Source organism: Phocoena phocoena, chromosome 1, assembly GCF_963924675.1.
Source record: "Phocoena phocoena chromosome 1, mPhoPho1.1, whole genome shotgun sequence".
Lineage (NCBI taxonomy): Eukaryota > Metazoa > Chordata > Mammalia > Artiodactyla > Phocoenidae > Phocoena > Phocoena phocoena.
In genome coordinates this window covers 65991179-66279536 of record NC_089219.1, presented here as the reverse complement: position 1 = coordinate 66279536, position 288358 = coordinate 65991179, and the positions used below count along the sequence as shown (strand labels likewise).

Here is a 288358-nt window from a genome sequence, read left to right as displayed (position 1 = left end):
AGAGTCATAGGAGACCCACAAGTTTTAAAGAGAATTGCATGGCAGAAATACAACTAAGTTGGACTGAAAGGAACAATATAGTACAAAATGAAGAGAGATCTTTGGGTTTCCAAACTTCTACAGGGAGTAAGCAGGCTTACGAGACTACTCAACTATAAGCCTTGTCTACCTTTCATGAAAAAGGAAGGATGACTCAGAAGGTGAAACCAAGAGACCAGGGTGCAGAGTCAAGAGGGATGGAGACTTATACCCAAGCATTGATTCCCAATCAAGGCACTGCAAACTAGTGCTCTGCTATATTACAGAGTTTCTGTGGACCTGTGGCTCTTGTAAGCCTCCTGTTTTTTGTTTTTTTTTGCATACGCTGGCCTCTCACTGTTGTGGCCTCTCCCGTTGCGGAGCACAGGCTCCAGATGCGCAGGCTCAGCAGCCATGGCTCACGGGCCTAGCTGCTCCGCAGCATGTGGGATCTTCCTGGACCGGGGCACGAACCCGTGTCCCCTGCATCGGCAGGCGGACTCTCAACCACTGCGCCACCAGGGAAGCCCAAGCCTCCTGTTTTTACCCTTTGTGGATGGGAGTATCTTTGGCATTTATGTTATACCTGTTCTACCATTGTATACTGAGTATTTGTGGGGCAAATAACTTGCCTCTTTGGTTCATAGGTCTTCAGGTCAAGAGCAACTACATTTGAGGAACTGTACTTAAGGAGCTACACCAGAGGAGCCTCATCTACACCTGAATCTAACATAAATAATGTGATCCTAGAATTTAAGTCAATGCTGTAAAGGATGAGACTTTGTGGGGAGGTTCTTGGGAGTGACTAAGAATATTTTGCATGTGAAAAAATATGTAAATAATTTTCCCTGGAGGGCAGACTAGAGTGGTTTTAAAACACATCTGAAAATTCTTTCATACTCCTGTCTTCAAGGCATAGAGCCTAATTCCCCTTCCTTTGTATGTGGGTTGGACTTAGCGACTCCCTTCTAATCAATAGAACGTGGCAGAAGAGATAAAGCATGACTTCTACTACATATTGAGGTAATTTCTTACACAGCAACAGATGACAAATCCCTCTCCCAAGTAGTGCCACAATACTATTCCTAAAAGCTCTCTAAATAAAAATCAGATTCTGGTGTAACTGAAAGTACCACACTTTACATAAACAGTATCCCTTCATTTGAGACAACTTCATAAATATTCCCTTCTCTGTAAATTCTTCATTTCTCCTCTCCATACCCACAATTTTATTGTTGAGATTGTTTCTCTGTGAGTCTCCCAAAATAATATGAAGACATCTTGAGAACAGGAGTCATTAATATATGACCATGATACCTTGAATATAGTAGGTAATCAAAAGTGTTTATTATCCAAAAGAATGAAAACCAGGACAGATATACATATAAAATTTTAAGTTAATAACAGAAGAATGTTTTTTACATAGCAGGTATGCCATAAATATTGGTTTCATGAATTACTGATAGGCTGAACTTGATTAACAGCAAAAATGTTAAGAAGAAAAAAAGAATATAAGGATAGAGGTTTGTTCAACTGGGTAAAGCTATCCCTGAAGCCAGGATCAGTGTAAAAAAATCAGCAAGATATTATTGAACATTTCCAAAAGACATAATACCATATTGTAGAAGGAATGAAGATAACAGAGAAAACAATTGAAATATATGGCTAGAAAGGAATCCAAAGAAAAACAAATTCTTTTTCTCTTCATTTCAAATCTTATTGCATTTAAAAAACCCAATCACATCTTTCTTTTCCAGTCTAAATTAAAAAAAAAAATTACACAAGTTTGAGGTAGAAGATAGAAATTTTTTCCTAAAAGAAGCTATTTATCTTCTTAATAAGTTGAAAAATATAGATAATAATCCATTACAATTGGATGCTGCTTTATAAGCCATAAGGAATTTTTCACATTACCTAATTTATCTTTTGCAACAATCCTATGAAGTAGGATTTTTGTTTGTTTGCAGATAAGGTAATTAAAGTTCAAAGTGTTCAAAGGATTTGTTCAAAGTCACACATAAGGTAATTAGGAGAGCCAATACTTAAACTCAGGTCTTTTGACTCCAAATCCAGCTACACCTCACTACATCACAATGAAAAACTGAGTTAAGTACATGGGAAAGTCAATTCAGTTTATCAGAGAATGAATGATCAGCAAGCACAGCAGTATTTCCTAGCCATAAAAACTCCATCTGGAACAAACTGCCCAATTCCAGAAATATAGGCCACATAAAAATCATACCTTACCTGAATTTAGAAGGGAAAACTCAACAACACTGCCAAATGATAGCCTAGTTTCACAGGGTAGCTTCCTTGACTTTATAACAAGCAGTATTTTCATTCATCATTATTACGGTGACTCATTTTCTCCTCTAATAGATGATGGCTGTAGGCATAAAAAGAAAAATGTTATTCTTTAAACAAGTTTATCACATGATTTAAACTTTTTTTCAACTTTTTCAGTGACTATAACTTTGAATCAACATAATACCTGTACTGAATAACTATTACTTCCAGTGGAAAAAAATTGTATTGAAAATGTCAAAAGTATATGCATAGAAAGGCGGAGTCAAGATGGCAGCGTGGGAAGACATGGAGTTTGTGTCTCCCCACAACTAGGGCAACTGCCAGACACTGGTGGGGGACCTTGATGCCAAAGGAGACATGAGGAACCCCCAAGTGAACTGGTAGGATGTGGGAGGACTGAGGGGGGAAGAGAAGTGGAGGCCGGACAGGACTGGCGACTCTGAGGGGTGGCTGAGAGGGGGAAGGGGTTCCCATGTCTGGAGGGACCCATGGGGTCTCGGACCAGGGGGGAGCACACCCAGCATTTCCCCGGGGAAATCTGCCTGGCTGTCGGGCCAGGTCCTACACCCTCAGAGGCCCCCTCCAGGCCTCATTGGTCCTGGGGGCGTAGGAGGGAGGCCAGGGGAGAACAGGAGAGGCGGGGGGGGGGGGAGGGGGGAGGGGCCCTCCAGGACTGGAGGAGCAGGAGAAGGAACAGAGGGCATTGGCCCTGCCCACTCGAGCCTGGGAAACCTGCTAAGTGCCCAGGCCTGGTCCCCTGCCCTCCAAAACCCCCTCCAGGCTGTGTGGGTCCTGGGGGCATAGGAGGGGGGCTGGGGGAGAGCAGGAGAGGCACGTGGGACTGGAGGGACCCTGTAGGACTGGAGGATCAGGACAGGAGTGGAGGGCACTGGCCCCACCCACTCAGGTCCTGGAAGCCTGCTGGGCTCCCAAGTGGGGTCCCCTGCCTTCTGAGAGCCGAGGCGGGAGGCATACCTGGGTCCCTTCTGTTCTGTTGAACCTAAGCCCCACCCACCACACCTCCCAGGGCCTTTTCCAGACCTGTGGGTCCTAATAATAGGCCCCACCCACCACCCAAACCCCACCCCAGCTGGGGCCCTGCCCTCCACAGCCAAGGCCTTTTCTACCTTTTTTCTTTTTTTTTCCTCCTCTTTTTTACTATTGTGGTTCTGTTTTACCTTCCAGTTGTTGTTTCATATATATTTTTATTTTTATATTTTTTTCTAAAATAGCTGTTAGTTTCCTACTCTAATTTTACTTTTTACTTTGTTATTGTCCTCCATTTTTTTTTTTTTTGCCACCCGCATGGCTTGCAAGATCTTAGTTCACAAGCCAGGGGTTGGGCCAAAGGTCCTGCAGTGGAAGCTCTGAATCTAAACCACTAGACTAACAGACAACCTCAAACCCCAGGGAATATTCATCGGAGTGAGAGCTACCAGAGGTCCTCATCTTGGCAAGAAGAACCAGCTCTACCCAATAGCCTACAAGCTCCCATGTTGGAAGCCTCAGGCCAAATAACCAGTAAGACAGGAACACAATACCACTCATTAAAAAAAAAAAAAAAAGCAAAAAAAACATGTCACAGATGAAGGAGCAAGGTAAAATCCTACAAGACCAAATAAATGAAGAGGAAATAGGCAATCTACCTGAAAAAGAATTCAAAATAATGTTGGTAAAGATGATCCAGAATCTCAGAAATAGAATGGAGGCATGGATTGAAAATACAAGAAATGTTTAACAAATATCTAGAAGAACTAAAGAACAAACAAACAGAGATGAACATCACAATAACTGAAATGAAAAATACACTAGAATGAATCAATAAAAGAATAACTGAGGCAGAAGAATGAATAAGTGAGCTAGAAGACGAAATTTGGTGGACATAACTGCCAAGGAGCAGAATAAGGAGAAAAGAATGAAAAGAACTGAAGAAAATCTCAGAGACTGCTGGGAAAACACTAAACACACGATCATTCGAATTATAGGGGTCCCAGAAGAAGAAGAGAAAAAGAAAGGGTCTGAGAAAATATTTGAAGAGATTATAGTGGAAAACTTCCCTAACATGGGAAAGGAAATAGTCACCCAACCCCAGGAAACACAGAGAGTCCCATACAGGAAAAACCCTAGGAGAAACACACCACGACATATATTAATCAAACTAACAAAAATTAAATTCAAGGAAAAAATATTAAAATCAGCAAGGGAAAAACAAAAAATAACATACAAAGGAATCCCCATAAGGTTATTAGCTGATTTTTCATCAGAAACCCTGCAGGCCAGAAGGGAATGGCAGGATATACCTAAAGTGATGAAAGAGAAAAACCTACAACCAAGATTACTCTACCTAGCAAGGATCTCATTCAGATTTGACAGAGAAATCAAAACTTTTCAGACAAGCAAAAGCTAAGAGAATTCAGCACTACCAAACCAGCTTTACAACAAATGTTAAAGGAACTTCTCTAGATGGGAAACACAAGAGAAGAATAAGACCCACAAAAACAAACCCAAAACAATTAAGACAATGGTAATAGGAACATACATATGGATAATAACCTTAAATTTAAATGGATTAAATGCCCCAAGCAAAAGACACAGTCTCACTGAATGGATACAAAAACCAGACCCATATATATGCTGTATACAAGAGACCCACTTCAGAACTAGGGACACATACAGACTGAAAGTGAAGAGATGGAAAAAGATATTCCATACAAATGGAAATCAAAAGAAAGCTGGAGTAGCAATACTCATATCAGATAAAATAGACTTTAAAATAAAGACTGTTAGTTTTAGTCAGAAACTGGCTGAGGTAGAATCCAGGGCGTAACCATTTTAAAGCCTAGCTATTCAGAAGCCGGGTAGGATCTAAATCCACTTCAGTTTTAGTCAGAAAGTGGCAGAGGTACAATGCAGGGCCCAAGCATCTAAAGCCTAGTTATTCAGAAGCCGGTTAGGGCCTAAATCCATTCAGTTTTAGGCAGAAACTTGCTGAGGTAGAATCCAGGGCCTAAGCATTTTAAAGCCTAGTTATTCAGAAGCCAGGTAGGGGCTAAAACCACTTCAGTTTTAGTCAGAAACCGGGTGAGGTAGAATCCAGGGCCTAAGCATTTTAAAGCCTAGTTATTCAGAAGAGGGGGGCTTCCGGGAAGATGGTGGCAGAGTAAGACGCGGAGATCACCTTCCTCCCCACAGATACACCAGAAATACATCTACACGTGGAACAACTCCTACAGAACACCTACTGAACGCTGGCAGAAGACCTCAGACCTCCCAAAAGGCAAGAAACCCCCCACGTACCTGGGTAGGGCAAAAGAATAAACAGAGACAAAAGGATAGGGACGGGACCTGCACCAGTGGGAGGGAGCTGTGAAGGAGGAAAGGTTTCCACACACTAGGAAGCCCCTTTGCAGGAGGAGACTGCAGGTGGCGCAGGGGAAAAGCTTCGGAGCCGCGGAGGAGAGCACAGCAACAGGGGTGCGGAGGGCAAAGCGGAGAGATTCCTGCACAGAGGATCAGGGCCGGCCAGCAGTCACCGGCCCGAGAGGCGGGTCTGCTCACCCTCCGGGGCGGGTGGGGCTGGGAGTTGAGGCTTGGCTTCGGTCGGAGCTCTGGGAGAGGACTGGGGTTGGCTGCGTGAACACAGCCTGTAGGGGGTTAGTGCACCACGGCTAGCCGAGAGGGAGTCCAGGGAAAAGTCTGCACCTGCCGAAGAGGCAGGAGACTTTTTCTTCCCTTTGTTTCCTGGTGCGCGAGGAGAGGGGATTAAGAGCTCTGCTCAAAGGAGCTCCAGAGACGGGTACGAGCCACGGCTAAAAGCGCGGACCCCAGAGACGGGCATGAGACGCTAAGGCTGCTGCTGCCGCCACCAAGAAGCCTGTGAGCGAGCACAGGTCACTGTCCACATCCCCCTTCCGGGGGGCATGTGCAGCCCGCCACTGCCAGGGTCCCGGGATCCAGGGACAACACCCCCGGGAGAACACACGGCGCACCTGAGGCTGGTGCAACGTCACGCAGGCCTCAGCCGCTGCAGGCTCGCCCCACACTCCGTGCCCCTCCCTCCCCCCCCTCACCCTCACCCCCCGGCCTGAGTGAGCCAGAGTCCCAGAAGCAGCTGCTCCTTTAACTCCATCCTGTCTGAGCAAAGAACAGACGTCCTCCAGCGACCGACACGCAGAGTCGGGGCCAAATCTAAAGCTGAGCCTCGGGAGCTGTGAGAACAAAGAAGAGAAAGGGAAATCTCTCCCAGCAGCCTCAGAAGCAGCAGATTAAATCTCCACAAATGTACCCTGCATCTGTGGAATACATGAATAGACAACAAATCATCCCAAATTGAGGAGGTGGACTTCGAGAGCAAGATTTATGATTTTTTCCTCTTTTCCTCTTTTTGTGAGTATGTATGTGTATGCTTCTGTGGGAGATTTTGTCTGTATAGCTTTGCTTCCACCATTTGTCCTAGTGTTCTATTCGTCCATTTTTTTTTCTCCCTCCCTCCTTTCTTTCTCTTTCTTTCTTTCTTTCTTTCTTTCATCTTCTACTAATTCTTTCTTTCTACTTTTTCTCCCTTTTATTCTGAGCCGTGTGGATGAAAGGCTCTTGGTGCTGCAGCCAGGAGTCAGTGCTGTGCCTCTGAGGTGGAAGAGCCAACTTCAGGACACTGGTCCACAAGAGACCTCCCAGCTCCACATAATATCAAAGGGCGAAAATCTCCCAGAGATCTCCATCTCAACACCAGCACCCAGCTTCACTCAACGACCAGCAAGCTACAGTAATGGACATCCTGTGCCAAACAACTAGCAAGACAGAAACACAATCCCACCCATTAGCAGAGAGGCTGCCTAAAATCATAATAAGTCCACAGACACCCCAAAACACACCACCAGACGAGGACCCGCCCACCAGAAAGACAAGATCCAGCCTCATCCACCAGAACACAGGCACTAGTCCCCTCCACCAGGAAGCCTACACAACCCACTGAACCAACCTTAGCCACTGGGGACAGGCACCAAAAACGGGAACTATGAACCTGCAGCCTGCAAAAAGGAGACCCCAAACACAGTAAGATAAGCAAAATGAGAAGACAAAAAAACACACAGTAGATGAAGGAGTACAACAAAAACCAACCAGACCTAACAAATGAAGAGGAAATAGGCAGTCTACCTGAAAAAGAATTCAGAATAATGATAGTAAAGATGATCCAAAATCTTGGAAATAGAATAGACAAAATGCAAGAAACATTTAACAAGGACCTAGAAGAACTAAAGATGAAACAAACAATGATAAACAACACAATAAATGAAATTAAAAATACTCTAGATGGGATCAATAGCAGAATAACTGAGGCAGAAGAACGGGTAAGTGACCTGGAAGATAAAATAGTGGAAATAACTACTACAGAGCAGAATAAAGAAAAAAGAATGAAAAGAAGTGAGGACAGTCTCAGAGATCTCTGGGACAACATTAAACGCAGCAACATTAGAATTATAGGGGTTCCAGAAGAAGAAGAGAAAATGAAAGGGACTGAGAAAATATTTGAAGAGATTATAGTTGAAAACTTCCCTAATATGGGAAAGGAAATAGTTAATCAAGTCCAGGAAGCACAGACAGTCCCATACAGGATAAATCCAAGGAGAAATATGCCAAGACACATATTAATCAAACTGTCAAAAATTAAATACAAAGAAAACATATTAAAAGCAGCAAGGGTAAAACAACAAATAATACACAAAGGAATCCCCATAAGGTTAACAGCTGATCTTTCAGCAGAAACTCTGCAAGCCAGAAGGGACTGAAAGGACATATTTAAAGTGTTGAAGGAGAAAAACCTTCAACCAAGATTACTCTAACCAGCAAGGATCTCATTCAGATTTGATGGAGAAATTAAAACCTTTACAACAAGCAAAAGCAGAGAGAGTTCAGCACCACCAAACCAGCTTTACAACAACTGCTAAAGGAACTTCTCTAGGCAAGAAACACAAGAGAAGGAACAACCTACAATAACAAACCCAAAACAATTAAGAAAATGGGAATAGGAACATACATATCGATAATTACCCTAAATGTAAATGGACTAAATGCTCCCACCAAAAGACACAGATTGGCTGAATGGATAAAAAAACAAGACCCATATATTTGCTGTCTACAAGAGACCCACTTCACACCTAGAGACACATACAGACTGAAAGTAAGGGGATGGAAAAAGATATTTCATGAAAATGGAAACCAAAAGAAAGCTGGAGTAGCAATTCTCATATCAGACAAAATAGACTTTAAAATAAAGACTCTTAGAAGAGACAAAGGACACTACATGATGATCAAGAGATCGAACCAAGAAGAAGATATAACAATTGTAAATATTTATGCACCCAACATAGGAGCACCTCAATACACAAGGCAAATACTAACAGCCATAAAAGGGGAAATCGACAGTAACACAATAATAGTAGGGGACTTTAACACCCTACTTTCAACAATGGACAGGTCATCCAGAATGAAAATAAATAAGGAAACACAAGCTTTAAAAGATACATTAAACAAGATGGACTTAATTGATATTTATAGGACATTCCATCAAAAAACAACAGAATACACATTTATCTCAAGCGCTCATGAAACATTCTCCAGAATAGATCATATCTTGGGTCACAAGTCAAGCCTTGGTAAATTTAAGAAAATTGAAATTTTATCAAGTATCTTTTCCAACCACAACACTATGAGACTTGATATCAATTACAGGAAAAGATCTGTAAAATATACAAACACATGGAGGCTAAACAATACACTACTTAATAACGAAGTGATCACTGAAGAAATCAAAGAGGAAATCAAAAAATACCTACAAACAAATGACAATGGAGACATGACGACCCAAAATCTATGGGATGCAGCAAAAGCAGTTCTAAGAGGGAAGTTTATAGCAATACAATCCTACCTTAATAAACAGGAAACATCTCGAATAAACACACTAACCTTGCACCTAAAGCAATTAGAGAAAGAAGAACAAAAAACCCCCAAAGTTAGCAAAAGGAAAGAAATCATAAAAATCAGATCAGAAATAAATGAAAAAGAAATGACAGAAACGATAGCAAAGATCAATAAAACTTAAAGCTGGTTCTTTGAGAAGATAAACAAAATTGATAAACCATAAGCCAGACTCATCAAGAGAAAAAGGGAGAAGACTCAAATCAATAGAATTAGAAATGAAAAAGCAGAAGTAACAACAGACACTGCAGAAATACAAAAGATCATGAGAGATTACTACAAGCAACGCTATGCCAATAAAATGTACAACCTGGAAGAAATGGACAAATTCTTAGAAATGAACAACCTACCAAGACTGAATCAGAAAAAAACAGAAAATATGAACAGACCAATCACAAGCAGTGAAATTGAAACTGAGATTTAAACTCTTCTAACAAACAAAAGCCCAGGACCAGATGGCTTCACAGGCGAATTCTATCAAACATTTAGAGAAGAGCTAACACCTATCCTCTCAAACTCTTCCAAAATATAGCAGTGGGAGGAACACTCCCAACCTCATTATACGAGGCCACCATCACTTTGCTAGCAAAACCAGACAAAGATGTCACAAAGAAAGAAAGCTACAGGCCAATATCACTGATGAACATAGATGCAAAAATCTTCAAGAAAATGCTAGCAAACAGAATCCAACAGCACATTAAAAGGATCATACACCATGATCAAGTGGGGTTTCCAGGAATGCAAGGATTCTTCAAGATACACACAAAAAAAATCAATGTGATAAACCATATTAACAAATTGAAGGAGAAAAACCATATGATCATCTCAATAGAAAGTTTTTGACAAAATTCAACACCCATTTATGATAAAAACCCTCCAGAAAGTAGGCATAGAGGGAACTTACCCCAACATAATAAAGGCCATATATGACAAACCCACAACCAACATCATTCTCAATGGTGAAAAACTGAAAGCATTTCCACTAAGATCAGGAACAAGACAAAATTGCCCACTCTCACCACTATTATTCAACATAGTTTTGGAAGTTTTAGGCACAGCAATCAAAGTAGAAAAGGAAATAAAAGGAATCCAAATTGGAAAAGAAGAAGTAAAGCTGTCACTGTTTGTAGATGACATGATACTATACATAGAGAATCCTAAAGATGCTACCAGAAAACTACAAGAGCTAATCAATGAATTTGGTAAAGTAGCAGGATACAAAATTAATGCAGAGAAATCTCTTGCATTCCTATACACTAATGATGAAAAATCTGAAAGTGAAAACAAGAAAACACTCCCATTTACCACTGCAACAAAAAGAATAAAATATCTAGGAATAAACCTACCTAAGGAGAAAAAAGACCTGTATGCAGAAAATTATAAGACACTGATGAAAGAAATTAAAGATGATACAAATAGATGGAGAGATATACCATGTTCCTGGATTGGAAGAATCAACATTGTGAAAATGACTCTACTACCCAAAGCAATCTACAGATTCAATGCATCCCTCTCAAACTACCAATGGCATTTTTCATAGAAGAAAAGAAAATTTCAGAATTTATATGGAAACAAAAAAGACCCGGAATAACCAAAGCAATCTTGAGAACGAAAAACGGAGCTGGAGGAATCAGGCTCCCTGACTTCCAACTATACTACAAAGCCACAGTAATCAAGACAGTGTGGTACTGGCACAAAAACAGGAAGATAGATCAATGGAGCAGGATAGAAAGCCCAGAGATAAACGCAGGCACATATGGTCACCTTATCTTTGATAAAGGAGGCAGGAATATACAGTGGAGAAAGGACAGCCCCTTCAATAACTGGTGCTGGGAAAACTGGACAGGTACATGTAAAAGTATGAGATTAGAACACTCCCTAACACCATACACAAAAATAAGCTCAAAATAGATTAAAGACCTAAATGTAAGGCCAGAAACTATCAAACTCTTAGAGGAAAACATAGGCAGAACACTCTATGTCATAAATCACAGCAAGATCCTTTTTGACCCCCCCTCCCAGAGAAATGAAATAAAAGCAAAAATAAACAAATGGGACCTAATGAAACTTAAAAGCTTTTGCACAGAAAAGGAAACCATAAACAAGACCAAAAGACAACCCTCAGAATGGGAGAAAATATTTGCAAATGAAGCAACTGACAATGGATTTATCTCCAATATTTATAAGCAGCTCATACAGCTCAATAACAAAAAGACAAACAACCCAATCCAAAAGTGGGCAGAAGCCCCAAGTAGACATTTCTCCAAAGAAGATATACAGACTACCAACAAACACATGAAAGAATGCTCAACTTCATTAATCATTAGAGAAATGCAAATCAAAACTACAATGACATATCATCTCACACCATTCAGAATGGCCATCCTCAAAAAATCTACGAACAATAAATGCTGGAGAGGGTGTGGAGAAAAGGGAACTCTCTTGCACTGTTGGTGGGAATGTAAATTGATACAGCCACTGTGGAGAACAGTATGGAGGTTCCTTAAAAAACTACAAATAGAAGTACCATGTGACCCAGCAATCCCACTACTGGGCATATACCCTGAGAAAAAACCATAATTCAAAAAGAGTCATGCACCAAAATGTTCATTGCAGCTCTATTTACAATAGCCAGGAGATGGAAACAACCTAAGTGTCCATCATCGGATGAATGGATAAAGAAAATGTGGCACATATATACAATGGAATATTACTCAGCCATAAAAAGAAATGAAATTGAGCTATTTGTAATGAGGTGGATAGACCTAGAGTCTGTCATGCAGAGTGAAGTAAGTCAGAAAGAGAAAGACAAATACCATATGCTAACGCATATATATGGAATTCAAGAAAAAAAAATGTCATGAAGAACCTAGGGGTAAGACAGGAATAAAGACACAGACCTACTAGAGAATGGCCTTGGGATATGGGGAGGGGGAAGGGTAAGCTCTGACAAAGCAAGAGAGGCATGAACATATATACACTACCAAACGTAAGGTAGATAGCTAGTGGAAGCAGCCGCATAGCACAGGGAGATCAGCTCGGTGCTTTGTGACCACCTGGAGCGGTGGGATAGCGGGGGTGGGAGGGAGGGAGATGAAGAGGGAAGAGATATGGGAACATATGTATATGTATAACTGATTCACTTTGTTATAAAGCAGAAACTAACACACCATTGTAAAGCAATTATACTCCAATAAAGATGTAAAAAAAATAAAATAAAAGAGTCCAAGAAAGTATAATTGGAAAATAAATGCATAATAAATGTCAATTAAACGTAATTAATTATAGAAATAAAAAACAAGGAAAAAAAAAGCCTAGTTATTCAGAAGCCAGGTAGGGGCTAAATCCACTTCAGTTTTAGTCAGAAACTGGCTGAGGTAGAATTCAGGGCCTAAGCATTTTAAGGCCTAGTTATTCAGAAGCCAGGTAGGGGCTAAATCCACTGCAGTTTTAGTCAGAATGTGGCAGAGGTACAATGCAGGGCCCCCCCCCAAAATAAATAAATAAAATGAAATAAAGACTGTTACAAGATATAAGGAAGGACACTACATAATGATCAAGGGATCAATCCAAGAAGATCTAACAATTGTAAATATTTACCCACCCAACATAGGAGCACCTCAATACATAAGGCAAATGTTAACAACCATGAAAGGGGAAATCGACAGTAACACAATAATAGTAAGGGACTTGAACACCCCACTTACACCAATGGACAGATCATCCAAAATGAAAATCAATAAGGAAACACAAGCTTTAAATGACACAATAGGCCAGATAGATCTAATTGATATTTATAGAACATTCCACCAGAAAGTGGCAGAATACACTTTCTTCTCAAGTGCACACGGAACATTCTCCAGGATAGATCACATCTTGGGTCACAAATCAAGCTTCAGAAAATTTAAGAAAATTGAAATCATATCAAGCACCTTTTCTGACCACAATGCTATGAGACTGGAAATCAATTAGAGGAAAAAAAAAAAACTATAAAAAACACAAATACATGGATGCTAAACAGCGCACTACTAAATAATCAAGAGATCACCGAGAAAAATCTGCAGACACTTCAAAAAGCAAAAACTGAATGAGTCATATTCTCAGAGAAGTGTACAATAATAATACACTTAATAATAATACACAGAAATAATTTTTAACTCAAAAATTCAAAATGCTTAGAAATATTAAAATACCATCAGAAAGCAAAGATAGTTCAATCGTTAGAAATTTACTCAAATATTTTCCATACTAATAAGTCAAAGAAGAAAAACCATATAGTTGAGGATGGCTCCGACACTATTCCTGTAGCCAACATGCAACTCTCTGGCCCAGAAGAGGTCAGCCGTGAGGTCTTGTGAAGTTACTTCACACAGTGGGAGTCAACTTCCATATCCCAAATCTGCTTCTTGATTTTCTATCCTTGAAATAATTAGTAAAGCTTAACATTGGGCAAGATCTCTGATTCATCTGAGTCTGATTTGATGATCTGATCCTTTGTGGTATATCAGATTGTAGATTAGGGTTTGATGCAAGGATGGATATCTATTTGTGATAAGTGGTGAAAGCTTTGAAGCAAATTACAGATGACAAATCTTACCAATGAAATTGGAGGAATTCAGAATTTGTGGGAAATAGACTTAGGCCTAGGGGAAATGGCAAGTAGATTGTCAGGAAGTGGCAGGCAGAAAGTAACAATTAGCCACCAGAAACAGTTTAAACCTTTTCAATGGATCAGTGGCAATATGCCTCAGTGAAAATGTTTTTGCAAATCAACCAATCAGTAGGAGCTGCTCCCCTCTGAAAGTCACCTTGTCAGGAACAAGCTCCAATAAATCTCCTTTGGATGCCAAGCAATTGTTACTGAACTAGGCTCGTTTGCCCAACACACAGCAAACCAAATGCTGAGACATGGAAGTTTGGAGCTGAGAAAGAGTTCATTCACAAGGCAGCCAAGCAAGAAGATGGGAAAACAAGTCTCAGATCCGCCTCCCCAAAGGCGAGGTGTTTGAGATATTTATGGGATAAAGAAGCAGAGTAGTCTTGGGAATGGGGAAAGGAGTTTGGAGGTAGGAAAATGGTGAGGTAATCAGTGTTCTGTGGAGACATATCTGGGTTACATGCTTCTTCACTGATAAATGTTCAAAAATGGAGGCACTTAGCATGATCTGAGGGTGGAGTTTTGGGCCCTTTGACATCAAAAGGTCTCTCACAGGACACCAGTACATGCTCAGTTTTGGGGTGGTCCCAACCAGTCTAGGCTGGATTGAACTGGGCGGGAGCCAACTCCAGCTTCCTGGAAAACAACTTAACTCCCCCCGCCTTTACTATAGTGACCCATAAGTTACAGGTTTTATCTACAGAAGTGGTTAAGAAGTCTGGTGATCTATTATTACCTAGGCTATGTGAAGCTTAGAGGGTATGCAGTTAAAAAAAGAAAAACACAACTAAAGTAGGCTTAATTAGTAAAGGCTGGTTACAAGCAGAGGGGTTTTTAACAAGCCATTCCTTTACCTGCTGTTCTGTAAGACACACTCAAGGACTTCTGTTAAGGCACCAGCTTCTGTTAACCCTATGGGGTACAGCTTCACAACAAACAATCTCACTCAAGTAACCATGATTTTACAGATTATGTCAGATCATTTACACTTCTGAAAGTCCATCAATCCCTGAACTCCAAGCTTCCTAAAAATCCCTATATTAAATCAGCAGTCTGCTCTACTCAGAGTGACTGTGTCTAGCCAGCATAGCTCTCACATAATAAGCAAGAAATTCAGCTTTCTCTTTTATTCAGATTTTATTCATGGCCTACTTATCATTTAACATTACTTGAGGTTCTCTCAAGATCATTTTGAAGACTCCTGCTTGTGACAGCACACCAGGGGACCCTTGGACCAACAGGAATACTCACAGGGGCCCTTGTGCCCAAACTGTTTTGCCATCTGCTGCCACATAAGTCAACAATGATCTGAGCTCTTATTACTGAATTTTCTCATTTAAGGATTTGTACTCAGATTTGAATAAGCGAATCAGAACTACATCTTTGTATAAGGTAATGAAACCTTTCACGATAAAGATATATCATTTGATAAATATTTTAGTCATTCACCCATTCACCTGCCACCTGCTTATTTTTCCACTGATTTTTTGTTTGTTTGCATTTGTTTGTCTATATATACAGGGGTCTTATTTCATGTTTTTTGTTTTGTCCCAGTTGTCTTGCTTCTGTTATACTCTGCTTGTATAACCGAGTGTGTGATAGGGAACTGAATGGAGATATAGGCTTGATAGGCCCCCAGTACAGTCCAAGCTGACCATGACTACTAGTGAATGGAGGTCCAGAACCAACTAAATAATTTGTGAGCCCACAGAAAAAATTTTAATTATTAAAAATTTCAAGATAGCAACAGAAGAAAACAGAAGAAAAAGCAAGTGTGGTGTCCTTCTAAGCAGGGGGCCTTGTGGGACTGCCCAGGTCACACACCTATGAAGCTTGTCCTATATTTTTTTAACATCTTTATTGAAGTATAATTGCTTTACAAAAGTGTGTTAATTTCTGTTTTATAATACAGTGAATCAGCTGTACGTATACATATATCCCCTCCCTCTTGCGTCTCTCTCCTACCCTCCCTATCCCACTCCTCTAGGTGGTCACAAAGACCGAGCTGATCTCCCTGTGCTATGCAGCTGTGAAGTTGTCTTATGAAGGCCCTTTGGATTGGCAATAAATTTGTGAAGATATGATTGGTCAATATTTTCAAAGCTTTTCTTCTTCATTTGTGAAAGAAGATCACTTTGTTTAGTCCATATTCTGGGGTCAATGATAATCAGGTTGTTGATAGTTTGCCCCTTTCTAGCCTTTGCTTGGTTGAGGAACTTGAGACAATGTTCAAAAATATACACTTTGGGGACTTCCCTGGTGGTCCAGTGGTTAAGACTCCACGGTTCCACTGCAGGGGGCATGGGTTTGATCCCTGGTCAGGGAACAAAGATCCTGCATGCCACGGGGCATGGCCAAAAGTAAATAAATAAATGGCCAGCACTTAAAAAAAAGTATACAATTTGGCCAATTACAGTACCTTTCTTGTTTGTAATGGGTTTGTCTGTGTCAGTAGCTCTCAACTGGGGTGACCTTGCCCCCCAGGGGACATCTGGCAATGTCTGGAGACTTTTTAAAAAATTTTATTGAAGTATATTTGATTTACAATGTTGTGTTAATTTCTACTGTACAGCAAAGTAATTCAGTTATACATATATATATATATATATATATATATATATACACATTCTTTTTCATATTCTTTTCCATTATGGTTTATCACAGGATAATGAATAAAGTTCCCTGTGCTATACAGTAGGACCTTGCTGTTTATCCATTCAATATTGGAGACATTTTGATTGTCACAATTGCAGAGAGTGTAGGTCGAGGCCAGAGATGCTTCTAAACATTCTACAATGCACAGAACAGTCCCACACAACAAAGAATTACCTGGAGAATCAACAACAGTGTGTAAAGCTCCAGACAATCCTCATTGGTCTCTCCTGCAGCTTTGATTGAATGAGGACCGAAAAGGGGGACCGGGGATAAAAAAGTTCCCATGCTCTTAAAAAAGACTGATTGTTCTGTAGCCATGGTGGCATACAGCCAATCAGGGAAAGCCCCTTGCTTCTGGAATTCAGCCAATCAGGAATAGATTTGCTCCAATAAACTCACCTGTGAGTACCAATCAGTCAACAACAATCTTATTGAAGTATCCAAGCTCTATTCAGAGAGACTGTGTCTGACTAGCAAAGCTCTCTCTTATTATAGTAAGCCATCAATTCAGCTTTGTCTTTTTATTCCACATATTGAATAATGCTCCCATCATCCTTTGACAACATCTGTGTCCTCACGGTATGTTCCTTATGAGTATTTGGCTGAGGAGGAAAAAAACTCAAGTCTGATTTATGGACGATTCTACATGATATGCTGGCACCAACAAAAGGTGGACTTTTGCAGCAGTACAAGCCCAACTGGGAGTGTTCTGGAACAGTGATGAAGGGAAATTCTCCCAGTGAGCTAAATCTTTGAGTAGTATGTTTATTATCCACTTGATCCAGATTAAGAAATTGCATAGGTACAGATCTACACTTATTCATAGACAATGGTTAATAGTTTGGTTTTGTTGTCAGGGACTTGAAAGAAATAGAATTGGAAGATTAATCATAAGGAAGTCTGGGAAAGAAGTAAATGAATAGACCTTTAGTAATAGGAACAATGCAAAGGTGTATCCTGCGTGAATGCATACCAAAGGACATACACTATAGAGGAGGTTCCCAATAATCAGGTTGACAAAATGACATATTCTGTGTATGCCACTTTTTCCCCCAGCCAGTTTTGTGCTTGCTCAAGTGACAATGGTGAAAGAGATGGAGCTTAAAAAATATATATTTCCCCTCACTGAGGCTGACTTGGTGTGGCAGATTTTATTCTCCTAAAGATGGTCACAACGCTATATCATATCCCACATGCTCTTCTTACAATGTGACCTTTACCCTTTTCCCATCAAATAATGGGTCAATGTCCCCTCTCCTAGAACTTAGGAAGATCTTTATTATGGCTTTGATCAGCTAAACACAAGAAAAGGTGATACAATTTGATTTCAAAGCTAAATCATAAAACTGACATGTATTTCCAACTTGTCCTTTTAGGACACTCACTTTTGGAGCTCTAGGCCACCATCTAAGAGGGCTGAGGCCATCATGCTGTGAGAAAGCCCAGGCTTTAGGGAGAGACCATGCATAGGTTTACCAGCCAACAGCTAGCATCAAGTGCCAGACATATGAGTGAAGACATTGCCAGATGATTCTATTCCTCAGCCATCAAGACACTCTCAGGCTTTAAGTCTTCCCAGATGAGGCCTCAGAAAATGAAGATCAGAGAAAGGCCATATCTGCTATCTAAACAGCAGTGATCTACCTAAATTAGTGATATATCTATCTAAAAAAGATTATTATCTATCTAAATTCCTGATCCATAGGATCCATGAGTATAATAAAATGGTTGTTTTATACCATTAAGGTTTTTTTTTTTTTTGAGGTGGGGGACATTATGCAGTAATAGATAACTAGAACAAAATTTAAAGCCTGGAAGTGGAGATGTCCATACCAAAAATATAAAATATGTGGCGTTCACTTTGGGACCAGGCAAAAGCTGGATGGCTCTGAGGAGAGCGTTTGTGGAAGTCTAAAGGGCTTCAAAGAGGCTTTTAATGAGTGCTCAAAGGATAGTAAGGAAAATGTTACTGGAATCTTGAGGAAAGGCAAACCTTATTATGTAGTTTTGGAAAGTTTGGTAGCATAGAAAATAGGAAATGATGTAAAGAATTTAACTATGGAGATTTCTAGGCAGAATATTAAAAGTACCAGCTGGCTTCTTCTCACTGTCTATGATAAAACATGAAAGGAAAGAAATTAGTTAAATAATAAGCTGTTAAATATAAAGGATATAGGACTCACTGGGTTTGAAAATAAAACTGTCTCTAACCCTAATAGCTTCCAGGCTAAGGTCAAATCCAGAGTAGGGTTGTAAGACCTTTGTTAAGACCTCAGAAAAATCCAAGGCCATATCTCATAGATTCTTTCAGATGGAGAAAAGGCTTTTAAGAATCTAAAGGGCTTCCAGAGATAAACCCATGCACAGTCACCTTATCTTTGACAAAAGAGGAAAGAATATACAATGCAGAAAAGAAAGTCTCTTCAATAAGTGGTGCTGGGAAAACTGGACAGCTATATGTAAAAGAATGAAATTAGAACACTCCCTAACACCATACACAAAAATAAACTCAAAATGGATTAAAGACCTAAATGTAAGGCCAGACACTATCAAACTCTTAGAAGAAAACATAGGCAGAACACTCTATGACATAAATCACAGCAAGATCTTTCTGACCCACCTCCTAGAGAAATGGAAATAAAAACAAAAATAAACAAATGGAACCTAATGAAACTTAAAAGCTTTTGCACAGAAAAGGAAACCATAAACAAGACGAAAGGACAACCGTCAGAATGGGAGAAAATATTTGCAAATGAAGCAACTGACAAAAGATTAATCTCCAAAATATACAAGCAGCTCATGCAGCTCAATATCAAAAAAACAAACAACCCAATCCAAAAATGGGCAGAAGACATAAATAGACATTTCTCCAAAGAAGATATACAGATTGCCAACAAACACATGAAAGGATGCTCAACATCACTAATCATTAGAGAAATGCAAATCAAAACTACAAAGAGATATCACCTCCTACCACTCAGAATGGCCATCATCTCAGCATATACCCTGAGAAAACAATAACTCAAAAAGAGTCACGTACCACAATGTTCACTGCAGCTGTATTTACAATAGCCAGGACATGGAAGCAACCTAAATGTCCATTGACAGATGAATGGATAAAGAAGATGTGGCACATATATACAATGGAATATTACTCAGCCATAAAAAGAAACGAAATTGAGTTATTTATAGTGAGGTGGATGGACCTAGAGTCTGTCATACAGAGTGAAGTAAGTCAGAAAGAGAAAAACAAATACCGTATGCTAACACATACATATGGAATCTAAAAAAAACATGGTTCTGATGAACCTAGGGGCAGGACAGGAATAAAGACACAGACGTAGAGAATGGACTTGAGGACACAGGGAGTGGGAAGGATAAGCTGGGACGAAGTGAGAAAGTGGCATGGACATATATACATTACCAAATGTAAAATAGATAGCTAGTGGGAAGAAGCCACAGAGCACAGGGAGATCAGCTCAGTGCTTTGTGATCACCTAGAGGGGTGGGATAGGGAGGGTGGGATGGAGATGCAGGAGAGAGGAGATATGGAGATATATGTATATGTATATCTGATTCACTTTGTTATAAAGCAGAAACTAACACACCATTGTAAAGTAGTTATACTCCAATAAAGATGTTAAAATAAATAAAAAGTCCACTACTAAAAAAAAAAAGAATCTCAATGGCTTCCAAAAATCTTAAGGGCTTTCCCCATAACAATCTCACAAGAGGCCAAAGTACAGAAAGCATTATCTCAAAATAATTTGTGTTTGTGGCTTTTATCTAAAAAAGTGTATTATAAATCGACACATAAAAAGCCCACAATGTTTTAAAAAGAATTTACCAGCTTTGATTGAAAGGGAAAGAGATGGTGAGAAATAAAAAGAGGTGTTTGGACTACTATAACCTATTTCTACAGATGATGTCACGGTTGTCCGGTTACACCTGTGGAAGTCCACCAATCCCTGAACTCCTTGCTTCAAAAAAGCCTATATAAGATCAGCAGGTGCAGTCTAAGTTTACTCAGCTATAAACACAGACAACTTCTTATAGAGAAGGAAGGATGATTCAAAAGGCAGAGGGAATGAAGCCATGACTCTAGGGGCAGAGCCAAGAGTCATGGAAAACAACTTCTAGGAAGTAGGACTGAGACCTATTCAAGGAATTCGTAACATGAGCCTGCTGGGTTTCAGGATTGCTAGGGAGCAGTGACTGTTGTGTGCTTTCTATTATATTTTCCTCCTTTACCTATAAGGGGTTCCCCTATGTCTATCCCACCACGGCATGTTGAGCATGTGGGGGATATATATAATCTCATTTACAGGTCTTCAGAGGGAACTACACCCAAGGAGCCTTATCTACACCTGGACCTGATTAGGTAGCAAGATCCTTTAGTGGCAAGATCCTTTCAAGCTGATGTTGTAGTGAAATAAAACCTGAGGAGATCCTAAGAGAGGGGATGAATAAGTGTTGCACATGGGAGGGATGTGAACTGTGACCAGAAGATGACCAGGGTGTGGACCTAGTGTTTCTCATGGATAAAATCACACACAAGTAAATTTGAAATTCATAATTCACATTAAGTTCAATTTGTTCCTTAGTATATCAATTGTATAAGCGTAAGTTCACATTTTCAAACCAGGTATTGTATCAGAATTGACTACCTGAAAGGAGAATTTGTAGTTTGAAAATTAATTGCTTAGCATGGTATTAGGGCAAAGAAAGGATTTATGCGAGGAACATAGTCTGATGAAATCTGATGAAGAGTTCCTGCCCTGTAGCAGAGGAAGACTCTAGAGACCTTGATGCTCATGTAATTCAGATTTTAAAACACTCTAGAAAATGCTGGATGCTCATTGCTATGTGTTTCTGTAAAGTCTGCTTTTTAATATGCTGGCTATATCCTTTTGGTAAGAGTTTTAAAATACACATTAATATCACTGATTAAGCAACAATCAAGTAAAGTAATTTTTCTCCATGGACCTAAGAGACATTTTGTAGTGCTCATAATGTGTTAGTTTGATTAGTTTAAATTTCAAAATACTAAGCCTTATTTTCCTTAAGGCTTTGTACCAAGTATAATCTATACTGACACTTTATATTTTACAAGTTTATATGTAAATAAAACAAATAAGTAAAATGAGGTATATATATCTGACATATCACTCATCTAAAACTTAAGCCACTCCACTACAAAGCTTTTTAGCACTCCTCATTGCTATCATCTGTAGACTTGCCACGCACCCCCTTATTAATGAAGATTATGAAATTTTAGTCACATTTTTTACCTGCCCTAACTTTTAGAATATTCCTACAACATCAACAGGAACAATTCATATAATGACCTTGTCATAAAATTGCTGGACCCTTAAATTGCAATAAGCTTAACTCTATTCCCAGGCTCTAAAGTGGATCTTGTCTTCAGTAGAACTTCCCCCCCTCAGATACATTAAACTTTGACACTGCACTCTCTGACCACAACTTCCATCCTGCCACATCTCCTTCACTCCTGCTTCACTTAGTCTTTGGCCATGGAGAAATGTTGTTCCATTTTCTACCAGCCCAATCCTTTCCTGACCTCTCTTCCTTCCTAACCTCACCTAGACACTGCTGTTGATCATTTTGACCTCAGCTCTATTTGTTTATATACTACAATATGACCAAAAAGTTACAACACTGATTTCAAAAATAAAATTAATTTGGTTTTGCTTGCATGATTACAAAAGAAACACATGTGCATTGGGCAAATATTTAGGAAACAAAGAAAATGATAAAATTAAAATCACCATTAACCACATTAAAAAGAAATATCCAGTATTAACATTTTGATGTATATATCTTACCAGTTATTTCTATTCATATATATATAAATACAGATTTTTAAAAAAATATAGACTGGACTGTATATATTGGTTTCTTAAAGTCATGTGGGTTTTTCTTTAATTCCAATACTACTCCATAAATAATCAAGATTAAAAATTTTTACAAGATAATAGCATTTTTGAAAATATATTACAAAAGCCTTTAATATAGAGATTTAAGTTATAACTATGACATAATTTATGTAGCAGAGATCTTTTACGAATGTTATTACCAAAACTATTAAAATCTCACATTAGTTCCTGTGACATAATTTATGTAGCAGAGATCTTTTACGAATGTTATGACCAAATCTATTACAATCTCACATTAGTTCCTGTCACCCTTTAAAATTCTAATTGTGATTACATTTCTCTCTCTATTAAATATTTCTATATGTAGAGGTCATCTCTTATTTTAAACACTATTTGGCAGTAAGAATTTGACATAATTTTAAAACATAAATGTCTGTTTTCTTTTCAGTATTGCCATTTCTTCAAATAGAGTATATCACCATAAGTCCCTGTATACTAATTTCAAGGGTACATATTTTCTTTTCATTATCACTACATTCCTATTTTTAAATACATATTATTATTATTAATTTTTTAAAAAACAGACATTGAAAGTATTTTATTTATTCTTAATAGAAAAACGGGAGTACAGGTTGTTCATATCCAAAATGGACTCCCTGGCCAAACACTATTTATGATTCTAGCCACCACTATTGAATTATATTTCTTTTTTTTTTTTTAACATCTTTACTGGAATATAATTGCTTTACAATGGTGTGTTAGTTTCTGCTTTATAACAAATTGAATCAGTTATACATATACATATGTTTCCATATCTCTTCCCTCTTGCATCTCCCTCCCTCCCACCTTCCCCATCCCACCCCTCTAGTTGGTCACAAAGCACCGAGCTTATCTCCCTGTGCTATGCGGCTGCTTCCCACTAGCTACCTATTTTACGTTTGGTAGTGTATATATGTCCATGCCACTCTCTCACTTTGTCACAGATTACCCTTCCCCCTCCCCATATCCTCAAGTCCATTCTCTAGTAGGTCTGTGTCTTTATTCCCGTCTTATCCCTAGGTTCTTCATGACATTTTTTTCCATTAGATTCCATATATATGTGTTAGCATACGGTATTTGTCTTTCTCTTTCTGACTTACTTCATTCACTCTGTATGACAGACTCTAGGTCCATCCACCTCACTATAAATAACTCAATATCATTTCTTTTTATGGCTGAGTAATATTCCATTGTATATATGTGCCACATCTTCCTTATCCATTCATCCGATGATGGACACTTAGGTGGCTTCCATGTCCTGGCTATTGTAAATAGAGCTGCAATGAACATTTTGGTACATGACTCTTTTTGAATTATGGTTTTCTCAGGGTATATGCCCAGTAGTGGGATTGTTGGGTCATATGGTACTTCTATTTGTAGTTTTATAAGGAACCTCCATAGTGTTCTCCATAGTGGCTATATCAACCTACATTCCCACCAGCAGTGCAAGAGTGTTCCCTTTTCTCCACACCCTATCCAGCATTTATTGTTTCTAGATTTTTTGATGATGGCCATTCTGACCGGTGTGAGATGATATCTCACTGTAGTTTTGATTTGCATTTCTCTAATGATTTATGACATTGAGAATTTTTTCATGTGTTTCTTGGCAATCTGTATATATTCTTTGGAGAAATGTCTATTTAGGTCTTCTTCCCATTTTTGGATTGGGTTGTTTGTTTTTTTGTTATTGAGCTGCATGGGCTACTTGTATACTTTGGTGATGAATCCTTTGTCAGTTGCTTCATTTGCAAATATTTTCTCCCATTCTTAGGGTTGTCTTTTGGTCTTGTTTATGGTTTCCTATGCTGTGCAAAAGCTTTTAAGTTTCATTAGGTCCCATTTGTTTATTTTTGTTTTTATTTCCATCTCTCTAGGAGGTGGGTCAAAAAGGATCTTGCTGTGATTTATGTCATAGAGTGTTCTGCCTATGTTTTCCTCTAAAAGTTTGATAGTTTCTGGCCTGGCATTTAGAGCTTATTTAATCCATTTAGCTGATAATCCATTTTGAGCTTATTTTTGTGTATGGTGTTAGGGAGTGTTCTAATCTCATACTTTTACATGTAGCTGTCCAGTTTTCCCAGCACCACTTATTGAAGAGGCTTTCTTTTCTCCACTGTATATTCTTGCCTCCTTTATCAAAGATAAGGTGACCATATGTGCATGGGTTTATCTCTGGCCTTTCTATCCTGTTCCATTGATCTATCTTTCTGTTTTTGTGTCAGTACCATACTGTCTTGATTACTGTAGCTTTGTAGTATAGTCTGAAGTCAGGGAGCCTGATTCCTCCAGCTCCATTTTTTGTTCTCCAGATTGCTTTGGTTTTTTTGGGGGTCTTTTGTGTTTCCATACAAATTGTGAAATTTTTTGTTCTAGCTCTGTGAACAATGCCAGTGGTAGTTTGATAGGGATTACATTGAATCTGTAGATTGCTTTGGGTAGTAGAGTCATTTTCACAATGTTAATTCTTCCAATCCAAGAACATAGTATATCTCTCCATCTATTTGTATCATCTTAAATTTCCTTCATCAGTGTCTTATAATTTTCTGCATACAGGTCTTTCATCTCCTTAGGTAGGTTTATTCCTAGATATTTTATTCTTTTTGTTGCAGTGGTAAATGGGAGTGTTTTCTTGATTTCACTTTCAGATTTTTCATCAATAGTGTATAGGAATGCAAGAGATTTCTCTGCATTAATTTTGTATCCTGCTACTTTACCAAATTTATTGATTAGCTCTAGTAGTTTTCTGGTAGCATCTTTAGGATTCTCTATGTATAGTATCATGTCATCTGCAAACAGTGACAGCTTTACTTCTTCTTTTCTGATTTGGATTCCTTTTATTTCCTTTTCTTCTCTGATTGCTGTGGCTAATACTTCCAAAACTATGTTGAATAAGAGTGGTGAGAGTGGGCAACCTTGTCTTGTTCCTGATCTTAGTGGAAACGCTTTCAGTTTTTCACCATTGAGGATGATGTTGGCTGTGGGTTTGTCATATATGGCCTTTATTATGTTGAGGAAAGTTCCCTCTATGCCTACTTTCTGCAGGGGTTTTATCATAAATGGGTGTTGAATTTTGTCAAAAGCTTTCCCTGCATCTATTGAGATGATCATATGGTTTTTCTCCTTCAATTTGTTAATACGGTGTATCACGTTGATTGATTTGCATATATTGAAGAATCCTTGCATTCCTGGAATAAACCCCACTTGATCATGGTGTATGATCCTTTTAATGTGCTGTTGGATTCTGTTTGGTAGTATTTTGTTGAGGATTTTTGCGTCTATGTTCATCAGTGATATTGGCCTGTAGTTTTCTTTCTTTGTGACATCTTTGTCTGGTTTTGCATATTATTATTTTAAAAAGAAAAGTCTCCAGCCTAATAAAGCCATTTCAAAGCCCTCTCCCTGCATTTCATTTAAGTGGGTACAAAAAACAATAAAACTAATTCAGAAAAAGGAGAGGAAGGAAGAATCAAAAAAACCAACCTACTTTACAAGAGTTGAAAATATAAATGGTAGAATATTTTTAGATCCTGTTCTTTTTGCTTTAAAGTACAGTACAAGAGAACACTAGGCCAGTAGTTTTCAAATATTTTTAGCAGCATTTATTTTGCAAAAGGAAATGTTTATGCAAGAACAATACATAAAACACATGAAGTGGGCTGCTTCAGTTCAAGCCCGGGGGAGCAGGTCTGGACACACACCGGTTGGATGTGCCTCACCCTATGGGGGTCCTTGAAACACACCTACAACCCTCAGGGCTCTGGGGAAAAGCTGTAAACAAAAATTTATAATTAAACACCTATCAGCAACATGGTAACAGCAACAGAGAAGTCTCAGGAATTATTAACCTATGTGAATATATATCAAGTATAAATGTTCTGATTTACTTTGTAATGTTCAAACATCACTATATGGTAGTTCTAGTTTTAATTTTTTGAGGAACCTCTATACTATTTTCTGTAGTGGCAGCACCATTCTACATTACCACCAACAGTGTACAAGGGTTCTAATATCTCCACATCCTAGCCAACACTTAAAAAAATTTTTACAATAGCCATCCTAAAATGTATGAATGAGGTTATAAATTACTGTGGTCTTAATCTAGCAATCCCATTTTGGGTATATATCCAAAAGACTTGAAATCAGTATCTTGAAGAGGTATCTGCAACCCCATGTTCATATCCAAGTGGAAAATGAATCCAAGAAAACAACCAAAATATCCAAAAACAATGAATGAATAAAGAAAATGTAGTCTATATGTAAAATATTATTCAGCCTTAAAATGAAGGAAACCCTACCACTTATGACAACATGGATGAGTCTACAGGATATTATATTACATGAAGTAAGCCAGTCACAGAAGGACAAATACCACATGATTCCACTTACATGGCATATCTAAAATAGCTGATGGTGGTTTGCCAGGGGCTTGTGGGAGAGGAAATGGGAAATTGTTTTCAATGATATAAAGTTTCTGTTATGCAAAATGAGTAAGTTCTAGAAATCTGCTGTACAACATAGTACCTGTAGTTAACAGTATGGTATTATGCACTGTAAAATACATTAAGAGGATAGATCTCATGTAAGTGTTCTTACCGAAAAAAAGAACCAAGGAAATTTTTGGAGGTGATGAATATGTACAGTGCCTTGGTTTTGGTGATGGTATCATGGTTGTATGCATATGTCTAAACTCATCGGAATGTATAAATTAAATGTGTGACTTTTTTATATCAATCATACCTCACTAAAGCTAAAAATTCAATATAAAGACCTTTTACAATATAATTTTGTTTTCATGTAGAGAAATATGTGTTATTCTATATTTTTAGAAAGAATTTAACTTTTTAAAAAAGTTACTGGATAGAACTCTGTTCATCAACAAATACATAGCTCAAAATTTATATAAATTTTAGCACTTCCTTTCACTCTCAAATGTTTCCTGATCTGGATAAGAAAATAATATTTTATGGTTAAGAAATTTGAAGTGTTGACACCTTCAGTTGACTTTTTCTATAAGCCAAAATATTATCAATTGAAAAATTACTCTAAGGGTGCTGAAGTACCTGATAAGCTCAGAGCAAAAGCAAGTTACATATAAGTGAAGGATATTTTCAATTCTATGTTTTAAAATAAAATGTCGTGTGTTAGTCCCAGTTTTCTGAGAAGCAGATGCCAATATAGGATTAAATGTGGAAGGATTTTCTTAAGGGAATACTGTGAGAGGAAATGGGAAGGGATCTAGAGAAGGCTGGGAGAGTTGTCAGACTGCAATGGAAGTCTAACACTGAGTGAAGGAGGGAGGAAGGAACGTTGGGTGGAAGAGACATAAGCTGAGGTTGGAGTGCTGTCAGGCACATCTCACAGCCACCACAAATGTGTAAGTGTTTCAGCCCAAACATTTCCACAGAGCACTAGTTTTTGGCCACCATTCAGAGTACCTTTCTACAATTGTCAAAAAAGTTACCTATGGGACTTCCCTGGTGGTGCAGTGGTTAAGAATCCACCTGCCAATACAGGGGACACAGGTTTGAGCCCTAGTCCAGGAAGATCCCACATGCTGCGGAGCAACTAAGCCTGTGCACCACAACTACTGAGCCTGCATTCTAGAGCCCGCGAGCCACAACTACTGAGCCCTTGTGTCACAACTACTGAAGCCCACACACCTAGAACCCATGCTCCACAACGAGAGGCCACCTCAATGAGAAGCCCGTGCACCACAACTAAGAGTGGTCCCCACTCACCGCAACTAGAGAAAGCCCATGTGCAGCAACGAAGACCCAACGCAGCCAAAATTAAATAAATAAATAAATTTGTATTTTTTAAAAAGTCACCTGTTTCCTTTCAATGTTTCACCAAATTTAGATGCTGCAAATCTGTCTTCTAAATTTTATTCATTCCAGACATAATGTAAACGTATCCAGTTAAAAGTTCCTACAAATTGAATTTTACAAGGTGGAATTAGAGAATTTGGAAATCAAAGTTCATACACTTTATTCAATACTTCCTTGCTTGTGAGGATAAAGTTCAACATCTTCCGTTGTGTGAATTTTTATTTAATAATTGCAATTTTCTAAAAGCTTTAAAAACTGGAGGTGTTGGGTGTTCCATTCATTAAATATTTTCATTTAAGGTCTCAAACTGATTTTGAATAAATTCAACACAAATTTGGAGTACCTGTTTCTAAAAATAGCCCAATACCATTATGGTAGCTTAGGCTGATCTACAAAATACTTCTTCAAAGGCTCAAGTATTTCTACAGTCTGACTGGTTATGGATGAAGAGAGAAAGTGCATACTTTCTGAAATGTTTTATAATTCAACATAGGCTTCTTTGTTGAATTAACTGCAGTTAACTTTGTAAGTTAATTGTCCTATGTACATATGTATGTTTACATTTTGACAACCAAAGCTTCTATTTAGATTGGCTTCTATTTAAAATATCAGCTGTTTGGATTCAATTGCACATCATATGTGTTCCACAAACAATTCCTAGTACATTTCTATTCCATAGGTTTCTTAATTTACTAAGAACACTGTTTTTACCACAAGGCTGTGCTTCTTAATAAAATCTGTTTCATATTATCATTGTTAAACCCAATAATTTTCTTTTTAGTGAGAAACTTTATCACTGAACTTGTAATTACATTCAAAATATTAGCTGTTTCACTTTGACATAATAAATTCCCAAAAGTTTTACTTTGATTCCATAAATTGGATGAAAAATTGAACCATCATTGGAATAAACTGACTTTATATTTGAATAATTTGATGACATTAATATAAAATTGGCAACATTTGACTATTTGTGAAGTTCTGCTGATGAAGCCAACATGTTCATATTCTTTAATAGTTTCTTACTTATCTGTCTCTAATGCTATTTATTCACTGGTAAAGTGAACTATCACTTCCCTTTCCTATCTATACATAAAAAGTTTGAATAAAAAATGAGCAAGAAATTACTTTTTAATTATTTTTTGATCTAGATGAAAAAAATCATGCTTTCCACTGTAATGTATAAATGTTTATTCTGAAAGTGCACTTGTAAAATTATCAACTTTGGACACAGCCTTTTTCAGAAAACTGCTAATTTTGAAATAAATGATACTGCTTCTTCAGCAGATTTGTGTCTCTTGTTTTCCAAGTGACCAGATATGGCCCCCACGTGGGTTGCAGTATTGACAAATGTTTTGTGCAAAATACATTCTGCTCATCATCAGTTTCTTTGAGAAATGTAAATTCTGTATGAAATTTTTTACTAAATAAAGCATGCACTTTATTTAGATCATTACTGCTGAAAAAGTGTATTGGAAAACACAATACTGTTAATCAAATTATAAAGTAATTTCATTGTACAGTAAATAAAAAACAATTATAAGAAGAGTTTTTAATATATACGATGTGCTATAGAACAGGTGTGTTCAGCCTCTATTTTCTGCACATATTTCATGCACACTCAATCAATAATTTTCCTTGTTTCCCACTGACTCTGCCTACTAATGGCCTGGTAGCCTTGGGTGTCTTGAATGTTGTAGCACAAGCCACATCACAATGGCTGGAACAACAGGTGTTGTCAGGGACATCACCGTTGAATAAATCTACCACCACCTGCAGTCAGAGTTACCTGTTTCTAGGCTACAGGTAAATAAATTTAACCTCTGTGTTGAAATGCTTCATTTTACCAGTGAGCACCATTATGCTGTCTTTGAAAGGAAGGTATTGGTTTATTGCATCTGGGAGGGGTCAAGACACAGATTCAGGTTATCTTAAGGTCATCTTTCAGATCTCACCATGTGTCAAAGTGAGAAATCTGTTAACTGCACATACATTTCATATACTGCTAGATGAGACCATGGCAGTAGCTAGAAGTGAAAAGTGGAGATCTAATGTTACACAACAGGTTCCCCATAAAGCAGACTCAGAGATGGAGACTACACAAGAAGTTTGTAGGAGTGTGTTCTTGGATCAAAATATGTGGTAGGAGCAAAAGAAGTAGAACTGGGCAGAGGGAGAACTGAGTAGCAATGCAGTCACAACAAAGGCCCTTGCTGATCCCATGAGGAGCTCTGGAGCTGGGATGGTTCTTATAATTGCCCAAAATAGAAAGAGGATGGGACTTTAACTCCCTGCATTTATCAGTCATTAGATGAGACAATGTGGTTCTGAGGACAAGCTTTGGAATTAAATTAATAGACCATACATTTTAAGCATTTAGAGAAGAATTCAGTTGAGAGCTGTCTGCTGCCAGGCACTACCAGTAGCTGGAGAAATGAGTTCTTTGGTCTTTGGAAGAATCAGGGCAGCATACCTTGGCATCTACTATTTCTCCAAACACATCCCAGCTTATCTCAATGCAACTATTCGTAACAACTTCTCATTAAAAGTGAAAAATCTGGAACAATGCTAAACTGGACAGGAGTCAGTATAGCAGGTGTAATTCAGTGCTGTCCTAGACAAACTAGCATGTATGACCAAGTACTTCCACTCTCTCTTGGTTCTACTCTTTGGAGAACCTTTGACCACCATTTGATTTCTCTTACCCAGTTTCATCCCCTGCCTACTTCTTAAATATTTATCTTTCCCTAAGAATCCAATCTTTGTCACCTTCTCTTATTACTCTATATTTAGATTAATCTTGTACATATTGATGACTTTATTCATTTAAAAACTTTTGAGTGGATTTTATATGATAAACACTGTGCTAGTGTCTGGGGGTTAAAAAAAAGATCTCATCTATGTTGTTGCACAGAGGTAAACACATAACCTAGGGGAGTATATAAAAGATTCATCAAGGGGCACCGAATCCAATCATCTGATTGCATTTTGGAAAATCAAACAGGCAGCAATGTGGAAATGGTTTGGACTGGACAAAATGTTATAATTAAAGAAGCTAGGAAGAAAATATGGGGCCTAATCTAAGTCAGTTCAAGTGATGCTGGAGAAAAGAGGACTAATTTGAAGACATTTCAAAGAGACATAATATATAGGAAATTGTATATGGAGGTAAAGAAAATGGAAGAGTTATGATGACGACTCTGAGGCTTCTCACTAGGGTAACTGGCTGGACAGTAGTGCCACTCACTAAGAAAGAAAATAATATAGGATAAGGAGTAATTTTAACTTGTTGCATCTGAAGTGCCTGTGAGACACCCAAGAGATAATGTGTAACAGGCAGCTGCATATACACTAGAGTTCAGAAAAGAAATATGGACTGAAGACATACATTCTGGGAGATCAGTATCATATAGTTGATGTGGAAGACATGCAAGGAGATAAGACTAACCACAAAAAGATTATACAGTAAGAAAAGAAAGATAAATTAATCCTAGGAGGACATCACAATTTATAAAGTAAGTAGAGGAAGAAAAGCCTTCCAAGAAGGCTAAGCACTCAGAGGAAACATCTGGAAAGTGAAATACCATGGAAATCAAGGGATTTGATTTGAAGGGTCTGGTTTGAAGAAGACGAGAGTGGCCAAAAAATTCCAGTGAGGCACTGAGTTTTAGAGTAGAAGAAATAAGATGTGTCCATCGATTTAACAACAAAGGGGGCACTGAAAATCTTGACAAGAGCAAGCAGTCTCAGTGGTGGGGCAGAAGCCAGACTTCAGTTGATTGAAGAGTGATTTGAAGAGAAGACATAGTAAATATGAATATAAGACACATGTTCAGGGATATAGGAAGGAGAAGGGATAGGAGGTAAAAAGAAATATAGGGTTGAGATAGGTAGGATTCATTGTTGCTTTTAAGATGAACATGACTTGAATATGTTTATATGATGATGAAACAGCCAGAAAAGAGATAAAGTTTGAAGATACACGAGAGGAAAATGATACCTAAAACAAGGTCACTAAGAAGAAAGAGGAGGACAAATCTGAGAGGAATATACTTAAACAGGAAGGCTATTGGGAGGTTGAAAAAATTAAAGGCAAGGATGGGTGCTATTGTGGGCTGAGTTGTATCCCTAAAAAAATATAGGGATACAAGTTCAAGTCCTAATCCTGGTACCTGTGAAAATGACCTTATTTGGAAATAGGGTCTTTACGGATGTAATCAAGTTAAAATGAGTCATATTGGATTAAGGGGGGCCCTAATCCAATGGCTGATATCCTTATAAGATAAAAATTTGGACATTAACACACAGATACAGAGGGGAGAAGACTGTGTGAATATGGAGATTATTTTAACAAAATATAATATTTTGGTTTGGAACTCAGTTTAGCTAAAGAAATTTTACATTTGTTTGAGGTGGGGGTAATATGCAATATTTGGTTTCAAGTCTCAGGTACTGATAGTGATTGGAAAGTTTGTTCTAGTGAATAGTTTAATCTTTCCTGTAAAATCTTATTGATTTCCATTGTAAATTATTTCATCCACTGTCTTTCATTCCCTATGCCTAGATGATCAGATATTCAAAAATAAGCGAGTTCAAATTAATAATGTTTTACTCTAGTCTTTCTTCAATATTTTTTGGTCAATTGCTTCATTCCCTTCAAACGATTTGTAATGCAAATGAAAGAATCTAATAAGTCACGAGTTAGATTCTGATTTCTTGAATTAACTTCATTTAATAGCTCCAACTACAGGAAAGAGCAGACCTTCTTGCTTTTCTGGTGAAAAGAGTCACAATTTGAAATGTCAGTTGCCTCAGGCAGGCACATCACATTGAGTTGTATTTAAACATAGCTTCACACTGAATTATAATAGAGAAGTCACTGAAGTCATCTCTTTTAATCTATAGCAGAAAAAGGATTTTAGTATTCCTTAACTTACGAAAAATGGTTCATATATATATATATAATAGTCCACTACAGTTACCTTATATAATGATAATTTTTCTCTGAAAAAATCTAAAAATGTGTACAGTTATCCAATAATTGATACAATTTGGTATAATATCAGCATATATATGAATTAATGTGATAAAAATATAGAGATAAAATATTAGTTCCATAATTATTTTAGTTGGCAACAGTGAAGATTTCCAGTTAATGATTATCTAAGGGAGATAGGACAAAAGCATTTTGAAGTCTAGAAGTATAACTTTGTGAAGAAAATAAAGCCATCCCAGACAGAACAGATTTTAAAAGAGGCTCTCTCCTATTTTAGGTAAATCCAGCTAAAGATCCACAAAACATTCCCAGGTTAGGCCAGCAATATCTTCTCACAATAAATTCTTTATAATACATATATTAACTTAAATTACTTGCTAAATATTTCTTAATCCAAAAAAGGAAATCAAGACTACAAATAGAAACAATTGAGAAAATAACAAAAATGCATCAAATTAAAAATTATTACAGCCTAAGTGATACTCAATAAAAAATGTATAACTTTAAATATTTTTAGTAAAATGAACTAAGAGATAATAGAGGAAAGAAAAATTAGCAGCTCTTTAAAAATGAAGAAAAAGGAATAATATTAATAAAAGCAGAAATTATTATTAGTGAAGGAAAACAATAGGACTTTGTTTATGCTTCAGCCATACTAGTGATTTTTAGTCTCCTTTTTCTGCCTCAGGGCATTTTCATAAGCTGTTTCCTCAAACTGCGATGATATCTGCCTCTTCTTCACCTAAATCACACGTACTAAATCAATAGAGATCTCAGTTTAAACATTATTTCTGCAGAGGTTTCCTTGACACCCATATGGGTTAACTCCTTCTTGTATATGCATCCACACACCCTAGCTCTTATCACAATTACATTACTTATTCACTGCTAGATTAAAAGTATCACAAAGGCAAGGACCATATCTGATCATTTCACCACTGAATCTCTAGTGCCCAATACAGTGCTCTCCATATAAAGTGGGCTTGAAACATTTGTGTGAAATGAATGCATAAGTAAATAAATGAAAGAAAGATGTCTTGGGAGAAAATACAAACACACAATTTTCCAGAAATTTGAATCCACAAATAAAAAAGAACCACAAATACACAAAATTAAGCATGGGAAAAGGAAAGAACAGATATTAAGGAGACTTTAAACAGCCATATGGGTGTCAAGGAAACCTCTCTGAAGCAATGTTTAAACTGAAATCTCTATAAAGATTTAGTAAGTGTTATTAAGGTGAAAAGAAGAGGCAGTTTGAGGAAACAGCTTATGAAAATGCCCTGTGGCAGAAAAAGGAAGGTGGAGTGGGGAGAATCTGTGAGGCTGAAGCAGAAAAAAGTCCTCCTTGGTGCACCAGAAACATTTCCTTTAAAGACAATAACAAGGGACTTCCCTGTTGGCACAGTGGTTAAGACTCTGCGCTCCCAATACGGGAGGCGGGGGAGAGATCTAGATCCCACATGCATGCTGCAACTAAGTAAGCCTGCCTGTTGCAACTAAGACCTGGTGCAACCAAATAAATTTTTAAAAAAAGACATTATTTAAATAAATAAGTAAAGTCGGTAACAAGTCAGCAACAGTTATTAAACACTGACTAGAAATTTCAGTACAATAAATAGGTTAAGAAACAAAAATATGATGTACAGCTATTGTACCCGAAGGGTCAAAATTATTTTTATTTTCAGATGATACTGTTATCCAACTAATAATGTAAGAGAAGAAATGGAAAAAGCAAAGACTAAAACTAATAGGAGAGTTTAGTAAGATATCTAGTCACAAAACTACATACATTGTTTCATGTTAGTCTCAATCTACTGACAGCAATGCTATTGGCTAGGAATGCTTGGGGCACTGTACTACTTGTGGCAGCTCCCCAACACATTTCCTCCAACACAGCCAATGTTGTGGCTGGATCTGCCCTTGTGGTTCTTATTATGATTGCAACACATACCTCAGCAACAACTATCAAGGAACATTGAAAAGACAAGGTTATTACTCACAGCTCTTAGAGAATACATGGCACACACCTGAGGGCCACGCAGGGAAGCTGCAGGTTGAGAGAGAGGGAGAAAGCATGTATCTGGGGTTCTGCCTTTACTGGGGTCAAGGATGGGGTCCCTAGGGTTTCGTGGGCTTACTCTTTATTTAAAACATAAGAGCAGGAATTAGGGTGCAGGAAGGGAAAAGTCGGGTTACTGTTTTGCTAGCACCTGTGTCATATAGCTGATAATAAGTTGATTCGAGATGGATGTCTTTGAAACAGATGCCTCAGCAATCAAAAGTTAAATGTCAGGCATTTATATTACAATCAAAAAAGCTTACTGTCAGGCACTTATACTACATATATTTATATAGTATAATACTAATTTTTAAGAAGATATATATCCGATTACATTCAAACATTCATGAGTATCTATCTCTGGGTGGAAGAATTACAGATGATTTTCCTTTCCTTTACACCTTTCCTTTACACTTTGATAGAAACTAATTTTATAATCGAGTTATAAAGGTATAAAATAATTATAAACATACCTACTTGCCAAAAAGAGCCTACAAATATAATTATATTCATAAGTATCAGTTATTATACAGTATAAAATAGCCTCAAGTTCTAATATAATTGTGTTTTCCTCCAAAATAAACAACCCCAGCCTCTGTAATAACTGGAGACATTTACTTCATCTCTACCTGTATAAGGAGAACCTTCCAGTGGCACTTGCGTGGCTCCACCTTCTACTCCTTAATTTAATTTCCAATTTTGGGAAACACGTCAATCATGAGAGTTACCTGAGAAGAGCAAATAACCAATTTTAAGTCAATAGCCTTAACATTATGTATAAGAATTTATCTGGCCTTCCTCTATTTTAACGTACATCAGCTTTGTAAATGGCTCTTTTTTCCTTCTTTGATACTCAAAGACCTTTTTTTCATTTCATATTTGTGTTTTGGATTGGTCAGACTAGCAGCAGTTAAATAAGAATGAAAGGAAAGAGAGAGGAAAGAAGGAAGGGAGGGAGGGAGGGAGTGAGGGAGGAGAAAGAAATTCATGAACTTAAAATCAAAAGAATGATAATGGATTAAAGAATGAAAATTTAAACTACACACTTCCTCTGACTTACTGGAGTCTAAATCCCTCTCTATATGATGCATGTTCAAACTGAATATTCATATATTAAGACAGAACAGAGAGGTAAAATGATAATTCAAAAAGAGGGATAACGCTTTTAAAGGCATTTTAATACTTAAAATCAATTTTGTTACTGACACAGGAGTACAGAGGCTATAAAAAATGTTCTGAGTACTAAAGTAATTCTTAGCAACTGCCAATATTTCCAAGTTATTCAGTTTTATTGCCAAAACATATACTTGGATAATGTTGTCTAAGCTTGTTACAGACATGCCTTTATTACATTATTAATAAATATCATATCCTTTTCTTTTAGGGGATGAAGGGAATAGAATAATAGAAGAAATATCCAATAAAAGGTTTGGGGATTTTTATAAAACTCTAGCCAAAAACATGTTCATTATACTTTAAAAGAGTAAATATTATGGCATATGAATTATATCTCAATTTTTTAAAAAACATTGCTCATTTTGCTATTTAGTGTCCATTATCAAAAGGAGCAACATGACAGTGGCTTAACAAAAGATCTGTAAACTTTAATTCCTAATAATCTAATAATGCAGAAATAACATTAGCATAACCTAAAGAAATATATCATTAATTTGTCCCTTAGATTTTTCTCTCTTTTAAATATCAGCTCTCAACTGACCACTGATTAAGTGCAAGATTCCAATAATTTAATGCTTGAATTCTCTAAAATGCTTATTTATTATTATGAATGCTTGATATAAGACACAGAAGTAGGGGGTGATGAGCAAGACAGTAGAATAAGAAGCTCAAGACTCTCCCTCTCACACTGAGACACCAAATTAACTACAATACATAGACCAATTCCCTTTGTGAGAAAACCCAAAAGTTAAGAGGCTCCTGTGCCACAGGCAAGCATGAAACCAGCTGCATCAAAGCCAACAAGAAAATTCATGGCACCCACTCTCCAGAGCCTCCCTGCCCCAGGTATAGCATGATCAGGAGGAAACTCCCACTCGCCCCAGCTTCTTCCAGAGGAGGGGAAAAGTTGGAGCATGTGTCTAACATTCTGACTTTTCAGAGGCTGCCCGAGAGACTGGTTTCTGTCTGGTCTGTCTCAGAGGGCATACTTCCAATCTCATTTTATGAGGTCTACATTACCCTGATACCAAAGGCAAAGACAAGAAATAAGACTACAGGCCAGGCTTCCCTGGTGGCACAGTGGTTGAGAGTCTGCCTGCCGATGCAGGGGACACGGGTTCATGCCCCGGTCTGGGAAAATCCCACATGCCGTGGAGTGGCTGGGCTCGTGAGCCATGGCCGCTGAGCCTGCGCGTCCAGAGCCTGTGCTCCGCAACGGGAGAGGCCACAACAGTGAGAGGCCCGCGTACAGCAAAAAAAAAAAAAAAAAAAAAAAAAAGACTACAGGCCAATATCCCTGATGAATGTAGATGCAAAAATCCTCAGCAAAATACTAGCAAACTGGATCCAATAACACATTGAAAGGATTATACACCATGACCAAGTGGGACTCATCCTTGGGATGCAAGGATGTTTCAACATTAAAAAAAAAAAAAATGATTCACCACATTAATAGAACAAAGTAGAAAAATATCGCATGATCATATTTGACAAAATTTAACACATTTCATGATAAAAACACTCAACAGACTAGAAATAAAAGGAAATTAATTCAACATAAAAGCCATGTATGACAAGCCCATAGTTAACATCATACTTAATGGTACAAAACTGAAAGCTTTTCCTCTAAGATCAGGAACAAGGCAAGAATGTCATGTTTGCCATTAATATTCAACATAATACTGTAGTCCTAGCTAGAGCAACTAGGAAAGAAAAAGAAAAGGCATCACAGTTTTAAAAAGGAAAAAGTAAAATTATCTCTGCTTGAAAATAACATAATCTTATATGTAGAAAACCCTAAAAGATTCCACCAAAAAGAAAATGTTAGAAATAATAAACAAGTTGAGTAAAGTTGCAGGATAAAAAAATCAGCGTACAAAAATCAGTAGTATTTCCATATATTAACAATGAAAAATCTTAGAAGGAAATTAAAAAAACAATCCCATTTAAATATATCATTAAAAAGAATAAAATACTTAGGAGGATCTCCCTGGTGGTGCAGTGGTTAAGAATCCGCCTGCCAATGCAGGGGACATGAGTTCGAGCCCTAGTCCAGGAAGATCCTACATGCCGTGGAGCAACTAAGCCCATGTGCCCCAACTATTGAGCCTGTGTTCTGGACCCCACGAGCTACAACTACTGAGCCCACGTGCCACAACTACTGAAGCCCATGCACCGAGAGCCCAAGCTCCGCAACAAGAGAAGCCACCACCATGAGAAGCCTGTGCACCGCAACGAAGCGTAGCCCCTGCTTGCTGCAACTAGAGAAAGCCTGTGTGCAGCAACGAAGACCCAAAACAGCCAACAATACATAAATAAATAAATAAACAATTTAAAAAAAATATTAAAATACTTAGGAATTAACTTAACCAAGGAAGTGAAAGACTTGTACATTGAAAACTATAAAACATTGCTGAAAGAAATTTAAAATAACACAAATAAATGGAAAGACATCTTGTGTTTATGGATTGGAAGACATAACATTGTTAAAGTATCTATACTACCAGAAGTAATTGACAGCTTCAATGCAATCCCTATCAAAATGCCAATGCCATTTTACATTATTCTGCCATTATTACAGAAATATAAAAACAAATCTGAAAATTCATATAGAACCACAGAGGACCTTGATTAGCCAAAACAATCTTGACAAAGAAGAACAAAGCTAGAAGCCTCATACGTCCTGATTTCAAAACATATTACAATATTACAGTATTCAAAACAGTATGGTACTGGCCTAAAGACAGACATATGGACCAATGGAACAGAATAGAGAGCCCAGAAATAAACCCATGCATACATGGTCAAATGGTCTTCAACAAGGGTGCCATGACTAAACAATGGGGAAAGGATAGTTTCTTCAACTAACAGTGCTGGGAAACCTGAATATCCACATGCAAAAAAGAAAAAAAACTGGATCCTTATCTTATACCATACACAAAAATCAACTCAAAAGAGATCAAAGACTTAAATGTAAGACCTGAAACTATAAAACTTAGAAAAAACTATAGGGGAAAAGCTTCAAAACACTGACCTTGACAATGATTTCTTGGATTTAACACTGAAAAAACAGGCAACAAGAGCAAAAATAGACAAGTGGGACCACATCAAAATTGGAAGCTTCTGTGCAGCAAAGGAAACAATCACCAGAGTAAAAAGAAACCCTACAGAATGGAGAAAATATTTGCAAATCATATATCTGATAAGGTGTTAATATGCAAAGTATATAATGTACTCCTTACATACAACACAATAACATAAAAACAAATAAACTGATTTTTAAATGGGGCAAAGAACTTGAATAAACATTTATCTAAAGAAGGCATACAAATGGCCAACAGGTATATGAAAGGATGCTCAACATCATTAATTCTTAGGGAAATGCAAGACAAAACTACAGTGAGATATCTCACACCTGTTAGGATTGCCATTATCGAAACAATAGAAAACAACAAATGTTAGCAATGATGTGGAGAAACTGAAACTCTTGGGTGATGCTGGGAATGTAAAATGGTGCAACCACTGTGGAAAACAGTATGGAGGCTCCTCAAAAAATTAAGAAAGGAACTACCATGTAATCTAGCAATTCTACTTCTGGGTATTTATCCAAAAGAATTGAAAATAGTATCTCAAAGAGATATTCCATTCCTATAATCATTGCTGCATCATCCACAATAGCCAAGATGTGGAAACAATCTAATGGCCCATCCACAGACACATGGATAAAATGTGGTATGTACATACAGTTGAATGTTATTCAGCCCTAGAAAGGAAAGAAATCCTGCCACGTGTGACAATATGGATGAACCTTGAGGACATTAAGCTAAGAGAAATAAGCCAGTCACAGAAGAAAAACACTGTATGATTCCACTTATATGAGATAGCTAAAGTAGTTAAACCCATAGAAGTGGAAAATAAAATGGTGGTTGTCAGGGTCTGTGAGAAGGGGGAAATGGGAGTTGGCTGCTTCAATAGGCATAAAGTTTTAGTCATACAAGATGAAAAAGTTCTAGATATCTGTTGTACAACAATGTGTATATAATTAACAATACTGTACTGTATACTTAAAAGTTTGTTAAGAGGGCAAGTTTCATATTAAGTATATTCTTTTTTTTTTTTTTTTTTTTTGCGGTACGCGGGCCTCTCACTGCTGTGGCCTCTCCCGTTGTGGAGCACAGGCTCCGGACGCGCAGGCTCAGCGGCCACGGCTCACGGGCCCAGCTGCTCCACGGCATGTGGGATCCTCCCGGACCGGGGCACGAACCCATGTCCCCTGCATCGGCAGGCGCACTCGCAACCACTGCGCCACCAGGGAAGCCCTTAAGTATCTTTTTAATCACAATTAAAAAAAAAAACAGAGCCCATAAATGAGACCAAACTTAGATGGGCAGTCCAAGACAAAGGAGGCAAGAATATACAATGGGGAAAAAACAGCCCCTTCAATGAATTGTGTTGAGAAAACTAGACAGCTACATGCAAAAGAATCAAATTGGACTACTTTTTCACACCATGCACAAAAATAAATTCAGAATGGATTAAAGACTTAAATTTAAAACCTGAAACCATAAATTTCTAGAATAAAATATAGGGAGCACACTCTTTGACATCGGTCTTAGTAACGTATTTTTGGATATGTCTCCTCAGGCAAGGGAAATAAAAGCAAAAATAAACAAATGGGACTACATCAAACTAAAAAGCTTTTGAACAGCAAAGGAAACTATCAACAAAATGAAAAGGCTGCCTACTGAATGGGAGAAGATTTTGCAAACAACATATCCAATAAGGGTTAATATACAAAATGTGCAAAAACTCATATAACTCAACATCAATAAAACAAAAAACCTGATTAAAAAATGGGCAGAGGATATGAATAGACATTCTTCCAAAGAAGATATACAGATGGCCAACAGGTACATGAAAAGATGCTCAATATCACAGAAATGCAAATCAAAACCACAATGATATATCACCTCACACCTGTAAGAATGACTATTGTCAAAAAGACAACAAATAACAAGTGTTGGTAAGGATATGGAGAAAAGGGAAATCTTGTACACTATTGGTAGGGATATAAATTGGTGCAGCTACTACAGAAAACAGTATGAAGCTTCCTCAAAAAACTAAAAATAAAACTACCATACAATCTGGCAATTCCACTCCTGGTATTTGTCCAAAGAAAACAAATACACTAATTAGAAAAGATATATGCACCCCTATGTTCATTGCAGCATTATTTACAATAGCCAAGATATGAAACGAACCTAAGTGCCAATCAAAAGATGAATGAATAAGGAACAAGTGGTATATGTATATATTTATACACAATGGAATATTAGTCATAAAAAAGAATGAAATCTTGCCATTTGCCACAGTGTGCATGAACCTAGAGGGAATTAAACCAAGTGAAATAAGTCAGACAGAGAAAGACAAATACTGTATGATTTCACTTACATGTGCAATCTAAAAAAACAAAACAAATGATCAAACATAACAAAACAGAAAGAGTTATAGATACGGAACAAACAGGTGGTTACCAGAGGGGAGGGAGGTGGGGGAAAGAAAGAAATAGGAAAGGGAGATTAAGAGGTACAAAATTCCACTTGCAAAATCAATGAGTCATGGGTACGAAATGTACAGCGTGGGGAACATAGTCAATAACTATGTAATATCTTTCTGTGGTGAGAGATCTAAACTAGACTTATTGTGGTGATCATTTTGAAATGCACTGAAATACTGCATCACTGTGCTGTGTAACAGGAACTGGCATAGCACTGTGGGTCAATTATACTTCAAAAACTAACTGACTCATAGAAAAAAAGATCAGATTTGTGGTTGCCAGAGGCAGCGGGTAAGAGAAGAAGGAATTGGATGAAGGCAGTCAAAAAGTACAAACTTTCAGTTATAAGATAAATATGTACTAGGAAAACAAACAAACAAACAGAAAGACACAGAAGTGGCAGAGGTGACATTCCATTGCAGAAGGGGAAGTTAAGAACCTTACCTGCATTCTTAGGAATGAAAGGCCAGGTGATTGCCGCACAGAAGAGTGAAGTCTGGATTTTAGGGTACTTTTGATTTTAATGTACTTCTGTTAGATATGTTCATCTGAAGGAGCCTTGCATAGCTGAACAGAAGAATGACAGATAAGAATCCCCTGGTAGCTCTCAGGTCCTAATCATTCTAGAACATCTATCATGGTGAAACTTTTAAGTATAAATTAGAGAGATTAGACATTACACGTTGGTTTTTAAATGTCTAAAAAATTTCATAGATGTGCTTACTATTCTTCTGTAAATAACTGTATTTCTAATATGCTTAATATAAATGACCTGTATGTTTATTTAAGATTTTTAATTGTAATACTAGATATTCTGTAGTGTCTGCCTCCCCTATAGCCACACCTGACTAGCCTGAGTGGGAGACGTTGTCCCAGGACAACTCACATACAAACTGGCCAGGGATCTACAACTTAAAATAACTTAGTTTAAAACTCAGGTTAAAAATTGAGTTAAGGGACTTCCCTGGTGGCGCAGTGGTTAAGAATCTGCCTGCCAATGCAGGGGACACGGGTCGGAGCCCTGGTCCGGGAAGATCCCACATGCCCCGGAGCATGTGGCATGCCCCGTGTGCCACAACTACTGAGACTGCGCTCTAGAGCCCATGCTCCGCAGCAAGAGAGCCCACCACAAGGAGAAGCCTGCGAACCACAGCAAAGAGTAGTCCCTGCTCACCACAACTAGCGAAACCCTGCACTCAGCAATGAAGACCCAACACAGCCAAAAATAAATTAATTAATTAATTTTTAAAAATTGAGTCAAATTTTTGACTGGATGCCATGAGGTAGAGAGAAGTCTAACCAACTGTAGCTCTGTGCAAGCCAAAGTTCTGAGGGAACCAGAATTATGAGTCTAAGTGTTTCTGGAGGGTTGCCTCAGTCATAGATAGAAGAATAAAAAATTCAGTTTGCCATATCTTTTAGGATATCCCCTAAAACTGACATAGAGCTATTGTATTCACACTTAAGGCATCATACAATATATACACATACTTTTCATTCTTCTTTTGGAAATACATACAGTTCCTACCCATATTTAAAAGTCAGGAAAGCCCTCTTCTCTCAATTTTGCTTTTACTTTTAATTTTCTCTTAAATGTGTAAGTCAGTATTAAAGATCAATGGTACTGAGAATGGTAAAGCCTGGCAAAAGGGCTACTATAAACTTTATAGAGTAGATAGAATTTTTACAAACAGTAACTTAATATAATTATGTAGAAACTGTACTTTTAAAACCATCAAAAAGGCCATTCTCATCGAATGACATCTGTTTGACTGTTTACTGAGATTATACAAACATGTCCCTCACCAGTGACTTACCTGTAGAATTTATCTCTGGTGAAACTGCTTAGCAGGCCAAGTCTGTCCTTGGCGCCTCCCCTTACTCACCTCTCGGCCGTCCAGTACTGCTGTGCATCCTTTGTACTTCCCCAATCCTTAAGCCATTGCTCTAGGATTTTTCTAGATAAGCTTCCTCCTTAACAAAATGTAGCTGCCCTGAGTCCAGCCAGATTACAGACTTAGGCATCTAATAAAAATGAAATTACTTAAAAGATTTATGACTGATAATATCAGTAGTTTCAAGCGTAAGCCTTCCAGATAACACTTAGGCCTGAAATGCACAAACTTAAAGGAAAATCTGAGTGGGAATTTTAGGCAGCATTTGAGACCTATAAGCCTTTGGCCTACTCACAACACATAGAGGTCAACATGCAATCTATGTCTAGGGTACTATGTAGAGCAGTAAGATATTTATTTGAAACTCATACTTTTTCAATTATTAGTGTATAATGTATAGAACATTTTTCTTTAAATCGGGACATTTATAAAAGCTGTTGAATATATTTTCAGTGCCATTAGACTTCAAATGATTTTACTGAGGGATTTTCCATGAACATGAGAATGTATAAACTACACTCTGGCAAAGTTGTTACACTCAAGTCTGAAGGCAGCTGAGCACACAGACAAAGGATATGGACTGTGGATTCATCTTTGGTTCAAATCATTGCTACTCAGTAACTATATGACCTCTGGCAAGTGGCTTAACCAATCTAAACCTCAGGTTCCTCGACCATAAAACAGAGATTAAATAATAGAGAATTTTGAGGATTAAATGATAAAATGCATGTAAAGCACTCATCTAGTATAGTCGAAGTACATAAGAACTCAATATATATTAGTTATTATTATTAATCAGCAGATTGTGTACTGAATATGTTTTTAATGTTTACCATTCATAGTGGCTATAATTTAAAAATATTTTTTGAAACTAATGCAGCACCAATTTTGACTTAATATATTCTGGTTATTATATTCAAAATTAAAATGACTTTACTAGTTTTTTCGATTAAAAAACACCTAATCAGACATTCGAATCACAAAGAAAATTATAAAGGAAAAAATCACTCAAATTTATACATGTAGAGATATACCTCATTATTACTTTAATAATATTTTTTGCCAAAACAGGATTAATCTACCATCTGTTTCTGTTTTTGAGATATAATAGTAGAGCTCTTGTTTCTTGATTTCTATTCATAAACTAACCATGAAAATGGAAAGGTAGCCTCTCTTTTTGGAGACGCACAAGAGAGAAGTGAGGCCTCTGGTACCATCCTGCCTGGGTTCAAATTCCAGCTTTACTACTTACTAGACATAGCATTGTGGGTAAGTCACTTAAGTGCTGCATCTCAGCTTCCTTATCTGTGAAATGGAGTTATTGGAAGGATTAAAGGAGTTAATACAGAAAGTGCTTAAAATAGTGCCTGGTACATAGTAAGAAGTATATAGGAGTTAACTATTATTATATATGGTCGTTCAAAGGTACCTATGATATACTGTTATACAAATAAAAATCAGCTCATAGAACAAGTTGCATAAAATATTTCCCATTTGTATAAAAAGAACAAAGTATATAATAATACATCTATTTATATACATAAGCATAAAAATATTTTAAAGTCTCTATATACAACTGCTAATGTGATTATCTTTTTTTTTTAGTTTTGTTTTATTTGACTATATCTTAAACTATTTTATTATATCTATTCAGGCACAATAATTATATAATTCTAAAACAAAACAAAACAAGTACTTTCTGAGAAATATAGTTTCCTCCTTTCTCCTCTATCCTCTTCCTTCTCCCCACGTCACAGTTGCCCACTTGTATAGTTTTAATTTTTCCATTAAGATATAAATGCATAAATATATAGAAGTGCATAAACTATATGAATTATATTCACTTACTTGCCAAAATAAAGCTAACTGCACGAAGTATTCTGATAGTCACTGACAATTTAGGTCTGCATAGTTAAAAGAAGTTACTCCTTATGTCACAGCTGCCCAGTGCTCTCTTAGGAGGATGCACTTGATTTATTCAATCCATGTCCTATTGACTGATGTTTCAATCTTATCACCAAAAATGCTGCAAAAATAGGTTTGTGTTTATGAAAAAATCTACTTTTAATCTTTATATAAAATTGGAATAATTATTAGGAAAGCAAACAAATTTCCCAGCCCTAATGACAGGTACTCAATATTTTATATTCTACAGAGTCCTCTGATTGCAATAATATCAAACTCCAACATTCCCTCTAAATTTAAAAATAATGCTTTTTACTAATCTAAATTTTTAATAGATCTTTATTGGACTATAATTTCTTCACCATACTATGTTAGTTTCTGTTGTACGACAAAATGAATCAGCCATATGCATACATATATCCCCATATCCCCTTGTTCCTAAGCCTCCCTCCCACCCTCCCTATCCCACGTCTCTAAGTCATTGCAAAGCACCAAGCTGACCTCCCTGTGCTATGCTGCTGCTTCCCACTAGCTATTTTATACTTGTTAGTGTATATATGTCCATGCTACTCTCACTTCACCCCAGCTTCCTACTCCACACCCTGGACCTTCAAGTCCATTCTTTATGTCTATGTCTTTATTCCTGTCCTGTCCCTAGGTTCTTCAGAACCACTTTTCTTTTTTAGATTCCATATATATGCATTAGCATACGGTATTTTTTTTCTCTTTCTGACTTACTTCACTCTGTATGACAGACTCTAGGTCCATCCACCTCACTACAAATAACTCATTTTCGTTTCTTTTTATGGCTGAGTAATATTCCATTGTATACATGTGCCACATCTTCTTTATCCTTTCATCTGTCATTTGACATTTAGGTTGCTTCCATGTCTATGTCCTGGCTATTGTAAATAGTGGTGAAATGAACATTGTGGTACGTGTCTCTTTTTGAATTATGGTTTTATCAGGGTATATGCCCAGTAGTGGGATTGCTAGGTCATATGGTAGTTCTAATTTTAGTTTTTTAAGGAACCTCCATACTGTTCTCCATAGTGGTTGTACCAATTTACATTCCCACCAACAGTGCAAGAGGATTCCCTTTTGACCACACCCTTTCCAGCATTTATTGTTTCTAGAATTTTGATAATGGCCATTTTGACCAGTGTGAGGTGATACCTCACTGTAATTTTGATTTGCATTTCTCTAATAATTAGTGATGCTGAGCATCTTTTCATGTGCCTCTTGACCATCTGTATGTCTCCTTTGGAGAAATGTCTATTTAGGTCTTCTGCCCATTTTTTAATTGGATTGTTTGTTTTTTTGATATTGAACTCCATGAGCTGTTTGCATATTTTAGATATTAATCCTTTGTCCCTTGGTTCATTTGCAAATATTTTTTCCCATTCTGAGGATTGTCTTTTCATCTTGTTTATGGTTTCCTTTGCTGTGCAAAAGCTTTTAAGTTTCATTAGGTCCCATTTATTTTTTCTTCTATTTTCATTACTCTAGGAGGTGGGTCAAAAAAGATCTTGCTGTGGTTTATGTCAAAGAGTGTTTTTCCTATGTTTTCCTCTAAGAGTTTTATAGTATCTGGTCTTACATTTAGATCTTTCATCCATTTGGAGCTTATTTTTGTGTATGGTGTTAGGTAGTGTTCTAATTTCATTCTTTTACATGTAGCTGTCCAGTTTTCCCAGCACCACTTATTGAAGAGGCTGTCTTTCTCCATTGTATGTTCTCCTTCCTTTGTCATAAGTTAGGTGACCATATGCGTGGGTCTATCTCTGGGCTTTCTATTCTGTACCATTGATCTATATTTCTATTTTTGTGCCAGTACCATACTGTCTTGATTACTGTAGCTTTGTAGTATAGTTTGATGTCTGAGAGCCTGTTCCTCCAGCTCCATTTTTCTTTTTGATTACTTTGGCTATTCAGGGTCTTTTGTGTTTCCATATGAATTGTAAATTTCTTGTTCTAATTCTGTGAAGAATGCCGTTGGTAGCTTGATAGGGATTGCATTGAAGCTGCAGATTGCTTTGGGTAGTATAGTCATTTTCACAATATTGATTCTTCCAATCTAAGAGCATGGCATATTTCCCCATCTGTTTATGCCATCTTTGATTTCTTTCATCAGTGTTTTATAGTTTTCTGGGTACAAGTCTTTTGCCTTTTTAGGTAGGTTTATTTGTAGGTATTTTATTCGTTTTTTTTGCAATGGTAAATGGGATTGTTTCCTTAATTTCTCTTTCTGATTTTTTGTTCCTAGTGTATAGGAATGCCAGAGATTTCTGTGCATTAATTTTGTATCCTGCAACCTTACCAAATTCATTGATTAGCTCTAGTAGTTTTCTGGTGGCATCTTTAGGATTTTCTATGTATAGGATCATGTCATTGGCAAACAGTGACAGTTTTACTTCTTCTTTTCCAATTTGTATTCCTTTTATTTCTTTTTCTCCTCTGATTGCCATGGCTAGGACTTCCAAAAGTATGTTGAATAAGAGTGGCTAGAGTGGACATCCTTGTCTTGTTCCTGATCTTAGTGGAAATGCTTTCAGTTTTTCATCATTGAGTATGATGTTTGCTGTGGGTTTGTCATACATGGCCTTTATTATGTTGAGGTAGTTTCCCTCTATGCCCATTTTCTGTAGAGTTTTTATCATAAATGGGTGTTGAATTTTGCTTTTTCTGCATCTATTGAGATGATCATATGGGTTTTATTCCTTAATTTGTTGATATGGTGTATCACATTGATTGATTTGCATATATTGAAGAATCCTTGCATTCCTGGGATAAACCCCACTTGATCATGGTGTATGATCCTTTTAATATGTTGTTGGATTGTGTTTGCTAGTATTTTGTTCAGGATTTTTGCATCTATGTTCATCAGTGTTATTGGTCTATAATGTTCTTTTTTTGTGATATCTTTTTTTGGTTTTGGTATCAGGGTGATGGTGACTTCATATAATGAATTTGGGAGTGTTCCTCCCTCTGCAACTTGTTTGAAGTTTGAGAAGGATCAGTGTTAGCTCTTCGCTAAATGTTTGATAGAATTCGCCTCTGAAGCCATCCATTCCTGGACTTTTGTTTGTTGGAAGATTTTTTTTTTTTTTTTTTGCAGTATGCGGGCCTCTCACTGTTGTGGCCTCTCCCGTTGCGGAGCACAAGCTCCAGACGTGCAGGCTCAATGCCATGGCTCACGGGCCTAGCTGCTCCGCAGCATGTGGGATCTTCCCAGACCAGGGCACGAACCCGTATCCCCTGCATCAGCAGGCGGACTCTCAACCACTGCACCACCAGGGAAGCCCTGTTGGAAGATTTTTAATTACAGTCTCAATTTCATTACTTGTGATAGGTCTGTTTATATTTTCTAATTCTTCCTGATTCAGTCTTGGAAAATTGTACCTTTCCAAGAATTTGTCCATTTCTTCATGGTTGTCCATTTTATTAGTGTATAATTGTTTGTAGTAGTCTCTTATAATCCTTTGTATTTCTGTGGTGTTTGTTGTGATTTCTTCTTTTTCATTTCTAATTTTATTGATTTGCATCTGCTCCCTTCTTTTCTTGGTAAGTCTGGCTAAGGGTTTATCAATTTTGTTTATCTTCTTAAAGAAACGGTTTTAGTTTTATTGATCTTTGCTATTGTTTTCTTTGTTTCTATTTCATTTATTTCTGTTCTGATCTTTATGGTTACTTTCCTTCTACTGACTTTGGGTTTTCTTTGTTCTTTTTCTCTGGTTGCTTCAGGTGCAGGGTTAGATTGTTTATTTGAGATTTTCCTTGTTTCTTGAGGTGAGATTGAATTGCTATAAATTCCCCTCTTAGAACTGCTTTTGCTGCGTCCCATAGGATTTGGGGCATCATGTTTTCGTTGTCACTTGTTTCTATGTATTTTTAAATTTCTTCTTTGATTTCTTCAGTGATATCTTGGTTAATTAGTAGAGCACCATTTAGCCTCCATGTATTTGTGTTTTTCTCAGTTTTTTTCCTGTAACTGATTACCATTCTCACAGCGTTGTGGTCAGAAAAGATGCTTGATACGATTTCAATTTTCTTAAATTTTCTGAGGCTTGATTTGTGACCCAAGATGTGATCTATCCTGAAGAATGTTCCATGTGCACTTGAGAAGAAAGTGTATTCTGCCACTTTCAGGTGGAATGTTCTATAAATATCAGTTAAATCTATCTGGCCTATTGTGTCATTTAAAGCTTGTGTTTCCTTATTGATTTTCTGTTTGAATGATCTGTCCATTGGTGTAAGTGGGGTGTTCAAGTCCCCTACTATTATTGTGTTACTGCCGATTTCCCCTTTCATGATTGTTAGCATTTGCCTTATGTATTTAGGTGCTCCTATGTTGGGTGCGTAAATATTTACAATTGTTATACCTTCTTCTTGGATTGATCCTTTGATCATTATGTAGTGTCCTTCCTTATCTGTTGTAACAGTCTTTATTTTAAAGTCTATTTTATCTGATACTAGTATTGCTATTCCAGCTTTCTTTTGATTTCCATTTGCATGGAATATCTTTTTCCATCCCTTCACTTTCAGTCTGTATGTGTCCCTAGGTCTGAAGTGGGTCTCTTGTAGACAGCATATATATGGGTCATGTTTTTGTATTCATTCACCGAGGCTGTGTCTTTTGCTTGGGACATTTAATCCATTTATATTCAAGGTTATTATCAATATGTATGTTCCTATCACCACTTTCTTAATTGTTTTGGGTTTGTTTTTGTGGGTCTTTTTCATCTCTTGTGTTTACCACCTAGAATAAGTTTCTTTAGCATTTGTTGTAAAGCTGCTTTGGTGGTGCTTAATTCTCTTAGCTTTTGCTTCTCTGAAAAACCTTTGATTTCTCAAATCAAATGAGATACTTGCTGGGTACAGTAATCTTGCTTGTAGGTTTTTCTCTTTCATCACTTTAAGTATATACTGCCACTCCCTTCTGGCCTGCAGTTTCTGCTGAAAAATCAGCTGATAACGTTATGGAGATTCCTTTATATGTTATTTTTTGTTTTTCCCTTAGTGCTTTTATATTTTTTCTTTGAATTTAATTTTTGCTAGTTTGATTAATATGTGTTGTGGATGTTTCTCCTAGGGTTTATCCTGTATGGGACTCTATGGGCTCCCTGGACTTGGGTGACTCTTTTCTTTCCCATGTTGGGGAAGTTTTACACTATAATCTCTTCAAATATTTTCTCAGACCATTTCTTTTTCTCTTCTTCTTCGGGGACCCTATACTTTGAATGTTGGTGTGTTTAGTGTTGCCCAGATGTCTCTGAGATTGCCTTCAATTATCTTCATTCTTTTTTCTTTATTCTGTTTCTTGGCAGTTATTTCCACCATTTCATCTTATAGCTCACTTATTCATTCTCCTGACTCAGTTATTCTGTTATTGCTTCCTTCTAGTGTATTTTTCATTTCAGTTATTGTGTTGTTCATCTCTGTTTGTTCTTTAGTTCTTCTAGATTTTTGTTAAACATTTCTTGTATTGTCTCAGTCCGTGCCTCCATGTTATTTTCGAGACTTTGGATCATCTCTACTATCATTACTCTGAATTATTTTTCAGGTAGATTGCCTATTTCCCCTTCATTTATTTGGTCTTGTAGGATTATACCTTGCTCCTTCATCTGTGAGATATGTTTTTGTCACCCCCCCTCTTTTTTTTTATGAGTGGGACTGTGTTCCTGTCTTACTGGTTGTTTGGCCTGAGGCTTCCAACAGTGGGGCTTGTAGGCTATTGGGTAGAGCTGGGTCTTGGTGCTGAGATGAAGACCTTCAGGAGACCTCACTCCAATGAATATTCCCTAGGGTCTGAGGTTCTCTGTTAGTCCAGTGGTTCGGACTCAGAGCTCCCACCACAGGAGCTTCAGCCTGACCCCTGGTTCATGAACCTAGATCCTGCAAGCTGTGCAGGGCAGCAAAAAAAAAAAAAAAAAAAAAAGGAGAAAAATAACAAAGTAAAGAAAGAAAATTAGACTAGGTAATTAACAGATATGTTAGAAAGAATATAAAAATAAGGGCTTCCCTGGTGGCGCAGTGGTTGAGAGTCTGCCTGCCAATGCAGGGGACATGGGTTCATGCCCCAGTCTGGGAAGATCCCACATGCCGCGGAGCGGCTGCGTCTGTGAGCCATGGCCACTGAGCCTGCACATCCGGAGCCTGTGCTCGGCAACGGGAGAGGCCACAACAGTGAGAGGCCCGCGTACCAAAAAAAAAAAAAAAAGAATACAAAAATAAAAATATAGATGAAACAACAACCAGAAGGTAAAACAGAACCACAGTAGTTAAACAGAGGAGGAGGAAAAAAAAAAAAAAGGTGGAAAGTCCTTGGCTGTGGAGGGCGTGGCCTAAGCAGGGGCGGGGTTTGGGCAGTGGGCATGGCCTATGCTTAGGACTAATGTGTTTATCTTAAGGAGGGAGTTTCACTGGTTCTATTATGTTTCAATTTTTTACAACCTTTATATTTGGTATTATTAAGAAATCAATAAAAATAGTTCAATTAAAAATGTGTTTTTTGAATTAGGGAAAAGAAGAAAAAGAAAGTAGAGGAAAACAACAAAATTCTTAGTTTTTACAAAGATGACAGTATTTATTAGGTTTTATGCTAAAAGAGAGTTTGGATTTTATAAAATACAATATTACTGGAAGTATATTACAGTAAACCTAAAGTTATAACTTCCCTTTACTAAAGAGACATCATTCATGTTATGTAAAGAAAAATATGCAAAAGGAAAAAGAAAATACTTAAATACCTTTAAAATTGCTAATAAATACACTCAAGGTTGTTAAATTTAACAAAGTTGGCTGAAGCATTAACTACAAAATAATGATAAAACAATCTTAACATATTTCTGCTTTATTTTACTGAGACAAGGATGCCATAATAAGCTTGAAGTACTTTTTAAAAAATTAATCAATTAATTAATTTTCAGCTGCATTAGGTTTTTGTTGCTGTGTGTGGGTTTTCTCTAGCTGCGGTGAGCAAGGGCTACTGTTCGTTGCAGTGCGTGGCCTTCTCATTGAGGTGGCTTCTCGTTGCAGAGCATGGGCTCTAGGCAAGTGGGCTTCAGTAGTTGTGGCACACAGGCTCAGTAGTTGTGGCTCGTGGGCTCTAGAGAGCAGGGTCAGTAGTTGTGGTGCACGGGCTTAGTTGCTCCATGGCATGTGGGATCTTGCCGGACCAGGGCTTGAACCTGTGTCCCCTGCATTGGCAGGCGGATTCTTAACCACTGCACCACCAGGGAAACCCCAGCTTGAAGTACTTTTAATGCCCCCACTGTATATATTCTGCCTTATATATAGAGGAATAATCTCTACAAAACTTACAATTCTAAAACAAAGTTTCCAAATTTTGTTTAATATTGTATGACATCTTTTCTCTCTGAGAATTAATACAGTGCCTATTGGCAGGTTTATTAACCTATCTAAGACTTAGTTTCCTCAACTATAACATAGGGAAAATATCCTATGAAGATTAAGTGAGAATGTGCAGTCCTCATGCAGAACATGAGAACAACAGTACTTGAATTTTTTCACTCTATCATTATCTCTTTGTTATATGATAGCCTAAGAAGAATAATCAGTCTGATTATTAATACTATTTTGTCTAATGTATAGACTGTACTTTTAGCACTTGATAAACATCATACTAGCTTGAGTTGAAGTCTTAGAAAGTTAAAAATATATCTTATTATATATATTATATATATAATATATTATATATATTATATATAATATACAATATATATTATATATTATATATTAATATTATATAGCTCTCCCATGTACCATTTCTGTCCAATATGTCTTTCTCAAAGGTCACTAGTTACATATAATATCCCAAATTTCTGATCTATGCTGATGACAGATCTCCATCTATTGTGATGTCATCCAGTACTTGATGGTAATATTTCACATGATATTTATTTCTGGCTACAGTTTAAAGAGCACTTCCTGTTTGTAAAGTAACTCAAGGATTACAGTATGACTTCCTGTGATTTTATTTCTATATCGTTGCCTTAAGTAGCAATGAGTAAATCTTCTAAATTATGTCGAAAGACTTCTTGTCCACAAAGCAATATATTCTGAGATCTCATTGACAAAATTGTTGAAAGACCATCCTTGTAGTTTTTGGGTCAGTGGGGATATCACTGTTATGAACCCAGGATTTATAGAACACTGGCAAAAATTCTGAGGTACAGAGACTTGGATCGGTTTGACCTACTACTCACAGATTATATTGCATTTGTGGAAACATCAAGATACTGTTTTGAACTAAATTCTAATCTTGAATTTACTGAAATATGTGTGAATACAATTCTGTACTGGGTTTTCACCAGAAAAGGTAATCCTGACTTTGTGGAATTGCTCCTCAAGAGGGCAAAAGACTATGTTCAAGACAGAAGTTGTAACCTGGCACTGGTATGGAGGTAATAATCTCATATGTTTTCAACATAAAAGGAGAAAATTTCTCTTTGGGAGGATATACTATTTCTTTTTTTCTAAAATGTATATGCATAGTGACTACATATGGATAAAGAATCCTGACTTGATTGCTCATTCATTTGTTCATTCCTTCATTATTTATTCAATAAAATTTTACCTATATGTAAATTATTATGTACCAATAAATTACTAGTGGTTTGCTCTATAAAACTTATATGTAAGTGTTCAAGGTAATGCAGTGTTACACAACCTAGATTTCTGTAACTAGTCAAAGACATTGTTTTTTGTAATACTGTGATCTCTTCTTTTTGAGAATACTGAGAATGTTTATCTATAAACTATCTAAATTGTCTTTCAAAGTATAATTCAGGATATACACACATATTCACTTAGTCATACTTGTTAAACATAATAATTCCCTATTTTTATGTTAAACATTATAAATTTGATTCCAAATTCTCCAGAATTGAACACAGTGAAAGTCAAATACCTGATTCAATCTGCTATAGAACGAAATTTTCACATTGTCTCAACATGTCAATCTAGCTAATGAATACTACTGAGGATCTTAGAATAAAATGTCCAATATGACCTTGTTGTAGTCTGTAATACAGATTTTAAAGTTACTTAGTTTGCACTAACTGCAATTTAGTCTTTGGTTTTAGGTATTAGTTTGATTAGAACAGTTGTGCATTTATTCATTCATTCAACAAAGTACTTATCACCTTACTATGCATGAGGCACTGTACTAGGCATGATGATAGAACCATGTATTCAATGAAAAACAAGACAGATAAGATCAGTTTAAGACTAAACCAATTTAGATTCTGCCTGAAGCAGAGTTGTTTTCTTGATTGTGTATCACTGTGGTGATGGAGAACCACTGGATTACTTTCCTTAATGATAACCCAAGTACAAAAACTGAGAGCTGAAGTCTTCAATATCAATAAATAAAACTCCAAGTAGTACTTTTTGGTTGTTTTACAACCATTATATTTGTAACTATAGCAGAGATCAGCAGCTTCTAACACTGAGTGTCACTAGCTGGGTTAATTAGTGCCTATGTGTATCCCTGGCAGGCCCATGGGAAAGAAAAATGAAGTAAAACAAAGGAAGAGAGGATAAGTTAAAAAAAAGATTAATGAGGGGCAAGAAGGGAAAACTGAAAGGAAAGAAAGGAAAATGAAAGAAAAACATATGGTGGGACATGATAGAGTGCCATTAACAACTGTCTTAATAAACTGTTTGAAGACTAACAGGTTTTGACTTAGATGCATCCACAAGGTAAAACACATTACAGGCCAATTCTAAGTACCACAATATCTTTAGGATCTTTCAGATTCACAGAATTTTAAATTCAGATGGAACCTAAGAATTCATCAGCAAACCTCCCCTAACCCCTCTTCCTGGGCAGCAACTCCCAGAGTGCATCTCTGGTTGGTGCTCACCTGGTCTCTGCTTGAACAACTCTAGTAGTAGTGAGTTAACTATTTCCTGAGGTAAATCATTCCTTTGCCAGGGACCCTTCTCTTTCCTAGCCACTCATTTTCCCTCAAAGATTTTACCCAGTCCCACGACTTTAAATATTACGATATGCCAATGACTCCCAAATCTTTATCTCCAGCCATGACCTCTCCTCTGAGCTCCAGACTCCTCCTATATGAGGCTGTCTGCTCAACATCTCCACAGAGCATCTCAAATTTAATAGAATCAAAACAGAATACTGATCTTACTCACACTATACCTGCCAACTTGCTCCTTCCCCTGAATTCTGCACTTGATTAATGGCCTCTGTTGCTCAGGCCAAAAATCTAGGATTTATGTTTGCTTCTTCTCTTTCTTTCACAACACATCAGCAAATATTTTTTATTTTATCTCTAAAATATGTAACAATTAGTTATACTTTTCATCTTCTCTGTTTCCAACGTAGGTGAAGCCACCATTGTTCCTTGTCTAGACAACTTCAATAGACTCCTAAAGAGTCTTCCATCTTCCACTCTTCCCTCTTACAATCCATTCTTGACTCAGAAGCCTGAGTGACCTTATAAAAATGTAAAATAGGCCATACTACCCACGCTTACAATCATCCAAAGTTTTCCTACTACAGGTGAAATAAAATTCAAACTCAATAACCATTTTTTAAAACTCCCATATGGGGACTTCTGTGATGGTGCAGTGGGTGAGAGTCTGCCTGCCAATGCAGGGGACACGGGTTCGAGTCCTGGTCCGGGAGGTCCCACGTGACACAGGGCAACTGGGCCCGTGGGCCACAGCTAACAAAGCCCACGCGCCTAGGGCCCATGCTCTGCAGCGGGAGAGGCCACCGCAGTGAGAGGCCCGCACACCCCAACGAGGAGTAGCCCTGGCTCGCCACAACTAGAGAAAGCCCACGCGCAGCAACTAAGACCCAACGCAGCCAAAAATTAAAAAAAAAACAAAAAAAACCTCCCATATGATATGTCCCCAAATCCAATCTCCCGAATTCTAATCTCACGTCATTCTCCCCCTTGAACACTATATTCCAACCACAACATTTGTTGTCCACTGTCTACTCTTGCTAAAAGTAAGCTCCATGAAAGGAGGAACTTTGACTATTGCTTCAGCTTTGAATCCTCATGTCTAGAACTATGCAGATACATAGTAAGTGGTTAATGAAGATTGTGTTGGATGAAAAAATGAATTTTTATACAGCTTTATTAGATTCTTCTTCCTCATAGTGCACTGAATTCTGTCTCCATTTCTCCAACTCTGCCCCCAGAGATATAGAATACAAAGTCTACTCATTCTCTGTCCTGTATGAAAACCTCTCAAATATTTGAACATAGCTATTATGTCCCCATAATAAATACCTTATGTTTCCTATTATCTGTTGTTCTTTATTTCCATAGCAGCATCATTCTTTGGTCACCTTCCCTTGTATACACTCCAGTTTGATAATTTCGCTAATCCAATAATGAGGTGTCTAAATAGGTCTCTGGAGGAGAAGAGACAGAATTAATGAGAGAAAGGAACTTAAGTTTGTTCATTTTTGCAATAAACCTGCAAAAATAAATGTCACAGTATGGAAGACTGTAAGTGGATAAAGAGAGATGACATCATTCAGTTAAAATAACAATAATCATTTATTAAGCATTTTCTAAATACCAGGCACTGTGTTATTTGCTGAGGATACAAAAACAAAGTAGACATATTTCCTGATTTTGGAGAGCTCACAGACTAGTACATAAGCCATAAAAAATTATAATTATACTATAAGTTCAAAAATAGAAGCATATAGAGGTAGAAAGAACAGAGGACGTCGTTAATATTGGGGAGGAGCTGGTATCGGAGAAGGCACTTTAGAAGAGGTGATGTCTTAAATTTATTTTTAAAATGTAAAAAGGAGTTTTCCCTGTCTTTCCCTTGAAGAAATGTAATCTAGGCAGAGAGAGGCTGACTAAAGCCAAGAGAAATACAAACATGTTGTATCCAGTGACTACAGGCAATTCAGCAATTGCTAGAGAGTGAGATGGAAATCAGGTAATAGTGACAGATAAGGCCTAAAAGAGAGCCCTTGAAGGACCTTTGTAGGCCATACCAAGGAATTTGAAATTTATACCATGGGTGATGCCCAATAAGTGAAGGTCTTTTCAGACTTGAAGTATGAAAAGATTCATCAGCTCCCATTTGAAGACTGGACTGTGGTAAGGGAGGGTGCAGCTAGAATTAGGGAGACTAGTTAGTCTCCCTACACTCCAGCTCAAACACTCCAGGTAGAATGGCAGGTCCAGAATTTCTGTAGAGGAAGGGTTGAGGGAAGCAATCTGATTGAAAAGAGGGAGGTGGTTAGAGGACGTGCTTGAAACTGAATTTGCATAGCATGCCCAGTGTGCTAACTAAGATTACATGTGTACTTATAATAGTTTTGGGGGAAGAACTAATCTGCTCTGCCACCATCCCCCACCCCAGTCCCTAGGTAAATCATAATGAGGACTTAAACTAAAAACAACAGCAATAGGGAAAAGAAGAGATATTACTAAATAGAATAACCAGGCATTACAGTAGGTGACTAGAAGTAGAAAATGAAAGAGAAGAGTTACTCTTCAAATTTCTAAATTTTGAGACTCGTTGATGATTGTATTAGCTTCCTTTTGCTGCTGTAACAAAGCTGCCACAAACTTAGTGGCTTAAAATAATATAAATTTATTATTTTATAGTTCTGAAGGTCAGAGTCCAAAATGAGGCTACAAGGGCTAAAATCAAGATGTCACAGGGTGGGTTCCTTCTGGAGGTTCTAAGGGAGAGCCTTAGAGGGCTCTAGCTAGATACTCTAGCTGCCTTTGCCAGCTTCTAGAGCTGCCTACATTCCTTGCTTCATGGTCTCTTCCTCCATCTTCAAAGCCAACACTGTAGTCCTATCTCCTTCACTGGCTCTGCTTCTGTCATTCTCTGACATCTCTTATAAGGACTCTTGTGATTATACTGGGCCCCCCTGGATAATCTCGCACCTCAAGATCCTTATCCTAATTATATCTGCAAAATCCCTTTTGCCATATTGAGAGGCTATTTCAGTCTACCACAATGGTCATGCCACAAATCTATCAAAATTATTACAAGAGGCTACAAAGTCAGTTTTGGATGCATGTGCTTGCATTGCCTAAGGGATATCCAGGTAAAGATGTGCAGTAGGTAGCTATTATGTAGTGTCATCCTTGATGTCTCTCTTTTACATTGCACATCTTAGTCTGTCAGGACATCTGTTGAGTCTACCTTTAAACAATATACAGAATTTGATCATCTCCACTGTTATCACCTAAGTTAAGTGATTTCTCTCCTTCTATTCCATAACAAATTCTCAATAAAGGTGAGATCGTGCTGCTTTTTTTTACTCAAAATCTCCAGTGGCTCTTCCATTCCATTTAGAGTAAAAGATGAAGTTCTTACAGTGATCTGCAAGGCTTTACACGATGTGACATCCCATTATCTCTGTCCTCATTTCCTACTATCCCTCACCCTTTTCACACTTTTAGCCACACAGGCTCCCTTACTCTTCCTCCACCACCCCAGGCACACTCTCCTGCCTTAGGGTTCTTAAATGTCCAAATGGCTAACTTCTTCATCCCCTTCTTCTTTATCTAATGTCACATTTCAGTAGAGCCCTCTCCTATAATCCTATTTAAAATTGGAAAATGCCAAAAGTTCAGGACCAGACACTTTCATGAATTCTACCAAACATTCAAAAAGGACTTAATCCTTCTCAAACCATCCAAAAAACTGAAAAGGAAGGAATGCTCCCAAACTCATTCTATGAGGCCTACGTTAGCCTGATACCAAAAGTAGATAAACGCACTTTGAAAAAAATAATAAAATAAAGTAAAATAAAATTACAGGCCAATATCCCTGATGAACACAGATGCAAACATCCTCAACAAAAGAATAACAAACCAAATTCAACAATACATTAAAAGAATATACACCATGATCAAGTAGAATTTAGTCCAGGGATGCAAGAATGGTTCGATATGTGTAAATCAATCAACCTGATACACCACATTAACAAAACAAAGAATAACACCACATAATCATCTCAATAGAGGCAGAAAAAACATTTGACAAAATTCAACATCCATTTATGATATAAACTCTCAACAAAGTGGGTATAGAGGGAACATACCTCAACATAATAAAGGCTATATATGATAAACTCATTGTTAACATATTATTCAGTTGAAAACCTGCAAGCTTTTCCTCTAAGATCAGGAACAAGAAAAGGATGCCTACTATCACCACTTTTATTCAACATAGTATTGGAAGTCCTAGCCACAGCAAATCAAAAAAGAAAAAGAGACAAAATTGGAAAAATTGGAAAGAAAAAAGTAAAACCGTCAGTATTTGCAGATAACGTGATACTATACAGAGAAAACCCTAAAGAGTCCACAAAAAATTCATTAGAACTAATAAACAAATCCAGTAAAGTTGCAGGATAAAAAATCAATACAGAAATCTATTGCATTTCTAAATGTTACCAACTATTGAAAGAGAAATTAAGAAAACAATCCCATCTATAATTGTATCAAAAGAATAAAACATCTCGCAATAAATTTAACCAAGGAGGTGAAAGACCTGTACTCTGAAAACTATAAGATATTGGGACTTCCCTCGTGGTGCAGGGGTTAAGAATCCGCCTGCCAATGCAGGGGACATGGGTTTGAGCCCTGGTCTGGGAAGATCCCACATGCTGCGGAGCAACTAAGCCTGTGCGCCACAACTACTGAGCCCGCAAGCCACAACTACTGAAGCCCAAGCACCTAGAGCCCATGCTCCGCAACAAGAGAAGCCACTGCAATGAGAAGTCCGCACACTGCAACGAAGATTAGCTCCCTCTTGCTGCAACTAGAGAAAGCCTGTGTACAGCAACAAAGACCCAATGCAGCCAAAATAAATAAATAAACTTACCACAAAAAACCCTATAAAATATTGATGAAAGAAATTGAAGATATTGATGAAATAAATGGAAAGATATACCATGCTCATGGATTCAAAGAATTAACAGTTAAAATGTCCAAACTACGCAAAGCAATCTACAGATTCAATGCAACCCCTATCAGAATAACAATGGTATTCTTCATGAAACTGAAACCAATAATCCTAAAATTTGTATGGAATCTTGAAAGACCATAAACAGCCAAAGCAACCTTTATAAAGAAGAACAAAGCTGGAGGTATCATGCTCCCTGATTTCAAGCTATACTACAAAGCTATAGTCATCAAAAGTGTATAGTACTGGCACAAAAACAGACACATAGATCAATGGAACAGAATAGACAGTCCAAAAATAAACCCATGCTTATATTGTCAATCAATCTATAACAAAGGAGGCAAGAATATACAATGGGGAAAAAATAACATCTTCAATAAATGGTGTTGGGAAAACTGGACAGCTACACACAAGAGAATCAACCTGGACCACTTTCTTACACCATATACAAAAATACACTCAAAATGGTTACAGATCTAAATATAAGACCTGAAACCATAAAACTTCTAGATGAAAACATAGGCAGTATGCAATTTTACATCAGTCTTTGCAATATTTTTTTGGATATGTATCCTTAGGCAAGGGCAACAAAAGCGAAACTAAACGAATGGGACTACATCAAACTAAAAAGCTTTTGGATAGCAAAGGAAACCATCAAAACAATGAAAAGGCAACCTATTGAGTGGTGAGAGTTATGTGCAAACAATATATCCAACCAGTGGTTAATATCTAAAACATATAGGGCTTCCCTGGTGGCACAAGTGGTTGAGAGTCTGCCTGCCGATGCAGGGGACACAGGTTTGTGTCCCCGTCCGGGAAGATCCCACATGCCGCGGAGCAGCTGGGCCCATGAGCCATGGCTGCTGAGCCTGCGTGTCCGGAGCCTGTGCTCCGCAACGGGAGAGGCCACAACAGTGAGAGGCCTGCATACTGAAAAAAAAAAAAAAAAAAAAATCTAAAACATATAAAGAACTCATACAACTCAATATTATAAAAATCAAATTTAAAGAGGTGCAGGGGACCTGAATAGGTATTTTTTTCCAAGGAAGATGTACAGATGGCCTATAGATATGTGAAAAGATGCTCAACATCACTAATCACCAGAGAACTGAAAATTAAAACCATAATGAGGGGGCTTCCCTGGTGGCGCAGCAGTTGAGAATCCGCCTGCCAATGCAAGGGACATGGGTTTGAGCCCTGGTCCGGGAAGGTCCCACATGCCGTGGAGCAACTAAGCCCCTGCACCACAACTACTGAGCCTGCGCTCTAGAGCCCACAAGCCACAACTACTGAGCATGTGTGCCACAACTACTAAAGCCCGCATGCCTAGAGCCTGCACTCCACAACAAGAGAAGCCACTGCAATGAGAAGCCTGTGCACCACAACCAAGAGTAGCCCCCGCTCACCACAACTAGAGAAAGCCCATGTGCAGCAACAAAGACCCAACTCAGCCATAAACAGATAAATAAATAAATAAATAAATAAATTTATAAAACCACAATGAGATATCACCTTCCCCCGTCAGAACACATATTATCAAAAAGACCACCAATAAGTGTTAGTGAAGATATAGAGAAAAGGGAACCCTTGTGCACTGTTGGTGGGAATGTAAATTGGTGCAGCCACTATGGAAAATAGTATGTAGTTTCCTCAAAAAAATTAAAAATAGAGTTACCATATGATCCAGTAATTCTACTTCTGGGTATTTATGTGAAGAAAATGAAAATACTAATTAAAAAAGATACATGCACCCCTATGTTCCTTGCAGCATTATTTACAATAGCCAAGATATGGAAGCAACCTAAGTGTCCATCAATAGATGAATGGATAAAGAAGTGGTGTCTGTGCATATATACATATATACAATGTATTATTACTCAGCCATACAAAAAAATAAAATCTTGCTATTTGTGACAACATGGACAGATTTAGAGGGTATTATGCTAAGTGAAACAAGTCAGATAGAGAAAAACAAATACTGTATGATTTCACTTACATGTGGAATCTAAAAAACAAAACAAAAACCAAAAAGGAAACCGACTCATAGATACAAACTGTTGGTTTCACGGCAGGGGTAGTATGGAATTGGGAAAAATAGGTGAAGGAGATTAAGAGGTACAAACTTCTAGTTATAAAATAAATAGGTCATGGGGATGTAATTTACAGCATAGGGAATATAGTCAATAATATTGTAATAACTTTGTACGGTGATAGATTATTGTGGTGATCAATTCATATTGTGTATAAATATCAAACCACTATGTTATACACCTGAAACCAATATAATATTGCATGTCAACTGAATTTAAATTAAAAAAATAAATAAAATAAAATTGAGAAATGCCCTCACTGCACCTTCCCAGCACTTCCACACTTCTAATCCTGCACTACTTTTTCTTTTTCCCAGAATACTTATCAAACCTTCTAACATATTATGAAATTGGTTTGTTTGCTATGTTCATTCTGTTATATATTGTCTGTTATCCCTCACTACTATATTAGCAAGAAGCGGCATCTTTGTTTTGTTCACTCATATATCCCAAGTACCCAAAAGGGTGCCTGGCATACAGTATGCATTCAGTAAGTATTTGTTGAATAAATTAACAGACAGTAGTTATCATGTTATGGTCATAGATGAAATTGCCTGAGAACAATTAATCAGATGAAAATTAGTCAAAACGCCAAATCTACTTTACCTAGATGTTGAGGGCAGAGGAAGAGGAATCAGTGAAAGAGGGTTGAGAATGAATAGTCAAAGAGGTAGATGCATAACTTGAAGAGAATGGTCCCACGGAGTCATGGGAAAACATCTCAAGAAAGTCAACTGTCAAATATCAAAGATAAAATTATTATGAAGAAAGGTCTATTAAATTGGCAGCTGGAAACCAGAAGAGAAATGCTAGGAAAATTTTTAGAAATAATTATTATAGCTACAAAATGGAATCATTCCCTGCATGTCTATATGGAAATATTATGTCCCATTTCATAAGTGCATATATGACAGGTTTTCAGATACAGAGGGTTCAGTTCATTAACCTCACATTTAAAAATTGATTCTTCCTTTGCTTGCCTCATTCCATCCATATAAGTACTGTAATAATTAACTGTCAGGACAGATTAAGCAAATTTTGGTTTACAATAACATGATCTTTAAACATGAGGATTAATTATATGTCATTTGGGTACAGACTAGACTTTTGAATCTCATTTTAAACCTATTTGAGTTTATACGTTTTCAACATTTTTGGTCCAAAATATCTTCTACAGTAATGTCAATCTTAATATCTTAAAATCAACTAATATCTCTAAATCTTAACAAGGGCCACTTACAGTATTTTTTTCCCCTAAGTCCCGTGAATTCCCATACTTGTAAGTCTCTTAAGGCAAATATCTTCTTAAGAGTTAGCAAGATGAATAAATTAGACTGCTTTTGAAAATGTTAAATGATTGTGCTTCACTAAAATTCTGACTAGGCCCGAAAGCTACAGAATAACTTTAAAATTAATAATAATTTTCAGGATAATGGTAAAAAAAAATCAATTAACATATATTTGAGTATGTACTATGGGCCAAGCATTGTTCTAGGCATTTAGGGATATAAAAGTGTATTAAACAGACAAAGAGTATTGCCCTGTAGAACTTAAAATTTTATAGTTTATCTTGCCCACGCATTGATTTTGAACATAAGAAAATGAAAGATTAGAGATATTAAGCAAGTTGTCCAAAATGATAAGAGCTTAATGGAGCTATGTACAAAATGCCATAGAGTTTATTAGACAGGGTCTTATATGATGAGCAAGACTTGTCCCAGAATTGAAAATGAAAGGGAAGAACATATACAAATCGAAGAAATGTAAAAGAGTTGAATGCAGTGGTGGTTTGGGAAAGTGAATACCAACAATCAGGAGAGGGAATGTAGAAGTAGTTTAGAAGTTCAATTTTGGATATGTGTTGGAAGTATTTGTGAAAAAGATGAGATGTTCAGGACAATAATGATCTGGAGATGACTCTAGGAGAGAGTGTATATATACTTTATACAGAGTTAGAAGGATATATATAGTGCCACTGGTAGAGTGATGACAAAAATCCCACTTCTTAATTTCTAAAACACTATTCTGCACTGCACCATACTATTTTTTTTTTAATCACAAAATCTTGGCATTTCAGAGCTCAGTGAAGCTTTGGAGATAAACTAGTTGGTCTAGTAATTTTCAAACTGTACTTTTTGGAGCTCCTGACAAGAGAATCACCATATGAGAGGTCTCTAGGACCCCAAATACACTTCAACCAAAGAACTCATCTAATACAAAAGATGTATTTTATATAGCTAGTTCTTGCATAACAATATTCCAGTGTTGGTTTATGTTTGTAAATGAAACATTCTTTCCAATCTTTTTATTGCCAAACACCTACTATGACCTTCAAGTATTAGATCCAGGATAACCTACAGGCAATGACTAACCCAGGTAGAGTTAGGTGTCCCTCCTTGGTGTTTCTACAGTTCCCCAAGCATGTTTCTATCGTAGCAATTATCATCTTGTAATGTATTTATTGAATTACTTGTTTGTTTCCCTTACTAGACTATAATAAGCATCTTGAGATCAAGGACTACATCTTCCATCTTTGCATATCTAGTACTCACTACACTCTGGACAAGCCAGTGTTAAATAAATTAGTTAATGAATGGATGAGCAAATGAATACATAAATGCATGAGGAAATGGAGACTCAAAGAAGCTGACTTATTAGTTAGGAGAACTAAAACCTAGAACCTAGAACCTTTAAATCTCTATTGTTTTTAACACTATACCATGTTGCTTCCCATCTTAATTATTTGAAATCTTAAAGTTCTTTTTGAATAATGCTTTTCTTGCTAGGCATAACTGTCCAAAACTAATATTTATAGTTTGTATATGCTGTTCTGCAGAATATATTAGTATTTTATTAGATCAATCAAGAGAATTCCAGAGACAAGGACCTTTAGTGCTAAAAGCCATGTCTACTTGGCCAAATCAAAGCTTGATAATTAATACAAAATTCCCTGTGGTTGATTCTATCATGTCCTATCTACATATAGTGACCAATTCAATAGCAAACATAAATGTCTATTAAATGAAACAATTGCAAGAACTATACACAATTAGAAAAAAATAACATTTTCATTTCTGTCATAAGGGAGGAGAAGTTTTCAAGTCCAGTCATCATATAGCACTCCAGGAAAAACAAGATTTCAGAGAACTCTCAAAACTCTACTGAAGAAGGCAAATTAAATTCTGTCCTTGAGGGACCTGATATGACCCTCATCATAATTTACATTTCTTCAACCTGAAAATACCAACTCTGATTTTATTAAAGTGAAAAAATAGAATTAAGGTAGTTGCACTTATTCCTTTTCAGTCTAATTTTCAAACTCAATTCAATCTCAAGCCTGATAAATGATCAAGAATAACAAAAACAAAAGGGTCACAGAATTCTGTTCTATTAATAAAGCGAAATAAAAAAGTCTGTCCCTCTTTTCCATTTTAGATTTTCCAGAGCTATATCAGTTTCCATATATCAATATTAGTTATTAGAACTATATCAATATTAGAACTATATCAATATTAGTTCTAATCACTATGGATTTCTCAAATGAGAAACAGAATTGCTATTACTAAAACTAAACACTTTCCACACATTGTAAATCTTTTTGTTTGTTTGTTTTTACAAGTGTAAACGGGATTTAAGTGTGTAGTACAGTTTTCTTATTTTTTTTTTTTTTTTTTTTTTTTTTTTTTTTTTTTTGCGGTACACAGGCCTCTCACCGCTGTGGCTTCGCCTGATGCGGAGCACAGGCTCCGGACGCGCAGGCTCAGCGGCCATGGCTCACGGGCCCAGCCACTCCGCGGCACGTGGGATCTTCCCGTACCGGGGCACGAACCCGTGTCCCCTGCATCGGCAGGCGGACTCTCAACCACTGTGCCACCAGGGAAGCCCCCCAGTTTTCTTATTTTTTGACCTTCAGGTTGGCCTAGGTTCGGAGTGGAAAACTCTTTTTAAGACATACTATATATAAAGGAGAAGTTACATTAATGTTATTTAAAATATTTACTATTTAAGATAATACTATTATTTTCCCTTTACTGTTAAGACAAAGTTTTTACCACATTTCTTAATTCTATATTCAATGAGGTTTTTCTTGTTTGTCTGATTCACAGAACTTTCACACCAGTATACTGTCCAAGCCCATTAAGTGGAATCACACCTCTACTTTACGTAGCTCAGATGAGACAATCCAGTATCTTAAAAATACTCCTGCAATATGGAATCGTAGAAAGAGAAAAAAACCCTATCAACATTGTGTTAACAATATTGCTTTACTCCTCAAGAGTGAGAATAATGGTTGATCATGAACTGGTAGACGTCCAGGAAGATGCCAAAAAATGTTTAGTGATTTGTTCCAGAGTGCTTTCTGTCATTTCAACCAGGGAAATAGAGGTAAGCAAAGTACTGTACTTTGGGTGTGGGCTCAAATATTGATCAATTTTAAGATAAAATTGTGAGGCAAGAATAATTTTTCATCTATCAATCCAGTGAATCACTGAGTATATGCTTATAAATTAAAAATAGTCAAAATTCTAATTATCTTGAGCATTAGCTCTTTTATTTCATAATTTTATGTCTTCTAAATATGAAATAATTTTAAGTTAGTATAGTTTATTTTAGTAGTTATTAAGTAGATGTATGTTATTATATTCTAATTACATAATAACCTGTTTATTAGGATTTCTATGTCTCAAAAACAGAACAGTGCTTCCCTCGTGGCTCAGTGGTTAAGAATCTGCCTGCCAATGCAGGGGACACGGGTTTGAGCCCTGGTCCGGGAAGATCCCACATGCCGCGGAGCAACTAAGCCTGTGCACAACTACTGAGCCCGCGAGCCGCCACTACTGAGCCCACAAGCCTAGAGCCCATGCTCTGCAACAAGAGAAGCCACCGCGATGAGAAGTCCATGCACTGCAATGAAGAGTAGCCCTCACTCACCATAACTAGAGAAAGTCCACGCGCAGCAACAAAGACCCAACGCAGGCAAAAATAAATAAATTAAATTTAAAAACAAAAACAAAACAGAACAAATTAAACTTTTAACAGACTTCTTTTCCAATAGAATATTGTAAAATCAAAGTTACATTTCTCCCCACTATAATCACATACCAAGAAACATATTTTCCTTTTCAAAATTCCTGAACAATTTTAAGCATGAAAATATAAAGGCTTTAAATATTTGCTCAATTGAAAATATCTATCCCTCAGAAATGTGAAGAGTTTCTCCTTGATAAGGTTTAAAAAAAAAAATCAAGCACATGAAGGGCATGTTTATCCTGTCAAAATGAACTGCAAGTTTCAGCATCAAATTGTATCATGTCTATTAGTATCAAGAAATAAGTCTAAGATAGACAACTGATGGGAACATACTGTACAGCACAGGGAACTCTACTTAATGCACTGTAGTGCCCTAAATGGAGGGGATATATGTATATGTATAACTGTTCCATTTTGCTGTGCAGTAGAAGCTAACACAACATTGTAAAGCAACTATACTCCAATAAAAATTAATTTTAAAAAAGAGAAATAAGTCTGCATAAGGTAAAGAAAGCTACCCCTATAAATTTAAACCAGTCAAAGTACCAAGGAATCTAGCAGTTCCCCTTATCTTTAAAGGTGTGACTTCAGAAATAAACTCCTAAGAAATATAGTTCTGTTGGGTCTTTAATTTTTTTAAGCTTTAACAATGCATATCAATCAACCATGCCTGGGCCAACTGTAAGGACAGCAAATTCGTCAAATTATTTTGGCAACCAATTTTTTTTTAAGCATTTTTTTAAAAAAATTATTTTATTTATCTATTTTTGTCTGCATTGGGTCTTCGTTGCTGCGCATGGGCTTTCTCTAGTTGTGGCAAGCGGGGGCTACTCTTGGTTGTGGTCTGCGGACTTCTCATTGCGGTGGCTTCTCTTGTTGTGGAACACGGGCTCTAGGTGTGTGGGCTTCAATAATTGCAGCTCATGGGCTCAGTAGTTGTGACTCACAGGCTCTACAGCGCAGGCTCAGTAGTTGTGGCACACGGGCTTAGTTGCTCCACGGCATGTGGGATCTTCCCAGACCAGGGCTCGAAACTGTGTCCCCTGCATTGGCAGGCAGATTCTTAACCATTGTGCCACAAGGGAAGCCCTGGCACCAAATTTTGTGTTTTTGTTTTTATGGCTGCACCACATGGCATGTGGAATCTTAGTTTAGTTCGCTGACCAGGGATTGAACCCACGCCACCTGTACTGGAAGCACAGACTCTTAACCACTGGACTGCCAGAGAAGTCCTTGGCAACTAATTTTTAAAACAAAAAAATAAAAAAAATTTTTTTTGCTTCTTTACTTATACAATGGAATATTACTCAGCCATAAAAAGAAAAGAAATTGAGTTATTTGTAGTGAGGTGGATGGACCTAGAGTCTGTCATACAGAGTGAAGTAAGTCAGAAAGAGAAAAACAAATACCGTATGCTAACACATATATATGGAATCTAAAAAAAAAAGAAATGGTTCTGAAGAACCTAGGGGCAGGACAGGAATAAAGATGCAGACATAGAGAAGGGACTTGAGGACACGAGGAGGGGGAAGGGTAAGCTGGGACGAAGTGAGAGAGTGGCATGGACATATATAAACTACCAAATGTAAAACAGAGAGCTAGTGGAAAGCAGCCACATAGCAGAGGGAGACCAGCTTGGTGCTTTGTGACCACCTAGATGGGTGGGATAGGGAGGGTGGGAGGGAGACACAAGAGGGAGGAGAAAGGGGGATGTACATACATGTATAGCTGATTCACTTTGTTATACAGCAGAAACTGACACACCATTGTAAAGCAATTATACTCCAATAAAAATGTTAAAAAATTTTTTTTGCTTCTTTAGTAATTTGCTTGTCCTTGTCCAGTGTTAGTCCTGCACATTTTTTATAGGACATATCGATTCTCAACCAGGTCCATGAATGCTATTGCTGAGGTACACTCAAAATAGCAGAGTACTAGGAGAGAATGAGTTGATCAAAATCACCTGAGTGGCAAAGGAGTTAAAGTTGGATTCCAATCAATTTCAGCTTAATAAGTGAAGTAGCATTGAGCAATAAGGTGAAAAATGGCATAAAAACCAGCTTAAAGAACTCTAAATAACCCTGCTTTTCATTTCCACATTTGCCAGTTTTATTGTAAATATATGTTTAGATATCTTTACTTCTAGACCACAGTTCTGTGATTGCAGAGGCTATGTCTATTTTGCGTAGCCTAGCAATTATCCCAAGCACCAAGGTCAATGCTGAGTATACATGAGATATTCTTTAAATAATTGTTTATTGGACAATGAAAAATTATATATCACTTAAGTTAAAGTGGCATGTAGTCTGTAGAGTGTAGGTTCTTCTGGAGAAGTACCTCTATAACACAGCAATGTCTTTTACTTCTAAATCAGCCTAATAACATTTGGCTTCTAGAACTAAATCTTTAAAAGGGTAGCTTAACTAAAACGTAAAAAGTTATCTTCGTGTGTTAGGTCTTCTCATGATTCAGCAGTATGTAGTTTTACTCTACAATGGTTGGAATCACCTGGTGGAACTTTTAGGATTTATGTTATCTGTGCCCAACCCCACACTAACTAAATCAGAAATTCTGGAGTAGAACCTCAGATTAATATTTTCTAAAGTCTCCTAGAAAATTCCAGTCAAACTGGTCAAATTGGCAACACTACTCTAGAAGAAGCTAATAAACCATAAGTGTATGATCTGTCTAAAATTAAAAACATACAGATTCATTGTTGTAAGAAATAATGTTTTGTGTCCTTAGACACATTAAACCTTATATATGATTGGGGGAATAAAATGGGAGTAAAAGTTCTTGCCTCGAGTGAAAATGTTTTAAAAAAATATTATAAGGGTTAAATAAATTTAAGATGCATCTTGTGAATTCAAATAAAACAATTAAAATGTTTATAATTTCCCTTTTCTTTAGACACAGCTAAGTTTAGGAAGACGTCCAATTATTTCAAATTGGCTGGACTACATTCCTTCAACAAGATACAAAGATCCATGTGAACCATTACATCTTTGCAGAATAACCATCAGGGCTCAACTACTGACCAACAGTATGCTCCCAAATGGAATATTTTCACTTCTAATTCCTGTTCGTCTACAGAACTACCTGAATTTAGAATGCTAATGCACGTCATTTTCTTCATTCTTTAAGGACGCTCACTGTTGTATGGTTTAGAAGTTAATAAACTATTAACTTCACACAAATTTTTACTGCATTGAACATTCCATTAGAAAATATATTTTCACATGACACCCTAAATGCATCACATTTAAATTAACATATGGCTCTACCCATTAACTTTCTATACAGTGTAACAAATTATATGCATTTTAAAAATATTTTAGATTTATGCTTTTATTCTGTTTTTAAAAGTTGTTTTCGGCCTTAGAGTATTCTTGTTACTTGTGGAAAATCTGGTCATATTAATATTCTGAACTCTGAAGCTCTTATTTTTAGTATGTCCTAAGTTAGGTAAATATTATTTTATATTTTGTATCCAGAATAACAAATGTTTATTGAGTTATTTTGCAAATAAAACACTGTGTTTGGTAGTAGGGAATAATTAATGAAATTAAGAGGTGATCCCTTCCTTGAGAGAAGAATTTATAATTCTGTAGCATCTGTGGTCACAAATTACACAAGGGAATAGGATGACAGAAATGGATTATATTTGGACCTAATTAGCCTTAAGTTACAACGTGGAACTTGGGTGTTTTGGTATGTGATACCCCTAATACTAGCCCAGCAGTATTTTTTTAATGAGATATAATTGTGTAAACCAAAATAGTTTCAGGTATATAACAGAATGATTCAATAAATTTATATACCGTGAAATAATCACCACAATAAGTCTAGTTAACACCCATCATCACACATAGTTACAAGTTTTTTTTCTTGTGATGAGAACTCAAGATGTACTCTCTTAGTAACTTTCAAATATATAATAACAATATTATTAACTATAGTCACCATGCTGTACATTACATGCCCAGGACTTATGTATAACTGAAAGTTTGTATCTTTTGATCACCCATTTCATCTACCCCAAATTATATGTTTGTTTGTTTTTGTTCTGGTATGCGGGCCTCTCACTGCTGTGACCTCTCCCTTTGCAGAGCACAGGCTTTGGACGCACAGGCTCAGCAGCCATGGCTCACGGGCCCAACCGCTCCAAGGCACGCGGGATCTTCCCGGACCGGGGCATGAACCCGCGTCCCCTGCATCAGCAGGCGGACCCCCAACCACTGCGACACCAGGGAAGCCCTATATGTATTTTAATACAAAAAAAGAAACAGTTTTGACCCAACATCACATCAAAATGAAACTATTATCAGTTAAATCTGCATATCCTTTGGTTACAAAGAAATTTATCTTAAAATAATTAGAATGTATTCTACAACAATTTTTTAGCTCTTTGCTTTTTCAATATCTAGGGTATTAGATTGTTCTCTATATAACTATGTGGTCAAACTGTTGCAACATAAAGATGAGAACTGGAAGATAATTCTCCATGGGTCTCTCATGTTTCCACCTGTCTTATGAGCAGAGGAACTGTCTTACTCTTGACTATCTTTTTAAGGATGTTTGTATAGTGAGCAGCCTTAGAAGATAGAGAGAGTGGCTCCCTCTGAGCAGAGGGCAGGTTTGCTCAATATCTAATATAATAAAGGCAATGTCTTCCTCTGGGGAAGTGGTCAAGGAGGTTTGCTTGAAGTTCATTTTAAAAGCCTGGAGTTTCCCAAGCTTGGGATTCTTCAGCTATAACACCAATCCACTGTGTGCACATCTACCTGGACAACTACACATCTTAGAGGATGGGAGTACGTGGAACCAACACAAACAAGAAGCTCATGTTGCATGCTGCGCCACTAGTAATAAAGTTCTTCGTTTCTGACCCAGTCTTTTGTCTTGACAGAAAACAGTATGGTAAGCTAAACTGCTAGTTTGCAAGTTAAGGTAAAAATCTTAGACACTTCACAGTCCTTGACAACGAGAATCTGTTCCCCACCTCATCACGGCATTTAGATCGATTTCAGTAGATTATGGTAGACAGTATCCATCCTCCCTATCTGCAATCTGGGGACTATCAAAATTTGACAATTCATATGAAAAGGGCATTCATTTTGGTCCTATAGTAAGACAATACAATTGTGTGATTTAACTTTCTAAAGAACAGAATGGAAATAGCCAAGTAACAATACAACTAGATCACTTGCTTTTCCTCTCCTTCCACATTCGTTCCCTTAACTGCATTACAGGGTTGGATTATAGAAATGCTTATTTATTACACTTAAACTACATTTAATTATGATTGAGCATATTTTAAGCTCATAAATAAGTATATAGGAAGTTCAAACAACACACAATGTATTAATATTTGAATATTTTACCAGTAGAATATGATAATTATTTTAGTTGGAAATATGTGTTAACATGAAGAAAGTTAAAAAAAAAAAAACCTTAATCTAGCTTATAAAGAAAAACTAGATTGCTCATCCAGATGAAGTGATTCTTCTGGGCAAATATTTTAGCAAATCTTTTTACATATATTCCCTAATTTCCATCCACTCTAACAGAGCTTAATGAATTTTATCTAGTCATCACTTCTACCGAACATGGCTCATACCTATGCTAAAGAGTGGGCAACAAGCAGCACCTAAATTTCTGGAACTTCTTTCTTCTTCTTTTTTTTTTTGGGGGGGGGGCATGTCACATGGTTTGTGGGATTTTAGTTCCCGGACCAGGGATCAAACCTGGGAACGTGGCAGTGAGAGTGCGGAGTCCTAACCACTGGACCGTCAGGGAATTCTTTGAAACTTCCTTCTACTGGAATTCTTATTATTTCCATATTTCTCAACATGGCTGATGGTATCACCACCTAGAATCATATTTAACTCTTCCCTTCTGTATTAATTTGCTAGGGCTGCCATAACAAAGTACAAAAATTAGGAGGCTAAAACAACAGTAATTTATTGTCTCACAGTTCTGGAGCCCAGAAGCCTAAAATTGAGGTGTTAGCGGAACCACACACCCTCTGAAAACTGTAGGGGAATCCTTCCTAATTTCTGGTGGTTTTCCAGCAATCTTCGGCATTCCTTGGCTTGTAGATGTATCACTCCAATCCTCTGTCTTCACATGGCATTCTCCCTGAGTCTCTGTGTCATCACATGGCAATCTTCTTATAAGGACACCAGTCATATTGGATCGGGGCCCACCCTACTCCAGTATGACCTCATCTTAACTAATTATAAATACATTTGAAATGATCCTATTTCCAAATAAGGTCACATACTGAAGTACAGGGGGTTAGGACTTAACGAATCTTTTTCAAGGGGGCACAATTCAATCCATAACACCTTCCCCTCACTAAAAAATCGGATAAGTCATGAATCGCTAAATCTGGTTAATCAGCACTAAATCTCCTTAATATCTTTCAAATCAATGTCTTCTCTCCTCCACCAGCCACTCCATCCTCTCCATTCTCCTCCTTTACACACACACACACACACACACACACACACACACACACACACACACAACCCTGTTCCATTCTGTTTCTACCCTTAATCATCAATTCTCTTCTGCACTACTGAAAGAGTTTCTTAAACTATCTCGTCTCCTTGGTTTCAACCACACATCCCAAAACCATTTATGCTACCACCCAGATGATCTTTCTAAAATGTAAATCTTATCATGTTATTCCTCTACCACCACCACCACCCTCTTCCACTCTCCAGCAACAGACCTTAAAACTCTTCAGTCATCTAAAGGAGAAACTGATATAAAGCCCTTACTTCATCTTTTTGCCACTCTCTCATATGCACTCTATCCCCCAGCTAAACCAAGCTGCTTACTGTTTCACATCTCTTTGCTTTTACATACGCTGATCCTTATCTAAAATGCTCTTCCCTTCCTGAACACTTGACATATTTTACTACCTTTTAAACTCCCTTGACCCACAAAGAACTGTAAACATTTTTTGTGCTACTACCCTTCTTATGTTCCTCTATTATCATACTTATCACATGGTGTTCCAACCCTACTACATGCGTTTTTTTCTTAACTACACCTGAAAAGCCTACCTCAAGGTCAGACATCTTTTGTGCGCCTAGCACCTAGTACGTAGTCTGTTCCATAATAAATATTATTGAATTATATTTTTGGTAGTTTTTTACCAAACTCTGAAACTTTTGCTTGAAGTGAAAGATTTAAAAATGTGCTACCAGAGAGGTTAAACTAAAAAGCAGCTAAAAAATAATTTAGGAAAAAGAAAGATTTTTAAAAATCACTGCTTGCTAAAGAATGATCAGAATAGCTTTAAAATATTTTAAATGCATTACTCACCACATATCTATTAGAATGGCTAAAAAAAATTTAAAAACTGACAATATACCAAGTACTAAAGAAGATGTGGGAAAACCGGACCTCTCATACATGGCTGACAGGAATGCAAAATGGTATAAGCCCTCTGGAAAAGAGTCTGCAGGCTTCTCATGAAGTTAAATATACACTTACAATATGACAGGGCCATTCCACTCCTATGTAACCTAGATAAATTAAAACTTAACACTCACACAAAAATCTGTACACAAATGTTTATAACAGCTTTATTCATAATCACCAAAAACTAGAAACCTAAATGTCCTTCGGTGAGTGAATGGATAAACTGTGGTACATACAAACAATGGAATACCAGGCAGTAATTAAAAGGCTCAACCAAATGGATAAATTCTAAAGTACATTATGCTCAGTAAAAGAAGCCAGTCTCAAAAGGTTACATGCTATATGACTGGTAAAAACAAAACTATAGGGAAGGAATGCTTAACCATACTCAGTGATTGCTGGGTTAAAGTTAGGAGTCAGGGAAGAATTTGGCTACAAAGGGACAGTACTAAGGGAATCATCTGGTGGTGACAGAACTGTTCTGCATCTTGAATGTGGTAGTACCACGAATCCATAAATGTGCCAAAATTCATAAAATTGTAGACCAAAAAAGATTTAATTTTACTGTTATGCAAATTTTAAAATAAACAAATGTATTACTTCCTAGGCATGAGGATAAGCTGCCCTTTTCCTCTACTCCCATATACCTTACCCCTAGACTTAAAGATTACTTTATGTGAGGATAAAGGTGGAACAGACTAAAAGAATGGCTTTGAGATGGAAATTCAAGGAGTCTGCTAAAACATTATGGACATTTATCTTAAAAGACTGAATTATAAGATAATGATCTATAATTTTAGAGAAAGGCAAAGGCGAAGAGGTACTGAAGAGTAGAGCAAATAGACCTGAAAATTAAAGGATGGATTGTCTTCCTAGCATTCACCTCCATCCTATAGTACTACGACTTTATAATTATATCTGCATTTGATTTGCTTTTCCATATGTTTCAGCAACACACAAAATGACTGAAGAAAAAGTATTTAATTTTAAGAAGATATAAACCCATTTTTATCTCAGTATTCCAAATCTAAAATAAAAGGGATTAATTGGTTGGCTGCCATTTTTGCATCAAAAGCTGCAGAATGATGATGAAGAATTTCTTAAAAGTCTAGTGGAATTTAATATTAGGGTTAAATGTAAAGGGAAGTTAATACATTTGAGTAAATGATATTCAACATATTTAATACTTCACACCTGTCTCTGCTTGCCTGTTTTTCTTCCGCAGCCAGCTCCCCTTCTCCCTGGTATTGCTTTCTCCCTTTTCTTCCCTGCCCTCCCAAACAGTGTGCCATTCCCTTTTCCTCCTCAGTACCTTCTAGAAATTTGCCACAAACCTAAATTATCTAACTGCTTTTAGGAATGACTGCATAAAATATAATTCATTTCAAAGGCTGTGAATTTAAATGTGACTAATGGTCAAATTCAAATACTGTGGTGCTCTATTTCTAAAACATGAGAATAGGAAATAGAAGTAGTCTAATAAGACATTTAGTATATATCTAATGTAATTATTAACACTAATTTACAATTATTTTTCAAAAGAATTATGTGTGTCTTTCAAATTATAACTTTTTCAATATATCTGGCAACTAATGTGTACTTAGAATGCTGAATAAAGTAAAACATATTAGTATTACATTTTATAAAATAAAATATGTATATATTAACAAAAAATAGGGCCCTAATCAGTCTGTGAACAATTTTTTGTAACAGTAATTCACAGTAATACAAATAACTATGAATCTTACAGCTTACTGAATGTATACCCTGAGTTCCAGATACTTAAGTTTCCAAGAGTAATTTCCCTACCTTAGGCCTTTGGGCTGAGATTATGTGAGTAAGTCTTCTACTGAGACGTAACTATAGAAATAAGGTGTTTGAGAAGACAACAGCTCTTTGCAGTTACTGAACAACTGATGGTCTTCCATTTTCTTTTGTTCATTTATAAAACTAGAATAACCTTTGGGTTAACTCTAAAAGGTGGTGTGAGCCACATGCCTGTGGAAACACAATTTTATAAAATGCTCCCTTGTGAACCAAAAATTAAGGCAAACATATCAATATTACCTTTCTGCTGCCTTGTTTACTCACCTAAAAAAGATGGTCAAAAATGAAAATTTGGAAAAGGGAAAAGAGAAGAAGTTGGTGAGTAGAAAATGGAACACCTGGCTATTTGGTAACTACTCCTTGCAGAAACACTCTCTGTGTTACAAAATATCTATTTGTTGAATTTCACCTTTTAGAACTATACTGAATGCCAAAAAGAATACTTTAAAATTTTCGGTATCATTCTAACAAACTTCAGAAGCATCCAGTGTTGGAATTTGGGGGTATTAATTAAGAAATCATTGAGTCATAATAAGAATGTAAAAGAAATATTCCTTCTGAATAACAGTGTAAAAGAAAACCTCGCCTAAGTTTTCAGACCTGCAAAGAAAGATTTCTTTTAGCTAAACTATTTATGATAACATTTTAAACCATAACTTGTAAACATAAATAAACTTAACATGAAGTTTCATAAATGAGAAAAAAGCATCACGTTACACTTTTTTCTAACATAAAAATCAGTTCTTTAAATAGTTCTCATTTTTAAGTTATATAACAAATATTTTCTTATATAGAACATATAGATGATAATTCTGAGGTTAATATAATGTAATTTTCAATTAAAATACAAAATTTAGTAAATATTACTTTCTTTTGCTCTTGGGAAAAATGAATTCTAGGTTCCTCATATTAAGACATTATTTCATTAGTATAAGATGTGAGTTGTTATTATTCTTCAGTGTTTCCTGAAACTTGTTTAGCCCTGGGAAAATCTGCTTCATACTTCTTTTTGAGATTACTTAAATATGTTCGTAAACTGTCTGGATCCAATTGAGAGTTTCGAGCAGTTTGAACGAGCCTAGTAGCTAGATGGTACACAGCTCTCTGTCTTTCCATCTCAGGGGTACTCCTTTGGCTTTGCTGTTATTGAAAAAATATAGATAAAAATTAAAATATGAATACTATCATTTTTATTTTGGCAATATTCTATCTCCTTTCATAGAAATAAGAACTCAATGGTTAACCAATCCCTTTGGATAAGTCAGACCCATCCAACTAGCTAATCATGTACCAGAAGAAATATATGTTATTTTGGAGAATAACATTTCTCATGAGTATTTACTACTTTATGACAGATCCTTAATCCTTGAAAACCACTTCTCAATGAAAAAAAAATCTGCTAAATGGTCAAATATCTCAACACAACACCAAAGAGTAATAGAAAATCCACAGAGTTATGTTCTACAAACACTTTCTCATCAAAAAGGTATGGGAAAATAGCACTCTGCTCATTGCTATGCAGTATTCATAATTTTAAATGTCACTCAGAGTACTACTCTTTATCTCCTACTTTAATTCCCCAACAGATAAACTAGTGGACAGAATGGGTCATCAGTAAACTGCTTGTCCCTCAAAACAGTTCATATATAGGATTGCTAGAGCCTAAAAGAAAATACTGCCTGAGGGGTAAATTACATTTTTAAAATAAGCAACATAAATTGCTAGTTGAAATTATATCTTAATTATACTTACAAACTATACTTAAGGATACCTAAGAAATAATGTTTAAAATGGGAATCTTCTAATACTTTGGAAGACCTTTAGAATTCAGTCCTTGAATACCTGCCTTCAGGGCTGGGAGTATAGCTAGAAAATTCTTCATTCATTTCTTTGCCTGAGCTAGAAAAAGGAAGCAGCATTTTCAATCTTAACTATTTATGTAAAGACTTAGTTTCCATTCACTAAAGGAAATACAATCCCTTCAACTCCTCAATAGCCAAGAATTCCAGATATTTCTCTACTTTCACTATAGGAAAAATGAATACAACTCCGTGAGGTAGAATAAGATTATCATATATTGATCCATCCATCTATTTGATACACTGATTGATCAACTATCAGTTTATTATTTAAATGACAGTTATTGAATATCTATTATTATCTATATCCAGACCCTATAACTTGCATTCATGACTATGGGGGCATACAAAAATGTCATCCTGACATGATAATGGAAGTCAAAAAGCTCAGTCTTACAGTGAAACAGACATGTTTACAAGCAACTGATTAATCATGAAAAGTCCCATAAGAGGGATATAAAATGTTCAGAGGAAAGAAAGTTCACTTCCAGCTTGTGTCAAGAAAAGCTTAAATAGGATGGAGTACTTGAAATGAATCTTTTTGTTTTTTTTTTTGAAATGAATCTTGATGGATAGAAGAGCCTAGAAGGGAGGGCATTCCAGATGGAAGAAACAGAGAGAGCAAACACATTAGAAAGTATGGTACACAAGCAGGTCAAAATGATGAAATGACAAGTAATTCAATGTGGCAGAAATGTACACTATAGTTAAATTGAGTAATGTTATATAACACTGAGGTAGTAAACAAAGGGAGATCATAAAGCAGTAGTTAACAAACTTTAGTTTGCTTAAAAATCATCTGAAGACTGGTTAAAAATGTAAATCCTTGAGCCACAGGAGACCCTTGAAAATCTGGGATGGTACCCAGTATCCCAGGTGATTCTAACGTAGGTAATCCTCAGATTACATTTTGAGAAATAATCATAGATGACTTTCAACATTAGGCTAAGGAGTTCAACTTTTATTTGGTAAGACACAACTGAAAATTTCCGAGCAGGAAACAACATAAGAACTATGCATTAGAAGACAATCTTGTAGAAGTATGTAGAATGGGTTGGAAAAGAGAGAGAACCTACTGCTTAGTCCTAATGAGAGGTAATTAAGAAGAAGGATTCATAGCTCTGATGGGTCACTGGGAGATCTGAAAGTGAAGAGATGAGAAGATTTTTCAAAAGATGATAAATTTAATTTTGAAACTACTGAAGAGTGAAAACATAAATTAAGATTTCAAGAAGAAATATGGATAAAAATATATAGATTCAGAGTCAAAAAGAAATGAAAGTGGAGGCTGAGGAAAGGTGAGATCAGCAAGAGTATAGAATTTTTTTTTTTTTTTTTTTTTTTTTGCGGTACGCGGGCCTCTTACTGTTGTGCCTCTCCCATTGTGGAGCACAGGCTCCGGACACACAGGCTCAGCGGCCATGGCTCACGGGCCCAGCCGCTCCGCGGCATGTGGGATCCTCCCAGATCGGGGCACGAACCCGTGTCCCCTGCATCGGCAAGCGGACTCTCAACCACTGCGTCACCAGGGAAGCCCAAGAGTATAGAATTTTAAACAAAGAAACAACGGTAAAATCTTAGGAATACTTCTGTTTGGTAGGTGGAATAATATAAAGCACTAGTGAAGAAAGGAAAGAAGTAATAATCAAAGGGGTAGGAGAATAAGAACATCCAGGAGAGGACAATTCCACAGTAGCCAAGACAGGGAAGAATTATGAAAAGGGAAAGAAGGGTAGTGGCAAATGCCGTAGAGGGAACAGGGAAGATGAGAAGTGAAAAAAAGGCCATACGATTTTATGAATAGTTAGTTTTTAAGAGGAAACTTTCTGTGGAGTGATGACAAGATCCAGTTTGCAAGTGGAAAATGGAAGAAGCAAGTATAGATTACTCTTGGGAAATTGGCAGTAAAAGGAAGAGAAATATAATTTGAGAAGGTAAAAAAAAAAAAAAAAGATTTATTGGGAAAAACCTAACCATATTCATAGGGAAAAACAAAAAGCCACTGAAAAAAACACTAAGAAGAAAAGAAACTGGTGAAGAAACTGATCTTAATCGAGATGGAAAGAAGGTAGAAAAGTTAACCTTAAAAAGGTTGAAAGGGGCTTCCCTGGTGGCGCAGTGGTTGAGCGTACGCCTGCTGATGCAGGGGATGCGGGTTCGTGCCCCGGTCCGGTAAGATCCCACATGCCGCGGAGCGGCTGGGCCCGTGAGTCATGGCCACTGAGCCTGCGCGTCCGGAGCCTGTGCTCCGCAACGGGAGAGGCCACAACAGTGAAAGGCCCGAGTACCGCAAAAAAAAAAAAAAAAAAAAAGGTTGAAAGGTAATCTCTTCCTCTGAAATAGGAAGGAAGAGAAATAGGTGAAAAACGGAAATTCCAAAATAGAATTCTGAAGGAGGAAAAGGTTCAAGGACTCACCAGGATGACCTCAAGTCTCTCAAAAAGTATAGGAGGTAAATTTTTTTGTAGAGAGTAAGGTTATTGAGGTCTCAGGAAGAGTAGAAACATTTTGAAAGAGTTACTATAAGAAACCACATAGATTAATGGGACAGAAGAAAAAACTATTCAGTAAAATATTCAACCAAAGTTAGTATATACAAATTTGCAGTGGCTAAAATTAGCCTGAATATATTTTGAGCAGCATCAGGAAATCCAAAACCTAGAAGGCTACTGGAGAGGTTGCCCATAATTGGAATTTGGCAAGAGGAATTCTGAAGAACTAGGTAATGAGAGGTTCTTTAGAAGTGAAGCACTGCCAAAATTACTGGCGAAGGAATTCCAATGGAGTAGTTAGGCAAGTAAAGTCATAAAAGCAGTCTAGGAGGTCAAAAGACTGAAGAATGCAAAAGAAAAATTGAAGGCAGGTTAAGAAAGAGTGAAAGACACAGGAAACTGTTAATACTGAGGAAAATTTCATACTGCACCTAGCATAGTTTACTGAACACACTGGATTCTTAAAACAATATAAGGCAACTTGATGTAAAAACCTGAAAAAGGATTTCCAAATTTTCAGTTAACAGATGTGAATTCAGTGTTGGATCTACTGCTTCCTAGCAAATCACTTAAGTTCTATGAACCTCAGCTGTAAAAATGCACATAAAAATAATACCTTTATTATTTATCTTTTATTAGACCTAACTGCTTCATGAAGAGTTATGAGGCTTATATATGATAATGGATAGAAGAGCTTTGAAAACTATTTAAAAAGACATGAAAATGTTGTGCATAGTGATTTTTATTTTTAATGCTTACTTTATAGAGATTTCTTTTCTTATCATAAAGTCAGTGTAGTAACAAGTAGGAACTGAACTGTTTAACTTTTGTTTCCTATCTTATTAGTAGGTATGCTGGGAAAAGTTATAATAGATCAAACCAAAAAAGTTTTGAGAAGTAAAAAGGATTTTCTTTAGGAATTAGGTTTTTGTTTTAAACATTTTAATTATTAATTATATATATTTAGATCCGAGGCCATAATAAAAATGTACACTAAAAGTATTTTCTTGAATTTGAAAAACAATTCTTATTGCTAAAGAGTTTCTTACCAAAATTTGTCTGGTTATTTGACTTGTGATTTCTTTGGCATCCAAGACAATTGATGGTGGGAGTGACGACACCTCTGCAGCTTTTAACCCTAAAATTATCAAGAATGGGGCTTCAATATTATTATTGCTGGTTTTGTTAAGTTTGTTTTAATCAGTATTAATCTTTTCTTCACAGATTTAAATTTCCTTTCTTAGGTATTTATGAACTACTTAATTCTCAAAATTAAGTTTCCCTAAGTTCTGGATGACAACTTACCAATTATGAGATTTAATTACTTGCTAAGACATGTAAGACAAATTAGAATATCAATTACCTCTGAAGATACCTCTGAGATAGCAGAAAACATGATAGGGAAAGGAAAAGAGGTAATAAAAAAATCAAATGGTAGTAATAACATTGAACTTCCAACTACAAATTCAGTTGGTTTATAGGTCAAAGGAAATAACAGGTTTTTCAGGGTAGAAGAAAGTGTAGTCAGAGATAAGCCTACAGCTGAATATTCATCTATCTAGCGGATCAACGAGGGAAGAATTTCTCTGAAGACATAATGGTAGGTGTTCATGCAAATTCAAATACCAACTAGTATTCTCATGTTCCCAGATTTTTATTGTGTAAATGCCTTATAGGCTTTCTACTATGTGCTAATAGTTTATTTATTGCTTTAGAGGCAACAGAAGCAACACTAACATTTATTTAGAAGTTACTAATTGCTAGGCACTATGCTAGGCAGTTTGTATTTGATAATTCATTTAATCTTCACAAATCCACATATATCACCATTTAATAGATGAAACTGAGGCTTATAAAGATTAAACATCTGATACAAATTAAGTTATCCATTTGATTTTCCCATTTCAAATAGCAAAACAAAGATGCTATTTTTACCCTCACAAATGTCACATTCATAGCTAAAATAAGTTTTGGAACTTTATGTGTAAAATTCAACTGAAAATTCCCTCAATCTGTGCCACTTTACATGTCACAAAATGATTTAGATAGAAAATATCTAACCAAGTTTATGAACACACATAATTTGGTAATACATTCCATTTTAAGACTTAAGATTTAGTTATCAAGTTCCCTGAATCTGAAGAAAACAGAGGGATGCTGTTACTGAAAGAGTGTCTAAGAAATACATAATTTTCAATTCATTATATAACTTGCAAATATAAACTAATTACATTTTTCTAAGGATAGAAACTATACTTCTGGGACTTTCATGTATTGTAATTCTACATAGTTACTGTTAATATGTTTTAAAATAAGCTTAATATATATATAATGTGAGTTTGACATAGAAAAGACAGTCTTAGATCATATAAGCACTCAAAAGAATGAAAAGGAAAGTTGCTTAGACTGACAGTCAGGTAAAGAGAAGAAAGTTTGTCTTACAAGAATATGTAGTGTTTCAGTGTATATATATAATTTCTATATGCAATACCATAATTTTTTTCTTCTGTAAGTCCCTTAGAAAGTTTGTAGGTATACAAGATTGCTTCTTTATTTCTTGAGGTGTTCTTTACATGTTGAACTTCAAAATGCACGTTTTCTACATTAGGATATAGAACATCTATATGGCATAGTTCCAGGAAATGTGTAGCGAACAGTGTAAATGCCTAGAATATACAACAATGAATATCAGTATTTTTAAATGAACTAGAAAATTTTATTTTAACTATTTAAACGTAAATTTTTAGTTTAACCTTCTAAGTAGCTTAGCAGAAATGTAGAAATGAAACTGATGAACTTTGACGCTAACATGGTCAATTCATCTTAAAATGTTTTGAAATTTTATATTCAATGAAGAAAAAATATTTATTATGATTACACACACACATATGTTACGCTATGGGAAAGAGAACAAATGCAAAAATCCTAAAAAAAGAAACCTGAAGATATTGAAAGGATGAAGCTTACCAGAAATAAAGCTACTAACTGAGGTAACCATTTATTAGAGAAGTAATCCACAAATGAAATAATAAAATTTCCCTCAACTTTTAAAAATCTTTACTTTAAAACTAGCTTCCTTCCATATAAGTAGTTTTGGGAAAGTGAAATCAATGGATTGTCTTAGGTATTTGAAATTGCAAAGGTTTTTGCTTTTATATTTGCATTGTGTTTGGGATGGGTGCTTAAGGGGAAAAAAGGTTGAGGACACTGCTTAGTACAATGATTCTTAAACTTTAGTAATCCCCTGGAGAGCTTGTTAAAGATGCAAATTCTTGGTGCTTATCCCGCTCACATTCTAACAATCAGCAGTGTAATTCAGGGCCCCAGGGAACTGCATTTTCCCTAAGTACTTTAGGTGATTTTGATGGAGGTGGTTCAAGTGACTTTTGACCAGCGCAGTGGCTTCCTGCCCAGAGTTACTGAAGCAGAAGGAGATATGACTCTAACTCGTTATGTTTTAAGATACAAGTGAGAAACTAAATAGGTGATTAGTGGAAATTTTAAATATTAAGACATTAAAAAGAAAATATCTGACTGGCAAATGGCTATCAACTATGGAAAGGGGGTAGTAAAGGGAGGAAAAATAATAAATCTCAAAAACTACTAAACAAACCAAAAGGTGGTATAAAACAAACCAAATTTACAAAGCAACAGGAAAATATTTAGAAACCCAGTAAACTATCAATATTTAGAAGCTAGAGACCATGTTCATAATAACAATAACATGCTCAAATTTTATATATCAAATCAATCTATTCTAGTAACTCTGTAAACTCTATTTCGGGTTAATTAGACTTAACGAATAATTATTCAGGACCTTTATATTGCAAGGATTGTGCTAGGCACTAAAGATACTAGATTAGAAATTAGGCTCCTTAAAACTCCTTAAAAGTAAGTAGCGGGCTTCCCTGGTGGCGCAGTGGTTGAGAGTCCGCCTGCCGATGCAGGGGACACGGTCTCGTGCCCAGGTCCAGGAAGATCCCACATGCCGCGGAGCGGCTGGGCCCGTGAGCCATGGCCGCTGAGCCTGCGCGTCCGGAGCCTGTGCTCCGCAGTGGGAGAGGCCACAACAGTGAGAGGCCCGCGTACCGAAAAAAAAAAAAGTAAGTAGCAATAATTATATTTTTACTATCAAGCCAGCTGCTTCAGGATGGTGGGGAACATGATAAGACAAGTGAATTCCATGAACATGGGCCCATTGCTGCATTGCATTTGTTAGGAAGTGAGTTCCTTAATCAAAAGCAATTCTGCAATTCTGTATGGAATACTGTGACGGTGGATAAAGCATTCTGTTAAGTTCATGGGTGGTAGTTTTTGCAGAAGCCACATATGCAGAAGCTACAAGGCAACTCTGTATCCACAGTAAGTATCTAGTCCAGTAAGAACAAGTTGCTGCCCTTTTCGTGATGGAAGTGGTCCAACATAATCAATCTGCCACCAGGCAGCTGGCTAGTCATCTTGGGGAATGGTGCTGTATCAAAGGCTCAGTGCAGACTGGGCACTCAGGGATGGCTGTGGCCAGGTTGGCCATGGTGAGTGGAAATTTATGTTGCTGAGCCCATACACAACCTCCATCCATGCTACCATGGCCACTTTGTTCATGAGCCCCGTGGGTGATGGCAGGGGTGGCTGAGGAAAGAGGCCGACTGATATCCACAGAACAGGTCATCCTATCCAGTTGATTATTAAAATCCTCCTCTCCTGAGGCCACTCTTTGGTAAGCATTCACATGGGACACAAATATATTTACATTTTTTTGCTTATTCAGAGAGATTTATCCACATCCCTCTTCCCCAAACATCCTTGTCACCAATTTTCCAAAAATGTTCCTTCCAAGTCTCAGCCATACCATTGGCCACAGCCCATGAATTGATATATAATCACACAACCGGCCATTTCTCCTCACAAGCAAAATAACAACCAGGTACAATGCTTCAAGTTCTGCCCAGTCAGACAATTTTCCTTCACCAGTGTCCTTCAGGGACTATAAAGGGACTATAGTGCTAGAGCTGTCCACTTTTGGGTAGCACCTGAATATCATACAAAACGATCTGTAAACAAGGTAAGTCTTCTCTTCCCCTGTCAACTCTCTATAAGGGCACAGGTACAAGGTGAAAGAAAGTAGTTTAGTAGGAGTGGGGACCATGAGTACTTGGGCCATGCCTTCATGTAACTTACTTGTGCCTTCAGGGACTTCTCAGGCCCAATCATGTATATATCCCTTCCATTTGATGATGGAGTGCTGCTGTGCATGCCCAACGTTATGGCTGGTGGATCAGATAACACCCAGCTCATGATGGGCAGCTCAGGTCACATGAAAGCATGGTGGCCCGTGGTTAATCATTGTGTCTCTACTAAGGCACAGTAGCAGGCCATGAGCTGTTTCTCAGAAGGACAGTAGTTATCTACAGAGGATGGCAGGGCTTTGGGCTTTGCTCCAAAATCCTAATGCCCTGTGCTACAAGTCACCTACAAAGGGCCTGCCAAAGGGGCCAAATAGCATCTCTTATCTGTCACTGATACTTCAAACGCTATTGGACCTGCTTGATCATATGGCCTAAGTAGCAGAGCAGCTTGCAAGGCTGAACCTGTTGCAGAGCCTTCTCCTGCTCTGAGCCCCATGCAAAACTAGCAGTATTCAGGTCACTTGGTAAATGGGCTGGAGTAACACATCCAAATGAGAAATAGGTTGCTTCTAAAATCCAAAGAAGCCAACAATATATTTTGCCTCTTTTTAGCTGTAGGACAGGCCAGGTGTAACAACTTATATTTCACCTTAGAAGGGATAACTCAACATGCCCCATGTCACTGGACTCCTAGAAATTTCACTGAGGTAGAAGGCCCCTATACTTTTTCCCCTTTTTACATTTTTTAAAAATTGAAGTATAGTTAATTTACAAATATTGTGTTAGTTTTAATTGTATAGCAAAGTGATTGAGTTATATATATATGTATATTCTTTTCCAGATTATTTTCTATTATAGGTTATTATAAGATATTGAGTATACTTCCCTGTGCTATGTAAGAGGTCCTTGTTGTTTACCTATTTTATATACAGTAGCATATATATGTTAATCCTAAACTCCTGATTTATGTCTCCCCCAACCCCTGGTATCCCTTTGGTAACCATAAGTTTGTTTTCTATGTCTCTGAGTCTATTTCTGCTTTGTAAATAAGTTCATTTGTATCATTTTGTTTAGATTCTACATGTGAGTGATATCATATGATACTTGTCTTTCTCTGACTTACTTCACTTAATATGATAATCTCTAGGTCCATCCATGTTGCTGCAAATGGCATTATTTCATTCTTTTTTATGGTTGAGTAGTATTCCAGTGTGTGTGTGTGTGTGTATACACACACACACACACATATACATACATCTTCTCTAGCCATTCATCTGTCTATGGACATTTAGGTTGCTCCCATGCCTTGGCTATTGTATATAGTGCTGCTATGAATACTGGGGTGCATGTATCTTTTCAAATTATAGTTTTCTCTGGATATATACCCAGGAGTGGGATTTGGTGGATCATACAGTAGCTCTATTTTTGGTTTTTTAAGGAACCTCCATACTGTTTTCCAGAGTGGCCGCACCAATTTATATTCCCACCAACAGTGTAGGAGGGTTCCTTTTTCTCCACACCCTCTCTACCATTTATTATTTGTAGACTTTTTAATGATGGCCATCCTGACTGGTGAGAGGTAATACCTCATTGTAGTTTCGATTTGCATTTCTCTAATAATTGGCAATACTGAGCATCTTTTCATAGGAGCCTGTTGGCCATCTAGATGTCTTCTTTGGGGAAGTGTCTATTTAGATCTTCTGCCCGTTTTTTGATTGGGTTGTTTGTTTTTTTGATATTAAGCTGTATGAGCTGTTTGTGTATTTTGGAAATTAAGCCCTTGTATGTAGCATCATTTGCAAATATTTTCTCCCATTCTGTAGATTGTCTTTTTGTTTTGTTTACGATTTACTTTGCTGTGCAAAAGCTTTTAAATTTAATTAGGTCCCATTTGTTTATTTTTGGTTTTATTTCTATTACTCTAGGAGACAGATCCAAAAAGATATTGCTGCAATTTATGTCAGAGAGTATTCTGCCTATATTTTCCTCTAGGAGTTTTATAGTCTTACATTTATGTCTTTAATCCATTTTGAGTTTATTTTTGTTTATGGTGTTAGAGAATGGTCCAATTTCATTCTTTTACATGTAGCTGTCCAACTTTCCCAGTACCACTTATTGAAGAGACTGTCTTTTCTCCATTATATATTCTTGCCTCCTTTGTCATATATTACTTGACCATAGGTGCGTGGGTTTATTTCTGGGCTTTCTATCCTGTTCCATTGATTGGTTTTTGTACCAGTACCATACTGTTTTAATTACTGTAGCTTTGTAGTATAGTCCAAAGTCAGGGAGGTTGATTCCTCCAGCTTCGTTCTCCTTTCTCAAGATTACTTTGGCTATTTGGGGTCTTTTGTGTTTCCATACAAATTAAAAAATTCTTTGTTCTACTTATGTAAAAAATGCAATTGGTAATTTGATAGGGATTGCACTGAATCTGTAGATTGCCTTGGAGTACAGTCATTTTAACAATATTGATTCATCCAATCCAAGAACAGGGTATATCTTTCAATCTGTTTGTGTTGTCTTCAATTTCTTTCATCATCTTCTAAGTTTTCAGAGTACAGGTCTTTAGGCCCCTGTACTCTTGTTGGATTTATCTTCCCTTTCTGACACACAGATGTCTTACCAATAAGTCTAGAGTAGTTGCTACTTTGTTCTCACTAGGTCCAATCAGCATAATGTTATCAATGTAATGGACCAGTGTGATATCCTGTTGAAAGGAAAGTAATCAAGATCCTTACAAACTAGATTATGACGGAGTTGGAGAGATGATATACCCTTGAAGATGATATACCCTTGATATACCCTTGAGAGATGATATACCCTTGAAGTTGGACAGTGAAGGGGTACTGCTGACCCTGCCAGCTGAAAGCAAACTGCTTCTGGTGATCTTTATTGACAGGTATGGAGAAAAATGCATTGGCTAGATCAATTAGCCACATACCAGGTACCAGGGGATATGTTAATATGCTCAAGCAATGAAATCTCATCTGGTACAAATAGCTGCAATTGCAGTCACCACCTGGTTAAGGTTACAATTATTCATTGTCATTCTCCAAGGTCCATCTGTCTTCTGCACAGGCAAAATAGATGAGTTAAATGGGAATGTGATGGGAATCACCACCCCTGCAACTTTCAAGTCCTTCATGGTGGCACTAATGTCTCCAATCTCTCTAGGAATGGGGTACTGCTTTGGGTTACTATTTTCCTACCAAGAAACAGTTCTAGTGGCTTCCATTTGCTCTCTCCTACCATAACAGTCCTCACTCCACAGGTCAGGGAACCAATGTGGGGATTTTACCAGCTGCTGAATACACATATCCCAATTATACATTCAAGAACTGGGAAAATAATCACAAGATGGGTTGCATACCCATTGGGCTCACTGTAAGATAGACCTGAGCTAAAACTCCACTGATCATCTGACTTCCATAAGCCCTACCCTGACTGGTAAACCACAGTGATGTTTTGGGTCTCTGTAATTAGAGTCAGTTCAGAGCCAGTGTCTAGTAGCCCTCAAAAAGCCTGATTATTTCCTCTTTCCCCAGTGCACAGTTACCCTGGTAAAAGGCTGTAGGTCCCTTTGGAGAAGGCTGGGAGAAAAATTAACATAATACATTTTTGGAGTGTACCAGAGTCCCTCCTCCTGGGGACCTGGCTTCCCCTTCATTTAAGAACTTCTAGATCTGTAAACTGGCTCAGATCTAGAAACTGGCTGAGGGGCCCTGACTCTCTTTTTTATGGTTCAGGCTAGACTTTTGTTCACCTGACCTAAAACTTTTCTGCTTATACAGATCACGTAAGAATTTAATAAGCTTCCTTTCTATTTCACTTCTAGGGACACCACAATCAACTAGCCAATGCCATATGACTGCCCAAGTCAAGACTATTCTGATTGCTGCTTGGACTGTGCTGTCTGTTTTGGTAACCACGCCTGTCTTGCCTTTGGTAGTAGAGTACCATCCATTGGTACATCCTGCTATGGCAAGATCCAATTACTCCCACTGTATTCAGGTTTCCTAATTCAGTGACTGCAGTTTCCACTGTAAGATATGACCTACAGAGAAGAGTGATCACAGAGCTCTTTAAGGATGCTGGGGCTCTCCTCACAAATTTATTTCTCACAGTCACGGTGAAAGGTATGTCTTCTGGACCCTTGCAGAGTAGGTGAGTAGCTCTTAAATGACAAATCCATAACATTCCAATCTCCCTAATCCTCTGAATCTTTTCCTTTACATTAAACCAAGGCAGATACAGCATTTGCAAGTCACTCACTATGGGCTACATTTTGGTTCATGTTTCAACTAACGAATCAAACATCCTGAGCTGCAACATGAAATTCAAAACCTCTGCTTAGTGAGTACATATCAATAAATTTGGCCTTATCCAACTTCATGTTCCTTCCATCATTATCCCACATCCTTAATATTCAGTTCCATACATGTTCCTCAGATTTCTATCTGTATTTATTAGAAAACTCAAGTAGTTCCTTTGAAGTGTAGTGTACCTCCTCATGGGCCACACTTCATACCTCACCTTTATGGGCCTGCTGGGACCTGAGTCTATTTATAGTTTAGAAGCATAGAAGGATGGTAAAGGTGGATCCTGAGGAGAATTAGCATTGTTTTACATGGCAACTGCCTTAGGGGAAGTCATTACAGTTTCTTCAGACAAAGCAGACTTAATCCCCTCATATGGGCTGGGGATGCTACTCACACTGAGAGTAGAGAAGCCTCTTCCACTGGCAAAGAAGACTCATTAGAACTTAGAGGTTCAATGTCCCCAGCTTTATTAGAGTCTTCCCACATGTCTCCACTCCAACCTTCAGGATCCCATTCCTTCCCAATCAATGTTTTGACTTTAAAAATAGAGTCACTACTATGTGGCTGGGAGTTCAACTTGCATTGTAATTCAGCCAGTCAAAGAATGAGACTCTGGGTTTGATTTTCAGTAACCTCAGGCTATAGGAGATAAGAGTCTCCTTCATGACATACATAGAAGCTTTCAGGTCATTTAGGCACGGATTTACTCAGGAATTTGAATTCCTGAACTCATCTTTTTTTTCCCCACTTTGTTCAGCAAATTAGAAGCAACCAGCCAATTTCATTATATTTGTTAGTTTGCCCAAAACGTTTGAAAGTATCATATACACAGTTACCCAGCTCCTTGCTTCTTATAAGTGGTTGATTAAGAATATCCAATGGTGGGACTTTCGTGGTGGCACAGTAGTTAAGAATTCACCTGCAAATGCAGGTGACATGGGTTCGAGCCCTGGTCCAGGAAGATCCCACATGCCACGGAGCAACTAAGCCTGTGCACAACTACTAAGCCTGTGCTCTAGAGCCCGTGAGCCACAACTACCGAGCCTGCGTGCCACAACTACTGAAGCCCGTGCGCCTAAAGCCCATGCTCCGCAACAAGAGAAGCCATCGCAATGAGAAGCCCGCACACCACAGTGAAGAGTAGCCTCCACTTGCTGCAACTAGAGAAAGCCTGTGTGCAGCAACAAAGACCCAATGCAGCCAAAAATAAATTAATTAATAAATTATTAAAAAAATTTAAAAAAAGAATATCCTATGGTGATATCTTGCATATTTCTATTGCTAGATCACACTATGGACTACCAGTGCTTTCTTTACTACTGGAAATAGAGTCATTAGTATCTTTAAATCTAATTAGCTTAGAAAATCGATTCTAGAAACTCCAAAACTAACTCAAAACATTCATCCTTAAAATTCTGTTCCCCTAGAACCACTCTTGATATTAAAATCTGTATTAGTCAGGGTTCTCCAGAGAAACCAAATTAACAGGATATATTTTTGTGCGTGTGTATGTGGGTGTGTGTCTGTGTCTCTGTCTGTCTGTAGAGAGAAAGAGAAAGATTTATTATAAGGAATTGGCTCACATGATTATGGAGACTGACAAGTCCCCAAATCTGCAGTCATCAAGCTACAGACTCAGGAAAGCTAATGATGTAGTTCCACTCCAAGTCCAAAGGCCTGAGAACAACGAGGGTCAATGGTGTAGTTCTAGTCTAAATGTTAGCATGCTCAAGACCCAGAAAGAGCTGATGTTTCAGTTCCAGACTAAAGGCAGGAAAGAACCGATGTTCAAGACTGAAGGTAGTCAGGCAGGAGTTTCCTCCTACTCCAAGGGGTCAATCTTTTCATTCTATTCAGGCCTTCAACTGGGCCCCACTCAAAAGTGACTGGCTAAGGCTCCCCCACATTAGAAAGGGCAATCTGCTTTACTCATTCTACCAATTCAAATTCTAATCTCATTCAGAAACACCCTCACAGATACACTCAGAAAATGTCTGACCAAATGTCTGGGTACTCCATAGACCAGTCAAGCTGACATATAAAATTTAGCAACACTGTTACTAATTAGCCTTTAATCCCAATAAGTAATATATGCATCTTATTTATATGAGAAATTCTTATCGACTGAAAGAGATTCAGAATTACAAAGACTAATGTTATCTATTAACATTAGTTCTGATTCATCACATATCCTTCTTTAAGTATAAAATAAGATTTTTCTCAAAAAAGAAAAAAAAATGAAAATATTTTAAAAAAAAGAAAAAAAGATTTTTCTCATTCTATATATAATAAATCACTGTGGACTCTTATTTAAGGTATAGAACCTCATCTTAGGGATATTTTAAGGTACTTTAAATATAGTAAAATATTTTTATTTAAGTTTTTTCACACCAGTATATATTTTGAGTGATTATCTAAAAAGATATTTTACAAGTTACCTTAATAATAGAGCAAAAATCATAGTTTAACACAGTTGATTTATGAAAAAAACATTTCCTTTAAAGAAGTGAAATCTCAGCTAAGTAGATTTTCCATAAAGTGACTTCAGACACATAGCTTACTTCATGTTGTGACATCACAGTCAATGTTATTACATATAGAGTCAATTATTGAAATGTTTTCATGTTTTGCTATTTAATTTGATTAAATTAAAGCCAAGTGACTAGTTTTGACATTATTTTTATTTCTTGATTTCCTCCTTTCCTTTTATACATCATGACTATCATATTAACTGTTCTTGCTTCCATCAGAAATGAAGAAAATATAAATGCTATGGTATGTTTTTATTAACTAAAATTGTTTAATGAGCCATTTTGTAGGTGCCTGTAAAATCCAATTGTGATGAATTTATAAAGGATACATCAAAAAAGGACTCAACGCATTTTATTTACAATAGCCAAGGTATGGAAGCAACCTAAGTGTCCATCAACAGGTATATGGAGGGCTTCCCTGGTGGCACAGTGGTTAAGAATCCACCGGCCAATGCAGGAGACACGGGTTCAAGCCCTGGTCCGGGAAGATCCCACATGCCATGGAGCAACTAAGCTCATGGACCACAACTACTGAGCCTGCACTCTAGAGCCTGTGGGCCACAACTACTGAGCATATGTGCCACAACTACTGAAGCCCACGCACCTAGAGCCTGTGCTCCCAACAAGGGAAGCCACCGCAATGAGAAGCCCGTGCACCACAGCCAAGAGTAGCCCCCGCTCACTGCAAGCACAGAAAAGCCCATGCGAAGCAACAAAGACCCAATGCAGCCAAAAACAAAATAAATAAAATAAAATAAATAAATTTATAAAAACAGATATGTGGATAAAGAAGATGTGGTGTGTGTATATATATATATATATATATATATATATAATACATATATATATCACACATACACAGTGGAACACTACTCAGCCATTAATAAGAATGAAAATTCAATGTTTCAGATGTACAGCAAAAGAATATATATATATATATATTATTTTTCAGATTCTTTCCCATTATAGGTTATTGCAAGATATTATAGTTCCCCGTGCTACGGTAGGTCCTTGTTGTTTATCTATTTTGTATACAGTAGTGTGTATCCGTTAATCCCTAGTTTACCCCTCCCCACTTTTCCTTGGTAACCTTAAGTTTGTTTTCCATGTCTGAAAAAAGAATGACATTTTGCCATTTGCAGCAACATGGATGGACTTGGAGGGCATTATGCTAAGTGAAATAAGTCAGACAGAGAAAGACAAATACTGTATGGTATCACTTTTATGTAGAATCTAAAACTACAACACAAAGTGAATAAAACAAAAAGAAACAGACTCACAGATATAGAGAACAAACTAGTGGCTACCAGTGGGGAGAGGGAAGGAGGCAGAGGCAATATATGGGCAGGGGAAAAAAGAAAAAGGGTTATTATGGGATTACATGAAATTATCTGGGTGAAACTTTTGAAAATTGTAAGGCACTGTACAATTTTTACATTTTTTCATTCAATAAAAGAAATTTTAAAAACGGGCTCAAAATTAATGTACTTAAAATAAATAGAGAAGAATACCTTTAATCTCAGCAGATATTCACAAACAGCGTAACAAATGCCAATACCTTCTTCTGTATTAGTACCTCTGCCAAGTTCATCAATTAATATGAGTGATTTGTCATTAGCATTATGTAGAATATATGCTATCTGAAAATATAATTTCAGTATTATTCATTGTGACCAAACAGCTGTCACTATTATAGGAAAAAATGAGGAAAAATCCAGTCTCATAATTAGTTCATTTGAAATATAGTTTTACAGAGAAATCCTGCTGAGCAGAAACTAACGCATTGCTTTTCTTTCTAAAAATCTCATTACTAGTAATTCCAATAGAATAAATGTATTAACAGAATATATTTTTGGAGTGGACATAGTCATATGCATATGTGTATGAGACAACAGGGTAATTAAACATTATCTAAAATATTGATATTTCAGATACAGTGAAATAAACCAATGAATTAAATGTTTAAATAAAGCACAAAGATGGTCGTTTTCTTCTCTACAAATGATTAATCAATTGTTGTCATAAAACGCTCGGAACTATCTCTCAAATTTATTTTACCATCTCTATAGCCAGTAAAAATGAAAAGAAAAATTTAGGGAAAAGCATCCAAGTCCATTGATTCCCAATTAAAGAAACTTAAACTCATGCCCAATAAAGATGTATGTCATGACACAATAGTAACCTTCGTGGCCATTTTACCTTTCCATAGGACTAAGCTTCTTGAGAGCTAGGACCACTTAAAAATACACCTCAAACACCTAGTATATTGCTATATTCTCCCATATATAGTCAACACATACTAAATAATTATACAAATATCATATACTGTGGGCAAATAACTTTATTCTCCCGCTATCTAAAGAAAAAAAGTTATCTGCATAGTGATCCAATAACTCCTACCTACTAAAGATAGCCCAAGAGCTATACTGAATTCCTTTAGCCATTCAAGCTTACTTGACATTTGCTCAGATCAAAAATAGGGCATGATACGTACTTTGTTAGAGGAAGTGAAAATTCTACAAGAGCACAGAAGAGGATGATTTTTAAAAGCCTTTTAACACAGTGATCTTTTATTTTAAAATCAAGCCTAACAGGAACAATAGATACTATGCAAAATGTTCCTGACTAGGTCATTGTTTTCTGAAGTCTTTTATATATTTCACACAGAAACATGAATGCGCATTTTTATCACTCAATAATACTAGCTTTTTCTTTAAAGCTGTATTTTTCATTAAAACATTTGGTTCCATTTCCACATAAGACAGAAATTAGGAAGCTGTCTTTGACTGCCCTCTGGCTCTTGTAGAGGAGTATAAACACATCTGCATGCTTTAGTATAAGAATACTTTCTTATGTTATAACTGACCATTAATAGGAGAATTCAATGATTTTAACAGAAGAAAAGTTGAGCTTGGGTACCTCTTTCATTTCCTTCATAAATGTTGATGAATTTGTTTCAATATCATCATCAGTACTTATTCTTGTAAAAATCTGTTCAGCAATTCTAAAAGAAGCATATTCTGCTGGAACATATGATCCTATAAAATATAAGGTCAAAGTAAACTGAGATGCTTTTATAAAACGTAAGTACTACTAACATTTTGCACTTTCCACCAACTCAGATTATTTACTAGGCTGTCTAAGAATTAAGGTGGTGGAACAATCACTGGGTATGGAACTAGAAGATGTGGCCCCAGCTCTGTCATTTACTGTATAACCTTGGACAGCACTTAAGTCTCCCAGATTCATCTTCCTCACATAAAAAATGGAAATACTTACCCTACCTATTGTACAGTTATTTGGAAGTTGAAAATAGATAACATATATTCAAGTATATTAGAAAGATTTGTTATAAACTTGATAAAAATTTTATATAATATATTTAGATGATAAAGAATACTCAAAATACGTAAATCTGAAGGAAATGGTTATGAAGCTCAAGTTGATAAAATCATTATAGAAAGATATATTAGGAAATATCTCTTATTAGAAGAGTACAGAAATACCCACAATTAGAATGAATGCAAAACACTTAATTTTGTTTTTTAAGGTTAACAGCTGATCTTTATTTATTTTTTACATCATTATTGGAGTATAATTGCTTTACAATGGTGTGTTAGTTTCTGTATTATAACAAAGTGAATCAGTTATACATATACATATGTTCCCATCTCTTCCCAATTGTGTCTCCCTCCCTCCCACCCTCCCTATCCCACCCCTCTAGGTGGTCACAAAGCACCGAGCTGATCTCCCTGTGCAATGAGGCTGCTTCCCACTAGCTATTTTATGTTTGGTAGTGTATATATGTCCATGCCACTCTCTCACTTTGTCACAGCTTACCCTTTCCCCTCCCCATATCCTCAAGTCCATTCTCCAGTAGGTCTGTGTCTTTATTCCTGTCTTACCCCTAGGTTCTTCATGACATTTTTTTTTTCTTCGATTCCATATATATGTGTTAGCATACGGTATTTGTCTTTCTCCTTCTGACTTACTTCACTCTGTATGACAGACTCTAGGTCCATCCATCTCACTACAAATAACTCAATTTCGTTTCTTATTTTTTTTTTTGCAGTACGCGGGCCCTCACTGTTGTGGCCTCTCCCGTTGCCGAGCACAGGCTCCGGACGCGCAGGCTCAGCGGCCATGGCTCACAGGCCCAGCCGCTCCGTGGCATGTGGGATCTTCCCGGACTCGTGCCCCCTACATCGGCAGGCAGACTCTCAACCACTGCGCCACCAGGGAAGCCCCAATTTCGTTTCCTTTTATGGCTGAGTAATATTCCATTGTATATATGTGACAAATCTTCTTTATCCATTCATCCGATGATGGGCTCTTAGGTTCTTTCCATCTCCTGGCTACTGTAAATAGAGCTGCAATGAACATTTTGGTACATGGCTCTTATGAATTATGGTTTTCTCAGGGTATATGCCCAGTAGTGGGATTGCTGGGTCATATGGTAGTTCTATTTGTAGTTTTTTAAGGAACCTCCATACTGTTCTCCATAGTGGCTGTAACAACCTACATTCCCACCAGCAGTGCAAGAGTGTTCCCTTTTCTCCACACCCTCTCCAGCAATTATTGTTTCTAGATTTTTTGATGATGGACATTCTGACCAGTGTAAGATGATATGTCATTGTAGTTTTGATTTGCATTTTTCTAATGATTAATGATGTTGAGCATTCTTTCATGTGTTTGTTGGCACTCTGTATATCTTCTTTGCAGAAATGTCTATTTAGGTCTTCTGCCCATTTTTGGATTGGGTTGTTTGTTTTTTGTTACTGAGCTGTATGAGCTGCTTGTAAATTTTGGAGATTAATCCTTTGCCAGGTGGTTCATTGGCAAATATTTTCTCCAAATCTCAGGCTTGTCTTTTGGTCTTGTTTATGGTTTCCTTTGATGTGCAACAGCTTTGAAGTTTCATTAGGTCCCATTTGTTTATTTTTATTTCCATTTCTCTAGGAGGTGGGTCAAAAAGGATCTTGCTGTGATTTATGTCAGAGTGTTCTGCCTATGTTTTCCTCTAAGAGTTTGATAGTTTCTGGCCTTACATTTAGGTCTTTAATCTATTTTGAGCTTATTTTTGTGTATGGTGTTAGGGAGTGTTCTAAACTCATACTTTTACATGTACCTGTCCAGTTTTCCTAGCACCACTTATTGAAGAGGCTGTCCTTTTTCCACTGTACATTCCTGCCTCCTTTAGAAAAGATAAGGTGACCATATGTGTGTGGGTTCATCTCTGGGCTTTCTATCCTGTTCCATTGATCTATATTTCTGTTTTTATGCCAGTACCATACTGTCTTGATTACTGTAGCTTTGTAGTACAGGCTGAAGTCAGGGAGCCTGATTCCTCAGGCTCCGTTTTTCGTTCTCAAGATTACTTTGGCTATTCGGGGTCTTTTGTGTTTCCATATGAATTCTAAAATTTTTTGTTCTAGTTCTGTGAAAAATGCCAGTGGTAGTTTGATAGGGATTACATTGAATCTGTAGATTGCTTTGGGTAGTAGAGTCATTTTCACAATATTGATTCTTCCAATCCAAGAACATGGTATATCTCTCCATCTATTTGTATCATCTTTAATTTCTTTCATCAGTGTCTTATAATTTTCTGCATACAGGTCTTTTGTCTCCTTAGGTAGGTTTATTCTTAAATATTTTATTCTTTTTGTTGCAATGCTAAATGGGAGTGTTTCCTTAATTTCACTTTCAGATTTTTCATCATTAGTGTAAAGGAGTGCCAGAGACTTCTGTGCATTAATTTTGTATCCTGCTACTTTACCAAATATTGATTAGCTCTAGTAGTTTTCTGGTAGCATCTTTAGGATTCTCTATGTATAGTATCACGTCATCTGCAAACAGTAACAGCTTTACTTCTTCTTTCATGATTTGGATTCCTTTTTATTTCCTTTTCTTCTCTGATTGCTGTGGCTAAAACTTCCAAAACTATGTTGAATAAGAGTGGTGAGAGTGGGCAACCTTGTCTTGCTCCTGATCTTAGTGGAAATGCTTTCAGTTTTTCACCTTTGAGGACAATGTTGGCTGTGGGTTTGTCATATATGGCCTTTATTATGTTGAGGTAAGTTCCCTCTATGCCTACTTTGTGGAGGGTTTTTATCATAAATGGTGTTGAATTTTGTCAAAAGCTTTCTCTGCATCTAACGAGATGATATATGGTTTTTCTCCTTCAATTTGTTAATATGGTGTATCACATTGATTGATTTGCATATATTGAAGAATCCTTACATTCCTGGGGTAAACCCCACTTGATCACGGTGTATGATCCTTTTAATGTGCTGTTGGATTCTGTTTGCTAGTATTCTGTTGAGGATTTTTGTATCTATGTTCCTCAGCGATATTGGTCTGTAGTTTTCTTTCTTTATGACATCCTTGTCTGGTTTTGGTATCAGGGTGACGGTGGCCTCGTAGAATGAGTCTGGGAGTGTTCCTCCCTCTGCTATATTTTGGAAGAGTTTGAGAAAGATAGGTGTTACCTTTTCTCTAAATGTTTGATAGAATTCGCCTGTGAAGCCATCTGGTCCTGGACTTTTGTTTGTGGGAAGATTTTTAATCACATTTTCAATTTCAGTGCTCGTGATTGGTCTGTTCATATTTTCTATTTCTTCCTAATTCAGTCTTGGCAGGTTGTGCATTTCTAAGAATTTGTTCATTTCTCCCAGGTTGTCCATTTTATTGGCACATAGTTGCTTGTAGTAATCTCTCATGATCTTTTGTATTTCTGCAGTGTCAGTTGTTACTTCTCCTTTTTCATTTCTAATTCTATTGATTTCAGTCTTCTCCCTTTTTTTCTTGATGAGTCTGGCTAATGGTTTACCAATTATGTTTATCTTCTCACAGAACCAGCTTTTAGTTTTATTGATCTTTGCTACTGTTTCCTTCATCTCTTTTTCATTTATTTCTGATCTGATCTTTATGATTTCTTTCCTTCTGCTAACTTTTCTTTTGTTCTTCTTTCTCTAATTGCTTTAGGTGCAAGGCTAGGTTGTTTATTCGAGATGTTTCCTGTTTCTTAAGGTTGGATTGTATTGCTATAAACTTCCCTCTTAGAACTGCTTTTGCTGCATTCCATAGGTTTTGGGTCATCGTGTCTCCATTGTCATTTGTTTCTAGGTATTTTTTGATTTCCTCTTTGATTTCTTCAGTGATCACTTCGTTATTAAGTAGTGTATTGTTTAGCCTCCATGTGTTTGTATTTTTTACATATCTTTTACTGTAATTGATATCTAGTCTCATAGCATTGTGGTAGGAAAAGATACTTGATAACATTTCAATTTTCTTAAATTTACCAAGGCTTAATTTGTTACCCAAGATATGATCTATCCTGGAGAATGTTCCATGAGCACTTGAGAAAAATGTGTATTCTCTTGTTTTTGGATGGAATGTCCTATAAATATCAAATAAGGACATCTTGTTTAATGTGTCATTTAAAGCTTGTGTTTCCTTATTTATTTTCATTTTGGATGATCTGTCCACTGTTGAAAGTGGGGTGTTAAAGTCCCCTACTATGAATGTGTTACTGTCGATTTCCCCTTTTATGGCTGTTAGTATTTGCCTTCTGTTTTGAGGTGCTCCTATGTTGGGTGCATAAATATTTACCATTGTTATATCTTCTTCTTGGATTGATCCCTTGATCATTATGTAGTGTCCTTCTTTGTCTCTTCAAATAGTCTTCATTTTACAGTCTATTTTTCTGATATGAGAATTGCTACTGCAGCTTTCTTTTGGTTTCCATTTGCATAGAATATCTTTTTCCATCCCCTCACTTTCAGTCTGTATGTGTCTCTAGGTCTGAAGTGGGTCTCTTGTAGACAGCATATATATGGGTCTTGTTTTTGTATCCATTCAGCCAGTCTGTGTCTTTTGGTGGGAGCATTTAGTCCATTTACATTTAAGGTAATTATCGATATGTATGTTCCTATTCCCATTTTCTTAATTGTTTTGGGTTTGTTATTGTAGGTCTTTTCCTTCTCTTGTGTTTCTTGACTAGAGAAGATCCTTTAGCAGTTGTTGTAATCTGGTTTGGTGGTGCTGAACTCTCTCAGCTTTTGCTTGTCTGTAAAGGTTTTAGTTTTAATTTCTCCCTCAAATCTGAATCAGATCCTTGCTGGGTAGAGTAATCTTGGTTGTAGGTTTTTCTCCTTCATCACTTTAAATATGTCCTTTTTTTAATAAGGTAAATTTTCATCCACAATACTTTCTGTCTGAGAAATTATCAGGCTAACTAATCTAAAATACTCATGTTTTGAAAGCAAATCAATCTGATTAATGTACCTAACTCTACAAAATGGGATACAAAAGGCATTCTAAAACCATAGGAAGATAAAAATATACAAATAGTTGAATGGGAAAAGTATCAAGTATACAGAACTCTGTACAGACAAAATGGTGAAATAATGGGGGTGAAGAAACAAAGCCAGGTTAGTCCAGGATTTAAAACAAAGGCAGGGCTTCCCTGGTGGTGCAGTGGTTGAGGGTCCGCCTGCCGATGCAGAGGACATGGGTTCGTGCCCCGGTCTGGAAAGATCCCACATGCTGTGGAGCGGCTGGGCCCGTGAGCTATGGCCACTGAGCCTGCACGTCCGGAGCCTGTGCTCCGCAACGGGAGAGGCCACAACAGTGAGAGGCCCACGTACCGCAAAAAACCAAAAAACAAAAACAAACAAAATAAAATAAAATAAAACAAAGGCAAAGGTGAAGAACAGGATCTACCTCTGAATAATAAGGACTCACAGGAAGAGAAAGCAAAAGTCAGGATAATACTAATAAAAATAAAAGTAATGATAATAACAGTGGCAATTATAATTATCGCACCTCAGAAAGCAGATATCTTAAATACCACTTTCTCATAGGATTGCCAAAAGGATTAAATGGGAAAATAAATGTGAAAGTATCAAGTATAGAATATTGTGTATATGGTATATGTTAATATTTTCCCTTCTCTGTTATCTCCACCAAAAAGGCTCTCAACTTATCATCATATCAAAGAAACCTACTGGCTGGTATTTTGCTTCTAATCTGGCTCTCCTCTAACCATACATTAGCCAGAGTGAGCTATCTAAAACTCAAATCCAATTATGCCATTCTCCTGCTTAAATTTCAATAGCTCTGTATAGATTTCTGGATAAAGTTCCAACTCTTCCATTAAGTACCTAAGGCCCTTCACAATCTGACTCCTGCCCATCTCTCCAGCTTTAAGCCTGCCACTTCTCACAGCCACTCTTTGTTCTACAAAGCAAAAGAACCACTAAGCCTCTGGATTCCTTGTGGTTCCTTGGGAACATCATACTGTTTTTTGCTTCTGTGCTTTGGAACATTCTCTTACCTCTATCTGGAAAGACTCCTTCTTTCTCATACCCTTCCCTTAAGTCCACAGGATTTTATATATATTATCTCGCTTAATTTTTACAACACTTCTTAGATGTAGGTACTATTATAATTTTTATTTACAGATAGAAAAACTAAGGAGGTTAAATAATTTGCCTAAGATCATACAGCCAGTAACTAGACAAGCTAGGTCTAGCTCCAAAGCCTATATTCTTAACTTCGGTGCCTTTCAAGTCCTACTGTTTCCTTTATGATCAGATCATATATATACTTTTAGGTATTTCAGAGGCTGAAGATGGACAGTGACAAGAGAAGTAGAGTAATAGTAATTTTCTTCAAATATTTGAGAGGCTATTTTCAGGAGATACTAGATGATTCTGAAATGCATAGACAATAAGAATTAGGACTAATGAGTATAAGTTATAGGAAGTCAAATATCAATTCAGTATAATGAATGTTCTAACAATTACAGCTATCCAACAATTAGATAGCCTGTTTTTTTAAAGGACAGAACTCCTTATAACAATTCAAACAGAAGTAAGATTATCACATAACATATGAATCAGTATTCTTATAAGGGGAGGGAAGTTATCTAAGATGGCCTTTTAAACTATAAACTCAATAAAATATTTACTCTTTATTCATTCATTCGTTCATCTCTAATTTTCTTTCCTGGTAATAAGGGTAAATTTGCACTGTATGATCAATATTGCTATTGCTGTATTTCTCTTACAATCCATTACACTAGACCAAGGTTTTTCAACCACATCTTGGGCTGGATAAATCTTTCTTGTGTATGTGTGTGGACTGGGGTGGGTGAAATGGAGAAGGTGGTTGTTCTGTGCATTGCAGGATATTTCGCAGCATCTCTGGATTTTATACTCCCCTCAGTTGTTACAATTAAAAATGTCTCCAGACATTGCCAAATTCCAGGGGATGAGGGGAACCAAAATCATCCCTGCTTGAGAACCACTGCATTAGGACCAATCATCTCATCTCTGATTCATATAGTCCTCAAGGAACCCAGTTTTCAGAGATAAGCGGTGAGTATGCCTCTATGATAAGAAATATGTAACAATGTTAGGCCAGTGATAGCCATTTACATGTGTGTATATACACACATGTGTGTAATATATCAGTTGCTGTAGCCAAGTTATTGGTACCCCTTAAATTAAGTAAGGGAAATGTTTCTGTGCCCAATGTTATAATTTTGGGAAAATCTTACTTGGGTTATTAGAATCAGCAGTTTATCCTACTTATTTCACTTTTCCTCCCAACAAACTTTTTGAATCTCAGATAATTATATGATTCAGTTTAGCAGTAGTTGATGCAACATTAATAGCTATTGTAAGGAAATTTCTACTTTAGTTATATCCCACAAAATTTTCAGGACAATGTAATCCAAACTGGATGGAGCTTAATAAATACCAAATAGTAAAACTTATGGTGTGTGTGTGTGTGTGTGTGTGTATATATATATATATATATATATATATATATATATATATATATATATATATATATTAGACACTATTATACTTTTAGGTAAGAAAATCTACTCCAAACTGTTCTTGGGTTAATTACGCACCTAGATCTAAAATACTGGACACAGGCGGAGTCAAGATGGTGGACTAGGAGGATGTAGAATTCGTGTCTCCGCACAACTAGGGCACCTACCAGGCACCACTGGGGGACCACGGACACCTAAGGGGATGGGAGGAACCCCCAGCTACCAGGTAGGATGTGGGGCATGTGGGGAGTGAAGGGGGAGGAGAAGTGGAGGTGGGATGGGACTGGTGCTCCTGAGGGGCAGCTGGGGGAGGGGAAGGGATCCCACACCTGAAGGGGGAAATTGGGGGACCATTGGGAGGGCAGAGAATCAAAAGGGAGTGTGGTCAGGTTTCCCCTGCCCACTTGGGCCCCCGGGACACTGCTGAGATCCAAGGCCTGATCCTCTGCCTACCAAGGCCCCCTCCAGCCTGGCGGGTCCTGAGGGAGTGGGAGGGAGGGAGGGGAGCAAAAGTAAAGGCCAGACCTCTGAGACTGGCACCCCTGAGGGGTGGCTGGGGGAGGAGAGGAATTCCTACACCCAATGGGACCCACCCACAGTTAGGAGTCCAGCAGGGATGGGGGAGACCCTGGAGGAGACACTGGAGGGGACGGTCGGGGGGGGCCGCAGGCAGAGGAGGAAGGGAACACAGCCAGTGCTTTCCCTGTCCACTTAGGCACCGGGGAGCCTGTTGGGTTCCCAGGACTAATCCTCTGCCTTCGGAGGCTCCCTCCTGACATGCAGAGCCCAAGCCCCGCCCCTACACCCCCACCCAGGGCCCTACCTCTACACTCAGAGACACCCTCCAATGCGCTGGGCATAAACCCCACCCACACACCCTCCCTCAGGGCCTTATCTCCAAGCTCCAGAACCCCAGAGGCCCTCTTTTCCACGTGCTGCCTCTCCCCTTCAGCACAGGTCCTAAGTAGAGGCTCCACCCCACACTTGAATGTCACCGTACCTAGGCCCCACCACCAAGGCCTTTTCTGGCTGCATGGGTCCTCAGCCTAGTCACCGCCCCATGCTCAAACGTCACCCCCCCACTGGCCTAGGTGCTGTCCTGCCCTAAACTCCACCCCTTGCTAAGTTCCACCCCCCCACACCAAACTCCACCCTCAAAGCCAAGACATTTTTTTCCCCCTCTTTTAGATTTGGGTTCTGTTTTACCTTGTTGATTCATTGTTGTTGATTCATTTATATTTTTATTTTTCCTAATAAATATTTTATTTTTCTAATTTTCTTTTATTCTTTATACTTTGTTATTGTTCTCTCCTTTTGGCCTCTTCCCCCCGGAGGCCCTCCTTTTTTTTTTTTTTCTGTTGTGGTTTTATTTTACCTTGTTGCAGTTGTTTCAATTATATTTTTATTTTTCCTAATATATTTTTTATCTTTCTAACTTTATTTTATTATTCTTTGATATTGTACTGCTCCTTTCTTTTCTTTCTTTTTTTTCCGTGCCATGCAGCTTGCGGAATCTTGGTTCCTAGGCTGGAGGTCAGGCCCGAGCTCCTGTGGTGGGAGCTCCAAATCCAAATCACTGGACTAACAGAGAACCTCAGACCCCAGGGAATAATCAATTGGAGTGAGGCCTCCTGGAGGTCCTCATATCAGCACCAAGACCCAGCTCTATCCAACTGCCTGCAAATTCCGGTGCTGGACACCTCAGGCCAAAAAACCAGTAAGACAGGAATGCAGCACAACCCATCAAAAAAAAAAAAAAAAAGAAAAAGAAATGACAAAAAAGTATGTTACAGACGAAGGAGCAAAGTAAAAACCGACAAGACCAAATAAATGAAGCCAAAATACGCAAACTACCTGAAAAAGAATTCAGAGTAATGATAGTAAAGATGATCCAAACTCTTAGAAACAGAATGGAGAAAATACAAGAACATTTAAAAAGGATCTAGAAGAACTAAAGAGCAAACAAGCAGTGACGAACAACACAATAACTGAAATTAAAAATACTCTAGAAGGAATCAATAGCAGAATACCTGAGGCAGAAGTACATATAAGTGAGCTAGAAGATAAAATGGTGGAAATTGCCAGGGAGCAGAATAAAGAAAAAGAATGAGAAGAATTCAGGACAGGCTCAGAGGCCTCTGGGACATTAAACATGGGAACATTTGAATTACAGGGGTCCCAGAAGAAGACAAAAAGAAAGGGTCTGAGAAAACTTCTGAAGAGATTAGAGTCGAAAATTTCCATAACATGGTAAAGGAAATAATCAATCAAGTCCAGGAAGTGCAGAGAGTCCCATACAGGATAAACCCAAAGAGAAACACACCAAGACACATATTAATCAAACTATCAAAAATTAAATATAAAGAAAAAAATATTAAAAGCAGCAAGGGAAAAGCAACAAATAATATAGGGATTCCCCATCAGGTTAACAGCTGATCTTTCAGAAGAAACTCTGCAAGCCAGAAGGGAGTGGCAGGATGTATTTAAAGTGATGAAAGGGAAAAACCTACAACCAAGATTTCTCTACCCAGCAAGGATCTCATTCAGATTCGATGGAGAAATTAAAACCTTTACAGACAAGGGATTTCCCTGGTAGTGTACTGGTTAAGAATCCACCTGCCAAGGCAGGGGACATGGGTTTGAGCCCTGGTCTGGGAAGACCCACATGTTGTGGAGCAACTAAGCCAGTGCGCCACAACTACTGAGCCTGCGCTCCAGAGCCCATGAGTCACAACTACTGAACCCATGTGCCACAACTACTGAAGCCCACACACCTAGAGCCCGTGCTCACAACAATAGAAGCCACCACAATGAGAAGCCGCACACCACAATGAAGAGTAGCCCCCACACGCCATAATTAGAGAAACCCCTGCGTGCAGCAATGAAGATCCAACACAGCCAAAAATAAATAAATTTTAAAAATAATCTTTAAAATAAAACCTTTATAGATAGCAAAAGATAATAGAATTCAGCACCACCAAACCAGCTTTACAACAAATGCTAAAGGAACTTCTCTTGGCAGGAAACACAAGAGAAGGAAAAGACCTACAAAAACAAAGCCAAAACAATTAAGAAAATGGTAATAGGACCATACATATCTATAATATCCTTAAACGTAAATGGGTTAAGTGCTCCAACCAAAAGATACAGACTGGCTTAATAGATACAAAAACAAGACCTGTACATATGCTCTCGACAAGAGACCCACTTCAGATCTAGGGACACATACAGACTGAAAATGAGGGGATGGGAAAAAGGATACTGCATGCAGATGGAAAACAAAAGAAAGCTGGAGTAGCAATTCTCATATCAGAAAAATAGACTGTAAAATAAAGACTATTTGAAGAGACAAAGAAGGACACTACATAATGATCAAGGGATCAATCCAAGAAGATATAACAATGGTAAATATTTATGCACCCAACATAGGAGCACCTCAAAACAGAAGGCAAATACTAACAGCCATAAAAGGGGAAATCGACAGTAACACATTCATAGTAGGGGACTTTAACACCCCACTTTCACCAATGGACAGATCATCCAAAATGAAAATAAATAAGGAAACACAAGCTTTAAATGACACATTAAACAAGATGGCCTTAATTGATATTTATAGGACATTTCATCCAAAAACAACAGAATACACATTTTTCTCAAGTGCTCATGGAACATTCTCCAGGATAGATCATATCTTGGGTCACAAATTAAGCCTTGGTAAATTTAAGATAATTGAAATTTTATCAAGTATCTTTCCCAATCACAACGCTATGAGACTAGATATCAATTACGGGAAAAAAATTTTAAAAAAATGAAACACATGGAGGCTAAGCAATACGCAACTAAACAACCAAGAGATCACTGAAGAAATCAATGAGGAAATCAAAAAGTATCTAGAAACAAATGACAATGAAAACACAACAACCCAAAACCTATAGGATGCAGCAAAAGCAGTTCTAAGAGGGAAGTTTATAGCAATACAATCCTACCTCAAGAAACAAGAAAAATCTCAAATAAACAACCTAACTTTACACCTAACGCAATTACAGAAAGAAGAACAAAAAAACCCCAAAGTTAGCAGAAGGAAAGAAATCATAAAGATCAGATCAGAAATAAATGAAAAAGAAATGAAGGAAACAGTAGTAAAGATCAATAAAACTAAAAGCTGGTTCTGGGAGAAGATAAACAAAATTGATAAACCATTAGCCAGACTCAACAGGAAAAAAAGGGAGAAGACTCAAATCAACAGAATTAGAAATGAAAAAGGAGAAGTAACAACTGAAACTGCAGAAATACAAAGGATCATGAGAGACTACTACGAGCAACTATATGTCAATAAATGGGACAACCTAGAAGAAATGGACAAATTCTTAGAAATGCACAAACTTTCAAGACTGAACCAGGAAGAATTAGACAACATGAACAGGCCAATCACAAGCACTGAAATAGAAACTGTGATTAAAAATCTTCCAACAAACGAAAGTCCAGGACCAGATGGCTTCACAGGCGAATTCTATCAAACATTTAGAGAAAAGCTAACACCTATCTTTCTCAAACTCTTCCAAAATATAGCAGAGGGAGGAACACTCCCAGACTCATTCTACGAGGCCACCATCACCCTGATACCAAAACCAGAAAAAGATGTCACAAAGAGAGAAAACTACAGGCCAATATCACTGAGGAACACAGATGCAAAAATCCTCAACAAAATACTAGCAAACAGAATCCAACAGCACATTAAAAGGGTCATACACCATGATCAAGTGGGGTTTATTCCTGGAATGCAAGGATTCTTCAATATATGCAAATCAATCAATGTGATACACCATATTAACAAATTGAAGAAGAAAAACCATATGATAATCTCAATAGATGCAGGAAAAGCTTCTGACAACATTCAGCACCCGTTTACGATAAAAACTCTCCAGAAAGTGGGCATAGAGGGAACCTACCTCAACATGATAAAAGCCATATATGACAAACCTACAGCCAACATCATTCTCAATGGTGAAAAACTGAAAGCATTTCCTCTAAGATCAGGAAAAAGACAAGGTTGCCCACTCTCACCACTATTACTCAACATACTTTTGGAAGTTTTAGCCACTGCTGTCAGAGAAAAAAACAAAATGAAATGAATCTAAGGATAAGAAGAAGTAAAACTGTCACTGTTTACAGGTGACATGATACTATACATAGAAAATCCTAAAGATGCCACCAGAAAACTACTAAAGCTAATCAGTGAATTTGGTAAAGTAGCAGGATACAAAATTAATGCACAGAAATCTCTTGCATTCCTATACACTAACAACAAAAAAACAGAAAGAGAAATCAAGGAAACACTTGCATTTACCATAACAACAAAAACATAAATACCTAGGAATAAACATACCTAAGGAGGCAAAAGACCTGTATGCAGAAAACTACAAGACACTGATGAAAGAAATCAAAGATGATACAAACAGATGGAAAGATATACCATGTTCTTGGATTGGAAGAATCAATATTGTGAAAGTGACTATATTACCCAAAGCAGCTACAGATTCAAAGTAATCCCCATCAAATTACCAGTGGCATTTTTCACAGAACTAGAACAAAAAATCTGACAATTTGTATGGAAACACAAAAGACCTCAAATAGCCAAAGCAATCTTGAGAAAGAAAAATCAAACTGGAGGAATCAGGCTCCCTGACTTCAGACATACTACAAAGCTATAGTAATCAAGACAGTATGGTACTGGCACAAAAACAGAAATATAGATCAATGGAACAGGACAGAAAGCCCAGAGATAAACCCATGCACATATAGTCACCTTATCTTTGACAAAGGAGGAAAGAATATACAATGTAGAAAACACAGCCTCTTCAATAAGTGGACCTGGGAAAACTGGACAGCTACAAGTAAAAGAATGAAATTAGAACACTCCCTAACACCATACACAAAAATAAACTTCAAATGGATTAAGTAAAATATTTGCAAACAAAGCAACTGACAAATGATTAACCTCCAGAATATACAAGCAGCTCATGCAGCTCAATATCAAAAAAACAAAGAACCCAATCCACAATGGCAGAAGACCTAAACAGACATTTCTCCAAAGAAGATATAGAGTGCCAACAAACACATGAAAGGATGCTCAACATCAGTAATCATTAGAGAAATGCAAATCAAAACTACAGTGAGGTATTACCTCACTCTGGTCATAATGGCCATCATCAAAAAATGTACAAATAATAAATGCTGGAGAGGGTGTGGAGAAAAGGGAACCCCCCTACACCGTTTGTGGGCATGTAAATTGATACAGCCACTATGGAGAACAGTATGGAGGTTCCTTAAAAAACTAAAAAGAGAACTACCAAATGACCCAGCAATCCCACTACTGGACACATACCCTGAGAAAACCATAATTCAAAAAGAGTCATGTACCACAATGTTCATTGCAGCACTATTTACAATAGCCAGGATATGGAAGCAACCTAAGTGTCCATTCACAGATGAATGGATAAAGAAGATGTGGCACATATATACAATGGAATATTATTGAGCCATAAAAAGAAATGAAATTGTGTTATTTGTAGTGACGTGGATGAACCTAGAGTCTGTCATGCAGAGTGAAGTAATTCAGAAAGAGAAAAACGAATACTGTATGCTAACACATATATATGGAATCTAAAAAAAAAAAAAAAATGGTTCTGATGAACCTAGGGGCAGGACAGGAAAAAAGATGCAGACGTAGAGAATGGACTTGAGGACACGGGAAGGGGGAAGGGTAAGCTGGGACAAAGTGAGAGAGCAGCATTGATATATACACACTAACAAATGTAAAACAGATAGCTAGTGGGAAGCAGCTGCATAGCACAGGAAGATCAGGTCGGTGCTTTGTGACCACCCAGAAGGGTGGATAGGGAGGGTGCAAGGGAGATGCAAGAGGGAGTGGATATGGAGATATATGTAAGCATATAGCTGATTCACTTTGTTATACAGCAGAAACTAACAGAACATTGTAAAGCAATTATACTCCAATAAAGATGTTAAAAAAAATAAAAATAAAACACTGGGCACAAAATGTTTTAAATAGGGAGCAGAACTGGTAATTATAAAGTAAATCTACAACTTACCAATCTGGGCCATAATCTGACAAAGAGCAATCTGTTTCAAATATGTGGATTTCCCACTCATATTTGGTCCAGTTATGATAAAAAAATTACTGCCTTCTGTAATATAGGTATTGTTGGCAACAGGTTTTTCCACAGATATTTTTTCAAGTATGGGGTGCCATCCATGTTTGATTGCTAAAGTATCAGTAAACTCTGGCCGAACTAAAGAGAAAAATGTTTTTGAAAGATTAATATATTTATACTTAAAGATTTTGTGGTATGTACATACTGTTTATACTTCAGTGATTTTACTTGGGTCAATTTGGAACAATATCATTAAGGTATTATTTTATCTCCAATCTTTCTAAATTATAATTTACATAGTCTAATCACATCACAACTTTTATTCATTTCCAGAAAAATCTAAGACTTAGCTCCCTGTCATTGTGCTGGGCTCCAAAAGAGTTCATAAGTTTTTCAGATTTGCATAAATTAAAATGAATCAACCAACCACTGATAACACTTTTAAAATAATTTACAAGTACTCTAAAATTGCACATTTACTTAATCCTTGTCTTAAGCATTATTTCAAATTTGATATACTTAGCTTTCTGAATGAGGTCTAAAAATAGAGTAAAACCAAATAAAAACATAATTTTATGTCCAAAGTTATAGAAGTTTTGTGTAAAAAGAAATCTCAGAGGGTAGAGAAAACAGACACAAAAGATTTGTTAATTTATAGCAAGAAACAACGATCAGGTCTGTATAGATAATTTCTGAGGTGAAGAGGGTGGGAGGACAAGTAAAAGTTAAAATGCTACATGCTTCTAGATGAAACACATGGATAAACTTGAAAGCATTCATTATAAAAGTGAGGCTGATTAGAAAAAATTTGGTTTACTATTTTTAAATCATTTTTAACATAAAAAATTCACTATTTATAAGTTTTGAGTTTTAGAATGGTCCCTCTCAAAATGGAGCAACATCAAATATCTTAATAGTTAAGAAAACTACTATTAAAATAGCTGATCTCTAATGTAAGGTTTTAACCCCAAAAGAGACATAAAAGATTGAAGTTTTGGCCTATATAATACCAATTGAAAATTTTAACATTTCCATAAGAAATACAGAAATATCAAAAAGGAAAAAAATCTTTGTGAAATACCTTTTCCCATCATACAGTCTTTCTTATTTGGGGAAACTTTAAAGTTTCTTGCTGTTTTTTTTCTTTGTGATTTCTCAATTTCTCAGTAAATAATTTTCTGACTTTTAAAAGAAAATTTAAGGATAATTTCACTTTCTCTATTTTGAGTCTTAGTCTAGGACCATAAGCAAGACATTGTATTTCAGGTAAAAAAAAAAAATGTAAACCATTCATAATTGTTACATAAAATTGCTTGAACGGAATACAAATTTCAGTATGCAATGTTTTTATCCCAAAGAAAATAACTTACCATAGTCAGAAAGAGTGCAGGCATGAGCAAATGACAGTAGCATATCCAGCATTGACACAGTGTCAGACAGTTTATGTAAGCAATGAATATGTTCATAAATCTCACTAAGCAGTTTGCACACTATCCTGAAAGTACATGTTTGGTAAGACAAGTAGTGCCTTTTACAGAGACACATACAATGCAATTGTAAAACAATATTAAATTCATTGTCTGAGGTAAAATAACATTCACATTTGAGTTGTACACTACAGGTAAAGTCTATTGTTCTATTGCCTCATTTTAGAGATGAGGAAATTGAAGCTTATACTCAAGGTCACAGTTACTTAGTAGCAAAGAATCCATCTTCTAGTGTGTTAACACCAAGTTTTTAAAATAACTCCTTTTATTAAATATTAATAAAATAAATTCTTATTAATAGAAATATTTTATATAGGTCAAAGCAAGCCCTCACTATACTTCAACAGGTCCCATCTGCTAATAATTTTGTTTTTGCAATGTTAAATTCAACACAAAAGCTATTATGTATTTTCTCTCACCCATTCTCTCTCTCCCTCTCTCTCTCTCTTCACACACACACACACACACACACACACACATATCCTAACATAATTATTTAAGCTTTTATGTTGCAGTTATCATATTGTGACATAATATAAAAGTTTTTCCCTTACATGGAGAAACATGTTCCCCAGCTTACTGTATCTTATAATCTTTTTGGTCTATGCTCTGAAATTGTTTTGAAAGCCCAACATTTATCTTTATCATCTCAGCTTACCAATGTCCTAGTTCTTATTTCTAGACACATTGCTACTGTTTCATGAACAGCAAAAGATTGGCATTATTGTGATATTGTTATGTAAGTACTAAGGCATGAGAATTTGAGGGCTTACATACTAAAGAAAAAGAATAAACCTAATGAAACTTATCTGGGCCCAAGATAAGCGCAGATGTGCCAAGTTCTACATCATGGTGGAATATATACTACAAAAGTATCAGTGGTACTACAGGTATTTCAAGCTCATGTCATTATGACATTTCTTAAAACTTTATGGAAAGAATAAATGAAGTACTGCTGAAATGTAGAAATTTGGTTGGGTATCAAACTTTTTCTATAACACAGTATAATGTGTTTGTTTGGTTTGGTTTTGTAATTAAGATTTGCCCTGAATGTTCTGTGAGGCTCAGTGATCCCAATCACAATGACAGACTTTAAAGTTTTAAATGGTTTTCCAGAAAATGGTCTTTCCTTGCTAACATTTGTAACTATAATTTTCCACAACCAGACAAAAACTCAATTAATGAAACTTATAGTACCTCAAATTAAACAAATTTAATTCAGTATTCAAAAATTTCAAGTGCTCTTACATGTAAGTCATGTGATAGATTTCTCTCAAAGACTCTTGGCATCTTTCATTCATTTTAATTAAATCTGCTGATGTAAAGCTGTAAGAATTTTTCACTTTAGAAATCTGCTAGGAGATTAAAAAATAAATGTCAAGATACATATATACTCTTATGAAATAAAACATACAGATTTAAAACAATAGAAGTATAGGTACTTCGGTTAATCACTTTAATTTTTCAGGTAATAATCTCACATAAAATCCCAAATAATGTTTGTGAAAGAGAAAAGGAAGATCACTTCTAAAGTTAAAGCAGAATTTTTTAACCTGGTCCATCTGACATGACTATTTTTACAGGCCTTAAAGTAGCAATGTAGAAATGTTAAAACACTACATCTTATTACCAAGTAATAATATGCATGGTAGATAGTAATCCGCACTCCCTCTCTGATCCCTCCCGTCTTAGCCCTTGGCCCATATCGAAACCTCACTCAATCTCTCAGCCCATTCTTTACTTCATCCATCCCTCATTACTTGGTAATACAATAGGTATTTTAAAGACCCAAAAGTTGAATGGTTTGTTTTTGTCAAAAGGTACTCCCTGGGGGCAGAGAAAACAAAGTGGGTTAGACGTTCCCAAACTGGTATATTGTGGAGGAGTTAACATGTATATAGAAAAAAATATCACCCTGGCCCAAAGGTTTGGCAATATGAGATTTTAAAAAATCAAGCAAATTTCTCTACTTTAGGACTTTCATTAAACCTTTAATAGGCAGATGTGCATTGAGAAGAGATAGTACAGTACTTTCCAAACTTCTTTGATCAAAACTTCCTTTTGGACTTTCTTCATTTTCCTTTTTTTAGCCATACCAAGCTCCCAGAGCTGTGGGAAACACTGTGTTTGGTATTTCTCTAAAAAAATCTTCTCAATCGCTTTTCGATTAGTAAAGCTATTAGGTGGGTGAGTAGTAGTAAGAGAAGCAATACACAAAACATTCAGAAATTTGTCATGTAATACTCAAGAAGTGCCTGAAAATATGTAAATGCAATTCTGTAAAATCAGAAACAATAATTTCCTAGCCAAAACTCTAGAATGAACCTTAATAAACTCTGAAGGAAGCTGATCATTGGGTAGGGCTGTACAATCTGTAGTCATCTGAATGAAAAATCCTCGAGCAGAGCTAAAACTTGTCCTTAAAGGAAGACTGTATTTTTCTGCAAGCTGCGATATCATTCCTAGTGACCAGAAACAAGAAAAACAAAGAAATTTAATGAGAAAAAATACTCTTCATGTTTAAAAAAATCATATAACTTGTTCTTATTTTATATATAAGTAGGAAGGTCTTGTTACCTTTTTCTTTTTTTTTTGAAGTATAGTTGTTTTACAACATTGCATTTGTTTCATGTGTGCAACATAGTGATCCAGTGGGATTTTTTTGCACATTATATTCCATTATAGGTTATTACAAGATATTGAATATAATTCCATGTTATATAGTAAATCCTTATCACTTATCTATTTTATGTATACTAGTTTGTATCTGTTAATTCCATACTCTAAATTTGTCCCTCCCTCCCTCTCTCCTGTGGTAACCATGAGTTTGTGTTCTATGTGATTCTGTTCCCGTTTTGTATATAGATTCATTTGTATTATTTTTTATTTTTTTCAACTTTGAAGGCAGGAAAGATTTTTTTAATGACATTTTATACAAGAGACCCACTGTCTACTCCTGGATATCTCTGTGTCTCCTAAGAGAAGACACTTGTGAGTCCAATTAAAACTCAACTTAAGCCACTGTCACAACTGTGTCATTCATCTGTGTTTGCCCCACCGTGGTGTCGAGCCCACTGCTCTGTTCAGGGCTGGTTGGTGTTCTACCAATGTCTGCCAATTTAATAAATGACTGAATAAATGAAAAAGTGAATGAGAAAAACTTAGAGCCTTAGCCAGGGTCTCCTTCTGATCATTTAGATGGTGCTTACTTCCAAATTAAATGAGAAGGACCTGGTGCTAGAATAAAAATAAATAGCTTACTAAAAAGTAAAAAAGTTTAAAAAAGTAAAAAGTAAAAAACTAGTTTTTTTTTTTAAAAAAGGCCAATAAAAACAAAACCAGAAAATCAAAGAAATTATAGAAGGTTCCACTTTCAGCTAGGATATTAAAAAGTCACAAAAAACCATCAGTGCCACTGTAACCACGAGAAAACAATAAATTTAGAAATCTTCTGTCATAAAAGATATTGCAAGAGATCCAGACACAAGTCTAAATGAATGGAATTCCAAAGAGAGACAAGCCCTAGATGACTGGGCATGAGTAAGTGGGAGGCAGCTGCTGTTGGTAAAGAAACTCTGATGGGATGAGGAGGAATGAGCCACATTTCAACCAGCCAGGCCTGGCTGCTTGGTAGATTGGAAAACAGAGAGACAGCCAGCTCTCACTGTAGCCCATTCTCCCTCCCAATATTTTTTTAAGTTAATTTTTATTGTAGTACAGTTGCTTTACAATGTTGTGTAAGTTTCTACTGTACAGCAAAATGAATCAGCTATACATACACATATATCCCCTTTCTTGGATTTCCTTCCCATTTAGGTCACCACAGTGCATTAAGTAGAGTTCCCTGTGCTACACAGTATGTTCTCATTAATTATCTATTTTACATATAGTATCAATAGTGTATAGTGTCAATCCCAATCTACTAATCATCCCACCACCCCCACTCTCCCTCTTGGTATCCCTACGTTCATTCTCTACATCAGTGTCTCTATTTCTGCTTTGCAAATAAAATCATCTATACCATTTTTCTAGATTCTATGTACATGCATTAATATACAATATTTGTTTCTCTCTTTCTGACTTACTCCACTCTAGGTCCATCCACATCTCTACAAATGACCCAATTTTGTTCCTTTTTATGGCTGAGTAATATTCCATTGTATATATGGACCACACCTTCTTTACCCATTCCTCTGTTGATGGACATTTCGGCTGCTTCCATGTCCTTGCTATTGTAAATAGTGCTGCAGTGAACATTGGGGTGCGTCTTTTTGAATTATTGTTTTCTCTGGGTATATGCCCTGTAGTGGGATTGCTGGGTCATACAGTAGCTCTATTTTTCATTTTTTAAGGAACAGACATACTGTTTTCCATAGTGGCTGTATCAATTTACATTCCCACCAACAGTGCAAGAGGGTTCCCTTTTCTCCACACCCTCTCCAGCATTTATTTTTTATAGATTTTTTGGTGATGGCCATTCTGACCTGTGTGAGGTGATCTCATTGTAGCTTTTTTTTTTTTTTTGCAGTACACGGGCCTCTCACTGTTGTGGCCTCTCCCGTTGCAGAGCACAGGCTCCGGACACGCAGGCTTAGCGGCCGTGGCTCATGGGCCCAGCCACTCCACGCACGTGGGATCTTCCCGGACCAGGGCATGAACCTGTGTCCCCTGCATCGGCAGGCGGACTCTCAACCACTGCGCCACCAGGGAAGGCCCTCATTGTAGTTTTGATTCACATTTCTCTAATAATTAGTGACGATGAGCATCTTTTCATGTGTCTCTTGGCCATCTGTATGTTCTCCTGGAGAAATGTCTGTTTAGGTCTTCTGCCCATTTTTTGTTTGGGTTGTTTGTTTCTTTGATATTGAGCAGCATGAGCTGCTTGCATATTTTGGAGATTAAATCTTTGTCAATTGCTTCATTTGCAAATATTTTCTCACATTCTGAGGGTTGTCTTTTCATCTTGTTTTTTGTTTCCTTTGCTATGCAAAGGCTTTTAAGTTTCATTAGGTCCCATTTGGTTTTGTTTTTATTTTCATTACTCTAAGAGGTGAGTCAAAAAAGATCTTGCTGTGATTTATGTCAAAGAATGTTCTGCCTATGTTTTCCTGTAAGAGTTTTATAGTGTCTGGCCTTACATTTAGGTCTTTAATCCATTTTGAGTTCAATGATTAACTCTTATCAATTCTTCCTTCAACCTCTGCATCTCTCTCTTCTCATATACACCCAAAATAATGCTTTGTTAACTTGTAATAGCTTAAAATAGTTCCTCTTTCCATTGCTCCACTCAAATTCACTCAACATATCTTCTTGATCAATTTCACTCCATAGAGCAAAAACATCTCAGTGCCTCTTCATTCTCCTTGGGAAACATCTCCAATCTGGCCTTCGAAAATTAAATTCTGATCCCCAGTCTACATTTCTGACCTTATCTCTTAGTAGCTCTGTAAGGAAATGCCCTATACCATCCTAACAAATTTCCTTAAGGTTTCCTCAGGCCATTGTGCTTAAGTGTATACCACTGCCAGAGGGCAGAATTCCTTTTTAGGCTATTCTACTAAAAATATTCCCATCCTCTATGCCTCCACACCCAGTCACACTCTGACCCCTCTGACCTACTATTTTTTTCTTCATATATCTTAAATCCATGTGAAATTATGTACTATATATGATTGATATACTTTATATATCAATATGAATATATATATCCATATATATCAATGGATATATATATATATATACACACACACACACATACATATGTGTGTATGTTTATTATCTGTCTCTACTACTATTATAGCTCCATGAGGACAGGGACTTTGTTCTGTTCACTATGTATTCCCAGTACCTAGGACAGTGTCTGTATTAACTAGGAGATTAGTAAATTCACAAAATGAATTACTGTACTAGCTGAAATGCTACCTTTTCTAGACAAAAATGATATCTCTTCCTCCAATGAAACCCTTTAGCACTGATAGCCAGTATTTTTCATGCAAGTTATACTCAACATTGTATGAAGGTAAACTACTCTCCTAGCCTTCATGTAACCCTATATTTAAATTTGAATGAACTCTAAATTTAAGTTTGTAGAAAAGAAGGGACACATTATAACACTGTGAGATCTTTTTTTTTTAAAGGCTCCTTAAATGATAATATCTGTTAACATTATCTGTTATTTGTTTTGGTAACAAAAAATAAATTTAAAATATGCATCGTTAATATAATCAGCAAAAAAAGCATAACATGTCCTAAAAAAATTTGTTTTATTTCTAAAAAAACAGAATAAATATGTTCAAGTAATTACATTACCTGCTATGTCATCTACAATCTCTGTATATGTTCTTCTGGCTATGTCAAGAAATTCATTTATGTTAGACCTCACTGCATAGCACTTCTGAGTCCTCATGTTCAGGCATCCTTTCATGTATCTTGCATCATCATTAATTACTGTTTTAATCTTGTCAAGTATGATTACAAACCTAAAAAAGAACATTATAGGCAATAAGTCAAACAGTTATGTTAATTGATAATTTGAATAACAGTTAACGATAGCAAATAACATTTTCTTAAAATTATTGCTGAAAATTATTTTGCAAATAAATAAACAATATATATAAAATTACATAAATTAGGACTGTGACTACATCAATTGTAAACTATTTCATCAGTCATAACTACTCTCCTAAAATAACATGAGACCACCAAGAACAATCCTACAACTGATGATAAATAGATCTCCTAAATTACACATACTAACTGTGTCTGTGAATATAAAATATATCCTTGAAGCACTTTATAAAAATTCTGGCTTCATGCTCATTGATTCAATAAACATTTACTTATACCATGTAGCAATCACTGTGTTAGGTGCAGGGATTCAAAGAAGGATTAACATATGGTCCTTGCCCTCAGCTGGTGCAAGGGAGATTAAGCATATTATGAGACAGTATAACAGGAACATTTCAATCATCAGTGTCTAAGTGCAGTGATCATGCAGACCAGGAGTCTGGTAACACCTATTTTCCTAACCTTTTATTTTACAGTATTCTGTTCTGTATTTATCTGTAATAATTCGGTTTTATTAACCTCATTTTGTGACTTCACATAAGGTGTGAATCTTGAATCAATAAAATAACAGCTTTTAAGTATCACAAGCCATTTTGTTCAAGAACCAAGGTGCCACTGCTAAAAGCAATACTAAAATTAAACTGTAATTAGATCTTATTCAGTATTCATATAGACTATTTTTCGGTTACATTAAGTCCTTCATGATTTAACACAAAAGAATAATATATTTTTATATTTGCAAGTCTTTCCATGGAGAATAATTAAAAAGAAATATTAAAATTTTGTATGATTTCAATTTTTAATGCTATTATAATTGTCCATTAACACAAACCCTCAATGTGCTGTTACCCTATTTATTGGTATTTATAAAATATAATATATAAATAAATTTTTAATGAACAGCTTAAAATTTCTGTTAACCAAAGCTCAATTAATTGTTCTATAGAATATAATTAGAGTTCTTAAAATCAGTTATGATCAGGAAGAAAGAAATAATATGCTATTTTATTAACAGTTGAATGACAAAGACCTCTTATCTTCCAAGGAACCATAGTAAGCTCTTAATAAAGGTGTGTTACAGTTCTTCAGAGTAATCTATTAAAGAATAAAGAAAAAGATAGTTAAGGATAATAAATTATGACATTATTCAAACAAAGCATTTTAGACTTGTTTGGTACTTTACATTTTACCAAGCATTTTCTTGCTTCATCTTCTCATTTATATACTCATAACAGAAATTTTAGGTATGCAGGTGAAGACAGATTGTATCTGGCCCATTTTTCAGATAAAGAGCACATGACTAAACAGTGGCATCCACTGCTTTACTATTATGACTTTTATTTTTCTTGCTGCCCAACTAACATTAACATTAAACTACTTATTAATGTAGCTTAACTAGTTTAATTAACTACTTATTAATGCAGTTAAACAGTTATCATTGTACATTCAGAGTACTTTACATATAACTCCAAAATTTGGGTTAAATGTATTAATACATTAAACTAAAAAAGTGTTTTGTATATTTGTAAACAGAGCAACTTCTCCATTCTTATATGGCAAAAGTAGGGATTTTATTTTGCTTAATTGAAACTATGAGTGATCACTATTTGAATAAACAGAAAAGAGAGAAAACATAGGTAACCTGACTTTTACCTCCTATTTTAGTTTTGTTATGAGGCAATGGCAATAACTTTTTTGCTTATTAATAGAAAAATAATACTTACATACAAATAAAAACTAGAAATGCATAAGAGCATAAAGAAAAACATTTAAATCACTCATTATTCTACCACCCTTCCAAAGATAAATACTCTAAGTATTATGACATATTTCCTGTCCCTTTTTCAAATCAAAAAATTTATATGATTACATGCTCCTTTTCTCCCCCATCTATTTAAAAATAGATGAAAAAAATCACCATTCTGTAACCATTGGAGTTACTTCAGGTTAGAGTCATTAATAAATAACAAAATCAATGGGTGAAAGTTTGACAAGAAACAGTATATTTACACAGTCTCATGGTATCTCTCCACAAATTACTTATAAATTTATAGTGAAGTAACTAATCGAAGTTATTATCACCAAGAAGGGAAAGAAAAATGACATCATGTGCCTCCTGATGTAATACACTGAGAAAGATACAACATTGCTCATAGAGTATTATTGCCAAATACGTGTAAGCAGAATTTAATCATGAGGAAACAATCACGCAAACTGAGGAATATCTTATTAAACAACTGACCCGGCACCTGTGGCCGCTGGTTTTCCTGCACATTTGGCACCGCCAGGGCTCTTGTGATCCAAGCAGTCATACCACCTCTGCACCTAGTCCTCACAGGGGCAGACCAAGAGCTCCAAGGCAGCCTCAGGAGCAGACTCCTGTGGGTGGACCACATGCAGAGGTGGGGATAAAACCAAAGCTGAACCCCAGGGATGGGGTGACTAAGGAAGAAGATCTAAAATCTTTCCACCAGTTGTACAAGCTGCAGATCAAACCCCCACGATCAGCTAGGAAGACCCTGTTTTTATGGAATATCTGAGTAGATAATGAGTGTTCCCACAAATGAAAACGGTCTAGCTCTGGCAGCTGTGGACTTTGGGGGCAAGCACACGTAGGAACTGGGCCAGATCAGAGACAGAGTGGTCCCCACAGGGCACACAGCAGGTCCAGAGACCAGCCCAGAGGCAGAGGAGGGCCTCTTGGGGAGGCAGAGGTGAGCTGTGGCTCACAGCATGTAAGGACACTAACAGCGGAGACTCCAGGAAAACATAATTATTACTATTAATTTTATTACATTTTGATTCATTCTGTTGTTGCCTCTAGCTTTTTTTTCTTTCTTTCATTTTGTTTGTTGTTGTTTTCGTTTTTTGTTTTTTAAATTCAGTCTTCTGGGATCTCCATGGTTTATAAAATATTTTAATTTTTTTATACATTTCTATTTTTACTTTGCTTTTATGTTGTTCTGTGTTCTTTTCCCTTATTTTCTTCCTTCCTCTTTTTCTTTAATATTTTTTTCTGTTTTTCTTTTTTTTATATTTCCATTTCTAGTTGTTTTTCTGTTGCCTGTGTTTTTTCCCTTTTTATTATTTTTAAATCATTTTTATCAGTTTATTCTGTTTCCTTGCTTTATTCTTCATTGGCACACTGTTTTGTTTTTGTTTTTAGGTTATGTATTTATGTTAGTTTTAATCCTAATTGTTTGATTTCATTTTTGAGTTCTTGTATTTCTCTGGTTGTTCTCTTGATTTTTGTTTTATTTGGCTCTGTTTTGTTTCTTGCACGTGTGTGTATGTGTTTCCTTGTTTCTGTTTTTGTTTGTTTGATTTTGTTTTTACAATTTCTCCAGGGTTCTGTTTGCCTTTTTTCTTTAATATATTTTCTATTTGTTAAAATATATTTTTATTTCTACATTGCTTTTCTGTTGTTCTGTCTTTTTTCCCTTTTCTCTTTTTTTTTTAATATCATTTTTGTCAGTTTGTTTTGTTTCTTTGCTTCATTCTTCAGTTAGAATTCTGCTTCAGTTTTATTTTTTGGTTTTGGGTTTTTGTCAGCTTTCCTCTTAATTGTTTGATTGCATTCTTTGGTTCTTCTGTTTGTCTGGTTGTTCTCTTGCTATTTGATTTATTTGGTTCTGTTTTTGTTTCTTTTCTGTGTGTGTGGCATGTTTCCTTGTTTCTGTTTCCATTTGTTTGATTTTACTTTTTACCATTTGTCTGGGGTTTTGTTAGTCTTTTTTTTTTTTTTTCATCCCCTTTATTGCCAGGACGAGAGACTTGCAGTGTCCTGGTTCCTCAACCAGAAGATGGGCCTGAGGCTCTGGAGTAGCAGCACTGAGTCCAGGATGCTGGACCACCAGAGAATTCCCGGTCCCAGGGAAGATTAACTGCCAAGAGCTCTCACTGAGGCCTCTATCTGAATCCAAGACCCAGGTCCACCCAAGTGCCAGCAGCTCCCAGCACTGGACATGTCATACCAAACAACAAACAAGACAGGAACACAAACCCACCCATCAGCACACAGACTACGTCAAGTCATATTAAGCTAACAGACAGCCCAAAACAAATCACCTGACGCGGCCCCGCTCATCAGAGGGAAAAGACGCAGCTCCACCCACTAGAATGCAAGCACCAGTCCCTCCCATCAGGAAGCCTACACAAGACACTGGACCAACACCACCACTGGGGACAGAGAACAGAAGTAAGAGGAACTGTGACCCTGTAGCCTAGGGAAAAGAGACCTTAAATACTGTGTATTAGACAAAATAAGAAGACAGAGAAATATATTACAAAGGAGCAAGATAAATATGCACAAGACCAAGTAAATGAAGGGGAAGTAGGCAAACTAACTGAAAAAGAATTAAGAGTAATGATAGTAAACATGATCCAAAATCTTGAAAATAGAAGACAGAAAATACAAGAAACGTTTAACAAGGACCTAGAAGAACTAAAGAGCAAACAAACATTAATGAACAACACAAAAACTGAAATAAAATACACTCTAGAAGGAATCAATAACAGAATAACTGAGGGAGAAGAATGGACTAGAGAGCTGGAAGATAAAATGGTGGAAATAAATGTCGCAGAGCAGAGTAAAGAAAAAAGAATGAAAAGAATGGAGGACAGTCTCCAAGACCTCTGGGACAACATTAAGCACACCAACATTCAAATTATAGGCGTCCCAGAAGAAGAAGAAAAAAGAAATGGGGCTGAAAATATTTGAAGAGATTATAGTTGAAAAATTCCCCAACATGGGACAGGAAATAGCCACCCAAGTACAGGAACCACAGAGAGTCCTATACAGGATAAACAAGAAGAAACATGCCAAGACACATATTAATCGAGCTAACAAAACTTAAACACAAAGAAAAAATATTAAAAGCAACAAGGGAAAAGCAACAAAAAACACACAAGGGAATCCTCATAAGATTAACAGCTGATATTTCAGCAGAAACTCTACAGGCCAGAAGGCAGTGGGAAGATATATTTAAAGTGGTGAAAGGGAAAAACCTACAACCAAGATTACCCAGCAAGGATCACATTCAGAATCGATGGAGAAATCAAAAGCTTTACAGACAAGCAAGTTAAGAGAATTCAGCACCACCAAACCAGCTTTACAACAAATGCTAAAGGAACTTCTCTAGGCAAGAAACACAAGAGGAGGAAATGACTTACAAAAACAAACCCAGAACAATTAAGATAATGGTACTAGGAACAAACATTTCAATAATTACCTTAAATGTAAATGGATTAAATGCCCCAACCAAAGGACCCAGACTTGCTGAAAGGATACAAAAACGAGACCCATATAAATGCTGTCTACAAGAGACACACTTCAGAACAAGGGACACATACAGACTGAAAGTAAAGGGATGGAAAAAAGATATTTCATGAAAATGGAAATCAAAAGATAGCTGGAGTAGCAATACTCATATCAGACAAAATAAACTTTAAAATAAAGACTATTACAAGAGACAAGGAAGGACACTACATAATGATCAAGGGAACAATCCAAGAAGAAGATTTAACAATTGCAAATATCTAAGAACCCAACATAGGAGCACCTCGATACATAAAGCAAATGCTGACAGCCATAAAAGGGGAAATCAACAGTAACACAATCATAGTAGGTGACTTTAACACCCCACTTACACCAATCAACAGATCATCCAAACAGAAAATAAATAAGGAAAAAAAAACTTTAAATGACACATTAAACAAGATGGACTTAATTGATATTTATAGGACATTCCATCCAAAAACAATAGAATACACTTTCTTCTCAAGTGCTCATGGAACATTCTCCAGGATAAACCGTATCTTGAGTCACAAATCAAGCCTTGGTAAATTTAAGAAAATTGAAATCGTATCAAGTATCTTTTCCAACCACAATGGTGTGAGACTAGATATCAATTACAGGAAAAAACTTGCAAAAAATACAAACACATGGAGGCTAAGCAATATGTTATTAAACGACCAAGAGATCACTGAAGAAATCAAAGAGGAAATCAAAAAATACCTGGAAACAAATGACAATGAAAACACGACGACCCAAAACCAATGGGATGCAGCAAAAGCTGTTCTAAGAGGGAAGTTTATAGCAATACAATCCTACCTCAAGAAACAAGAAAAATATCAAACAAACAACCTAACCTTACACCTAAAGCAATTAGAGAAAGAAGAACCAAAAAAACTCAAAGTTAGCAGAAGGAAAGAAATCATAAAGGTCAGATCAGAAATAAATGAAAAAGAAATAAAGGAAACAATAGAAAGATCAATAAAACTAAAAGCCAGTTCTGGGAGAAGAGAAACAAAATTGATAAACCATTAGCCAGACTCATCAGGAAAAAAAGGGAGAAGACTCAAATCAACAGAATTAGAAATGAAAAAGGAGAAGTAACAACTGAAACTGCAGAAATACAAACGATCATGAGAGACTACTACGAGCAACTATATGTCAATAAATGGGACAACCTGGAAGAAATGGACAAATTCTTAGAAATGCACAAACTTTCAAGACTGAACCAGGAAGAATTAGACAACATGAACAAGCCAATCACAAGCACTGAAATAGAAACTGTGATTAAAAATCTTCCAACAAACGAAAGTCCAGGACCAGATGGCTTCACAGGCGAATTCTATCAAACATTTAGAGACGAGCTAACACGTATCCCTCTCAAACTCTTCCAAAATATAGCAGAGGGAGGAACACTCCCAAACTCATTCTATGAGGCCACCATCACCCTGATACCAAAACCAGAAAAAGATGTCACAAAAAGAGAAAACTACAGGGCAATATCACTGAGGAACATAGATGCAAAAATCCTCAACAGAGTACTAGCAAACAGAATCCAACAGCACATTAAAAGGATCATACACCATGATCAAGTGGGGTTTATCCCTGGAATGCAAGGATTCTTCAATATATGCAAATCAATCAATGTGATATACCATATTAAGAAACTGAAGTATAAAAACCGTATGATAATCTCAATAGATGCAGGAAAAGCTTTTGACAACATTTAGCACCCATTTACGATAAAAACTCTCCAGAAAGTGGGCATAGAGGGAACCTACCTCAACATGATAAAAGCCATATATGACAAACCTACAGCCAACATCATTCTCAATGGTGAAAAACTGAAAGCATTTCCTCTAAGATCAGGAAAAAGACAAGGTTGCCCACTCTCACCACTATTACTCAACATACTTTTGGAAGTTTTAGCCACAACAATCAGAGAAGAAAAAAAAATGAAATGAATCCAAATAGGATAAGAAGTAAAACTGTCACTGTTTACAGATGACATGATACTATACATAGAAAATCCTAAAGATGCCACCAGAAAACTACTAGAGCTAATCAATGAATTTGGTAAAGTAGCAGGATACAAAATTAATGCACAGAAATCTCTTGCATTCCTATACACTAACAACAAAAAATCAGAAAGGGAAATCAAGGAAACACTCCCATTTACCATTGCAACAAAAACATAAAATACCAAGCAATAAACTTACCTAAAGAGGCCAAAGACTTGTATGTAGAAAACTATATGACACTGATGAATGAAATCAAAGATGATACAAACAGATGGAAAGATATACCATGTTCTTGGATTGGAAGAATCAATATTGTGAAAGTGACTATACTACCCAAAGCATCAACAGATTCAGTGCAATCCCTGTCAAATTACCAATGGCATTTTTCACAGAACTAGAACAAAAAATTTGACAATTTGTATGGAAACACAAAAGACCTCGAATAGCCAAAGCAATCCTGAGGAAGAAAAACGGAACTGTAGGAATCAGTCTCCTTGACTTCAGATATACTACAAAGCTATAGTAATCAAGACAGTATGGTACTGGCATGAAACAGAAATATAGATCAATGGAACAGGACCAAAAGCCCTGAGGTAAACCCACGGACATACAGTCACCTTATCTTTGGCAAAGGAGGCAAGAATATACAATGTAGAAAAGACAGGCTCTTCAATAAGTGGAGCTAGGAAAAGTGGACAGCTACATGTAAAAGAATGAAATTAGAACACTCCCTAACACCATACTCAAAAATAAACTCAAAATGGATTAAAGACCTAAATGTAAGGCCAGACACTATAAAACTCTTAGAGGAAAACAGGCAGAACACTCTATGACATAAATCACAGCAAGATCTTTTTTGACCCACCTCCTGGAGTAATGGAAATAAAATCAAAAGTAAACAAATGGGATCTAATTAAACTTCAAGCTTTGCACAGCAAAGGAAACCATAACAAGATGAAAAGATAACCCTCAGAATGGGAGAAAATATTTGCAAATGAAGCAAATGACAAAGGATTAATCTCCAAAATATACAAGCAGCTCTCTAGCTCAATGTCAAAAAAAGAAAGAACCCAATCCAAAAATGAGCAGAAGACTAAATAGACATTTCTCCAAAGAAGACATACAGATCGCCAAGAAACACATGAAAAGATGCTCAACATCACTAATCATTAGAGAAGTGCAAACAACCACAATGAGGTATCTCTTCACACTGGTCACAATGGTCATCATCAAAAAATGTACAAACAATAAATGCTAGAGAGGGTGTGGAGAAAAAGGTTTCCTCCTACACTGTTGGTGGGAATGTAAATTGATACAGCCACTATGGAGGACAATATGGAGGTCCCTTAGAAAGCTAAAAATAGAATTACCATATGACCCAGAAATCCCACTACTGGGCATATACCCTGAGAAAACCATAACTCAAAAAGATACACGCACCACAATGTTCACTGCAGCATTGTTTACAATTGCCAGGACATGGAAGCAAGCTAAATGTCCATCAACACATGAATGGATAAAGATGATGTGGCACATATACACAATGGAATATTACTCAGCCATAAAAAGGAGCAAAATTGAGTTATGTGTACTGAGGTGGATGGACCTAGAGTGTCATACAGAGTGAAGCAAGTTAGTAAGAAAACAAGAAATATCGTATGCTAACACACATATATGGGATCTAAATAAATGGTATTGATGAAACTAGAGGCAGGGCAGGAAAAAAGGTGCAGATGTAGAGAATGGACTTGAGGACAGAGAGCGGGAAGGGGAAGCTGAGATGAAGAGAGGGAGTAGCACTGACATATATACACTACCAAATGTATAATGGATGGCTAGTGGGAAGCTGCTGCATAGCACAGGGAGATCAGCTCGATGCTTTGTGACCACCTAGAGGGGTGAGATAGGGAGAGTGGGAGGGAGGCACAAGAGGGAGGGGGTATGGGGATATATGTACACTTATAGCTGATTCACTTTATTGCACAACAGAAGCTAACACAACACTGGAAAGCAATTATATTCCAATAAAGATATTTTTTTTAAAAACTGACCCTTACTCTTCAAGATGTCAATATCACAAAAGGCAAAGAAAGGCTGAGAAACTTTTCTCTTTAAAAAAGTGTAAAGGGGCTTCCCTGGTGGCGCAGTGGTTGAGAGTCCGCCTGCCGATGCAGGGGACATGGGTTCGTGCCCCGGTCCAGGAAGATCCCATGCCGCGGAGCGGCTGGGCCCGTGAGCCATGGTCACTGAGCCTGCACGTCCGGAGCCTGTGCTCCGCAACGGGAGAGGCCACAACAGTGAGAGGCCCACATACCGCAAAAAAAAAAAAAAAAAAAAAAGTGTAAAGAAACATGAAGTTAAATACAATGCATGGTCCTTGACTGGATCATGTACCAGGAAAAAAAAAAATACCATAAAGAACAGTATTAGGACAACTGAAAAAATGTGAATATAGGCTATATATAATATGCAGTTGATCCTTGAACAACACGGGTTTGAACTGTGAGGGTCCAGTTATGGGTGGATTTTTTTCAATAGTACAATAAATACCACAGTACTACGTGATCTGCGGTTAGTTGAATCTGCAGATATGGAACTGCAGATGCAGAGGAACTGTGGATGTGGAGGAACTAAATATTCAAAGGGCCAACAATAAGTTATATGCAGAATTTCCACTACACGCAGTGTTGGTGTTCCTGACCCTCATGTTGTTCAAGGGTCAACTTAATAGTATTTTACCAATGTTAAATATCCTGAATTTTTAAATCATATTGTGGTTATGCAAGAGAACATCTTTGTTCTTAGGAGATATGCACTTTAGTATTTAGGTACTGCAACTTATTCTCAAATAGTTCAGTAAGGTAATAATAAGGACAATAATATGTGTGCGTGCTGTGTGTGGAAAGAGAGAGAATATGAGAATTCATTATACTATTCTTGCAACTTACTGTGTGAAATTTTTTCAAAACAAAAAGTTTAAAAACCTGATGCTAGACATGTTTTAAACAACATATACACATAAAAATTACCTTTAAAGGATCCACGAGTTCCAAGGTATGTTTTAGGTATATTAAATTTGTTATCTTTGATTCAGCTGCATTAATCTATTAAGATAAAAATCCAAATGTGGACACCATAAATATTTAACACATTAATGGGTTTTCCTCTTGAACATTCTACACTTACATTTCCCATACATTTTTATTTATCAACCTAGGCAGGATAACAGCCTAGACAATGATTACAAATTACTGACCCATCATGATAAGCCTAATGCACTAGTCTCCTGTGAGTCTGACAGTGAGAAGAGTTCACCTCACTGTACCCAACTTTCATTTCTATATAAAACCCTTTGTGTCCAGCTTAACCCACAGTAGCAACAGGAGATACAATTCAATACTGACCAGCACTAAGAGACTAAGATTAATTTTAAAATGCAGAAAAGACACTGATAAATGGATGATACTTGAAAAACTGAATCCAAACCTCCCAGATAGTTATAGAACATGAATTTCCCTCATCGGTTCCTGTTTATGCAAGTAAAACAATTTTCATAATTCCAGTGGTCCAAACTAATTATAGTTTTTCAAAATAAAGCAACATCAACATTCTAAATTTTATAAATACATTTTTTGAAAATCAAATCATACCATCTCCAAAGCCAAACACTGGTACTAAACCTGGGGAAATGATGAATGTTTGTGAATGGACTAATTTACCAATACTGACAAGGAGTTTTAGGATATTACAATTATGATGTAATATGCTTGATATAGAGCTGTTTTATTTTTATTGAAATATAGTTGATTTATAATGTTATACTAGTTTCAAGTATACAGCAAAGTGATTCAGTTTTACAAATATATCAAGAATATATAAAGATTAAATAATATGTAATACATATTCTTTTTTTACATTCTCTTCCATTATAGGTTATTACAAGATATTGAGTATAGTTCCGTGTGCTATTATAAGTAGGCCCTTGCTGGTTTTCTATTTTATATATATTAATGTGTATATTTTAATCCCAAACTCCTAATTTATCCCTCTCCCTCTCCCACTTAGTAACCACAATTTTGTTTTTTATGTTTGTGAGTCCATTTCTGTTTTGTAAATAAGTTCATTGTGTCATTCTTTGGATTCCACATAAGCGATATCATATGTATTTTTCTTTCTCTGTCTTGCTTACTTCACTTATCTTGATAATCTCTAGGTCCATCCATGTTGCAAATGGCGTAATTTCATTCTTTTTTATGGCTAATATTCCATTGCGTGTGTGTGTGTGTGTGTGTGTGTGTGTATGCGTGTGTATACATGACATCTTCTTTATCCATTCATCTGTCAATGGACACTTAGGTTGCTTCCATGTCTTGGCTACTGTTTTGTTTTTTTTTCTTTAAAATATTTATTTATTTATTTTTGGCTGCATTGGGTCTTCACTGCTGCACATGGGCTCTCTCTAGCTGCAGCGAGTAGGGGTAACTCTGTTGCGGTGCATGGGCTTCTCATTGCAGTGGTTTATCTTGTTGTGGAACACGGGCTCTAGGTGCATGGGCTTCAGTAGTTGTGGCTTGCAGGCTCTAGAGCACAGGCTCAGTAGTTGTGGCGCACAGGCTTAGTTGCTCTGCGGCATGTGGGATCTTCCCGGACCAGGGCTCGAACCTATGTCCTCTGCACTGGCAGGTGGATTCTTAACCACTGTGCCACCAGGGAAGTCCCTTGGTGCATGTATCTTTTTTGAATTGTTTTTCTCCAGATATATGCCTAGTAGTGGGATTGCAGGATCATATGGTAGCTCTATGTTTAGTTTTTTAAGGAACCGCCATACTGTTCTCCATAGCGGCTGTACCAATTCACATTCCCACCAACTGTGTAGGAGGGTTCCCTTTCCTCCACACCCTCTCCAGCATTTATTATTTGTAGACTTTCAATCATGGCCATTCTGACTGGTGTGAGGTGATACCTCATTGAAGTTTTGATTTCCATTTCTCTAATTAGCAATGTAATTAGCAACGTTCATGTGCTTTTTGGCCATCTGTATGTCTTCTTTGAGAAAATGTCTTTTTAGATCTTCTGCCCATTTTTTTAAAATATATTTATTTATTTATTTAGTCTGTGTTGGGTGTTAGTTGCGGCATGCAGGATATTTCATTGCAGCATGCAGGTTCTTCATTGCAGTGCACAGGCTTCTCTCTAGTTGTGGCGTGCGGGCTCCAGAGCACGTGGGCTCTGTAGTTGTGGTGCATGGGCTCCAGAGAGCATGGGCTCTGTAGTTGCGGCACACGGGCTCTCTAGGTGTGGCGTTCAAGCCTAGCTGCCCTGCAGCGTGTGCGATCTTAGTTCCCTGACCAGGGATCAAACTGGCATCCCCTGCATTGTAAGGTGGATTCTTAACCACTGGACCACAAGGGAAGTCCCATTCTGCCCATTTTTTGATGGAGCTGTTTGTTTTTTGATATTGAGCTGTATGAGCTGTTTGTATATTTTGGAGATTAATCCCTTGTCAGTCGCATCATTTGCAAATATTTTTCTCCCATTCTGTAAGTTGTCTTTTTTTTCATGGTTCCCTTTACTGCACAAAAACTTTTAAATTTAATTAGGTCCCATTATTTATTTTTGGTTTTACTTCCATTACTCTAGGAGATGGATCCACAAAGATACTGCTGTGATTTATGTCAAAGTGTGTTCTGCCTATGTTTTCCTCTAAGAGTTTTATGGTACCTGGTCTTACATTTAGGTCTTTAATCCATTTTGAGTTTATTTTTCTATATGGTGTTAGAGAATATTCTAATTTCATTCTTTTACATGTAGGTGTCCAGTTTTCCCAGCACCACTTATTATTAAAAGACAGAAGAGACTGTCTTTTGTGCATTACATATTCCTGCCTCCTCTGTCATAGATTAATTGACCATAAGTGCATGGGTTTATCTCTGGGCTTTCTATCCTGTTCCATTGATCTATATATCTCTATTTTTGTACCAGTACCACACTGTTTTGATTACTGTAGCTTTGTAGTACAGTCTGAAGTCAGGGAACCTGATTTCTCCAGCTCCACTTTTCTTTCTCAAGATTGCTTTGGCTATTCGGGGTCTTTTGTGTTTCCATACAAAATTTTAAAAATTTTGTTCTAGTTCTGTGAAAAATGCCATTGGTAATATGATAAGGATTGCACTGAATTTGCAGATTGCCTTGGGTAGTATAACTATTTTGACAATATTGATTTTTCCAATCCAAGAACATGGATATCTTTCCATCTGTTTGTGTCATCTTCAGTTTCTTTCATCAGTGTCTCATAGTTTTTGGAGTACAGGTCTGTTGCCTCCTTAGAAAGGTTTATTCCTGGTATTTTATCCTTTTTGATGTGATGGTAAATGGGACTGTTTCCTTAATTTCTCTTTCTGAACTTTCATTGTTAGTGTATAGAAATGCAACAGATTTCTGTGTATTACTTTTGTATACTACAACTTTAACAAATTCATTGATGAGCTCTAGTATCGTCAGGATTTTCTATGTCTGCTATCATGTCATCTGCAAACAGTGACAGTTTTACTTCTTCTTTTCCAATTTGGATTCCTTTTATTTCTTTTTCTTCTCTGATTGCCATGGCTAGGACTTCCAAAATGATGTTGAACAGAAGTGGTGAGAGTTGACATCCTTGTCTTGTTCCTGATCTTAGAGGAAATGCTTTCAGCTTTTCACCAGCTGTGGATTTGTCATATATGGCCTTTATAATATGTTGAGGTAGGTTCTCTCTATGCCCACTTTCTGGAGAATTTCTATCATAAATGGATGTTGAATTTTATCAAAAGCTTTTTGTGCATCTATTGAGATGATCACATGGTTTTTATTCTTCATTTTGTTAATGTGGTATCTCATACTGAATGACTTGTGGATACTGAAAAATTCTTGCATCCCTGGGATAAATCCCACTTGAATATGGTGTATGATCCTTTTAATGTATTGTTGGATTTGGTGTGCTAGAATTTTGTTGAGGATTTTTGCATCTATGTTCATAAGAGATACAGGCCTGTAATTTTCTTTCTTTATGGTATTGTTGTCTGGTTTTGATATCAGGGTGATGGTGGCTTTACAGAATGAGTTTGGAAGTGTTCCTTCCTCTGAAATTTTTTGGAATAGTTTCAGAAGGACAGCTGTTAACTCTTCTCTAAATGTTTGATAGAATTCCCCTGTGAAGCCATCTGGTCCTGGACTTTTGTTTGAGCGGAGTTTTTTAATCTCAGATTCAATTTCAGTACTTTTTGGGTTTTTTGGGGGTTTTTTTGTTTTTTGCGGTACGTGGGCCTCCCACCACTGCAGCCTCTCCCGCTGCGGAGCACAGGCTCTGGACGCACAGGCCCAGTGGCCATGGCCCACGGGCCCAGCCGCTCCACGGCATGTGGGATCTTCCCGGACCGGGGCACGAACCCGTGTCCCCTGCATCGGCAGGCAGACCCTCAACCACTGCGCCACCAGGGAAGCCCAATTTCAGTACTTGTAACTGGTCTGTTAATGTTTTCTACTTCTTGCTGGTACAGTCTTGGGAGATTGTATCTTTCTAAGAATGTGTCCATTTCTTATCTTTCTAAGAATTTGTCCATTTCTTCTAGGTTGTCCATTTTATTGGCATATAGTCGCTTGTAGTAGTCTCTTATGGCCCTTTGTATTTCTGTGGTGTCGGTTATAACTTCTTTTTCATTTCTAATTTTATTGATTTGAGCCCTCTCCCTTTTTTTCTTGATGAGTCTGGCTAAAGATTTATCAATTTTGTTTATCTTTTCAAAGAACCAGCTTTTAGTTTGGTTGATCTTTTCTACTGTTTTTTTGGTCTCTATTTCATTTATTTCTGCTCTTCCATTAACTTTGGGTTTTGTTTGTTCTTCTTTCTCTAGTTGCTCTAGGTGTAATGTTAGGTTATTTATTTGAGATTTTTCTTGTTTCCTGAGGTAAGCTTGTATTGCTATGAGCGATTTCTCTTTGAAGCCTCCTAACCTATATCCCCATTGCACAATACCTGGACTTTTCCAAGACTATATGGATCAATTTAGAAGAAATACTCAAATGAATGTTGTTAGCCCCAAAACAAGTTATCTCATGCTCTCTTATAATGAATTTCTGAAACTAACTGGAATATTAAAAATAAATAAAATTCACCGAACATAAGACAATTATCATCACTATTACTAAAGGAGAACATCTTCCAAAAATAGCCAAGATACTCTTGAAGAAGGACAGCATGGAACGACTAACTCTAATGAATATCAACTTATAACAGAGTAATTAAGAAACTGTGGTATCAGCACAAGGGCAGACAGAGAGACCAATGGTATACAATAGAGTCTAGAAAGAAAATCATATATGGGCACTTGATTTATGACAAAGGTTGACTGTGGAGCAGTAGGCAAAGGAAAGTCTTCTCCATGAATGGTACCAATACGATTATGAATCTGTACAAGAAAAAATTAAATATGGCCCCTTCTTCATACCACATACAAATATCAATTCCAGGTGGACTGTAAATCTAAACATAAAACAATAAAGCATCTGGAATATAACAAAGAAGAGTATCTTCATTACCTTGGATATTCTAACCAAACCTTTATAAGTTTCATAATTGATGATTTAGCACACATTAATCACTGGTTCAAACTAATGGCCAAGTTGTTTACATCTCCCTCATGGTCTGGTTTTTGTGGGCACACAAAAATCACATTACAAATACTCCAACCACAAATCCCACCATCTGTGTTTTGCTTCTTACTAAATAGGGGACGTTTTCACCTAACAAGTTCCTACTACTGCAGTAATTTAGGGTTTTGAAATATTTTCCCCCCAGTCCTCCACCTCCTGAGTAATCCTGGTACCTCCCCATGTAATTCTGCATGACGTACTTCTTTCTCTCAGGAATTGTAAGTAATAAGAATATCCTTTGGACTTCCCTGGTGGTGCAGTGGTTAAGAACCCACCTGCCAACACAGAGGACATGGGTTCGAGCCCTGGTCCGGGAAGATCCCACATGCTGCGGAGCAACTAAGTCCATGTGCCACAACTACTGAGCCTGTGCTCCACAACAGGAGAAGCCACCGCAATGAGAAGGCCGCACACCACAACAAAGAGTAGCCTCTACTCACCGCAACTAGAGAAAGCCTGCGCACAGCAACAAAGATGCAATGCAGCCCAAAATAAATATATAAATAAATTTAGATTAAAAAAAAATATATATATACACATATAGCCTTTAAATGGCATTAGCCTCTCCATGTCATCACTCAGTGATCTCCATAAATTAAAATCCCATGGGTACAATCAAGACACTGGGGTAGGTAAAGAATTCTTAAGCAGAATACAACAAACACTAACTATAAAGGAAAAAAATAAAGTAGACTACATTTAAATTAAAGACTTCTAATAAGTCAGACAGAGACAAATACCACATGATCTCACTTATACATGGATCTAAAAACAAACAAAAAACCAAACTCATAAATACAGGGAACAGATTGGTGGTTGCCAGAGTTAGGATGTGGGGGAGAGGCAAAATGGGAGAAGAAGGTCAAAAGGTACAAACTTCCAGCTATAAAATAAGTAAGTCATGGGGATGTAATATACAGCATGGTGACTATAGTTAATGACACTGTATTGCATATTTGAAAGTTACTAAGAGTGTAGATCTTAAAGTCCTCGTCACGAGAAAAATATTTAAAACTATGCATGGGGATGGATGTTAACTAGACTTACTGTGGTGATTGTTTCATAATATATACAAAATAATCATAAAAAAAGAATTTCTATTCATCAAAAGACACCACTGATACAGGATAGGTTCTCCAAAAACCAATTTTTAGAAACCAAATAATTTATTTGAAAAGTAATTCCAGGAAGTATAGGCAAGAAGAGTGGGGAAGTAAGAAGGCAAGGGAAGAACATCAATATAGGATGTAATGATGATCCGGTTACCAGTGTATGGTTCCGTGGCTCAATCCTGCTGGAGACCTCTGAGAGATAGTGTAAAGTAAGCTTCAGAAACTACTTCCAGAGGTAAGGAAAATGGGGCATTTATTCACCAACTTCAGTTCAGTATTCATCAAGACCTATCACTGGGTCAGCAACTCCCTGATTACTCTCTAGTCTCTCCTGTGGCCAGAGAAAGTCCTCAGGCAGAAAGTTTCAGCTTGCTTGCTGTGAGATGCCATCCATACGCAAAAGTGAATGCCAAGGGGATGTGGGTGGCACACCAACAATGTCTACCCCACAATACTGAACAAAAAAAGTCAATTACAAAGTGGGAGAAGATATTCGTAACACAGAAGCAACAAAGGGCTTATATAAACAGCTCTACAAATCATAAAAGATAACTCAATAGAAAAATGGGCAAGATCTTCACAAAAGAAGATAGTCAAATGGTCAATATACATATGAAAGGGTGTTCAACCTCATTAACAGGAAAATGCAAATTAAAACCAAAATGAAATACTACTATCTACCAACCACTATGGCTAAGATATTTCAACTGACAATATCAGGTTTTGGATAAGAGCAATGGGACTTCTCATACCCTCCTGATGGGACTGTAAATTAGTACAATCATTTTGAAAAACATTTTGGCAAACATCATGTTTGCCAAAAGTTCAACTAAAGTTGAAGATACACCTCAAGACTCAGAAGTTCCATTCCTATGTACCCAATAAAAATATGTCCAAAATTTTATTAAGAAGCAGGTATAAAATGATTAAGCAGTATTATTTCTAATTGCCAAGACCTGCCCACAACTCAGAAGTCCAACAACAGTGAACTGAATAATGGCATACTCATACGGTGGAATATTATATAGCAATGGAAATAAATGAGCTACAGCTACATGCAACAACATGAATAATCTTACAAACACAATGTTGGATAGAAGAAGCCAGATATAAAAAATACACACTGAATGATTCCTTATATTTAAAGTTTTTAAAAGAACAAGTAAAACTAAGTTATAAAGAAAAACAAAAAAGTAATTAATAAAAAGTGGTTTCTTTTTGGAGGGAGGTAGAGAATAATGAACAGGAAGGAACAGAAGGGGAGTTCTGAAGTACTGGCAATATCTGTTCCTTTACCTGAGTGGTCATCACACGGGTGTTCACTGTTGTAATGCCTGAATACACTTCTGGCTGTAATAATTGGGTATAACAATTGGATTCTACTGGCATCTAGTGGGTAGAAGCTATGAATACTGCTAAACATTTTAGAATGCACAGAACAGTAAAAGAATTATCCATCCCAACATGTCAACAGTGCCAAGTTTGAGAAATCCTGCTGTGGAGTTGTCTTACTATATTTACACAGGTACTCTCTTAACCTCTTATATCACTAGTGATTTCCTGTTTCTTCTTTCTCTGTCTCTCTTTCCAATCTCTTCCTACCTTAATGGCTTTGAAAAAGTAAATAGCAATGAATCTTACAGTTGCAAGGTACTAAGTGTTGCCCATACCACATGAGCAGAGAGGCAGACCCTTCCCTAGGTGAGTATTCCAGATGAGTATCCAGCCCTGAATGACACCTTAACTGCAGTTTGTAAGACCCTAAGCAGAGAACCAAGCTAAGATATGCATAGACTCCTAACTGACAGAAACTGTGAGATAATAAATATGTGTAGTTTTAAGCTGCTATAGTTGAGGTCATTTGCTATGCAGCAATAGAACACTAATACAGTCTCTTTACAGCTTGCTTCTTCAAAGCCAAGAAAAGAGTTTCTTCGTGGAGAACTGGGAGAAAATTCTCTACTGGCCTTTTGCATATCTTATAAGCAAAGGCACTGACTGCCTTTGTTCTGGACAGACTTTTCAAGGATGTTTATATAGTGAATAGCCTTGAAAGATATAGTGTCTCCTTCTACAGCAAAGGGCAGGTTTGCTTACAGTCTCAGAAGATGAAGATGGTGCCTCCCTGCATAATAGCAGGCAACTATGCTTACCGCCCATTATAAGAGATTCAGGTTCCCTAAGATCAGCAATTCTCTCCTGTAAAACTCTGTATGTGCAGGTACCACCTAGCCCTCTTCACATCGCCCTGTGGGAAAAGGAGTTTGGGGAATCAGTGCAAGAAAATGTTGATACTCTGGATATTGCTATTGTGGGTATAAAGTCCTTTCTCTCTGATCTAGGAGTCTGTGTCTTCTGTCAGCATTTATGAAACTGTGGCAGGCTAACTTGTTAGCTTGCAAGCAGGGTAGAATATCAGATACCTTACAGTTCCTGATAATACTATGCTGTAATTGCTTTTTTTTAACCAAAATCTCAAAATGAATTATAAATTCCTTTGGGTTAGAGATTCACTTCTTACTGTATCCCTAGCACTCATTACAATGCTTGGTAAAATAACTTGTTGAATTAATTAAAGAAGGAGCCATGTACTACATACTCTATATGGCAGTCTGAAATCAATTGGAAAAAATTAAAAGTTATTCAAAACAAAGCAAAGAAACTTGGGTAAAAACTAGAAAAAAATTCTTTGATATCAAAGTTTTCAAATGTTGCAGGAAGTATTTTGGATATTTATAATGGAAAACACAAACATTCTTAATGCAGTACATTAAATTGTAAGGTTATAAACACTGCATAAAAAGAAAAGACATTTGGATTAATTAAAATAATAAATTTAAGTTTTATTCTCAATGAATACTTATGATCAGAAAATATGCATTTTATAAAATCAATATTCTTAAAGAAAAAAATTAGAATTCACCTTAGGCAAACAATTCCATACTGGAAATTTTCAGAGAACATTTAGTTCATTCAGAAGTTTAAGCAAATAATGCAATTTAACCAGCACAAGTCTGAACTAATTTAGTAAATATATTTAAGATATATATATATATGCTTATATTAAATGAAGGAAAAGCCTCATTTAAAATATATCTCCAGATGGTTAAGGAAACAGCAACTGAGAAACAGTATAAGGAATACTGAAATTCATGAATTATGTTATCAAGTCAATATATTGTGCATCTCATCTGAAAAGTACTTTTTTTACTTTATATTTTTCCTTTTTTTAAAATGTTTTATTGGAGTATAGTTGATTTACAATATTGTGTTAGTTTCAGGTGTGGAAAGTATTTTTTAAAAAGCCTCCACAAAGGACAGATGTGCTGGTTAAGTAAAAAATGTACAGCTATGACTGATCCCTCCAAAACTAAAAAGGGTGGGAAGTAACACTGGCCCATAAAAACCTTATGGAGCTAGTTACAGATTGCCTTTTCTAGACTGGAAAAAAGATTCCAGATTCTCAGTTTACAGAATTACCTTACACTTAGCCCACTGGGCTTTTCTAAAATCTGACAGTCAAACTGATTACAGCAGCTGGTTATTTAATCACAGATATTTCCCAGAGAGCTAGTTGGCTAAATTGATATTCCTTTCTTAATATAACCAGAAACAGTCTAATGCAAAAACATGTACAGCTGATCCTTGAACAACACAGGTCTGAACTGCATGGGTCCACTTAAATGCAGATTTTTTTCAATAAATGCACATATGTACCGGAGATGTATTTTCTCTTCCTTATGATTTTCTTAATAATGTTTTCTTTTCTCTAGCTTACTTTATTGTACGAATACAGTATAAAAATATATAACATACAAAATATGTATTAATCAGCTGTTTATGTTATCAGTAAGGACTCCAGTCAACAGTAGGCTATCAATAGTTAAGTTTGGAGGAAGTCAAAAATTATATGAGGATTTTCAATTTGCAGGGGGTCAGCACCCTTCAGCCTCATGTTGTTCAAGGGTCAATGGTATATTACTAATTCTTATAGCCAGAGAAACTAAATCATGAATATGTATGACTGTGTAATACTACACATTACACAAGGTGACAACAAAGAGACTGCTCTCAGGTATAATCTGATAATTAATTCTTTCCTATAATAAAATATTACCTGAATCTAATGATGAGGAAACATCAGACAAACCCAAATTGAGCGAAAATACATACCCGTAATTTTCAAGTGTCATGGTCATGACTGAAGACTAAATAGATACAAAAACTAAAGGCAATGCTTGATTCTTAACTGAATCCTTTTTCTATAAAGGGCATTGTTGGCAGGACTTCCCTGGTGGTCTAGTTGTAAAGAATCCACCTTACAATGCAGGGGACGCCGGTTCGATCCCTGGTCAGGGAACTAAGATCCCACATGCCGCAGGGCAACTAAGCTCGTGCACGCCTCAACTAGAGAGCCTGCATGCTGCAAACTACAGAGCCCACACGCTCTGGAACCCGCGTGCCATAACTACAGAGCCCACATGCCCTGGAGCCTGCATGCCACAACTAGAGAGAAGCCTGTGCGTCGCAACAGCCTGTGCGCCACAACAAAAGATCCCGCATGCCTCAACAAAGATCCCACATGCCACAACTAAGACCCGATGCAGCCAAAAATTAAAAAAATAAATAAATAATAAATACATCTTAAAAAATAATAATAAGGGATATTATTGACAAAACTTGAATGAGGTCTGAGGATTAAATGTTATTAAATGGTATTATCGTTAATTTCCTTATTTTGAAGGTTTACTGTGGTTGAATAGGAAAATATCCTTGTTGTAAGAAATACTAATGTATTTGAGAGTGACAGAGCATCATGTCAGCAACTAACTCTTAAAATTTTCAGGAAAATAAGTTCTTTGTAATGTACTTGCAAATTTTCTGAAGATTTCAGATTTTATTTAATTTTTATTTTCACTTTCTAAAGATGCTGAAACCAAAAGGTCTTACATGCTTCCAGAGAATGGAGGGGGAAAATATGTCAGTCATATCCAAAATTCAGGAGTCTCAATGGTTTCAACTTCTCAATAGGAACATTATAAGCTACAAGACAGTGGGGAAATGCCTCCTAAATTCTGAAGAAAAATTACTTCCTGACAAATTCTAGTTTCAGCAAAACTATCAATCAATCATGAGGAAATGAGAAAACATTTTAGACATATAAAGTCTCACTCTTTCTCAAAGAGTTACTAAAAACTGTGCTCCATGAAAAGAAGAGAGTAAGTGAAAACAGAGGAAGACTTGGGATATAAAAAACAAGAGATCCAGGACTTCCCTGATGGTCCAGTGGTTAAGAATCCACCCTCCAATGCAGGGGATGTGAGTTGGATCCCTGGTCGGGGAACTAAGATCCCACATGCTGAGAGGCAACTACAACTACTGACCATGTGGGCCACAACCAGAGAGAAGCCCATGTGCTGCAACAAGGAGCCCACGCGCCACAGTGGAGGATCCTGCGTGCTGCAGTTAAGACCCAATGCAGCCAAAAATAAAATAAATAAACAAACATTTTTTTAAAAAAAGAGAGATCCAACACAGGAAAGACAAACAATGATGATGAAGAGAAATCTGGGGTCATAGCTGTATTCTAGCGAAAGAGAGGTAACCAATCCAGATTGGAACAAGTTTGAAACCTGTGGGAGAGACATCTTCCAGAGGTTGAAATTGACTGAGTACCTGAAGTGAATGAATGAATACTGAGAGGATATTTAGAATATACTGAAAGGATATTTATATAATTGGTGAAAATGTCTATGCTTGAATTAGTGAAAGTACAAGGTAAACCACACACAAAAAAAGTTATTAATTCTGGGGGAAAAATGTAGAAAGTTGTGCATGCTCAGTTCTGTGTAGCATGGATAGTCATAATCATTTTGATCTAACTAAAATTATGTTATAACCTTACTGGGTGAGGGGAAGTAGGGAAGTGTCCATGTTTATAGAAGGAAAAGGAAAAAAAGCTAAATAGTCATCCTTCTGGAAGGGAATTAACATGTAATATCAAAGGATATATGAAGAAAATGAAAAGACAACCCAATAAATGGTAGAAAATATTTGTAAATCATATATACAATAAGGGACTTATATCCAGAATATATAAAGAACTCTTACAACTCAATAATAAAACGACAATCCAATCAAAAATTAGCAAAGGATATGAGTAAACATTTCTGCAAGGAAGATATACAAATGGCCAATAAGCACAAGAAAAGGTGCTCAACATCATTAGTCATATCAGTGAAATGCAAATAAAAACCACAAGAGACTACTTCATACCCACTAGGATGACTAGAATCAAAAAGTCAGATAATAACAAATGTTGGCAAGGATGTGGAGAAGTTGGGACCCTCATAGACTGCTGGTGGAAATGTAGAATGATAGTCACTTTGGAAAACAGTCTGGCAGTTTTTCAAACAATTAAACATAGAGTTACCATATGAGCCAGCAATTCCACTCTAGGTATAGATCCAAGATAAACAAAAACTTACATCCACACAAAAACTTGTATATAAATATTCATAGCAGCATTATCAATAATCAAAAGTGCAAACAACTCAAATGTTCATCAACTGATGAACAGATAAACAAAATGTGCTATATCCATACAATAGAATATTATTTATCAATAAAAAGAATCAGGGCTTCCCTGGTGGCACAGTGGTTGAGAGTCCGCCTGCCGATGCAGGGGACACGGGTTCGTGCCCCGGTCCAGGAAGATCCCACATGCCGTGGAGCGGCTGGGCCCGTGAGCCGTGGCCGCTGAGTCTGCGCGTCCGGAGCCTGTGCTCCGCAACAGGAGAGGCCACAACAGTGAGAGGCCCGCGTACCACAAAGAAAAAGAAAAAAAAAAAGAATCAAATATTGATGTATGCTACAATATAAATTAACCTGAAACATTATGCTAAGTGAAAAAAGCCAAACATAAGAGACTACATATTGTATGATTCTATTTATATGAAATGTCAAGAATAGGCAAATCTAAAGGAACAGATAGATTAGAAATGCCAAGCACTGGGGGGAAGAGGATTGGAAGGGATGGAAAGTGATTGCTAACAGGTACAGTGTTGCTTTTTGGGGTGATGAATACGTTCTAAAATTGACTGTAGTGTTTGTTGTACAACGATGAATATACAAAACATGGTTAACTTGTATACTTCAAATGGGTGAAGTGTATGCTTTGTGAATTCTACCTTGATAAAGCTGTTATATTTTAAAAAATAAACTGTGTGATATATGTAGAAATAAAATATATGACAATAGCCCAGTGGGAGGAATGGGGGGAATGGCAGCATACTACCATAAGGTTTTCTTTTTCAGCTTTACTGAGGTATAACTGACATATAAAATTGTAAGATATTTAAAGTGTACATTGTGGTGATTTGATGTACATACACATTGCAAAAGGATCCCCCCATCTAGTTAATTAATGCATCCATCACCTCACATATTTATCTTTCTTTTTGTATGTGAGAACATTTAAGATTTACTCTCTTGGCAAATTTCAATTATACAATACAGTGTTATAAACTATAGTCACATGTTTTATATTTGATCTGCAGATCTTATTCATCTTATAGTTGAAAGTTTGTACCCTTTAACCAACTTCTTCCTATTTCCCTGATCTGTAAGCCCTGGCAACAACTTTTCTACTCTTTCTGTGAGTTTGCTTTTTTTTTTAGATTTCTCATACACGAAACCATGCAGTATTTATCTTTTTCTGTCTGGCTTATTTCACTTAGCATAATGCCCTCAATGCTACCCCTGTTGCCACAAATGGAAGTATTTCCTTCTTTCTCATGACTGCATAATATTCCACTGTGTGTCTGTGTGTGTGTCTGTATCTTGGCTATTGTGAATAATGCTGCAATGAACATGGGAGTACAGATATCTCTTCGACATCCTGCTTCTATTTCATTTGGATATATACTTAGAAGTGGGATTGCTAGATCATATGGTAGTTCTATTTTTTTAATTTTTTGAGGAACTGCTATACTCTTTTCCATAAATTTAGCTGCACTAATTTACATTCCATCAATAATGTACAAGGGTTCCTTTTTCTCCACATTCTCACCAACACTTGCTATCTTACATCCTTTTGATGACAGGCATTCTAAAAAAGTGATATCTCATTGTGGTTTTGATTTGCATTTCCCTGATTATTAGTGATGCTGAACACCTTTTCACGCACCTGCTAGTCATTCATATGTCTTCTTTGGAAAAATATCTATTTGGTTCCTCTGACCATTTTTTAATCAGATTGTTTATTTTTTTGCTATTGAGTTATGAGTTCTTTATATATTTTGAATATTAACTCCTTATCAGATATATGATTTGCAAATATTTTCTCCAATTCTGGAGTTACATTTTAATTTTATTGGTTATTTCTTTTGCTGTGCCGAAGTTTTTTAGTTGGATATACTCCCAACTTGTATTATTTTTGCTTCTGTTGCCAGTACTCTATGGTTCTTATACCACATGTGAAGTGACATAATATTATTTGAAGGTAGACTGAAGTCAGCTAAAGATGTAATCAATAAACCTGAAAGCAACCATTAAAATAACAAAACAATGAGTTCTATCCAATAAATCAACAGAGGAGTAAAATGGGATCATAAAAAATATTCAATTAATCCAAAAGAAGGCAGAAGAAAAGAAAAAGAAAGCAAATAGAAAAAAAGTACCATGATGGCAGATTTAAATCAAAACATATCAATAATCTCATTAAGTACAAATGAAATAAACACCCTAATTAAAAGTAAGATATTCTGGGAATTCCCTGGTGGTTCAGTGGTTAGGACTCTGCACTTTCACTTCTGAGGTTGTAGGTTCAAATCCCTGGTCAGGGAACTAAGATCCCACAGGCTGCGTGGCCAAAAAAAAAAAAAGAAGAAGAAGAAACAGGTAACCTGAATAGCATCATATCTATTAAATATTTAAGAAGTTGAATTTAGAGTCAAAAACATTCCTACAAAGAAAATTCCAAGTTTTAATGGCTTCATTTGTGAATTCTACCAAACATTTAAGGAAGAAATAGTACCAGTTCTACACAAACACTATGAGAAAACTGAAGAGGAAGGAATGCTTCTAACCTCATTGTATGAAACCAACTAATTTTGTTCCAGACATCAGTTGTTCTAGGTTACCTCTCATTTGCATATATTGAATTTTAAGGTGTTTCAATTATTTAAGGAAACTTCTAATTCTCTGCCTGCCCAACAGCCAAAACTTTTCCATATAATGTTTTTATTGTAAATGAACCTTAAGAGCAATTATCTCTACAATATGGAAAGGCTTCTTAAACATAGATAAGCCTTCAATGGATTTGCAAAGTAATCAAATTTTAAATCAAATATTACTGATGTACAAGACGTCTTTCCTTTTTAAGCACACAAGCAAAAATATACAGGTGACCCTTGAACAACATGGGTTTGAATGGTGCAGGTCCACTCATAGGTGGATTTTATTCAAAAAATACAGTGTGACACAATCCAGTTGCAGAACCCTCCTATGCAGAGGGCTGACTGTAATGTTACACACCTGCGTGGGTTTTCAACTGTATGGGGGGCGGGGAGGGGCACACTCCAAACCCTGCATTGTTCAACAGTCAACTGTACATGTATTTCATTAAAGTAAATATTTTCCAATTCACCTTAAATGGAAGAATGAAAACCATCTATTACTTTCTTTATAGAATGTGCCTATAGGCACTAAGTATTTACTTATTATTTTTTAAATAGATCTTTATTGGAGTATAATTGCTTCATAATACTGTGTTAGTTTCTGTTGTACAATAAAGTGAATCAGCCATATGCATACATAAATCCCCATATCCCCTCCCTCTTGAGCCTCCCTCCCACCCTACCTATCCCATCCCTCTAGGTCATCGCAAAGCACCAAGCTGATCTCCCTGTGCTATGCAGCAGCTTCCCACTAGCTAACTATTTTACATTTGGTAGTGTATATATGTTGATGCTTCTCTCACTTCATCCCAGCTTACCCTTCCCCCACCATGTTCTCAAGTCCATTCTCTATGTCTACCTCTTAATTCCTACCCTGCCACTAGGTTCATCAGTACTTTTTTTTTTAGATTCCACATATATGTGTTAGCATACAGTATTTGTTTCTCTCTTTCTGACTTACTTCACTCTGTATGACAGACTCTAGGTCCATCCACCTCACTACAAATAACTCAATTTCGTTTCTTTTTATGGCTGAGTAATATTCCATTGTATATATGGCACTAAGTATTTAAATTTGTAAAATATCCAAAGACTTTGTTTCATTCCTAAATGTTAAGCATATTTGAAAACTAATCAAACTTCACATAATGATCACCTTTTAAAGGACCTTTGGAACTAAAACAATTTTTCTCTATTTATTAAGCAAATTATTGTCATCTAAGGTTTTTGAAAACTATATCCAAATTCTTTAAGTAAATATTTGATAAATGAAAATATACCAATTCCTCACCTAAGAAACTTTTAATTTTATCATATATGATAATACATTGAGGAAAAAAGTTTCCTTTAAAAAGGTGTAATACTCCAGATATTAATAATGATGTACATTTCCAAAATATTTTCATATTTTCCAATTGTTACATCATATTAAGACAAGTTATATCACATAAGGTATAACAATATAACATATAATTTATACATAAACATACCGTGTCTTGCTTTGGAATTTGGACTAAAACAGAAAGAAGCTGCTCTGTATCAAGAAATCTTGCTAAAACTGAAACAAACAAACAGAAACTATGAGCAGTTAAACTTTGTTACATTTTAAAAATATACACTATGTAAAATATTATCCTCAAGTAATAGAACAGAACAGTTTTACCTGAAAATATTACTTGTTTGAATTATCTTCAACTATCTTACATTTACCAGGAGTAAACTAATAAATTCTAGTGGTCTTTTCCTAATTTTGATTACTCAGAACTTGTCTTCAAATTTTGCCACAGTTGATCACCCCTTCCTTCTTGAAACTCTACTTCTTTGACTTTTAGATGTTGCTTATCATAATTTTCTTCCCACCTTTTTGACTTCTAACTTTTCTACATGATACTTAAAAGATCAGAGAAGATTAGTTTAAAAGCATAGTTCAACCACTAACCATATAACCTTCCAAAAGTTACATAACTTCTCTGAACTTTAGTTGTTCTCATCTTTTAAATGTGGATAATAACATCTTCCTCCTAGGGTTGTAGTGAGGATTAAGTGCAATAACATGTGCATAGGGGTACCTTGCACATACCAGAGCTCAAAACTGTTATTTTATTCTTCTCAACTCATTTTCCAGCTTCAAGTACACTATAAAAGTATATGTATAGATAATTGGAATCTATCCCTTTTAAATGTCTCCAGGTTTTTTTTCTTTACCTTAAACTATAGTAACTATTTCTTAATGACTCATGGTTATTATCATCATTGTAATATGTGATCTCAAAAGTTTTTGTGTAAACGTATTGATACTTTCACAAAGTGGCCCCAAACTGTTATCCTTTAAAAAAAAGAACTAAATACAAAAATTTTATGTCACTTCTTTCTTGTTCAAATTTTTGATGTTCTTCAGTTTGCCTACCTCTAGAGCTGTGCCTCTTTCTAAATTACCACTTCTATGGTAATTATGTTAAAACTGTGGTTAAAAAATTAGAGTAAATAGGCTGAGTATACTATTATACTATTATATTATACTACCATGACATTTTATATGTGAGTCCACTAGTCAGACTCTCTTAAGCCCTCACATAGATTGGCCTTTCTCTTTTTCAGTCTCTTCCTTCTTCCTCTCCCCAAATCTACTGTAACAAACAAACAATGTTTCTAAAATAAGGATTTGACCATATATATTACTCTCTTGGTTTAGAATCATCACCTCCCTATTGATATCAGGATAAAATCCAAACTTCTTAGCATTATATAAAGGCTTTTCATAAACCAGCCTCAATTCTCATTTCCTGCCATTCCCCAAGGCTTCAAGTCATAAATAACTACTGGCCATGCCTTAAATACAGCAAGTTCTTTTATAACAATGTAAGTATAACTGCAGAAGCTTATGTTAACTCTATCTTTCTCAACTTCCCAGAAAAAGAAGTGTACCCTAGAAAGTAATGACTGCTCAGGATCACAGCAGCACCCATACCGGATCTTTATCCCAGCCACTGCATCCAAAACACATTTTTGTTACCCCTATGCACATCAACATACCTTGCTCAGGCATGTTCCCTTTGTCTTGAGTATCATTTCTAGAATTCTCCTGTTGTCAAAATCCTACTCATTCCCTTAAGACAGAGCTAAAATATTATCTCTGTGAATCCTGGATACTATATTTATCCCAGCTCCCTCCTCTATGTTTCCACAAAATATTAAATTATTACTGTGTTTTTCACACTGTATCATATTTATTTATTTAGAGTTCTGTGTCTCTAACATGAATGTAAGATCCCTGAGGACAAAAACTTATAACTTAATCTTCATGTTTTCATCCCTGTTGTAGAATGCCTACAAGAAAGTACGTACTGTACTTTTTATGAGGTTCACATTCTCATATTTTAATAAACTATAAAAATTACCCTTGTTCTGTATTCCTGCTCTCCTACTTTATTACATGTTAAGATAAATTATAAACTGTCAAGATAAAGAAAATATAGAAATATTTAACATTTGTAGATGCCAATTTAAAACTTTCTATTATAAGGAATTATAAAACTTAAAATATATGAAACTAAAGCTTCAAATAAAATCCAAGTTTTTCATTAAAATCTCATCATATTGAACATTATAATCTTTGGAACAACAGAATACAATTTTCAACATGTTTAATAATAAATCAATAGCTTAACAAATATGAACACCCATTATGTTCTAGACTCATATGGGAATCATCCAACAAAACATTCACTTACAATACTGTAAGATAAGTGCCATAACAAGATACTATAGACAACATATAGAAAAGATACCTAACATAGACTTGGGGAGTCAGAGAGGCTTCTAGAAGAAGTGACATCTAAACTAGGATGGTAAATTATGAACTGCAGTTGGCTAAAGAGTAGCTTGGGAGAAGAGGTTACAGAGAAGAAAGAGAAAAGATTCTAGACAAATATTACAGAGTACAAAAGCCAGAACATGATACACACTAAAACAGACACACAGATCAATGGAACAGAAATAAACCCATGCACATATGATCAATTAATCTATGACAAAGGAGGCAAGAATACACCATGGGGAAAAGACAGTCTCTTCAATAAATGGTGCTGGGAAAACTGGACAGCTACATGTAAAAGAATGAAATTAGAATATTTTCTCACACCATATACAAAAATAAACGCAAAATAGATTAAACACCTAAATGTAAGACCTGACACCATAGAACTCCTAGAAGATAGCATAGACAGAACACTCTTTGACATGAACGGTCAATATTTTTTTGGATCTGTTTTCTAAGGCAAAGGAAATAAAAATAAACAAATAAGACCTAATGAAACTTAAAAGCTTTTGCACAGCAAAGGAAACCACTGACAAAATGAAAAGACAGTCTACTGAATGGGAGAAAATATTTGCAAATGATATACTCGGGAAGGGGTTAATATCCAAAATATATAAACAGCTCAAATAATTCAATATCAAAAAAACAAATAATCCAATTAAAAAGTAGGCACAAGAACTGAATAGACATTTTTCCAAAGAAGACATACAGATGGCCAACAGGCACACGAAAAGATGCTCAACACTGCTAATCATCAGAGAAGCGCAAATCAAAACCATAATGAGATACCACCTGACACCTGTCAGAATGGCTATCATCAAAAAGACCACAAATAACAAATGTTGGCAAGGTTGTCAAGAAGAGGGAACCTTCATACACTGATGGTGGAAATGTAAATTGGTGCAGTCACTGTAGAAAACAATATGGAGGTTTCTCAAAAAACTAAAAATAGAACTACCATATGACTCAGCAATTCTACTCCTGGGTATATATCTGAAAAAAACAAAAACACTAATTTGAAAAGATGCATGCACCCCAATGTTCACAGCAGCATTACTGACAATTGCCAAGATATGGAAGCAACTTAAGTGTCCATCAACAGATGAGTGAATAAAGAAGATGTGGTATATGTGTGTGTACATATATATGGAATACTACTCAGCCATAAAAGAAGGATGAAATTTTGCCATTTGCGAAAACATGGATGGGTCCTGGAGGGTATTATGTTTAGTGAAATAAGTCAGGCAGAGAAAGACAAACACTTATACATGGAATCTAAAAAATAAAACAAACGAAAGAGTATAGCAAAACAGAAACAGACTCACAGATACAGAGAACCACCTAGTGGTTAACAATGGGGAGAGAGCAGGGAGGAGGGTCAAGAAAGGGGTAGGGGATTAAGCGGTACAAATTACTATGTATAAAATAAGTGGGCTACAAGGATATATTATACAGCATAAGGAATATAGTCATTATTTTGTAATAACTTTAAATGGAGTATAATCTATACAAATTTTGAATCATTATGTTGTACAACTGACGCTAATATTGTAAATCAACTATACCCCAATGGAAATAAATTAAATTAAAAAAATTTTAAAAGCCAGAACATGAGATAGGATATGTTCAAGTATCTAAAAGAAGTTCAATTATACTAGAAGGCAGAATGACAAGTGACGAGTAACAAGAGATGCTGTGGGAGATGATAAAGAAATAGCCATCCAGAAGAGTTTGGATTTTATCCTAAAAGTAATGAGAAGAGAATGAAGGATTTTATGCACGTGGATATGTGGTAGCCCCACAAAGATGTCCACATCTTAATCCCTGGAACCTTTGAATATGTTATCTGGTAAAGGGGACTTTGAAGATGGGATTAAGTTAAGCATCTTGAAATGGAGAGATTATTCTGGATTATTTGTTAGTCCCAAAGTAATCACAAGGGTCCTTATAAGAAGGAGGCAAGGAAATTCCCTGGCAGTCCAGTGGTTAGGGCTCTGTGCTCTCACAGCCAGGGGCCCAGGTTCCATCCCTGGTCAGGGAACTAAGATCCCACAAGCTGCGTGGCCAAAAAAGAAAAAAAAAAAAAGAGGGAGGTAGGAGGATCAGTCAAAGAGAGAAGATATAAGGACAAAAGCAGAGGTCAGAAAGTAGAGAAGAAACTATTCTGCTGGCTTTGAAGATGGAGGAAGGGCCATAAGCCAAGGAATGTAGATGGCCTCTAGGAACTGGAAAGGCAAGGAAACAGTTTTGCCCCTAGAGCCTCCAGAAGAAACGGTGGACCTGCTAACACATTGATTTTAGCCCAGCAAAACTGATTTCTGACTTCCAGAACTGTAAGATAATAAATTCATGTTGTTTTAAGCCACTAAATTTGTGGTACTTTGTTACATCAACAACAAGAAACTAATGAAGAGTAATATGCTCAGATTTATATTTTCAAAAGATCTCTCAGGCTCTCATATAGAGAAGAGACTGTAAAGAACAAGATTGGAGGAGGAAGCCAAACAGAAGGCTGCTGCAATAAATCAGATTATAGATAAATGGTACCCCAGGCTGGAGCAGCAGCATTGGGAACAGAAGCTAAACATGCAAGAGATATATGGAAAAGAGACTTTGCAAAATTTGATGATTAATTTCAGGGAAGGGAAGTGTCGAGAATGACTTCCAGGTATCTGGTTTGGTAAACAGCTTGGATGTAGAGCTATTCTCTGAAATCAGAAGGGATTGATTTAGAAGGGAAGATGGCACAGTTTGGACACATTAAATGTGAGGTGATTAAGGAACATCTAATAAATGCACAGTAGGCAATAAGATATATGGGGCTGAAGGTCTATAGAGATATCTGGACATGAGATGTAAATTTGGAAGTTACGAATACGTGAATGATAATTATAAGACCAAGATGGTGGGTAAATCATATAATAAGAATATACAGGGTAAAAAGACAACCCAGGACATACCTTTGAAGAGCCATAGCATTTAGGGAACGAGCAAAGGAAAACAAGCCTAAAAAGAAGACTCAGAAGTCATTCTCACTTCCATTTGAAAGAAAGGACTCTGGGGTTTTTACTGTGTTACCTGATCAATGACAGAGCTTTCTGAAGATATTCCAAGACAGTATACAGTCCTGTAGTCTATTTGGAAATAGTAAAGATAACATTACAAGGGAGATACCCCATTGGTTTTGACTGGATAGTCATAAACTCGTTAAAGAAATGAGTGACAGAGCTTAAAAAAAAGGAAACTCCAAAGAAATAGGAAGAAAACTAGGAACTGTATAATCACAGAAGCAAAGAAAGGCAGTAATTCAATAAGGAGAGATTTTTGGCAGCACCAAAGAAGCTGGATTTCAAATAGGAGAACTAATATGTGTCCATTAAATTTCAAAACAATGAGACTATGGGTGAACGTTTTAGGCTGGGTGCTCCAGAAGCAGAGGCTGAGATGAAGATTCATGTGCAAGTAATATATTAAGAATTTGCTTCCACGAGAAACCAATAAAGAAGACAAGAAGGACAGGAAAGAGAAAAAAAGCCAAACAAAAATATAATTTCAGGCAAACTCCTATGGAAGGTAACTTCAACCGATCCTGTAGAAGGCTTGTGGACTTTAAGTTACATTCGTGGTTTTTGCCAAAACAGTGTGAGACAGCTGGGCTTTCATACTCCCACAACATTCAATCATTTAAGGTCCACAAGGCACTTTTGGCACTCCGTGCCTGAGAGCAAAGCCCTCTAATAGCCTGAGGGCAGGCCTCTCAAGAGAGTCCAGGTATAGGCCATTAGAAGCAAAAGCACACATAGCAGGGAAAAGGGGCACAAAGAAAGATAAAAGAGACCCAAGAAGATCTGGACAGAGAACCAACAATATCTGCTATAGTGACCCTGACAAGAGCAGTCTCAGTGCAGGAGTGAGCACAGAAACAAGACTGATTAAGATGTAGTGATGAACAGAAGATAGTGTGTGCAGAAAATTTGTTTTTCAACAAGATGTTTAATGGAACAAGAGAGATAAGGTGCTGCTGTGAACAAGGCTGACCAGTTAAAAAGTGGCCTTTTTGTACCTTTCCCAAAGCCTCACAAAATACACAGGAATATATAGAAAAAAATGAATATATAAAACAACATTGGAAATGCAGAGTCACAGTCAGTATAATGTCAGAATTTTGAAGAAATTATACTAATTAAAAGGTATTTAGAATTGGACTTAGGAAAACCTAAAGGCTGTAAATGCCTTCTAGATTTTCAAGTACCACTTCCGTTTAGACCTCCAGAGCAACATGAGGGGAGGTTGGGGAAGTGAGGTTATGGAAGACAGATCAAGTTGCTAGAAACCAGGAATTGGACTCGGATCAGTGCATATAAACTGCCCCTCCACCTACAGATTTAAAAAGAAAATTGCACTGCCATGCCAGTGAACAGATGCCAAGGGCAATTCTCTTACCTCATGTTATGAGTTGGATTGTATCCCCCAAAAAGAAACTTTGAAATTCTAAACCCTAGTATCTGAATGTGATATTACTTGGAAATTGGACCTTTGCTGATGTCATCAAGTTAAGATAAGGTCATTAGGATGAGCCTTAATCCAACAGGACTGGTATCTTTTCAAGAAGACAATGTATTTTGTTAAAAAATTTGTATTTGGGCTTCCCTGGTGGCGCAGTGGTTGGGAGTCCACCTGCGGATGCAGGGGACAAGGGTTCGTGCCCCAGTCTGGGAGGATTCCACATGCCGCGGAGCGGCTGGGCCTGTGAGCCATGTCTGCTGAGCCTGCGTGTCCGGAGCCTGTGCTCCGCAACAGGAGAGGCCACAACAGTGAGAGGCCCGCGTACCGCAAAAAAAAAATTGTATTTGTAAAAGTAGATGATATTCATTTACCTGACTGAAGTCCAAAAAAGAGTTCCTCATCTTGAAGCAGTTCTTGAACACAATCTAACCTCATGTTAATGGTTTCAACATCAATTAGAGGTTCTAATATATTAGAACGAAGTCTTCTACTTCCTCCAGGAGTCTTAGTGTAATTTAGAACACCAAAGAGTGTGTGATTGCTCCTTTAAAAACACAAGTTAGGAAAATTTCATTAAGTATACTAAGGAAAATCCAATAAAACTGTAATTTAACTTTTAAAATAATCCTATAATCTACGGTAGTGATTCTCAAACTTTTAATATGCATACAAATCACATGAGGATTCTGATTCAGTAGGTCTGGGATGAGGCTTGAGAATCTACGTTTCAAATACACTCTCAGGTATGCTGTCAGTCAGTGAAGCACACTTTAATTAACAAGATCGACAGAATCTTCCTGCATTTAGTTCATGGCTTTTTTCATAGATCAGTTAACAATACTCAGACTAATATAAAATATTCTAGTCCATGGCATTCCATCAATAATAGCAAGATATCAACAACACATCCTTAAGGGGAGAACTTTTACACTGATAAAATGAGTAATATAATCACTCTGTTCTAACTTAAGAAGTTAGAGAATTATAAGTAAAAGAGAAAGAAAGAAAATATCAGGTACAGAAACTGTTAAAAACAAACAAACAAACAAACAAACAGAACTGTACAGAGAATGACCAGGAGGGTTGATTTAGTTAGGCTGGTTGAGAAAGACCTGTATGTATATTCAGCAGTTGAGTTAAGAAGGCATCCAGGCCAAGATGATGATGAGATGGGAATACTGATGACAATTGATGGTGAGTATAGCTAACATATAGTGAACACAAAGTATGTGCCAGGCCTTATTCTAAGCACTTTACATATATTGACTTACTTAATTCTAACAATGATGGTATGAGATAGATGCTATTATTAACATTTTACAAGGGAAGAAACTGAAACACAAAGAAATTAAGTAACTTGCCCAAGGTTTCCAAATAAGTGAACAAGGAAAGAGTTACTGTTTAAAAGGGCAAAACAGAACAGCAATTTAAGCCCAGGTAGTCTTTCTGGCTCCAGAACCAGAAAGAAGACCAAAGTTGGTGGAGCACTGCAAGTGAGGATAAGAATTAAGGGAGATGAATGAAGAAGTTGAAAGAGACCAGAACACATAAGTCCTTGTAGGCCACGGTAAAGAGTCTGAATTATATTCTAAATATAATAGGAGCTCTGGAAGATTTTAAGCAGGAAAGTTCTAAGATCTAATTTCTGGTTTAAAAGGATCACACTCTGGCCACTAGGTTGAGAATAGACTAACTGTAGGAGGGGAAGAAAGCAGAGAGACGAGTTAGGGGCTATTACACTATACAGCAGTCTAGGCGAAAATGATGGAGGTATGGGTTAGGGTTGTAGCACCGGAAATGCTAAGAAGTGATCCAGAATATGTATGTACTCTAAAGGTTGAGTCAGGAGGATTTACTGACATACTGAATCTGGGTTAAGAGAGGAAAGGAAATAAAAATGACTCAAGTAATCAGACTGCCAAATTTTTGGTATATCAATTTAAACAAATTTTTAGGGAACTATTCAAATCAAGTCCTGGCTGGGAGTGGGGGTCATCATAGGTAAGTCACAGGCACAATTTTGAGAACTTGTCTTCTGCAGGAACAAAGGAGGTGGGGAGCATACCTAAATCTGCCATTTGCTATAGAAATCAATGGGTGAAACAGTACGCTGAACAAGTAACAAATCCATAGAAGCATTAGAGCTATTCAGACAGTTCAGTAGATAGCATGCCCATCTTTTAACCTAATATTCTTTGGTTCAAGTCTGTGAAAAGACCTCAATTTCTTCTTTCAACTATAATATGAACTCTTGGAGATCAAATATCCTATCATTTAATATATAGCAGGAACTCAAGCAATGTTTGACAATGATAATGGTAAACAATGATTAACTATGAAATGTGACAAAGTAAAACTGAGTACAAAACCTTCTGTAATAATTACCAGCCTTGGTTATTGACTGTCTACGTTACCCCATGTTGTTTTAATTTATAAAGTCAATGACAGAGTACTTTATCCAGATATTATTTTATCCCTTTTTTCCTAGCAATAGAAAAAATATTATTTATTCACTAAGCTGAAAAGGAATAATTACAATTAATTATAAACTCCTTTAAAACGTTATAATTTTAGACCATCATTATTCAGTGGAACTACAAAGGTGTTGAGGTCACTACACTGACAATGACAAATAGTATACACAGTACTATTCTTACCTTTACTAAAAGTAGTGCCAACAGTACCTAGATAGATCTAAACTGTTCTTGATGATTAAAGTAAATAATTTAAAAAATTAGATATTATAGGTTTCTAAGTTTGTAACTGTAAATAATGTCTGGAGATTTCACATAATTAAAAGTGAAGCCAAGATAAGAGCACACAAAGTGAGAGAAATACTTAAACACTATGGCTCTGAAATTGGCAGTGAGCACCTTAAGGTTTCAATTGTATAAAGTACTCTTTATTCTGTTCAGTACTCTTAATACTAAAATTTATTATTATTTTAAGTTTATCCGTTTCATTGATATCCAAAGTTATATTTAAGTACTGAAAGCTGAGATTTTACTCCAAGCTTACTTACTCCCAACTTGTACTTTACCAAAGTAAATAGCTTATGGTTTCCTTGCACATACCATATTGCTATATTGAAAATCATGCTTTCAAGACTTTGTTATTCACTGTCTTACTATCTTTTCTACTTCTTAATCTGGATAACTTCTTTTTTTAAAAATTATTTATTTATTTTTGGCTGCATTGGGTCTTCGTTGCTGCGTGGGGGCTTTTCTCTAGTTGCGGAAAGCGGGGGCTACTCTTCGTTGTGGTGCACGGGCTTCTCGTTGCAGTGGCTTCTCTTGTTGTGGAGCATGGGCTCTAGGAATGTGGGCTTCAGTAGTTGTGGCTCGTGAGCTTTAGAGCACTGGCTCAGTAGTTGTGGCGCACGGGCTTAGTTGCTCCACAGCATGTGGGATCTTCCCGGGCCAGCGCTCGAACCTGTGTCCCCTGCATTGGCAGGTGGATTCTTAACCACTGCGCCACCAGGGAAGCCCATGGATAACTTCTATTTATACTTCAAATCTCATATCAGGGAAAAAAAACCCTCATGTCAGGTATTATCTTCTCTAGAAAGCCTTTTCTAATTACTTCCCTTTTACTCCTTAACTAAGCCCAGTTAACTTTCTTTCTCTGCTATGATCCCATCATTTTTTTATGCAAACTTTCATATCACTATACAGTTGTCCCTTGGTACCTGTAGGGGATTGATTCTAAGACCTCTAGCGGATACCAAAATCCGAGGATGCTTAAGTCCCTTATATAAAGTGGCCTACTACAGTGGGCCCTCCATATCCACAGGTTCCATATCTGTGGTTTCAACCAACTGTGGGTCGCTAGGCTACGGAGGGCCTGATGTACTTAGTACATGTTAATGATACTATGATACTATGCATCTCCTCCTTTAGACTGTAATTCCTCAAGGAGAAAAACCATTACTCACTAATTCTTTATACCAAATTTAACTCATATTAAACTATATAGGTTTATGCCTACTATAAGCACCACCAAAGGTTGATTACATTATCTTCTAATAACATTTTGATTCTAGTTTAGGTATCCCAACCACTATGAAATCTTATAAACACTGTGTGTTTGTGTGTGTGTGTGCACACACATGGGCAATCTCCCATTCTCGCTCTTATTCATGCTTACCATAAATATTCCTCTAAAGCTAACAGTAAACCAATAAAACGAGCAATCTAGTTATACACAAAGACCAAGTTGATTCAACTATTTTCACCTTCTCAAATGATTATGTAGTCCCTTGAATTTCCTGTATTTAATGCTTTTAAAACTTGTTATTTTAACTTTGTAGTATTCTGCACACAACTTTTTTTATTATGGTAAAACATAAAACACAAACTTTAGCACTTTAACCATATTAAGCACACAAGTCAGTGTCATTAGGTATACTTGCAATATTGTGCAACCATTACCACCATTCATTTCTCATCATCCCAAACAGAAACTCTGAATCCATTAAACAATAACTCTCCCATTCCCCACTTCCCCCAGCCCTGGAAACCTGTCTACTTTCTGTCTCTATAAATTTGCCTATTCTAGGTACTTCATATAAATGGAATCATAAAATATTCTTCCTTTTGTGTCTGGCATATTTCACTTAACATGATGTTTTCAAGGTTCATACATCTCGTGGCATGTATCAGAATTTCATTCCTTTTTAAGGCCGAATGATATTCCACTGTATGTATACACCTTATCTGTAGACATCTTATTTTATCAGTCACTCATTGATGGTTTGTTTCCACATTTTGGCTACTATGAATAATGCTGCTATGAATATTTGTGTGCAAGTATCTGTTTGAGTCCCCATTCTCAATTCTTTCAGGTATATACCAAGAAGTAGAATGTCTGGATCATATGGTAATGTTATGTTTAACTTTTTGAGGAACCACCATGTGATTTTCCAAAGTGAATGCACCATTGTACATTCCCACCATAAATGAATTAGGATCCTAATTTCTCCATAGACTCACCAACAATTATTTTCCATTTACTTAATAATAACCATCCTAATGGGTGTGAAGTGGTAATTGTGGTTTTGATTTGCATTTCCCTAATGACTAGTGACGTTGAGCAACTTCTTAAGTGCTTATTGAACCTCTGTATATCTTCTTTGGAGAAATGTCTGTTCAAGTCTTCTACCTAGTTTTGAAATGGGTTGTTACTTTTTTTTTCTTGTTTAGTACAAATATATTTTTAAAACCTGATTTTGGTGAAACATCTGAGCAGCTTACCAACAATGGTGTAAGGGTTAAAAATATGTTTATTCAATATTTCTCCATCAAACGATTTAAAGAAATGTAAAGTAACTATTCATAGAAAAATATGACATAATATACTGATACATTTTCTAAGAAAAAAATAGATGATCTTACCTAGAGTCTTGATTATTAATTATTAATTCGAGGTTTTGGGTTGATGATGAATCTATCATAGCTGTCTGTTCACTACCCTGGAAACAAATCTTCAGCGATTTTGGTGCGTAAACTGAATTTTGAATAAATTCAACATATTTTAATAAAGCTGCAACAGCTGCAAGGCAGTAATACCTGTAAAGTGACCGAAGATACATCACTATAAATCTTTGGAATAAAAAAAAGTATTGCTATAAAAGAAAACATTTATTTCACTTTAATATTAGCAAAATTATAAATATTTGCATAGCATTGCTTAAAATCAAAGGGAAAAAGCACACCAAGTGTTCCTGATTTTTGATAACTAGTTAAATTACCTCTAAAACATAAAAGTTGATAAAAAGAGACAATTTTCTAAAGTCTGAGACTTAAGGGATATTAGACTCCCAATAGGTCACATGTTAGAAGTCAACATTCAATGGTAATTTGTGTCAATTTTTGATGTACCATTCTAAGTACACATTCAAATAATGTTGAAAAAGTCTGAGAGTTGTAAAGGTACAGTCAGGAGGTCCCAATGTATAGGAAAGCATGTTTTGATCTCCGTGACAGTAGTTGTCATGATTAACTGAGCGAACAAGTTGTCCAACCTGGATCAAAGTAAGTATCTGTTCAGCATGTTATAAGAAATATCCATTCCAAAAATATCATTCCCTGTCTCATTCGGAAGGAGTAAAGGTATGAAGTAACAGGAACACAGCTTTAACTGTGTTTCATTTCTGTACCCTCACATTTCTAGTTTGCAGTAGCTACTTGAGCTTTTCAATTCAAAGTAAAGTGAGCAGGAACCATTAAGGCAGTAGATTATGACTAATTTGGAGAAATTCCATAAAAGTTTAGTTAGCAAGATACGCCTTGTATATAAATTTTAGTTAACTATTTTACTATTTCAATAATTACTGAGTGTGTTTTATAAGCCAGGCACTTTTCTAAGTGGTAGGGAATATAGCAAAGAATAAAACACACAAAAGACCTTTCCGTCCTGGAATACAGACCAGAGATTTACTACTTGCCCTAAATTTTAACTTACTTGGATTGAACCTCCATTAGGACAGTGTTGAATTCTGTTATGCATAATTGTTCAATGTACTCTAATCCTTTTGTTTCATTGAAGTATTTCCTTTGGATAGTAGTGAAATTAACGTTCTGAAAAGAATTTTTAATTTCAAAATAAATTTTAAGTTTCATGCACTTGCCCAAAGCTGCTTTCTTAAATACATGCTCATACATGGGTAGATGACTTAAATATTGAATAAAGTTTATTTTTCATTATTTATTGTTTTCTAGAGTTAAATAAGAAGTTTTCTTAGTTATTTACAAAAAGAATGATGGTCTGTCTTGCTAAGTGAATTATAGCAGTCTGTAGCTCTTATTAAGCCATATTTACATGAAATTTAAGTAAATAAAAAATAAACATGAGAGTCTCTGACTCCTATTAATTTTATTCTACAGCAACAACAGCAACAAAGGTTTTATATTCAGCCTCATATACACTATCATAATTTAGAGAGGGTAAATCTTTGTAATACACTAGCTGGGGAAGCCAAAAATACCAATTCCAGCTATCAAATCTATGAAATGCTATCTACATAAGGTGAATTTAATTTATAGAATAAAGAAAAGCAGATAATGGAACTTTTTTTAAAAGAGAAAAAAAAATGCATGCAGCTGCAGAGTACAAGGTCTGCCTACTTTGAATAAAAGTAATAGGTAAGAAAGGTATTAATAATATAATAACAATGGACTGTGAAAGAGCTGCAAGGCTGCAAAAAAAAGTCATAATCAGGTAGGGAATTTGTTATGTGCCAAGATTGTTTGAAGAGTTATCTCATTCAATCTTCCCAATAACCCTATGATGTAAGTTTTGTATCAATATTAAGTACAATCTTCCTCTAAGTCAAATTCTGAGAAGTCAAGCAACTTTTCTAATATACAATTGATATGTTCCAGAGCTGAGACTTGAATTTGGATTTCTTTGACTAAAAAGTCCATGTTCCTTACATTTCATATTGCTTCTTATTTAATTGAGGTCTTTTTATGGTAAGTGTGATGATAATGATAACAATAACATTGATTTTCCCCCCTGTTTATAATGCTTTTATATCAAATATTTCTATGGCTCTCTCTCTCACTCCTATCAGGACTTTGCCCAAATGTAACCTCATCAGTGAGACCATTTCTGATTACCTTATATAAAATATCAATTCTCTAGGAGGTAGATACTATTATTGTCCCTATTTTACTGACGAATAAAAACTGAAGCTTAGAGAGGTTAACTTAATTTGCACACAGTCATTTAGAATCAGGATTTGAGACCACAACAGTATAGCTCCTCTATTCTTTTTCTTTTTTTAATTTATTTATTTATGTATTTATTTATTTTGGGCTGCGCTGGGTCTTCGTTGCCGCCCACGTGCTTCCCCTAGTTGTGGCGAGCGGGGGCTACTCTTCGTTGTGGTGCGCTGGCTTCTCATTGCGGTGGATTCTCTTACTGTGGAGCACGGGCAGTAGGCACACGGGCTTCAGTAGTTATGGCACGCGGCCTCAGCAGTTTCGACGTGCAGGCTCTAGAGCGCAGGTTCAGTAGTTGTGGGGCACGGGCTTAGCTGCTCCGTGGCATGTGGGATGTTCCCAGACCAGGGCTCAAACCTGTGTCTCCTGCACTGGCAGGCGGATTCTTAACCACTGCGCCACCAGGGAAGTCCCTGGCTCCTTTACTCTTAAGCACTATGCTACATTGCCTTACATCTCAAGCGTAGTAAATGTAGGTTGTTTTCGCCTTTGGAGGATTCATCTATCCCACATTCTATGTTGGTCTGTCCATGTAGGACTGTCAATTACAGTACTCTGTGCCCCACAGCAAAAAGCAAATGACCTGGGATTAATCAATCATAGTGCTTTTACCCCCAGAAACAGTGATTAATCTAACATGTGGGAACACGAACAAAGCAGGAACAGTCGGGGTCCTTCTCTTGAATTCATATGTGGACACTGGAAGGAAGAAGTTAGTTTTTACTCTCAGTTGACTAAGCTGAGTTGACATCAGCCTGGAGCCATGAGCAATCATTTTATTAAACCTCATAGAAAGATGGCAGTAGAGATGAGAGTAAGGATAGGATCTATCCAACCATTTGGCTTCCCAGTTACATAAGCCAACAAATTTACTTTTTCACTTAAGCTACTTTAAGTTGAATTTCTGTTATTCACAACCAAAGGACTTAGAATGCTTAATCAGTACAAAATAATGAAGGTATATGGAAAGGTATACATAAATAAGGGTGATGAAAAGAAGTCTAAAGTCATGAATGAAAGAGATAAAGAGTCCTGTCTAATAGAGACAGTAGGTTTACAATAGGAACCATTTCTGGCAATGAGTCAAAGACAGCTGAGCTACATTGGATCTCTAAGAGCACAAGAAATCTTATATGACTGTAGATGCTGAATATATTAAGAACTATAAAGAACTCATTGGACCATAATCTCAACTTGGTTTCAAATGGTTAAAGATTAAGTCTACAATGAAATATAATATTCTGAAAATAATTTGCACTTCTCAAGAACTATTCTAACTGCAATGCTGCCTACTTGGTTCAGAACCACAGCCTCCATTCCACAAAGCAGGGAGATGTGCTAAAGGGAAGAAATAAACCAGATGGTAGACAGGCCCTTACTGAGAGGGAGAGCGTTGGCTGGATAAGGTTCCAGAGCACTTCCCTGTCACAGTCCCACAGACGGTGAGACAGTATGTGTTGCCAGGGGAAGCTGTAACAATTCTATAATATAAATCAAATTCTCCAAAAGAAAAAGTACTTGCTGATAGTTGCTATCCCCTAGAAGAATAAGAACTTCACTTTCAACCAGTCTGGCAGCACAATAACTACTTTCCAGGAAGCTATACCTAAGGAAATCCATGCTTTCTCTAAGTGTCTGCTTCCTGTATACTCTGGGAAACCTCCTTATTACCTAAAAGATTTTTCCTTTTTTGCAAAGTATATCAAGGGTACCAAATCAAATAAGTGAATTCCTTGTCATTTTTATTATATGTATTAATAGTCCCTAAGCTTAGGATTTGTACTTAGTGAGTACTTTAGGGTAAAGATACCCAAATTATTGTTCTTTAGGATGATATTATAAAATGGATTTTAAATAAGACAATCTTGAATGTTACTACTGAGAATAAAAATCACTTACCTTGAAATTTTCTGTGATGAGAGTAAACAACTTGGTTGACTTCCCCACAACACAAGCAGTATTTGACATTATTATTTCCAAAGGTGATAAAATTTTGAGTTTAGTGATCACCTAAAATTGTTTGAATAATTTCTTAAATGTAAGCTTAGGATTCTCTAAAACCAAAAAAGTTTCGTATTTTTCTGAGAGATAAAATTAAGTCAGAGACATACAAAATCACAACTGGTCTAATTATATGTTTCAATTAAATATACTTCTAATGGTAATATGTCAAACATACATCCTATAAAATTATCAATACAAAATATTATCATAAGCATAGGCTATATTTTACTCACAATAGTTTGTATCAGCTCTAAGCCCCCAAATAATTTGAACATATCAAATATGTATTCCTAAAAGAAATTTTTTTAAATAAATTCATCTACTCGGTATTTTATTCATCTCCATGAAAAACATAAACATTCAATAGTGTAACTATGGTGATTCAATCAATATGGCCACATGGGTACAGCTTAGAAGTTGAAAAGTACAGAAACACAGATGAGAAACATCTGCTTTATGACTGATGCTTTTCACAGTCTAAGATGCATTTCTTAGAACTATTCTAGACACAGAAATACTTTATCAATATACTGAACATTCCCATTTTTTAAAAAAACTTTTATCCTATTCTTTTTAAATTGCACAGAAATGTGAAATACCCAGATATGCAGTACTAATATCATTTAGATTGTTAGGTATATTAAAAAATTAATTATTAGGTAGGGAAAGGAAGTCTACATACTGGGAAACATAAAGGGGAATTAGGGAAAAAATAAAGAATAAAACATTAAAAATAACATAGCATTTAATATGTTTTAATAATAGTAATGGGGTCAAATAACTTTTTTGAATTAGGAGTAGAGTACCTCTACCTGATAAGTTACACAAATTCCCATAACAACAGGCCAGTGGCCCAAGTTAATGATGAGTGATAGGAAGTGAAGGCAAGAAGTTGAGAGACTTAAATTATGACTGGTCTAAGACACCAGTTTCCCTTATCTCTGGAAAATAAAATTCAAATACAGTTCAGTGGAAACAACCCTCTGGAGATAGCATTATTACATATGTTATCTTTGGAATGAGTCCAAGATTTATTAATTTGAAGCTATTAATTTTAGAAACTAATATTAATAGTAATTTGGAATATTTAAGTAACACCAAAATATGTTATTTTAGAACAAAATAATATTAAAAAATTAAAATCAGATGTAAAACTTTATTGTTATTCAGAGTAACCTACATTGGTGCAATAATGAATAACCATTATTCTACCAAAAAGTAAACCAATTAGGAAAGCACTGACTTGAAAATCTGCAAAGTGCCCTCTAGATGAACCATTTTCTAGGAGTATAAATACTTACCTTTGCATATGTTGTGTTGTCTGCAAACTGAGATAATATAATTTGTGGGCTTTTTAAATCAATACTTGCCATTCCTATTTCACCTCTGGCAAGTCCTCTCCCTTCTACAACAGCTACAATAACTGATGGAGAGTGTGCAGAAACTGCAGATGAGGATGTAGCTATTAAAAAAAATGTTTAAAGAAAATGTATAAACATTAACAATACTTTCTAGTTCTTTCTCATAAAATCTCAAAGCACCAAGTCTAGGACACAGCTATTACTAACCAAGAAAAAAAATCTCGTTTTGCTCATCAAAATATATCTTTCCATATATCCAGACCAAATAAAAATGTTAATTCTCTATTTTGCCAAAACTTAACTTCACATTTAGAAATAATAAACTTATACATTGTCTTATTTTGCATTTTATTGGAATGGAATGAAGTCATAAAGAAACACTAAATTTGCGATCAGAAAACATATTATTTATCTTACCTTGTCATTTGAGAGCTATATGAATTTGGGCAAATTATTTCATAATAAATAATCATATATCACAAAATATAATATTAATACCTGCCCTACCTAACTCAAGAGGTAGCTGAAACGCTCAAATGGGATAATAATATATATCAATGCATTTTATAAAGTATAAAACATTATATGACTATAAACTCCATTTATGAGATATCTGTGTAATGCTGGATATTTTATTAATGTGCCAAGAATGTTCCAAGTTCTTTACTTGAATTAACTTTACTTCTCATGATTCTATCAACAGACATCATTATTTTCTCCATTTGCTTTTCAGGAGACTGAAGCATGAATGGAACTGGTAGAACTTGTATACAGGCAGCCTGGTTCCAGACCTGGTGCTCTTAACCACTACATATATTAGTGATTTTGAGATCTATGCCTGACAAACCATAAATATTCAGGTAAGTAGTTTAACCTTTCTAAATTTACCATTTCTTTATCTGTAAAGTGGAAATACCAAACCTTTTTAATAAAGTTGTTATATAAGAATTAAACATAATATAGAAAGGTTTTATAAAGTATTTGAAATTATAAGGCATTATTCATGGATAACAAAAAGACTACTAAACATACCTAAAATTTTATTTTCAAAGAAGCAAAATTGTCTTTTATCCCCTTTGCAACCTTTCAATATACCTTTTCTCCCCTCCTCACCCTCCCTAACCTAGAATCCTTTTTTGTTTTCTATTCTGTTATAACACCTACAAAATTATTTTTACATTTATGCTATCTTAGTCAGTAGTCAACTTAAGAGTTCATTTAAAAATCTATTGTGTCTAGATCTCAGAACCTTTTTTGCCATTAAAGCCTTGTTATACATGGTGATTGAGTTTATATTAGATCTATAGAAGTCAATTTAAGTTCTGCAATTGAATATGACCTTCCCATTCTTAACTGGAAACTTAATATCAAGTTTCAGTACTTGGAAATTCAGTACACACAGAAGACATCTCCCTTAAACTTTAAAAGAACATATACGCTGTTATCCCTCTGTTATAAGTAATACTAAAATAAGCATCATAGTACATAAAGCTTTTTTCTGGGTCTCTTATTATTTCCCTAAATTGGCTCCTTATAAGTCAAATTACTGAAAAAAGGAAAACCATCACTTTTAAAGGATCTCACATATATTGCCACATTTCTTTTCAGGATTGTACCAACTTTTAATTCCATCATTAGTATATGAGAAAAACCAATCTTACTGAATACTTACCATTACTAACTTCTGCAATGTATTATTATTGTTGTTATTATTATTATTAGCTAGTTTAATGGACTGGTGCTTTAAATGTGTATTTTTTTTAATTACTATCAAAATTGAACTTCACTTAATATATCCATTTGTTTTCTATATTTTGAGATGTTTACATCCTTTTTGCACAATTTTTACTAGGTCTTAATGTTTTTCAACCTGTTTCTTTGAGAATCTTGTAAATCAATGACAACAACTTATAGTTGCTACCAATCTTGCTATTTTTGATGTCACAAAGATTTTTGTTTTTGTATAGAAAGTCTTTTCCTTTATAATTTCTTCCATTACTTTTCTGCTACGAAACTCCTACTTCATTGAGACATTTGATATTCACTACTATTTTCTTCTAACTTTTTGAGTTGTTTAGTTCATTTTGATCTCTCATTTGGGCAGAACTTTGAGCAGTACATTTGGTTCTCCACCTTGTCTGGCTTGTCTGGAATGAAAGATAACCAGAAGTACAGACTTAGACTCATTCATAAGCAGTTGCTAATGGTTTAGCTGAATGGTCAGGGACTTGGAAGGAACGGAACTGGAAGACAGTGACAAGGAAAGTTGGGGAAGAGGTATGTGGATGGATCTCTTAGAACGGGCATAGACTTTGAAAATATTTGTCTCATGTGAATGCTCACCAAAGGGCATCCACTGTAAAGGAGACTCTTGATAACAGTGGACAAAATGATACACCCTATGATGTCAATTAGCCTCTTTTCCCAGCCACCAGTGTTTCCTTAATAGACCCATGAACAAATCGGCCATGGTGGCATGGTGGCCATGGTGGCAAGAATGGAAACTATGCATCAGCTCAACAACGTGAACTTCCTCTTACGAAGGCTGACCTGGTTAACCCCTCTGCTGGCCAGCAGCAGAGATCAACATAAATGCCCCATACAGTACCATTCCCCAGAGGAACAACATACCACCTGATGGTAGGTTGATTACACTGCATTTCTTCCATCAAGGAGGGAGCAGATATTTGTCCCCACTGGAAAAAACACATATTTTAGATGCAGATTTGCCTTCCTTGCCCACAGTGCCTCTGCCAGCATCACAATCTATGAACTTACAGAGTGCCTTATCCACCATCATGGCATTTCACACAGTATTGCATCTGATCAAGGAACTCACTTCACAGCAAAAGAAAAAAATGCATCAATGGACTCTGGCCCATTGAAACAACTGGTTTTACCACATACCCCATCACATAGAAATGCCTGGCTTAGCTGAAAGGCAGAATGACTTACTGAAGACTTAATGCCAATTGGAAGACAATATCCTAAAAGAATGGGGCTCTGTCTTACAGGATGCAGTTTATACTTTGAATCACAGATGCTGTATTCCTCATAACCAGAATACACAGGTCCAAGAAACAAGAGGAGGAAATAGGAGTGACTATTCTCACTTCACTATTATCCTGATCAACCCACCCAAAGAATATTTGCTTCCCATTCTGGCAACTTTGAGCTCTGCTGATTTGGAGATCTTGGTCTCCACAAGGTTATTTGTTCCACCAAGTGACACAGCAATGATTCCACTGAATTGGAAGATGAGACTGCCAACTGTCCATTTTAGGCTCCTTATTTATGCTACTGAACCAATAGGCAAAAAAAGGGGGGGAGGGGGTATCTATGGATGGGGTGGTTGCTCCTAACTGCCAAGGGGATATCATGTCGCTATACACAATGGAGGCAAAGTGGACTATATATGGAGCTCAGGGGGTTCTCTAAGGCAGCGGTCCCCAACCTCTTTTGGCACTGGGGACTGGTTTCGTGGAAGACAATTTTTCCATGGATGGGGGAGGGGGTAGGTTCAGGCGGTAATGCAAGCGATGGGGAGTGATGGGGTGCGGCTGTAAATATATGTAAAGCTTCGCTTGCTCACCCGCCACTCACCTCCTGCTGTGCGGCCCAGTTCCTAACAGGCCATGGACAGGTACTGGTCCACGACCCGGGAGTTGGGAACCCCTGCTCTAAGGCACCCCTTAGTATTTCCAATAGTAAATGTTAATGGAAAACTACAGCAACCAATAAGAGGCAGAATGACCAAGGACTCAGACCCTTCAGGAATGAAGGTCTGGATCATTCCACCCGTATTGCTGCAGGTAAGGGAAATATAGAATGGGTAGTGGAAGGAAGCCATAGATATCAGCTATAACCTCGTGACCAATTACAGAAATACAAACTGCAGGGCTTCCCTGGTGGTGCAGTGGTTGAGAGTCCGCCTGCCAATGCGGGGGACACGGGTTCGTGCCCCAGTCCAGGAAGATCCCACGTGCCGTGGAGCGGCTGGGCCCGTGAGCCATGGCCGCTGAGCCTGCGCGTCCAGGGCCTGTGCTCCGCAGCGGGAGAGGCCACAACGGTGAGGGGCCCATGTACCCGCCACCGCAAAAAAAAAAAAAATACAAACTGCAGTAGCTTTGGATATTTTCTCTATGCTTTGTTATATGCATGTTTATTTGTATAAACTAACCATTTTTCTCTTTTCACTTTTAAAAATTTAAACACAAGTTATTGGAGGTTAACTTTACAACTTAGTCTTTAAGTAACACAATATTCAGTGGGACCACGAATGAATTTGAGATAATTAATATGCGATGACTGTTGGGACTATGAATCTTCTCATTTTGGGAAAGAGTGAGAACCCCCTCACTTGTAAGTACAGATGTATACATCCTGTTAGGTAGAAACACAGAGTTATTTTGTTGTTGTAAAGGAATCCAAATGTGTGTAGAATGACATATATGGACATTGAATAGCCAAAGGAGTTATGCCAGTTATCAATTTATTGTCACTCGGCTCCAAATTCACACTTCAATGTAAGCTCTGCAACAGTGGACAGAATTGCTGTATATTTCTCCTTTAAAGTGTGCATAATGTATACTCCAATAAAGATGTTTAAAAGAAAAGTGTGCATAATGTTAAGTTTTCTCAATTGAGGGCACTGGAGGGACCTTGCATGATGAAGGGCTCTCTGGCAGTTTCCACTGGGTCAGCAGTGTAGGTATGAGGACATCTGGTGGTGATGTGCCCAGCTACATACCCAGAATGTGCTGTCCTCTGGCAATCACACAGCCGCAGCATGGCACGGTAACAATCATCTTACAGCCCTCTCAACAGAGATATCCTGCGTTCCAGGCCTCCTGCCCATACTAATTCCTTCAGCTCTTTCACTCTCTATTCAGTCTGTCTCCCATAGTCCTCTTGATGCCACCACTCCTCCTAACAGGGAGACTGTGCGCTCCAGGCCTCCAACCCACACCAGAGCCCACTCCCATTGCACAGCCATGTTCTAGCCACCAGCTATAGTTCACCCACCCTGCCCGCTTCCTGTTTGCCTGGCCTGGCAAATCTGCGGTCACTACTGAAATTGCCATTCAGTATTCACCTTCTCCAAAGAGGTCAGTACCCCAGCGTTGGAAATGGGACCCAAAAGGGGGCCACTTCCAAGTAGGACCTCTGAGGAGTCCCCTTAGCCCTAGGGTGCCTCACAGAGTTTCCTTATATACTATAGTTACTCTTTTATGAGTTTAATAATTCTTCATATTAAATCTTCCCTGTTTAAATTATTGTATGGTTCTACTTCAGATTGTATCTTCACTGCTACAGTCTCTGTCTTCATGGAGTTTATAGTCCAGCAAAAAAGATGGACAACTTAAAAAAGATAATCAACCTCATTTATAACCAGGAAAATGCAAATTCATACTATAGTTAGGTAGTATTTTACAACTGCTAGACTGGTAAATATTAAGGAGTTTGACAGCACCAAATACTGGATAGGATACGGATCAACAAGAACGCTCATATATTGCTAGTAAGAGTGTATGTTGGTAGAACCACTCAGAAAAACAAGTTTTCATTATTTTGCAAATGTATACATTCATATATCTTTGAACCAAGAGATGTTTATACATGTAGACCTATTTCACCCATTTTCCCCTCAAGAAAATCTACATTTAGATAAATTCTAAAATTTAAGTATTAAAAAATCATTCAATAGTATTATCAGGATCAACTTTTAGATTTAAGCAAACGTATAGAAGGAAGGGCTTTCTTTCTTGTGCTTTTTTTGTCAGAATGATAAAATAATGTAGACCTGCATTTTTTAACAAACAATATCACAAACTATGTAGACTTATTAATCCAGCTTCAAATTGTAGATATGGCTAAATTGATGTATTTATCATTCAGTCTTCCATATTAGTTACAAGTAACTTCATATTAACTTAACTACTCTAATATATAATTTTTAAAAGTTTCAAAAGATCAATTAGGCCAATATTCCACTCACTTTACCTGAATATTCCATTTGCAGTGTCCAACTTTTATAACCTGGTCTCTGGGGATTTCCAGCAGATAATGGAGTTTTTAGTATTTGAGGATAATTACTATCTTGCGCAGAGGATGAGCTTGTACCGAGAGTAAAATGTGATGCAAGTGTGTTTTCTGCATAAGATCTTTTGTTTGTAAAGTATGAATCTAAATTCAAAAAAAATTAAATATCAGTTCTTAAAGATTCCAAATTATGCAATGTTGTACTAATTCTTATAATCTCTATAAAACTTCATCTGATGATTTTTTAGTGTAACAAATTATGACAAGTTTAACATTACTGATAAATAATCTTGTACTAAAGTATAATGAAAAGTGCTTGCTAATATGTCTTTTTCTTATACAAGTTGACTGAGACTATTCTTGCTAAAATCACAAACTACCTTCTAATCTTCAAATATACCAGATATATTTTCTTTGTATAGTAATTATAACACATCTTTTCCTCTGTTGACCTCTTCATTGAAACTGTCTCCTCCCAGGTAACTGGTGTAAAGAGTTTTAGGCTCACTTTGATTCAGTTCCTTGTTTAGTTACTTACCTGCTGATATAAGACATTACCTATTTTATAGGGTTGTCATAAAATATGAAGGAATGTACATAAACAGCCTAGCATAGTGTCTTGGCACATAAGAGGTTTTTTTGTTTGTTTTTTACTTGAAGTATAGCTGATTTACAATGTTGTGGGCACACACAGAAGTTCTTAAAAGTATATATTGGGTCTCTTTTCTCCTCTTCCCCTTGATTTCCATGACAATTCTCTAACTTGATTCTCCTTAAACCACTTCTTTTTAGTTTCCTTTGCCAGGTCCTTTTTCCCTCTGTCTGACTCTTGACTGTTGGCTTCCCAAGGTTCCATACTTTTTCACTTTCTCTCAAAATCAAAATTATACATTTTCTCTGGGCATCTCATCTATTATTTTGGTTTCTATTAATATCTATTTCCTGACAATTCTCAAACCTTCATATACAGCCCTAACTCCTCTCCAACACTATAAACCATGGGGTGGCAAACTCCCTCTGTAAAATTGGGACAAAAGAAAAATCTACCTTGCAGAATTATTGTGAGGATCAGAGATACAAAATGCCAAGTAAGAAGCTAGAACAGAGTAGTGCTCGTTGATTAGTGGATGTTATTACTGTTGAAAAAGCATTTCACAAAGGGGGGATTATACTGACAACGTAAACATGTATGTTGCCTTGGAGGAACTGCAAGTAGGTCAGTTAGGTTAGAAAGTAGGGTAATTATTAAGAAATGATAAGAGATAAGACTGCAAAAATTGAAAACAGATCCCAAATGGCCTTGGATGTCCTAATAAAGAATATGATTTAAAAAAAAAAAAAGTATGATTTTTTTAACTGCAAATACAGAGTCACGGACTGAAGTGCCAAGGGACATAAGATTTTCATTTTCCGGGACCTCCCTGGTGGTGCAGTGGTTAAGGATCCACCTGCCAAGGCAGGGGACACAGGTTCAAGCCCTGGTGCGGGAAGATCCCACATGCCGCGGAACAACTAAGCCCATGCACCACAACTACTGAGCCTGTGCTCTAGAGCCCATGAGCTGCAACTACTGAGCCCGCGTACTGCAACTACTGAAGCTTGTATGCCTAGAGCCCATGCTCCACAAGAGAAGCCACTGCAATGAGAAGCCTGCACACCTCAACGAAGAGTAGCCCCTGCTCGCCACAACTAGAGAAAATCCGGCGTGCAGCAACGAAGACCCAATACAGCCAAAAATAAATTAATTAATTTTAAAAAAGAGAGAATTAAAAAAAGATTTTCATTTTCCATATAACTCTAGTGACACTGTAAGTAAGCTTGAAAGAAAGAATACTTAGGAGTATGAGGCAATAACTCAGACATAAAATCGTAAGGGCCTGTAATGGCACAGAGATAGAAAAGTACATAATTATTTAAAAGATAAAGTCAGATAGAATTTAACTATTTGGATGTTATGAGTGAGGGAATACTCGAATTATTGGTCTCCTAGGTTTAAGATTTAGAAAACCCAATGACTGAGATAAGTAAGAGAAACAGGTTGAGGAGCTGCAGAGGTGAATTAAATTAATCATATAGGGAGTCTGAGGATTTCCACTGGTTCCTCACCAGAAACTTCAGAACAGACTGAAATAGGAATCTGGAGCACAGATGAGATCTGGGCTGTGGTGATAGTCACATCCAGACAGAAGTGGCATAGGAAAAAACCTCCAAGGACAAACCAATAATTTGGGAACTAACAAAGGTAAGCATAGTTCTCTGGAAGGCAGGAGAAAAACAGGGGAGAGTGGAATCAACGAAAGCAAATTAAGACGGTTTAAGAGAAGACCCGTCAAGAACATTAAACACAGTGGAAAGGTCACACAAGATGAACCGAAAAGTGACCACTGAATTTGGCATTTGTTACCTTATCATTGACTTGCAATGCTGTCTGGAAAAAAAAGGTGATTATTTTGCCATGGAGAGTGACTGAGTATAAAATAAACGAGTTGAACTCTCCTTGAAACACATTTTTCAGACTAAACGTATCATTCACCTCAATTAGATAAAATGTTAAATCTGGTCTGTTTTCACGGCATCCTAGAAGGACTTGGTGAGTTAAGCTCAGGAGCCGAGAGGTTCACCACTTCTATCATCAAACTCATGCACAAATTCAGGCATCTGTCATCAGGGGCAGAGAGCTGGGACATCACACCGGACGTTAATGCAACCCGCCTCAGAACCAAGCCACCCGCCATCACAGCCTTGTAATGAAACTAATTTGAAGTAGAGTCCAGCCCTTTAGTCACTCAGAAACACTAAATTCCCGGAGCATCCCATTCTCATCTTCCAAACAAACCCCAACCGATACTTCTCTGTGGTAACCACCAACCACAGCTCCCTGAGCCTCCGGGAATTCACACAACCGCTCCTTACCTTGAGCTGGCCGCGCGCTGGGCGGGTGCCGAGGAAGGCTGCTGCTGCCGCTCCGGTCGCCCGCCGCTCCAGACGTGCCTGGAGGGGAGGACGAAGAGGCGGCCTGGGCTGAAGGACATCTCTGAGGAGTCTCCTGGAGTCCGAAATTGTAGCGGGGACCCTGGGACCGAGCCTCTACCAAGGAAGGGGAAACTGCAGGGGCAGAAGGCGAAGTTGGTGGGACCTCAGGACTCAGCATGCTCATAAGCCCTCTCAGAACACACCTCCGCAGGTCCCAAAGGCAGAAGCGACGCCGGGAAAAGTGCGAGTATGGTGCGCAGGCGCACGAAGCTGCACGGCGCAGGCGCAGAGCCCGCAAGGCACAGGCGCAGAGCCCGCAAGGCGCAGGCGCAGAGCCCGCAAGGCACAGGCGCAGAGCCCGTGCTGCAACCGCCCACCTTCCCCGCCCCTCCCCCCCCATCCACACAGAGGAATGTACTTCCACGCGTTCCGGTCCCGTCACCTCCCACAGGATTTGGTCGAGCTAAATGTAAGGTACAGACCTCCTCAGCTGAAAGGAATTCTGGGCCCATCAATCCAACTTGGCAGACCCATTATTCGCACTGCACCTTATTTCCTTATCACAAGGTATTTGGGGCTAACATTCCGCACATACCTCCAAATACACTAGTTTCTTTTTAATCACATAAACTGTCACCACTGCACGCAGTGCCTGTGATAGTGGAAACAAATTTAATGCTCACACAGTAGTACAAACCATTTAACATTGGTTTCCTGGCTAAAGAGCCACTAACCCCTTACAGCTTAAATATTCACAGGGCTGTTATCACTGCAAGATTGCCCTTCACCCAGTAAGCATATGGCTGTGTGCACAGTATAGGAGGAACCAGGTTAAGAAGAGTTATTTCTTGGACAGTTTCCTCTCTCTCAATTTCTAGTACTGGGTTTTCACACATAGGTATGAACTGGTTAAGAGCAGACTACAAAAACTCAAACTAGCTTTACAACAAATGACCTTTGGGAAATTTTGTGCCTGCTTACTTTTCTTGAATACACAGTAATACCAACTTCGTAGAGATGCCAGGATTGAAAACAGAATACTCTGGACACTATTAGAAGAAATGCATTACTCAATTCGTGCAATTGTTAATATGTCAATAAATCAGGTATTCATAGAACAGTTCATCCACATGCAATGACTGCAGTCCTCAAAACTCCAACTTCCAATGACAACACTTAAATAAAATTATGTTCCATCCAATGACTTCCAAACCTTCAGAAACAAAATACTGGCAAATGCAACTCAAACCCTTTAAATTAGTGAACTGGTAAAAAAAACAATGCTAGGGCTTCCCTGGTGGCACAGTGGTTGAGAGTCCACCTGCCGATGCAGGGGACACGGGTTCGTGCCCTGGTCCACCCGGTCCGGGAAGATCCCACATGCCACGGAGCGGCTAGGCCCGTGAGCCATGGCCGCTGAGTCTACGTGTTTGGAGCCTGTGCTCCGCAATGGGAGAGGCCACAACAGTGAGAGGCCCGCGTACCACAAAAAACAAACAAACAAACAAACAAAAAAACAACAATGCTAGACATTTCAATCTCACATTGGCCAAGTGTTGAGAATCATCACTACACACATGTAAGAAGATTCTCTAACTCTTACACAGGGTATTGCAAAGACACTCGAGCAAATTTCAACTTCCATCAAGAAAAATGTTCATTAAAATACTTCATTTTCACCAAGAACATAAAACTCTTATAAGAGATTAGCTGTGGTCTCATCTTTCTGAAAACACAGTTAACAAAAAAATACTGTGGCAACTATCAACTTGTGTTTCCTTACTCCGCAGGGAAAAAAGCCAACAATCTCCCTTGGCATTCTGACATAAAATATTAGAAAGTGAGAATATAGTCCAGATTGCAATCCTATTCCAAGATGGTGAATTGTCACTTACTTAAATCACTTTGTAACCAGCTCAGTAACCACAAACATATGAAATATTCCCAAATTTCAGCCATTTATTTTTTTCATCTTTTAATTTCTATGGGGTTCATCAATTCTTTATCAGTTAACATTCTCATTGACAAAGACCAATTTATATTAACTATAGTTATATATAACATATCAAGGGAGTACATGGGAAAATCAGAACACAAGACTTCATCAGCTAGAGTTCAACTCAGTTTGCTGTTATGGAGACAAACAAGATAAATACACTGAAGCATAAACAAAATATTACGCTCAGAATAACAGCATTCCAGAAGAAAACGGAAAGCTGAAGGTACAATAAAGGTCTCTAATTTACAGTATGTATAATTATATAATTTATTAAAATCAACACAATTCATGTACAAAATATTAACATGGCAGCCATTAAGTTTGTTAAGCACTTCAAATACTGAAATGTTAAGACAGTAAAACTACACTAAGCAACTTTTGCATCAAGGGATCTAATCTAGCTCACTAGTTCAGGCTGAACATTCACTCTCCGAAGTATTTCTTCAGGCATGCAAAAAACAGGGCTAACAGGTTTAATCTGTTCTTCTCCCAAAAGTGACAATCCAGCAATTCCAAATAGAGTATGAAAAGGATCTACCTATTAAAAAAATAAGAATTTATAGAGTATTACAAAATGGAAACTTCTAAAACCCTGCTTCTGAACAATGATTATACTGGAGCCTACTGTATTCTCTTTATTTGAACATATGCTTAAAGTTTTCTGAAATAATGATGGTTTCAAATTGTGTTTTTAAACACAGAACCTGGTCCACACACTCATTTCTTGGCAATAAGTGACCAGAAATTTCTGTAAACTTGTTTTAGATCTTTCATATATTCTTAAATGACAATTATTTAAAAAGCATCCCTTCAAAGCAACACTTGGAAATACCATCCTTTCCCCCCACCCCCCTATTCCTAATTCTGGAAACTTAGAACCCTTAAAACACAAAGCAACACTGAAAATTTTAACTGTTACATAAACAGTCACAAATATACTTGCCATATCTCCTGGCCTGTCCGCAAATCCTCCCGTTTCTTCATCTTGACATGCTAAAATGAAACTGCGCAGTTTCTCTCTGTCAATCCAGTGAAGCCTTCCAATTATCTTTAGGGAAGCCAACACCCACCAAGAATAGCACACATCTGGTAACTAGGAGGAAAAAGCCACAAGTTGCCTCAATTTTACTTTCTGGCCCAAATATTGGGGGTGGGAAGGGAATCAAGGGATATATTGACAATGTAGTGTTTGAAACACTTAAGTCCATAAATACAATTGCTTAGAATTAAAGATAATCACTGTTAAAAAGAAGACCAAACACTCCATTCCATAGAAAACCATGCTGAATGTTTCAGTTTCAGTACTCAGTGATAACCATCCATCTACCTTATCTTCTATTTGCAATGAATACCTAAATAAGCCCCTTAATCCAAGAATCTGGTGGTAAGGCTCATGAGATCTATGGTACTATATGTTCCACTGCCTTAGGTAGAGCATTTTCAGTAAGTGCTGTCCAAGCAGTGCACAACATGCTTAAAAAAAAAAAAAAAAAAAAAAAATCACCCTGGCTCCTCAAATAATGGTAACTTAAGAAATGCAGACGTTCCCACCTCAGACCGAATTTCAACAAGATCCTTAGGTGATTCACAGGCACATTAAAAGCTGTCCTAGGGCTTCCCTGGCAGCCCAGTGGTTGAGTCCGCCTGCTGATGCAGGGGACTGGGGTTCGCGCCCCGGTCCAGGAAGATCCCACATGCCGCGGAGCGGCTGGGCCCGTGAGCCATGGCCACTGAGCCTGCGTGTCCGGAGCCTGTGCTCCGCAACGGGAGAGGCCACGGCAGTGAGAGGCCTGCGAACCGCAAAAAAAAAAAAAAAACAGCTGTCCTAGATTTTAAGTGCAATCCTCACCCCCAACCATCTTCTACTTATTGAAAAGCTGCCCAGGTTTTTCATTGGATCTTAACTAGAAACCACTTGTGGTTATTTTCCTACCCATTAACTTATTCAGAAATACTGAGCAAGCAAAATTAAACAAAAATACAATGACCCAGATAAAAGCATCACCATGCTCTATCATATTTTAGGTCAGGGGCTCAGCAGGCTACAGCCACTGAGTCAAATCTAGACCACAGGAATAGCTTTTAGTATGTGTAAATGATTTTTTAAAATAATAGTTTGGCGATGGGAAAATTATGAAATTCGTATGTGTAACAAGACCATAGGTCAAAGCTAAAAATATTTACTACCTGGTCGTTACAGACCCAATTCAGAGTGTGTGAAAGCTAAACAAATTGGGTTTTTCTTTAAAAATTAACAAAGATTTTAAATAAAAATGTTGTAATCCAATTTTTTAAAAAAATCTTTCATTTGGCAAATCCACTGTCCTTCCCCACCCCCCATAAGTAGGCATGGAGATTTCTGTACAAGATGCATGTGTTACTAGAAGCCTTTGACTCCCAGATATACATAATGCAAAGTAGTTAAGGTGAAAAGCTCATTATCAATTTACAAGAGCAATACTGAGATATATAAGACAAAAATTTAAGTGCTCAATCCAGGTTTTTTAAACTTAAAAAGTTAATCTTGGGCTTCCCTGGTGGCACAGTAGTTGAGAGTCCGGCTGGCGATGCAGGGTACCAGGTTCGCGCCCCAGTCCGGGAAGATCCCACACGCTGCGGAGCGGCTGGGCCTGTGAGCCATGGCCACTGAGCCTGGGCGTCCGGAGCCTGTGCTCCGCAATGGGAGAGACCACAACACTGAGAGGCCCGCGTACCGCCAAAAAAAAAAAAAAAAAAAAGTTAATCTTATGAAACGATAGATACCTTCTCTGGCCTTCCATTGAGTCCACCTGATGGAAGCTGTCGTTCACAAAGCCACCAACCAAGTAAATCAGAATTTACTCGATGCAACTGACTAGTAATAGCCAGGAATCCTGTGCAACAATAGATCTAAAATTACAGACATAAAGTACATGTGTATAATAGTTTTTCAACAGTAACATGGTGATAAAAACTACTTAAATTATTAAAGCTCCATTTTCTATCTAAAAATTTGCTGACAGTAAGAATTGCAAACAAAAACACAATTATTTGAACAAATCCAACACTACTAGGATGCAACTTTGCAATGCAAGACTACTGTCACAATTTCTTCATGGCTAAAAGCAAGCTTTATTTGACAACCATTTACATATACAACATCCTCTGGCACAAGCAAACAGGTCTTGGGGATAGGCAGGGAATGTTTTCACCTGGTTAAAAACTAATCGAAAATCAAAATATATTTTTGGTAATTACAAAACTACTTACGTTTACCTGGGTCAGAGGATTTCACCAACAGGGGACTGCATACAAAGTACACTACTGTAAAAAACGCCTTCCTTAATCAGCAATTAATTCTTATATAACATCCCACATTATATTACATTCAGTCAAATTAACTTGTTATTTTCCCAATTACACGGGTTATCCCTTCAAAACTGACACTACATTTTAATCTAGATTGATAAATTACCTGCCCAGCATGGGATTCAGAACCTGGCCTGCAACCAAATCCACCATCAAAGTTCATACATGATAAAACAAATTCGATTGCCTTTTCCACATTAATAGCATCCAGCTTCCCCTGTAAACAAAATATACCTATTAAATTCCAGAATAATCATGGAAGCTTAATCATTCCAATACAACATTTAAAACTTACCAATAGAGCCAAGGTTGCCACCGCACAAAAAGAGAATCTTGTGTCGATTTCTCCTAAAAATAAAGGGATCAAGCCAAAACATTTTGTTGTCAGAGGCTTCTGATCATATTATGTAGTAAAAGTTAATTAAAAACATCATCTGTACAACTACCATGGTTAAATTTCCAAGAGTTCAGGCTTAGCATGTAAGTACATGTTAGTCACCAGGAGGAAAGCTAAATCTTTAAAAAGTGATCCATAATCACTTACTTTATTTCAAAGGAAACTAAGAACTAGAAAACTGCTTTGTGAAAAATATAAACAAATAAATTGCTTTCAAAGCCCCAGAAAGGTGACAGAAAGAAAGACTAGTCAATTTCTCAGAATAATAAACTTACCCTATTATATAAAAGTAGATTTTCACATCCCATGAAGCAGCTGGTCTCTCCTGCCTGCACTGTATTCAGCCCTAAAGCAGAGATTATCTACATTTATCAAGTCAAATACTATTCCCTCCCTCCACTCAAATATTCAGTAAGTTTGTAAAGTTTTTTGAATATTTTCCCCTTGCCAGAAAGTTTTTAAAAAACTTTACAAAGCCACCAAATATTGGGGAAAAAAGTTTCACCTACCTTATCTTTTAGACTGGCCCCCTCTGTTCCAGTACTCCTGTATGCTGATATAACTAGCACAGTGCATGCTGGAACTTCCAGCAGACCATTAACTCCAGTTAGACCAGCTGCTTAGTGGGACCTGAAAAGATGAAAAACTTAAAAATCTCCTGGTAAGTTATTAGCAAAGCCCCCAATTCGCTGAACTTTAAAATTTGCAACAAAGCTTATCACTACAATAAACACCAAAGCAGAACATTTTTGGATTGGTATTTTGGGTGCCATGGATTAAAGGGACATTACCCCAAATATCTCCAGCGAAAGAACCATCTTCTTTCTGTAGACTCTGAACATATTCCACAACTTTATTTACATCAATAACATTAATACTATCATAGAGAGTAAGAATCTGTAACAAAAACAAACCATGGTAAGTAAATACCTCTTCAACACTGGTAAGGTTGTCCTAACAATGTTCTTCCTCAACTACCTTTTAAGTTGTCAAGCAAGCATGTCCTTTTGTTTATGTACATTGTGAACTTTTCTCAAATGTTTACTTCTACTATGTATTCAAATTATAGATATTACCAACAAACAAACCTTTAACCACAAAGCATTATTTTTCCATTTATAAATTGTTAACTTAGCACTCTAAGAATCATATATACTAAACTTACATAGACTTTAAACCCTTATTTGTGGATTTTCACTAATATCAAAATCAAAGCTAACTCCAAGGAGGGAATTCCCTGATGGTCCAGTGGTTAGGACTTGGCGCTTTCACTGCCACGGGCCTGGGTTCAATCCCTGGTCTGGGAACTAAGATACCGCAAGCGCAGTTCGTCCAAAAATGTAAAAATAAATAAAAATTTTAAAACTCCACGGAAAACAGCAGAGTTGTGAAATGACAGAGTATAAACAGGGAACCACAAGCAGCTTGGTATTTCCAGATATTAGATGAAAAGCAAGATGAGACAAAAGGGAGGAAGTGGCCAGGCCACGGAGAGAAGCAAATGCCATGCAGAAGTTTGACCAATACAAGAAACAGATGAAGGAGGCTTCTACACATGTGGTAAACAGGCTTTGAGCAGTTTATGTAATCCATTGTGCTATTTGCTGTTCTCTGAATAATGTTCCACATGACATTTCTATTATCAGACAAGACTTATGTAACGTAATCTATTGGGATACGACAGGTCATGCTGTCTAATAAATAAAAGATTTCAGTGGCTTAACTTCAAAGGATTTTTCTTGCTCAGAACAAACCAACCTAACTCCACCGAGTGATTTTCAAATATTTACATATTCTGAAGATAAACATAATTACCATCCAAGGTCTCAGTGTAATTTTAGAATTTACATCAACTTTGGATTCAGCTAATACATGCCATCACATCATTGACCTTGTACAACATATACTTCATTTGAAAAGGTGAGTAACTTTTTAACATACTGATTTTGTCACGTTCCTGATACCTAGTTTCAATTTCCCCACTCTCACGGAAGAGAATACATCACCAAGACTGCTGAATTTTTATTAGTATTTACCTGGACAGCACTAAGAGTGTACAAAAGATGAGGATCATGTCCAATACTAGCACTTATTCCACCACACTCGTGTTGACAAGACTTAATAAATGTCAGAATCTCTTCTCTATTCATGCGATGTAGCTGTCCCATGAGATCCATTACAGTCAGACCCCAATAGATGCCACTCATTCTCAAATATTCAGACATACAGTATTCCTAAAATACAGAATTACTTTAATGCGTCAGTTTGAATTGATGCCAGGTTAAAGATACTGAACACATGAAGCTAAATAGTCATGGTGTTACATGGCCCTAACTCCATAGCTACAAGGTTATGGGAATTCATCAGTACTAGATTATTTCCCAACATGGTAAATTTCAGCTCTTTGTATCCTACAGGGGAAAATATTTACTTCCAATTAAGTTGTTCATTTAATTTTTTCTAAGATTTTCCCACAGAGGAAAACTGGGAACACCATTCTTCAAGGTTAAACTTTTTCAAGGTCTCAGCGTAATTCTAGAGCTTAAGTGTTATCCCACATCACCGTAAACTCAGGTAATACATGCCAACACATCATTGACCTTGAAAGCATTACCTCAACTACAAAAGTAAATCTATTCCATGCCTCAAAATTCTTACCAATCTGGGCAGGAAGGGAAATCTACTTTGTCTGCCAAAGCCTCTAAATAAGTGTTGGTACGGACCATGGTTAATTCCATTGCCCCATAACCACAGATACCAGTCCTTGGCACACAGGAGTTGGATACCATTTTTAAGAAACATGGGCCATACTAACCTTATGCAGAATGGCCAACACCCTTAAAAATAAACTTTTCAACATAAAAGTATACATACGTAATCATCTTTCTTTGAGCCATAGGATGCTATATAATCTGCATGCTTCTCCACTAATAGGGTGTCGGGTGCATCTGACTTGATAATAACATCCTTCTGCGGTGTGCCCTTTCACACAAAAAGTGATTTCATACATTTTTATCTTTTAACGTTTGACCCCGGAGCATATAATCAATACACATTTGAATTCTGATTTCATCTTGCCATATAAAAACTTTCAATTTTAAAAGTATCTGACTAAAAAAGAACTAAAGCCCTCATAAAGATGCAGGTATTTTTCAGGTCTCAGGGTAATTCTAGAGCTAAAGCAGTAATAATCAACTTTAGATTCAGAATACATGCCAGCTCATCATCGACCCAAAAAATTACCTCCGTCTTCATCACTCTTTGCTTATCTTTCACCCAAACAAGTAAAATAAACATACACTATCAAACTTTACGAATTTAAGACAACATATGGCTTACATGTGGCAAAAAGTTGAAGCATTAAAATAAAAATCTTGCTAGCCCATAATTTTCAGTTAACTTCTTTAATGAGATTTTATTAATCCTAGAAACTCAGGTTTCAAAGCACCTTCCATGTTCCCCAAAAGTTATTTATCAAGCAAGCAGTCCCTTTAGCCTAATCTTCTCCAGCGTTAGTCTTAGTTTCTACAAGCCCCCAGGTGATGAGGATGCTGCTCTAGTTCTTATTTTAAGTAGGTCACGATCACTACCAATAAGAACAAAGCAGTTAATTTCCTTCACATCCCTTTAATATTTACTAGATCAAGACCACACTATTAATAATTATAAAGATTCTGAACCATATATTCATGGCCAAATGGAAGGAAATATATATGTGCGTGTATATATAGAAGAAAAAGAGAACTAGCCGGCTTTTTTGAGAGATTAAGTAACCGGGTCGTTGAACCCTGAGGCCCGCCGGATAGGAGGAAGTCTGGCCGCATGTGCAGCCGCGAGATCTGCAGAAAACGCTAAGTAATACTTCACCCTGTCTGACTCCTCAAAAAATCTTCCAAGGCCTGTGTCTTAACTCAACCATTCTCCAATACCTAGAAAATAACCCACTGGTGCCTGATCTGCTTAAACATTAGCCTACCCAGTCTCCTCCCGACCCATCTACACAGCAACCCAAAACACTACCACACTCACCATGTCTGAGACCGAAAAGAGAACTAGTCTTGTCGCTGGGCGGATTTAGGCGGCAAGCGCCTGCGCAGAGGCGTCCTTCTGGTTCCCCCCCACCCCCACCCCGCACCCGACATAGCTGACCACACTCCCGCCTGAAGGAAGGAGCAGTTCCATGGCTGCCCTAGGACCCCACCGATTGCTCATAGCTGTCCTCGCTGCCTGCGCCTAAAGTCTCTGGCGCCAATTTTCTCGTCTCGTAAGGTCCGCGGTTTTGTCTACAAGGGTTTTAAGTAATGTGTAAATACCTGAATAACTTTTTTTTTTTAATGTATTTATTTATTTATTTATGGCCGTGTTGGGTCTTCGTTTCTGTGCAAGGGCTTTCTCTAGTTGTGGCAAGCGGGGGTCACTCTTCATCGCGGTGCGCGGGCCTCTCACTATCGCGGCCTCTGTTGTTGCGGAGCACAGGCTCCAGACGCGCAGGCTCAGTAATTGTCGCTCACGGGCCCAGTTGCCCCGCGGCATGTGGGATCTTCCTAGACCAGGGCTCGAACTCGTCCCTTGCATTGGCAGGCAGATTCTCAACCCCTGCGCCACCAGGGAAGCCCCTGAATAACGTTTAAGAAATCGTTTATTCTTGAGACTCTTTGAACTTCGAAGATCTGAAATGGCTGGTAATTAATAGAGTTGCACGTAGTTAAGTGTTCAATAAATGTTTTTGAGTGAATGTTAATGAAGTGTTCACATTCCCCTCCTGTTTGCCTTGGCCATTACGACCGACTCCCTCACCTACTCCCCCCACTTCTTTAGGAAGTACTAATATCTGAAATATTTGGAACTGAATTTTCAACAAAGAAACACCAATGTGCCTTTTATGAGCTTTCCACAGAAATCGGATTTACTAGGTGTGTTAACACAGCTGTTTTCAATTGTGCTTTCTTTAGGACTGTCATACTTAAGCATTTTTGAGCACGCATTAGAAAATAATGGCACCACACATCCTTGCATTCCGTAACGATTTGGAGAAGGGTTCCTGACACAGTGACTTATGTGGGTTATCAGTAATTGAGAGAATGTTGGATCTACTGTGATGATAGATTTCATTATTTCGCCCTGTAGTTCTGTTGATATTCGCATTTCTAGCTTGAGGCCACTTTATTAAATGCATGTAAGTTTAGAATTATCTATTTCTGCTGAGTTGAGCCTTTTATCATTACGTGATGATTGTCTCTAGCCCTAATAATTTTTATTTTAAAAAGTCTGCCTTGTTAAATAGTGTCGATGAAAAATTAATCCGTTGCTCCCAGAAAGAAATGGAAATTTTTATCCGAGCCAAATTTGAGGATTATAACCTGGGAAGAGCATCTCAGAAAGCTCTGAGGACTGTTCCGCGGGTTACAAGTGAAGGTACAGTTATATGTTTTTTGAGACAAAGGACTGTACATCAAATGACATATTATTGACAGTTTACATAATCCAGATATAAGTGTCATCGTGGTAGGTCGTGTGACCCCTTACAAGATCAGGAAAGAATGTTATCTTTTAAGGAGCTGTCTTGTTGATGCTGGGAGAATGTTGCTCTTTATGGTTGAGCAGGTATTCCTGCTGATGGAGGTTTGGTTGATGCATAATGCAGATACACAATGCACAGTGGGGGCACAGCGGAGGCCAAAGGACAGAGAAGAATATCTTTATGTTTAAAATTTTCTTGTCTTGCCTTAAAATATGAATTTTATTTCACAATAGTAATGTAATTTCCCAGCTTTCTTTTGCCTCTAAATCAGATGGGAGAGGAGTGTTGTAGAGTGAGAAAAACCAAGGCAGAGAGAGAGAGGTCATGTCTCCTGGGAAAAGTAATACTCAAAATAAGAATAAGACAAGCATCCTATCCAAAATATAACATTCAGGTCGAGGCAATAACTGCTGAAGTAATGAAAAGTAAGCCTCTCTTCCTACTTTATTAATTCATTCATCAGATATGTATTGGATGCCAAATATTATTTATTCTAGGTTTTGGGGGTACGATGGTGAGCAAAATGGAAATATTTATAGGGAGTATCTGTTCTAGCAATTCTTGTAATCACATTCAGCAATTCTATTTCTAGCTATTTATCCTACAAATATATTCCCTTGGCTATGAAGTGACATGTGCCAGAATATTCATAGCAGCAGTCTTCATAATAGCAAAAAATAACAAATATTTTAACCATCAAAAGGTGAAATAGGGTTTCCCTGGTGGCACAGTGGTTGAGAGTCCGCCTGCCGATGCAGGGGACACGGGTTCGTGCCCCGGTCCGGGAAGATCCCACATGCCACGGAGCGGCTAGGCCCGTGAGCCATGGCCGCTGAGCCTGCGCGTTTGGAGCCTGTGGTCTGCAATGGGAGAGGCCACAACAGTGAGAGGCCCGCGTACCGCAAAAAAAAAAAAAGGTGAAATAAACTACGGTGTATTCATTATGCAGCCATTAAAAAGAATGAGGAAACTCTGCAAACATTGTGTGGAAAGATTTACAAAATATGTTAAGTGAATACAAAAACAGAATGTACCAAACGATGTACCGATGTGCCATATGCTACTACTATTTGTGTGGGAAACAAAGGGAAAAAAATATGTGGATATATTTGGGAATGCACAGAACCAAAGCAGTTACCTACTGGAGGAGAAATGGGTGGCTGTGGACAGGATTTAAGGAAAGCTTCTCACTGAGTACTCTGATACTTTTGAAACTTGGTATGTTTTACCTCTTCAAAAAAATAAAAATATCTCCCCTCCAAAGAAAAGTAGCTACATATATATATATATATAAAACAAGTTCATCTCTGCCTCTAGACCTCTGCTGTCCAATATAGCCACATGGAGCACTTGAAATGTGACCACTCTGATTTGAGATGTGTTGTAAGTATAAAATACACACACCCCATTTCAAAGACTTAGTAAGAAAAATAGAAATATCTCATTAATAATTTAAAAGTATTGATTGCTGAAATATTTTGGATATATTGGGTTAAAGTATTTTCTTAAACTTAATTTCATCTGTTACTTTTTACTTTTTTAATGTGACTATTAGAAAATTTTAAATTACACATGTAGATCACCTTATGTTTCCACTGGACAATGCTGCTGTAGTCTATAAGCTTTATGAGAGCTGTAGTGTCTGCTTTGTTCACCATTTCATATATTACACATATCATTTTGTAAATAAAAGGATTCCTCTTTACCTACAATTTTGTTCAAAGACCATATTGTGACTGACTACAACTATGAACGTAGTTTCATTAACATTCAGTATCTAAACTGTTTCTACTCTGGTTTAACATCTTTATTATGTCACGGAATAGCATTTCCAGGGGACAACAGTATCATATTTTACCTAAGATGCCACTAACTATAAGACACATCCCAATTGCAAAAACATCAAAAGTAGAAAAAAATAGCCAATGGCTATTAACATAAAACTTACCCAGATTTCTGAGATGTTAAATAAGAAGAAATATGCATTTTGGAATCAATGAAACATAGTAACTGAGTCATTTTTTTAAATGAAGTATATCTTATTTACAATGTTTCAAATTTACAGAAAAGTGTTTCAGTTTTATATATATATTATTTTTCAGATTATTTTCAATTATAGGTGATTACAAGATATTGAGTATAGTTCCCTATGCTATAAAGTAGGTCCTTTTTGTTTACCTATTTCATATATAGTAGTGTGTATTTGTTAATGCTGAACTCCTAATTTATCTCCACCCCCTCCCCCTGCTATAACCTTTGGTAACCATAAGTTTGTTTTCTATGTCTAATTCTGTTTTGTAAATAAGTTCATTTGTATCATCCTTTTAGATTCCACATATAAGTGATATCATATGACATTTGTCTTTGACTCACTTCACTTAATACGGTAATCTCTAGGTCCATCCATGTTGCTGCAAATAGCATTATTTCATTCTTTTTTATGGCTGAGTAATATTCCAGTGTGTGTGTGTGTGTGTGTGTGTGTGTGTGTGTGTGTGTGTGTGTACACACACACATATACATTTTCTTGATCCATTCATCTGTCAATAGACATTTAGGTTGCTTCCATGTCTCCACTATGAGTCATTTATTTCTGAAATGGCAAATGTAGAAGCAGAATATTACATGCTCCATGCTGCATATTACACTTGTAAAATTATAACCTTCTATATATTTTATGACATCCCTGATTTTTTTTATTCCTCCATTTTTGTATTCACTTCAAGCAAATGAAATCTTGTCTAAAGTCTTAGAATTGCAGACCTTCTTAACTAAGTAGTTCCAATAATAAAAGGAACTCTGATAGGAAAGATGCAGGTATATAAGGACTGGAATTCTGGAGCGATTTAAGAGAAACTTTCTAAACAAAGTTGTAGATAAAAAACATTTTAAAATGTAAAATCCTGTCTAAGGGACTTCCCTGGTGGTCCAATGGCTAAGACTCCATGCTCCCAGTGCAGGGGACCCCGGTTCGATCCCTGATCAGGGAACTAGATCCCTCATGCCACACCTAAAAGGTCCCGCGTGCCACGTCTAATACCCCGTGCAGCCAAATAAATAAATATTTAAAACAAATAAATAAATAAAATGTAAAATCCTGTCCTTTAATTTTGAACTATAAAAAAGAGCTTGAAGCTTTAAAAAAAAAAGATACATTGAGACATCTAGGTTTTAAGATTTAAATTGGTTGCTAGAAATTGGTTTTAATATATTGGTTCCCTCCTTTTATAATGAGTTAAATAAAACTTTTGACATGTATTCACTTTATATTTATATGCGTCATGATTTTACCATTTTGAAAAGTATACATTTCCTTAGATACCCAAGTACACTCAACAGATAGAGCTAAGTAAACTGCATTGCTTGAGAATGGCACCTCAAGATCTACCCAAGCCAAGGCAGGTCTTTTCTTGGCTCTCACAGCCACTCCACAGCCTTAACTTTTTTGGACTCTATTTATGTAGGTTTTGCCCTCCTTACTGATTTTTTTTTTTCACCTCCTTACTGATTTTGTGTCTTGTTATTGTTTCTGCTTCAGGCACAGTTCATAATTTAATCTCATTGGTGGCAATGATTAAGACTATGTTTTTATGACCCACTTGGTGATCTCTGTCTGCTATAGAAGTCTATTTCTCTCATGGGTGAGAAATGACAGAAAATCTGGTTTATTCACTCTTGTCTATGTGTGAGAGCTCTAATCAGTTAAGAATTTAAAGCCCACTGAAAAGAAAAACAGCTTTGAGATCTGGACTGTTGAGTTTATTTTTGGCCTGTGACTGAAGTTGTTGTAGATCTGAAACTTTTAAGTTCTCAGTGTGTCTGTTTGTCTATAATTGAGGACGGCTTTGCCCTCTTATTGCACATCTATGAAATACTTTCCCACTTCTGAGCAGTGTAAACTAATAAATCAGATTATGCTTCATATTAAGGAACTCTATTCTGATTAGTTTATAGAGATAAATAGGCACTTATATAAATGGGTTAGTCCCCAAATTAACAGAAAAATTGTAAAAATTAACTTCTAATACTTTGAATGAGCTAGACTTTAAAGGAAAACAGTCATTCTGATAAAAACTACTAGCTCAAAAAACATTTTTAAAAATTCAAGTTCACATAGTAAGATGAATCTGTGGACAAATTAGAGAGGTTTGTAATTTGGGTTAAAGAGAAAAACAGCTATGTGTCTTTTTCTCTAATTATCAGTATAATACAAGTATAGTACTATATGTTTAAGTACAGTTTATTTTTAAATGAAGAGACTAATTAGTCTGGATTTCCTGAACTTTTTATAATGATTTATTGGTCAAATTAGCTAACCTAACACCTAAATGAAGTTTAAGATTTTTGAAAATGTAATTTTGGGTTCCACCATATTGAATCATAAGTCTAACAAAATTTGTTTATTCCAACAGTAATTATGTTTTGAATTATGTCAGATTATAGATAATTTCCATGATCTTTAGGAAATGTAAAACCTTGGACTGATATTGAATTAATTAATGAATAATCAAATATGCCTGGATTGTTTCTTGGATAGAATATTAAATCATTGATTACTGAACATAATTTTAAGCTTATATACTTTTGTTTCTTACTTTGATATGCTATGGAATAAGTTACATTTGGGTCAAGTTAATAAATATGTTTCTTTTTGCCACTTCAAGGTGTAAAGGGATATGCATAGATATATAAAGTTGTGTTAATATTCATGAGCTTTGCTAAAATGTTCGTGTGTGAAAAACAGTTCTCAATGACCTGCTTCCCAGCTTTCTCTGAAGCAGAAGTTAGTTTCTACAATTAAGTCATAATAATAAGGATTATTATATCACTAGAGTTGGACCAATAGTGATAGAGAAATACAACTATGTATGTGTTTTTATTTTTCAAGAGAAAATGAGTAGTTTTGTTCCAAGTATCGGCTTGTTCTAGAATATGAAAAAGCATTGTGAAGGACAAAACTTTAGGAAAGTGAATTTTATTTGCCTTGGTGTGTAATACCTGAATCTGAGAAAAACACTGGAAGGTGCTAAAATTTTGGCACTCAGTTTTATGGGGCTTGCTTACTTGGTTTACTGATTGACCCCTTCACCAAAGGTAAAAGGTTACTCTTTACCGTCTGCCTACATACCAGAGATTTTGTCTTAACAGAATAAATTTTCTGTGTTCTATGTGTTGAAATTTTAATACCCTTAATTATTTTAAAAAAAGGAACAAAGTTTCCTCATTTGAGAAACAAAGTTCTGTATAATCATGTTATATTTTTCTGTGTTTATTTTTATTTATTGTCCCTTTAATTAAATAGGTAAACAAGTGTTCTTTCTCAGGTACCTATAATCCTATTTTAAGCAAGTGATCAGATCATCTGACATCTCTTGATTTTACCTTCTCAAGGTTAAATCTTGAATTTAGAAAAATAAAAATTTCAGGATATATTTTACATCTAAATGTATCTTTGAAATTTCCTGGAGTAGAGGGATTGGGAGGCTGGAAAATAAAAAATCTATTCTTTCACCTCATAAAAAGAAAGATATTAGAAATAATTAAGTTTATTTCATGTGCCCCATATTTCTTATTTACCAACACTACTGTGGGAGCTTTATAGAAAAATTTAGTAAATATTTCAGATCAACTCAGCCTTCCATAGCTTAAATTTGTATAGGTAAAATATTATTAATATAAATATGTCCAAAATTGTATACTTTATGAGAAGGCCCTGGAGATTTGTCAATTCTCTTTGTTTCCCTCAGGGGAAATAATGGTTAAATTCTTATGAAATAATTATGCACTATGCTGTAATAGAGATTTGAACTCAATTCCATTCTGATATTATTGGGTATCTATACAACTTTCAGTCTTGGTCATTACAATGGACTGAATGTTTCTGTCCCCCCACAAATTCATATGTTGAAATCCGAATCCCCAGTGTGATGGTATTAGTAAGTGGGGCCTTTAGGAGGTAATTAGGTCATAAGGGTACAGTCCTCATGAATGGGATTAGTGCCCTTATAAAAGGGACCCCAGAGAGCTCTCTCACCCTATTTCTGCCATGTTAGTGTAAAAGAAGTTAGAAGTCTGCAACACAGAAGAGGGCAGGCATCTTGATCTTAGACTTCCTAGCCTCTAGAACCATGAGAAATACATTGTTGTTTAAACCACTCAGTCTATGGTGTCAACTGAAAAAAAACGTACGACAGAAAAACTGCGAGTTGTGTTTATTCAATGTCTCACTGAGGACTATAGCCCAGGAGACAGACTCTCAAATAGCTCTGAGAAACTGTTCTGAAGAGGTAACGGGGGAGGTCAGTATACATGTGATTGTGGTGAAGGGAGTATGTGCAACCCAGCACACATCTCTATAGAAGTTTGCTGCTAGACATGAAGAACAGATATCTTAATTAATGGTTTTAGTGCTTTTCTAAGTATGGGAAGATGCAAGAATCCAGGTTCATAAAAAATTTCTCCTGGGGCTTCCCTGGTGGCGCAGTGGTTGAGAGTCCGCCTGCCGATGCAGGGGACACGGGTTCGTGCCCCGGTGTGGGAGGATCCCACATGCCGCGGAGCGGCTGGGCCCGTGAGCCATGGCCACTGAGCCTGCGCGTCCGGAGCCTGTTGCTCCGCAACGGGAGAGGCCACAACAGTGAGAGGCCCGCGTACCGCAAAAAAAAAAAAAAAAAAAAAAATTTCTCCTGAAAATACCTATTTTTCCTGAAGGTCTGTTCTGTCAGTTTTCCCAGAGCATAGAATGCTTCATTCTACCCTGAATTCCTTTCAGGCTGTGTTGAAGGTCAGTGACTGCAGGGGCTAATAGCTTAATTCTTAACAGAACTGGATGGTAAGTAACATTCTTTAGTTGGCAGTGGTATTGTTGTAGCAGCCTGAACTAAAACGGTTATCTACAGATAGTTTCTGTTTTACTCTGATGCTAGCTTGAGGGCTCTGCCTATAGATCTACAGGCCAAAGTTTGTGCATTCAGGAACGGACAGTCTCAGAGCCTCATGGGAAGAATCAGGTGCTTTGAACTGTCAATAGAGACGTCAAAGAATAGTTTTGTGGGTACACATTTCCAAACTGACATAGCTTAGACACATTTCACACCATACCAATGGACTGAGTCAGGATTTCTAGAACTCTTTTGTCTAGAAGCAGACAGTTCTTTTTTTTTTTTTTAATCAATTTTGGTTCATCTTTCTATTATTTATTTACTTTTAAAATTTATTTTTTTTTGGCTGCGTTGGGTCTTTGTTGCTGTGCATGGGCTTTCTCTAGTTGTGGCCAGCAGGGGCTACTCTTCGTTGCAGTGCGCGGGCTTCTCACTGCGGTGGATTCTCTTGTTGCAGAGCACAGGCTCTAGGCACGTGGGCTTCAGTAGTTGTGGCATGCCGGCTCTAGAGCACAGGCTCAGTAGTTGTGGTGCATGGGCTTAGTTGCTCCATGGCATTTGGGATCTTCCTGGACCAGAGCTTGAACCTGTGTCCCTTGCATTGGCAGGCAGATTCTTAACCACTAGAAGCAGACAGCTTCTTGAAAGTAGTTTACTGATCCAAGATCCAACAGAGCAATTACAGAGAACTGAAGGGACCAACGAGGGAAATTTAATCATGGTTACTTGTTTGGAATATTATTTATGCAGTTGTTATGTTCTATTTTTATGGATATGTAAGGAAGCCCTTTTTAATTCTTAGGCTATCTCTAGTCTTCAATTTAGTAGATTCTGCTTTTGTAAACTGGAATTTTAAAATGGTATCTGATTCTCACTGTGTCCCCAGAATTTAGAAACATTTACTGAGTCTCTTACATTTCATGGCAATAATCAAAAGGAATCTTTACTCGTGTTTACCAGCATATAATTGAACAAATTGATTGTGTAACCAAAGCCATACCTGGAGTGTCATAATTGAGACCAATTCACATTTACTCATGTATGACAAACCCATTATTAAAAAAACAAGTTGACTTTATACGTAGAGTCAGTGCCTACAGAGCTGCCCCAGTAAAACTGGAATGGTACCTGGCTTACAAGGTTCCAGTCTTACAGATGGTAAGGAAGGTCCCTTCTATAGTAAATTTTAGAGATGCTGAGGAAGAAATTTACCTAAAGTCTTAGGTACTACTGGAGAAATCTGGTAGAGAGTTTCTTGAGCTTGGTTCCAGAGGCTTTTAGAAGTCCAATTTCAGTGTCCTTATGAAAACTTTCATACAGAGGTTAATCCTGCAGCTTTAATAATTGTTCAGTATTGCACATCTCTGGATTTGCAAAGTAAATCTGAGGAGGCCTGCATAGTTAACACCCTTACTGTACAAAGGTAATCAGGCCAAACCTAATGAAACCTGTGTTTTTGTATCAAGAGTAATCTTGGCAGATTATTTATGCTCACACGAAAAGAGACTGTCAAAACACATTGTCAAAGACTTGGAAATGTATAAAAGAAATTACTGAGTGTCCTTTTAGTGGACTGCTAGGTATTATCTCATGGATCCTCTAAAGAGGTATATACCTGTGATTGTCTATTGGCTAGCTGAACTGTTTTACAACTCTGTTAAAAGTTAAATTATAGAAAATGGACAGTAATGAAAATGAGCCATGAACTACAAGTGGTTTCTCCTGTATAGAAAAGATGACCCCCCTGGGACTTCCCAGGCTGTCCAGTGGTTAAGACTCCGTGCTCCCAATGCAGAGGGCATGGGTTCGGTCCCTGGTCAGGGAAATATGATCCTGCATGCCACACAGTGTGGCCTAAAAAAAAAAAAAGAGAAGATGACCCCCTCTTTAGGTTTTTTGCCCTACCAGGTTTACATCTATTAGCAAATTCTTTTAAGCATTTCTAACTGCCGATATGTCTGTTTTTCAAATTCTCCCTTATACTAGTTTTAACACCTTGTTAGTTCTCTCATTCATTAATTAGTTATATGAAACCTTTAAAAAAAAAAAAACCTGTTGCCTATAGAGTTCAATCTTCAATCTCTAAAGAACTTTTGTATTATCTGGTTACAGGGTATATATTCAAATCAATGGGTGTCATTCTAGAAGCCATGTAAACAGCCTTTTTTTTTTTTTTAATTCAGAGGAGTCTTGGAATAAACTCTTCTCCCTATATGCAAATTGATGACTCTGGTAGATTCCTTAAACATTCAATAAATTTGCCATAAACAGATCTTTTATAAAATTATGTCTTTTCCAGGAACCATCAAGTCACAGATGTAGGCAACTAACAATCATGTTTGTAGTCTGACTCTACCTATCCTCCTGGCTGTAATGGCCCCCACCAGTCAGCTTTTATAAGTGGCGGGAAATCTAATATATAAGTATTAGGTCTTATTCCATCATGGGATCAAAGAAGCAGAGGAAGAAGCTAGGCTATAGAACAAGAAAGAATGAAACATGACAGGGAAAATAGAAAGGTACTATTTCATGGGTTCCTAAAGACTATTTGGGTTCTAGATCCTTCCTAAAACTGACTCTGTTCCAGCCTTCAGATCCATGAGGCACTTCGATATACTTAAAATATATTTGTCCATATTTTGCCTAAGTAGCTTAAGTTCATTTGTGTTACTTGTGACTAAAAGCTCTTAACTGATAGTTATATAATTGCTTAATACTTATCAAAGGTACTTTAATATTCTCATTATGTAGCTTTGGAATACAGTTACATGTCTAGAAACTTTATATTTACAATATGTAGGTGAATTTTTGAACTTGTGTAAATTCAAATTTGCATTTGGAATGTATATATTCCATTTAACTTGTAATTTCTATGTAACATCCAATTTATTTAGAAATCTCCTACCAATCTTGAGCTGTACCATTAAAACACAGTTTCATAATTGAGCATGAAAAAGCCATTTAAACTTTCTTGGTAAAAGATTAGATTTTTATTTTCATAATTTAGTGAGGTGTAAGAGGAAATGGATTTAGTTTTTGTCCCCAGTCCCTGGGTGAGCCTGTAAGTGAAAGTGGGGTCTGGCTGCTCACCCCTCAAAAGCTAATAAAGAGGCAAGGTTGGTGGAAAAGAAAGTTTGCTTTATTTTGGATGCCGGCAACGGGGGGCGGGGGCAGGGGAAGAAGGGCAGATGCCTGTCCAAAGGCTGGCTCCCCCCCCAAGCCTGACAGTCAGGAAGCAAGAGCTTTTATACAGAGGGAGGGGGCTACATGCAGAAATGGCATAGTCAGCTCTGACAGTCATCTTGAAATTGGTCATGTAGTGGTCTGACCAGTGTCATCCTGATTGTTTTAAGTACAGTTAATTTTCAGTTCCAGGTTCAGTTTGTTCCCATTTCCTTGAGGCCAGTTCTCAGAATTGTAGCAGCTTATGTCATGGCTACAGTCTGGTCATCATGTAGTTAACTTCTTCCACCTGGTGGGGCTTTCAGTGTCTGTAAGACAGCTCACACGATATGGCTCAGAATATTATCTATAGCCCTTGAGGAGGAGCTAAAGGTCCTTGGCTTTGCTTACTGCCTAAACTATTATTGTTTTGTCCTGTTTGACTTTTCTTTGCTTCTGCATTTTCTCACTTCTCTGATTAAACTTATTTTTTGGCTAAAGTTTTTCCACAGACAAAAGGCAGGTGAAGGACATGAGGTTGGGGAAGAAGGACCATAGGGTCCTGCTCCGTTTCAAGCTCATCCAATCCTTGGAATTTCCTGAGCAACAGGAGTATCTTTTATTATTTTTAAAAAATAAATTTTAGGGACTTCCCTGGTGGCACAGTGGTTAAGAATCCACCTGCCAATGCAGGGGACACGGGTTCAAGCCCTGGTCCGGGAAGATCCCACATGCCGTGGAGCAACTAAGCCCATGCACCACAACTACTGAGCCTGCGCTCTAGAGCCTGCAAGCCACAACTACTGAGCCCACACGCCACAACTGCTGAAGCCTGTGCACCTAGAAGCCCGTGCTCCACAACAAGAGAAGGCACTACAATAAGAAGCCGGCGCAGCACAACAAAGAGTAGCCCCCGACCGCCACAATGAGAGCGCAGCAACAAAGACCCAACGCAGCCAAAAAATAAATGAATAAATAAATAATAAAATAAAATTAAAAAAAATTTACTTATTTGGTTGCACCAGGTCTTAGTTGCAGCACACAGGATCTTCATTGCAGCATGCAGGATCTTTAGTTGCAGCGTGTGGGATTTTTTTGTGCCATGTGGGATCAAGTTCCCTGACCAGGGATTGAACCCAGGCCTGCACTGGAAGCATGGAGTCTTAACTGCTGGACAACCAGGGAAGTCCCTCTTTTATTATTCATAATGAGCCCCTTTCAAAAGATCATAGTAGAGTTTGTGCTAATGAGGTGACTTAGGGTGGAGCCCCTAAAGAGGCTCAGGGTGGGGCCAATCACCAGAAAGACCAAGTAATTAGAGGGTAGTGTTGTGGTCTAAACTGCCCCCCCACCCTCGCCCCAAATTCATATGTTGAAGCCCTAACCATTCCCATGTGACCATGTTTGAAGATAGGGACTTAAGAGAAGTAATTGAATTAAATGAGGTCATAAGGGTATGGCTCTAATCTAATAAAACTGGTGTCTTTGTAAGAAGAAGAGACACCGGAGCTCACTCTCTCCCTATGCATGTGCACAGACAAGAGGCCATGTGAGAACAGAGTGAGAATGTAGCTGTCTACAAGCCAGGATGAGAGGCCTCACCAGAAACCAACCCAGATGGTACCTTGATCTTGGGACTTCTAGCCTCCAGAACTATGAAAAAATAAATTTCTGTTGTTTAAGCCACCCAGTTTGTGGCATTTTCTTATGGCAACCTTAGCTGACTAATGCAGGTGGGAACTTAAACCCCACCCTTGACACCTGGGCAGGAGAGGGAGGCTGTAAATTCTCTACCGAAACTTGAACGATGAGATTCAGGAGTTTCCAGATTAGTGAACACACTGAGGTACTGGGAGGGTGGTACATTGGGAGAAGTTATGAAAGCTCGGTCTCTCTCCTTATACCTTGCCCTTTGCATCTCCTCCTTTGTAAAAAACCAGTAAATGTATTTTACCTGAGTTCTGTGAGCCATTCTAGCAAATTATCAAACCCAAGGGCAAGGTCATGGGAATACCCGAATTTGTAGCCAAAGTGGTCAGAAGTGTGGGTAGCCTGGGGATCCAGGACTTATAGTGGTGTTTCTGAAGTGAGATACCACTTCAGACGGAGTGGGCGGAGCCCTTACACCTGTGGAGTCTGATGCTAACTATTCTGAGTTACTGTCAGAATAGGATTGAACTATGGATTCCCAGTTGGTATCAGAATTGGAAAATCATAAGTGATGTCAGAAACACCATTTAGTATAACATATTTTAGCAGTATTTGATGTTTAGAATTACAAAGAAATAGTAAATTCACATTTGGTTCTTTCATTATTTCATACTGATATTTTCTGAAGTATCTAATAATGCAATCTAATGAACAAATGGACAGGTAATTATGCAGTTCAAAATCAAAACATGAATTTTTTTCTATCACAGTAAATAAACCAAGTACACACTATTGCATGAAGTAATAAGACGTCTTGAAAAGAATACAGATACACAAATTGAACAGATACACAACACTGAACAATTTTAGTTAAGTTCATTTTTAGAATGTATATGCATGGAATGAGACTGTACAGTAGCCCAAACATTAACCAGAGACCAACAGAGTCATATAAAAATAATTTAAGGGAAAGTTTATTGATTTATTTTAAATAAGGCAAGTGAAATGTGGGCTCAGAATTAAACAAGATTTTCAAGTAACTTTTGGTCATTGTATAAAGGGAGAATATGAACATCAAATTTTTGGTTATTACTGTACAAAATGGAAAACAAATGCTTTCCAAATTGCAGTAAAATTAACTCCTCTAACACAAATACCACTAAGTCTACAAAGTCACTGGCAAGTTATTTAAATCCCAGAATATTTTCTCAATGTAAATTTTGGAACATTCTGAATACTTTTATAAACCTTCCTGTCATTGGAAAAACACTGAAATTCCAAGAAATTTCTGTTACTTTAATTATAAGAGGTCAAAACAACAAGCCAAATGTATCTTTCTAGGTTAATGTGATTCAGGTACAATGGAACTAAAGGACAACACATAATTTTAATAAAACCAAATCTATTATAGAAAAGGCAAGTCATAAAGCTAAACAAAAATAGAAAACTACTATTAGCATCAGTTGCATAGGTTTAGTATAAGAGTACTTATTTTAAAATTTTTACTGGAAAAAACCTTAAAGCCTGCTCTTTCTCTTTCCTGGAGTTTAAGTAGTAGATCATGTTCTAAATACTCAACAATTACTAACATGGTGATCTGGTTAATTTTTATACCTGCCAATGTGTTCACGGGCTATAATAATCCTTTGAATTTGTGCTGTACCTTCATAAATCTGCAAAAAATAAGAAAATACATGTAGGTTAAATATATTCCGTATGTAAACACCCAGTATTTTGGACAGTACTCTAAGCTCCACTGCAATACCAAACTGAATCAAACCACATATAAGGTCTGTAGTCTACAGTGATTCTGAAACTTGATTTTCTGAACCCCATGAAAACACATAAATTCTCTAAAGATTAGTTAAAATTATTATAAAAACTCATTTACCAAAATTTTGGAGGACAGTCTTAAAACATCAAAAAAAAGGATATTAACATTTCAAAAAGTGTTTGGGAAATCTAAGTTCAATGTTGCTAAAATATTTTAACCAACTTTTTTGAACTGTTTTTAGCTAGTTGTCGCCTTCAGTCATTTTCTGTTCTTACTCTTAAACCTGATTTCTATCTCTTGTTGCCTAAGGAACACAGTTGCTAAAGAAAAAGATGCTGAAAGGATTTGTTTTTGTTCATTTAGGTAGCCCTAGTAGCCAGCCCTCACTTCCAGTTTAAACTTCTAACCATTTATTAGTTCAGATGGCAGAGAAAAGCTAAAACGTAATAATTACAAGCTCCAGGGAAGGGAGAGTATTACCAGATAAACCCGTAACTTTGGATAAGGCACAAATTCTGGTTCTCAGTTTTTTCAAGTCTAAATTGAGGGGCTGCACTGTCTAAATTTCTTTCTCTAACATTCTATGATTCTACCTCTGGATTTCAAATGACTGGATTTGTCAAATAATTTGCTGGGGGTTGAGGAAAGCAAGGGAAGAGATATTGAGAATCATGGCTTATAATTACTTAAACTACATGTGGACATGAGCATTTATATCTTATTCACTAAATTACTCCTATCCCTAAGTTTTTCTAACCATCAATTTAATTTATAAGACAGAGTCATCTATATCACTTTCTCCTCATGTTTTTTTTATCTCCCAAATATGACTTCAAGAGTTGTCAGGTAAGAGTCAAAATAAAATAACTTAATTAATTTAAATGATACACATACTTTTAGGAGAGCAAAGAGTGAGTTACAATTAGCTAGGATGTTAAGAATCAAAGAAGGCTGATCCAGACATCCTGTACATGTCTGCACCATTTACTCTGTTAGCCTGTTCTCTCTCAAGGAATACACTTCAATGTAACATTCTTCCTTGTGTTAACTAGTTCCAAAAATTTAGGCTCACAGCCATTTATTATAATGATTTATTATTACCTGTGACATAAAAATCTATAATCAGAAATCTACTATGTCATTTATGAATATTATGTTCCTTAAAAATCATTTTTAACATTACCTGATAGATCTTGGCATCCCTCATTAGTTTTTCTACAGGATATTCTGTATTATATCCGTTGCCTCCGAAAATCTGAACAGCATCAGTAGCTACCTGATTTGCAATATCTCCAGCATATGCCTTTGCAATAGAGGCAAAATAGGTATTTCGGCGACCAGAATCAACCTCCCAAGCTGCTCTCTGGTAACTCAATCTAGCTAGTTCAACCTTCATTGCCATGTCAGCCAGCAAAAATGATATTCCTTGGTGCTAGAATTAAACAGAAAAAAGTTTAAGGATATTTATTGACTAAAAGTTTTTTCCCTGGAACTTTTTTTTTAACTTTTAAAACTAATTTTAGACTTAAAAAGTTACATTCTGCTTCCTCCAGTGGTAACATATTACAAAACCATAGTATAATAAACATTGGTAAAATGTTGTCAGCTAAACTATATATTTTATTCAAATTTGGCCAAGTTTTCCACCAATGTCCTTCTTCTGTTGAAAGATCCCATCCAGGATTCCAACTGAATTAAACTGCTATTTCTTCCTAGTCTTTCCTTCTGTTTCATGACCATGGTGCACTTTTGAATAATACTGATTGGTTATTTTTTTGTAGAATGTCCCTCAATTTGGGTTTGCCTGATGTTTTCTCAGGAGTGGAATGAGGTTATAATTTTTGACAAAAATACCACAAAAATTATATGGATCCTTCAGAGTATCTCCTGGGACTTTTTAAAGAAAATTGCCATAGATAGTGAAAAATAATGTGGCACTGTATCAGGTGCTGATGGGAAAGTGACAAAGACAAATAAAAGATGTTTCTTATCCTCTACAGGTTCATAATTAAATAGGAGACTTAGACAAATACTTTCAAGAGGAGACAGTAAGCTTTCTATGAGTTATATGGCCAAGATATGTTATAAGATGGAAATATGTTCACCATACCTTGTGAACATATTTCACATGTGTTTTGTGAAATATTTCACATTTGAAATATTTCACATATTTCACATGTGAAAATTTCAAATATGTAGTATGCTTACAGCTTTGAAAAAATATATTCATGACCACAAAAGAGCAGAACACACATTCTGTTCAAGAGCACATGGAACATTCTGCAGGATAGATAACATGTTAGGCCACAAAAAAAAGTCTCAATAAATGTAACAGGGTTGAAATCATGTCAAACATCTTTTTTGACCACAATGGTAGAGACTATAAATCAACTACAAAAACAAAAAAATCCTGCAAAAAACACCAACATGTGGAATCTAAACAACATGCTACTAAAAAACCCAATGGTTCACTGAAGAAATCAAAGAGGAAATTAAAAAATACCTGGAGACAAATGAAAATGGAAGCACAATGTTCTAAAATCTATGGGACATAACAAAGGCAGTTCTAAGAAGTTTATAGCAATACAGGCCTTCCTCAAGAAACAAGAAAAATCTCAAATAGACAATTAACCTTACACATAAAGAAACTAGAAAAGAAAAATAAGTCCAAAGTTAATAGAACAAAGGAAATAATACAGCTCAGAGTGGAAATAAATGAAATCAAGACAAAAAAATACAAAAGAGATCAATGAAACTAACAGCTGATTCTTTGAAAAGATTTTTAAAAATTGATAAATCTTTAGCCAGACTCATAAAAAGAAGTCAGGACCCAAACAAATAAAATCAGAAACAAAAGAGGACAAGATGCAACCAATATCACAGACACACAAAATATCATGAGAGATTACTACAAAAATTACATGCCAACAAATTAGACAACCTAGAAGAAATGGCTAAATTCATTTAGACATATAACCTAAGAAGACTAAATAAGGAAGAAAAATTTGAACAGACCAATTACTAGTAGTGAAATTGAATCAGTAATAAAAAACTCCCAAGAAACAAAAGTCCAGGACCAGACAGCTTCACAGGTGAATTCTACCAGACATTTAACAAAGACTTAGCACCTATCCTTCTCAAACTATTGCAAAAAATTAAGAAAGGAATGCTCCCAAACTCACTCTACAAAGACAGCATTCCTCTGATACCAAAAACAAATCACTACCAAAAACAAAAAGTAAAAATACATAAAAATTACAGGCCAATATCCCAGATGAACATAGATGCTAAAATCCTCAACAAATAATAGCAAACCAAATTTATTAATAGCTTAAAAAGATCATATACCATGAGATCAAAAGGGATTTATCCCAGGGATGCAAGGATGGTTAAATAGCCGCAAGTCAGTCAACATGATAAACCACATTAACGAAATGAAGGATAAAAACCATATAAACATTTCAATAGATGCAGAAAAAGCTTTTGACAAAATTCAACACCCATTTATGATAAAAACACTCAACTAAGTGTGTGCAGAGGGAACATACCTCAACATAATTAAGGACATAAATGACAAAAACCACAGCTAACATCATACTCAATGGCAAAAAGCTGAAAGCATTTCCTCTAAGATCAGGAACAAGATAAGGATGCCCACTCCCACCACTTTTATTCAACATAGAATTGGGAGTCCTATCCACAACAATCGGACAAGAAAAAGAGGTAAAAAGCATCCACACTAGAAAGGAAGAAGTAAAACTGTCACTGTTTGCAGATGATGATATAGAAAACCCTATAGACTCCACAAAAAAGCTATCAGAATGCTGTAGCGTTTTCATACACTAATAATGATCTGTCAGAGAAAAGAAAATGATCCCATTTACAACTGCATCAAAAAGAATACCTAGGAATAAAAGTAATCAAGGAAGTAAAAGACCTGTACTCTGAAAACTGTGAGACATTGATGAAAGAAACAAAAGATGATACAAATAGAGAGTCCATGCTAATGGATTGGAAGAATTAATATTGTTAAAATACCCATACTATCCAAAGCAATCTACAGATTCATAACAATATGAATATCAAAATACCAACAGAATTTTTCACAGAACTAGAACAAATAATCCTATAATTTGTATGGAACCAAAAAGACGCTGAATAAACAAAGAAATCTTGAGAAAGAACAAAGCTGGAGGTATCATGCTTCCTGATTTCAAATTATACTACAAAGCCATAGGAATCAAAACAGTATGATTAAAAAAAAAAAAAAAAACAGTATGATACTGGCACAAAAACAGACACATAGATCAATGGAACAGAATAGAAAGCCCAGAAATAAATGCCTGCTTATATGATCAATTAATCTTCAACAAAGAAGGTAAGAATATACAATGGGGAAAAGACAGCCAGTTTAAAAAAAAGGTCAGCTACATGCAAAACACAAAACTGGACCATTTCTTTACACCATATACAAAAATAAACTCAAAATGGATGAAAGAATTAAAAGTAAGACCAGAAACCATAGAACTCCTAGAAGGAAACAGAGGCAGTATGCTTTTTTACATTGGTCTTATCAATATTTTTTGGATCTGTCTCCTCAGGCAAGGGCAACAAAAGCAAAAATAAACAAATGGGAGTAGATAAAAGTAAAAACTAAAAAGCTTTTGCACAGTGAAGGAAATCATCAACAAAATGAAAAAGTAACCTACTGAATGGGAGAAGATATTTGTAAATGATATATTTGATAAGGGTTAATATCCAAATTACATTAAAAAATGCAACTTATCAAAAAAAGAAATCCAATAAAAAATGGGCAGAGGACTTGATTAGATATTTTTCCAAAAACACAAAGATGGCCAGTAGACACATGAAAGATGCTCAAAGTCACTAATCATCAGGAAAATGCAAATCAAAACCACAATGAAATATTGCCTCACACCTGTCAGAAAGGCTGTTATCAAAAAGACAACAAATAACAAGTGTTGGCAACAATGTGGAGAAAATGAAACCCTCGTGTACTGCTGGTGGGAATGTAAATTGGTGCAGCCACTATGGAAAACAATATATAGGTTCCTCAAAAAATTAAAAATAGTACTATCATATGATCCAGCAATTCCACTTCTGGGTTTACCTGAAAAGAAAAACACTAATTCAAAAAGATATATGCACTCCGATGTTATATACAGCATAAGGAATATAGTCAATAATACTACAGTAATTTAGTATGTTGAAAGATGGTTACTAGACTTATAGTGATGATCATTTCTTTTTTTTTTTTTTGTGGTACGCAGGCTTCTCACTGTTGCGGCCTCTCCCACAACAGAGCACAGGCTCCGGTCGTGCAGGCCCAGCGGCCATGGCTCACGGGCCCAGCCGCTCCGTGGCATGTGGGATCCTCCTGGACCAGGACACGAACCCGTGTCCTCTGCATTGGCAGGCGGACTCTCAATCACTGTGCCACCAGGGAAGCCCAGATGATCATTTCTTAATGTGTTTGCCTGTCAATCACTATGTTGTACACCTGAAACCAATATATTGTATGTCAACTATACATCAATTAAAAAAACACAGACACATGCACTATATATATATTTTTTTTTTTTTTTTTTTGATAAAGGGAATATAGAGCAAAATGAAAAAAATCACAGTAATTTTCTCTGGACAATGGGATTATGAATAACTTTTTTAACTTAATTTTACTTATATTGTATCACATAAATTATTCTACAATGGATGTGGAATGGAACATATCCTTTAATATACATTCAAAGAAGTCGTAAAGACATTCAGAAACAAGAATACTAAGATTATTAGAAAGGTGCTTTGTGTAGTATGCAACACCAAAATGGGTTTTGAAGACCGATTGGTTATAACAAAGACCCCACACATTCTATGACTGTGTACAAACTAATAGGAACTAAAGGTCACAAAAAATAAAACAAAAAACTGAGGTGTTCAATTTCATATATTTACTCTATTTAGTACTTTAGAACGTGACAAGTTGCTTGAGACTGGTGTGGTAATTAAGTCTTAGAGGAGGCATTATTAACCAATGTGAATAATTCCTATGTAGGATAAGGAAAGTAATAGCTTCCCTTATCACTATCTGCCTGAATTGTGTCCATTCTTCTAAGTCAATGATTCTTTCAGTTTTTTGTTTTTGGTTTCATTTTTGAATAGGTAATACAACCACCAGTTCAAAGTTCAAATTTTCTTCCTACTTGTATCATCCCTGCCCTTCCCCACCCCATTTAATTCCCCCTCCTGGAGGTAATCAGGTTAACAGTTTGTTTTTCATTCTCTCAGAGATATTATATACACACGTAAGCAAATACATCTATTGTCTATCCCTCATTTTTTCCCCGCCCCCCCATTGTCTCTCCCTTTTTTACACATATGGTAGCCTACCATGTTGATGGGTTTTCATTTTGCTTTTCTTACTTATCAATAAATCTAAGCACTCTATATATCAATACATAGATAACTTCTTTATTCTTTTTTAGAACTGCAGGATATTCCACTGTATTGATGATCAAAATCTTGGCTGTTTCTAGTATTAGGCTGTTTCCACACAATGCTGAAATAAACAACCTATAAATATGTCATGCTGCACATAATGGGAATATATCTGAAAGATAAATATTATATGAAATATAGCTGAAGGATAACCATTGCAATGTGGGCCCAAAGGTAGGTACTTTAGATATATATTGCCAAAATGTGGTTCATAAAAGTTATACCAATTTATATTCCCATTGGCATTAGGCAGAATCACTTATTTCACTACAGCCTCAGCAACCTGGTATAACATGCCCATGTTTCTCTTGAAAGATTTTGATTTAAAAATCTAGGGTGGTACCCAGTTTACGTTTTTAATTAATACTCCCAAAGAGTCTCATTCACTTCCATTTCAGCCCATACTTTGAGAAACTCTGTTGTAAATCCAGCTCAGATACCCTGTAATGCATCTAGCCCAAGACAGTCTCTCCTTTTGGTTCTGTAACCTGTCTGTAGCTCTCATTTTGGGACTTAATGTTATACTGCTCTATATTATTTCTTAATATTTCTTTTCTGATATGTATCTTTTCTCCAAAGTCAAAGGCTCCTGAAGGCAGAGGCTATATCAAACTTCTTTTATATCTCTGGAAATAGCACATGTAGAGTATGCAAAGAGGACAGACTCTTTAATAAGTGACTACTTGGGTTCACATCTTTTTTTTCTTTTTTTAAACATCATTATTGGAATATAATTGCTTCACAATGGTGTGTTAGTTTCTGCTTTATAACAAAGTGAACCAGTTATACATATGTGCCCATATCTCCTCCCTCTTGCATCTCCCTCCCACCCCCCCACCCCTCTAGGGGGTCAAAAAGCAACAAGCTGAACTCCCTGTGCTATGTGGCTGCTTCCCACTAGCTATCTATTTTACATTTGGTAGTATATATTAGTGATGCCACTCTCTCACTTCCTCCCAGCATACCCTTCCCCCTACCCCATGTCCTCAAGTCTGTTCTCTACACCTGCATCTTTATTCCTGTCCTGCCCCTAGATTCTTCAGAACCATTATTTTTATATATTCCATATATATATGTTAGAATATGGTATTTGTTTTTCTTTCTGACTTACTTCACTCTGTATGACAGACTCTAGGTCCATCCACCTCACTACGAATAACTCAAGTTCATTTCTTCTTATGGATGAGTAATATTCCACTGCATATATGCGCCACATCTTCTTTATCCATTCATCTGTCAGTGGACATTTAGGTTGCTTCCATGTCCTGCCTATTGTACATAAAGCTGCAATGTACATTGTGGTACATGACTCTTTTTGAATTATGGTTTTCTCAGTGTATATGCCCAGTAGTGACATTGCTGGGTTGTATGGAGGTTCTATTTTTACTTTTTTAAGGAACCTCCATACTGTTCTCCATAGTGGCTATATCAATTTACATTCCCACCAACAGTGCAAGAGGGTTCCCTTTTCGCCAAACCCTCTCCAGCATTTATTGTTTGTAGATTTTTTGATGAGGGCCATTCTGACTGGTGTGAGGTGACACCTCATTGTAGTTTTGATATGCATTTCTCTAATGATTAGTGATGTTGAGCAACCATTCAGGTGCTTGTTGGCAAACTGTATATTTTCTTTGAAGAAATGTTTATTTAGGTCTTCTGCCCATTTATGGATTGTGTTGTTTACTTTTTTGATATTGAGCTGAATGAGCTGCTTGTATATTTTGGAGATTAATCCTTTGTGAGTTGCTCCAATTGCAAATATTTTCTCCCATTCTGAGGGTTGTCTTTTCACCTTTTTAATGGTTTCCTTTGCTGTGCAAAGACATTTAAGTTCCATTAGGTCCATTTGTTTATTTTTGTTTTTATTTCCATTTCTCTAGGAGGTGGGTCCAAAAAGATCTTGCTGTGATTTATGTCATAGAATGTTCTGCCTATGTTTTCCTCTAAGAGTTTTATAGTGTCTGGATTTACATTTAGGTCTTTATTACATTTTGAGTTTATTGTTGTGTATGGTGTTAGGCAGTGTTCTAATTTCATTCTTTTACATGTAGCTGTACAGTTCTCCCAGCACCACGTATTCCAGAGGCTGTCTTTTCTCCATTGTATATTCTTGCATCCTTTATCAAAGATAACGTGACCATATGTGCGTGGGTTTATCTCTGGGCATTCTATCCTGTACAACTGATATATATTTCCCTTTTTGTGCCAGTACCATAGTGTCTTGATTACTGTAGCTTTGTGGTAGACTCTGAAGTCAGTGAGCCTGATTCGTCCAACTTTGTTTGTCTTTCTCGAGATTGCTTTGGCTATTCGGGGTCTTTTGTGTCTCCATACGAATTTTAAGATGTTTTGTTCTAGTTCTGTAAAAAATTCCACTGGTAATTTGTTAGGGATTGCACTGAATTTGTAGATTGCTTTGGGTAGTAGAGTCATTTTCACAATGTTGATTCTTCCAATCCAAGAACATGGTATATCTCTCCATCTGTTTGTATCATCTTTAATTTCTTTCATCAGTGTCTTATAGTTTTCTGCATATAGGTCTTTCGTCTCCTTAGGTATTTTATTCCTTTTGTTGCAATGGTAAATGGGAGTGTTTCCTTAATTTCTCTTTCAGATTTTACATCATTAGTGTATAGGAATACAAGAGATTTCTGTGCATTAATTTGTATCCTGCTACTTTACCAAATTCATTGATTAGCTCTAGTAGTTTTCTGGTAGCATCTTTAGGATTCTCTATGTATAGTATCATGTCATCTGCAAACAGTGACAGCTTTACTTCTTCTTTTCCGATTTGGATTCCTTTTATTTCTTTTTCTTCTCTGATTGCTGTGGCTAAAACTTCCAAAACTATGTTGAATAAGAGTGCTGAGAGTGGGCAACCATGTCTTGTTCCTGATCTTAGTGGAAATGGTTTCAGTTTTTTAACATTGAGAACGATGTTGGCTATGGGTTTGTCATATTTGGCCTTTATTATGTTGAGGTAAGTTTCTTCTATGCCTACTTTCTGGAGGGTTTTTAAGATAAATGGGTATTGAATTTTGTCGAAAGCTTTTTCTGCACCTGTTGAGATGATCATATGGTTTTTCTCCTTCAGTTTGTTAATATGGTGTATCACATTGATTGACTTGCATATATTGAAGAATCCTTGCATTCCTGGGATAAACCCCACTTGATCATGGTGTATGATCCTTTTAATTTGCTGTTGGATTCTGTTTACTAGTATTTTGTTGAGGATTTTTGCACCTATGTTCATCAGTGATATTGGCCTGTAGTTTTCTTTCTTTGTGACATCTTTGTCTGGTTTTGGTATCAGGATGATGGTGGTCTTGTAGAATGAGTTTCGGAGTGTTCCTCCCTCTGCTATATTTTGGAAGAGTTTGAGAAGGATAGGTGTTAGCTCTTCTCTAAATGTTTGACAGAATTTGCCTGTGAATCTATCTGGTCCTGGGCTTTGGTTGTTGGAAGGTTTTTAATCACAATTTCAATTTTAGTGCTTGTGATTGATCTGTTTATATTTTCTATTTCTTCCTGGTTCAGTCTCAGAAGGTTGTGCTTTTCTAAGAATTTGTCCATTTCTTCCAGGTTGTCCATTTTATTGTAATACAGCTGCTTGTAGTAATCTCTCATGATCCTTTGTATTTCTGCAGTGTCAGTAGTTACTTCTCCTTTTTCATTTCTTATTCTATTGATGACTCTTACCCTTTTTTTCTTGATGAGTCTGGCTAATGGCTTATCAATTTTGTTTATCTTCTCCAAGAACCAGCTTTTAGTTTCACTGATCTTTGCTACTGTTTCCTTATTTTTCTTTTATTTCTGAACTGATCTTTATGAGTTCTTTCCTTCTACTAACTTTGGGGTTTTTTTATTCTTCTTTCTCTAATTGCTTTAGGTGTAAGGTTAGGTTGTTTATTTGAGATGTTTCTTGAGGTAGGACTGTATTGCTATAAACTTCCCTCTTAGAACTACTTTTGCTGCATCCCATAGGTTTTGGGTAGTTGTGTTTTCATTGTCATTTGTCTCTAGGTATTTTTTGATTTCTTATTTGATTTCTTCAGTGATCTCTTGGTTATTAAGTAGTGTATTGTTTAGCCTCCATGTATTTGTATTTTTTACAGATTTTTTCCCATGATTCATATCTAATCTCATAGCATTGTGGTAGGAAAAGATACCTGACATGATTTCAATTTTCTTAAATTTACCAAGGCTTGATTTGTTACCCAAGATATGATCTATCCTGGAGAATGTTCCATGAGCACATGAGAAGAAAGTATATTCTGTTGTTTTTTGGATGGAATGTCTTATAAATATCAGTTAAGTCCATCTTTAAATGTATCATTTAAAGCTTGTGTTTTCTTATTTATTTTCATTTTGGATGATCTGTCCATTGGTTAAAGTGGCGTGTTCAATTTCCCTACTATTATTGTGTTACTGTCAATTTCCCCTTTTATGGCTGTTAGCATTTGTGTTATGTATTGAGATGCTTCTATGTTGGGTGCATAAATATTTACAATTGTTATATTTTATTCTTGGATTGGTCCCTTGATCATTATGCAGTGTCTTTGTCTCTTGTAATAGTCTTTATTTTAAAGCCTATTTCGTCTGATATGAGAATTGCTACTGCAGCTTTCTTTTGATTTCCATTTGCATGGAATATCTTTTTCCATCCCCTCACTTTCAGTCCATATGTATCCCTAGGTCTGAAGTGGGTCTCTTGTATACAGCATATTTTAATGGGTCTTGTTTTTGTATCCATTCAGCCAGTCTGTCTTTTGCTTGGAGCATTTAATCCATTTACATTTAAGGTAATTATCGATACGTATGTTCCTATTACCATTTTCTTAATTGTTTCAGGTTTGTTAGTGTAACTCTTTTCCTTCTCTTGTGTCTCCTGCCTAGAGAAATTCCTTTAGCATTTGTTGTAAAGCTGGTTTGGTGGTGCTGAATTCTCTTAGCTCTTGCTTGTCTATAAAGGTTTTAATTTCTCTGTCGAATCTGAATGAGATCCTTCCTGGGTAGAGTAATCTTGGTTTTAAGTTTTTCCCTTTCATCACTTTAAATATGTCCTGCCACTCCCTTCTGGCTTGCAGAGTTTCTGCTGAAAGATCAGCTGTTAACCTTATGAGGATTCCCTTGTATTTTATTTGTTGCTTTTCCCTTGCGGCTTTTAATATATTTTCTTCGTATTAGATTTTCTTTTTTTCCAGTACGCGGGCCTCTCACTGCTGTGGCCTCTCCCGTTGTGGAGCACAGGCTCCAGACACGCAGGCTCAGCGGTCATGGCTCACGGGCCCAGCCGCTCCGCGGCATGTGGGATCTTCCTGGACCAGGGCACGAACCCGTGACCCCTGCATCGGCAGGCGGACTCTCAACCACTGCGCCACCAGGGAAGCCGTTTGTATTTGATTTTTGATTTTGATTAATATGTGTCTTGGTGTGTTTCTTCTTGGATTTTCCTGTATGGGACTCTCTGTGCTTTCTGGGCTTGATTAACTATTTCCTTTCCCATATTAGGGAAGTTTTCAACTATAATCTCTTCAAATATTTTCTCAGTCCCGTTCTTTTTCTCTTCTTCTTCTGGGACCCCTATAATTCAAATGTTGGTGCATTTAATGTTGTCCCAGAGTTCTCTAAGACTGTCCTAAATTCTTTTCATTCTTTTCTCTTTATTCTGCTCTGCAGTAGGCATTTCCACTATTTTATCTTCCAGGTCACTTATCCGTTCTTCTGCCTCAGTTATTCTGCTCTTGATTCCTTCTAGAGAAATTTTAATTTCATTTATTGTGTTGTTCATCACTGTTTGTTTGCTCTTTAGTTCTTCTAGGTCCTTGTTAAACGTTTCTTGTTTTCTCTCCATTCTATTTCCAAGATTTTGGATCATCTTTACTATTATTACTCTGAATTCTTTTTCAGGTAGACTGCCTATTTCCTCATTTGTTTGGTCTGGTGGGTTTTTGCCTTGCTCTTTCATCTGCTGTGTTTTTCTTTTCTTCTCATTTTGCTTAACTTACTGTGTTTGGGGTCTCCTTTTCGCAGGCTGTAGGTTCATAGTTTCTGTTGTTTGTAGTGTCTGCCCCCAGTGGCTAAGTCTGGTTCAGTGGGTTGTGTAGGCTTCCTTGTGGAGGGGACTGGTGCCTGTGTTCTGGAGGATGAGGCTGGATCTTGTCTTTCTAGTAGGCAGGACCGCATCCAGTGTGTGTTTTGGGGTGTCTGTGACTTTATTATGATTTTAGGCAGCATCTCTGCTAATGGGTGGGGTTGTATTCCTGTCTTGCTAGTTGTTTGGCATAGGGTTTCCAGCACTGCAGCTTGCTGGTTGTTGAGTGGAGCTGGGCCTTAGTGTTGAGATGGAGATCTCTGGGAGAGCTTTCACCATTTAATATTACATGGAACCGAGAGACCTCTGGTGGACCAATGTCCTGAACTCAGCTCTCCCACCTCAGAGGCACAAGCGTGACACTGGCCAGAGCACCAAGACCCTGTCAGCCACACGGCTCAGATGAAAAGGGAGAAAAAAAGAAAGAAGGAAAGAAAGAAAAAATAAAATAAAATAAAGTTATTAAAATAAAAAATTAAAGTTATTATTAAAAATAAATTAAAAAGTGATAAGAAACAAAGAAAGAAGAGAGCAACCAAACCAAAAACAAATCCACTAATGACAACAGGCACTAAAAACTATACTAAAAAAAAAAAAATAAATAAATAAACCAGACAGACAGAACCCTAGGATAAATGGTAAAAGCAACAGACAAAGGCACACAAAGAAGCATACACATGCACACTCACAAAAAGAGAAAAAGTAAAAAAATATATATCGTTGCTCCCAAAGTCTACCTCCTCAATTTTGGGATTATTCGTTGTCTATTCAGGTATTCCACAGATGCAGGGTACATCAAGTTGATTGTGGAGATTTAATCCACTGCTCCAGAGGCTACTGGGAGAGATTTCCCTTTCTCTTCTTTGTTCACACAGCTCCTGGGGTTCAGCTTTGGATTTGGCCCCGCCTCCACATGTAGGTCACCTGAGAACGTCTGTTCTTCACTCAGACAGGAGGGGGTTAAAGTAGCAGCTGATTAGGGGGCTGTGGCTCACTCAGGCCGGGGGGAGGGAGGGGTACGGAATGAGGGGCGAGCCTGCATTGGCAGAGGCCGGCATGACATTGCAACAGCGTGAGGCATGCCATGTGTTCTCCTGGGGAAGGTGTCCCTGGATCACGGGACCCTGGCAGTGGTGGGCTGCACAGGCTCCCAGGAGGGGAGGTGTGGATAGTGACCTGTGCTTGCACACAGGCTTCTTGGTGGCTGCAGCAGCAGCCTTAGCATTTCAGCCCGTCTTGGTGTCCGCGCTAATAGCCGCGGCTCGTGCCCATCTCTGTAGCTCATTTAGACGGTGCTCTGAATCTCCTCTCCTCGCGCACCCCGGAATAATGGTCTCTTGCCTCTTAGGCAGGTCCAGACATTTTCCCGGACTCCCTCTCGGCTAGCTGTGGCACACTAGCCCCCTTCAGGCTGTGTTCACTCAGCCGACCCCAGTCCTCTCCCTGGGATCCGACCGAAGCCGAGCCTCAGCTCTCAGCCCCCGCCCACACCAGAGGGTGAGCAAACAAGTCTCTCAGGCTGGTGGGTGCTGGTTGGCACTGATGCTCTGTGCGGGAATCTCTCTGCTTTGTCCTCTGCACCCCGGTTGCTGCACTCTCCTCCATGGCTCCAAAGCTTTCCCCGCCCCGCCACCCCTGTCTCCACCAGTGAAGGGGCTTCCTAGTGTATGGAAACCTTTCCTCCTTCACAGCTCCCTCCCAGAGGTGCAGGTCCCATCCCTGTTCTTTTGTCTCTGTTTCTTCTTTTTTCTTTTGCCCCACCCAGGTACGTGGGGAGTTTCTTGCCTTTTGGAAAGTCTGAGGTCTTCTGCAAGCATTCAGAAGGTGTTCTGTAGGAGTTGTTCCACATGTAGATGTATTTCTGATGTATTTGTGGGGAGGAAGGCAATCTCCACGTCTCACTCCTCCACCATCTTGAAGTTCCTCCCCGGGTTCAAATCTTGATTTCATCATTAACTGATGTTCTTACATATAATAAATAAGACTACCAGTACTTACTCTATAGTATTTTGTGGATTAAATTAATTAATACATGTAGAGCACTTAGGATATTGCCTAGAACAAAGAAAGCAGCTATTTATTAATATTTTAATATAGTAGTAGTTCAATTACTACTATTTGTTGAGAAGTTCACACTGCAAAACATATCATAAATGCTAGAAATCTAAAGGTTTCCAACACAGAAATTTACTACTTTTATGGATATTACATTCTAGTGAGGCAGTAAAGAAAGACAATAAACAAACACATACATGGTATAATGTTGGGCAGTGCTAAGACGAAGAAAAAAAGTGGGAATACTATATAGAATGTTGGAGGTGTTTTTTTACACAGGGTAATCAAGGGTACATTCTTTAGTGAAATGAATGAGCAAGTGGATATCTAGGGGGAAGAGTAAAGTTAAAAACAACAACAAAAGGTCACTGTGGATGACAGTTGACCATTTTAAGGACTCTGGATTTTAATTTGAGTATGATGAGAAGATATGAAAGAATTTTGAGCATAAAATGGTTAAGTAACAGGGAGATATAAGTATATTTCTTTCTAAGTATATCTTATTTCAGTCTTAAGTCCCCAATAACATTTTCCCTCATCCATTTTCCCCTCAAGAAAAGTTACTGCTAACTAGCAATAATAATCAATACAAATGGGAATTATTCTCAACAGATTTTTTTCATATCATCCCAAACCACTCCAACTTCACCTGGATGGAGGGTTTTAACTAGACAAAGGAGTAGGCAGTTATTGCCATTAAGAGATTCTACCATCCCGTAATTTGTTATCAATGTTCCTAGTTCTACTCATTGGTTAAAAAAAGTACCATTCTCTGTTTTTGGCAGCTTTCTTTAGCCACATCAAGTTAAGCACTGTGAGGATAAGTAGTGACATAGCGTTCTCTTAAAGAGAGAAGTGATAATAACAACAATAATAAACATGGTAGTGAATAGGAGAGCTGTGATTAGAGTACTACACTCTATAATGTCTCTTAAGACAAAACAAAACAAAATCTATTCTTTCTTTTTGGAAATAACAGAACAAAGCTATATATAAATCAGCCCTTTAGTGTTACCTTTGTTTAGCCTAGAAAAGTAGTAAGCAAAAACAAAGATTTTCTACACTTAACAGTAAGAGCCATGAGGAAAAAATATCAACTTCAGAGTCTGTAAGAAGTGGAACATAAAAGATTCCATATTGAGTTGAAAATAGCCAGAAGAGTTATCATCAGATACTTGGTGGGGAGGACCTGGAAATTATGTTATCTGTTTACAATTAAACTAAACTAATATTTAGTAATAAATATACATTCCACTAATCTGTATACATATAGTTCTGGCAACATAAATGAGCTAATGTAGAGTCTCTCTTTGGTGACAAACACAAAGAAATACTTGATTTAAAAACAGCTCTTAGAATGCTGAAACCTCTGGACTACCTGATAAAAGTACAAAAACCAATTCCCCTGGATGCTTCCACAATGCATTGAAGGAAAATAATACCTGCTGCAGATAAACTTACAAGCAAAAATTAAGAGAGGAAATAACTGGTCATGACAGAGAGAACACATGCAACAGACCAAAAAAATAATCACCCTAATAACTTGAGATAACAGAAAAATATCAGAAAATGACTATAACTTAAGTATTATATAATTAAGGAGATAAAAGGAGAATAAGAAGCTATGTTAAAAAAACAGGCTACCATAAAAGAAAGGGTGGAGATGAAAAAGAACCAAACATAAATTCTAGAAATGAAAAAAGTCATTAAACGGATTAAGTAGCAGATTAGACACAGGGTAAGAAAAACTGAAAAGCAAATCTGAGAAAATTATCTAGAATACAGCAAAGATAAATTACAAAATTGAGGTTAAGAGATACAGAGCAGTACTAATCCAAGTTTGATCTGTGGATCACTGCCAGTCCACAAATTGTTACTGGACTAGTTCATGATACAGAAAGTGAGAGTAAGCATTTGCAACAATTTGATATTATTGTGACATTCTTATATTTTACAAGAATAATGGTTCACAATTGATTGGAAATTAAAAACAATCTTTCACCACAGATAGTTTGAGAACCACTGACACACAGAGGTAGAAATAGGGAGTGTTCACTGTACAACCTATAGTTAACAGGAGTTACAGGAGAGAATATAGACAATGGGGGAGCATCAACATTTGAAAAGATAAGATTAAAAATGTCCTGGGAATTCCCTGATGGTCCAGTGGTTAGGACTCTGAGCTTTCACTGCCCCAAGGGCCTGGGTTCAATCCCTGGTTGGGGAACTAAGATCCTATAGGCCGTGTGGTGCAGCCGAAAAATAATAATAATAAAAAAATAATAAATAGTACTAAAATTATTTGATACTCAAGAAGACATGAGAAGTAACATGAATTAAGAACATGAAATGGAATCCTGGACCTATGACTTCTAAATTGTGTGTCCTTGGAGAAATTATTTATTCTCTCTGAGTTGCTGTTTCCTGATCTTTAATAGAAATTATAGTACTACCAAAACAAGAGTGTAATGGGGGAAATGCATAATATATTTTAAATGTGTAGCACAGTGTCAGGTACACCACAGGCACTCAAATATTAGTTGTTCTTTTTCTTCTTAATTAACAGAATCCCCAAAGTGGACAATAGTTAGTAGCAGAGTCTAAAGAAAATCTATTCTTAAAACCCACCCTGGGGATTTCCCTGGTGGCCCAGTGGTTAACACTCCACGCTCCCAATACAGGGGGCCTGGGTTGGATCCCTGGTCTGGGAACTAGATCCCACATGCATGCCGCAACTAAGAGTTAGCATGCCACAACTAAGGAGCCCACCTGCCGCAACTAAGGAGCCCGCCTGCCAGAATGAAGACCTGGCACAACCAAATAAATAAATAAATATTTAAAATAAATAAATAAACAAATAAATAAATTAAAACCCACCCTGACAGTTCACATTATCTTCTTGCTACCAAAGCAGAAATAAATTATTTTGTACTTAAAAGATAATTTTCAAATATTTAGATGAAAATCAATGTCTTTACATTTGAACAAAGCAAGTACAGTATTAAAATTACCTCTACAAGCAGCTTTCCAAAAGTCTTCCTCTCCAGGGCATACTTGGTAGCTTCATCCAAAGCTCTTTGTGCTAGTCCCACAGCACCAGCTGCTACCTAGTATTTTAACATTTTACAAAGCAAAAGTTCATGTTGTCTTTAAAACACACGTATAATGGCTATTTGCCTAAAATCTAAGTTAAGGATTATACAAAGAGAAGCTGACCTATACCTTAAGGCAATAAAGGGTGGGGGAGATAACAAGCATTTAAATTTATATTATTTATGAATTAAAGGTTAATGGAAGGTATTTGTAAGGCACAGGATCATAGCCTAGAGACAAGTCATTCTTTCTGTTTAACAAGGGAAAACTTCTGGGGGAGGGGGGGGGAATACTCCTAATGAGTGAGGGAAGAGGAATGAGTACACATCAGCAGGAATGATTAAGTGTGAAATGCTTCTTTGTAAATCAAACAGCTACAGTAATTCTGTATTTACTAAAATAACTTCTGTAACAGCAAGAGTGTTGAAGAATTCTAAAACAAACAAAAAATAATATCCTTCCATCCTTATAAAAGAAGCAGATATTAAAAAAGAAATACAGACCAAGAATACAGTGTCAAAATAAAACTACTCAGTGTAATAAATGAAAAATCCTATAAAAGTTATTAAGTCATATTACTTACTAGAGGTCTGGTTTTATCAAAAGCTCCCATTGCAATTTTGAAACCAGCTCCCTCACCAATTAAAACATTTTCCTTAGGTATTCTCACATCTTCAAAGACAATTCCTCTTGTATCTGAACATCGCTGGCCCATATTTAATTCCTAATAAGGAAAACAAACAATATATATTAAGGAACATTTTTTGAGCTAGCACGTATTCTTGCTTTAACCACTGTTTTATGACTTTTCTGCAATTGTCTTAAACAGAGGTGGACAAACTATGGCCTGCAATGCCTGTTTTGTAAAGATAGCTTTATTGGACTACAGTTGTTACTGAGTCCAAGCACTCTGCTCGCCGCACGACAGGCCAATGAATCAGAGACGAGGTGTTGGTAGGAATGTAAATTGGTGCAGCCACTATAGAAAACAGTATGGAGGTTCCTCAAAAAACAAAAAAATAGGGTTACCATATGATCCAGCAATTCCACTCCTGGGCATGTACCCAGAAAAAACTATAATTCGAAAAGATACATGCACCCCTATGTTAAGAGCAGCACTATTCACAATAGCCAAGACATGGAAACAACCTAAATGTTGACAGATGAATGGATAAAGATGTGTGTGTGTGTGTGTGTGTGAGTGTGTGTGTGTATTATATATACATATATATAATACACACAATGGAATATTACTCAGCCATAAAAAGAATGAAATAATGCCACTTTCAGTAACATGGATGGACCTAGAGATTATCATACTAAGTGAAGTAAGTCAGAAACAGAAAGGCAAATATGATATCACTTATATGTGGAATCTAAAATATATGACAAATGAACATATCTACTAAACAGAAACAGATTCACAGACATAGAGAACAAACCTGTGGTTGCCAAGGAGGGGGTGGAGGTGGGGGAGGGAAGGACTGGGAGTTTGGGATTAGCAGATGCAAACTCATATATATATATATATATATATATATATATATGAGATGGATAAACAACAAGGTCCTACTGTATAGCACAGGGAACTATATTCAATATCCTGTGATAAAACATAATGGAAAAGAATATGAAAAAGAATATATATATGTATAACTGAATCACCTTTCTGTATAGCAGAAATTAACACACTATAAATCAACTACACTTCAATAAAATATATATATGAAAAAAGAAATTGCCAAGGTAGCTATATCCCCTCAACATTTCATTAAAAAATTTTTCAAACCAACAGAAGAACTGCAAGAGTAGTAAAATGAATACCTCATCTTTACCTAGATTTGCCAATTTTGGCACATTTCCTTTATTTCTGTGTTTTGTGGGTGTGTATAACTATTAGCATTATTTGCTGAATTATTTGAGAGGAAGTTGCAGATACCATGACCCATCTTAACAATTTAATCTTGTTTTTAATAAGCAGCGTGAGAAGCAGGGGCAATGGGAACATAGAGCTGTAAACAAATTCTTTAATTTACTTGATTTAATATTAATAATCTGCTTCCAGGCTTGAAAAAATAGTGACAGTAATATATAGTTTGACTGAGAAAAAAACCAACATCTCTTTGTCTTTATAAGTTGATAAACTCTAGTACCTTAGACCCTCACTCAGACATAATGAGAAAACACTGGATTTACGAAAACAGTTTTACTCTATCCTGTTTCCCTGACTCATCCCAAACACCAGAACATTTAAAACCAAAATGCTTCCTGGACTCATCTCAAGCCATATAATTTCTAAAACACAAAACATTTTGAAAAACATCAGATTTCACAAATTTGTAAAATTCTGATAATTTCAAAAAAGACTTAAGGAGATTTAAATATATATAATATAACTATCTATCTCTCTCACTAGAAAATTAGATCCTCAAGGGCAGGATCTAATTTTTTCTGTTTTGATCAATACAGTATCCTCAATACCTTGAATAATGCCTAGCATATAGTATGAACTCAATAATAAATATTTATTGAATCAGAGATTTTTTTTTAAAGTTAGAATATGGGAAAAAGGAAAGGGAGACTAGACATAGCAAGATAAAATCAGAAATCGGTTTACTATGTAATAAAATATAATCTGTCAGGACCTTTACGTTTTCTAGAGACGGCCATAAATTTGGCCCTGAGTTTTCTAGCCACCATCCCTAAAAAGGAACAACAAATAAAACATGAATAAAAACAAACTAATTGCTTGGAAGAAGCACAACCATTCTTAGTACTTCTATTTTGTTATATACAATAATCTCATTATATTTTTATTTGTAAAGTGCAGTCTACCTTTAATATCTATCTTAAAAGAAAGTATAGAATAATACAGTGTAGGAAACTGCACTAGCCAAGTTTCTAGGACACGTTAGCACTGATCTCAACTCTGCCTCCTAAGTATGTAACCTTGAGTAAATCATTTCACTTGGATTTCAGTTTCAGTGTTCAGCAAACAGACCATAAAAAATGTGTAGGGTATCTTCCACTTTTAACATTCTACAGCCTAAAGGGGAAAGTACCCCTCTTACATACATTAGCAACATGGTTCCATTTTGAAGAGGCTTTGGTACAAAAGAGAGATTCTCATGGCTTTTAATAAAACATACAAATACATATGATTGGTTTAGAAGTTTGCATAACTTGGTCAACTCAAAGTAGCCTTTCCAGTTCAGGTTATGTCACCCTTAGTCTAATATCTGACAAGATAATCGGAACCTTTACCCATTTGGAAGAAAATTCATGTAACTCTTAATTAACTTCCATAATCCCTCCTTTGCCTTAGATATAGACATCATTTAGTCATTAATAGGTTTTCTTTTTTACAAATTCACTTTGAAAAAAAAGAGCTTTACATTTGTAAAACTGCATCTCCTCTTCCTTTTCTCAGAGTTATAATCTTAAATCATGCTTCCTTAGCTCTCACTAGGACTACTTTAATGACTTCATTTCTTTCCTTCTTTGATTTACTAAATTTTAAACTCTTTTCTCTTTAATCTACTTTAAATGCTACTGCTTAATTATATCCACGCATTCAGGTTACTATGCTTTTGTTTCTCTTTTTTTAAAATATATTATTTTTATTTTTGGCTGTGTTGGGTCTTCATTGCTGCACGCAGACTTTCTCTAGTTGTAGCGAGCAGGGGCCACTCTTCGTTGCGGTGCATAGGCTTCTCATTGTGGTGGCTTCTCTTGCTGCGCAGCATGGGTTCTAGGCGCACTGGCTTCAGTAGGTGCAGCACATGGGCTCAGTAGTTGCAGCACGCGGGCCCTAGAGCATGTGGGCTCAGTAGTTCCAGCGCGTGGGCTCTAGAGCGCAGGCTCAGTAGTTGTGGCACACGGGCTTAGTTGCTCCGTGGCACGTGGGATCTTCCTGGACCAGGGATCGAACCCGTGTCTCCTGCATTGGCAGGTGGATTCTTAAGCACTGCGCCACCAGGGAAGTTCCCCATATTACTATCCTTTTCAAATATGTTAAATTACCTTTTCTTGTTCAAATAAAATTTTTCTTGCCTTCTCACATTCAAGGCTCTTTGCCATTTCTAAACTTTCTCAGGAACAGCTTTTTATCTTAGTGTTGTATGAACTTGGGTAATCAACTTATGTCACACTGTTTTAATCCATAAAATGGGCATAACGCTACTTATCCTACATGAAAGGTTGCTGTGAGCAAAGAAAAAGAATGGCGAAGTGTTTTGAAATATCTAAAACTCTATTACTGGGCAGGCCATACAAATGATAGTTTGATTTCTGCTTCATTATCCCTCACAGCTGTTATTGGCATTCTCCATAGACTGGCACCAAGAATGGCTACTCTTTCAAATAATTACTTGACACAACTATTCTCAACTTAAAAATCTTTAACAAGGACTATTTCACCCAATAATATCAAAAGCAGATTTATTTTTATTGCAACTTAATACAACCAAAATGTTTTCAATAAAGGAAACTGAAATTAGTAATTTTGAAATTTATAGTTAAAATAATATTGGAGGCCTTAATCACTGATAAATACACACTTTACCTTTCTTCCAATCTGTACTCCTGGGGTGTCTGCTTCCACAATAAATCCAGTAAAGGCTTTACTAGCAGGAGCCTTAGGATCCAGATCAGAACGAGCCAATAAAAAATACCTAATACACATATACATACATGATGATAGATAATAGTATCAGCAGATAACATATGGTGACTCCCATCTCAGTTAATCCTCCCAACAATCCCAATTATTATTACTCCCATTTTATAGATGAAGAAATGAAGAATCAGAGAGGTTTAAAAGTTCACCCAGGCCACATACTTACAACACGGCAGAGCTAGTATTTCACCCCACATTTACTTCTTAACTAATATGGTATCTAACTTTTTTGTAGTTTGATTGACAAGTAAAAATTCCTTGTATCAAGATGACATAAAATAAAGTATGTGTGTGTTGGAACTGTCACTTTTTCTTTCCCAAAACTAGTTTAAGTATTTAAGGGACAAGTTATCTGGAAAAGGAGGATAAATGGGGCTGCCTGTGAAAAGAAATGAGATAGTGACCCCTATGTTCTGACTACTGTCCTCTTCATGCAGCAAAATCAGAGTTTGTGTTACAGCTGAATTATGAATATCTCCTGGGTTTTCTCTCCAGAAGAATTCTTCCCAGGAAGATTTAAAAATAAAACATGAGGAAAAAAGGCAAAACATCCAAATATCCATGTAACCCATGTTCTAAATAGCCTGATATAGGAGAAATTTTTTTTAAATTTCTTAAACAACTAATTTATTTTCTATGCTTAAAACTAATAAACTGGGCTCCTCTGGTGGCACAGTGGTTGAGAGTCCGTCTGCCGATGCAGGGGACACAGGTTCGTGCCCTGGTCCGGGAGGATCCCACATGCTGCTGAGCGGCTGGGCCTGTGAGCCACGGCGGCTGGGCCTGTGCGTCCAGAGCCTGTGCTCCGCAACGGGAGAGGCCACAACAGTGAGAGGCCCGTGTACCGAAAAAAAAAAAAAAAAAAAAAAACGAATAAACTATCATCTACTCTACAGTTTCACTTAATAGTTTAAAAAATAGTAAAAATTGTTTTCTAGTTTCATATATTACCTAATTTGTCTTACTACATGATGCGCTGTACTTAATTCTTAAAATTGTGAAAGCTTCTACTTGCATTGTTGGATTTCCCTCAACTTGTTACATTTTAATCATTTCTTCACTTTTTTTATTACTTGTGATATTATGATAACTTACTTAAAGATAATGATATAGCACTCCATAATACTGGACACTCATAAAGTGATTGACATATTTAAAATAAACAGTAAACTCACTCTCAGGAATAATGCTTTTCTTGCCAAAAAATAGCACCGAAGAGCACACATATATAATCAGAATTTTTGCAGACAAGGAAAGATAGCCCATTTTTAGTTCATTATACCAATCACCAGGTCCTTCTTCTGTAAGTTTCTATTTATATACTTGTAGTGATGAGTAAATACATTTTACCCATGACCACTTAACACACACTAGATAGAACTGTTGTTGAAATTCTTGTGTTTATGTTGAGCTATACATTTTTCTCACTTTAACACACTTATTCTAAACTGACTTTTGAAGCAAACATACAAGCCTACTCTTCCATGTATGAGACATTATTTAAAAAATTTTTAAATTCTTCCTACACAACCAAATCTAATTCCTTTACTCTTCATAGGACATGTTTTCTGTGCTCACCCTAATGAAGGACATTTACTTGCTTCTGAATTTATTTCATTTTGTCAATGCATGTCTTAAAAAGTGTCACCCAGAACTGTTACCATTTTTTTCCTACTTGTTTGATGCTATACTTCTATTACTTCAGCAAGAAATTACATTTGCTTCTTAAAGGCAGATACATCACACTGTTGATTCCTATAGAACCTTTCTTCATCTTTTGTGGATTTTTTTTTTTTTTTTTTTTTGCGGTACGCGGGTCTCTCACTGCTGTGGCCTCTCCCGTTGCAGAGCACAGGCTCCGGACGCGCAGGCTCAGCAGCCACAGCTCACGGGCCCAGCCGCTCCGCGGCATGTGGGATCCTCCCGGACCGGGGCACGAACCCCCGTCCCCTGCATCGGGAGGCAGACTCCCAACCACTGCGCCACAAGGGAAGCCCCCTTTCTTCATCTTTTTTCCACAAATAATGCTATCAAATATGTTTTCCTTCAACATTTTATATTAATACAAAGGATTTTATGATCCTTTGTTGAACTTCATGTCATTATTTTTGGACCTATATATTTGGACCTTTTAGATTTTATTAAAGTAAAATTCTGTCCTCTCTAAACTTATTGCTCAGAAGCAGAGAAATGTGCTATACCAATGGCTTTCCTTTTTCCTCAGAATCTTAGGGGAATGGTTCCAAGAAGATCCTGGTATGGGCTAGGGAGAGTGGGGGTAGTAAGCCAAGTAGAGGGAACTCTAGCTTTCCTAATCAGATTCAACCAGAGCAGGTGTTTTTGTTTTATTTTATTTTACAAATTAAACTTCTGATACAATTTGAAGGAATAGTTCAGAACTTAAGAATAGTTTGTGAAAATCACTGAACTATTTATAATCCTTTATGGACCCTCCAGTTCCATGAATAAAACTTGTCTTAATTGTGGTAGTTTAATAATAAAGGAAGGAGAGAGGGGGAGATTCTGAATATAAAGCATTTAAGAATCAATATAGAGAGGTTTTAAACAACATACCAATTAGCTTTTCCTCCATTGGTTATCCACATCTTCTGACCATTAATAATATACTCATCTCCTTTTTTTTCTGCTTTGGTCTTTATAGCAGCTACATCAGAGCCTGCTCCAGGTTCTGTTACACAGTAGGCCTTGAATATATGGAAACAAGAGAAAATAATTATATGTTAATTATTAAATTATGAACATTTAGAACCAGGAGGGTATTTTATTTTTTAAGTCAGTATTTTAAATACTTTAAAATACTTAACAATAAAATGTTCTTACAGAATCAAACTACTCAAATGTAAAAACATTTAATATGTAATTTAAAACTAGATGTAGGATACCAATAAACCATATCAAAAATTACAATGTTAGGTATCTTCAACAAAGTTAAGTAAATTTCACACGAACTCATTCATCCAAACATTTATTGAGTAGTATCTACCATTTACCAGGTTATGAAGGAGGTGATGGAAAAGCCAGAGATGAAAGACATCCTGTCTTCAAGATTTTTACAACGTAGCAGTGGAGATGAATATTATATTGTAATTATATATCTAAGTATTAAAGTCACACACAATGGGCTTAAGAAACTATCTTAGCTTTAGGGTGTCAGAAAGTTTCCCAGAGGTGATGTTTAAATTAGGTCTCAAAAAGGAAAAGGAATTCTTAGGGGGTAAGGAAAAGGGGGAATGTGTATTCCAGGAAGAAGTAATACATATGCAATGATGCCGAGATAAGAAGCAGGGTTACTCAGTGTTTGTGATACAAAAGTACCAGATTCTATGCATTCTGTGCATGTAAGGGAATGGTAGAAATTAGTCTGGAAAGAAAAGAAGGGAACAGATGACAAAGAACACTTTATATTACACTAAGAAGTTAAATTTTTATCTGGTGGAAAAAGGGAAGCCTCTTAAGGCTCTTCAACAGATGTGTGACAAGATGTAAGCAGAATGGATAAAGGGCGTGGTGGAAGGCAAGCAATGGGTAGCTGAAGTTCATTCAAGTTTACTGAGTGACAGGTACTGGGAATACAAGGCCTAAAGACACAAGTTCCTTACCCTTAAGGTACTTATAGTCCAAAGAGAGAAACCTTAACAGTTAATTTTAATTCAAAGTAGTAAGGGTACATAGCGACATTAGAAATGACCACTTAGACCTGTAGGGGGTGGGAGGTGATGAGTGGTAAGGAAGATGAAAAGAAGAATAATAAGTAATACTCGTTGAAGGAGATAAGTCTTGAAGGACAAATAAGTGAGGCAAGCAGATCTAGGCATGGAAGAATGAAACAGCAGTTGTACAAGGCAAAGTACTAGCAGTTCAGTACTAGAATGTAAAGTATGAAACTGAAAGCCATGAAAACAGGCTAAAAAGGCAGGCAGGGACCTGGTCCTGGAGGCTGAGGTGTATGCCATGCTAAGGAGAGCAGACTTTTATGCATTCAACAAAAGTTTATCAAACACTTGCTATTGTGCCACAGAACCTGGGCTTCAGGGAAATCCAGAGCAGCCTAGTGCGCAAAAGTGAGGAATATACATGCATTTTTCTGAGGATGTCAGATTCTAAAACGGGTTCACAAACTAAAAAAAATATATTAGATACCACTGCTATTGATGAAATGGAAACACAATGTTTTTGTAAATGCAGGAAAGTGACAGATTTACATTTTAGATAGTTTATTATTACAGAAGTATAAAGGACAGATTTAAGGGGAGATAATAATAATAACTTTTTACTATCTTCCAGGTGCTGTTCTGAGTACTTGACTCATTTAAACCTCACAATAATCCTTATGACACAAGTACTAGGTATCTACATTTTATAAATAAGGAAACTGAGACAGTGAGGTTAAGTAATTTTCCCAAGTTCACAGATCTAGTAAGTGGCATAAATACCTACATAAGACTGGAGTTAGGGACACAAATTATGCAAGAAAGAAAGCTTAAACTAAGAAGCAAGATAAGGCAAGAAGATAAGATGAAGTTTAGAATTGTGGTGTGAAATCCACAGGACACAATGACTGAATAGGATGTTGGGGAGCTAACGAGGATGTTATGACTCAATTTTTTAGTTTAGGAAGCTTCCAATTAGGGATAATCTCTAAGAGAAGCAGTACTATAGAGTGGGAAGAAAATAATTTGGTTTGGGACACACTACGCTTAAGATATTTGAGTCTAGGGCTTCCCTGGTGGCGCAGTGGTTGAGAATCTGCCTGCCAATGCAGGGGACATGGGTTTGAGCCCTGGTCTGGGAAGATCCCACTTGCCGCGGAGCAACTAGGGCCGTGAGCCACACTACTGAGCCTGCGCGTCTGGAGCCTGTCTCTGCAACGAGAGTCCGCGACAGTGAGAGACCCACACACCGCGATGAAGAGTGGCCCCCACTCACTGCAACTGGAGGAAGCCCTCGCATAGAAACGAAGACCCAACACAGCCAAAAATAAGTAAAATAAATAAATAAATAAAAATACAAGTTGAAAAAAAAACATATTTGAGTCTAGCTAGGAAGAAATGTCTAATAGATAAGTTCATATAGGAGGGTAAAGGTCAGGGGAGAGATAAGGGCTGGAACTGGAGACTTAATAGACTACTCAGTGAATATACCAAAACTTAACACGAGACAGGGAGACTGATTGGCCAATTTAAGTCAAGAGTAAGCTTTATGTAAATCAACAGTGCTAATGCTATAAGATATATTTACAAAAGAATAGTATCTACCTCTTCCTATCTTTGTGCTCTTTACACAATTCTTGGATGACACCTTTGGTCCAGAAGACCTTAATTAAGAAGAAAATACAGATTTATGGGAAAGAGACCTGGAAAATCTCAAAGAGACACATCTTTATTGCAACCCTCTGGATCTATGAGAGAGAACAGGGCCCAGAAGGATCCGCTCTGGACTTGCTCCAACCAGAGGCTTTCAGTAACTCCCTTCTCTTCAAGCTCCCCACTCAGCCCAACATTTTAATCTTTCAGTCTTTCTCCCTCCTTCATCATCCTCTGTTTATTCACCTTTTCCATTCCCTTGTCTCATTTTCTCATGATTTCTTTCTGATTGCCCTGCTCTCTCACACTCATATCCCCTTGCAGATCATCTTTCTGTTGGAGACTATACTGATGGCCTACTTCCAAGAGCAGCAGGTTTGAATCAGCTCCAGTTTAAAATGAAGGTGGGAGGTGGGGGCAAGGCCAGGAGGGGATATTATAAAAAAAAAAAAAAGTATCTAAAATAAGAGTGATGGAACCATGCTACTCTGTACTCATCAGACCATACTAGAGTACTATATTTAGCTCTATAATAATATTTTTGAGTCAATGATTACTAAGAAGGCGGTGGGACTTTACTGTGTTGTATGAAGAAAAGATGAAAAAATTGGGGCTAGTTTGCTTAGAAAAAAGTAAGATCCACATGACACCCATATTAAAATACCTGAAGGGCTATACAGCCAAGGGAGAGGATTTGAATTGATAGGAGAAAACTAGTGTGAAATTATTCAAACTTATTGAACACCTATTATGGTATCAGGTGGTGAAGTTATAAAAGGAAATGACACAATCCTTTCCCTCAGGAGCATGCAATCTAGAAGAGCTTTCTAACAGTCAGGGACACTCCCAAATGGAGCTGCTTCAGGAAGTTGAGACTCCTAGACATGAAAACATGAGCTAGATGGCCTTTTCACAGGTGTGCTATAGAGGAGATTCAGGTGTCATGTAGGTTAACTGCATTACTCTTCTACCTAGATGTTCAAAGATGTTTTCAGCATCACAACAAAAAAAGTATTATACAAATGAACTGCCCAGAAAAGATAACTCTTTAAAGTACCAAAATTTTATTTTAAGTAACTTTGGGAATTTCTTTTCCTCTGAAATATGCTATTAGACATTCCTCTGCTTTATAATAAGGCATAGTTTTTATTTTTTTTTAACTTTTTCATAAATTTATTTTATTCTTACTTATTTTGGGCTGTGTTGGGTCTTTGTTGCTGCACGCGGGCTTTCTCTAGTTGCGGCAAGCGGGGGCTACTCTTCGCTGCAGTGCGTGGGCTTCTCATTGCGGTGGCTTCTCTTGTTGCGGAGCACGGGCTCTAGGCACGAGGGCTTCAGTAGTCGTGGCTCACAGGCTCGAGAGTGCAGGCTCAGTAGTTGCGGCGCACGGGCTTAATTGTTCCACGGCATGTGGGATCTTCCCAGACCATGGCTCAAACTCCTGTCCCCTGCGTTGGCAGGTGGATTCTTAACCAATGTGCCACCAGTGAAGCCCAAGGCATAGTTTTTAGAACTTATGAAGTGTATGAGTTTGTGTGTTTCTATGCACAATGGCTGGCTCTTCAGAGTTGTTCTTGTCTTATTTGATTGTTTCCTAGTAAGTAAAATTAATTTTATAATGCTCTTTCAGCAGAAGCCATTTTTGTTTCCAGTGCAACTTGTTCTCTTAAGTCAAGCAAATTAATAACATTCTTTTATGCATAATTATTTATGAAGAATTTATTAATTTGCATAATTCTATGAATTCTATAATTCTATGAATAATACATTTTGGGTAAGGATCTAAGGGTCTACCAGATTGTTAACCTATGAGCAGGAACCCAGTTGTGGTGGGTTTTTTATTTATTTTTTTTTTTGTGGGGGGGCTGTGTTGGGTCTTCGTTGCTGTGCATGGGCTTTCTCCAGTTGCAGCGAGCGGGGGCTACTCTTTGTTGCAGTGTGCGGGCTTCTCATTGCAGTGGCTTCTCTTTCTTGTGGAGCACAGGCCCTAGGCACATGGGCTGCAGTAGTTGTGGCATGCGGGCTCAGTAGTTGTGGCTCACTGGCTCTAGAGCGCAGGCTCAGTAGTTGTGGCACACAGGCTTAGCTGCTCCGCGGCATGTGGGATCTTCCCAGACCGGGGCACGAACCCGTGTCCCCTGCATCGGCAGGCGGACTCTCAACCACTGCGCCACCAGGGAAGCCCCGGAAGGCAGATTCTTAACCACTGTGCTACCAGGGAAGTCCCAAGAGCCCAGATTTATTCATTGTTTTATTCCAAGTCCACCTGGTACACAGTATTCAAATATTTAAAAGAATGAGTAGAACATTATACTTTTCTTTATTAGTGATGATACCACCACCTTATCTTAAACAATTTTGCATTCATTCTCTACTAATTTTTTCTTTTTTGCCTTACACTCTAAAGTGACTGGAGGTAGTTCATATAACGCATGCTTTTTAAAAAGTCAGGAATGAAGTGAAAATAAAGATAAACCGGAAATAATAATATACTACAACACACGCTTCGAGGTTCAAATAATTACTAATGGAGGACTATAAAACTGTCTCTGTGCTTCCTACTTACCAAGACAAAAAAAATACTATACTGTAGTTACAAGTGTAAACTGCCTATAAGCTGAAGTCTGGCATATAGCAGGGAATTCAGATATTGAGTAAATGAATGGATGAATGAATGACAGTTAAGGAAAACAAAGTATCCCCTGGCCATGAGGTATGAAAGAAATTACTATATTTTTGCAAAAGGGACACTATGTGAAGATATTCTTATAAAAACTTAAGCATTTTGTTTTATGTTTACTATATCCTTTTTAGATGTTATATGACCAAAATAGGTGTGTATAACAATACAGAAGAAAATACAGAAGAGACTTTGAGGCTAAGTAACTATATAAGATCATATTGCTATTATATGGCTTGAAGCCAGGTCTTAGGACCCCAAGTTCAATGTTCAGTTACATTTCAGCTACTTCTCAGTTCCACTGGAAATACATGGTTTTATGACAAGAGTTTTCTTTACCACTGTTACGCTTTTTCAGACACTTATGAGTTCTTAGACCAAGTAAGTTTACTGAATGTCTTGCCCATAACAAGCTTGTCCTAGTAGTCTAATACTTGTTTCCAGTTGTCTAATACTGCATATATTTTAGGTATATACTTTTTAAAATATATACTATATTTTAGGTATATACTTTTTGAAAGATTTAATCTAATCTTTGAAAAATAAATATGGTTTCTAACTTATTATTGATATTTTAATACTATATGTGTAATATATATGCAATAATACAATTAGTTTTGATTTTTAGAAAATGTTTTTGCACTAAGTGGTATTAAAAAATAATTATAGTATCATCCTGATTTATTTCTGTACTCACTTTCCTCCGCAAGAGTATAACTGATCACATGATCTGGTAAGAGATTAAGTCTTACGAACATGCACTAACACTGTAACTGTAAATTAAATCCAAAAACTTATCATCTTTTTCTGTATCAATTTTTACCATGACATTATTATTATTATTATTATTATTTTTTATTGGCTGCTTCAGGTCTTAGTTGTGGTATGTGGGATCTTCGTTGAGGCATGCAGGATCTTTCATTATGGCACATGGGCTTCTCTCTTGTTGTGGCGTACAGGTTTTCTCTTCTCCAGTTGTGGAGCACAGGCCCCAGGACGTCTGGGCTCTGTCGTTGAGGCACGTGGGTTCCAGAGCACATGGGCTCTGTAGTTTGCAGCACGCAGGCTCTCTAGTTGAGGCACACGAGCTCAGTAGTTATGTCGCACGGGCTCAGTGGCCCTGCGGCACATGGGATCTTAGTTCCCTGACCAGGGATCAAACCCACGTTCCCTGCATTGTAAGGTGGATTCTTTACCACTGGACCACCAGGGAAGTCCCCTACCATGACATTATTATTATTTTTTTAATAAATTTATTTATTTATTTTTGGCTGCGTTGGGTCTTCGTTGCTACGTGTGGGCTTTTCTCTAGTTGCGTCGAGGAGGGGCTACTCTTCGTTGCAGTGCATGGGCTTCTCATCGCAGTGGCTTCTCTTGCTGCGGAGCATGGGCTCTAGGCACGTGAGCTTCAGTAGTTGTGATGCACGGGCTCAGTAGCTGGCTCGTGGGCTCTAGAGCGCAGGTTCAGTAGTTGTGGCGCACGGGCTTAGCTGTACCGCAGCATGTGGAATCTTCCCAAACCAGGGCTTGAACCCATGTCCCCTGCATTGGCAGGTGGATTCCTAACCACTGCACCACCAGGGAAGTCTGACATTATTTTTAAAAGCAAAAATATAAGGTATTTAAATATTCAACAATAGGGAATAGTGAAATAATATATAGTACATCAATTAGATAGCATATTATGTAGTCATAAATATCACAGTATTTAAAAAGTAGAACATAAGAAAATGCTCGTTATGTTAAAAAGGATGTAAAACTGCATATATAATATGACATTAATTGTGAAAAATACATCTATATGTATTAAAAAATCTAATAGAGTATACAATAAGACAGTTATAGCAGTTAACTTCATATCTGAGGGATTACAGATGTTTTTGTTCTTCTTCATACTTTTCTAAATCTTCTATACTATTTTAACAATCTGAAAGTTTTTAAAATATTAATTCTAAAAAGTTTAAATAAAACATATTATATGTAGTATAATTTTATAAATATTATTGAGAGTCAACTGACTCTCAGTAGAAATTAATCAATATTTTTCATTAATATACTTATTGACTATTTTCATTTTTACCCTTGGCTTCATATTTTGAGTACATCAATTGCACTAGATACATATTTGAATAATATTATGCACTAGAAGGGGGAAAATGTACAGTAAACCTTTATTAATTCAGAAGTTAGAATAATTTAGGGACTAGAGTGAATGTATTTTTACATATACTGAAGATATTAATAACAAAACTGCCAAAGAAATGTTTAAAATACTTGAACTACTTTTAAAGACTCTAATATTTTAGAAATACCTATTTATAAACAGTAAGATAATTACAAATATTCATATCAGTGTATAAGTTAGGTTCTCCAAAGCATCTCTATGCTACAATTTTTTAGCCTATTTCTAATATTATATACATTACAAGAAAAGAATCGGATGTTTCACACAATTCTTAGACAATATTGAGAATTAGCCTACTAAGTAACTCCCACCTGTTAAAACAAATTGACAACTAAGTAGGAAATACATATAAATGTCCTCATAAGTTTACCTGAAATTTAGGTACCTGAAATAAATAAAAAACATTTATTTTCAAATACTACTTTCTACTCTTTCAGACCAATTCTCAGTTAGCTCAAAATGATAACAATTTACTATATTTTGGTATCACAATCACACCCTAGACTGAAATCTATTTGACTAATAACCAAAAGAAAGAAAAATCCTATGTAAAGTCACTTTCAGTATAGAACTGCAGCATGCATGTGTGTAAAATGTATAAGAATATCTTACATAAAAAAATCCAATTTAGGGACTTCCCTGGCAGTCCAGTGGTTAAGACTCTGTGCTTCTACTGCAAGGGGCACAGATTTGATCCCTGGTTGGGGAACTAAGATCCCGCATGCCTCACGGCACAGCCAAAATTAATTACAATTTAAAAATTTGTTGAAGGCTTCCCTGGTGGTGCAGTGGTTGAGAGTCCACCTGCCGATGCAGGGGACATGGGTTCATGCCCCGGTCCGGGAAGATCCCACATGCTGCGGAGCGTCTGGGCCCGTGAGCCATGGCCGCTGAGCCTGCGCGTCCTGACCCTGTGCTCCGCAACGGGAGAGGCCACAACAGTGAGAGGCCCACGTACTGCAAAAGGAAAAAAAAATTGTTGAGTAGTTCTCAGAAAATTAAATAAAATCTATAAATATCCTCCTGAAGTCACTCAGTGATTCAACAAACTAAACTGCTATCTTTTCAGTCATATTAATTTCTTATTAGTTCAAGAAACTACTAGTTCAAACACCTACTGCCATGTATTCCATCTGAACTTCCTGACACAACTGCTCAGTTCTAGAGCTCTGGAGTGCTCCATTAAGTAGCTATTACTCTCCTGGAAATAAGCAAGAGGATTATTTTATGACACTTTCTGGCATCCCAGAAACATCATTGTACCTAAATATGTTGCTTTTGCCTTAATGTGCTGTAGCCCAGTGTATACATACAGACTGAAAAGGAAAAAGAGCACACTTATTCACTTCTTTAAATGTGAAATAAAGCAGCAGCTACACATACTCACACACATCATTGGCTCCTCAGTCAGTCTCCCCAAATATTTCTTTTGTTGTTGATCATTTCCAGCAATAATAACAGGCATTTGCTATCAACCAAAGAAAAGTGATATTAAAAAAGCAAGATATTTTAAAATTAGGTATGTAAATTGAAATACTTAATTCAAAACATGAGAACTATTTTTCCCCAAGGGTGAGTCCAAAGAATTGGCCTTTATTCTGCCTCTAAGTTAGAGAGCTAAAACCACAAGGATATAAATCTATTAATCCAAGTATTTTCATAAAACAAAGTTATACAGAACTTGTTGGTAATATAATATATAAAAATCTACTGTAATAAGATACACAAGTAGAGAATTAAATTTACGGACTTCCCTGGTGGCACAGTGGATAAGAATCCACCTGCCAATGCAGGGGACACGGGTTCGAGCCCTGGTCCGGGAAGATCTGACATGCCGCGGAGCAACTAAGCCCGTGTGCCACAACTACTGACCCTGCGCTCTAGAGCTCGTGAGTCATAACTACTGAGCCCATGCACCACAACTACTGAAGCCCACGTGCCTAGAGCCCATGCTCCGCAACAAGAGAAGCCACGCAATGAGAAGCCTGCGCGCTGCAATGAAGAGCAGCCCCCACTCGCTGCAACTAGAGAAAGCCTGCACGCAGCAACGAAGACCCAATGCAGACAAAAATAAACAAACAAAAAAAGAATTAAATTTACAATAAATGACATGGTATATATGATCAGATGTCCTAAGAATTACTCACTAAATTTCAGCATTGCCAGCAGTGGCAGCAAGCCATTCCAATCCTTCTCCTGAATGCCCTTACATAAGAATTGCCACTGAAGCCACAGCCAAAGTGTACAGTTTCCCACAGAGACAGCTAGGACTCCAAGTACTAAATACAACAGCCAAAATGATCAACTCATGGAAAAGAACTCCAGGCTTCACTGCAGAATCTTGTGTTCCTTTTTAAAGAAAACTGTGTTCCACCAGCTAACCTAACTTAGCAGTACTGTTTCATTAACAACAGCTCAGTTAAGCAATTCATTTTCTAGGTAACTTACCCCCAGAGAATTTCCTTCAATAGCAGTCTGAACCCCTGTACATCCATAAGCCATTTCTTCAGTAATTAGACAGCTATCAAAAGTTCCAAGTCCAAGACCTCCTACAGTATCAAAATGTTTTAAGAGCCCATTATAATATATAGCACACCTCAACAGAAATAAGGGTCAACTATTTAAATTACTTCCAATATAACCTAATTGATTTTAACAGCAAATTTGCAAAAACAGTATCTATAACACTAGAAACTAGAAGTTTTCTGGCTAGTACAGTAACAAAGTATACTTCTCTATAATAAGTTTTAAAATTTCAAAAAATTCTCTTACTATTTGTAATCTGGACCTGTCTTCCTGTTTCAGCTTGATTTTGTAAAAACTTGATTCAACTCTGCTAAAATTTTAACCTTTTGACTGACGAAAGGAGTGAAAGGAAAGTCTCAATAAAATGTAAAATCAAAGGTAGAATTAAAATGCAACAAATCAACTAACTGTAGAGGTAGACGTTACCAAGGATTAGGATCAAGTTAACATCGGAACCAGTTATAAAGAAGGAAGAATGCCTCTAAGTGTTGAGTACAAGGCTTCTAAAAGCTGACAAATACTGAAGTCTGAACAGTGGCACAAAGGTAGAAAACCATTTAATGGCAACAAATATCTGAAAGAATGACTGAATAGAATTTCAAAATTCTTCTTGTACATAGGCATTCTAGAATTAAAAATGTAAAGAAAGCTTACCACAACTTTCTGGAATGTGTGTATTCAATAAACCAAGTTCCCAGGCTCTTTTAATTAGTGGGACAGGGTACTGAAAGAAAAAAATAATAATAAAGATAAAAGCCAGTTACATTTAAAATCTATTTATATTTAAAATCTTGTAAAATATGTCAAAGACTTTTCTCTCCTTAAAATGCATAAACCTACCTCGCCAGTCTTATCGTATTCTGCAGCAACTGGGATTATTTCCTCCCTGGCAAATTTACGAGCAGTAGCTTGAAATTCTTTCTGCTGTTCAGTGAACGCTAAGGGAAAGTTATTTAGAAAACATTAAAATAGGACAATGAGTTGAGGGAAATGAAGTATGTGGAAATTTATATTTATAATGGAGACTTTAAACCTTGATAACAAGAAAGTCAGACTACAATGTGCCTTCAGACTAATCAAGATTTCACTGTGCTATGTGAATAAATCTATATCGATACTCATGCCAAAAAAGTAGGTAAGATTTCTAGCTTTTACAAATGAGTAACAGATATAAACTTGAGTTTTCCTCTTCCAAGTGTTAAGGTAAAAACAATTTTTCTTACTTATTATTAGTTCCAAAGCAGACTCATCAAACTTTGACTAACACTGAAATAAAACTAATACATATGACAATGCCCTGATCTCAAGAATCAATCTAATTAGGGAGATAAGATATGACCAGTGACCATAAACCAATAAAACTTGTTCCAAAATATCATATAATACTAATATCATAATTTCAATTTTACTCCTCCTTTAAACTCAGATAATTTAAGCTTATAAATTAGCACAAAGCAACTGGCAAAAGTGGTGGGAAAGCTTCTCAAATTAATGAAGTGAATAGGGTGACTGGACCGAGGACAGAAGCCAATTACCACCATACTTTTAAAAATCCATACTATCAAAAAAAAAAAAAAAAAAAAATCCATACTATCAAAGGATAGGTAAAATTTTAAAAAGATACAGGGTATTTCAGGTAAGAAGAATGAGAAAAAAGGCAGAAAGGCAAGAATGAGCAAGAATGTTTAGGAGTATAGTAATCATTTCTATAGGGATATATGAAATAAAATGTAAAAGACATTAGAAATTCGGTGTTGAATCTCTCATTGTATAAATAAGGAAACAAAAGCCCAGACTAAGGAAACGATAGCTCCAGAGCCTTACAATGAATTAGCAATAAAAGTATACTTAGCGTTTCAGTCTAGTGTTCTCTACATCACAACTTTACTTCTAAAATTGGGGCCAATTCATATCAAAATTGTGAGTGGGTAAAGAGGAGGGAAGGCAAGGATCTATTACGTATTATTTGAGAACCTACTTTGATCCAGTTACTATGTGCTAGGACTTCACATATGTCATATAATTTAATCTTCAAATAAATCCTCTGTTGTAGATATTATCCCCATTTTATAGCTAAACAACCAGGTGCAACTGGTCATAGGTGTTATCCCTATTCCTTTTCTTGAGCTCCACAATCTCCCTCCTAAACACTTGTATCCATCTCATCTTCTGTCAGTCAGCGAACAACCATAGATTTCTCCTGCTAGTCTCTTACTATTGAGTATGAATCTGTACGTGACAAACTGAAACTAAGGAGCAACCATACCAAACCTATGCTAACATCTCAATAAGAAAATAAGATCCAGTGTCCCAAACTGCTATCCTCAGGCTGTTTCAAATTTTTCACTTAATTCTGTTAAAAAAACTTTATAAAGATGTTAACAATCTTAAAAATAAAACAAAAACCAAAAATGATAACCTTAGGGAGTTTTGAGTTTGTTATTTCTACCTGGGTGTGAGTTAATTATCTCAGCTGCCTTTTAACTATTTTCTGAGACCAAGTGAACTGAGAAAATGGGTTTTCAACTAGAGGAAAGGTAATAATTTTGAAGCAAAAAGCACTTTAGGGGGCAAAGGATGCTGAAGAAAGGGATTATTTTTCAAATTTTTTGCCTGGGTGGGGCTCTTCATTTTAGAGAGAAAAGGGAAGCAAAATCTTATTCCTTTTCCCTCCGACACCACATGGCTCCCTGATCCCAAAACTGAGAACCACATGTACTAGCACCAAACTGCAGTTCAGATATATTATGGACAAACCAGGCTCTGGCTTATTAGCAGGCACCTAGCACCTTGTAACTAATAAGTGTTTAAGAAGTATTTGTTGCATTCATTTCTAAGTTGAAGACTAGTCATATGTAGCAGTGAATTTGTTATTTATTTGGGGATATATACTTAAGAAAAATGGCAGAAATATATATGTATGCTGCTAATACAGATTTATGTATAGAGTATTATGATGGAGAAGAAAACAAGATCAGGAAGAATGGGTATGACTAACTGTGACTTACAGACATTACTAAGTTTGTTTACAAACATGTTTCAGATAAATACATATAAAAAGCTGCAAACATACAACAAACAAAAGTTTAAAATCAAAACACAGAACAAAACATATACCAAAACTAAATCCTGATCCAGGTTCACGGTGTTGGACAGCTTTCGTATGTTGTGATCTCCAGTCAAAGCGAGAAAGACTTCTCAGTACCTACAAAGAACAATTTTATTACAATAAATTTGATAAATTAAACATGAGTCAAGTAGAATACTGACAACACAAGTGAGTAGAACAGCTTCTTTGACCATATTCAAGAAAACAGTTTAAGTCATTACTTAAATGCCCTCAACAATAATTTGACTTCTGTATTAAGCCAATTATCAGATATTTGAACACCTATCATAAAGGAAATTCTTTTTTAAAAAAATGCAATGTAGAGAGATTGGTTCAAGATGGCAGAGTAGAAGGATGTGCGCTTACTCCCTCTTGTGAGAGCACCAGAATCACAACTGCTGAACAATCATCGACAGGAAGACACTGGAACTCACCAAAAAAGATAGCCCACTACCAAAGACAAAGGAGAAGCCGCAATAAGATGGGAGGAGGGGCGCAAGTACAATAAAATCAAATCCCATAACCACTGGGTGGGTGACTCACAAACTGGAGAAAAATTATACCTCAGAAGTCCACCTACTGGAGTGAAGGTTCTGAGCCCCATGTCAGGCTTCCCAACCTGGGGGTCCAGCAATGGGAGGAGGAATTCCCAGAGAATCAGACTTTGAAGGCTAGTGGGATTTGATTGCAAGATTTCAACAGGACTGGGTGAAACAGAGACTCCACTCTTGGAGGGCACAAAGTAGTGTGCACATCAGGAACCGGTGAAGGAGCAGTGACCCTGTAGCAGACTGAACCAGACCTACCTGCTAGTGTTGGAGGGTCTCCTGCAGAGGTGGGGGGTGGTTGTGGCTCACCACGGGGACAAGGACACTGGCAGCAGTTCTGGGAAGTACACCTTGGTGTGAGCCCTCCTGGAGTCCTCATTAGCCCCACCAAAGAGCCAGGTAGGTGCAAGTGCTGAGTCGCCTCAGGCCAAACACCCAACAGGGAGGGAACTCAGCCACACCCATCAGCAGACAAGTGGATTAAAGTTTTACTGAGCTCTGCCCAACAGAGCAACAGCCAGCTCTACCCACCACCAGTCCCTCCCATCAGAAAGCTGGCACAGCTTAGATAGACTCATCCATCAGAGGGCAGACAGCAGAAGCAAGAAAAACTACAATTCTGTAGCCTGTGGAACAAAAACCACATTCACAGAAAGACAGACAAAATGAAAAGGCAGAAGACTATGTACCAGATGAAGGAACAAGACAAAACCCCAGAAAAACAACTAAATGAAGTGGAGATAGGCAACCTTCCAGAAAAAGAATTCAGAATAATGATAGTGAAGATGATCTAGGACCTTGAAAAAATAATGGCAGCAAAGATCAAGAAGATGCAAGAAATGTTTAGCAAAGACCTAAAAGAATTAAAAAACAAACACCTAGGAGAAATAAAGAACAAACAAACAGAGATGAACAATACAATAACTGAAATGAAGACTACACTAGAAGGAATCAATAGCAGAATAACTGAGGCAGAAGAACGGATAAGTGACCTGAAAAACAGAATGGTGGAATTCACTGCAGCAGAAAGAATTAAAAAAAAGAATGAAAAGAAATGAAGACAGCCTTAGAGACCTCTGGGACAACATTAAACGCAACAACATTCATGTTATAGGGGTATGAGAAGGAGAAGAGAGAGAGAAAGGACCCGAGAAAATATTTGAAGAGATTATAGTCGAAAACTTCCCTAACATGGGAAAGGAAATAGCCACCCAAGTCCAGGAAGCCACCCAAGTCCAGGAAATAGCCACCCAAGTCCAGGGAGCACCCAAGTCCCAGGCAGGATAAACCTAAGGAGAAACACACCAAGACACACAGTAATCAAACTGACAAAAATTAAAGACAAAGAAAAATTATTAAAAGGAACAAGGGAAAAAGGACAAACAATATACAAGGGAACTCCCATAAGCTTAACAGCTGATTTCTTAGCATAAACTCTACAAGCCAAAAGGGAGTGGCATGATATATTTAAAGTGATGAAAGGGAAGCACCTATAACCAAGATTACTCTACCCAGCAAGGATCTCATTCAGATTCGATGGAGAAAACAAAAGCTTCAGACAAGCAAAAGCTAAGAGAATTCAGCAGCACCAAACCAGCTCTACAACAAATGCTAAAGGAACTTCTCTAAGTGGGAAACACACAAAAGAAAAGGTACTACAAAAACAAACTCAAAACAATTAAGAAAATGGTGATAGGAACATACATTTCAATAATCACCTTAAATGTGAATGGATTTAATGCTCCAACCAAAAGACACAGGCTTGTTGAATGGATACAAAAACAAGGCCCATGTACATGCTGTCTGCAAGAGAGCCAGTTCAGAACTAGGGATGCATACAGACTGAAAGTGAGGGGATGGAAAAAGATATTCCATGCAAATGGAAATCAAAAGAAAGCTGGAGTAGCAACAATCATATCAGATAAAATAGACTTTAAAACAAAGAATGTTACAAGAGACAAGGAAGGACACTACATAATGATCAAGGGATCAATCCAAGAAGAAGATATAACAATTATAAATATATATGCACCCAACATAGGAGCACCTCAACACATAAGGCAAATGCTAACACCTATAAAAGAGAAAATCCACAGTAACACAATAATAGTGGGGGACTTTAACACCTCACTTACACCAATGGACAGATCATCCAGAAAATTAATAAGGAAACACAAGATTTAAAAGACACCATAGACCAGATAGATTCAATTGATATTTACAGGACCATCTGAAAACAGCAGATTACACTTTCTTCTCAAGTGCACATGAAACATTCTCCAGGACAGATCACATCTTGGGTCACAAATCAAGCCTCAGTAAATTTAAGAAAACTGAAATCATATCAAGCATCTTTTCCGACCACAACACTATGAAATTAGAAATAAATTACAGGGGAAAAGAAAAGTAAAAAACACAAACACATGGAGGCTAAACAATACATTACTAAATAACCAAGAGATCACTGAAGAAATCAAATAGGAAATCAAAAAACACCTAGAGACAAATGACAATGAACACATGACGAAACAAAACCTATGGGATGCAGCAAAAGCAGTTCTAAGAGGGAAGTTTTTTTTTTTTTTTTTTCTAAGAGGGAAGTTTATAGCAATACAATCCTACCTCAAGAAACAAGAAAAAATTTCAAATAAACAATCTAACCTTACACCTAAAGAAACTAGAGAAAGAAGAACAAAGAAAACCCAAAGTTAATAGAAGGAAAGAAATCATAGATCAGAGCAGAAATAAATGAAATAGAAACAAAGAAAACAATAGCAAAGATCAATAAAACTAAAAGCTGGTTCTTTGAGAAGATAAACAAAATTGATAAACCTTTAGCCAGACTCATCAAGAAAAAGAGCGAGGAGTCAAATCAATAAAATTAGAAATGAAAAAGGAGAAGTTACAACAGACACCACAGAAATACAAAGCAACGTAAGAGACTACTACAAGAAACTCTATGCCAATAAAATGGACAATCTGGAAGAAATGGACAAATTGTTAGAAAGGTATAACCTTCTAAGACTGAACCAGGAAGAAATAGAAAATATGAACAGACCAATCACAAGTAATGAAATTGAAACTGTGATTAAAAATCTTCCAACAAACAAAAGTCCAGGACCAGATGGCTTCACAGGTGAATTCTATCAAACATTTAGAGAAGAGTTAACACCTATCCTTCTCAAACTCCTCCACAAAAGTGCAGAGGAAGGAACACTCCCAAACTCATTCTATGAGGCCACCATCACCCTGATACCAAAACCAGACAAAGATACGACAAAAAAAGAAAATTGCAGACCAATATCACTGATGAATATAGACGCAAAAATCCTCAACGAAATACTAGCAAACAGAGTCCAAAAACACATTAAAAGAATCATACACCATGATCAAGTGGGATTTTTCCGAGAGATGCAAAGATTCTTCAATATATGCAAATCAATCAATGTGATATACCATATTAACAAACTGAAGAATGAAAACCATATGATCATCTCCATAGATGCAGAAAAAGCTTTTGACAAAATTCAACACACATTTACAACAAAAACTCTCCAGAAAGTGGGCACAGAGGGAAACTACCTCAACAAAATAAAGGCCATATATGACAAACCCACAGCAAACATCATGCTCAATGGTGAAAAACTGAAAGCATTTCCTCTAAGATCAGGAACAAGACAAGGATATCCACTCTCTCCACTCTTATTCAACATAGTTTTGGCAGTCCTAGCCACAGCAATCAGAGAAGAAAAAGAAATAAAAGGAATACAAATCAGAAAAGAAGTAAAACTGTCACTGTTTACAGATGACATGATACTATAAATAGATAATCCTAAAAATGCCACCAGAAAACTACTAGAGCTAATCAATGAATTCAGTAAAGTTGCAGGATATAAAATTAATGCACAGAAATCTCTTGCATTCCTATATACTAACAACGAAAGATCAGAAAGAGAAATTAAGGAACGAATCCCATTAACCATTGCAACAAAAAGAATAAAATACCTAAGAATAAACCTACCTAAGGAGGCAAAAGACCTGTACTTGGAAAACTATAAGACACTGATGAAAGAAATCAAAGATGACACAAACAGATAGAGAGATATACCATGTTCTTAGATTGGAAGAATCAATATTGTGAAAATAACTCTACTACCCAAAGGAATCTACAGATTCAATGCAATCCCTATCAAATTACCAATGGCATTTTTTACAGAACTAGAACAAAAATCGTAAAATTTGTATGGAGACACAAAAGACCCCCAAGAGCCAAAGTACTCTTGAGGGAAAAAAAATGGAGCTGGAGGAATCAGACTCCCTGACTTCAGACTATACTACAAAGCTCTAGTAATCAAGACAGTATGATACTGGCACAAAAACAGAAATACAGATCAATGGAACAGGATACAAAGCCCAGAGGTAGACACACAAATATGGTCAACTAATCTATGACAATGGAGGCAAGGATATACAATGGAGAAAAGACAGTCTCTTCAGTAAGTGGTGCTGGGAAAACTGGACAGCTACATGTAGCAGAATAAAATTAGAACACTCCCTAACACCATACACAAAAATAAACTCAAAATGGATTAAAGACCTAAATGTAAGATCGAACACTATAAAACTCTTAGAGGAAAACATAGGAAGAACACTCTGACATAAATCACAGCTAGATGTTTTTTGACCCTCCTCCTAGAGTAATGGAAATAAAAACAAAAATAAACAAATGGGACCTAATGAAACTTAAAAACGTTTGCACAGCAAAGGAAACTATAAACAAGACAAAAAGACAGCCCTCAGAATGGGAGAAAATATTTGCAAATGAATCAATAGGCAAAGGATTAATCTCCAAAATATATACACAGCTCATGCAGCTCAATATTAAAAAAACAAACAACCCAATCCAAAAATGGGCAGAAGGCCTAAATAGACATTTCTCCAAAGAAGACATACAGATGGCCAAGAGGCACATGAAAAGCTGCTCAACATCGCTAATTATTAGAGAAATGAAAATCAAAACTACAATGAGGTATCACCTCACACCAGTTAGAACGGGCATCATCTGAAAATCTACAAACAACAAATGCTGGAGAGGGTGTGGAGAAAAGGGAACCCTCTTGCACTGCTGGTGGGAATGCAAACTGATACAGCCACTATGGAGAGCAGTATGGAGGTTCCTTAAAAAAACTAAAAATAGAATTACCACATGACCCAGCAACCCCACTGCTGGGCACACAGCCAGAGAAAACAATAATTCAAAAAGACACATGCACCCCAATGTTCACTGCAGCACTATTTACAATAGCCAGGTCATGGAAGCAACCTAAATGCTCACTGACAGATTAATGAATAAAGAAGATGTGGTACATATATACAATGGAATATTACTCGGCCATAAAAAGGAACAAAATTGGGTCATTTGTAGAGACATGGATGGACCTAGAGACTGTCATACAGAGTGAAGTCAGAAAGAGAAAAACAAATATCGTATATTAACACATATATGGAGAACCCAGAAAAATGGTACAGATGAACCATTTGCAAGGCAGAAATAGAGACACAGACGTAGAGAACAAATGTATGGACACCAAGGGGGGGAATGCTGTGGAGGGGGGGATGAATTGTGAGATTGGGATTGACATGTATACACTAATATGTATGAAATAGATAACTAATAAGAACCTGCTGTATAAAAAATAAATAAATAAAATAAAATTTTTAAAAAATGTAATGCAGGGCTTCCCTGGTGGCGCAGTGGTTGAGAGTCCGCCAGCCGATGCGGGGGACGCGGGTTCGTGCCCCAGTCCGGGAAGATCCCACATGCCACGGAGTGGCTGGGCCCGTGAGCCATGGCCGCTGAGCCTGCACGTCTGGAGGCTGTGCTCCGCAACCGGAGAGGTCACAACAGTGAGAGGCCCGCGTACCGCAAAAAAAAAAAAAAAGAAAAAGAAAAAAAAATGCAATGCAACTAAAACTGATTAGTAGTATTTGCACTACTAACATGGAGTGTTTCCAAGACAAATACCAATCAGGGGTAGTGGTAGACTTAGAACCACTATTCGAGAAATCTCATCTACAAGTTCTAGAACATTTGTGATTGGGGAGTTGGAACCGGGGTGGGGGGGGCAACAATAGGATGGTACCATACATTCAAGAGTTGCCTAGTCCATCAACTTTGATACCCTGTCTCTGGAGAGCCTCCCAGGAATGCCTCTGGGAATCTTCCCCTTGGAGGATCCCATTTTCTACTATACCTCACTTTATTTAATAAAACAAATTAGCCTAAAACAATTTTCTATATTTTCTGCTGTTGTCTGTAAGTATTCTTAGAATATTCTAAGCGAAGGGTAAGCACACTATAGTACCCACCAGTTTTGTAAATAAAATTCTGTTGGAACACAGCCATACCATATTGTCTATTGCTGCTTTCACAGCAGAGTTGTGAAACCATATGGTCCACAAAGCCAAAAATATTTACTGTCTCTTTACAGTTTGTCAACCCTATTCTAAACCATTAATATACTACTTGTCTTAATACCTGAAATACATGCATATTTCTTCAAAAAATATATATAAAAAATATAAGCAGATATTATTCCTTTGCAATCCATTTTTATACTCACAACAGTTCAATGTACACAAAAAGTAACCACTCGCATTTATTAAAGTTATCAAACTGGAAATCATACTGGAACTCCTAAGTAAATGTTTGAGGACAGCCAAAATTACACAATTTATACTTCAAGGAATTTGATGGAACTAAATTCTAGTAAGCTAGACATTGAAAGAAAAGAGCAACTCAACAATATACTAAAAGATCAAGAACTGAACTTGCTTATGTTTTTCAAAATCTGTGAAAAGAAAGTGTCCACTTTGTAGATGACAACTTGAACTTGTAAACAGAATTATATACATTTAAAGTGACAATGAAGACTGTCAAATATCTTAATTTAAATAACCCTTTCAAAGTGATAACATACTTTATACTACAATTTTGAAAAAAATAGAGTACAAAAATTCATATCTTTTTTGCAATTTTCATTAATTTTATTTTGGAAGTAAAACATGGTTTCTCTGATACTCATTGTCCAGTCATCATAGACCAAACCTATTCTTCTTTAGTCACATTCCACGTATTAATGCACTGAATCTTTCGGTCAATCCCAAGATTAAGGAACTATTTTTATTCTTATTTTGCATATGTAGAAACTGAGGCTTGGAAAAGTCAAGTAAAATTGGCCAAGGTCACTCTACTTACTATTAGGAACCAGGATTATTATTCTAACATTTACTATCATGAACTCATGCCATCAACCACCTTGCTATACTGCTCTTTCAATTTAAGTATCCTAATTGGTTATTAGATTCCAACAAACAAACAAAAAAAAAAACCCCACAAAAATCAGACCAAAAAACTTGACCCTTCTAAATGTGTGTTTTGACAGCATTGCACAAAATTAGACCTCACAATACAGGTAAAATGGTCTGCTGGGAGACTTTAAATAGGGAATTATTAGTGTATCTAAAATAATTTACAAGAAGTTTACATATGATTTTTCAGGAAAACATGTTATGTAAAACAAAGTACAAAGGTAGCTACAGCCAGGGAACAATGCCCAAAGCCCTGTTAATTAACTTTTCAAACCTGGAAAATGAGGCTAATCTTACTGGGTAATTGCAGAGATGATTAAAATAAGATAATATCTTGGAAGCGTAATGCTATATAAATATTGGTTACTACTGTGAGCTCTCTGATCAGAACAATGGAATTCCAAACCTCCAAAAGGCAGCAACTTTAATCAAGCATTAACTCTGCAATAACAGCACAGATATAATTAAAGACTTTTGCATATTTCTTAGGAATTAGTCTTAGTTTTATGGGAGTGTCAAAGAAGAGATACAGGGGTATAAGTTTTCTGGATAGGTTTTTCTATTTCCTTTTTTTGCAAGATTGAGAAATCCCTCTTTTTTTCTGGTGTCAGAGTTTAAAATCATTTTTTAAATCCCCCAATCTCTGCCTTCAGAGTCCATTAACCTGCATAACAATGACAAATATTGGGCAAAAATCCATTCGAATTACTCGAAATTCTAAATCTGCTACTATTTTGGTACTGGGCATAACGTTCTTAATTATAAATGACATTTAAATGGCAGTCTTGTGTGACTATATAAATAATAAAGCACAAAATATATCTAGTGACTGAGACAATTTAAAATCTGTGAGACAACACTAGAATATACAAACAAGCTTCAAAGAAAATTGTGCCGTATGATTTACTTTCCTCTTTTTTTTTAACGTACACAACGTGGAGGCGTCTCTCTCCATATTACGAAAACAAAAGCATATTAAACTTTTTAAGTATCCTAATGAGCAGCTGCTCCGTTTTCCTTTTCCCCGTGACTTGGCAGGCTGCACTTTGTAGTACAGGGGTCCCCAACCCCCGGGGCCGCAGGATACCAGGCCGCAGCCTGTTAGGAACCAAGACGCACAACAGGAGGTGCGTGGTGGGCTAGCGAGCGAATCTTCTTCACCTGGACTCCGCATCGCTCGCATTACCTCGTGAACCATCCCCCCACCCCCATGGAAAAAATTCGTCTTCCATGAAACCGGTCCCTTGTGCGAAAAAAAGCTTGGGGACCGCTGTTGTAGTATACATCAATTGCAGAATAAAATTTACTTTATGACCTTCTTCTTAGGCTGGGGATAGAAAGCCAGTAGAGCGTTTTCCCCAAGACATACTAGTTCAGCAAAAACTAGTTAGTTCAGGGTTGTAATTCTGAGGCACCGGCCAATTCAGAGATGGATTTACTTCGAGATAGAATGGGATTCCTCCGGAAAACCTTTGGAAGGGTCTCGGGCCAGAGAAAGATAAGCGATATTCTCAAAAGTGGACGCCGCCTATACCGGGGGCAGTTGCCGAGGGTATAGAGGAAAGTGAAAACGCAGGAAGCATTCCGTCCCACAAGGAGAGGAGGGGGCGGGCGTGAAAGTCAGGGTCCGGAATCCAGGCTTTGCCAGAGGTGGGGTAAGGAGGGCTAAGGCGCCCCGAAGCGGACTCCTTCCTCATCACCGCTTTCCACACCGCACCCCCCGCCACACCTATTTCCGGTCCAGGTCCCCCTCGCCAAACACCACAAGCTCCATTTCCCACCCGCGCCGAGCCCTGCTCTTCCTCTCACCCCGCAGCTTCGCCTAAACAGCGCTGCCATGTTGACTCTCCGTCCGGCTACTCAGTCTCTAATCTACCAGCTTGTGCCAAGACCGCTGACACGCAGGACGCTGGACCCGTCTGGAACCGCCCGGACCCGCCCATGTCTGGCACAGACCACCCTCCAGGGTGTGGGCGGGGCCCAGGGGGCGGGGCCCCCGAACGCTCGCTAGGTGACCTCGCCTGCGCCTTCAGCGCCATCTTGGCGGCCTTGGTGCCTGAAGAGCCGCCAGGGGTGGTCCCTGAAAAGGCTTCGCTTCCCGCTTGTCCTTTGAGTTTAGACGATGCGCCCTCTTGGGGGGAAGCTGAGGCTGACAGCGGTGCGGAGAAGGAACCGGGAGGGCGGCAATGGCGAGGGAGGCGGGAAGTGGGCGGGCTGCTGGCGCCAAGCGGGGAACTGGCGGGGCACCGGGCTGGCGGAGAATCTGGGTGAGAGGGCGAGGTGAGGAGCCTGGCGAAAAGACGTCTCCCTGGCTTTCGACCTTGACTTTTAACGCGGAGAAACCTATCAAACCCAAATCATTTCTGCCTTGACGATTCAAAGTATACTTTACTCTCAAACGCTGGACACAAAGCTAAACGATGTTCTGTGTTGAAGAAAACTTAAACAAAGGGAATTTAATCAACGAAGTAAATTTGATCTTCCGGCATATTCCCACGGGTACTTATTACTGTACACGTGTGTAGAAATAAGGGTGCAAGGTGAGCCTATCTAAAGCTTCTGGCTCAGCGAATGAATGTTGGAAGTCAATGTCTGCCTGAAGAATTATATTTAAAGTCACCCTTTCCAGTTAGACCCTGAGTTCTGAGATAACTGTGGTGTTTCAAAGCCGGGGGATTTTTAAAGCTGTCAAGGTTTGGTGGCTCTTTGTGAAAGCTAGTAAAAGCCCAGTGCAAGTCGGGAGTATAAATGTTTCCCGTAATTCCCAGGACTTTTCATTTTTATTGTACCATCCTAATTTTAGGCCCTCAGCACTCACCCTTAAATCTTGTCACTAACTTAACTTTTCTTGCGTAGTAGAGGCTGACCATAATCTAATTCTAAGTCAATTGTTTACCTTCTATATCCTGTTACTGTACTCCCCCTACAAGAACCTTCCACTTTGTCTTCTGGAAATTTAAGATGTATTTATTGCAGACTGAGTCCAAGACAGAACGTTAATTAAGAGCTAAATTTAAAGTACCAGGGAAATTCAGTAAAGGGAGAATGCAGTTTGTCCTGGAATCAGCAAGGAAGCTCTCGAAGAGGTAGGTAAAACACAAAATGGACTGTTAAAGATGGGTAGGATTTGACTTCTTTTTTCCAATTTCTTATTGTGAGCATTTTAAACACAGAAAAGATGAACAAAAAATACAAAATCACACATATGCCCATCACTAAATTTAAAAATTGTTATTATATGTCACGTTTTATTTATATGTTTGTATGTACATATATGTGTGTGTGTGTTTGCTGGTTGTTTTTGTTTTTGTGAGAACCATAAGCTGTAGACATTAAGGCACTTCACCTCTGAATATTTTTGCTATATATCTTCTATGAGGACATTGTCCTACATAACCACAAAACCTTTATCATGTGGAAGAAAATTAAGTTATTCTCTAAGTTAATATCCAGTTAATATTTAGATTTCCTGGTTGTCTGCAAAATGACTTTTGTATGCTGTTTGTTTTTGAACTAAGATCATATCAGTGATTGCCTGTTGCAGTTAGGTTTTAACTTTCTTTGATTTCTTTTAACCAAAAACTTGTAATCCAGTAATTTTGATTTTTTCCTTAAGAAACCAACCAGTTGTCTTGAAGAATGGCCTAATTCTGAGTTGTCTGATTGTACTTATTTTTGCTTCTAGACCTTGTATTTCCTATAAACTGCTAGTTATGAGAGGCTCGAGTAGTTAAGATTAAATATATTTGGCAAGGATACTTTTTGTCATACCATGTAATTCATGTTGTATCACATTAGGAGGTGTTTAATGTTAGGTTTGTCCCATTATTTGTGATGGTAAGTTTGACTGATTAACGTGCTGACCAATTAAGGTCATTTCTTTCTATGGTAAAGGTATATTTTTCCCTTTGTAATTAAGAAGCAATCTATAGGGTGATGTTATTGAACCCAAGTTCATGTGCCCAAGACACAGTGAGGCCAAACAAACCAAAACGTCATCATAGTTTGGAACAGAGAAAGGCTCATTGCAGGGCTGAGCAAGGAAAATGGGTGACTCGTGCTCAAAAGGCCTGAACTCCCCAATGGTTTTTGGGGAAGAGTTTTTATAGGCAAAGTTTGAGGGGAGGTCTGCACTATGTGTGATCTTCCTCTGATTGGCTGGTGGTGAGGTAACAGGGTGGTGTTCCAGGAATCTCAATTATCAGCCTTTTGGTTTCAGCCAGTCTGGGGTCCATGTGCTTGTGCTAAGCATGAGGTTACCATCTTCCACCTGGGCGAGGGCACTTAGTTCCCCTAGAAGAACTCAGAGTTTGTATCAGATTGCTATGTATATCGCTTGAACAGGAACCAGGACCCTGCTCCATCTCTGCAGTGTTTCTTAACTGCCTTTCTTTTGTTTCTGCATTCTCTCACTCTTATAATTAGTAACTGTTTGAATCTGCCTTTTGGAATTCAGGGAAGGGCTAGGAGCTGAAACCTTTTTCCTACAAACAAGAAGTGGGGGACATGGAAAGTCTTTTGTATCAGAGTCCTCAGTTTCAGTGATATGTGGTGTTATGCTAAACAATCTTTCTACTAAATTTTGCCCCTTGGTAGACATGGAATTGAAACAGGAGGGAAGAGGCAGGGCACAACCTTTAAAAGAATGACATAGCCTGAGGACATGACATAAACTGATTAGAACCAAATAGGTCCAAGATGACAGACTAATCGACTTCCACTAGACCTTGAGCCTCAGTATAACACATCAGCAAGCTAAATGACACACCCACAGGCACCATGAGAGTTCCAAGGCCAACTATAAAAGTCAAAAAGTGGACAGTGGCCCAGTTCCTGGAAATCCCCACCCCTTCCCCAAAATAGCTGGAATACTCCTCCCACTCATTAGCCTATGAGACTACCCACCCCTATAAAAACTGACAACCCCATACCCAGAGGTCCACTCTTGCCTTCTGAGATGACCCACACTCTGTCTGTGGAGTGTGGTTCTCTAGATAAATCCACTTCTTGCTTATCCCTTTGTCTGTCACTGAATTCCTCTCTGTGATGAGACATCAAGAACCTGAGCTTCGGGCTTCCCTGGTGGTGCAGTGGTTGAGAGTCCGCCTGCTGATGCAGGGGACACAGGTTCATGCCCCGGTCCGGGAAGATCCCACATGCCGCAGAGCGGCTGGGCCCATGAGCCATGGCCGCTGAGCCTGTGCATCCGGAGCCTGTGCTCTGCAACGGGAGAGGCCACAACAGTGAGAGGCCTGTGTACCACACACACAAAAAAGAACCTGAGCTTCATTAGGTCCTGAGACCAGGTGTGTGATCTCAATTAAAAGACTGTGGGTTCAAGTCCCAGTCTGGGTTTTGGCTGGGTTCGAGTCCCAGCACGTGGGTTCAAGTCCCATTCTTGGTTTTGGCTGGGTTTGAGTCCCAGCACGTGGGTTCAAGTCCCAATCTGGGTTGTGTGGTTCCAGAATCGGCTCTTAATAAATACCTTTATATTAACTGGGCACTGTTCCACAAACCTTTTACTACATTTTTAGGTATAACAGTTCAAATATCTCTCCCCAATGTTCCTTTGTTCCCTGCCATCTCCCCCTAACTCATGGGAATATGACATAAATGACAGGCCATTCTTTGGGTTAGTGGTTCTTAACCTGGGGCCCTTGAATTAGCTGAAGGTAGACCAGAGATTCCTTTGGAGTTGAGGGAAAAATTTTTATGTTCCTTCATACATTTCTGAGGAAAAGATACTCACACAGGTAAGAAAGTAAGAGTATGTAAGTTCAGGTGCTTTGGTAGATGTGATGGAGGGAATAGTTGGAGATTTTCTGCTGATTGTTTCTATTTCCCAATGAAATAGGAAGTAAGATTATCAACAGAGAGTGAGGGAATATTGGAAATTTGAGGAAAGAATGAAAAATTATTTTGTAAGTATGTTACCCCAAAACTGGGTTCGCCTTTTGGTGGGTGTTGAGCCAAAAGACACAACCAAGCCAAAGCTCAGGAGAAGGAAGGATTTATTACCTGCAGCAAGTAGGGGAACACCAGAGATCTTTCCCACAGCAGTGTCTCCCCAAACAGCAAAATTGGGGAATTTTTAAGCTAAGAGTACATGCGTATACATGAAGGGGATTGGGTGGTCAACAGAGTCCAAGCTTTCGTTGGTTAAAGTCACAGGGGTCAGAAAAGGTCAACATCATCATCCCTTAGGTTCCAGTTGATCTGTTGTTGAGCTCTTCAGGCTAATCTTTACCACTGAAACAGAAATGGGAGTCTTTGCAACTGATATATTATCTTTGCTAGGGTTACTTCTTTTGCCCAATAAGTCATTTGCTTCTGCATTCTTTTGTTCCCTTAAGATCATTAATTACTGAGATCTGTTCAAGGATAAGTATTGTAATCAGGCTTAGGTCACAAAATGGCTTAGGCCAAAAATGGCTTCTCTATGTCAAGAAAGCCATGCCTGGTTCTCTTTCTCTAGGAATCCCCTACCCTATCTCTTACAAGTATAGAATATTTTCTTTCTTTCTTTCTTTTTTAATATTTGTTTATTTATTTTTTCTTAGTTGTGGCAGGCAGGCTCCTTAGTTGTGGCATGCAGACTCTTAGTTGTGACATGCATGTGGGATCTAGTTCCCTGACCAGGGATCGAACCCAGGCCCCCTGTGTTGGGAGCGTGGAGTCTTGACCACTGCACCACCAGGGAAGAACATAGACTGTTTTCTTTTTTCTCAAACTTCCTGGGAGTGAGATTGTGAAGGTATGAGGGACCCTGCAGAGGTACTAGTTCTAATGCGTTGGCATATCTAGTGAGTTTGAAAAATTAATGGAACTAGAATATTGGAAAGAATGAGCCAAAAAGAGAGTAGTAGTCAGGTGGAAGAATGTAGGAAAATAAAGACAAGCTCTAGAGCATCATCATGGGAATAAGCACTTGAAGCAGAGTGGAAGACAATATTATTGTGGGGAAGGAAGACAAAGACTGAGAGGCCAGGTTAATGGAAGGATCATTTCTGTGGATATTGAGGTTACTAAGAATCATGACCATAGTTTGAGATAAAGTAACTTTGAGTCAAGTTCAAAACTCTTGGTAGCATCCATATTTTTCTCTCAGTTAAATAGGGGAAAAAATGGTGATAGAATTGTAATTATAAGCGGATAAATTTGGTACAAAACAACATTAACCTTTTTGGTACCTGATTTTTTTTTCTTCCACTCCTTTTTCAAATAGTACTCTAGTTCTGTCTTCTCTAGCATTAGTAATAGAGCCAGGAATACTACATTACATTATTATGAAAAATGATTCATAGAAAATGATTTTATGAAACCTAAATTTACACCTCAAGGAGCTGGAAAAAGAACAAATGAAGCCCAAAATTAGTAGAAAGAAGGAAATAACAAAAATGAGTGGAGAAATAAGTGAAATGAAGACTAAAAAGACAACAGAAGAGGTCTGGAAAACTCAAAACTGGTTCTCTGAAAAGATAAACAAGATTGGCAAATCTTTAGCTAGACTTACCAAGAAAAAAACAGGACTCAACTAAATAAAATCATAAATGAAAGAACCATAAACGACGAAAAGACAGCCCTCAGAATGGGAGAAAATATTTGCAAATGAAGCAACTGACAAAGGATTAATCTCCAAAATATACAAGCAGCTCATGCAGCTCAAAATCAAAAAAGCAACCCAATTCAAAAATGGGCAGAAGACCTAAATAGACATTTCTCCAGAGAAGATATACAGATTGCCAACAAACACATGAAAAATGCTCAACATCACTAATCATTAGAGAAATGCAAATCAAAACTGCAATGAGGTATCACCTCACACCAGTCAGAATGGCCATCATCAAAAAATCTACAAACAATAACTGCTGGAGAGGGTGTGTAGAAAAGGGAACCCTCCTACACTGTTGGGAATGTAAATTGATATAGCCACTATGGAGAACAGTATGGGGGTTCCTTATAAAAATAAAAATAAAACTACTAAATGACCCAGCAATCCCCCTACTGGGCATATACCCTGAGAAAACCATAATTCAAAAAGAGTCATGTACTGCAATGTTCATTGCAGCACTATTTACAATAGCCAGGACATGGACAACGTAAGTGTCCATCAACAGATGAATGGATAAAGAAGATGTGGCACATATATACAATGGATTATTACTCAGCCATAAAGAGAAGCGAAACTGAGTTATTTGTAGTGAGGTGGATGGACCTAGACTCTGTCATACAGAGTGAAGTAAGTCAGACAGAGAAAAGCAAATACCGTATGCTAGCACATATATATGGAATCTAAAAAAAAAAAAGGTTCTGAAGAACCTAGGGGCAGGACAGGAATAAAGACACAGACGTAGAGAATGGACTTGAGGACATGGGGAGGGGGAAGGGTAAGCTGAGACAAAGTGAGAGAGTGGCATTGACGTATATACACTACCAAATGTAAAATAGATAGCTAGTGGGAAGCAGTCGCATAGCACAGGGAGATCAGCTCTGTGCTTTGTGACCACCTAGAAGGGTGGATACGGAGGTTGGGAGGGAGATGCAAGAGGGAGGGGATATGGGGATATATGTATACATATAGCTGATTCACGTTGTTGTACGTCGGAAGCTAACACAACACTGTAAAGCAATTATACTCCCATAAAGATGCTAAAAAAAAATAAGACCACACTATATGCTGCCTACAAGGGGTTCGCTTCAGCTTTAAGGACACATGTACATTGAAAGTGAAGGGATGGAATAAGATATTCTATGCAAATAGAACCAAAAGAAAGCAGGGATAGCTGTACTTATATCAGACAACATAATTTTAAACCAAAGACTGTAATGAGACAAATAAGGTCATTATATAATGATAAAGTAGTCAATTCATCAAGAGGATATATCATTTGTAAATATTTATGCGTACGACATAGGAGCACCCAAAAATATAAAGCAAATAAAACTTCTGAATGGAGAAATAGACAGCAATATAATAATAGCTGGATAATTCAATACTCACTTTCAACAATGGATAGATCATCTAGGCAGAAAATCAATAAGAAAGTATTCAACTTAAACTGCATGTTAGATCAGATGGAATTAACAGACTTAATAGACTTTTACAGAACATTGCATACAACAGCAAGAATATACATTCTTCTCAAGTGCACATGGAACATTCTCCAGGGTTGATCACATACTGGGCCACAAAAGTTTTGATAAATTTAAGAAGATTAAAATATCAAGCATCTTTTCTGACTATTACAATGGTATAAAACTAGAAATTAATCGCAAGAAGAAAGCTGGAAAATTCACAAATATGTGGATATTAAATAACATGCTACTGAACAACCAATGGGTCAAAGAAGAAATCAAAAGAGAAAAAAATATCTTGATATAAATGACAATGGAAACACAACATACCAAAACTTATGGAATGCAACATAAGCAGTTGTAAGAGGGAAGTTCAGAGCAATAGATACCTACATTAAGAAAAAATGAAGATCTCAACCTGACTTTACACCTCAAGGGAAAGAAAATGAAAAACCTAAACCTGAAGTCAGAAAAGGGAAGAAAAAAACCAAGACCAGAGTGAAAATAAATGAAATATATACTAAAAAGACAATTTTTAAAACTGAGAAAGAGGACTCAAATAAAATTATAAATGAAAGAAGAGGAGATATCACAAATGATACCACAGAAATTCATGGGATCATAACTGTGAACAATTATATGCCAATAATTTGGACAACCTAGAAGAAATGGATACATTTCTAGAAACATGCAACCTGCCAAGACTGAATCATGAAGACATAGAAAATCTGAACAGACCAATTACTTGTAAGGAGACTGCATCAGTATCAAAAGCCTCCTAACAAAATTCCAAGACCAGATGGCTTCACTGGTGAATGCTAAAAACATTTAAAAGAGAATTAATACCTATTTTTCTCAAACTCTCCCAAAAGATAAAGAGGAGGGGACACTTCCATGATCATTTTACAAATCTAGCATTACCTTGATACCAAAACCAGGCAAGGAGTCTGCAAGAAGAGAAAATTACAGGCCAATATCCCTGATTAACATAGGTGCAAAAATCCTCAACAAAATTTTAGCAAACTGAATTCAACAGTATGCTAAAAGGCTCATGTACTGCGATCGAGCAGGATTTATCCCTGATATGTATGAATGGTTCACCATCTGTAAACCAATCATTGTAATATACCACATAGCAAAATGAAAGATAAAAATCATGTGATTATTGCAATTGGTGCAGAAAACGCATTTGACTAAATTCGACATCTTTTCATGATAAAATCTCTCAACAAACTGTGTATAGAGGGAATGTACCTCATCATAAAGGCCTTGTTTACCTTTCTAAAATGAAAATCTGATTATATCTCATTTTAACACATTCCCTGGCTTATTATTTATAGGATAAAGTTAAAACTTCATTGCATAATAGAAAAGAACTTTTACTTCCTTGCCCCATGCAATTTCTCTACCTCATTTCCCTCATATTTCTGTGCTATGCTATGCTTTTTCACATGAACTGATCCCTCAGCACATAATACCCTGCCTCTTGGATCTCCATCTGATTTTTATTTGTCCTATGAGAGGCAGCTCAAATGTCACCTTTGGTGAAATTCCTGAAGCTATCTGTCAAATCAAGTAATTTCTCTTGAGTGTTCTTTGTACAAACCTCTTTTATAATATAATGTTAATAAAGGGTTAGGCCCTACATGGCCCAGTCTCTACAGAGCTGTATACACATAGTATAAAAATATTAAATAAAAGGAATTGTAATCTTTTACTATCCCTCCAGAAAAACTGTAGACATTCAATTTATAATCCATGGTTGTGGTCTATTAAATCCCTTTCTCTTTGTTCTATTGATTTATTATCTTCCATTCCCAAACCACAACCAAATCTCTCTCTATCCCTTCCTTTATTCTTCATTTCTTATTGAGGAGATAACCCACAACAGCAGCTCTTGCTTTTCTCATTTTTTCATCTTCTTTCCTCTCCTCTTTTCGACACTACCTTTCTCTCTTCCATTCCCTTTCTTCCCCTACCCTTCTCTCTCTTTCTTTTTTTTTCTTTGTGGCTTCACTGAGATATAATTCATACACGTTAAAATTCACACTTTTAAAGTGCACAATGTAATGGTTTTCTAGTATACTCACAGGATTATGTGACGGTCACAACCACCTAATGTTAAAGCATTTCAACATCCCCAAAAGAAACCCCATACCCATTAGCAGTCATTCCACATTTCTACCTTCTCCCATTTACTTTCTGTTTCCAAAGATTTCCCTAATCTAGAGATTTCATATGAATGGAATCAGGGAATACGTGGTCTTTTGTGACTGGTTTCTTTCACTTAGCATCATGATTTCAAGGTTTACCCACGTTGCATGTGTCAGTACTTCATTGTTCTTTACGGCTGAATAATATTCCATTGTGTGGTTGTATATCACATTTTACTTATGCATTCATCAGTTGATGGACATTTCGGTTTTTTCGACTTTTTTTGGCTATTAGGAATAATGCTGCTATGAACATTTAGGTACACATTTATGTACATGTGGATGTATGTGTTTATTTCTCTTGGGTATATAACTAGGAGTGGAATTGTTGGATCATATGGTAACTCTATGTTTAGCATCTGAGGAGCTGTCAAACTGTTGTCCAAAGAAGCTGCATCATTTTACATTTCCACCAGCAACGTATGAAGGTTCCAATTTCTTTATATCATCCTCAACATTTATTATCTGTCCTTTTGATTACAGCCATTCTAGGGGATGTGAAATGGCATTTCACTGTGGTTTTGATTTGCATTTCCCTGGTGTCTAAGGTTATCCAGCACCTGTTCATGTGCTTACTGATCATTTGTATATCTTCTTTGGAGAAATGGCAACTCAAATCCTTTGCTCAGTTTAAAATTTGGTTATCTTTTTATTATTGATTTGAAAGAATTTATATATAAATCCCACGTTAGATATATTATTTACAAATATTTTCTCCCATTCTGTGGGCTAGTTTTTCTCTTTTTGGATGAGTGTCTTTTTTTTTTTTTGCGTTACGCGGGCCTCTCACTGTTGTGGCCTCTCCCGCAGCAGAGCACAGGCTCCAGATGTGCAGGCTCAGCGGCCATGGCTCATGGGCCAGGCCGCAGCATGTGAGATCCTCCCGGACCGGGGCACGAACCCATGTACCCTGCATCGGCAGGCAGACTCTCAACCACTGCACCACCAGGGAAGCCCAGATGGGTGTCTTCTGAATAAAAATGTTTTTAATTTTGGTGAAGTCCAACTTCTCTGTTTTTCTTTTGTCACTTGTGTTTTTGTTATATCTAAGAAGGTTTTGCCTAACCCAAGGTCATGAAAGTTTAATGTTTTCTTCTAAGAGTTTTATAGTTTCACTTCTTACATTTAGGTCTATGACCCATTTTGAGTTAATTTTTGTGTACAGTGTGAAATAGTCCAACTTCATTCTTTTGCATGTGGATTTCCAGTTGTAACTGTCTCATATTGCATATCTAATCTAAAGCCAAGGAAAAGTGTTTGCAATTTTTAAACATTTGAATCTATGGTATTTGATACTGTTTGAAAGGTCTTGCATTCTGGAAACAATTGTTTGGTGGCTTAATTGTAGATCTTTTACTTTTTCTGACATTTCATTTTTAGTCTTTTTCTCAAAAATTCCCAATTTCCATGACTAAAATAATTATTATTTTATCATCTCTCCACATAATTTTACTTGTGTATGAGCAAAAATCCAAGCTAATTTATGACCAGCCAAAGTTATAAGCTCAGATCCTGTTATAAATCTTTAAAACCATATTTGTTGGACACTTGATTCTAAGTGGTTGATTTCATAGATTTTTTTTTCTTGAGAGGAAATTTTTTTTCCAAATTCTTTATGTAATTACTGAAATTATGCCCTAAAATGGTCTACTTTATTGTTTATAGATTTTCTTACACAAAGAACAGCTTTTAAATTTTGCTCTGCTGCAGCAAATTTCAATTACCAGTTATGGTGATATTTGCAATATAACTTCTTCCAGTCTGTTTTTTCTTTACCATTCCAGTAATATTACTAGTTTCTTTACCTCTATTTGATTCTACATTGTATTATGCCTTCAAACAAAATTTAAAATGTGTCCATTCTTATGTTTTTAAATTATAAAGTAACATAATTACAGTATAATTTCAAAATTATAAGTATTTCAATTTATTTACCAATTATGATTTATTTAGGTATCACTATAACTTGTGCTGTATGCATAATATAATCAGATAGACACATTATGGTGTTATGTTGACACCTAGAAAAAACTTATTGAACCAAATCAATCCATTGATACTGACTAAATGGGTAGTCTATATATATTTATATATATATATTATATATATATCATAAATATGGAGAGAGGGAGAGAGACTGATTCACTCTAAGGAATTGTATAAGGAATTGGCTCATTTGATTATGGAGGCTGTTAAGTACCAAGATCTGCAGTTTGCAAGCTGGAGACCCAGGAGAGCTGATGGTATAGTTCCAGACCGAGTTGAAAGCCCTGAGAACCAGAAGAGTTGATGGTGTAAATTCCAATCTAAGTCTGAGGCCAATGTCCCAGCTTAAACAGTCAGGTAGAAGGAATTTTATTCAACCTTTATGATCTAGTCAGGTCTTTAGTGGGTTGGATAAAGCCCACATTCAGGAGGGCAATCTGTTTTACTTAATTTACCAATTCAAATGTTAATCTTATCTAGAAACCCTCACAGACATAACCAGAATAATATTTCACCAAATGTTTGATCCATGGCCCAGTCAAGTTGATACATAAAATTAACCATCACAATTGGTGATATATTTATATATGAAACCGAGCAGAACCCTATGGGGCTCCTGGGCACAAGAGCTTTTCTGTGTCCCCTTCCCTGAGTTCCAAAGGGCAGGTTCAAACAGTTACTAGTCAGGGAAGGGAGGGGATGTGGAAACAAGGGAGGAACAGTCAAGAAGCAATAGTGCGGCCTTGGGGCAGGGTCCTGGTTCCTCCTTGAGAGTTATACATAATATCTTTGAGCTCTTCTGCAGAACTAAAACTCCCACCAAATGGAAGGTGATCCAGAAAGAAGGTCACAGTTCAATAACCTCAAGAACCACAGATCATGGGACCACCTGACACCAGAATATCTCTAGATTGAAGGAATGCAGGCCCTGCACACACACTGATCCCTATCAGCAACACCCGCCCCCCCCCCCCCCCAGACTATAAGACTCCTTACAGGTTTCCCTGGGTTAGGACATACAGTTTTGAGGGCATTAGCCCTCTGTGGCCCCTTTGCCTGGCAAAGCAATAAAGCTGTTCTTTTATACTTCACCCAAAACTCTGTCTTTGAGATTTAATTCCATGTTGGGGTACAGAGGCCAGATTCGGCATCATGTATAACACTAGAAATTATACATGTGCTTGGTCCACACACTATCATACAGCAATAACATCGTACACAATGTAGCAAAAACTGGATTTTGGATTTTGCAGAATCCAAACCCCCTTGAGCACTCAACCACCAGACTAACTAGTGACTAAGAAAAGATGATGTTGACCTTGGCTCACCCTCGTGACTTCAGTTCACTAGAGCCTGCCAACATTTGCCCCAATTTTATGCTGAATTCTCCTTTGCTTAAGCTCCTTCACATGCACCCTTAGCTTAAAACTTCCCCAGTTTTGCTGTTCCTGGAGACACGGCTTTGGGAACTATCCCTGGTGTTCTCCTTACTTGTTGCAAGTGATGCTGACAACTCGGGCAGTGTGCACCAGTGCTGAATTGAATCTCAGAGACAGAGTTTTGGGTAAAGTAGAAAAAGAATAGCTTTATTTCTTTGTTGGGCAAAGCGGGACACAGCAGGCTCATGACTCTCAAAACTGTGTGTCCCAACCAGGGAGGATTTGGTGAGGGGTTTTATAGCAATGGTTCAAGGGCAGAGTTGCTGATAAGGATCAGGGTGTGTGCAGCACCTGCATTCCTTTAATCTGGCTTCAGGTGGTCTCCTAATGAGCTTCTCTGGTTCCTTTAATCTTGCCTCAAGTGGTCTCCTCATGAGTTTCTCGAGGTTATCAAACTGTGACCTTCTCTGGAATGAAGAACGCTAACATCTTCCATTTGGTGTGGGTTTTAGTTCTGCAGAAGAGCTTAAAGATATAGTTATGGGCTTCCCTGGTGGCGCAGTGGTTGAGAGTCCGCCTGCCGATGCAGGGGACACGGGTTCGTGCCCCGGTCTGGGAAGATCCCACATGCCGCGGAGCGGCTGGGCCCGTGAGCCATGGCCGCTGAGCCTGCGCGTCCGGAGCCTGTCCTCCGCAACGGGAGAGGCCACGACAGTGAGAGGCCCGCGTAACGCATAAAAAAAAAAAAAAAAAAAAAAAGATATAGTTATGTGTATCCCTTCAGGTGGAACTAAAGCAGGAGGTAGATGGGCCCCCACTAAGCAATTAGAAATTCATTCCCTGTGGACAGATACTCCAAGATGAGAATAGCAGGACAATTGAGAGAGGAGGCTGGGCCCTGCCCAGATAGAGTATAAGAGACCACATATTTCTCATTCTCAAAGTCAAGGAGACCTTCCCAACTAGAAAGCTCCTTGGAAGTCAAAAGGGGAGTGATGCCAAGCTACCCATAGGGCTCTTTGGTGGAATCCATCTTGGCTGAGATATGTGCACACACACGGGAGGATCCTGAGATATACCAAATACAGACTCTGAACCAGTCAAATCAAAATGACTGGCCAAAGGAAACCTGGAAGAAATGCCCCATATAAGTGATTTAAACTACTATGAGGGAGTAACTCTGTCTCTGAGTTCACCTGTGTGTCTAGCCACACATACTGTACTCTTTTGCCTCCTAATAAACACTTAACTTGTTTCACTACTTTCTGTCTTTGTGGGAATTCTTTTCTGCAAAGCTGAAGGGCCAGAGCCTTGTCACTGACCACTGGTCTAGTGGCTAGGATTTGGTGCTCTCACTGCCATGACCCAACCTCAATCTCTAGCTGGGAACTGAAATCCTGCTTCAAGCCACTGCAGGCCAAGGCCACCCTAGATCAGAACCAGGACCCTGCCCCAAGGCTGCACTATTGTTTCTCTTTTTCTTCTTAATTAAAAAAAAATTAATTTATTTGTTTTTTTATTTTTGGCTACGTTGGGTCTTCGTTGCTGCGTGCAGTCTTTCTCTAGTTGCGGCGAGCAGGGGCTACTCTTCGTTGTGGTGCCCAGGCTTCTCATTGCAGTGACTTCTCTTGTTGCGGAGCACAGGCTCTAGGCTCACATGCTCAGTAGTTGTGGCACGCAGGCTCAGTAGCTGTGGCTCACGGGCTCTAGAGTGCAGGCTCTGTAGTTGTGGTGCACAGGCTTAGTTGCTCCGTGGCACGTGGGATCTTCCCAGACCAGGGCTCGAACCCATGTCCCCTGCATTGGCAGGTGGATTCTTAACCACTGTGCCACCAGGGAAGCCTGCACTATTGTTTCTTGACTGCTCCTCCCTTGTCTTTGTATCCCCTCCCTTCTCCAATTAGCAACTGTTCGAATCTGCCCTTTGGAACTCAAGGAAGGTCATGGAGGCTGGGCTCTATTCCCTACAAACAAGAAATGGGGGACACACAGAAAGACTTCTGTGCCCAGGAGCCCCACAGGGTCCTGCTAGGTTTCACAAGTAATAAATCCTTCCTTCTCCTGATCTTTGGCTAGGTTGTGTCTTTGGCTCAACACCCACCAAGAGGCAAACCCAGTTTTCGGGTGACACGACCAATTGTGCCTCTCTCTACTGCTTTAATAAGCCTTGTGTTTACTGCTCTTGTGCTTTTTTTTGTGGTGTGCGGGCCTCTCACCGCTGTGGCTTCTCCCGTTGCGGAGCACAAGCTCCGGACGCGCAGGCTCAGCGGCCATGGCTCACGGGCCCAGGCCCTCCGCAACATGTGGGATCTTCCCGGACCGGGGCACGAACCCGTGTCCCCTGCCTCGGCAGGCGGACTCCCAACCATCTGCGCCACCAGGGAAGCCCTGCTCTTGTGCTTTTGTTCACCTTTCCTTGTGTGGTAATTCTTTTTGCCTGGAGTATCCACCTATTTCCTATTTTTTTCCTTATGGAAATTTTATTTTCTTAGGGAGGAAGAACTTTTCCTCTATGCTTTTAGGTTCTTCTGACTAGTCTAGGAACCAAATTCACATGAGGCAGATTAACAGGAGAAAATCAAATGAAGCTTAATAACATGTATACATGATGACTTCCCTGGTGGCACAGTGGTTAAGAATCCACCTGCCAATGCTCAAACCTCAACACAGGTTTGAGCCCTGGTCTGGGAAGATCCCACATGCCAAAGAGCTACTAAGCCCATGCACCACAACTACTGAGCCTGCGCTCTAGAGCCCATGTGCCACAACTACTGAGCCCACGTGCCACAACTACTGAAGCTCGCATGCCTAGAGCCTGTGCTCCACAACAAGAGAAGCTACCGCAATGAGAAGCTCATGCACTGCAACGAAGAGTAGCTCCCTCTCGCCACAACTAGAGAAAGCCCGCATGCAGCAATGAAGACCCAACTCAGCCAAAAATAAATAAATAAAAAATTTTAAAAAAAGTATACATGAGGGGCTTCCCTGGTGGCGCAGTGGTTGAGAGTCTGCCTGCCGATGCAGGGGACACGGGTTCGTGCCCCGGTCCGGGAAGATCCCACATGCCGCGGAGCAGCTGGGCCCGTGAGCCATGGCCGCTGAGCCTGCATGTCCAGAGCCTGTGCTTCGCAACGGGAGAGGCCCGCGTACCGCAAAAAAAAAAAAAAAAAAAAGTATACATGAGAGAGACCCAGAAAACTAATGCACTCTCCAAAATGGCTGATGTCCTCACCTTAAATACCATCCTCAGCACAAGACAAAAGAGGATGCTGAGTGAGGGGAGAGTCAGTTATGGGAGATTACCAGGGAAAGCACAGTAAACAAGGATGATTGTTATGCAGAGTTACATTCTTGCCTTCTCCATTGATACAAGTTTCTAGAGATTTGGTCATCCTCCTCTTACAGGTACTGGGAGGCAGATACCCTTACAAATGGAGATTTCTTTTACAAATGTACATGTTTCTTACAAAAAGGCAACTCCTACTTGGTTTTCAGGTTCCTTCCCCTGTCTGCTGTTACTCAGAAAATAACCAGCTTAAAACAATTAATATGCCAAAGAGACATATTTTAGGGTGGCAAATTCTGCTCCCCTACAATCTCTTTCAGGAAGTGTTGTTGCTGTAGCCCACATTGATCTCTTCTACTCAAATCATCAAAGCATTTGTTACCAAACCAAACTTCGGTCTGCTCGCCTGCCAATCAGAAAAGCCAGCTTACTGACACTGGGTTGTGGTGAAGGAAAGTACGGTGTTATTGAAGGACCCAGCAAGGAGTGCAATACAACTCATGCTCAGAAGACTTGAACTCCCAGATGGTTGGTTGGTGGTGAGATAACAAGGTGGTCTTCCAGGAATCTTGTGCTCAGCCTGAAGTTACCAGCTTCCACCTGTGTGGGGCCTTAGTTCCTATAGAAGAACTCAAAGATACATTGTTGTGTATCTCCCTTGAGGAGTAACTAGGACTCTGCTTTACTGCTGCACTATCCTTTCTTGACTGCTTTTTCTTTGTTTCTGCATCCCCTCCCTTCCTTGATTAGTAATTATTTGAATCTGCCTTTTGGAATTCAGGAAAGGTCTAGGAGGTTGAAGACTTTTTCTACAAATAAGAAACAGGGGACAAGGAAGGGCTTTTGTACCCAGGAGGGCTCTGGAGGCCCCTGCTTGCTTTCACATTTGTTAACTTTTAATTTCTACTACATTTACTTTGCATATAGTTATTTATATATACATATTTCTTAGTTTCTTATCTAGATTTTAAATTCCTTAGTGTCAAAGATATTAATAATAGAAACAAGAATTATATCAGCAAAATAAAGCAAGCCATTTATTATATGATTACAATGCCTCAGGCACAGTGTAAGTCATTTTACCCACTCCATTTCATTTAATCCTTACAACCAACCTAGGAAAGGAGGTAATATCTGAATTCTAGATCAGGACATAGGGCTTAGAAGCTAAGTAATGTGTTCAAGACCATATTTCTAATGAATCAGAATTCAAACTCAGGTCTGTCAAATGCTCTTATGTGTCTGCTTATATTACTTTATGAACAAAACTGTCGACTAAAAAAAGAAAGCACAACCTAACATTGAGGATTATGTTTTATTCAGGGCATTACTGAGGATTATAGCCCGGAAACAGCCTCACAGCTCTGAGGAACTGTTTCGAAGAGGTAAAGGAAGAGCCCGGATATACAGGAGTTTTTGCACAAAAAACAAAAAAACAACAGGTGGGCTTCCCTGGTGGTGCAGTGGTTGAAAATCTGCCTGCTAATTGATATTTATAGGACATTCCATCCAAAACCAACAGAATACACTTACTCTCAAGTGCTCATGGAACATTCTCCAGGATAGACCATATCTTGGGTCACAAATCAAGCCTTGGTAAATTTAAGAAAACTGAAATTGTATCAAGCATCTTTTCCGACCACAACACTATAATACTAGATGTCAATTACAGGAAAAAAAAAACTGTAAAAAATACAAACACATGGAGGCTAAACAATACGCTACAAAATAACCAAGAGATCACTGAAGAAATCAAAGAAGAAATTAAAAAGTACCTAGAAACAAATGACAATGAAAACACAATGACCCAAAACCTATGGGACGCAGCAAAAGCAGTTCTAAGAGGGAGTTTTACAGCAATACAATCCTACCTCAAGAAAGAAGAAAAATCTCAAATAAACAACCTAACCTTACACCTAAAGCAATTAGAGAAAGAAGAACAAAAAAACCTCAAAGTTAGCAGAAGGAAAGAAATCATAAAGATAAGAAATAAATAAAAACATGGGCTTCCCTGGTGGTGCAGTGGTTGAGAATCTGCCTGCTAATGCAGGGGACATGGGTTTGAGCCCTGGTCTGGGAGGATCCCACATGCTGCGGAGCAACTAGGCCCATGAGCCACAGCTACTGGAGCCTGTGCTCCGCAACAAGAGAGGCCACAATAGTGAGAGGCCCGCGCACCACGATGAAGAGTGGCCCCCGCTTGCCACAACTAGAGAAAGCCCTCGCACAGAAACGAAGACGCAACACAGCAAAAATAAATAAATAAATAAATAAATAAACTCCTATCCCCCAACATCTTAAAAAACAACAACAACAGGTAGTTGAATATCAAAAGATTACTGATAATTACAGAAAAAAAAACCCAGACATCTCAGGTTAATGACTTTTGTGCTTTTCTATGTATGGGAAGATGAAAGAGTCTGGGCTTTTTGAAATGATTCCTTTGATATGCACGTTAACTTTCTAGGACCAATATGGTGTTTTTCCATCCTGAATCTCCTCAGGGTGCACCAGGAGGGCTGCAGTGCCTGACAGCTTTATGACTGCAACATTCTTTGGTTACTGAAATGGCAGGTGACATTCTTTGTGCACATTACTTTGGGAAACCTTTACAAATAGGATTATCTAACATTTATGGATTATTTACAGTGTGTCAGAGCTTAATGTGTTTTCCATGAATACAATAATTTAATTCTTGCAACCGTCTTATGAAGAAGGAGCTGTAATCACCATCATTTTGTGTATGTGATAATAGTACAGAAAGTTCAGTCTCAACTGGCAGAGCTAGAATTTGAACTCAAGTAGTTTGAGTCCAAATGATCTTGAGTGGCCTCGGCCTGCAGCAGCTAGAAGCAGGATTTCGGTTCCTGGCCGGAGACTGAGGTTGGGTCGTGGCAGTGAGAGCACCAAATCCTAGCCACCAGACCAGTGGTCAGTGACAAGGCCCTGGCCCTTCGGCTTTGCAGAAAAGAATTCCCACAAAGACACAAAGTAGTGAAACAAGTGAAGTGTTTATTAGGAGAAAAAAAAGAGTAGAGTATGTGTGGCTAGACACACAGGGGAACTCAGATAGAGAGTCGTGCCCTCATGGTAGTTTAAATCACTTATATGAGGCATTTCTTCCAGGTTTCCTTTGGCCAGTCATTTTGATTTGCCTGGTTCAGAGTCTGTATTTGGTTTATCTCAGGATCCTCCTGTGTGTGCACATGCATCTCCCAGCCAAGATGGATTCCACCGAAGAGGCCTAAGGGTAGTTGGCATCACTTACTATGGGGTGGCGCCCCCTTCCTTTTTGACCTCCAAGGAGCTGTTAGTTGGGAAGGTCTCCTTGAATTTGAGAATGACTAATATGTGGTCTCTTATCTTCTATCTGGCCAGGACCCAGCCTCCTCTCTCAATTGTCCTGCTATTCTTGTCTTGGAATATCGGTCCACAGGGAACGAATCTCCAGTTGCTTACTCTGAGGGGGGGCTCATCTACCTCCTGCCTCACAAAGCCTGTATTCTTAATATTCATATTATTTATACATTGCATTTAACAAACATTTGCTGAGTGATTACTAAGTGCCAAGCACAGTGCTAGGGATTTAAAGATAGAGAAGTGTGTGTGTCTTTTTTAGGAACTTAGTGTACTAGAATAAACAAATAAGAAACTTTTGTCTTTGGCATGAAAGTTATTAAACACAACTACCGCCACTACAAAACAATAAGAATAATGAGAACTTGTTTTTTCCCAGGTAGTGTTCTAAGTATTTTGCTGGCATTAATTCACTTAGCCTCACAACAATCTTGCAAGGTCATTATTCTTCTTCTTCTCATTTATTTATTTATTTACTTATTTAATTTTTGGCTGCGTTGAGTCTTCATTGCTGCGTGTGGGCTTTCTCTAGTTGCAGTGAGCGGGGGCTACTCTTTGTTGCGGTGCACAGGCTTCTCATTGCAGTGGCTTCTCTTGTTGCAGAGTACGGGCTCTAGGCACGAGGGCTTCAGTAGTTTTGGCTCGTGGGCTCTAGAGCCCAGGCTCAGTAGTTGTGGCGCACTGGCTTAGTTGCTCCATGATGTGGGATCTTCCTGGACCAGGGCTTGAACCCATGTCCCCTGCACTGGCAGGTGGATTCTTAACCACCGTGCCACCAGGGATGTTCTCTTCTCATTTTTTTAGATCAGGAAGCTGGGACCAGAGATGTTAGGATGTTAAATCTAAGCAATGAAGTGGAAGAACTGACTTATGAACACAGGCAACCTGGCTCCAGAACCAAAGTGACTAAATGAACATTCCCTATGAGTAATAGAATTTCAATTTTTCTGCAGTATAAACAAGTGGTATTATATATAGTAGAATTAAAAACGGGCTTTAGACAATTTCAGGAACTTAGAGAAATGATGGTCAGTCTGAAATGAGATTCAAGAAGGTGCAGTTACTAGAATGGTCAGCAGAGGGTGAAGGAAGGCAGCTTCTGTAATGTACTGTTACATTACAACAGGGTACACTGTGCAGAACTGGGACTCTCTGAAGTCCCTCTTGCTCTAACATTCTCTGATGATACTTGTCTGAATTTCATTAGATCAGTGCAATGTAAAACACAAGCAAAAAAAGGAGTGGTCTCTTCTCAAATATATGTAGGGAAGATGATATTTATCTGATTTAACATGGTATTTATTTGAATATTTGTTAAATGTTAGTTAAGACCTTCTCTAAAGAAATGTCAGATGATCCATATCCTTGAGGAGCTCAGGGTCTCACTGAAGAAGTAAGATAAACAAAAATTTGAATGGTGATATCAAACATCATATTAACAAAGTTTTAGAGGAGTCCAGAGACAAGGAGAAATTAATGGGACTGAAATGGAACTGAACTACTCCATGGAAAAAGTAGTCTTGTTCCTGTACTGAAATGTGATTAGTATGTGCATAGGTAGAAAGGAGGACGGGAGAAATTTTTTAATTCCTTAAAATTAAATTCAATCTCTCAAGCATTTATGAGCTGTCTTCAGTGAGTGAGACACCATTCCTAGGCACTGCAGAGAAGGTAAGAATGGGTGATACAGTCTCTGCCTGAAGGAAATCACGAATACACCATCAGTAATAATGTAAGTCAGGATAATGTAGACAAATAATAGGCTGTGGTAGACAAATAACAAGATGCTCTATTGGAGGCCCCCAAAGCTGACAACAAAATGGTATGTGCCTCTCATTTTAAAGATAGGTACCAGACCATTCATGTAGAACATTCTAAGTGTATGGTCCTAAACTAGTTCTGCCAGTTTTAGTTGTTTACTCACCTCCAGCCTACGTACAAAGCTGAGGTTGTATAACAAGGAAGAACAAAATCTGACTCCATGTTGGATCTGTTACTTTTACTTTAAACTTTGCTCTCTGTTGCTTTTTATTACTATAATCACTAAAACAATGTTGTCTATAGCTATTGGCATACATAATGGCCTCCCTCGGGGAACCCTGCCCCTCTGCCTAAATGTTATACTAAAGTGCCTTTGTTCAGCTCACAGGGAAACATTCTGACCCTGCCCACCTGTGAATGGCTGCAAGAAAGAAGAAGTTAACACATGCCCTCCCTGAGGCTGGCCAAACCAGGAGATGTTTTGCAAGACTTATGGCTTTTGTACTTTACTTCCTCACCTCCTCCCCCTCTCTGTCCTATAAAAGAAACTAGCATCCAGACCCCTATAAGATGGTACTCTAGGATGCTAGTCTGCCATCTTCTTGGATGCCTGGCTTCCCCGATAAAGGCACTATTTTTTGCCTCAACACCTCGTCTCCCGATTTATTGGCCTGTTGTGCGGCAAGCAGAGAGAGCTTGGACTCGGTAACAGCTGAAGAGAAAGAGATTTCTTTGGAGAGGAGGTGACAGAATACTTTGCATTTCACTCACCTTACTACTCTCTTCTGAAGGGGAAGGAGAAGAATGTGTTCCTCTAAGGTAGAAATCCCCTAAATAGACACAAATGGAAACTTCTAGGCACTGCAGAGCTTGCTCAGAGAAGAGGAGTTTGCCCAGCACTGGTACAGCAAGAATTTCAGAGCCTGGAGAATATGGCTGCCTGCACAGCAGAGTTATTGCCTTCTGTTGGTGTTCTAAGTTGTTTCTGGGTGTTAATGTAGCTGGTATGAAGTCCATATCCTTCTCTGACCTGGAAAATTGGTAGGCTGCCACTTCCAATGAACTTTGGATGGGCTTCTGTGGAATGTACTTAAAGCATGGGGAGCTGTATCCACTGACCTTATTTTATTTTCATCAACGGCAGTGTATTTACTGCTTTGGGAGTAAACAGAAGTAAAAGAAACCTTTAATAACAAAAAAGAAAGAAACCTTGAATAGAGGTCAAGCTGTCTTTTCACCTGTCCTTGAACTTGGACCTGACAAACTGCCCAGTATGATTGCTGCTGCTGCTGCTGCTACTACTACTACTATTAAAAAAAGGAACAGAATAGGGGCTTCCCTGGTGGCGCAGTGGTTGGGAGTCCGCCTGCCGATGCAGGGGACACGGGTTCGTGCCCCGGTCCAGGAAGATCCCACATGCTGTGGAGCGGCTGGACCCGTGAGCCATGGCCGCTGAGGCCTGCACGCCCGGAGCCTGTGCTCCGCAACGGGAGAGGCCACGACAGTGAGAGGCCTGTGTACTGCAAAAAAAAAAAAAGGTACAGAATATGATAGTACCTCCTCTTCTCAAGTCAAGGAGAGGTTTCTCCTGGGGGCTACTTGGAGAGATTTATGCATGTGTCTAGGAACATGAGGGTCTTACCGAGGACTATTCTAAGTGAGATGCTGTGGCTGGAACTGCCCCATCTGGTGGCTGAACACACATGTGACTACTTTGAGACTGGGCTGTCCTTCCTCCCATGCCAGGGTAAAGGTGCATGTTTTTGAGGCTTGATAAGGACCCTGTGGAAATAATCTTAACCAGGCATGCTGCCTGAGGAGCAGATACAGAGGGTGGATCCCAGAAATCCAGGAGCCAGACAGAAAAAAGACAGACCAGCCAACCATGGTATTCATGAGGAACCCAGAGATACCTCATAGAATCAGCAATTGACTACTGCCACCTAGAGGGCCCTGCGGTGGATTACAACTGTACCGGCCACAAAAACTGTACCCCACTTGCCCAATACCTACCCTCCCACCCTCCAGATATTAGAAACAGTGACTAGCAAATTGGGGAGATGGAGCCAGGAAAGAAGATAAGCTAATTTTGGCCCCCTACTCCACATAGGTTAGAGGATAGAAGGAATTTAAATTAGAATGGGTTTGGAGTTTTAAATTACATTCAATAGAGCTGTTTCTATGCTTTCTAATTTTTTAGCTCTAAATAGTGTTGTATGGTTCTCAGAATGAAAAAGAGAGAAGAAAGCCTGCGTAATCTATGGGACATCACTAAATGTACAAATATTAGAATAATTGAAGTTCCATTTGGAGAAGAGGGGAGAAAGGGGCAGAAAGTCTATTTAAAGAAAAAAATAGCTGAGAATTTCCCAAGCCTGGGGAGAGACTTAGACATACAAGTTCACAAAGCGAATAGATTACTCCATTATCTCAATGCAAAAAGACTTTCTCCAGGACACATTATAAAGAAACTGTCAAAAATCAAAGACAAGTAGAAACCTAAAAGCAGCAAGAGAAAAAATTATTGTAACCTCCAAAGGAATATCCATTAGACTATCAGTGAATTTCTCAGCAGAAACCCTATAGGCCAGGAGAAAGTGGAGTGATATATTCAAAGTTTTAAAAGAAAAAAACTGACAGCCAAGAATACTTTATCCAGCAAAGATATCCTTCAGACATGAAAGAGAAAAATAACTTTTCCAGACAAAAAAATGCTGAGAGAATTTATCATCATTAGACATGCCTTGCAAGAAATGCTGAAAGGAGTTCTTCAAGCAGAAATGAAAAGATTTTAATTAGTAACATGAAAACATACAAAAATACATAGCATACTGGTGGATAAGTATAGAGTCAGATTTAGAAGACTAATTCTGTAATATGGGTGTGTTAGCCATTTAACTGTAGTATAAATGTTAAACACAAGTATTAAAAATAACTATAGCCACTGTAACTTAACAAATACACAATATAAAAAGAGGTAAATTGTGACATCAAAATCATAAAAGAGGGGAAGTAAAAGAGTGGAGTTTCTCTATGCAATCAAAGTTAAGTTGCTATCAGGTTAAAATGGGTTGTTTTATCTATAGGATGTTTTGGGTAAGCCTCATGGTAAACAAAAGGGAAAAACCTATAGTGAATTCATACAAGATAGAGAGAGGAGAATTAGACATACCGCCATGGCAAATCACCAAATCACAAAGGTAGGGAGAAAAAAAAAAAAAAGAAGAAATACAAAATAGTCAGAAAGTGGCCTCTCGTCTTCTGAGATGGCCCACACTCTGTCTGTGGAGTGTTTTTCTCCCAGGGCTGCTCTCATTTTCTGAGATGGACCTCATTCTGTCTATGGAATGTGTATCTCTCTGAATAAACCTGCTTTCACTTTACTGTGGCTCGCTCTTGAATTCTTTCCTGCGTGAAGCCAAGAACCCACACTTGGTGGCCTTCCCAGGGACTCACCTGAGACCTGGGATATGAACATCCTCTCACACCCCGCTCTTTCCTGCAACAGTTCCATCTGTTTTTCTGTTTGTTTGTTTGTAACTTCCTTTCTCATCTCTGGACCCTTTAACTTAAAGATTTATGTTCACTCCAGCTAAAGCTGGGGGTTAACAGGTTTTGAGCAAAGACCTGGACAGCACTGGCAACACATGCTTTGTCCTCAGCATCTCACCTCCCTGGTACAACACTATGTTCGTGGGGTTGTGAGTGAAAAATGTTGCTGCTTTAACCGTAAACAGGGGATGTTGTGGCCATCCAGCCACTGCAGTCACCCAGAAGGTAAGGCCTGAGGGGACTCAGGATGGAGACAAATGGGCTGCAGCCACCCCCAACAGTGCACCCAGAGGAAGACTCAGGATGAGAAAATACAGGATACTGGCCCCAGATAGCTGAGGTGCATATCAAAGGAATGATTTCAGTGCGTTCAGACTCTTGCATCTTCCCATACATAAAAAAGCGCTAAATTCCTTAACTTGAGATGTCTGGTTTTCTTTAACTGACAGTAATCTTTTGATGTTCCTACTGCCTGGTTTTTGTTGCAAAAACTCCTATATATCCTGGCTCCTCCCTTACCTCTTAGGAGCAGTCTCTCAGAGCTATCTGAGAGGCTGTGTCCTGGGCTTGAGCCCTTAGCAAGTCTGCCCTGTAAAACATAATTCTCAGTCCATTTATCTCCATCCTGAGTTCCCTCAGGGCTCACTGTGGGGACATACGGGCGGCTTTAGTGGTTGGATGGCTGTAACATCCTTTGAAAAAAAACAAAAACCAAGAAACAAAATAGTGAGAAAGCAATTAATAAGACAGCATGAGTGAGTCCTTAAATATCAATAATTACTCTAAAAGTAAATGGATTGAACTCACCAATCAAAAAGCACAGAGCAGGGACGTCCCTGGTGGTCCAGTGGCTAAGACTCCATGCTCCTGATGCAGGGGGCCCAGGTTCGATCCCTGGTCAGGGAGCTGGATCCCACATGCTGCAACTAAGAGTTTGCATGCCACAACCAAAGATTCTGCATGCTGCAACAAAGGTCCCATGTGCCGCAATGAAGACCTGGTACAGCTAAATAAATAAATATATATATATATATTTTAAAAAAGCACAGAGTGGCTGGATGCTAAAAACCCCCCAAGACCCGAATATATGCTGCCTACAAGAGACTCACTTAAGCTTTAAGGACAGACATGGGCTCGAAGTAGAGGGATGCAAAAAGATACTCCAGGTAAGTGGAAACCAAAAAAAGGTGAGAGTAGCTATACTTATATCAGACAAAATAGACTTTAAGCCAAAAATGGTAATAAGAGACAAAGAAGATCATTGTGTAATGACAAAGGGGTCAATTCATCAAGAAGATGTAACAATCACAAATATATACACATGTAACCTATTTGCAGGGCAAGAATAGAGATGCAGACGTAGAGAACAGATGTGTGGACATGGAGAGGGGGTGAGGGGGGTGGGATGAATTGCGAGACTGGGATTGACATATATGCACTACCATGTGTAAAACAGATAGCTAGTGGGAACCTGCTGTACAGCACAGGGAGCTCAGTTCAATGCTCTGTGGTGACCTAGATGGGTGGAATGGGGGTGGGTGGGAGGCAGGTCCAAGGGGGAGGGGATATATGTATACATATCACTGATTCACTTCGTTGTACAGCAGAAATTAACACATTTGAAAGCAACTATACCCCAATAAAAATATATATATACATACACATCTTATATTGGTGCACACATATTGCTAGATATATTAAGCAAATACTAACACATCTGAAGGGAGAAATAGATAACAATACAACAATAATAGGGGTTGATCTATCAATATGGATAGATCATCCAGTAAGAAAATAAACAATGAAACATTGGACTTGAACCATACCTTAACAAATGGACCTAACAGACATATACTAGACATTCTATTGAACAGCAGCAGAATACACATTCTTCTTAAGTGCACATAGAATATTCTCAAGGGTAGATCATATGAAAGGCCACAAAATAAGTCTCATCAAATTTAAGAAGATTGAAGTCATATCAAGTATCTTTTCCAACCACAATTGGTATGAAACTAAAAACAAGAGGAAAGCTGGAAAATCTACAATCAGGCAGAAACTACACACACTCCCAAAAAAACAAGTGGGTCAAAAAAGAATCAAAACGGAAATAAAAAATCTTGATATATAAAAATGGAAACAACACATCAAAACCTATGAGACACTGCAAAAGTAGTTGTGAGAAAGAAGTTCATAATAATAATTGAGTATGTTAACAAAATATATTTCAAATAGCATAATTTTACACCTCAAGGAACTAGAAAAAAAAGATCTAAACCTAAAGTTAACGGAAGGAAGGAAACAACAAAGATCAGAGTGGAAATACATGAAATAAAGATGATAAAAAAATAGAAAAGATCAAGAAGAGTAAGAGCTGTTGTTTGTTTTTTGAAAAGATAAAGAAAATTGACAAATCATTGGCTAAACTAAGAAAAAAAGTGAAGAATCAAAATCAGAAATGAAAGAGGAGACATTACAACTGATACCACACAGGTACACAGGATCGTAAGAGACTACTATAAAATTATAAGCCAACAAATTAGATAACCTAGAATAAATGAATAAATTCCTAGAAACCTACAACCTACTAAGACTGAATCATGAAGAAACAGAAAATCTGAACAGAACAATTAGTAGTAAGGAGATTGAATCAATAATCAAAAACCTCCCAATACAGAGTACCCAGGACCAGATGGCTTCACTGGTGAATTCTACCAAACACATAAACAAGGCTTAATACCAACTCTTCTCACTCTTCCAAAATACTGAATAGGAGGGAACACTCCCAAACTCATTTTATGATGCCAGAATTACCCTGATACCAAAGCCAGATAAGGACACTACAAGAGAAGAAAACTATAGACCAATATCCCTGATGAAATTCTCAACAATATAGTAGCAATCCAAATTCAGCAACACATTAAAAACATCATACAACACGATCAAGTGGGATTTATCCCTGGGCTGCAGAGATGGTTCAACATGTGCAAATCAGTGAATCACATTAACAAAATGAAAGATAAAAATCATATAATCTCCTAAATACATGGAGGAGAGTAAAAAACCACTCGACAAAGTACAACATTGTTTCATGATAAAAACCCTCAACAGATTTGGTATAGAAGGAACATACCTCAACATAATAAAGGCCATATATGACAAACCCACAGCTAACATCATATTCAATGGTCAAAGGCTGAAAGCTTTTCCTCTAAGATCAGGAACAAGACAAGGTTGCTCACTCTCACCACTCTTATTCAACATAGTAGACACTCAAGAAAAATTAAATAAATGAATGATATTCTAAAGAATAAAGGAAAACTTTCCTTTTCTGTGCAAATGGGAAAACCTGTTAGAATCTGTCAAATGAAAAGGAAGTTAGGTGGGTTATTAACAATCCTTCAATTAAAAAGCATTTATTAAATGTCTATTATATACTAATGTCATTTCTTCTTCATAAGTGTCTTCAGGGTCTCCCTATTCTAGTCCCCTATCTCTGAGGCTAGATACTAGAGAATTTCGCATGACCTAGGGAGCATGTACTTTATTATATAAGCTTTTGGAGTAGAAGAATAATATGCTTTGCTCTGTGTAAGAGGAAGATAACCAAGGCATTTGTGAATGTGCAGATGAATTAGAGAGATGAGAGAATGGAGGCAGAGAGACCAATCAAGCTTCAAGCAGAAGACAAGAAAAGAAGAAAAATTAGTTCTGTTGCTAGTAACAGAGAAAAGGGGCCTGGTTAATGAAAAATAAGCTTACAGAAGCCAAAAAGATTTGACTATAAAGCCAGGCAGGGGGGATGCACATGGGAAGGGGATACAATTCATTGAAAAGTATACACTTGGATTACTTTCTTCTGGCCCACTTTGTGCAGGGCTTCAGTGTAGAGAGCAAAGGGAAGAGCGACACCAGAGGAGGCTGGGAATGGTCATGGGTCAGATCATTCCCATGTAGGCATGTTGAGGATTTGGGATGTTTTTCTATAAGCAGTGGAAGCCCATTGCAAGGATTTTAGCAGGAGAGTGAGATGATCAGTCTCCTCCCTTCATCCTATCCATCCCTATTCTGGCTAGATTCCATAATATATTACTTTCTCTTCAACTTGCTATCCTTCTCTCAAATCCATCCCACAAAGCATCCACTAACCGGTCCTATGCACTGACTGAGTAAAATAAAGTAATTACCAGCTTGATTCTCCCATAAATCCATTGTCTTCAACACCATCTTGCTGTAACAATGCTCAGGATTCTTTCAGTGTTTTCTTTGTTACCTCTTTCTCTTATTCTCCACAATGCGTATGTCAAATTATTCTATTCTTCTCAGATGTTCTTCCCCACAATTTACTCCTTCAAACTAAGCAGATAACTTTATCTCTTACTTCAAAGAGAAAAATAGAAACTGTTAGACAGAAACTTTCTCAACTTTCTGCCACCACTATCTACAAACTTACCTGCACCCACACCAACTTGTATCAGTTAAGAAACTGCAAATGCCAGAAAGCACAACAGCAGTTTAAACTATAAGAGTTTGTATTTTCTCACATAAAAATCTTGGGGCCAGAGACTAGAGGTGAATGATGAGGATTCAGTACAGTAATTGGGAGGCTGGGACAGGAGTACAGAAAATAAATAAATAAAAGCTTCACTGGCCATCATAACAGGAGCTCAGTAGTTGCTGCTGCTATTATTATTATTATTTTTATCATCGGAGTAGTCCAAAGTCATAAAGTATCAGTAGACAAGTTGTGACTAGAACTCAGATTTCCTGATCTAATATGCTTTGACAACCCTAATGAGGATAATGTTTTTGGCTTAGGAAACCAGTGAATACTTAATTCCTCATAAACCATTTTCCCTGTGGCTCCTTGCACATTGAATCAGTGGCAATCATTGCTTCTGGGAAGGCATAATCGGCCTAGAGAAAAGGATCTTCGCTCAGTTTGGAATCTCACAGTGAACTTTCTTGGGTCCCTTGTAAGACGACTGTCTTGAAATTCAGGCTTTTTGAAAGGGAAAGGAGGCATCTAAATTTCAAAAGTGGGGACTTCCCTGGTGTCCAGTGGTAAAAAAATCTGCCTTACAATGCAGGAGATGCGGGTTCCATCCCTGGTCAGGGAACTAAGATCTCACATGCCACGGGGCAGTTGATCCTGCATGCTACAACTACTGAGCTCGCCTGCCTCAACTAGAGCCCACGTGCTGCAAACTACAGAACCCACGCGCCCTGGAGCCTGCACGCCACAACTAGAGAGAGAAAATCCGCATGCCACAGCTAGAGAGAAGCCCGTGCACCACAACGAAGAGCCCACCTGCTGCAATGAGAGATCCCGCGTGCTGCAACTAACACCCGACGCAGACAAAAAAAAAAAAATCTTAAAAAAAAAAGTTTCAAAAGTGTCCCTTTATAAACCAAGGGGAAATTTTAGTTATTTGAAAATAAAGTTAATCTTCTATTAAAAAAGGAACATAATGGAGAAAGGATGGAGGATATGATCCAAGAGAAGTCCCATTGTATGAAAAGTAGAAAGTGCTGGGGAAAGAGTTAAGGGGTGTGTGTGAGAAAGTGAGCAAGAGATGAGACAGTGTCATTTACTCACAGCGCAACTCTGTGGCTTTATAGTTTAGGAGGAATTTGGGAACTTTACTGGCCAAGAGGTTGAGAACCTCTGAGAAAAACCCTGTGCTAACAGGGGGTGGCCACAGAAGCATAAAAATTGTCTCATGGTGTTTTAGGCAGAATAGTAGCTGGTGCATATGGTAGAAGAGATATAGAAGTTCCTGAGCAACTCTGAGGAGATGAAAGGGTAATTTAGAGATAAGCATTAATATATTGATACTTGCCAGGAAGTCACAGCGGAGGAGATCTCAGTAGAGGTCTCTGTTCAAAGGAACATAATAGTGGTAGCTGTGAGTGGGCAACTCCAAGTCAAGATCCAGATGGAGAATATTGCTAAAGTTCAGAGGATTTGCAGCATCAGTGAAAATCAGTGTAGGTAGCCTGGTCAGCAGAAGGAGATGGCTGAGCTTCTTGAGAGCCATCATCCTGCATTGCCCGTGCCAAGAGATCAGACAAAAAACACCAGTTTTAACAGTGATCACAGTAAACATATGGACCAATGCCCAGTGCTCAGGTGAGGCAAGTTATGCGTCAACCACACATTATGTGGGTGCCAGGAAAGAAGGACAATGTGTAGACCAGACGGTACCCACACTGTGCTATTGCTGAGATATTATATAGACTTCTGTGCCCAGATCTCGAAAGATGAGAGGGGAAGAGAAAGAATAAGAGGAGAAAAACCTTGAACAATTGAGCATTAATCTCCCAAGAGACTGGGTTTATCTTAAACTGTTTTACCATTAATTGGGAAAACCTGAGTTTTTCACTTCTCCCCCCCCCCCCGCCCCTTTTTCTATTTTGTATTTTGAAAAATCTCAAACCAGCAAAGAGGTTGAAAGATTTTTACAATGAACATTCCTATTCTTTCGCCAACATTTATCAATTTTTAACATTTTGTCTTAATTGATTGATCTACCTACGTACCTACATACTTATCTGTTATGTATTAATTATTTTGCCTAAGCATTTGGAAGCAAGTTGCAGACATCATGGCGTTCATATCTAAATATTAGGTGTAACCTTATGAAATTCCTAATACTTAGTCATTTTTGTATTTTCAACTTAATACTTCAGTATGCATCTCCTAAGAATAAGGACGTTCTCCTATATAACAATACTAGCAACACACATAAGCAAATCACATTAATTCAGTAATATCTAATATATAGTCCATATTTAACTATTTAGTTGTCCAAAATGTCTGTTATAGGTGATTCACTTTCCCCACCCTGATCCAGGATCCAGTTGCATTTGGTATTTATGCCTCTTTAGTCCCCTTGTCTTTTCATGACATTGACTTTTATATTAAAAAAAAAAAAAAGTCCAGGACAATGTCTTATAGAATTGCACATTTTGGTTTTATCGGAATTGTTTCCTTATGATTAGATTTAGGTTAAACATTTTTTACAAGAAAACTACATAGGTGATGTTGTGTACTTCTTATTGAGTCCCATCAGGAGGCACATGACACATAGTTCAACTATGTGATGCTAAGTTTGATTATTTCGTTGATTAATGTGGTGACCACACAAACTCTCCATTATAAAGATACATTTTCCCCTTTTCAATCAGTAACTAATATACAGGATAATATATAAGAATATCATGTTCCCAACAAACTTTTATGCAAAGGCTTTAGCGTCCGTCGATGATCCTTAGTTATTATATGGGAAGTTTGCCAAATGATGATTTTCTAATTCTATCATTTCTTCTACACTCACTAGCTCAATTCTTCTGGAAAAAAAAAAAAAAAAGCTAAAATTCTCTCTCTTTTGGATATCACTATGGATTCCCAAATTTTATTCTATTTTATTCAATGTATTATAATCCATTATCTTCCTTATATATATATTTTGAAGCTCAAATTTTCATGTATTTAAGCAGTAGGCAACCACTTCAAGCTGGCTCATTTGTCCTTTTGTCATGATCTCACTGGTTTCTGAGCACTTCCTTGCTTTCTGGCACATCAAGATGTTCCAGGTTCACCTAGAACTTTGTCTGCTACAGACCTGGAGTTGTTTCTCCAAAGATCTCTGTCTCTGTCTTGTGGACAATGGTATTTAGAAACCAAGATCTGGGTGACAATTGTGTGCATTGCTATAGAATGCACAGCTTCTAGGCCCCATAAAGAATTCCAGAACATGTCTGAGTGTTGGTGTGAAAATTTAACTCTCACCCAACCCAATAGCCATATAATTAACTTATTAGACTTATTCCAATTACCCACACAGGAATAAGAGTGTTATTTTAAAAGGTAAATTAGATCATATTTTCCCTGGCTTAAATTGATCTTCCTTTAGTTCCTCTAATGCAGTAGTGTCTGGAGGTGATCAAGATGGGCCATTTTCAAAAATCTTACCCTTTAAAACTTTCAAAATTTTGTGTATATTTTATAATGTATATATGTATTATTACAATAGTACACACAATGTAAATATAACCCAATAATATGGTTGGAGGTGGGCGAGCAATTATTTTTAATCAATAATTGATGAGATGCCTATCAGTTTGGAATTTGGGAACCACTGCTGTAATCCAGAATTTCCTACTGGCGTCTTTGGATGTGCTGTTTCCATGAGGAATTTACGGGTTAATTCTGTCTCCTCTGTAAAACTGTAAATACCATGAATGCATGGACCATGTTGTTTTATTTCTCCATTGTATACCCAATCACCTAGAACATGACTGGCATATAATATTACTCAATACATATACAAACGTCAGAGAGAATAAACAGAAATAGAAAAGAATGGAAAATACAATTTGGTTCATTGTCAAAAATCTATCTAAAACATTTATTTATTTTGTATGCCATTTATTTTGCATGCAAACTGCTCACTTGCATATGGAGGAATCCGTTGGTAGACTGGTAGACTCAGTAAAGGAAAAATGTTATAAACAGAATTATAATGGAGGGGGTTACTGCAGACAACTTGAGAACATTTTGGGGGTAAAGTGATTACTTGGAAGCTAGCAGAGGTCAAACTGAACATTCTGTCCTTGAACAGGCCAACTGGAGTATCAAAGAAAACAATTTTAGTTGTTTATATATATTGCATAAAATCTTGAGAGTTTGAGTGTGGATCATACATAGCAGACTATTTTTACGTCATGTCTGACTATCCTGCCATCCATGCACTGCTTTACTCAGGCCAGGTCTGTGCCATTTCCCCCAGAGGAACTTCTGGGTAATTTGGGCAGAGAACTAGCTTTAGGATTTCTTAGCCTTCCCAAATGCCTTCTTTTGTTTCTTGTGGTTTTCTGTGGGGTTGAACTCTCTTAAGTATACACTTCATTGTGGGTACAATAAAGCTCCCTGTTAATTAACTCCCTTTCAGAAGGACATAGTTCTAGTGGTTAGGTGACAATTGGGAAATTGAACTTAGCAAAATTAAATTTTCTTCTGCATAGATATAGCATGATATCTTCAATTGCTAGTTGTGACAGCAGTATCATGGGTAAGGCAGGTATCTCTGTCGGACAGGTTTGGTATGAAAGTAGTAAAGTGTTAAGGGATCTTTTTGAGAAGGTTTTGTCTGAGAAACCTAGAATTTCCATTTAAGTGCCAAAATGATGTCTCTGAATTTCATGTCTTTCTGTGCAATTCAAACATGCATAAGTGAAATCACATTTCTTAAGGTCAGGGTCATCAATGGAAGAATTAGAATGAGGTAAAGGGACAAAGATTCTATAGACTCTCACTTCGGGACTCTCCATCTAAATTCAGGTGAAATTTCATTTAATGAATATCTATATATCTATTATATATATAGTGAATATCATATATATCTATTATAATGATCAGAGAGAAAGGGAAGAAGTGTTATTTAATCTCACGTATCCATAATGGTATGTGAGATGGGGTAGGAAGCCAGCCTCAGTTTTCCCACTCCTTCACATGTTGATTTTGAGTATATAAGCACTATAGGAATTTTTTTTAGTGCACCATTTGGACTATCCCCCTCTCTTCCCCACCATCTTTTCTCTTTTTACCTTTCTTTAGCTCTAGTCACGTAATGGCAGCTTCCCTTAAAACCTCAGCTGAGGTGAGTATTATGATTCTTTTTTGGTATGTAAAGTTTTAAAATACTAGTTTTTTTTTTTTTTTTTCAATAATGGGGCAAGTTTGGATTCTTTTGATATTCTTTGGTGTTAACATGATTAAAACCCATGGGGCTTTTGTTTCCCCTTTTCATTTTCCCTAAACTACAGTAGTTAATTTATGGATAGGCACTCAGTATAAAATATTTCAGCCAAAAATACTCTTCTGAGGGTTATAATTCCAACCTTTTTACTGCAATTGCAGTAACACACAATTAATGACAATCATACTTTTGTAGTATGAATTATATTTTCCCTTTGGTCTTTAGTATAATTTGCATGACAAGTTCATTTTCCCTGTTGAGCTCACTTGATACTTCCACACAAGGAACATGTATTCCTTACCTCCATTCTGATTATCTTAATCTATAAGCAGTCTAGACAGGGCTGGAATAATCTAAGAAGAATGATTATACTACATATAACTAAAGTTACCATTTTAGCACCGTGACGAATTTTTGAAAGGATTCATTCAAAACCTTCCTATAAAGGGAAATAGAGTTTAGGCCAGTTTTGTCCTTGTCACCATCATCATCATCAATACTTTGTCATCATCATCAAATAAAATGTATAAATTTCCTCATGCCCAGCAGAATCACACGTGACTTAAAAATTACTTGATTTGCTGTGGTCATTCTCATTGATGGCTCTAAGGACAGACAGAAATTTAGAAACACCAGTCTCTGCAATCTATCTTTAGAAATCATGATTAAGTGGACAAAAAGCCTTGATAACCTCTAATTCTAAGGGTATGTAGACACCAACAGAATCAGATTAGATCCAAGGATTCGGTTCAGTACCTGTTCTTTGGTGATAAAAGTCGGTTGATGGGATGTGAAAACAGATACACAGCCCATAAGCTGTATATTACTGGCAGTTTTGTTCTGTTAAGCCTGCCTTGTTTTGCTTTGTTTTATGTTAACCAATATCAAAAAGGACATTTTACCTGGGAATATGGATTCCTGACTCCTCTTAAAAAATCAGAATCCTTATAACCTGAGGTTTCCATTCCCACAAGGCAACCTGCAGCTCTCATGTGCTCTCAACTCCCCGAAGTCCCTACCCCTCACTCAATAAAGCCTACATATTTATACTGGTTGTGTGATGTATTTTGCCTTACTGATCCCTACAGGCATTCTATTTGAATCCTTAAACAAAAGCATGCACTGTGGGCTACCCAGGGCCTGAGTAGTTGTGACTGCAGTGTCTCTGGGTCGGTTTCCTCATCTGTTCCGTTGGGCTCAATAAATCTCTTTTGACGGTCTTCTGTGATAGTTGTGACCTTCAATTAAGAAAATGCACATAAAAATACTTTGAAGTTCTACAAGTTAATCATATCCATGTACAAAAAATAGACATAGTTTGTCAACTAAAATTTTGAGTTCCCTCTGCTGAGAATAGTATTGGCATCATGGAAAGAATAAATAGAAGAAAGGAAACTATCTCTGGCCTGAGGCAGAAATATTCCATTTCATAGGCAGCTGGTGTCATGCGATGAGGCTGGTGTTGAGTTAGAAGAGCTGCACAGAAGTCCTGTAAGCTGTGCACAAATAATTGCACCTCCAGGAACCTCATGTCCCCATCTATAAAACGTGGAAGACAGGACCTGCCCTCTGAACTCACAGGTTTGTGGTCAGGATCAAATGAAATAAAGTATGTGAAAGTAATGAATAAACTGTAAGACATTATCTTAATATAGGCAATAATTAGTACTTAGTGATAAAATATGAACGCATAAAATAAACTAAGAATGTTTACAAGCCTACTATTTACACATCTTAAGAGTTTGAAAAGGTTTTGAATTAAATCAGAGACAGATTTTCAGAAGAGGAAATTGAGTCTTATTTCTAGCTATGCAACTGAGAATGGGCCTATTTTGCTAATTAAAATAAGCTTGCTACTTGCACACCTTTGTTGTAAGAGGATTTGGGTATTTCACATTTTCTTCAGATTACTTACTTCAATATAATACATTGTATAAAGTTAAATTTAGAAAGAGTGCAAAAAATAACGTGATGATTTTGTGACTAAAAAAATCTCAGGATATTTATTAGAGTTGGAAGGAATCTTCGAGATGATATTTTACAAATCAGGAAGCAGAAGAACAGAGGGATTAAATGACTTGTGTAAGTTCTCAGAGCTATGAAGATGCAGGGCTAGAACTCAAGCCCAGGGCTTTGGACTCCAGTGTTCTTACTGGGGCACCGCATCAACGTGGGGGCAATTTCTGGCTAATGATACTGAATTGAATCACTGGATGTTTAGATAATCAGATTAGGTTGGGAACGTAGGCGGAGGAAAGGAGACGTGTTGATAAGATCGCTGTGAATTAGAAAGCGGGTTTTGGGGAAACCTCAGCTCCTGTAAAGAAAAAAAATCAATTGGCACCTTCCCGCATACATACTGGTAACCTCCTCCCCACACTACCCCTTCCGCCTTTCTTTTAAAGCCCGGTTACTACCTTTACATTCTCAGACGGGTCAAACTTTTGCATGACCTTGCTGTCCCGGGACACTGGTGAGATTCCTTCTCTGATCAGCACGCTAGAGGAGGACAGCTCCTCCCGGATAATGAAAACTTTCCAAACTCACAATCAGAGCGAGAAAGAACGCGGCCACTGGAACAAAAGTTTCTACAGGAGGCCAAGAAGTCACTCCTCCCCCTCCTAATTCCTCCGACTTGAACTTTCTTTCCTGTTTTTCCACAGCCCCAAGGGACCTGTCCTGAGTCTTCTCTATTAAGAGGTTTAGGGCCTGGGACTTCCCTGGTAGCACAGTGGTTAAGAGTCCGCCTGCCAGTACAGGGGACACGCGTTTGATCCCTAGTCTGGGAGGATCCCACATGCCACGGAGCAACTAAGCCCCAGCGCCACAGCTTACTGAGCCTGCGCTCTGGAGCCTGCGAGCCACACTACTGAAGCCCTCGCACTGTAGGGCCTGTGCTTGGCAACAAGAGAAGCCACCGCAATGAGAAGCGCGAGCACCGCAGCCAGTAGTGCCCCCCCCCCCAATCGCCACAACCAGAGAAAGCCCACGTGCAGCAACCAAGACCCAATTGCAGCCACAAATAAATAAATAAAATAAGTAAATAAATAAGAGGTTTAGGGCCTGAACTAGGTCATTCTTCCAGGTGACTATCGCTGGGCTGCCTGTGGAACTTAATTTCTCTCCTCTCTACCAGTATCCAGTTTCCCTTTTCCCTTCTCGGTTCCGGAGGGGCAGAGGCATCGGCGCGTCCCGGGGCTTATCGCCCGCTTGGAATTCGGGCTCTGTGCACGAGACCAGCTTTGAGTGGAGGACGGCGGCGGGGCCGGGTCGCGCGTGCGGGCGCCGGCACTCCTGCAGTTGGCCTGAGTTCTCGTTGGCTTACGGAGACTGGTGTCTTTCGCCGGCCCACGCAGCCGCCCACAGCGCGCCCTCCCGCCTGGGGTGGGGGTGGGGGTGGGGGTGGGGGCGGGGGCGGGGCGGGGGCTTCGGAGGCCTGGAGGCAGGCAGAATGCGGGCGCCGTTAAGAGTCAGGCTGCCTGGCTTTCTCCTCCCGGACCGCAGATGGCTGCGGGCCCCCCACTTCCTCCAGCAGCCCCCCGCTGCCGCCACAGCCGCCTTCCCCAGCAGCGGCTGCCGGATGACAGCGCCGTCACTGGTTGGATTGGAGCTGGCGGCTCAGACGGGACACCCGGGGTAGGGAGTGGGGGAGGGAGGGTGCAGGAAAGAGGGAGGTCAGCGCTGGGCGGGCACTCGGGGAGCCCAGCGCTGCCCCCCTCTAGCAGCAGGGGCAGCACAGCAGCATCCACAGCCGCCGCTGCCGCCGCCACAGCGGCCGCAGCAGCGCGAGCGCGAGCCTCGCAGCGCGGTGCGGCGCGGCAGAGAGCAGAGGGGCGGCGGCGCCGGCCCCAGCCGAGCCGAGCCGAGCCGAGAGCGCAGCCGGGCCGCCGCCGCCGCCGCCTCGCAGATGCCATCACAGCAACAAAGAGCTTGCTGATCTGAGAGCCGCGGCGAGAGCTCGCCTGGAAGCCACGGCGCCGGCTCCCGGAGCTGGGCGGCAGCAGGAGGAAAGGCTCCGGGGGAGGGGAGGGGGCAGAAGATGGCCAAGAAGAGAAAGCCCCCCAGCATTAAGGGTGAGTTCTGCTCCATCCTCGCCTCGCCCCATCCCACCTCCCACCCGCGGTCCGCTCCTCTGGCTGGCCTGTTTACACTCAGGCTCGGCCAAGTGAAAAGCTGCCTGCTGGGGAAGAGTTTTCCTTCTCCGGGAGGTGGGGAGACCTCAACACTGCTGCACCTCCCTTTGCCTCCGGGGAGACTCCGATAGGAGTTTGTCCCCTTTCTGTAACCCGGGGAAACCAGAAGACTCTCTCACCCCACCGCTTTCCTACTCCACAAGCTTGGGTATCTGTTGCACCTTACTCCCTCAGGGCAGTGCGGAGAGAGGCGACTCTCGGCTTCTAAGGTCTTAACCTTTTCGGAATCTGGCCGTGTGTGTGTAGAGAGAGAGAGTTAGTTTTTCATGGTCTCTGCTATTCCTTCCTTCCACCCTCCGTCCTTTCATCCCAGGGTGACAAGTTCTGCATCCATTTTCCCAACCTCCATCCTCAGGAGGAGAGAGGAGCTGTCTGGCTCTCCTTTTCCCCAATGGTCAAGGGGACTCGCTACGGGCTGGGTCCCCGCAGGCTATTTCCCCCTTCCCGACCTGTCGAGGCGGGCAGTGACTCATGCTGAGCAGGGCCCCTGTTGCTCCTTTGGAACCAGGGCTTCTAAAGTTGGAAAGTTCCGGCGGGGGGGGGGGGTGGCGGGAGAGGCGCTGGCAGGGAGAACGAGGAAGGGCTTGTTGCTGGGGTGACTTAAGGCGTCGCGGCGTTGTCGGGAGCTGGACTCGGGAGGGAGCCTCCTGGGCGGCGTCGGGCGGGGGGCGGGGGGTGCGGGCGTCCCCAGGACTCGCGTAGCGCAGCGCGGCGCGCGGGGAGCAGGTGCAGCGGCCGCCGGCGGTCGCAGCGCGGACTCGCAGAGGTCGACGCTCGCCGGCTTCCTAGCGCTTCGGCTCTCCAGCTGGGGAGCCAGCAGTGGCCGAGAGGCTGTTTGCAGCACTGCAGAGAGGTGGAAGCCAGCTCGACACCATGCGCGGTGAGAAAGGCTGTGCCGGGGAACTGGACCTGAGCTTGGTGGGGAGGAGGAATGAGCGGCGTTTGAAGTTGGATTTCGACCCAATGGGCCTCATGGCCCGAGAGGCGGAGATTTATTGCGCCTTGGGGTTATATAAAATAGGACCACACTCTGAGATCCGAGGGGGTGTACTATTGAAAATATCGTCTTGGTTTACAGAGCGCGCCAGGCTTTGGCTTGCTTCTTGGTTTTTTCCCCGAAGTCTTGCTTGTGGGAGCTTAGCTCCACTCTAGAGGTCACTAGGGGGACACAACTTTATCTTGGTGCTTCAGCTTGCTTTTTAATTGCCCCGGAGTACTCAGATCACCTATTGAAAAGGGTTTCAAACCATGATCCTCAATCTTTTGGAAGATGTTACTACGAAACACCCGGGATTTTCTGCTAGAAACTATAATATATATATAATAATTTTATTACAGTGTATTTCCTTCAAAATAATACATCTCCTGTAAAATAGAAGAGACCTTAAACCTGATTTTTTTCTCTCCCAATGAATTAGTACATGTTTATAGTGGTAGACGACTAAAGAAAGAATGAGAGAATATATTCATCTACCAACAGTTTCCTTATCATAATATCAAAGAATCAGTGTGAATCCAGATTGACAGGGTGCATTAGCTGCACTTTTGGTTCGCTCCTTTTTTATGGAACCATATGGCACCATGAATGAAACAGGAGGATTGGTTTTCAGCACTGCTGATGTGGCTGTCCATTGGCAGAAATACATTACATACCCACCCCAAACCTTGCAGATTGTAAATCGTCCGTGAAGAGTGGAAAAAAATTTTCCAGTTTTACAGTACATGCTACCTGAGACATTCTTAACCTGAGATTAATCTTGGTAGAAGTGCCCAAAGATACAAACGAGACCAAATTAATGAGACGTGAACTAGTATAACAGTTTGATGAAACATATCTCATTACTAAACACACCACCCCCCAAAAAAACACTAAGAAGTTTTTGATTTGTAAGCTAAGACAGGATTGTGTGTATTTTCTTAAACTTAACTTGACAGTGAAATAATTGAAGAACAGCAATTAATAGAGTTTTGTCATTTAAGTGTTAAGAGTTCTTCTGGAGGAATTAATAACCAAGCTTTCCTAGGAAGTGGGGTCTTGAGAAATTTTATTGTAGTTCTTTAAAAATAAAGTTTTCTCATACTACGTGTTTTACTTAAAAGTAATGTTATTTGGTTCTTATTGACTTATGTTTTTTTCTCTCTCGACTAATGTTGAGTTTCTTTCTTTTTTTAACCAGATTACTTAATATTTCTTAGACGGAAAGATACCTTTAAAAAAATCCTTGGAGTTTCCCTTTAGCAAAGCACAATTAACTGTGATATTTTATAGATAACAAAAGCAAGCCCAGGAAGTTGGAAGCCATTAACTTGTCTCAATTTTACCTTTTAAGAGGAGAGCTCTACAAAAGCATCCAACTGCAGCCTTGCTGAACTGCTCTCAGATGCCTGCTTCTGAGCTACAACCAACTAATCTGGGACTGCCTGGTAGAAAACAAAGTTG

The 288358-nt window shown here is 37.5% G+C and overlaps 4 protein-coding genes and 4 non-coding genes across 8 annotated transcripts; 2 read left to right on the top strand and 6 right to left on the bottom strand.

Moving 5' to 3' along the window:
- Positions 1-53995: 53995 nt before the first annotated feature.
- On the top strand, positions 53996-71166 carry ASB17 (ankyrin repeat and SOCS box containing 17). Its single transcript, XM_065886509.1, is given in 3 exon segments — positions 53996-54396; positions 67125-67404; positions 70960-71166. Coding segments are annotated over 3 exon segments (888 nt in total).
- Positions 71167-77906: 6740 nt separating this feature from the next.
- On the bottom strand, positions 77907-174619 carry MSH4 (mutS homolog 4). Its single transcript, XM_065881894.1, has 20 exons — positions 174382-174619; positions 171430-171612; positions 165367-165527; positions 163961-164071; positions 160800-160915; positions 159731-159904; positions 154709-154881; positions 147505-147572; positions 130065-130139; positions 120752-120816; positions 119464-119633; positions 115480-115616; positions 114403-114506; positions 113038-113162; positions 111605-111805; positions 96563-96681; positions 95155-95283; positions 84156-84330; positions 82714-82802; positions 77907-78453 (listed from the first exon to the last, which is right to left on the bottom strand). The coding sequence occupies exons 1-20, from the start codon at positions 174617-174619 to the stop codon at positions 78262-78264; spliced, it is 2805 nt and encodes a 934-aa protein (XP_065737966.1). The 3' UTR covers positions 77907-78261.
- A 1761-nt stretch (positions 174620-176380) lies between these two features.
- RABGGTB (Rab geranylgeranyltransferase subunit beta) lies at positions 176381-184229 on the bottom strand. Its single transcript, XM_065875788.1, has 9 exons — positions 184215-184229; positions 183060-183167; positions 182222-182419; positions 180977-181082; positions 180084-180136; positions 179895-180005; positions 179204-179329; positions 177384-177533; positions 176381-176978 (listed from the first exon to the last, which is right to left on the bottom strand). Exons 1-9 carry the CDS (start codon positions 184215-184217, stop codon positions 176838-176840), a joined length of 996 nt encoding a protein of 331 aa, XP_065731860.1. The 5' UTR covers positions 184218-184229; the 3' UTR covers positions 176381-176837.
- On the bottom strand, positions 182006-182077 carry LOC136140879 (small nucleolar RNA SNORD45). Its single transcript, XR_010657676.1, has one exon. It is a non-coding gene; the product is annotated as a small nucleolar RNA SNORD45 (small nucleolar RNA).
- On the bottom strand, positions 182704-182786 carry LOC136140894 (small nucleolar RNA SNORD45). Its single transcript, XR_010657678.1, has one exon. It is a non-coding gene; the product is annotated as a small nucleolar RNA SNORD45 (small nucleolar RNA).
- Positions 183339-183417, bottom strand: LOC136140887 (small nucleolar RNA SNORD45). The gene has a single exon (XR_010657677.1). It is a non-coding gene; the product is annotated as a small nucleolar RNA SNORD45 (small nucleolar RNA).
- A 14771-nt stretch (positions 184230-199000) lies between the features above and the next one.
- Positions 199001-247248, bottom strand: ACADM (acyl-CoA dehydrogenase medium chain). Its single transcript, XM_065875698.1, has 12 exons — positions 247162-247248; positions 237442-237529; positions 235165-235262; positions 234979-235048; positions 234247-234347; positions 233186-233266; positions 224184-224314; positions 221496-221604; positions 217515-217655; positions 216850-216945; positions 200357-200605; positions 199001-199072 (listed from the first exon to the last, which is right to left on the bottom strand). Exons 1-12 carry the CDS (start codon positions 247189-247191, stop codon positions 199001-199003), a joined length of 1266 nt encoding a protein of 421 aa, XP_065731770.1. The 5' UTR covers positions 247192-247248.
- A 25546-nt stretch (positions 247249-272794) lies between these two features.
- Positions 272795-272867, top strand: TRNAQ-CUG (transfer RNA glutamine (anticodon CUG)). Its single transcript has one exon. It is a non-coding gene; the product is annotated as a tRNA-Gln (tRNA).
- Positions 272868-288358: the final 15491 nt, after the last annotated feature.

Bases quoted from the DNA above. Each gene is read 5' to 3' on its own strand.
- MSH4 (XM_065881894.1), bottom strand. From the start codon at position 174,619: ATGCTGAGTCCTGAGGTCCCACCAACTTCGCCTTCTGCCCCTGCAGTT. The intron at 159,905-160,799 runs GTAAGTTAAAAT...GTCACTTTACAG, and splicing joins CTAATGGAGGTTCAATCCAA to GTATTACTGCCTTGCAGCTG. The intron at 113,163-114,402 runs GTAAGAGCACTT...ATGTACTTTCAG, and splicing joins ATCTATCACATGACTTACAT to GATAGTGTGCAAACTGCTTA.
- ACADM (XM_065875698.1), bottom strand. From the start codon at position 247,191: ATGGCAGCGCTGTTTAGGCGAAGCTGCGGG. The intron at 221,605-224,183 runs GTATGTTGTTTA...TATGTGTATTAG, and splicing joins AATGGAGGAAAAGCTAATTG to GTATTTTTTATTGGCTCGTT. The intron at 199,073-200,356 runs GTAATGTTAAAA...TATTTTTTGCAG, and splicing joins GGGATGCCAAGATCTATCAG to ATTTATGAAGGTACAGCACA.
- RABGGTB (XM_065875788.1), bottom strand. The intron at 179,330-179,894 runs GTAATTTATCAA...CTGTAATTTTAG, and splicing joins CTGAATCCCATGCTGGGCAG to ATCTATTGTTGCACAGGATT. The intron at 176,979-177,383 runs GCAAGTATATTT...TTTTTTTAATAG, and splicing joins CGGACAGGCCAGGAGATATG to GTAGATCCTTTTCATACTCT.